Below are 288,358 nucleotides of genomic sequence, written 5' to 3'. Positions count from 1 at the left end.
GCACGCTCAATGGCCACGTCAGGCCCTTTTGGAAAAACAAAGTCAGGCCAAATAGGGTATACACCAAATGGCTTCCTCATATACTCCAATATATCCTATTGCTTGCCATTTTTATTTGTCAGTTCTCTCTATCTTTTTAAAAATGTAGGCAGGGGCCGGCCCTGTGGCAGAGTGGTTAAGTTCTTGCACTCCACTGCAGCAGCCCAGGGTTCCGCTGGTTCCGATCCTGGGCGCAGACATGGCACCGCTCATCAGGCCACGTTGAGGCGGCATTCCACGTGTCACAACTAGAAGGACCCACAACTAAAATATACAACTATGTACTGGGGGAATTTGGGGAGAAAAAGCAGAAAGAAAAAAATAGATTGGCAACAGTTGTTAGCTCAGGTGCCAATCTTTAAAAAATAAAAATAAAAAATATTTAAAATGTGGGCAAAGAACCTGGGCTCTGTAGTCAGTGCCTGGGTTCAAATCCATTTATTAGTTGTGTAACTCGTCTTGTAGGATCATTAGGAGGTTTGAATGAGAGTATGTTTTTGTGATAAAATATACATAATATAAAATGTACTGCTTTAACCATTTTTAAGTGTACAATTGAGTGTAGTTAAGTACATTCACAATATTGTGCAATCATCACCACTATCCATTTCCAAGACATTTTTATCATTCCAAACAGAAACTCTACTCTTTAAACAATAACTCCCCATTCTCCCTCCCCCAACCCCTGGCAGTCTCTACTCTACTTTCCATCTCTATGAATGTGACCACTCTAGGTACCTCATATAAGTGGAATCGTTCAATATTTGTCCTTTTGTGTCTGGCTTATTTCAGTTAGCATAATGTTTTCAGGGTTCATCCATCTTGTAGCATATGTCAGAATTTCCTTTCTAAAGCTGAATAAAATTCCATTGTATGTATATTCCACATTTGATTTATTCATTCATCTGTTGAGAGACTATTTTAAAAGCATTTAGAAAAGTGTTTGGCATATAATACGAGCTTGCTAAATGACACCTAGTAATTATTATTATTGTTATAGGAAAAATACTAGAAGGAAATACACCACAATTTGACCTGTATTTATATTAGGGTGGAGGGATTCTGTTTTCTTTTTTCTATATGCTTTGCATTTCTTGGTAATGTGTTTTAATAAATTGAGAATTATTTTAAACACACATACACACATTTTAGCTACTCTCCTTTCTCTCTTCATCTTTTTTACCTATTTTAAAAAGGAGTATACGTGCTGCCTCAACCACCTTTTTTTAGCTGCCTTTTTTTATTTATAGAAAATTGCCCAGGTGCTCCAAGTGCTGCATTACACTCTGTGCCCAGTAGGTGGCGACATCAACATTTGATCCTGCCTACCTCGTGCCTCCTCACAACCAGAGCCCCAGTTAACACACACTGATTGTTACAGTCCTAGGAATGTAGGCAGCAGCTATCTACTACAGTATTCTATATTGCCACCATCAAAGACACCAGTGCCAGATTACATCTGTGTCTGTGAAGTTCCACCTTTCCTGGTTCTAATCAGTGGCCAATCCGACCCTCAACCCTGTCAACAAGGGAGTTGCCAGGGTCAACCTGTGACTGGGAAGGAGGAACAGAAGGTGATGCGGGGTCGGTGAGCCAAGGAGTCGAAAGAAAGATTTCTTGGACTCTCAGGGTCTGGCAGTGGTGCTCTTTTATTTAGAGAATGGTGTGGAGTAGCATGGGGACAGGACCCATGGACAGTCAGAGCTCCTGCTGCTGCCCTGAGTTGAGGTTAGGGCTAAATTTATAAGGCATGGGTACATGACTTATTTTTACTGGAAAAAGAAAAGATGATGTAAAAAGTCATTAAATGATTTCAGTGCAGATGGGGTCTGGTTATTGTGCGGTCATATAACTTTAGATACGAATCTGGCCACATAGATCGGCATGTAGGTGAGGATGCCCTGGGCTTCTCTCCCTGGGGCAGCCCTAATTCATACCATAAAAAAAAGTCCACTGGGTCATATAGTTTGGCATGTAGGCCAGGTCACCTTGGGCTTCTCTAGCTGGGGCAGCCTTAATCCACATCAAAGGTACTGGCAAGGAAAGAGAGGAGCTGGTCTTCCCCCCTTTCCTCAGGTTGGCGTAGAGGAATGCCATGACCCTTCTGGGACCCTCCATAGGCTCCAAGATGAAGAAATTAAAGAGATAACATGTGGCCCAGTAGGGGGCCTCCAGGAGGCTGCTCCAGCACTGGGGCCAATGTGAGTTCTGATGGGTCTGGGGCCCGGCCGGAACACTTGTTAAGGACTTTTAACATCACACCGACCTAAGATTGACCAGGGAAATCATGGGACCTGCCACAGATTTCATCCAGAGACATGGGAGAAGGAGTGTTGTTTAACAGGTGGAGGGAGGACGAGAATAAAGTTGTTTTCTTTTTTGTGTTTTTTTGAGGAAGATTAGCCCTGAGCTAACTACTGCCAGTCCTCCTCTTTTTGCTGAGGAAGCCTGGCCCTGAGCTAACATCCATGCCTATCTTCCTCTACTTTATATGTGGGACGCCTACCCCAGCATGACGTGCCAAGTTGTGCCATGTCCGCACCCAGGATCGCAACCAGCGAACCCCCAGCCGCGGAGAAGCAGAAAGTGCACACTTAAACCACTGTGCCACCAGGCCAGCCCCTAAAGTTGTTTTCTGATTGTACTTGCTTTTGGCGCATAGACCTGTTACACTATTATTTGTATACTTAGGAAAGTCAACAAACATAACAACAAAATGAACAAATGAAAAAGTCAGTGTTGCAGAATATAAGAGAAATCCACATAAATCAATTGCATTTCTTCACCAAGTTAAAATGTATAATGACTAAAAATTCCACTAATAACAGCCAAAAAAGTGTTAATAACTCAAGACAGGAGATTTTGTCAAGAAAGTAATTTTTTAATCCTGGTAGAGATAGAAAAATCAAAGCAAGGCATATCAGTATGAATGGAAAGTTTGTGTCCTGTTTAAGATTAAGTGCAGTAAGAGGATAATAGTCACTGGGTCTCTGTTTCTCAAAATGTGTTTCTCAGACCAGCTACTCTGCTAAGAACTTGATATGGAATATCTTTCACTCTTCATAGCTGGGTATCAGCACCCACGTTTGCCACTGAGAAATGGAGATTAGAGGGGTTAAGTGTTCAGTTCCTGAGGTCCCAGAATTGCTCAGTGTCAGCTCCAGAGTTAAAATATAGCTCTGCTTTACTCCAAAGGTATGTCTTTCCCACCAAACAAGGCTACCTCCCAATTAGTATGCTGGTAAAAATAATTTCATGTATGTGCTGCCATAGTGAGCACAAAAAAAAATAATGTTGTAAAGGTACAGAGCTATACAATAAAAACCTGATTATTAAGTACAGCATGACCTATTTCCCTGCTCCTGAATACCAGGAGGTCCCAGAAGTTTCCACATGTCCTATGTGTCTCTTTCTTATGCATTCTGTTAGCACAACCTTAGACCACAGTATTTTGAGAGCAAGTAGATGGACTGATTTGCCTGCATTTGAGCAGTAAATGCAGAATTAGTACCTTGTGGCCAATTGGATCTCATTGAAAAGGGGAAAACTGAGTTGCATCGCAGGATGTGCCGGAGCTAGAGGAGGAGACAACTGTAACTCAGACAGGGTTTCTGTGTGAGTGTGAGTGCTGGCTCCACTCAGACCAGCCCCTTCCACACACAGCTCTAGCCTCCGCTCTGCTAATTCTCCTACTGGGCCTTCTCTGCCCCTGGCAAAGCACAGGGATAATATGAATGTCACTTTGGTGGCTACATTGGGTGACAGTAAGAATGTAATTCCCTGGGGAAAATGCTCAAGACTAATGTGGCCAATGGGTGACAAAACTGAATTACCTCACCTGTGGATTTATCTCACGCATTAGGCAGTAATCAGCATGATACAGACCAGTGACATGTTGTGGCTCATGTGGTAATTTCCAGAAAAAAGTACATTCCTACCAAATATATATATATATAGTTTATTTTTTAAAAGAATTTATCCATATAATATTTGTTTTAAAAATTATCTTAAGTAGAACCATGTGAGTTTAGCAACTAGTACATGACATTCTGTATTTCAACTTTTTAAAATCCTGTGTTTTCCATTTCGCAAAATTTATCAAGATTTCCCACTCTTGCCTTTGTTCAGAACAGATATTCCCCAAAGCTCCTGGTTTCACGGGCACTAACTATAAATGACTTTTCGCTGATTGAGCTGTTCCTCACGGCATGAAGACAGAAATGACTTCCAGGAAGAGGCACACTTCCTCAGGTTCTTTGTTCTTTTATCCTTTTTCTTCTCTCACAGGTGTATTTGCTTGGCACCTCAAGAATTAGAAATTCACAACCAGGTAGAAAAAGTAAGACCCACCACCAGATTAACAATTAATTCAGACCTGCCCACTGAGTGAACCGCAGGATTTCTAGCAGTGCACAGAATACTCAATGGGACTTCACCTCTCACTTTAGCTAATAGCTGGAAGACAGTCCAGCTACAGAATTAAGATAGGAAAGGAAGTTTTCCTTGCAAGAACTGTCAAGCAAGATCAATGAATCCTTAAAATTATGCATTTAAACTGATTAATATTTAAAGAGAAAAATGTCTATGATTCTTTCACAATTCTGAGATTTTCAGTTTTCACTCTTTATTCTTCTCCTTTTGGATCTGTGAAAAACCACACATGTATCCAGAGAAGACTGGGAGATGGGTCAAAGGCTTGTGGCCTACTTCAGGAGTGTTGAACATCAGCTCTCAGTGAGCTATGTCATCAGCAATTGGAGCCTAAGCTTGAATTACAGGGACGTCTTCTAAATCAGGACTTCCCTAGGGCACATGAGAAATCAAGGGGAAGGGGAGTCCACTTTTCAGGGCCTCTTTCTGAGCATATCAGAAATGTTTAAAACAGGGGCAGGCTCTGATCCCGTTAGATTTAAGGCCCGAGTGCCATCTCCGATCTCAAGGGGACCCTTAAAAACAGGCCATTAGTGGAGAGTACTTGTAAGCTCCAGGGAAAAAGGCACTCAGAGTAAAAAGGATTATAATATTAACAGGCACACTTTGCACATTCCAAGATGCTGGGGTGAGGGGGAAGCATTGCTAAGTGCATGAGTGGGCATATATTACGGCATATCAAGGTTGTCCTTGTCGTCAGATTTCCGTGGGTGAAGCCTGAATTAGACACACATTTATTAGTCATTGGAAATGTTTGGAGTCTCCTGACAGAAAATAAAGCGCTCCTGTGCTTATGGATGTTGGTAACAGTGATGGGCAAATCTATGGAATCCTGCAGGTTGGCGGCTAGGGAGGGTCCTTCAACACTGAGTCAGGTATGGTCAGGCTGTGATCACTTGAGATCCGGTCTCATGCAAGATAAGTGCTCACCGTTGTATCCGGAACACTCATCACCTTCAGGAGCTCCTCCTATCACTGCAATTTTCTATGTGCGGTCTCTGGAGCTGGACTGCGTGTGTCCAAATTAAGGTTTCACTATTATAGCTTTTCTATCTCCAATAATGGAACAATCTAGCTTCTTCACATTTGCTTTGATAATGTATTGTTTGAACTTGTTTTGGCCGGATTCAGCAAATGACGCTTGCTAGCTGTCCTCTAGCAAACACACTTGAAGGCAACATTCACCCTAACACCTTTTCCAAAGACTGGGTCAAAGACACAAAGCTCTGTGACCTTGGCGAGTCTTTGAGCCTCAGTTTTCTTCTAAGAACCGTATTAATACTATCTACTTCCTGTGGTGGTTGTGAGAGCACGATGGGACGGTAATTTTTTTTAAGCTAGAAAAAAAGACTGTCCTCTGGAAGTTCCTGGAAGTCTTCTGTCTCTAGAAGTAGAGGAACCATCAACTCACCTTTGGGGGAGTCCTCCTGTGTTTTGGGAAAACCATCAGAATGAACAACTTTAATTGAAAAAAGGTAAGTCTCCAGTATAAATGTAGCATATAAATATTGCCTATACTAATGCATTTAATTTCCCTGACATTTAGAACATAAGTTCTATTTGTTTTATTTAACAAATATTTATATAGCAGTTACTATGTACCAGGCATTGGTCAGATGCTTTGCAAATATTAACCTAGTCAATCTTTATAACAACTCATATGACAGATGTGAAATAAAATTACTCTCTCAAGGTCACAAGCTAATGAGAGAGTAGAGCCAGGATTCCTATTCAGGTGGTCTAGCTCAGAGCCTGTGCACTGAACCACTGCGTCAGGCCCCTGACTCTCCGAGTGTAGTGTCTGTCTTCTTTCCCACCATACCCTGACACCCAGGAAAATGCTTGGACCATAGCAGGCACTCAAATATACTGAAAGAATGGCTATGAGCCTGGCTGCCTGGGACCAACCTAAAACACTTTATACATAACTAAGTTAATCCTCTCGACCACCCTATAATATACATATATAATATACAGGTACTATTATTAGAGTAAGCATATAGTTTATCACTGAAATCACTATTAGTAATTATAACGTAACAACAAACATAAGCCAGGTCTGTCCCAGGCAAACCAAGACATATGGTGACCTGAATTATTATTATTGTTATTATACAGGTGATAAAGGTGAAGCACAGGGAGGTTAATTAACTCGCTCAAGATCACATATCAGTAAGTGATGGTGACAGGATTGGAAGCCCAGTAGTCAGACTTCGGAGGCTTCAGCTGTGACTCTTAGCTACAGGGAAGTGAAACTCAGAGAGGTGGAGTGTTGTCACACAACCAGTTAGGCCCCAATCCCGTGCCATTTCTTTTTATGCATTCCTTCTTCTAAGGCATTTGTACCGAAGAGATCATTCATGAATCTCCTTTGTCCTCTAAACCACCTTTGAAGAAAGAAGTTCTCTCCAGGAAACAAACACTTTCGTACATGGCAACATGCTTTGCTGAAACCTTTCAGAAAACACTTAGCCGATATTTATTAAATTTTAATTTGCAAATATTTGGATTTCCAGGTATCTTTCTGTTATTGATTTCTGGTTTCATTTCCTTATGGTTGGACAACATACTTTATATGACTACAATTCTTTTAAATGTTAAGGTTTGTTTTGTGATATGGAAAATGGTTTATCTCGGTGAATGTTTCACGTGCACTTGAAAAGAGTGTGTATTCTGCTAGGGTTGGGGCAGAGTTCTATAAATGATAATTAGATCCAGTTGGTTGAGAGCATCGTCAAGTCTTCTATTTCTTTGATCAGTTTCTGTCTACTTATTCTAACAATTACTGAGAGGAGTGTTGAAGTCAGTTATAATTGTAGATTTGTCTCTTTCTGTTTGCAATTCCATCAATTTTTGCTTCATGCAGTTTGAAGCTCTCTTGTTAGGTGCATACACAATTACAACTGTTACATTGTCTAGGTGAATTAACCTTCTGTCATTACATAATATCACTCTTATCCTTAGTAATATCTCTTGTTCTGAAGTCTGCTTTGTCTGATATCAGTATAAGTACTCAAGCTTTCTTTTCATTAGTGTTTTTTCATGGTGTGTATCTTTATCCATCTTTTACTTGTAACCTGTGTATGTATTCATATTTAAAATGAAGTTCTCATAAATAGCATAGAATTGGGTTTTATTTTTTATTCAATCTGATAATGTCTGTCTTTTAATTGGTATATTCGGACCATTTACGTTTAATGTAATTCTTGATACGGTTGGATTTAAGTCTACCATTTTATTATTTTGTTATGTATTTCTTCATTCTGTTTTTTATTTCTCTGTGCCCCTTTTCTGCCTTCTTTTGGATTATAGGGAAAATTTTTTGTATTTCATCTTAACTTATCTTTTGGTTTTTTGGTTATATCTCTTTGCTTTTTTTCCTTTAGTAATTCACTCTAGAGATTACATATACATTTCTAAACTTTCACAGTTTATTTAGAGTTAATATTGTACCAGTCCAAGTAAAATAGAGAAGTCTTGCAACCATATATACACTTCCTTTAGCCCCCATTCCCCACTGACTTTATGTTGTCATCTATATTACATGCATGTAAGTTGAAAACCCCACCAGACAATGCTATATTTTTTGCTTTCAATAGTCACATATATTTTAAAGAACACAAAAGGAAAAACTAATCTTTTATATTTACATATGATATGTGTTATGTTTATATTAACAAACAGTTATCATTTCTTTTGCTTTTTCTTCATTCCTGAAGATCCAGCTTTCCGTCTGGTCTCCTTGCCCTTCAGCCTGAAGGACTTCCTTTAGCATTTCTTTTAGAGTAGGTCTGCTAGAGACAAATTCCTTTGGTTTTCCTCCTCCAAAAATGTCTTTTATCTCACCTTAATCCTTGCAGGTTACTTTTTCAGGATATAAAATTCTAGGATGACAATTCTTTTCTTTCATCACTTTAAACATGTTGTTCCCTTGTCTTCTAGACTCTGTGGTTCTTGATGAGAATGCCATGATGATTCTCCCATATGTAATGTGTCATTTTTCTCTCGCTGCTTTTAAGATTTGTTTTTGGTTCTGCATTTCAGAAACTTGATCATGAAGTGTCTAGGCATGGTTTTCTTTTAATTTATCCTATTTGAGGATGGCTGAGCTTCTTGAATCTCTAAAAATTTATTTCTTTTACCAAATCTGGGAAGTTGTCAGCCATTTTTTTCTTCAAAAATTTTTTCTGCCCTAAATTTTTCACCTCTTCTTCTGGGATTCCAACAACATGTATGTTCAACCTTTTGGTGGTGCCCGGCAGCTTCCTGAGTTTCTGAGTTTGCTTCTTGTTGGGTTTTATTTCTAGTATTTTTCCTCTCTGCTCTTTAGATTAGATAATTTCTATTGATCTGTCTTCAAGTTCACTGATTCTTTCCTCCATCATGCCATTAACCATATCCAGTGAATTTTTTATTTCGGATATTCTGTTTTGCAGTTCTAAAGAAAATTGGTTCTGTTGTATAGCTTCCATTTCTCTTCTGGGGACTTCTATCTTTCCATTCACTTCAAGTGTGTTTACCTTTACCTCATGTTCATGCTCATGGAGCATAGTTATAATAGTGTATTAAAGTGATCTGAGGTCATCCTGCTGGTGGCATCTCTTCCCTGCAGAATTGGTCACATGCACCTCATTTTGGATCTCTCAAGTAGTTTTATACTCTAGATATTGTGAATGTTGTGTTGGGTAGACTCTGGGTCCTGTTATAATTCTCTGGAAAATATTGACTTTTTTCCGCTTATTTGTTTTAGCAGATAATCTACCAAGTTAGGGTCAGGCTATTAGTTCTGTAGGCAATGGTTCCAATGTCAGTTCAGTCCTCAAAACCTTTGTTGTGCTTCTTTGGGTCTGTCTGATTCATATACAACTTCAGGGGACCCAGAGGTTTGTGCAAGTTCATGCACAGAGCTGGGGAGTCCCTATTTTCAATTCTTTCCTCTCCAGTTCCCTCCCCACGGCCTAGCCCACAGAGATCCCTATTTCCACTTCCTTTGCCAGAAAGATGAGTTTCTAGAGGAGTTTTAGCCATCCATGCTGCTGTTTTGCCATGCAGCTTCACAACTGGGACCTGCCCTCTGGGCAAAGCTGTGAAAGAAAAGAGAAAAAAAATGGGGAAACTCATTCCTTTGCAGGTTGCCCCTTCAAGTTTTGACACCCTTTCACAATTTGCTACTTCAGAGTTTCAGGTGGTTGCTTTTGATTTTTAGGCCAGAGTCTTCAGTTATAATCAACAGGAGAGAAAGGCTATAGTGGGCTTATGTCCTGGGCCCTGCCAGAAGTAGAACCCTCTATAAAATTTTAAAATATATTTATACTTTGACCTATTAATCCCATTTTGGGACTCTATTCCTGAGAGAAAAAATAGCCTGTATATAAGGATATATATATATATATAAATAGTTATTGCAGCATTGTTTGTGTGGCAAAATAAAATTGGAAACAAGCTAAATGACCATTAACAAGAATGGTCGAATATATCTCCAATACGGAATATTTTGTGGCTATTGAAAGGAATGAGTTTGGATCTATATCCATGAGGCTGATGATTGGCTAGTTGTCCCTCAATATCAATTCTCCTCTTCTTACGTAATAATGGATTCTGTAAAGCTAGGCTCATGGCTGCTCAGTTAAAGACTACATTTCCCAGCCTTCCTTGTAGCTAGATGTTGTCATGTGACTAAGTTCCAGCCAATGGGATGTAAGTAGAAAGAATGTATGGAAATTTTCTTCTTGCCTTTAAGAGGAAGGTGCACATCCTTCTGTTCATCTCTCTACTCCAACTGACTGAAATGCGGCATGATAGAAGAAGCTGCAGCAACTGTCTTGGACCATGAGATGGAAGCTTTTGGTTGAGAATGACAGAGCAACAAGATGAAGAAGACTGAGGTCCCCAACACAGTCAAACTACTTTACCAGTCTTAGATCACCTACCCACATTTTTACACGAGAGATATTGTGTTAGTCAGGGTTCTCCAGAGAAGTGGGAAAACAGGAAAACCAGTGGTGTAATTCAGTCCAAGAGGAAGGCTGAAGAATCAGGGGGCTGATAGTGTAAGTCCCTCTCTGAGTCCAGAAGCCTGAGAAGCAGGAGTGCGGATTTTCAAGAGCAGGAGAAGATGGATGTCTGACCTCCAAGGATCACTGCATTTCCAAATATGACATACAGTTTATGAAAGACCTTTGTCAAATGAAAATGCTAAATAATGTTATTTTTTTAAATAATATTTTATTTTTATCACAAATGAAACAGGACAATGAAAGTAGAAGGAAGAAAAAACATCACTTAAATTTCTAGCAAACACAACTCCATTAACATTTAATTGACCATCCTTATTTTTCAATATATAGTATTTCTTTTTAATAATTTTAATCATACTCCATGCATAATTTTATATCCTATTTTTCACTTGTTTTATAATAAGCACTTTCTATGGCATTATATATAATTGTAAAAATTCATATTAACTATATAATATTCTCTAGAATAGTCAAATTCTACTTTTTACTTAGGCTACATTAATTTTTCCTTCACGAATATGGATGATGATGCATAGAACATCTTAGTGAATAAGCTTTTCCATTTTTAAAATTAGTTCTTTGGCGTAGAGTGCCTATCCAACAGTGATAAAACCAAGTTAATAAAAAATATCATACTAGGAACAGTTAAACTGGCTAAACACTTGAGATGGGCAGGAAAATTTTATAAGTTTTCTATGTTCTGATTGTTTCAAAGATATCTTTTGTCCTAGTTTTTATTTCAAGAAAGAAAACCGTAAATCACAAATGATGATTTATGGAAGTGATTTAGGCACGAAAGATGGCAGTACACAAATCAACAGATGACAGTCGAGGAAAAGCCTCAGCTCTAAATCAAATGATTGGCAAACTAAATGTGCATTTAAATATTACATATTAAAATAAAATATTGAAGATATGCATGCATCTATTTTAATGAAATTTTTACACTTTAACTGAAATTTTTCACTAGCTGACCAACTATAGCCTGATTATATAATGTTAATTATATTAATGTAATTATTTGTATAATCATAACAAATAGAAAAACATGTTTATATGTAAAAATACAATCAATTATATTAATATAAAATATGATATGACATATATAATATATATTATTGTATGATGTGTCAAATAAGAAGTTTCTTCAGTGTTAGCTATTTTTCTCAAGGGAAGTATTGCCAGCATCTGCGCATACCTTCCTAGAACACAGACCATGAGTTTGTTACACAAAAGAGTACTTAAAATGTTGGAATTTTACCATGAAAATGTCTCTGTAAAAATATTGTACTGGTTATTTTGTTTGTTTGTTTGTTGCTGAGGAAGATTAGCCCTGAGCTAAGATCTGTCCCAGTCTTCCTCAACTTTATATGTGGGTTGCCACTACAGTGTGGCTGACGGAGTGGTTAAGGTCCGCTCCTGGGATCTGAACCCACGAACCCAGGTCACCAAAGTGGAGCACATCGAACTAAACCACTATGCCACGGGCCAGCCCCTGGTTGTTTTTAAAACTATATCTACTAAAGAAAAAAATCTCCCCCATGATTGTCTCCAAGAGTTATGACTGAATGTTTCTTCTGGCTCACATTTTCTGCCTCAAGGAAAGCAGTAAAAGTGGTTAGAACACCTTCCCTTTTTGGAACAGTCATCTGATCACCCTGGCAGAGATGCAGTGGCCTGGAGTGGGGCAGGCCCCACCCCTGCATCCTCTAGCCCCATATACCCAAGTCTCGTGCTCTGCACTGTTTAGATAAGAAAGACGCCCTCCTTTAGGCAGAGGGAGGAGCAGTACTGATGATGTCAGGGTAATGCTTGGCCCTGCATTTTGTTGGGAAGAAAGGGATAGTAACATCCCTTGTCCATCCCCTGTCTCAGAGTGTCCTGACACTTCAGTCTCTTTTCATTGGTAATAATGACAACAATGAAACGTCTGTCCTGGAGAGTGGAAGCATCTCCAGTTTGACAGATCATAAGACAGAGGCTCAGGGTCATACGGCAGTTTCCGCTCTCTACTTCATTTTATCTGCCACTGCTGTGCTCACCTCTGAGGAAAGATTTTGATGAAAAACAACAAGAACAACAAAAATGTTATTCACAATCGGCTCTTGACAAATGAGATTTTCTTTCCTTAGTAATTTTTGACTTGAGAAAAGTTTTGGCTGACGCTTTCACTTTGTAAAATCCTTCTCCCTTAGATAGCCATGGATTTCTCTCCTGGGTCTGAAAATCCAGTAAGTGTAAAAGACACTACTTTATAGCCTCTTGCAAAATGTCTTATTTTCACCCAAGCATCATGTTTTACACAAAATATGGTGAAAGATTTAGCAGAGGGAGTGCAAAGCTGCCTTAAAAATGGCACCTCGTGAAACTGCTCCCTGCAATCAAATTGTTCTTTCCCTGCTGAAGTCCCTGTGGGCTTGGCACCACGGACGGCCTTCTTCAAATGGCTCCATTGGTGTCTGGTTTTCTCCTGCTTCTCTGGTCACGCCAGGGTTTTCTCCACTGGTTCCTCTTCCTCATCCCAACCCCTAGCCTTGGGATGTCTTGCCTCTTAGTCTGTTATTCCCAAACTCTTTCCATCAAACTGATGCTTCAGCCACAGTCAATCTCATGAAGTATTGAATAAAGGAATGAGTAACCTCCAAAGCTCTTAACTGATCGTTTGCTCTCACCGATCCCAAATTCAAGTCCCTCCGCTGCCTCAAACTCAGCTCGTCTGACTTACTTTTCTCTTTAGGTCCTACTTCTCCCTACCTGTCCACTTGGTTTTTTTCCCCAGATTCCTGGAGTCCACGAATGACAACAACATTCTTTGTTTTCTACTTATTTGGGCTTTTCCAAAGCCCCCCAACTCATCAGGGACCCAGGGTGAGGGCCAGGCCCTCTGACTCTGGCTCTGGAGGGACTCATTGCTTCTGATAGTCCTTGAAGCATCCAAACTCAGAACTTTAAAACCAGTGTGGGTTCATCTCCATTCTTCCTCCCTCATAACCATCCTGTCACCAAGTCGTGTTGATTTCATTCTTAAAATGTCCCTTGTATCATTTCTTTCTTCTCCATTTTCCTGGCCACTGCCTCAGTCCGGGCACTAATCCCACCCCCTGGGGCCTGGTCTCCAGTGACAGTCTTTATCTGGTCACTCAACCTTGGAATGTCCACGCTTTAATCCATCCTGCTCACTATTACCCTTCCTTAACCACTTCCTTCCTCTTCAACAGAGTTTTAGGCCCAGGAGAGTCTTTATAGATTAGGTAGTTCCACCCACTTATTTTAGAAATGAGAAGATAAACGTTCAGGGAGGTAGAGTGACTTATTCAAGAGAGTCACACAGCCAATCACTCATTCCCTACGAAAGAGCCTTCAATGGCTCCCTAGTCTCTGCTTCATGGATGTATAGTTCTGTATTGCATTCCTTTTCCCTCTTCTGCCTCATTTTTACCTGAGGGTGATTTTCTTGCCTCATGCTGCAATGGGACAGATATAAAATTCAACGAAACTGCCCACCTAGATAATAGACAAAAATTCTCTTCCCAGAGAGAAAGTTGCAGGGCCATATTTTTGCTTCCAGGGTACTAGATAAGAAAGGCCTGGGGGCCAGCCCTGTGGCCCAGTGGTTAAGTTCAGTGCTCTCTGCTTCAGTGGCCCAGGTTCAGTTACCAGGCTCAGACCTACACCACTTGTTGGCAGCTATGCTGTAGTGGTGACCCACATACAAAATAGAGGAATATTGGCACAAGTGTTAGCTCAGGGAGAATCTTCCTCAGCAAAAAGAAAATGAAAGGGGAAGAAAAAAAAAAATAACTCAGGAAGACCAGTTGAAGGATGAGAAATATTCAATGTAGAAGGTAGGAGGTGAAAGGAGACGCTGCTATTACAGAGTAGAAGAGACTTCAAGAACAAATTACATGGAGTTGCTCCTCTCTCCCTCCCCATATCATATACCTCCATGCGCCATCTCACCTCTTCCTGGCTCACCTCTTTACTTCAGCCATTGCTACAGCAACCCATGCAGATGTAAACTTATATCTCTTGCTTTCTGCTTCTCTGACACCACTTGTGGGAACCACTCAGCCATTCCATTACCTGTGCAGACCTGGAAGCACAGGGAGTTACCTTCAGGAAGCAACTCTTCTCTAAAGAGAGTGGGAGGTGGTGCGTACATACAGTCCTCTTCCGTGTCCAGGGCAGACAAGTCTGAGACACATTCTACATAGCTCCTTGGAGAGTCCCTAGCAGGGTCCCCTAGCCTCAGTTCCCAAAGTGGTGGTCCTCATGACTGATGGTCCTCCACCTGTTCTTAGATTGTCTTTCCTTCCTTACCTGCTTCACTCTTCCCAGTTGCTCCTCTCCCCTTTGGGACCACTTACCAAAATAAACCATCTTCTTGCAAGCTCTGGCCTTCGCCCTGGGCTCCTGATCTCTAGGCCCTTGGAATGTCCCACCTAATAAGAGTGTCTGTGTTTCCCTGGGGGTCTTGGACCACACCAGTTGGTCTAACGATGTGATTTATGGTGAGGGCTTTAGGCCGTGCAGTATCTGTTCTACCTCTGGAGGGGCTGGAGACTAAAGGTCAGCTGCCCAGGCAGTCAGCTAAGTCCATGTGATCACGCCCCAGTAAAAACTCTGGACACCGAGGCTCAGGTGAGCTTGGTTGGCAGCACTCTGTGCATATTGTCACACATGGTTGCCGGGAAAGTTAGCGCTGTCCACAACTCCACTGAGAGAAAACAACTTTCCAGGACTCTGTCCCCTGCGTCTCTTCCCTTCGCTGATTTTAATCTCTGTCCTTTCTCTATGAGAAACCATAACCATGACTACACAGTGTTCAGTGAGTTCTGTGAGTCCTTCTGGTGAATTATTGAACCTGAGGGCAGTCCTGGGGACCCCCAAACTTGCAGTTGGTGTCAGGAGTAAAAGTGGTCTTGTGGACTGTTCCCTAATTTTAAATTATATTTTTATATTAGATTTAATTGTACATTTCTTTCTGTGTTTGTTCCATCTGGGTCTCACCAGGCTTATTAGGAATTAAGGGACCAGTTGTGTCCATGATTGAGTCAAAGCACTGGAGATAGATCAGGAAAGTCACCTTCCTCGAGCCAGAACTGGTGGAGCTGGGAATCTCCCTCAGGGGAAGGCGAATTAGGGAGAAGCTGGGCAAAATGGGGGCTCTGAAGTTTTGAAAGCTTACCTTCACATAAAAATTGTTCCTCATTAGTCAAACTTGGAGAACCCAACCTGTGAGATAACAGGTTTCCTTATTGAACTCATTTGGGCCAAGGACCTCTGCATCCATCATAGCACCAAGTACAATGTAAAGCATAGAGTAAGTGCACACTAATTCTTGATTTCTAAATGGACTCTTTGCTATATAAGGGGAAAGAAGAGGACTTTTGAAGAACTTAAGCTGAAAAGATGTTATGAAGTGTTCTTACAAGCTCGCTTTCTTGTTACTAATTTTAATTTTTCTCTTTTTCCTGTTTCAATTGGAAAAGAACATTTTGAAGGGAAAAGCACCTGTAATCTTACTCCATTATCATAAACACTTTTCTGTATTATTACACAGACTTCGTATCATTACCTGGAATCCCTCCTAAATATTCTATGGAGTATAGTTCATGAGCAAGGGTCACAATCAAAGTACGCCTTAGGAAAATAACTCAAGCACTGTGCAGAAGACAGTTTAGAGAGTTTGCTTCTTGCCTAGGACCCAGTGGAGCCTGCAGAAAATCCTAGAGTCACCACATGGAGGAAAGCACCATCATCCTGGAATACCCACCCATGCTGGGCTGATAGACGAGTCAGAAAGAAACTTGTATTTGAGCTGTTACATCTTGGTTCTATTTATTGCAGAAGTTGAACCTACCCTAGATGATGCAAAAAGTGATAACCTGGAAGAAAGACACTGCCATAAGAAAGACCAAAAATATATGGCATTCAGGGGCTGGCCTGGTGCTGTAGTGGTTAAGTTCACATGCTATGCTTCAATGGCCCAGGGTCCATGGCTTCAGAACCCGACCGCGGACCTACACACCACTCATCAAACCACGCTGTGGCAGTGCCCCATAGGCAAAGTAGAGGAAGGTTGGCACAGATGTTAGCTCAGGGCCAATCTTCCTCACACACACACACACACACACAAATATATATATACACACAGCATTGGCTTAGCAGTTGAGCAGCTGAGGAGAATATAGCATGCTGTAAATCTGAACTCTCTGAAGGCTGTACTCTCATCAGCCAGGCTGCATTGCCAAGATAGGGCTTCCTGACTCATGCTGTGAATGGTTACAGGTGTGCTGACAAACGTACCCTCTGCTCTCCAAGGAAGGTTAGGGTTCAAGATGGCCAAGCCCCCACGCTGGTTGCCTCTAGCCAAGAGCAGCCTGTGTTTACCTCCAGTGGGCCATTTAAATATTAAATGAACAAAAAGGAAGCTTTCTTTTCATTGCTTTTGAATAAAAAAGGAAGCAACCTCTCTAAGCTCTTTTATAAAACTCTTCAGATTGTTTTCTGTCTTGAGTTATACAAATGATTAAAATCCACAGCCAATTTCAAAGTATTCCTTCCCCCTTTTTTCAACTTCCTAAAGCAAAGGCTGTCAAAGTCAAAATGTATCACAAGTCCCCTGCATTAAGTTGATTACTCCAATTGTTTTCTTCCCTGCTTAACTATAGTCACAGGTAGCATGGTAATTACAAGGAATTTTATTACTGAATTCCCTTTTCAAAAATTTACTTAAATCAAGGATTTGTGGTTTCCAACAGTGACAGCAGGAAGTGGGGTAACCCAGGCTCTGTACCCAAGTGCAGCATGTTATTAATGCACTTTGTTCCAAAGTGTGGAAATGGGCTAGCTGGTGGAGAACCCCGATGGCAAATTAATGCCCAGGTGTGTTAAATTCTGAATTTGGGACACAGCTAGGACATGGCTAACACATCACCGATTCCTGGGTCAAATGTATTTTCTCAGGGAACTCTCATATTATACCCTGCTTGCAAAAAAGCATACGCCTTAAAAAGTGATTAAAATGGTAAGGTTTATGTGTATTTTCCCACAATAAGAAAAGTGTTATGAGAGAAGAAGCTGTTACCGAGCCCCAAAGGACGGGTGACCAGTAAGTGGGCCCTTTTGCCTAGAGCCACCCGCACCAATAGAAGGAGAAGCGTTCCAAACAGCAGAGCAGAAATGTTATTCATTGACCAATGAATAGAGGAGGCACAGCTCCAGCTCTAAAACACCTTCTCTGAGAAGGGAAGGTGAGCAGGTTGCTTACGGGATGTGAAGGCGAAGAAGGCTCCACATCAATGCTCGGGCGGGGGCATTTGGGGCATGCGCAGATCTTCCCTTCCTGCACACAGCGCCTTTTGCACACCTTTCCTTTGGCACATGGCACCCCATCGCCATCTTGGAGCTTTCTGGTTTGGACTGGTTCTGCTGTTTGGCCACCTGGCAATGTTCTGCCTTGGTTCCTATAAGCAAGCACAACTTGAAAACAAAGCAATAGACATGGAAAATGTTTTAGGGACTTCCCCAGCTGACAAAGCTTTACTTCTGACCTTCTGTTCCCAGACACATAGACTATCAAAGAAAGAACTTTAGAGATCACCTAAAATTTTGATTATTGAGCACTTACTATTTATTCATTTATACTCCAACTTATTTTGGAAAGGATCTAAGGCAACTTAAAAGCTGTATAGAATATAGTAAGGCAATATAAAATAGAAGTAGTAGGTACAAACTTTAAAAAGATAGAAAAATAATTTTCAAAAAGCTTATTTTCAAAATAATTTCAAAAATGATAATTTTCAGAAGATAATTTTCAAAATAAGGCAGAATCATAACATAAATACAAACATAAAACTGAAAATGTGTTAAATATTTTATTAATGAGGAAACCAGTAAGGGTCTTCTACAACCAAATTAAGGGAGAAGTTGAAAAACAGACACATTTATAGATCAGAAACATTGAAATGAATATACAAATAGAGACAAAACTGGCCCTTTTCGCTGTGGGAGAAGAGAGTCAATTAAACCTCTCCTAGACAGGGCAGCGTGTGCATGTCTACAGACAAGAGTTGTTTCGCATTGTTATCAGTAATCTACAATTTACAGTTACAAAATGCCTTCCATATAATCGGCGTCGGAAAACCCCCAGAGGGATGTTCTCTGGAGTCTAGACAATGCACAGTTTCCAACGAAGCATAAATTTTTCCCCACACATTAAACAAAACCAAGAATTAAGTTAATACAAAAATACATACCAGGCTGGAATAGGATGGGAAGAATTGTGTTTTCACAAAAAACTTGAAAATCAAGCTACTGCAAACCAAGAGAGTTACTGGCACTGTGATTCCTGTTTTATTTGCCTCAGAATCCAACTGGGAAGTTGATTTGTAAATCCAACTCCTGAATTTTATTTATCTTCTAATCCCTGTAATTTTCCCATATGTGTGATGACCTTTTGTGATATTATCATGGTAAATACTTCAGTGTAGAAACATTTTTTCAGCTGTGTGCGTTTCTCCCTTTATCGTTTTCAATGTTTTCATCTATTTGCACAGTTTATTCTTTTCATAATTTAAAATAAAGATTGAGACTATGACATGCTTGTGACACCAATGGGATTGCATGAGTTGTCACATTTGGGGAACTGTAGAGTCTTGAGGACCTTCTGTAGCATGAAGCCATTGGCAGAAAAGATGAAATTTAAAGCTGTCTTTAAAATTGTGGTGCTCCTTTAAGGGTCTTGGAAGAAGGTATAATTTAAGAGCAAACCAAAATTCATTCAAGTGAACACCCACTACTGACCTTTGCCTATAGGTCGAAGCCACAAGGTGAGACCCTCTGTTGGCCAGAGTCCATCCCGACACTTTTCTCAGTTTATACAGCGAAAGAATGGTAACAGCCCAAGCCTCTCCTCAGAAAATTCGGGTCAGGGGAGAACCCAACCCCCCAAATTACCCAAGGCGCATTTAAGCTCAGAAGATGAATAGATTATCCTTGTTACTCAAATTAAATTATGACTCTGGGCCCTCATCCCACCCACCAGGAAAATGGCCTTTTCCCTTCTTTGGAGATCTCCCTCCTCAGATGACTCCAAGAATCTTTATGGATGTTTATGCAATACAAAAGGTCAGTCCCGATGCCATGACCTGAAGGGAGGAAAAAAATGGAAAATCGGCTCAGTAAGGAATTCAATTCTTTTCAGCTAGTGCTATCCACTGCCACTAGGTGTCGCTATTGAAACCAGACATCCACCTCACCCTGGTCCAATTCAGTCCTTCACCTGTTGTTTTAGATTTTTTTTTTTTTTTTTTTTAGGAAGATTAGCCCTGAGCTAACTACTGCCAGTCCTCCTCTTTTTTCTGAGGAAGCCCGGCCCCGAGCTAGCATCCGTGCCCATCTTCCTCCACTTTTTATATGTGGGATGCCTATCACAGCATGGCGTGCCAAGCAGTGCCGTGTCGGCACCTGGGATCCGAACCCGCAAACCCCGGGCTGCCCAGAAGCGGAACAGGCGAACTTAACTGCTGCGCCACCGGGCCAGCCCCATAGTTTTTTTCGTTGTTTTTTTTTTTAAGGAACAAGTTGAAGAAAGTACACAAAAATTAAACGTAAAATCCTGTTGCAGTGGGGCCGGCCCGGTGGCACAGCAGTTAATTTTGCACGTTCCCCTTCTTGGCGGTCCGGGGTTCGCCGGTTCAGATCCCGGGTGCAGACGTGGCCCCGCTTGGCAAAAGCCATGCTGTGGTAGGCGTCCCACATATAAAGTAGAGGAAGATGGGCATGGATGTTAGCTCAGGGCCAGTCTTCCTCAGAAAAAAGAGGAGGATTGGCAGTAGTTAGCTCAGGGCTAATCTTCCTCAAACAAACAAACAAAATCCTGTTGCAAAATGTCATGATATAACACGGTAATAATTTACAAGAGAAACTTGGACATGCGGGTACGTATATTGCCTACTGTTGCCACCTACCTGCTCGAAATCTGGGACCCTTACCGCCTTCTATTCCAGGTGTTAGTGAGGCAGATGGGGCAGCATGGGGAGCCTGCCTCCTGGAATGCAAGAACTTTGAGAAACTGGATTATTTGTTTGGGGATTCATTTGAACTCTAGCATCATCACTTTTTTCTGTTCTACTGAATAACTCCCATTAGAAAACACAATGCTGCAGTAGCTCCCATTTTTGAAAAAGTCCTCCCTTGACCTCACATCGCCTCCAGTTTCTGCCTGATTTCTCTGCTTTCATTCATAGAAAAGTTCCAGAGTCCGCTGTACTCACTCTGCTTCCTCTCCTCCCATTTATTCCCGCTACGGCTCCTGAAAGACACTCTTTTCCTCATGTTGCCAAATCCAGTGTTCAATTGGTTCACAGTCCTTGTGCCTCTTGACTGTAGTTGCCATGGTTGACCACACTCTACTTCCTGCTGAAACCTCCTTGTCTCCTGCTTGCCCTCTCCTGATTTACCTCTGACCTCCTTGGCCTCTCCTTCTTAGTCTTGGCCGAATCCTCCTCAACTTCATGGTCTCTCCCTGGGGAGTGCTCCAGGGCTGGCCTTGGACACCTTCTGTATCATGCCCACACCCTGGGTGATCTCATCCAGCCCCGAGGCTTTGGATACCAACTATACACTGTGACCCCCAAATTAATGTCTCATCCCTGACCTCTCCCCTCAACTCTAGCCGCCGTGTTCTGCTGCCTGTTTGACCTCTCCACTTGGTTATCTCACAGGTGTCTCAAGCTTAACATACCAATAACCTAACCCTCACTTTCCCCCTCAAAACCTGTTCCTCCTCAAATTTTACCCATTTCACTAAATAACATCTCTATTTACCCAGTTGCTCAGGCCAAATACTGTAGAATCATCATAGACTCTTTTCTCCCAGATTCCCTCACCAAATCCAATCTAACAGCGACTCCTATTGGCTCCAGCTTCAAAATGCACCTTGAACAGATCGTTTCTCATCATCTCTACTATCGCACCTACACTCTACATGTCACCACCATCTCACCACTGGTACTGGGCCCCCTGCTCCGACATTGCCCACCACTTGCAATCCATTCTTCACATGGCAAACGGAGGGAACTTTTAAGAAAGTAAACCAGATCAGTCGCTCCCTTCCTCAAGACACTCCAATGGCTTCCATTTCACTGAAAATACAGCCAAATGTCTTAACCCATCCACTTCACTCCAGTCACAGTGGTTTCCTAACAGTTCCATGAACCACCATGGGGTCCTTCACTGGCCGCTCCCTCTGCTCAGAATCCTCTTCCCCTCCAGGGCCTGGCTCCTGTATGGCCTCATCAGGGAGGCCCCCCCAATCATGCTGTCTAAGGTGACATCCCTCTTTCCCCTTCTCTGCTTTATTTCTCTTTATGGCACCCGTCACCGCCTGACATTAGGTTGTATGTTAACATATTTGTTTGTTGTCTTCTGCTACAAATGTAAGCGTCATGAGGACAGGGCTTTGGTGAGTGCCAGATCTCCAGCACCTAAACCAATGGCTGAGATATAAAGCGCAGTCAACAGCTGCTTCCTGCAGGAATGAATGGAAAGGCTGGGCCTCTCTTTCAGAGACATCTGGCTGTGACTGGAGACAGGTGGCTGGGACTGGAATTTAGGGCTCTCAGGATACACTGATCTGCTTTTGATGTCCTGGGTGTTGACCGGAGCGTCACTTGGTAGTGACCTATATTGTGCCTTGGCCTCTAAAGCCGGCCAGGCATTTCATGCATTTCCCTGTGCTCTCTGAGCACCGCATGCACATGCTTCCAACTTTTCAATCCTCTCACAGACTGACACTTCCAACAGCCAGCCAACACCAGTCATTACGACAGCATCTCGTAAAAACATTTTCAAAAAGCCAATTAAATTTATTGCATCTAAATATTTAGTTCTTGTTAATAGTTAATTGAAAATATTCAAAATGATTTTCTTATAAATTCACAACAATTGTTGTATGATTTCCAAACCCACTAGTAATATCCCTAAACAATCACCCCAAACATTTTCAAAGCTTCCTGCCAGGGGCAAAAATGATCCTTATAAATGGGCCATCCAGCCATCTGATGCCCTCTTTCCACCCACTGTTAGATCCCCTGCGGTGACCTGGCCGGATCTCCACTGATATCTGGTGATCCCATAGTCTGATGCGATCTCTGGCCATCCACGTGAAACGCTTTGATGACCTAGAACCACTGACCAACCCACCATCGTGCCTCTGGGTCCTGGGTCACTGCGAAAAGGAAATCTCTGTCCCCTGGCTCACTATGATTGCTCCACACCAACACTATAGCCCTTTAATGACACAGCTCTTTGAGTGTAAACGCTACATAAAGAGGGTCATTTTCCCCCAAGACATCCCCTCAGGGTGGGCGTGGCTGGGTCCACAGAAAGTTAGTGGTTGCCACCCCAGAATGTCCTGAGGAATCACCCTCCTCCCTGACCTGTGCACATTGGGGTCAACAGTAGGGGGATCTCTCTTTCTTCTTCAGCCTCAAGACTCATCCCATATCCTCTCTAAGCTTGTGACATCCCTTGGGGGAGGGAGATTTGCCCATTATTACATAACCATCAATTATCTTCAGGCAATATCAAATAAGCCAAAAGCAAAGTGACAAGAATGCAAACTACTTCTCCTTGTTTAAAGAGAGAGTTGGCCACTAACTTGCAGATATTTTAACTGTAAAGTAAGGTGGTCATAACTCATAGCCAGAAGGCAAGCCACAAAAGTTAAGCACTGTACCTGGCTCGTGCTTTTGGAAAACAAGTAAATCAAAATGTAGGTGGTTTTTAACCTTTTAGATTGTATACTAATGATCACAGTTGTTAAAAGGAGAGGGGACAAAATAATCTCTTGGGTAAAGTCTCCTCCCAGGGGTAGGCTGGTGTGAGGCGGGGCGGGGATGGGGGATCTCCCCAGGAGAAGCATGACTTTGCTTATTGACTAAAAGGTCAAGGAAGAAACCAGTGTCATAAGATGACTTTGTGAGGGGGTTGATGCAGTGAAATGTTAGTGTTGCATCCTTGTTCCTGCCTAAGGAGCCTTTTGTATGCTCTTTCTATCCACCTGCTCTGAATCCTTCACTCTGCTCCTTTCAGCTTAGCAAAGCAACAGTTTTAAAAGACAGAACGACAATTTAAAGGGAGGACTGATGTTAACAGATTTTATGGTGTCTTATTTATGGTGAAAGCCCTTAAAATCGCCTAAGGCTATTTTCCTTTAGAACACTACCGGGATGAATGATTGGTATTCAATTATTTACAAAGTACTTTGTCATCACTTTTATTTGTTTTTCTCCACAGCACCCTAATATTGATAGCCTCAGATGGGATAATGTACAGGAAAGATTTTAAAGTAGAGAAAGTCAAATGAAATTATTGTATCATTATGACTATTATTGCACTTCTAATCTTCTGTCACTGTCATAGCTATTAATCTTTCCAGAGGAATGGTTGGAAAGCAAAGGAATAGCTGAGACTTGCTCTCTTTCAGAGAAAAAGCTAAGAAATGGAAAACATAGGCATCTTCCTAAAGCTACTCTCTGACAAGGAGGTATGTGACAGACTGAAGAATCTCAGAGAATCCTCGCTTTCATTGAGTACGTGTGTGTTTGTGCATATGCACGTGTGTGCACTTCATTAAGTCATGGCTTTGAGAAGAAAGGAAGAAGTCTGGAAGGTTTTTCCATTGCTGGAATGTCTGCTATTTGCTGAGTTACCACTCACGGCCAGTTCGTCAGTAACTTCATCATTAATTTCTTTGTCAGTTGCTAACCCGCTCATTCCCCACACAGCCTGGGTCCTTCACAGAAATCCTCTCTCTCTGGTGCCACCTGTTCCACTGACCCATTCAGCCACTGACTGACATAATTAGCGACTGACAACTTGTGCACTCTGTGGAGACGCTCTCGCCATGCCCCTGGTCACCCAAACCTTAGGTTCTGTGACTTCCTGCCACACCACACAGTGCAGCCTCTGCCTCCCAGCACAGTGAGTGGCATTTAAATCATCACAGTGCTCTGGGCTGCGCTGTTTAATATTTCACACCCTCTGCTCAGCGTGACTCATCCTATAAGAACAGACAGCAGGAGCTTTGTCACACCTCTCCCTTCTCTCTGAGCACATGGAAAGCTACCCAATGGACCCTCAAATGTCACTCTTCAAGGCCTGTACAGGTTCCTCCTTGTTTGCAGTGCCTTATGGAGTCACAGAGCTGGAAGAGGAGAAACTCCTGCCAGCTGGGAAAACGAAAGCAACCCTGGACCCCAACACATCTGAGGGGCAGCGCCTTCAGCAGCTGGGGGCGGTGTAGAAAGGGAGGGTGGGAGGCTTCGTCCCTCCCGTGTTCCGGTGAGAGAGACCTTCTTCTCCAGGGACGGTGCCAGGGACAGAAAGGAGGGATGGCACTGGGGAGGTGGCACAGCAGGGGCACCTCTCTGCTTCAGCCTGGCTGGGATGGCTTGCTGGGCATCTTTGTGCTCATCAGTGCCAGTGCTGTCTGGATCCTTTGTGCTGGGGATAAGACAAGGGGTTGAGAGCACAGGGTCCGGAGGGCTGAATCTGCCTCACGTGTGCCAGGGGAGGGCCAAGAAGCTCTCAAGGCTCCTCCGTGTCAGGGACGCTGCTGCTAGTCCTTATGGCACCTTTTTGTGAATTAGCAAAGGCGCCCCTTCCTCAAGGCTCTCGACTGCCAGCTGTCGGAATGTTGTTGTAATGGACATGCACATGTACAGCGCTGAGTGCATCCAGTGACGAGTGCTCTTGAGACTTGTGCCATGTGGTCAGAGGACCTAGAGGAGGGACAAGAGTGAGGCTTGGCTTCAGTGACTTCAGTGGAGACCAGGCCTGGATGAGCCTCACAGGCCTGCAGAACTGGTACGTGGGTGGTGGCAGTAGAGTGTAAACCCAGTCCCGGGGCCCAGAGCAGATGACACAGGTGGAGACCCGGAGAAGGTTAGGTGGGCATGGGTCTGACAGTGGACTAGCTCAGGACATGGCCCTAGTGTCACAGGCTTCTCTGAGGCTGCCAGCCCATCCGCAGCGGAGAGGAAGGCGCCATGTGGAGAGCACAAGTGGGGTCCACTGCTGGGGAGCAGTGAAAGAAACATGGTCTGCCCCAGGGATAGAGTGTGAGTTGCCCCCTGTCTCCGCTGGAACCAGAGGCTCTATTGGGGGAGTGGGGGTGAGGGTTAGGGGTCCCGCAATTCTGCAGGCTGGGGCTTAAGCCACCGCAGTGCTGTTTGATTGCTATTACTGTGGTCAGTTGTGCTCTCAGGACCTTGACCTGGGAAGTCACTTGTTAGGCCACAAATGCCCTTCAATACTCCTCATCATCCCTCAGGTAGAATAGCTTGGCTGTTTCTCTCCCCTCCTCTAGAGCACTGCTGATCTCCCATCTGGACCTCTTTCCTCTGGCCCAGGCTGCCTTACTGCTGTCGACAGAGTAGAGAACAGACTGGCAAGAGAATGAGGTTCAAGAGACCACTGTTCTCCAGATCCTTCCAAAGGAGGAAGGGACGGGAACAGAAATTGTTGAGCCTTACCATGCTTTAGGACTTCTGTGCTGAACTTGGTGCTTCATCTACCATCGGCTTTCATTATTCAACAGTCGCCATGAGCCAGATCTTTTATATACCTTTACTTTTAATCCTCACAACAACCTTGTAAAGTAGGTGTAGTCCCCAAAGTTGTCTACATCCTAATCCCCAGAACCTATGAACATGTTACCTTACGTGGTGAAAGGGACTTTGCAGATGTGATTGAGTTAAGGATGTTGAGATGGGGAGATTTCCTGGATTGTGTCAGCATAATGGTCCCAATGTCAACATAGGACCCTTATTAATGAAAGTGGGAGGTGGGAGAGTCAGTCAGAGGAGATGTGACAACAGCAGCAGAGTCAGAGTGAACGTGATGCAAGAAAGACTCAACCTGCCATTGCTGCTGTGAGGATGGAAGAGCCCACCAGCCAAGGAGTGTGTGCAGCCCCTGAAAGCTGAAAAAGCGGAGGAAAGGCAGGGGCAATGCAGTTCTGCCGCCATCTTGATTTTAGCCCAGTGAGCCCCCTTTTGGATTTCTGACCTCCAGGACTGTAAAGTAAATGTGTTTGTTTTAAGCCACCACGTTTGTGGTAATTTGTTAGGCCCTCAATAAGAAAGCTAATGCAGTAGGTATCCTTGCCTCCATTTTATAGGCAAGAAAACGGAAACTTGTAAAAACCTGAGCCAGATCGAAATCTAATTCTCCGTGACTTCAAAGGCCACACTTTTCCCTACACTCCATTGCCTCCCCTCTTAAATGTTTATAACTAATGTCCTCACTGAAATCATCAAATATTTAATTGCTGGAACAACTACTTTAGAAAGAATCGCTAATGGCATGCTTCTGAATATATCTGCTTGCCACAAGTAATCTGTTGAGAGAAAAGAAAGCATCCGTTGAAACTTGCCTGGAGAGTTCATGAAAAGCAAACCAGAATTTCCAGATTTCCCTGCAGAAGCACTGAATTCTAAGGCGACAAACAAAATCATCGCTCTTTAGCTTGTTTATTCATCTAGTTGAATTTGTAAATTATCCCCGTGTACACTGAATAGTACGTCGGTCATGAAAAGATTAACGACATCATTAATCATCAGGGAAACATAAACTAAAACCATAGTGAGATAGCATTACACATCTGCTAAAATGGTTCAAATTTAAAGACTGAGAATACCGTTGTTGGTAAGGATGTGGAGAAACTGGAATTCTCATAAATTGCTGGTAGGATGTGAAAAAGTACAGCCACTTTGAAAAACTGTTTGGCAGTTTCTTATAAAATTAAATATACATCTACCCTATTACCCATCAATTCCACTTCTAGACATGTCTTTTAAGGCGTATACTTTTGTCAAAACTCATTAAACTGTTCACTTAAAACTTCTGTATGTAATTTATAGCTTAGGTTTTGAAAAAGAACCAGGAATTGAAATAAGAAAAAAAAAAACCCAACACTTACCCACTGGGGTTCTTCTAATGATTAGTGAGCATAGAATTAGAACTTTTTTTTTAAGATTTTAATTTTTTTCCTTTTTCTCCCAAAGGTCCCCGGTACATAGTGTGTATTTTCTAGTTGTGAGTCCTTCTAGTTGTGGCATGTGGAATGCAGTCTCAGCATGGTTTATGAGGAGCGGTGCCATGTCCGCGCCCAGGATTCGAACTGGCGAAACCCTGGGCCGCTGAAGCAGAGCACGCGAACTTAACCACTCAGCCACGGAGCCAGCCATGAATTAGAACTTCTAAAAGAGAGGCAAGTGGAGTGGTGGAAAGAGCACCAGGCAGGGACCAGAAGCTTCCTTCTGGTCTCACCCCTCCCTGACTTATGTATGTGTCCTCATGGGAATCATTGCACCTCTCTGGGTCTCAGGATCCGCATCTGTGAAATAAATGAGCTGCATTAGATGACCTCACAGTTTCCTTCTAAGTCTACAATTCTATTATTTACTATTTTAAGTGGTAAATCAAATTACTTTAGAAGTTTCTAGTTGATAGAGCACTGCTTTTTCAACAGACACTGATTCAGTCTGTGATTCGGTTGACGCTGGGTTGTTGGTTAGCAGCATAATTCTCAGAGATTACATTTTCCTACCGGAAACTTGGATCCACTTCATCAGACGGTGTCCAGGAATATATCTTTGAGAAAAGCCAGTGTGAAAAACATACATTCAGATTACGGGCATTTTCCGTGTTTAGATGCAGCCTATATGTATATATTAATAGAGATATGGGGATTACTAAGAACGTGCTCTTTAGAAAGCTTTGAGCAAAAGGGGAAGGTGACACAGTAAAAATGCCACGGGACTGCTAGGCTCTGGGAACTTGGACAAGCCATTCTCATGTTCAGATGAATTACCAATATCTGCACTGGCTGCTCCCTAGCGTTGTTTAAAGATGAAATGAGACCATGTCAAATAGGTAAAGCACGTTGTAACTTACAAAATGCTGTACAAATACAAAGTGGTTTGTTCTTATTGAGAATGAGGAGAGGGGAGGAGCAAGTGTCCTGGAGGGGACCATGCTACCAGCAAGAGCTGAGGTCAGGTCAGTATCAAGCACTGCTCTCATGTGATGCAGGAGAGCTAATGGAAACGGCTGACTCCTTAAAGACACAGAGGTAAACGTATTTTAGAAGGATTCCCTCGGTTGCCCTGAACTCATGGCGATTTCTGCTGCTTCCTGCCGTCTCTCAACTCATCCCCTAGACTGTGTCTCAGAAAGCCCAGCCTCACCTCATCTGCAAGATGATTGACCTTTGGTTTGTCAGGTGAGATTGGGAAGACTCACGAGAGCCAAATGTCCACAGCTGGAGGCGGGGAGGAACCACAAAGAGTGCTTGGGGAAAGTGCCTGCGTAAGACTGCTGAGGGACTGCCCAGGGTGGAGCGGGGGTGGAGGTGGAGGAATTGGGTGGGAGCGAGGATTGGCAGAGAGATGACTCGAAGGAAGCTTTATAGCAGAGCGGGGAGGTCGGAGGGAGGGGTGGAGAGGAGGCAGGATGGGGAATGACTTGTCCACAGAGCACAAACTCTCCCAACCAACTGTTGATGTTTGATGGTGCTATTTCCCCATCGCTATAGTCCCAGGACCTAAAACAGGGTTAGCCAGGCAGGACGTGCTTAATAAATATGGGTTGAATGAATGGAATGGATGCATAGTAAAAGAGGGTCCAAAGGCAGCATTGGCAGTGCCCCTCCACCCCCATTGTGCCCGGAGGAGGAGAGGCCTGGCCCATCTCTCCGGTCTTGGAGGCAGCAATAGAGAAGGATTCAGCAGGCTAACACAGCCAGATATCTAAACCATTCAAATCATGCAGCCTTAGTACCCGTTTTCTGATTACCCAATGCCAGGAGGCATTCTTGATTCTTCCCTTTCCTCCACATCCAGTCAAGGAACCCTGTCAGCAGCATCCCCAAAATGTCCTTTGAATCTTTCTGTCTTCATGGTGGCTCTTATTCCAGCCCCATCGCCTCTCATCTGGACCTCTGCAGTGGCCTCCTGACCGGTCTCCCTGCTTCCGCTCTGCCCTCCCATCTGTTGTCCACCCAGCGGCCACAGATTTGTAAAGTCACGCCCCTGCCTGAAATCAGCCACTCGTCTCCAATTGCACAAAGAACATGTCCTAGCTCCTAAGGATGGCCCTTGAAGCCCGATGAGAACTGACCTCCATTTTCCTTTTCTACTGTCACCCGCCACTCTGCCCCTCACTCACTTTCCTATAGCCACACTGGCCTCCCCTCTGTTCTTCACACTTGACAAACTCTGTCTGCCTCTGGACCTGTGCACCTGCTGTTTCCCCAGCCCTGCTCATGTGACTGGCTTTTTTTGTCATTCAGAGAGCCTTTCCTAACTAACGTGCCTTCTCCTTTTCATCCAATACAAGCTATCTCCCATCTTGTTTTATTTTCTTTATAGGACTTATCCCTATCTGGAGATAGTTTTAATTGTTGTTTACTTGTTTCTTGGCTCCTCTTCCTTAGGAGCATGAATTTGTAAATATTGTTGACTTTTGTAACCTCTGTTTCCAAAGATTGTCTAGTACCTAATAAGCACTAAATCAAATTTTTGAATGAATGCCTGCTCACCAAGTGACCTTCTGATTCTAATTTGGTTTTCCAAATAGACTATAAAGAAGGTACCAGCCAAAGGACAGGGATGTCTATGCCACCTAATAGTTCTATTTCTCATATAAATAGATACATGAAGGCTTGAGTTTATATACTTCAGCTTCTGTGAGTCTGTCCCTAAAAGATAGATTCTCTCTTGGGGCACTAACAAATCAGGTATCTGAGCCCGCAGACCAGTGAGAGGCATTAACCGAGGAAAGGCAGCCTTCCTGGGTGAGCCCTGACCTTCTGACCATGACCTTCAGGGTCTTACCAAGCGTGTCCTCTGGGCTTCTTTTTGGAACTTCTCTAGGAACAAGTAGAGAACTCTTGATGGAAAAATCTCCAAAAAGGAATAGAAGGCTGTATAAGTATTCGACAGCTCTTTCATCTCGAGCTTTTGTATTTGTGGAATCTTTCAATGCTGTCCTACATGCTGTCACTACACTGTGCCCTCCTTTTTCCTGTTCTCCATCAGCATAACCAAGTCGAGCTTACACTTCTGAAGAACAAGAAAGAGCATAAGCTAATAGCTATTGAGCGCTTTATTACGTATCAGACACTAAAGAGTTTACAAATATTATCTCACTTAAAGCAACATTTCTAAAAACTAAGAGAAATAAATAAAATATAAACTGTGCATAAGAGTCGGATCCTAGAGATAACACAAAGGGACGGATTGTCAAATCAGACTCACAGGAGTTGGAGCTCTTTCCCAGTCATAAGAGTTACTAATAGTTTCAACAATACAGGTAACTGTGAGGTACCAGTGAATCCTGGAGACCTGGTCCATGGAAGCTGCTCTCTGGGTCCTTTCTTGCCACATCAGGCTTTGCTCTGGCCCAGATTTAACAGATGAGGTCTCTAACCGATGTATGTTGTCATCACTGAAGCAAAAATAACAACTTGGGTCACAAACTGTCTCAAGTTTATACTCTTAGAGTTACATAGTTCACATGTCGTTTTCCAGGGAGCTGTGCCCAATAAATCCGAAGATTCTGGATGTGTTTATCCTAAGCCATCCTGCATCGACTGGGAACATCTTGCGAAAAGTTTCTCACAGATAAGGACTCTCACTAGTAAATATCTAGGTGTCCTCTCCAGGAGGCCTGTCCTTAGCATGTCTACAAAGAAATGTGATCGGATCAACTCTCTCTTTCTCTCTCTCTTTCTCTTTCTTTCCAGTGGCTTCTCAGGGAAAGAGAGAATAGCCAGCTGCTAGCCGTTTCCTTCCTCCAAGGAATAGGTTTCTGATCCTCAGAATCCCACTGAAAGCAGTGCAGTGATTACTCCCTGTGCTCCCACAGCCTCTCTCCTCAAACTGTCTCTGCCTCTGTCCAGGGAGAGCCAGCACAGACCGGCAGCTTCTCCTTACCAGCCTCTCGTCTCCTTGGCTCCCGGACCTGCTTCTCTGCTGCAGCGTTCAGAGATCTCACCACTGACTGTATTTCCACCACAAAGTTCACATTTGGTTATTCTTCCACATAATTCTCATTTAAAAAAAAAAAAAAGAATTTATCTTTCACACAGCTCTTAATATTATGTTTGTTTCTTTTGTTCCACTGACTGACATCTACCCCCACCAACCAGTGGGATTAGGGTGATATCGACAGCACACTGAGTGCAATTCCCATCCCAATGTCGTTGAAAGCCCGCCACTTAGCTGCTAGGCACTGAGGGTGGAAAAGACAGAGTCCCTGCTCTCAGAGGACTCACAGCACATCGGGAGGTCCTCCAGCGTCATGGAGTTGACTTGCCTTTAATATCTAACTACAAATGGCTTGTGCCCTCCAACAGGCACTCATCGTGCCTAATGGTACTCTAGAACCAATCTGAAGCAAACATTTTGTTCTTCTTAATGCACCAATAAATAAGCAATAGAATGTGGTCGGTGCTGTAATATAAGAGCGTGTGGGAAGTGAAGGAGGAAGTAAATGGTACATCCTGACTGGGGATGTGAAAGAAGGCGCAAGGAGGAAGTGATGGTGAGGCGGGGTCAGATGAATGACTAGGAATTTGTCAAGTAGAGGAAGGGCATTCCAAGCAGCGGGCTTAATATATGCACAAGATAGAGGTATATGAAAAAGCAAAGAATATTTAGGGACTAAAGCATTCAGTAAAAGAGGAGAGTGAAAAGGGGCAGGACGGTGCAGTAGACAAAAGGCAGCTTACTGTCCTCAGTGTTCTCTAAACAGAAAAGGTCCTCAACCACCCAGGAGTATCCCAGCCAGGGCCAGGACCAGGGGACACAAATGAGTACTCGTCTTGGGTGCAAAATTTAAGGCAGTGACAAAACAGTCCTCAAGATAAATAATATTTTAAATAAAGATAGGATCACCTTACTTTTGCTTCTGGCTCCAGTATGGCTTGGCAAGGCACTCTTTATTTAATATTTTGGCCTTTGTTCAGGATCGATTTTTTTGCATTAATTTTGATTTTTAAAAAATATTGCCATTAAAATATTTATGTTGACGACTCAGTTTTTTTTGGCACTCCCTTAAAACTTTTGCATCTGAGACAAGTGTTTTATTCACCTCACCCTGGTTCCGGCCCTGATTCCAGCCACACTTTATCTGTTAGCACGGATGTGAGACACAAGGTGCCACCCTGCACAGAGGCACAAATGAGAATGGGTGAATTCACAGCACTTTGTGGCTGATGAGATCTGGAGAATAAGGGACAGAAAGGAGTCAAGAATTTCGTCTCGGAAAACAGTAAGGAGATTTCTCAAAAAACCAAAAATAGAACAACCATATGACCCAGCTATCCCACTACTGGGTATTTATCCAAAAGAATTAAAAACAGATTCTGAAAGAGACATTTGGACGCTCATGTTCATAGCAGCATCATTCACAATAGGCAAGAGGTAGAAGCAACCGAAATGTTTGTGAATGAATAAATGGATAAAGAAAATGTATACATACATGGAATATTATTCCAAAAAATGAAATATTATTCCTTAAAAAGGAAGACAATCCTGTCACATGATACAACATGGATGAACCTTGAGGACATTATAACAAGTGAAATAAGTCAGTAACAAAAAGGTAAATACTACATGATTCCACTTATATGAAGAATCTAAAGTATTCAAATTCATAGAAACAGAAAGTGAAATTGTGGTTACCAGGGGCTGGGGGTGGGGGGAATGGACAATTGTTGTTTAATGGGTACGGAGTTTTGGTTTTGCAAGATAAAGAGGTTTGGAGATCTGTTTCAGGACAATGTGAAAACACGCAACACTGCTGAACTGAACCCTGTGTATGTACACGGACATGCATTTCTGGTCTCTGTGTGCTGAGAGGCTCCTAGGAGCAATGACACCTCAGAAGCAAAAAAGGGTCAGGAGTCAGTTACTGTCCAGGTCAATAGACCTACGTATCTCAATAATTTTTTAGGTCATCACTGTATCTCTTTAATAATTGATGTAAGAAATAGTGACCCTGAATCATATGGAAAAGATTAAAACTTAATCTACAGTCACCATTTTCTGGTTAAGAAGGCGGTAAAAGACTCTCTTCAAAGCTTAGCACCCAGATCTTAGTTTCTCCATAACCAACCATTTTCCAGTATAAGGAGCAAGGGCTTCTTGGAGAAGTGCTTGATTCCAGAACTTGGGCAGGAAAAATTCAAAACGAGCTTGGAACAGTTTATGATGCCAAAAAATAAGGAAGTACTTGAAAAAGGAGGGCTTTTGTATCCTTGTCAAAAGGATACAAAAGCCAACTAGAAGGGGCTACCAGAGGGCAAAGACGGGACAATTTGAGCAACAAGGTAAATAACAGAATTGGTTATAATCCATAAAATAAAATAAGAATCCATGAGTCCTTGCTGATATTAATCAATTAATTAACTTTTAAAAGGAAGTGAAGAGAAATTGTTTCTTACAGAAGAATTGTAATTTAAAAATGTAGAGGAAATGAGGGCAATAGAAAATCACTATTCCAGAAACGATCTACCAATGGATGCTAAAATCAATGGGTGAAAGCTCGAGGAAAAACAGTTTATAAGCATAGTCTCAAAGAATCTCACCCAAGGTACCAGGTACATTTAGAGTAGAAAAATCCAGCGGACATCCCCTCAGTCAAGCAATCAGAGGTTACCATCACCAGCCATGAGACATCTGGACATCATGTGTGCCTGGAACTGTGCACTGAGAAAGGTACAATGTCACTTAACGTGGTATTCTTCCCCAAAATATATAACCTCAATCTAACCACCTTAGAATCAAACAAACCCAAAATGAGAGACATTCTACAAAATCACTGGCCAGGGGCTGGCCCCATGGCCGAGTGGTTAAGTTCGGGCGCTGCGCTGCAGGCGGCCCAGTGTTTCGTTGGTTCGAATCCTGGGCGTGGACATGGCACTGCTTATCAAACCACGCTGAGGCAGCGTCCCACATGCCACAACTAGAAGGACCCACAACGAAGAATATACAGCTATGTACTGGGGAACTTTGCGGAGAAAAAGGAAAAAATAAAAAAAATCTTTAAAAAAAAAATCTCTGGCCAGCACTCTTCAAAAGTGTCAAGGTCATGGAAGACAAGGAAAGACTAAGGATCCGTCACAGGTTGGAGGAGACGAAGGAGACATGACAACTCAATGCAATGTGGGATCCTAGATTGGATCCTGGGACAGAAAAAGGACATCAGGGAAGAAATGAGTGGAATTCAAATACTGTCTATAATTTCATTAATAGTCTTTAAAAAAAAATTTTAAATGCAGTAACATTGGTTTATAACATTATATAAATTTCAGATGTACATCATTATACTTTGATTCTTGTGTAGATTGCATCATGTTCATCACTCAAAGACTAATCACAGTCCGTCACCATAAACATGTGCCTAATCACCCCTTTCCTCCTCTCCCCTGCACCTCCCCTCTGGTAACCACCAATCCAATCTCTGTCTCTATGTGTTTGTTTGTTGTTGTTGTTATCTTTGATTTATGAGTGAGATCATACAGTATTTTACTTTCTCCCTCTGATTTATTTCACTTAGCATAATACCCTCAAGGTCCATCCATGTTGTCACAAATGGCAAGATTTCATCCTTTTTTTTATGGCTGAGTAGGATTCCATTTTGTATACATACCACATCTTCTTTATCCATTGGTCCCTCGATGGGCACCTAGTTTGCTTCTCAGTCTTGGCTATTGCGAATAATGCTGCGATGAACATAGGGGTGCATGTATCTTTATGCATTTGTGTTTTCATGTTCTTTGAATAAATACTCAGCAGTGGAATAGCTGGATCGTACGGTAGTTCTATTATTAATTTTTTGAGGAATCTCCATACCGTTTTCCATAGTGGCTGCACCAGTTTGCACTCCCACCAGCAGTGTATGAGAGTTCCCTCATCCCCACATCCTCTCCCACACTTGTTTCCTGTCTTGTTAATTATACTTATTCTGACGAGAGTGAGGTGATAGCTCATTGTAGTTTTGATTTGCATTTCCCTAATAATTAGTGATGCTGAACATCTTTCCATGTGCCCATTGGCCATCTGTGTATTTTCTTTAGAAAAATGTCTGTTCAGATCTTTTGCCCATTTTTTAGTTGGGTTGTTAGATGTTTTTGTTGTTGAGATTAGTTAATAGTTTTATACCAATGTTAATTTCCTGATTTTTATAATAGTATTATGGTTATGTAAGATGTTAACACTTAAAGAAACAGGTTAAATGCTATATATGAAACTTTACTGTTTTTGCAACTTTTCTGTATGTTTGAGATTATTTCAAAACAAAAAGTTAAAAAATTCTTGATGTAAGTTTCTGGGGAAAAAAACTCTGCAATATATTTCATTTTTTATGAATTAACTCCAATTGTTCTTTTGATAGTTTGCTAAAATACACGTTTCTCAACATATAGTTATAACTGATGTTTACATACTGGTATTCTCTTCTTTCCCTTTTAAATAAATTTCACTCATTCATTGAATAATTTGACCAAATAGTAATCTTTTATCACTATGAGTGGCCCCATTCTAGGCACTGAGAACAGGAAGATGAATAGCACTTGCTCTCTGCTCTTGAGAAATTTACAGAATAGTGGGGATGATAAAAATGAAAAGAAGAGAAATACTATGATAAGCTTCGTAACAGGTAGGTAAGCAAAGGGCTGTGAGGTACAGAGAAGCTACTGTCTTTCTCTTTTTTAGAAGAATTCAGAGTCTAACATGTTGACATAATCTGCATAATTATGTGTAAAGAACACACAACCGTCTAGAATGTAATACACTGAGGTTGGCAGAGCTCTTCTCTAGGGGGAACAGAAGTACTGGGTATCTGGGGCTCTTTTGACTGTTGAGGGAAGAGAACATTTCCACAAGCTGTCCTTGGGGTCAGCAGGCAGAGCAGGTAGAGCAGGCAGAAAGACTCTGCTCTGAAAACAGAGCAGGCTCCCACCTCCTGGCTCTGCATTTGCAGACTGTGCCTTTGCACACAGTTGAGAGCCCATCAGTCGCAATTTAAATGAATTGCCCTAAAAGGAGACTTATGGGATGGCCAGAGCTCAGCTTAATAAAGGAAGAGTCAATACGATTCTCATCAAAGAGCTCAACTAATTTGTCTCATTCCTGAGTTACAGCCTCTCCTGAGCCTCCTCTTGGAGGTACCAACTATCTCACTAATTTTCATAATTGCAGGTAATTCAGTAATTGGCACAATTTATTTCCCAGGCAAGAAGTCCCTGTCAATTCTGTCCCCAGGAGCCTGTAAGGATCGGAGGCCCTACTGAAGATCGCTGCTCTGGGTCTCCCATCTCACACATCCGCCGGCAATTCTCCTCGCTCCTATATCTTCAACTGCCTCCTCCTTTCTGGCTCCTTCCCTAGTGGAAACATGCTCAGCCTCTCCCCCCTACTTCCAGGAAGCCATCGGAGTGTGACAAGGCAGCCGGCTAGGAGCAGGAAGGAAGTGTTTGCTCTGCCCAAATAAATAAATAAAGGCAGCAAATAAATGAATAAATAAAAACAATTCTTCCTTGACCATTTAGCCATCTAAGACCCTCTCCTAGGTATCTCCTTCTCATCTCATAGTCTTAGGTGCCGCAAAGCCGCTGGGTCAAACACGGAACCCATTGTTAGTCTCCACACCAGCAAACAAAAACCACCTCCCCAACCCAATTTCCCTCCATTTCATAACCTTGATTGGTGGCTTCTCCATCACCCAAGTCACCCAAGCCAGAACCTGTATGCGATCATAGGCATTTACCTATCTCTTCTCACTTCTAAGTGGTCCTTAATTTCTATCAATTTTGCACCCTTTAATATCTTTCAAATCTGTTCTTTTTGCTCCATCCACCCCCATCCCCACTGCCACTGCCTGAACTCAGGCCTTCTCAGTCTCGCCTGGACACTTGAAATCACCATCCCTCTGCACTCCCTGCCTTCTCTCTCACCCCACCTTCCATCCGTGCACACGGCTGTCCAGGTGCGGATCCGCCCCCACACCCTGGACTCAAGCATTGCCGAATTTCCCTTCGCAAGGCCTGCACGGCTTCTCTTGACCGGCCTTTGCCGACCTCGACTTTCCATTTCCTACCTCCGTAACAAGTGGTGTTTGTCAAAGGCTTCCCTCATGCTACAAGGTGGAGTACTAGGTGTTTTATGTGAACTATTTCATTTACTATTCCCAAAGATCCTTTGGAGAAGGAATTCTTTTTTATCCTCCTCTTTACAGTTAATAAGAGCAAGGCAAAGAGAGGTTAAGAATTTTGCTCAACTTTGCACAGATTGTAAGTGGCAGAGCTGGGACTAGACTCCAGGTGTGCTGGCATCAATCAGAGTCTGCTCTTGGCCACAAGCCCTGCTGCCACTTCTCTCCCCAGCCTCCATCCCGGACATGTACACACCCGCAAACCTGAGTGACCAGGGTTCACACAACCACAAAATGCTGTTTCATGACTTTGTGTGTATTGTTTCCTCTCTTGGAATACATTTCTTCCCCTTACTTGCCTGAACTCCTATTTAACCTTCAAAACCCTACTTTATAATCACTTCCTTTATGAAGTTCTGCTGTCTTCCTTCTCCATAGACCATTGTCCATTTTGTTATTACTTGGTTTCTTATATGTATCATGCAATGCTGAAATTGTTTACTTTTCTGTCTCATCACTTGAGTAGGACATGTCAACAGTCTTATTTATTATTATTCCTCAGCAACTGGCAAAGAGTCTGGTCCACAAGAGGTGCTATTTTTTTTTGTTTGTTTTTTAACTGAAAGGACCAGTCTCCATGCAGGTTTTAGTATCTTTGTTTCTTTGGCCTTCTTCCGGGAATTAATGTGGAAGTAATACATATTTGACAATTTAAAAATCAATTAGACGCAATAGCCAAAAGGTGGAAACAACCCACATGTCCATCGACAAATGAATGGATAAACAAAATGTGACGTATACAGTACATACAGTAGAATATTATTTAGCATCAGAAAAGGAATAAAATTCTGATACATACAACGTGGATCAACTTTGAAAATATTATACCAAGTTAAATAAGCAAAAACAAAAGGACAAATATTGTATGATTCCGCTTATGTAAGCTACCTAAAATAGGCAAATTCAGAGACAGAAAGCAGGATCGTGGTTACCAGGGGCTGGCGGGGAGGGAAATGGGGAGTTAGTGTTTAACGGGTACAGAGTTCACGTTTTGGATGATGGGAAAGTTCTAGAGATGGATGATGGTGATGGTTGCACCACACTGTGAATGTACTTAATGCCACTGAACTGTACACTTAAAAATGGTGAAAACAGGAAGCTTTCTGTTATGTATATTTTACAGCAATAAAAATAACAACCCACCAAACAAACAAAAACTATCCGGTCATCAAAAACAAAGAAAACTGCCACAGCCCGGAGGAGTCTGAGGAGACAGGAGGACTAAATGTATTGTGGTGTCCTGGATGAGATCTTGGAACAGAAGAAGGACATTAGTAAAAACTAAAGAAATATGAATAAAGTATGGACTTTAATTAATAATGTACTAATACTGGTTCATTCATTGTAACAAATGTATTATACTCATGTAAGTATAATTAACTAATATTAATAGTAGGGAAAACTGAGTGTAGAGTATATGGGACCTCTGTACTATCTTTACAATTTGTAAATCTCAAACTTGTTCTAAAATTCTCTATTAAAAAAATCTGTTAGATTGCCCCTTAATTAAGGGTATGCAGGTGTAATTAATCAAGAGTATGTATTTTGAAACTCAATTGCATACATTGTGATTAAGACGAAATTTTAAATCAGATCTATTCTGAAACCTTTAGACACTGGTGGCAAATAGTTCATGTAAAGGACATAATAAATTACGTGGGAAATGTGGCACACTGATTTCAAGTGGTGTTGGCGCTAAAAGTTTTACCTCTTTTTAATTAAAACACCACCACCAACGTCAGAAAGCCTGAAACGTAATACATTCAAGGGCTTCTTCATTCCATAAATAAATCAGCTTTGGTCCTCTCTTATTTCAAAGAACACTTGAATAATTAGAAACAAGAAGGCACCAGTTATGCAAACCAGGAGTTGCAATAATCTCAAACATTTCTGAGATGGACGTATGCCAACATCCATTTCCTCCTGTCTTTCTACCTCCTGGCTCAGCCTGGTAACTGTGTTCTAAGAAAACAAGGGTGGGTAATGGGATTTGGTGGAAGTGAATATTATGTAGGGGGAAAATCAACAAAGGGAAGTGTCATTCTCTTCTGCAATCACAACTCAGTGATCACAAATGAGCTTCCTGTGGGATGTATCTGCCACCCAGAGGTCCTGGAACACCGCCTCCGATCACAGGTCTGCTCTGGCCGTCACTTCCAGAACCGGTCAGGAACCAGAGCCAGAGATGACCCAAGCATGGCTATGAAGGGCTTCCCAGGGAGAGTCTTCCAAGAAACGGCCGGCTGGTCTTTCCGAGGTTTAATCCAGACTGCGGGACTGCCTGGGAACTGAGCGAGCTCCCAGTGGAAGGGAAGCGCACCAGGAGCACTCCCCAGAGCCATGTCCCTGCGCCTTCTCTGTTCGCTGTAAACACGGCGGCGGCGGCAGCGCAGCAAAAATGTAGCCTCCGATCAGAGGCCAGAGTGCTGCCACAGACCCGTGGGGTTTAAGCTCATCAGTCAACTTGAATCACCCCTTTTGTTTCCAGTCTGGTTGGTTGTGGGAATACATTTCTACCTGTTTTCTTATTGTTATCACCCAGTGCTTATTTTCATTTCACAGCAGTCTCTGAGGAAAAAGAGAGAGACAGAAAGGGAGGGAAGGAGAGGGAGGGAAGGGAGCAGAGGAAGAGAGAGAAATATTTAACAGATATTCACAGGACACCTATTATTTGACAGGCTACCCAAATACGATGAGGACGCGGCTCCTACCTTTAAGGAGTTTGCAGTCTAGCGGGGGATTCAGACACCCAATAGTTGTGGAAATTATAACAAGATCCCGGGGATGGTAGAGAACGGGATGATTCCATCCACCAGGCAGAGCTGGAAAATGCTTCCCAGAAAAGGTGACTTTTATGCTGGGTCATGAAAGAGGTCTGGAACCAGACCTGTAGGAAGAAAGTACACTTCCAGCATGCGTGCATGCTTGGATGTATGAAGGACCTTGGTTGGCCCCGGGAATGGGGAGCAGTTCTCTGTGACTGGAGCGCAGTGTATGTGGCCTTTATGGTAGGGAGGATGGGTTTGGGCTTATGAGTGCAAAATTTTGGAGGCCACGCCAAGAAACTGGATCATCTCTCTCACATGTTGTGTTTTTCCATCGTCTCCACGCCTGCCGCCATCATCACAATCCAGCTCTTGCCTGGGTGACTGCAGAAGCCTGCCAACAGCTCTCTGCCATCCACTCTTGCTGCCTCCAATCTATTCTGCACACTGCAGCCTGAGGGATCACATCATGACCATTCTGAAATCTCTTTGTTTGACTTCTAGAACAGCCGAAACCAACCTATAGTAAAAGACAAAGCAGAGCAGTGGTTGCAGGGGTGGGGGATTCACTGCAAAGGAGCGTGAGGGAATTTTTGGGTGATGGAAGTGTGCTGTGTCTTGATGGTGGCGATGGCTACTCATTGAACAGTACATTTAACACGGGGCATTTTATCGTTTTTAAATTATAGCTCAGTAAACTCTGTTTCTAAACAAACAACCCTTATTTGCCTTGAGAGGAAGACCAGTACCCTTGATGTGGCTCACCAGACCTTGCACGACCTGCTGCCTTTTCTTGCCTCATTGGGGACCCTCCTGGCCACTCTGCTGCGGCCCCGCAAGGTGTCTTTTGGGTACAGGACTCGACGTGCCCTCTCCTCACTGGGAACCGAGCCCACGCAGTTCTTTCTGACCAGAGTGCTCATCCACTCCCTACTTCCTGCTTTGCCTAGCTGCCTCTGCTCATCCTTCGGGTTGCAGCTTAAATCTTAGCTCCTTCAGGGGGCCTTTCCTGGCCCCTCAGGCTCCTGGTTGCCTCCTGCCCGGACTTCTCCTGTGCAGCATTGAACATATCTGTAGGTATTTGTTCAATGTCTGTCGTCCCCTCCAGACAGCATGCTTCAGGAGGATGAGGGCCATTGCTGGCTTATTCACCCTTACCTCCCTACCTCCTAGCCCAGTGCCTGGCATGGAAGGGATTAACAAATACTTGTTGAATGACTAAACCCATCTTAGGATTTTAACAGGTTTAAGAGAGATGATCGTATATATGTTTTTTACCAGAGGTTCTCAGCTATGATGTTTGAACATGTCTAGCGCATTTCTGTTTCTCACAATGGCTGAGAGGTGTTCTTGCTACTTAGTGGTCCAAGGCCAAGCCTGCCAGACGTCCTCAACACTCAGGAAAGCTCCCTTGAGAAATATTGTTTAGAAAGATCACTCTACCCATGCCGGGAAACATTTGTGAAGTGTGACTGAAGAGGAAGCAGAGGTTGACATTAGAGTGACTCACAGGGAGACTATTGCAATCGTCCAAGTTCGGGGCTGTCCAGGTGGCTGGGGAGGAAGCCTGCACTAATTTAGAAGGAGACAGATTGAGAGGTAATTAGGAAATAGAACAAATAAACTCGTCAATCAATGTGACGAGAGAGTCATCCTTCGAGGAAAGGAAAGGGATGTAAACACGAAGGCAGGCAGAAAGATAAATAGAAGTTGTGCGACCTAGGGCAAGTTACTTAACCTCTCTGTGTCTAATTTCCTCATCTGTAAAATGGAGATGAAAATAATACCCACATCACATGGCTGTTGTGAGGATTACATGAACTGAGTTAATTTGTGTAAAGCATTTGGAGCACTGCTTTTCTTTTTTTGAGGAAGATTAACTCTGAGCTAACATCTGCCACCAATCTTCCTCTTTTTTTGCTGAGGAAGATTGGCCCTGAGCTAACATCCATGCCCATCTTCCTCTACTTCACATGTGGGGCGCCCGCCACAGCATGGCTTGATAAGCAGTGCGTAGGTCCACACCTGGGATCTGAACCAGCAAACCCCAGGCTGCCAAAGCAGAGTGTGTGCTTAACTGCTGCACCACCGGGCCATCCCTGGAGCACTGCTTGACATAGGATAAGCACTAGATAAGTATTTGACATTATAGCTATAGATATATGAATAAATGGATACATAGAAATATTGACAGATGAGTGGTGGGAGGAGTGGAGGGATGGATGGATGAACAGATGGAAGGATGGATGGACAGATGGATAGATGGACAGATGGATGAATGGGTGAACAGATGGATGGATGGATGGATGGTGAAGAGACAGATAAAAGAATATTGGATGTGGAGGATAAAGTAGAGAGCATAATGCCTGGAATGTTTTTCTAAGGCACTCACAGACTTGAGCAAATCTACCTACACTCTCTCCCTTCTTCCCTTATGTCCCGTGATCAGGGTACCAAGTGGTCTTTGATTTATGGAACAGAGCCACGATGACTGGCCCACACAGGACCACTGGAAGCATGCAGTAGGCAAAGATCTGACGTGACAGGAATGTGCCACATTCCTGCAGTCCCCTGTAGATGGGCTGTGAGGCACGTGGAGCATCAAAGTCAAAAAGCTCTTGTGACTGTGGCTCAGGGTACTCACAGAGATACCCACAGGGGCTCCCAAATGGCCTCACCCTTCCTAACTCTCTCATCTTGCCTGCTCTCTAGACACTTTGTCACTCACCCACTTTCTCCCTTCTGTTGTTTGTACCATTCACCATCACGGGATACATTTGGGAGTCCATTTTTATTATCTGGAAGGACAGCGGCCTGGGCATCAGAAGACCAAGCTAGTTGTTGGTCTTGAGCTAGTGATTTTATCTCTCTGGCTTCAGTTTTTGATGTGTAAAATGAACAAACTACACTAGATCATTCTTGAAGTTTCTTACAACTCTAACACACGTGCACCCGCAGCCTGACTAGCCTCTTCTCTCATTGTTCTTGTCTCTCAACCCAATTCTCCAACTCTACTCTCTCAACTTCTATATCTTTGCCCATTCCTTGTTGTGGAACGCCCTCCTCTCCCTGTCCTTCTGCTAGCCTCCTCTACACAGTCCTCAAGCTTCAGTGCTACCTTCCCTGTGAGTCATTCCTTGACGCCCTCAAGTTTAGGAACTCACTCCCCTCTGCCCCCAGTGTACTCTTATGTACTGAATTACAGCATTGTCCTCAGGGACTTGTTTACATGCCCGTCTCTCCAGAAGACTGTAATGCCTTTAATGCTGGAATGACATCTGTATCAGTCAGGGGGCAGTTTCAGAGAACAGAATGCACTCTAACCAGTTTAAGCAGGAAAGAGTTTATTACAGTTATTACATGGCCTACAGAGTCATCGGGAGACGAAAAGAAAGACTCACGATTAAGCTTTGAGGAGCCACTCACCAAGCCACACTGCAGAACGGGGCCACTGAGAGAGCTGCCACCTCTTTTGGTATCAAGAAGTCTTCAGCTTCACCACAGGACCAGCACTGGAACAATCAGGAACTAAATTCTCTCCATATATATCTCATAGTCAAATTCTCAAAAAGAGCAAGAGTCTGTGGAGCCATCACCATCCCTGTTTGGACGATGTTTCTGGCACCAGGCCACCTCCTAAACGTCTGACCAAATTAGAGGTTGATTGCCCTGGAGCTAAGTGTGGTCCAAAGAGCGGCAGCCAAAGGAAGTTAAGTTCATCTGGGACAAACATGATGAAGGGGGTGGCTGGGGATGAGGGTGTGACAATACGGTTTCTCTTTCCCCATACAGAGCATAGCAATTCTCCCGCTACCAATAGCATTCTTTGGCGGTGATCAATGGCAAGTCAATCGCCTGGCTGGATATCAATTAAATTTAAATCTGCTCTTTTGCAAACCACATATCAGATAAGGGGTTAATATCCAAAATATACAAAGAACTCATACAGCTCAACAACAAAAAAACCAACAATCCAATTAGAAAATGGACAAAAGATCTGAACAGAGATTTCTCCAAAGTAGGTATACAGATGGCCAACAGGCATATGAAAAGATGCTCAACATCATTAGCTATCAGGGAAATGCAAATCAAAACTACAATGAGGTATCACCTCACTCCAGTCAGAATGGCTATAATTAACAAGACAGGAAACAACAAATGTTGGAGAGGGTGTGGAGAGAAGGGAACCCTCATACACTGCTGGTGGGAGTGCAAACTGGTGCAGCCACTACGGAAAGCAGTATGGAGTATCCTCAGAAAATTAGGGATAGATCTACCGTATGATCCAGCTATTCCACCGCTGGGTATTTATCCAAAGAACTTGAAAGCACAAAGGCATAAAGATACTTGCACCCCTATGTTCATTGTGGCATTATACACAATAGCCAAGACTTAGAAGCAACCTAGGTGCCCATCAAGGGACGAATGAATAAAGAAGATGTGGTATTTATACACGATGGAATACTACTCAGCCATAAAAAACGATGAAATCCGGCCATTTGTGACAACATGGTTGGACCTTGAGGGTATTATGCTGAGTGAAATAAGTCAGAGGGAGAAAGTCAAATACCATATGATCTCACTCATAAGTAGAAGATAAAAACGACAAAAAAAAAACCACATAGCATTGGAGATTGGATTGGTGATTAACATTGGGGAAGGGGGGAGGGCAGAAGGGGTGATTAGGATCACATGTGAGGGGATGCACTATAATTAGCGTTCAGGTGGTGAACATGATGTAACGTATACAGAATTCGAAATATGATGTACATCCGAAAAAAATTAAAATTAAAAAAAAATAGAGGGAAGGAGACAATAAATGAAAAAATAAATAAATAAATCTGCTCTTAACCCTGACATTCTCTTCAGCTCATGCCTCCCACAGAACACAAACTGCATTGACAAAATGTGGCAAGATCACAGAATCTTGGGAATAGGAAGAAGTGCAGGGGTCATAAAATCCAGTGGTTACCAAATACGGCTTTGTAGCAAAAGGAGAAAAATAGGACAATGTAATTAGCTTTATTCTATCTAAATGTATTTCCTTTAAAGACTTGGCCTTATTTTAAGATTTTCTTTGTCCTCCTGTTTCTTTAGTGATATATGGTATTTGTAGTTCATAGCTTTTTTTAGTTTAGGCTTTTCTTAGCAAAACAACAATTAGGCTATCCTTTGTGAGTTCTCCTTTTGATTTGCCTGTTGATTTTTAATCTAGTCTGATTGTGTCCCCAAAGGTCTATACCACAGCTTCACTGTGACACCCTGGTTCCTGTTTCTTCCACTGTTTCATCCTTTACTCCCCATCATCTCACAGGATATGGACTCCAGGGTCTCAAGACACTGAACAAGTGCCGGGACGTGTGGCAAGACTTCAACAGAAAGGGTATACTTTCTATGATTCTTTGTCACTGCTCCCATCCCATGTCATGTCACAGCAATTATTTTGACACTCTGCTCTTGTAAATAGTGCCCAGCTCATTTGTGAGAAAATAAGCTGTAATGTGTAGTTTGTCTTGGCATGTTTTCTCCACTTCAACTAGGGTTATTTCCCTCTTCCTCTTATCGTGTACCAATATGCGGTCTGTATTTATTTATCTTAACTCTACTTTTGTCCCACCTATATTTCTGTTACACTTTCCAGGACTTCTTTTCCTGGAATGCTTCTGCTTATCTCATTTCTCTCAAATCCAAACTTTTTATAATTAGGTGCCAGCATCTATGACTTCATCTACCCATTTGCAAGCATTTACTTGTTGAAATACATACTATTTCACTCTACGTAGCTCTCCTGGGCCTGCGAGCCCTCAGACCCACTTCTCGCCCTCCCTCGGTTTTGCTCTCTATGGCGAGGGTGGGCGGCCCCTGCAGGCTGAGCTTCTCAGGCTCCTGTGTCAGCCCGTCTCCAGCTGGGTTCGCCCAATGGGAGGCGTGAATGGGAGACTGGAGCCAGAAGCAAGGAAGAGGCTCACTCTGGCTCCAGCGGCGTGTCCCTCCGCAGTGGTCCCATTGCTGCCTGACAGGTCCGTTAGGTCCCGTCTGTCAGGTGACCCTAGACCCTGGTCTGATAACACCACCTCTCACCTAGGTCCCCTCAGCCTAGGAAGCTGGAGAGGCCTCTAGATGGTGCTCAGCTCTGGGGTGCCCCTGCTGTAAATACTCAGGGGGGTTTCTCTTTTCTAGGTTAGACTCCAGCTGATATAAGGATAAATCTCAGAGGTACAATTTCTGGGTCAAAATCCAGGATTTTTAAACTGAGGTTTGAAGACATTTCTTACTGCTGTCTTTCTCTCCTGTAAGCCCTTCCCTCCGCCTGTAGGTTTCTGTATGCAGTCTGGGCCCTTCTCCCTCTGCCATTACATCTGTTTGCACATCTCTGGGCACTGGAATATCCCTCCGGTCACATTATATTTTTAAATGACAAACAAATGAAGAGGTAAAGGGGGAAAGCCACCACTTCCTGGTGGTAATTGATGTCTATGCTTTCAGAACAAGCCCAGGCAATTGGAAAGAATAAGCAATTATCTGGGTAGTTTAGGCAAACACTGACTCACCTTGTCTGTCATGAGTAAGTGGTAAAAGGGAGGGAAAATTGGAATTAATTATTAACGCCCTCAAAACTGCTGGAAGTACGTAGAGTTACTGAGCTCATCACTTCATTTTCCATCAGGAGTCTAGTGAAGAAATGACATCTGCTCAGCCATTTCAACTGCCAGGTGTTAATTTTAGTAGGAATTGATCAAGGAACACAGTGGCCTTTGTCGTTTGTGGAACTGAACCACCTGGTGACTTTGACCCCACGCTGCTTGCTGCTCGTTAAGAAGGCTCCAGGCGCTGCCTCCGCAGGCAGTAGAGATGGCTTGCTGTAAATTCAAGTTCCTGCATCTTTGCATCAGACACAACTCTCGTTAGAAACAAAGCTCTCATTCAAACTTGGGCAAATGTCTGACCTCATGTTGTGATTTACCAAATAAAAGCTGTCGACTGTCTTTCACAGGCTTCTGCTTTATCTTTAGCTTCTCTGCCTTTGTGACCCTTAAAGACTCTGCTTATCCAGCAATATAACACAGTCATGAAAACAATTTTTATAGCAAGCCGTTCTTTGAATGTAAACATAGGGAGGCAGTCATAGTGAGCAGAGCCCTGATGCAGGAGTTAAGAGATCAGAGTTTGAGTTCTGACCTTGTCACTACCCAGCTGAATAACCAAAATCAGTCATGTAATCACGGTGAGTTTCTTGTCTATTAAAATTAAGTGCTGTGAAAGTGAAAAAGTTAAGATGAAAAGTGATATACAGGTGCAAGCTAATATGATTGCAGGCATACCTCGGAGATATTGAGGGTTGGGTTCCAGACCACCACAGTAAATCGAATAGCACAATGAAGCAACTCACACAAAACTTTTGGTTTCCCAATGCATATAAAACTTATGTGTACAGTATACACTGTAGTCTATTAAGTGTGAAATAGCATTATGTCTTAAAAAAACAATGTATATACCTTAATTTAAAAATATTTTAATAGGGCCGGCCCCATGGCCGAGTGGTTAAGTTACCACGATCCGCTTCGGCGCCCCAGGGTTTCGCTGGTTCAGATCCTGGGCGTGGACATGGCACCACTCATCAGGCCACGTTGAGGCGGCGTCCCATGTGCCACAACCAGAATGACCCACAGCTAAAATGTACAACTATGTACTGGGGGGATTTGGGGAGAAAAAGCAGAAAAAAATATTTTATTCCTAAAAACTACTGCCCATTATCTGAGCCTTCAGCAAGTCATCTTTTTGTTGGTGGAGGGTCCATGTTGATGGCTGCTGGCTGCTCAGGGTGGTGGTTGCTGCAGGCTGGGGTGGCTGTGGCAATTTCTTAAAATAAGACAACAATGAAGTTTTCTGCATCAATCGACTCTTCCTTTCACAAACAATTTCTCTGTAGCATGCAATACTGTTTGATAGCCTTTTACCCACAGTAGAACTTTCAAAATTGGAGTCAATCCTCGCAAACCCTGCTGCTGCTTTATCAACTAGGTTTATGTAACATTCTAAATCCTTTGTTATCATTTTAACAATCTGCACAACATCTTCACCAGGAGTAGATTCCATCTCAGGAAACCACTTTCTTTGCTCATGCATAAGAAGCAACTCCTCATCTGTTAAAGTTTTCTTTTTTTTAAGGTATGCTTTTTGGTGAGGAAGATTGGCCCTGAGCTAACATCTGTTGCCAATCTTCTTCTTTCTTTTTTCTCCCCAAAGTCCCAGTCCATAGTTGTATCTCCTAGTTGTAGGTCCTTCTAGTTCTCCTATGTGGGATGCCACCACAGCATGACTTGATGAGTGGTGTGTGGGTCTGCAGCTGGGGTCTCAACCAGTGAACCCTGAGCAGTTGAAGTGGAGTGTGCAAACTCAACCACTACACCAGCAGGCCGGCCCCTCATCTGTTAAAGTTTTTTCATGAGATTGCAGCCATTCAGTCACGTCTTCAGGCTCCACTTCTAATTCTAGTTCTCTTGCTATTTCCACCACATCTGCAGTTACTTCCTCCACTGAAGTCTTGAACCCCTCAAAGTCACTCATGAGGATTGGAATCAACTTCTTGTTAATGTTGATATTTTGACCTCTTCCCATGAATCACACGTGTTCTTAATGGCATCTAGAATGGTGAATCCTTTCCAGAAGGTTTTCAATTTACTTTGCCCAGATCCATCAAAGGAATCACTATCTATGACAGCTGTAGTGTTATGAAATGTATTTCTTAAATAACAGGACTTGAAAGTCGAAATGACTCCTTGATCCATGGGCTGCAGAATGGATGCTGTGTTAGTGGGCATGAGAACAATATTAATCTAATTATACATCTCCCTCAGAGCTCTTGGAGGACCAGGTGCGTTGTCAACATTAGCAACAGTTGGAAAGGAATCTTTTTTTTTCTGAGCGGTAAGTCTCAACAGCAAGCTTAAAATAGTCAATAAACCACATTGTAAACAGATGTGCTGTCATCCAGGCTTTGTTGTTCCGTTTACAGAGCACAGGCAGAGTAGATTTAGCATAATTCTTAAGGGTTCTAGGATTTTTGGAACGGGAAATGAGTACTGGCTTCAATTTAATGTCGCCAGCTGCCTTAGCTCCTAACAAGAGAGTCAGCCTGTCCTTTGAGCTTTGAAGGCAGGCATTGACTTCTCCTCTCTAGCTATGAAAGTCCTAGACGGCATCTTCTTCCAACATAAGGCTGTTTCATCTACATTGAAAGTCTGTGGTTTAGTGTAGCCACCTTCATTAATGATCTTAGCTAGATCTTCTGGAGAACTTGCCGCAGCTTCTGCATCAGCCCTTGCTGCCTCACCTGCACTTTTATGTTATGGAGATGGCTTCTTTCCTTGAACCTCATGAGCCGACCTCTGCCAGCTTCAGACTTTCCTTCTGCAGCCTCCTCCCCTCTCTCAGTCTTCACAGGATTGAAGAGAGTTAGGGCCTTGCTGTGGATTAGGCTTTGGTTTAAGGGAATGTCTATCCAGACCACGAAAAGTTTCTCCATATCAGCAATGAGGCTGTTTCACTTTCTTATCATTCCTGTGTTCACTGGAGTAGCACTTTTAATTTCCTTCAAGTTTCTTTGCATTCATGAGTCGGCTAACTGTTTGGCACAAGAGGCCCAGCTTTTGGCCTGTCTCCACTTTCAATGCACCTTCCTCACTCAGCTTAATCATTTCTAGCTTTTGACTTAAGTGAGATACGTGTGACTCCTCCTTTCACTTGAACACGTAGAGGCCGCTGTAGGGTTATTGGTTGGCCTAATTTCAACATGGTTGTGTGTCACGGAATAGGGAGGCCTGTGGAGAGGGAGAGAGACTGGGCAATGGCCAGTCGGTGGAGCACTCAGAATGCACACAACATTTATCAGTTGAGTTTGCCATCCCATATAGGCTTGGTTCACAGTGCCCCCAAAACAATGACAATAGTAACATCAAAGATCAGTGGTTATAGATCACCACAGTAAATGTAATAATAATGAAAAGTTTTGAAATATTGCAAGAATTGCCAAAATGTGACTCAGAGATACAAAGTGAGCAAATGCTGTTGGAAAGATGGCGCCGATAGACTTGCTCCAGGCAGGGTGGCCACAAAGCTTCAATTAGTAAGAAAGGCAGTAACTACAAAGTGCAATAAAGCAAAGCTCAATAATGCAAGGTAGGCCTGCATTTCTTTTCCAATTTTATTTTTCCAATATTGGTTGTGGATTGCTACTGACTCTCAGTATTTGCATCCTTTCTTTAGCCCATTGGAAAAAACAATAGATTAAACAATGTGCGTGTTAGGGTAAGTAGTTAGGAGCCACTAGAACATTGGTACATGTGTTCAGGGTGGGGGGCAGGATCTGAAAGTCATAACCAGAATGACCATCTATTTGATAGGGTGGTTTCAAATGACACATTCCTGAAAGGGCCTAGGGAGGCTTGGTTGAGAGCACGTCCCATTTCCTCTGCCCTCATCTTATCCTTCCTGACAGCATTTGGACATTCCCCGTCAGTCCCCGCCAGCTTCCTCCTGTGCCATTGTGGGGACAGGTTCCCCTCAGCAAGCCAGAACCTTTCTCAGGCCAACTGGGGACAGTGAGCGAGACAAAAGTGGACAACCTTAGGGAGCAGACCCAGAAAACAGCATTAACCCAGGAACAAGGTAGATGTCATTTGAGATTCAATGTGAGGTACCACGGGAACAAAAGCATTTTTACTGTTGCTGAAGCTTTGTTTTTCCAGGCCAGAAAACTGATTAGGAGAGAACTACTGGAAGTCATTTAGCAGCTTTCAGTTCTGTTCTTATAGATGCTGGATCAGAGTATGCCACCTTGGCTTCTGCATCCCGTCAGCCCATGGGAAGAGCCAGCAGACATCCCTCTTCCCTGCATGACAAAGAGACAAGCACACAGATGTCCTTCAGACTTTTTGTCACCCTTGATGCAGTAGGGTTTTTGAGTGTTTCTAGAATTGTGTCATGTACTATGAGACCATGAACATGGCATGGAAGTCAGAAACAGATCAGGGCAGGGCCGGCCCAGCCCTGTGGCCGGGTGGTTAAGTTCGCACGCTCCGCTTCAGCGGCCCAGGGCTTTGCCGGTTTGGCTCCTGGGCGCGGACATGGCCCTGCTCATCGGGCCGTGCTGAGGCGGCGTCCCACATGCCACAACTAGGAGGACCCACAACTAAAAATATGCAACTATGTACTGGGGGGCTGTGGAGAGAAGAAGAAGAAGAAAAAAAAGATTGGCAACAGATGTTAGCACAGGTGCCAATCTTTAAAAAAAAAGAAGAAACAGATTGGAGTTTAATGAGCTGACTAATTAAATAAATATTTGTTGAGTGCCTTCTATGAGTCAAGCGCAGCTCTAGTCAGTGCACTGAAAATACAGCAATGAAGAAGAGAGAGTTGATCCCAGCCTCGAGAAGTTTATATTCTGGTGGGGAGAAACAGTAAACAAATAAATACATAACATAAATTCAGGTAGTAATAAGTATTATTAAAAACATAAAGCAGAGAAAGAGGTTAGAGAGTGATTATTTTAGACGAGGTTGTCAAGGTAGGTATCTCTAAGTGACATTCGAATTGAGATTTGAACGAGATGAGGGAGTGGCCTTTAAGCCTGTTCCAGGCAGGGAAACAGACCCCATCAGGATGGGCGTGAGCTTGGTGTGTGTGCGGAACAGAAACGTGTCAGTGCAAGGGAACAGAGAATGTGAGGGGGAGAGTGTGAGGAGATGGATTTGAACTCTAACTCCTACCACTAAATAGCCACAGAAATTTTCTCTAGAAATTTATTAAATTTATTTAATCTCTAGGAACCATAGATTCCTTATAATTATTACGGGTTTTGGTCACAAGTAACAGTTCCCAACTTCAAGATAGGCTGAACTAAAAAAGAGAATTTATAATCAGTACAAGAATTTCAGGGACCAGCCCGGAGGTGCAGTTGTTAAGTTTGCACGTTCCACTTCGGCGGCCAGGGGTTCACCGGTTCGGATCCCGGGTGTAGACATGGCACCACTTGGCACGCCATGCTGTGGTAGGCATCCCACATATAAAGTAGAGGAAGATGGGCATGGATGCTAGGTCAGGGCCAGTCTTCTTCAGCAAAAAGAGGAGGATTGGCAGCAGATATTAGCTCAGGGCTAATCTTCCTCAAAAACAAAAGAATTTCTCCCACAAAGCAAGGGCAGAAGAGAATCTGGGCCCCAGGAAAGAAGTAGAAGTAGGCCCTGGGAATAACAAAACACCACCCCCACCCACGAAACAAGGCTTTTCCTCTGCTGCTCACCTTTCTTTCTCTTGTCATGCCAGATTTCTTCTCTCTCTACAGTCCAGATATCTGCTCCCTCTCCACATGGACCTCCCACAGCCTTGAGTTTACTCATTTAGCCCAAATGCCAGTTGTCCCCATGTCCAGCCCCTGCTCCTGTGTCATATCCACCCCACCGCAAACACATCATCCAGCTCGCCCTGGGGTCTTCCAGTCCCCATCCCACCTCACCCCCCCCCCCAGCCTTCTCCGTCTCTCAGCCCTTTTGTAAGCAGAGGCATTAACTTTCTCCCAGCTTCTATGGCAGAATGTGAATTTTCAGCACCACCCACCTACCATGGCAGTCAGCAAACAAAGATTGTCCAGACACCAGGACCCACTCTCTGAGAGGGTGAATTGTCTTACAAGTTCCAGTTCCAGCCATTGCTGCCTCTAAATCTGGATACCAACTTTCTGCCAAAGAAGATATGATTGGCCTGCCTCATGTCATGTGCTGACACCTCTGGTCCAATCAGTGCTGGCAGGAGAAGAAGTTACCTTTGTGGTTGGGGAGTTTGACAGGACAATCCCTAGAGAGCGCAGCCTTCCTGCCGAGATGTACAGATGCACCAAAAGGGCCCTTTCCAGTCCTCACGTATAAAATGGAGACAATAAGACATTTCTCTCAGGGTTATGCTAGCTAAACAAAATAATGTGGGAGAGGGACATTCCACAGTATCTTGTCACTTTCCTCCTCTTTTCAAGAAACCAACCAACTAGGAAACCGCAGAAGACCTCTCCTTTGGTTTTCCAAAATGATCCCAGCTTCACTACGCTCCCCAGTTCTAGACTCTGCATATAAATTGTTCCTCTGAAAATTACAGTCACTGTAGGTATATTTAATAAGTACAAAAAACTGTTAAGCAAAACTATTTAGATTTTGTTGCATCTCTCATGCCTTCTCCTCTCCGGCTGCTGTCGAGTTTGGTGTTATCTGATGAGATTGTCTCTGTTCACCTCTGCCGCTTCTCCAGCGTCCTAAACTACGAATTGGAGGTAATGCGCTGGGAAGAACAGAGAAGCAAGGATGAGAATTGGCCCTGAAAAGGGAGAGACTAGAGTGAGCCATAGGGAGAGAGGCTTTGGGGCAGGTTTTTGACAAGGGTAGGGGATGCAGAGGACTTGGGAAGGAGCATTTGGAGAGCTGTCACCATAGGCATTGAGTTCTCTCTAATGACATTTGAGAGGTGCCAGTGAGACTGGAAGTCCTTCTAATTACTCTTGACTGCTGGAATTGTCTGCAACTCCCTGTTGAGACAGAGCCAGGTGGGGGCCTGAGTTTTGTCTCCGTATAGATAAAAGAAACCTTTTCTCGAAGAAATTACCATATTTAGAGGAGGCAAGGCTTAAATATTTAAATTAAGGAGACGTGAAATGATTGAAATGTAAGATAAGACAGTATACAGTAATGTGTGGAATTGAGTACCATCAAAAATTTAAGCTATCTCTAGGGTGATAGAGGCAATCAGGATTCACAAAATCTCCAAGCAACGGCTGTTTTCTGGGTGTGAAGGATATTTACAAAAATTACGGAGAATCCTTTGACATTTAGACAAATAATCCATTCTCTGTGAAAAGCAGGTTTCCTCAAGGGAGTTTCTAAATAATGCTTTGCTACTGTGCAAACAAGAGTTTTTATTGATGTAGCTTTCAGTATAAGAATGCCTTCCAGATCACCGATGCACCCTTTCACGAACTGTCTTTGATGAAAAATTAAACAGAGACTAAAAGACTTCCTGCTTCACAGCTGATGAGCAGACAGGAACACATCCAGGAAACTTGAATCAGTTTGAAAATTTGCATCTAAACTCGTTTAAAATAAAATAATACGCACTCTTCAAAATTTTGATTATAAAAGTACTGTGTACTATGGAATACTATGTTAAAAAAATAGGTAGGGCTAGACACATTGGCATGCAAATATATCTATTATTTGGTGTTTTGTGTTTTGTTGGAAAAGCATTTTACACAGCAATATGTTAGAGGGATCCTGTGAGACAAAGAAACACCTGGGGAGGCCAAGTAGGTGTCAAAAATATGAAGGGCCAAGCATATGACAACAGGAGCCAAGTTGTTTATGTTCTACAAAAGGACTGCTACTTGTGGAGCTGTGCAAGCTTTTAAATCACTGAGTGGGGCAAACGAAACACTGTACTGGGACTATGCCGCTCCCTTAAGACTGTTTGTAAGTTATAATTGAAAACAAAAACCCTCTGTATATGCATATTTCCTTACGTATGTATGCATGGTTGTAAACGCAAAATAAAATATCTGGAAAGTTGCATATATAACCTATTATTGGAGCTTATCTTTGAGAAACCAAACTCAGGGATGGGGGACTGGTGGGAGAATATGTTAAATGGGGGTTTTTACGTTTTACTCTGTATTTGTCTATTGTTTGACTTTGACAATGGGGATGTATTATGAGTATTAACGAGTAATTATGCTTTATAAAAATAAAAGAGTAATTCACAAAGAGTGTGGACAATTTGGAAAAGTGAAAAGAACAGATAAAAATCACCCGTAATTTCATAAACTCAGATGTAACTATTGATCACTGTCTTAGTCTGCTCGGACTACAAAAACAAAATAGCATAGACTGGGTGGCTTAAACAACAAACATTTATTTCCTACAATTCTGGTGGCCAGGATGTCCAATATCAGGGCGCCAGCATGGTCTGATTCTGGTGAGGTCTCCCTGCTTTGTTTGTCAGTGGCTGCCTTCTTACCATATTCTCACATGGTAGAGAGAGAGTGAGCTCTGATATCTCTTCCTCTTCTTCTTTTTTTGTTTTTATTTATTTTTTTTTTTTGAGGAAGATTAGCCCTGAGCTAATATCTGCTGCCAATCCTCCTCTTTTTGCTGAGGAAGGCTGGCCCTGAGCTAACATCCGTGCCCATCCTCCTCTACTTTATATGTGGGACGCCTACCACAGCATGGCTTGCCAAGCAGTGCCATGTCCACACCCGGGATCCGAACTGGCGAACCCCGGGCCGCCAAAGCAGAACGTGCGCACTTAACCACTGCACCACTGGGCCAGCCCTCTCTTCTTCTTCTTATAAGGGCACTAATCTCAACATGAGAGCCTTATGACCTCAGCTGAACCTAATTACCTCTTAAAGGTCCCATCTCCAAATACCACCATATTGGGGTTTAGGGATTTGACATACGAATTCTGGTGTGGGGGGAGATGGGGGAGAGGACACAAACATTCAGCCCATAACAATCATATTTTGGTATATTTCCTTTCAGTCTTCCTTTTCTTTTTCTTTTTTTTTGTTTTTTGGTGAGGAAGATTGGCCCTGAGCTAACATTTGTGCCAATCTTCCTCCATTTTGTATGTGGGATGCCACCACAGCATGGCTTGATGAGCAATGTGTAGGTCCATGCCCAGCATCTGAACCTGCAAACCCCGGGCTGCTGAAGCAGAGTGCACAAACTTAACCACTAGGCAACCAGGCCAGCCCCAAGTCTTTCCCTTCTTAAAAAATGTATTTAAAATGGCTGGGATTGTATTGTAAGAACACAATGTTATATTTAGTTTTATATCCTGTTATAATTTTTTTCCTTGTCATTTTTTTGATTGGATTGTTACCTTAAGGTATATTCACACAGGTGGAATTAAGGGGTCAAAGAGCACAGACTTTTAAATATTTCTATGCATATTGCTAATTTGCTTTCCAGGAAGGCTGAATCAATGTACAACTCTGAAAGCATGAAAGTATCTGTTTTACTGTACCCTTTCCAACATTGAGAATGATCAATTTAGAAACCATAAAAAAATGCCATCTGTTTATTATTTTTTAACTTTTTATTGAAGCATAAAGGTACACAGAGAAAAAAAAGTGTCTGCTCATCACAAAGCAAACACACCTGAGTAATGAGCATCCATAACATGAAAGAGAACACATTTGCCATCCTCAGAAGTCCCCTCATCCTCCTTCTAGTCATTACTGCTGCAAGAACAACCACCATTCCGACTTCTAACAGCAATAGACTAGTCCTGTTTAGTTTTTTCATTTTGGTGTAGTATTCCATTTTAAACACACAGTATATCACAATGTACTTATCCCTTCTGCTGTTAATAGACTTTTGGGTAGTTTTCGGTTTTGGATGATGGGCAGGTCTGTACATTTCTTTTGGTGACTGTGTGTATGCATTTTTTTTTTTTTTTTTTGAGGAAGATTAGCCCTGAGCTAACATGTGCTGCCAATCCTCCTCTTTTTGCTGAGGAAGACCGGCCCTGAGCTAACATCTGTGCCCATCTTCCTCTACTTTATATGTGGGACGCCTACCATAGCATGGCTTGCCAAGCGGTGCCACGTCTGCACCCAGGATCCAAACCGATGAACCCCGGGCCGCCAAAGTGGAACGTGCAAACTTAACCGCTGCAGCACCGGGCCGGCCCCTGTGTGTATGCATTTTTGATAGGCCTTCATCTAGAGGTGGGCTTGCTGGGCCATAGCGTATGCCTATATTCAGCTCCAGTGCATACTGTCAGACAGTAATTTCCAAAATGGTTTTATCAGTTTAGACTCTCACCAGGAGTATACAAGAATTCCAGTTTCTCCAAATTTTGGTTAACACTTCATGGTGGCAGTCTTTTTCATTTTAGCTGGTTGGCTAGGCTGTGTAGTGATATATCATTGTGACTTTAATTTGCATTTCTTGGTGATTAATGAGGTTGAACAACTTCTCATATGTTTATTGGCCATTCAAAGATATCCTCTTTTGTAAATAGTCTGTTGAAGTTTTTGCCCATTTTTTAATTCACTTGTCTGTCTCTTATTGAATTGTGTAAGCAATTTTTATATTCTAGATTTGAGTCCTTTGTCAAGTATCAAATCTCTTCCTTTACTCTTTGGGTTGCCTTTTATTCTTCAGTGATTTGTTTTGCTTTGGTTTGGTTTTGCATTTTTTTTGTGACGAAGATTAGCCCTCAGCTAACATCTATTGCCAGTCCTCCTCTTTTTCCCAGAAGAAGATTGTCGCTGAGCTAACATCTGTGCCAATCTTCCTCTATTTTATGTGGGATGGCACCACAGTGTGGCTTGATGAGCGGTGGTAGGTCCATGCCCAGGATTTGAACCTATGAACCCTGGGCCACCGAAGCAGAGCACATGATCTCAACCACTACACCACCAGGCTGGCCCCTTCAGTGGTGTTTTTGATGAACAAAAGACACATGTTTTAAGAGACTCCAGTTTATCTACTTTTTCCCTTTATGGTTAATGCTTGTTGTGTTCTTTTAAAGAAAATTTGTCTCCTCCAAGGTCCTGAACATATTCTCCTCTTGCTAAATTTGCATTCTCTGATGCTCAGTGAGACTGAATTTTCTTCTTTTTTTAAAAAGTTTCTTTTTGTCTTTTGTAATTTCATTGTCAGCCTGTATCTTTTATGCATTATTTCATAAATCATATTAGTGTTTCTAAAATTGATTTCTATAAAATATTAATATATTCGGAAAAACATCTGCATTTTTGGTCCTAGGTATTTTTCACAACTTTGTTAACCTTGTAATTAGTTTTAATAGATTTTCAGATTGTCGAGTCATACTTCCCCTTGTGATTTTTTTTCCGTTTAGTACTTTAAGTTTAAAAAGTCTTTTCTTATCTGTTAAGAAAAATATATCTTCTTTTTATTTTTGTGGTGTTTTATTGTTATTTTGTTTTCGTTCACTGAGCTCTTTGATTCATGTAGGATTTATTTGGGTGATATTGTAAGAATCTAAATTGATTTATTTCCCCCTAATATCTAAGTCAGTTTCCCTCTTATTAGTTGAATGATTCTTCTCCTTCTAATTGATTTGTAATGCTTCCTTTATAATAAGTTTGGTTAGTTTATATACTTTAATTTGCTTTTTAGCTCTTCTGATCCACTGATTTGTATGTCAGTTCTAGTGCTATGATACACAGTTTAAATGTTTTTTTGTGTGCTCATTTTTGTTTTTGGCTAGGAATGCTTTCACATCATTTTTCATCTTATTCAACCATTATTTTGGCGATACTAGTCTGTTTTCTCTTTTGGATAAACTTCAGAATCTTTTTTGTTGAGTACCAAAAAAGTCCTTTGAGAGTCTAGATTAGAGAGAGTCTAGAATATTTTAAATTTATAAATTAACTTATGAAGAACTGTTTCTTTTTTCCTCCAATATTTAGTCTTTGATACCAGAAAATATTTTTATTGCTATATCTCTTTATTATTTATTCAAAGCTTACTCTCCCTGAAGATGTATACACAACAGACTCCTATATATAGGAAGACTCCACAGTAATGAAAATTTGGATATTGATTGGTGATTGACTTCTGACCATCCCCTGGTCAAATGCCAGCACACTGATCGTTCATGCTGAGGAGATGACTCTGGATGGGGAGCTGGCCACGTCAGAAAGACCAAGCATGCGATTAGAGGGTTGGGCTTTGTGCCCTGACAGCCTTGATTTCAAGCCCATCTTTGCTTCTTACTGGGCAAGCTTGGACTTCTTCACAGATCCTCAACTTCCTTATCATGAAAATGGGAGTAATGGCAGAAATGGCAGGGTCGTGGCAGAAAACCAAGGACACATTTCACATGGATAATTGAGAAGAGTTTAGTAGAATTTAATAAAGAGACGATTCACAAAGCTGTGGACAAGGTGTAAGAAAGCCACAGGGACAGTGCAGCACATCAAGGCTAGAAACGGTGAGGGCCATTTGCACACCTAGAGCTGAAGACAAGAGGGACCGGGACAGCTGCCAGAACTCAGAAGGAGCACGTGGCATCCAGAGGCTGACCCGACAGAAGTGGCACCCTTAGTAGAGCCTGATGTGATCATGCAAGTCACAGGAAGCTGGGGGAACAAGTAACCTGAGCTCATGCACCTCCTCCCTCCCACCTTTCTGGTTGATGAACCCAGCCTGAATCCAGAGGGAGAGAGAGCCTGTTGATGAAGTCCAGAGGTTCTAGGACTTGGGCCTGCATCAGAAGCACCTGCAGGTGTTGTTGAAACGCAGACTTCTGACTCAGTGGTGGTGGAGAGGGGCTGGATTTTGCATTTCTAACACATTCCCAGGTGATGCTGATCCAGCTGGTCAGGGGACCACACTTGGAGAACCACCGATGATGTCCTGGGCACAAAGGAGGATGGAGATTGGCATGGAGTGGCTCTAAAGAGGCAAGGGAAGACACTCAGCACCCTCTCTTTAGTGTTCTTAGATGACTAAATAGCATATATGTTTAAAGTGCTTGTCATGCTGGAGGTGATCAGCAAATGTCCCGTTTCTGTGACTTTGGACCTCAGACTGCTCTGACTCCTCTTGACCTTTTTTGGCTTCTACCAACTGCCTTGCTCAGATCTCCAAGACCTGCATTAGAGGGCTCCCCAGGATCCTGACTCGGAAGCTGCTCTCACCTTCTGGTTTCTGCAGCTTCTCCCAACTCAGAGCACTCCCGTGCCAGCGGCAGGCTTGCCCAGATCTGACCCTGGGACATGTTCTTCTCTGCAAGAGTGTCACTTCGAGCCTGATGTGCTGACTTCGTGGTATTTGAGCCTCATGCTGACTCTCTCTTTGGTTCTCAAGCTTTTTTTTTTTTTTTTTTTTAATTTATGACCCACTACTTGCAAGACTTTAGAACTTTCCCTTTTGAAAAAAATAGTTCTCAATATGGACTTTTTTTCTTTTTTATCTCCAAATGGCTGAACAAATACCTACTATATGACTTCTTGTGGTGGGGGGGATTATTGCATTCCAGTGAAAAATATCCATTATCTATAGCATACCCTTTCAAGTTATATTCTCGCCCTGTTCATTGTCTTTGAGCTGTTTTGCAACTCTTTGTAAGTTGCAGGTACCTGATAGATATGTAAATTCTATCTGGTCAGGCAGTGATTTTAATTGACTTCCTCCCCTGTGTGAAGAAACTAGTTTTGTCTCTATTTGCAATTATTGAATGAGATAATAAATGTTTCTTATGTGTAAATCGAGTTTTCCATTACTTGCAGCCAAAAGCCTCCTGGCTGACATCTCCCTCATCAATGGAGGTCAGTAATATTCCCTGCCTGCCCCTCAGGGCTGCCGCATGAAAGCACTTTGAAAGCTGTTTGAAGACACATGTTCTAAAGGATGTTGTGCAGTATGTAGGAGGTATGATACACAGGCCCTTAGGTGGCTGGAGCTTAACTATCCACTTCCCTGAGTCCAAAGATTAGAAAACAAACTAATTCATGCACACTCCCTCAGGCTTTGACACAGGGGCAGTTTTTGCTTTTGGTACTAAACTACCAAACCAGGTCTCACTCATGTATTTGCAGTAAACTGGAAAGTGGCTGTTGGAATTCAAGGAAAAAGGGTCAAGTAGAAAGGTTTTTAGTGAATGAAATCTTTAAAACAAAGTGATCAATACTACAAGGTTTAATGCACTGCAGTTGCATTTCATTACCAGTATGTCTTCTGTGTTTGATTATTTGTCTCTGTCCTGTAAGCAGTTGAATTTCTAGCTCATTGTAGAACTGACTGCTGGTTTCTAGCAAAATATCTAAGGCCCCTCTGTCATCTCTATGGCTGTTGCTTAGATAGTGTGGGCAAGTGCTTAGCACATAATCAAGTGACTGCTTACTAAATTCCCTTTGATGATTACAGTTACTATAGAACCCCTCTCCACCAACCCCTCCCTCCAAAAAAGTTGCAGGGACTTGGAAATTAGAATCTAAATTTTTTTTCTGTGTGTCTAAGCATGTTCTGAAAATTGGGTTTGAATTAGGCTTTATTCACACTTGGTCTTCAAGCTACAAAACCTTTCACCCCAAGTGTCCTCAGTCTTCTAGCAGCATCTATTATATGGACAGAGAGAAGGAGATACTGATACTGAACCTCTTAATCTCCAGTTCCTGTGCCTGATGCACAGTAAGTCAATCACTAAGACACCAGTGCTTGGAAATAGAGAAAGGTTTATTGGAATTGGCCAAAATTAGAAGGTGGGAGGATAGGTTCTCTCAACTCTGCCTTAACGAAAGAAGAAAGTGGGGGGTCTTAGAGCTAAAGGGCTTGGGAAGAGGAGTTTCAGAGAAACAAAGGGGAAGTCTGTGTTTCTTTCACTCCAGGTAAGCCCTTGGGCAATCAGACTTCTGGGCATCGATGACAGCTAGTGGCTGGTTATCTGGTGGTTGTAACTTCCTTAAAGACATTCTTTTTCTCCTGCAAAACAAGCTCATAAATTCTTGTGACCCTTGAGTCATCCCACTGGCTAAACAAGAAAATGGCAAATTAACAAGATTAACTTCTTTTCATCTGGTTCTGTGCTGGGAACAAGGTCAAAGGGTAATCATGTTCTTACTGAGTATTTACAGTAACCCTCAGGTACCAGCCTCAATATCATCATAAAAAGACAATCTTCTTCAAGGTTTGAAATCTGATGACCAAAGTCATAGTCATAAAAGTCAGTAGAGGCCAGGTTTAGCTTAGCTAATCTTTGCTATGGTTTATAATTTAATATTAAATCATTTAAAAAAGCCATTGCAGAGTCGTCATATTGTCTATTCCTGAGCACAAACAAGCTCTAACCAAACAATGAACACGTCTATGGATCTGTTGTGTTTTGGGGGCCTTTTCTAGATCTATTTTAAAAGGGTAAATATGTAGTTTGTTCTGATTTTCAGATAATATAAGTACGTTTGCTATTGATACAAGGTTCTCATTTCTTCTTCCTCTTCCACTGTTGTGTATTTTAAAACCAGCAGCAGTTCTCAACCCTGACTGTACATTAGAATCAGTAATATAATCAAAATGTAATCAGTATAAAAATTATTAGCAACATATTTTACATTTGTTTTTTCCCACTGTCTTTGAAATCCAGCATGTATTTTATACTTAAAGCACACCTCAATTCAGACCAGCCACATTTTAAGTGCCCAACAGCTCCATGTGTCTCTTGTGACCATATCAGACAGCACAGAACTAGACCTAAGAGTTCAAAAGATTTTAAGCAAATGAAGACATAGGTGGGGAGTGAAAGCATGCTGAGAGTCTCGTCTTGTTCTCAGCATTGGGTAGGCAGCAAGATACAAATCCTGACAAAAATGTTAATTAGCCAACACAAATGCAATGTATACGTTTTAAAACACTGGAGGAAAGTAAAACCAATCAAACAAAAGGCAGAAAGTGAAAAGAAAATAAACAAGAAATCGTGGTTAATTGTTAAAAAAATTGTAGTCCATCCAAACTTTGGAATACTGCGCTATAATTAAAAAGAGTAAAGCAGGCAGTCTCTGGCCCCTCACCATCTTTGTTCGCTAGGATTCAGGCCCTTGTGTAGTCTCTTCTTCTTGAATGTGGCTGGACTGACTGACTCTCTCCTAATGAACAGAACACAACAGAAGTGATGACATGTCACTTCCAAGATTAGGTTATAAAACGGCTCTGGTTTCTATCTTGGGCACAGTCTCTGTCGCTCTCTTAGACCACTCACCCGGGGGAAAGCTAGTTGCCACGTCCTGAGGCAACTTTACAGAGAGGCCCATGTAGCAAAGGACTGAGGCCTGCCAACAACCACACAAGTGAGCTTAGAAGAAGATTCCCACCTCATTCCAAGTCAAGTATTCAGATGAGACCACAGCCTCAGCCAACACCTAGGCTGCAACCTCCTGAGAGACTTTGACCCACAGTCACCTAGGAAAGTTGCATCTGAAACTCATCCACAGGAACTGTGAGATAATAAATGTTTGTTGCTTTAAGCACCTAAGTTTTGGGATAATTTGTTATGCAGCAATAGATAACTAACACAGTAGCTGTATATTAACATTAAGTATTAAAAAATTGCTGTTTAGTATACGTAGTATGATCCCATATATATAAAAAACACTAAAATCAACATGTGTGAGGCAGATGGAATAAGCTTTATTGATAGATAATTATTCCTGCCTTCCTTTCTCCCTTATTCTCTCTCCACACACTAATGTGAATCTTTGCCTTCCCTCAGCCCTCTTTTAGATGCTGAATCAGAAGACTATAAAGAGATCTGCCTGAAAGCTGGGAGGATTTAGAGAAAGACCAAGCTAGTCTACGTAATAAAGAGCTGAGGCTAGGAAAAAGAGAGGGGAGAAAAATATGCACAAACTGGGGCTTGAGAAAGTTTTGTGATTTAGCATATCAGAGATGCCAGAGGAGATTGAAAAATGTAGTATGTGGTGTGAAGTGGGGTGCCTTTAAGAGTTTTCAAGAGATGGGTACAAGGATTGGAAATGTTTCTTAATTAATATTTGTGGATGGACCATATCTCTTTGAATCTAACTTTATTCAGAGACCAGATTATGTGGAAAATAGAATTTAGTAGGCTTATATATGTATATAGGTCAACATTGGTACATAGAACCTTATAAGGAAGCAGCGAAGGTCTTTCATTTTTTTATTCTTTGTTCTTCTGTATTTGAAATTTCAATAGCAAGCCTGTATTGATGAAAATCTGAAGGAGGAGCTATTTCACTAAAACATCTGTGAAATGTTGCCAGTGCAAGACAGATGTGACTAAATTCTCACCGATAGCTATGACACAGATAGGAGAAGAGTGCAGGTGGTCCCGGTGGTGACATAAGACAGAGCAAGAGAGAAGAAAATGGTGGCGCCAGGGGTAACTGAGAGGGCTTTGCTACGAATACATGCAAAATACCCCAGAATTCATTAGGAGGAACTTTGAGGAGTGCTGAAGGCTCAGCAATTGTAGATTGTGGGAGAGTAAGAGAAATTCTGTTTCCTGACTGACTTGTGACCCAGTTTTAACTCTGGTATTGTGAAGCTTGTGGAAATAAGGATGGAACTTTCGTAAAATTACCAACAACCCTAATCATCCCCTAAACAATACACAAAAGACTATCAGTAAGTCAGGTCAGCTCTGGGATGCAGAGAAATAGGAACACAAATACTGCTGGTGAGAGTATACTCTGGCAACAACAAAACAGCTTTGTAGACAGTAGGTTGGCTTTTAAAATATCGGAAGGAAAGTAATTCTCCATCTATACGCCCACTCTCACATTCCCCAAACATTTTAATCACCCTTTGCCTATGAAAGATGTGCAAACCCCCAGGGTCATTTAGTTTGCTCTGGTGTAATAAATATTTGATGAGCATCTTCCTTGTGTCTAGGATTGTGCCAGAAGCCACGGGATTCAAACATCCTACAAGGTACATCCCTACCCATCAGTTCTTAAAATCTGGTCAAGGAGAGAAATCACATCCAGCAAAGAGCGAGTGACAGCGTTGGGTATACAGCCATGCGCCGCACAATGTTTCAGTCAACAGTGGACTGCAAATATGACCCCGGTCCCGTAAGATTAGTACTATATAGCCTAGGTGTGTGGTAGGCTTTATAGGTTTGTGTAAGTACACTCTGTGATGTTTGCACAATGACTAAATGCCTGACAATGAATTTCTCAGAACGTGTTCCCATCGTTAAGTGACGCATCACTGTACTGAGACTGTCTGCTGACTGTCACAGTACAAAACTGAGGGGCCGGCCCTGTGGCCGAGTGGTTAAGTTCGCGTGCTGTGCTTTGGCGGCCCAGGGTTTCGCCGGTTCAAGTCCTGGGCGTGGACACGGCACCGCTCGTTGGGCCGTGCTGGCGGGGCGTCCCACGTGCCACAGCTGGAGGGACCCACAACTGAAAATGCACAGTTATGTACCAGGGGACTTTGGGGAGGGAAAGGAAAAATAAAATCTTTAAAAAAAAAAAGAAGTGCTGGGGCTGGCCCCGTGGCCGAGTGGTTAAGTCCGCGCGCTCCGCTGCAGGCGACCCAGTGTTTCGTTGGTTCGAATCCTGGGCGCGGACATGGCACTGCTCATCAGACCACGCTGAGGCGGCGTCCCACATGCCACAACTAGAAGGACCCACAACGAGAAATATACAACTATGTACCGGGGGGCTTTGGGGAGAAAAAGGAAAAAATAAAATCTTTAAAAAAAAAAAAAGAAGTACAAAACTGAATAGTACAGGAACATAGATGACAATCAGGCACTGCTAATAACAACAACCAGACCACATCATATAACATCAACCCAATGAGGTTATTTGGGCATTTATAAACATTCTATTATGAAGGTTACTAAGGGGAAAGGGTTAAGGGACTCACCCAAAATCAAATAGTCGTCCTTCCTTCTTTCCATCCTTCCTTCCTTCTTTCTTTCCTTCCTTTCTTCCTTCCTCCCACCCTCCCTCTCTCCCTCTCTTCCTTCCTTCCTGCCTCTGTCCATCTATTCATTTAACCAATGTTTCTTGAAGGCTTACTATGTGCCAAGCGCTGTACTAGGTCCTGGGGATAAAAAGTTAAGCAAAAACCCTGGCCCTCAAATAGATTGGAGTATGTAGGGAAGATAGATCAAATAATTATACAAATATAAAATTATAATTTTGTAAAGTTACAAAGGAAAACAATATAGTGCTATGAGACTACATAATTTGACCATGAGGTTCAAGTCTAGTTTGACTCCAAATTCCCTCCTCCTGTTACTAACCACCTTTTTTTGCCTCCTGCAAAGTAGCCAAAATCTCACCCTAAAGATAATATTGCTAATTCTGCTTCTGGAATTTCCTTTTCTTCTTTGAAGCCATCATGGTAGGTCATTGTACATACAGCACAGTTGTCATTGCTGGGGTGTAGCATCATGATGTCGGGCTCCAGATTCAGAAAGCCCCAGTTTCAAATGCTAACTTTGTCACTTTCTATTTTTGTGACATTGGGCAAGCCAGTAGACCTCTCTAACTCTCAGTTTCTTCAACTGTAAAATGGGAATAATAGTACATGTCCAGCACGTGGGACATAAAGCATATGCAATAACTGGCTGTTTCTATTATTACTTACAACTGAGAATGTTATTTCCTGTAAATCTGGACTTCTAAACCCAGGGAAGTTGGGTAATTTGTCCAGAGTTAGAGCCATACCTGATGTCCAAATTAGAATTTTATACCTTATGTTCATGAAATTTTTCTCAAGATAAGAAATAAGTGTTCTGGGTCTGAAGACAGAAAAGCAATGAAATATACAGTCACAAAAGAAAAAGACAGGACCTTCAGTGTTTGTGTTTACGGAGCTATTTTCTGTCATAGAAACTCATTTGACTAAGAAGCTTCCAGCTAAAGCACTTTAGGCGTCTGTTTTGGCAGCAGTAAAGGGCGTGGCGTTGGGATTCTTAAACACCCTGTGATTCGGGAAAGCTAGAGTCAGGGTTTTTGTTCCTGGAAAAATGACGTTAGGTTGTTTGTCCATTTGCGTCCAGTAAGACTATTATCCCCTGATTGCAGTGCATCACAGCCCTCTGGAGATACTTGGGCATCAGTTCGATTACATTCTTGGCTCCTGGCTACCACTCTTTTTTGATACCTCGGCTTTATCCAGATGAGCAAATTGTTGCCAATGGATGTACATTATTCTGATCAGTTCTTAGGAAGGGGGCTATGGGCATACAAGTGATCTGCACAACTGAATGGTCGAGGGATCCCTGCGCCCCTCAAGCTGTTAGCTTGGAGGCACCTTGACGTAAGGGATAGTGTTTGGACTAGGTCCGGATCCTGCTCGGCCCCTACTAGCTTGCAACTTGAGCTGGTCATCAACCTCTCTGAACTTCAACTTCTATATCTTGGTTTCCTGTGCCTGGCACATAGTAAGCACTTCTGAAGTGTCTTAGGTATGACTACTGTGCCATAGGTTTTGTTCTCCCCGTTTTTCATATAGGAAGGTAGAGTGAGGTTCAGAGGGGTTAAGTTCAAGGTCATATCTTTAGTCGATGCTGCAACTAGTATTTGAAACAGTTTTTCAATCTCAGCACTATTGATGTCTTGGACCAGATAATTCTTTGTCATGGGGGCTGTCCTGTGCATCGTAGGATGTTTAGCAGCATCCCTGGGCTCTACTAAGTAGATGCCAGTAGCACTCTCCTACCCCAGTTGTGACAACCAAAAATGTCTCCAGACATTGCCCAGTGTCCTCAGGGGACAAAAATGGTGCCTTGCCCCAGGTGGAGAAGCACTCATTGAAACCCAGGTCTTCCTGCCTCTAAACCCCATTCCATGACACCATGTTGTCACTCACAAATACCACAGGATTCCTCATTTTAAAAAGGAATTTAAACAAGCTTTTTTTTTTTTTTTAATAACAGTCACATATTATTTCCAGAAGTTTATTTCAGCCTAATTGTGAAGTCAGTACATCTTATCATAAGGTCCCCCCTCTCTTTTGCTCTCTTGGCCTTTTAATCTGTTAGCAGTTCCCACTTTGACTTCTGCTCACTCCTCCATCAGGAGCCCACCGATTTCATGGTCCCCCCTTCCTCCATCATAATCTTCTTTCTGCCTTCAGAGGGCTTAAAGTTTTAGCCATTAAAAGTTTGGTTGTTGTTGTTGGGTTTTCTTTTGTTTTTATACTGATTTTTTTTTTGTTTTTTTGAGTAAGATTAGCCCGGAGCTAACATCTGCTGCCAATTCTCCTCTTTTTTTTGCTGAGGAAGACTGGCCCTGTGCTAACGTCCAAGTCCATCTTCCTCTACTTTATATGTGGGATGCCTGCCACAGCATGGCTTGTGAGTGGTGCAAATGTCTGCACCTGGGATCTGAACTGGCGAACCCCTGGCCGCCAAAAGCAAAATGTGCACACTTAACCGCAGCGCCACTGGGCTGGCCCCAAGTCTTTCGTTTTTAAAACAGAATTCAACATTTTCAGTTAGGAGCATGGGTGCCCCACCAGCAGTTCTCGATGCTGTCCTCCATTCATATCACCTGGGGATTTTTTATAGATGATTCCCCCAATCCACTAGTGGGGGTTCTGATTCAGTTGGGAAGGGGAGGATGGGAGTTTTAAAAACTACCCAGTTGACTCTAACAGGCTAAAGCGTTGAGAAACTCTTCTGGGCTGTAGAGTTCATTGGTGTCTGTCATTCAGAGTTACCAGGAGAATCTGTTTAAACAAACAAAAAAGACATCTCAGGAGCAGCAATTAATTAATTCAGTAATTCTGAGGTTGGACCTGAAATTCTTCATTTTAACAAGTGACTAAGATGACTCTGATGCAGCAGTCCGCATTTGGAGAAACACCGTCAGGAGTTAGTTTGAGTCATAGTGGGTTCTGCCACATGCCAGCCGTGTAAACTGGAGTAAGAGGTGAAACTTCTGAACCCCAGCTTCCTAATCTGAAAAATGAGGATACGACAGAATCCACCTTGCAGAGTTTCTGTGAGATTAAATGAGACATTGCGCAGCTGTAAAGCCTCAGGAAGTGTTCATGGTCATCAGTGTTAATGGGTTTAGAATCTTAAGCAATCTTGATTATTATTTTTACTAAGGGTTTTTTTTTTAAGTTACACCTAACAGTATAAAGTATTCCTAGATTATTTTATAGGGGCGGGAGGGGTCCTTCCGAAATATAGATATAATAACCTTTGTAGTGTTCTCGGGACGCCTGCCAGCCCACTTTGTGCGACGTGTGTGTCCATCTGCCGCACCGACTGGAGTGGAAGCTGCCCCGCAGCACTTTCTCACCCCTACAGCACCTAACCCCCTTGTCCGCCCTTTCGGAGCTCTGTACACCTTTGTTGAGTTGAATGACTGGTCCTGTTAGTTTGCTAGAGATTCTGTAACAAAGGACCACAAACTGAGTGGCTTAAACCATAGAAATTTATTGTCTCCCAGTTCTGCAGGCTAGAAATCTGACATCGGGGTGTCAGCAGGGTTGGTTCCTGCCACGAGCTGTGAGGAAGAATCTGTTCCACGCCTGTCTCCTAGCTTCTGGTGGTTTGCTGACAATCTCTGCCCTTCCTCAGCTTGTAGAAGCATTGCCCCAACCTCTGCCTTGATTTTTACACAGTGTTCTCCCTGTGTGCACATCTGTGCCCAGATTTCCCCTTTTTATAAGGACGTCGGTCATATTGGGTTAGGGTCCATCCTAAAGACCTCATTTTAACTTGGTGAAGACCCTATCTCCAAATAAGGACACACACTGAGGTACTAAGGGTTAGGACTTTAACATAGGAATTCAGTGGGACGTGATTCAACCCATAGCAATGGTCCACTCAGTTGAGAATTGAATGCACCCTGCAAAACCATGATATTATTGATTTTTCACTGCAGAGTGAAGTACATTTTATTCTTGCCACCCCCAACCTACAGCTTGAACAACACAAATCCATCATCACACTTGTGAAAATAACCCCGCCGCCACTCTGAAAGAAAGGCTCCCTGTGAATGCCAATGACCATCCTCTCCCCAAACCAGGGGCAACACCTTCTATGCCGACTTGGCCACAGTCCCCACCACAACACTGTGGGATGTCTCTACGTGTGTGCTGACAATATGGAGTCTTCGTTTCTCCAGTACAAACATTGTTTGAAAATGTGATTTCTCCCTCTATTAACAAAGGCAATGATGGACTTATTTTCTTGCTTATTATTAAAATAAGTGCACATAAAAACACATGACTACTTGGGTTTACATTTCATGATGACTAGTGATGCTGATGGGGGCAAAGAGACCTGACAAGACGGGTGTGAAAATAATACACGCCATTGAAGAGGAAGACTTTTTTTAAAAAAGTAGTGAATACAAGGATTATTTCTCATTGGATTGTCCAAAGCCTCGCTGACATGTCTTGGCATCCTTTGAGCAGCCCCGGAAAGGTCTCCACTCTAGCTCCCTCAGTCTAACTACACACATTTCCAGGCAAAACACCACTTCACTTCCCCGGAAGAAGCCATGTGGGTCTTGCCGTGATACACAGCCAAGACAGTAAAGAGATCTTTGAAAATGCACCTGCTCAGCCTGCTCTTGAGAAGCAAAGAATGAAGTAGGCAAGCCTGCTTCAAGGCTTGTGGCAGGCAAGCCATACTTCAAGCATAGAGAAGACGTGCAGAAAAGAGTTAATGACAGGCCTAAGACTAGTATACTTAGAAAGGCCTGTTTGCCAGGTTGACCTTTGGCTGGCATCTGGGAACTTAAATGTCAGAGAACTCCCACAATTCCTTAACTGCTAAGAGTGGCTCACTGTGCCTAAAGTGTTTGTGCAAACAATGTGGTTTATGTTGAGCACCTGCTTTCTTCTGGGAATCGTGTTTTAGTATATACTAGGCAGAAGGTGCCTATGGGACCAGCCCCTAGTAAAAACCATGGGCACTTAGCCTCCCTGGTTGGCAGCACCTCACATGTGTTGTCACATGTTGTCACAACCCTCCTTGCTGCAGAAATTAAGCGTGTTCTGTCCTTGTGACTCCACTGGGAGAGGATTCTTGGGAGCTTATGCCTGGTTTCCTCCAGACTTCACTCCATGTGGCTTTTCTCTTTCCTGGTTTTGCTTTGCACATGTTGCTGGAATAAATCACAGCCATGAGTCTGACTGTGTGCTGAGTCCTGTGCATCCTCCTAGAGAATCCTCCAGTGTGGGCATCCTCGATGCAGAAGAGCAGCTGTTAGCAGAAATAAAACTCTTTAAGCTAAAGGCTTACAAAAACTTGATGCTTGATGTCATTGAAACTTTTAAATTATTCAGGTGATAGCACTCCATTTGGGATTACTATAGAATATAATTTACTATATAAAAAATAATTTTCTGGATTAGGAGCAGGAAAAGGCAATCAAACAAGTGGGAGACCCTTTTTACCTTTCATAGCAGACTCTCAGAAAACCAGGAGAGAGCTAGAAGCAGGGACCCACCAGCTGGCACTAATTAGGAAAAGTTTTTTTCTCCTAAACGGTTAAGTGGCACCCAATCTCAGGTCATAACTTACTTGGAAAATTCAAATTTCTTTCGAAGTCTTAGACCAAGGCCTTCTTTCCTGGAGGGATAAGTATTGCAGAATGTATACAGATGTTGTTGTCTGAAGCTTGAAGGCGGTTCCTGGAGAAAACTTTAGAAGGATGTCATTTTAGAAAACAACAAAAAAGCACTTTAAGAAAGGGAAACAAAAATGAACAATAAGTACGCAGGAAGCAGGATGACTGTCCTCGGGGAACTATTTGCTGATTCTTTGATTTCTAATATGTGGGTCTCAGAGATTCCTTAGAAGAGAGTCTCTCATCCAGTCCAGGTGTTTCAGAAGTTGGAACTCTGTGCCAAGCCCTGCAATTTCTCAGTGCACTTCTTTTCCTATTGGATCATTCTTAGGGCGCTCAGGACAGATCCAGGAGACAAACGATCTGGGGTCAGATATGCTAAAGAGAGACCCACGCTTCTCCCATTTGCCTTTGCCTATGGCAGAGTCCACACTGCACAGAACCTGGCAGCTCCAGGTACCGAGGGCAATTATGTACTGTCCAGCTTCAGGATTGACAACTCCTGAATGTTTCTGGCTTTCGTGTAACTCATTTGCTTTCATTAAAAAGTAGGCAGCAAGCTGACTGTAGCCACGTGAGCGGGGAGGGCAGATCCAGCTGCAATGAACAGAAGCACATTGCCAAGGGCCTTTGGTATACACAGCAAGGCTCGAGGAAGCAGGGCCCAAAGGAGGTGGAGGAACCACTCTTGGCCTTCAAGCCATGTACACTTTGAAATGTGTATACAAGGCATTTATCCAGAAGTGTGAACTGTGTGTTGGACTGGTTATCTAATAATCCTAACTTTCTGGAACCAAGAGCAAAACTTAAAAATGAAACACAAAAGTTCTCTGTACAGTCAAAAAGGATGTCACCAAGTCCGTATGCTTTTCTCAAAGCACAGCAGCTTTGGTCTCTGCCTAGAGTATATTTATTCCTACTTTATACAAAAGAAATCTCTCTTCAAAACTTGATAATGACTTAAAGAGATGGAAAGAGATTCCTTGCTCATGGATTGGAAGAATAAACATAGTTCAAATGTCCATACTGCCCGAAGCAATCTACAGATTCAGTGCAATCCCAGTCAGAATCCCAATGACATTCTTCACGGAAATAAAGAACCTAAGATTCATATAGGGCAACCAAAGACCCCGAATTGCTAAGGCAATCCTGAGAAAAAAGAACAAAGCTGGAGGTATCACAATCCCTGACTTCAAAATGTACTGCAAAGCCACAGTGACCAAAACGGTATGGTACTGGTACAAAAACAGGCACACAGATCAATGGAACAGAACTGAAAGCCCATAAATAAAACCACACATCTACAGATAGCTAATCTTCAACAAAGGTGCCAACAACACACAATGGAGAAAAGATAGTCTCTTCAATAAATGGTGTTGGGAAAACTGGACAGCCACATGCAAAAGAATGAAGGTAGACCACTATCTCACACCATACACAAAAATAAACTCAAAATGGATCAAAGACTTGAAGATACGTCCTGAAACCATAAAACTCCTGGAAGATAATATTGGTAGTACACTCTTTGACATCGAACTAAAAAGGATCTTTTCAAATACCATGTCGTCTCAGACAAGGGAAACAAAAGAAAAAATAAAGTGGGAATTCATCAGACTAAAGAGCTTCTGCAACACAAAAGAAACTAGGAACAAAACAAAGAGACAACCCACCAATTGGGAGAAAATATTTGCAAATCACATATCTGACAAGAGGTCAATCTCCATAATATATAAGGAACTCACACAGCTGAACAATAAGAAAGCAAACAACCTGATCAAAAAGTGGGCAGAGGAGATGAACAGACATTTTTCCAAAGAAGATATACAGATGGCCAGTAAACACATGAAAAGATGTTCAACATCACTAATTATCAGGGAAATGCAAATCAAAACTACACTGAGATACCACCTTACACCTCTTAAATGGCTATAATCACTAAGACTAAAAATAACAAATGTTGGAGAGGGTGTGGAGAGGAGGGAACCCTCATACACTGCTGGTGGGAATGCAAACTGGTGCAACCACTGGCCCCTAAAAATAGAACTACCACATGACCCAGCCATCCCACTACTGGGTGTCTACCCAAACAACTTGAAATCAACAATCCAAAGTAACATATGCACCCCTATGTTCATTGCAGCACTATTGACAATAGCTAAGACATGGAAGCAACACAAGTGCCCATTGACCGATGATTGGATAAAGAAGATGTGGCATATATATATAATGGAATACTTCTCAGCCAGAAAAAAGACAAAATCACCCCATTTGCCACAACATGGAAAGACCTGGAGGGAATTATGCTAAGCGAAATAAGCCAGTCTGAGAAAGACAAACACCAGGTGATTTTACTCGTATTTGGAATATAAACAAGTACTTGGATAAAGAAAACAATTCGGTGGTTACCAGGGGAAGGTGGTGGGGGGACAGGGGATGAAGGGGAGCACTTATGTGGTGATGGACAAGAAATAATATACAACTGAAATCTCACATTGATGTTAACTATTATGAACTCAATTGAAAAAAAAAGAAATCTCTCTTCAGCTTCCACTAAAACTGCTCTCAATGGATATCAATGCCTTCCTTGGGAGAATAACATTCTTTCTTTTATGAATTGATTCTCTAGGCAGCATTTTTTTCTTTTCTTTTCTTTTCTTTGGTGAGGAAGATTGGCTGTGAGCTAATATCTGTTGCTACTCTTCCTGGGTTTTTTTGCTTGAGGAAGATTAACCCTGAGCTAATCTGTGGCAATCTTCCTCTATTTTGTATGTGGGATGCTGCCACAGCATGGCTTGAGCAGTGGTGTGTAGGTCCGCACCCAGGATCCCAACCTGCATATCCTGGGTCCTGAAGCAGAGTATGCCAACTTAACCACTAGGTGACTGGGCTGGACCCTCTAGGCAGCATTTTTTAAATGTTGACTCCTCTTTCCCTTTCCCCTGACTTTTCAGAAATTAAATAATATTGAGGTGAAATTCACATAACATAAGATTAACCATTTAAAGCAAGCAATTCAGTGGCATTTAGAATATTCACAGCTGTGCAACTACCACCTCTATCTAGTTCCAAAACATTTCCATCATGCCAAAGCAAAAACCTTTACTTATAAAGCAGTTTCTCCTCATTCTCCCTCCCCCTAGCCCCTGACAACCACAAATCTGCATTCTGTTTCTATGGATTTATCTATATTGGATATTTCATATAAATGAAATCATACAATATGTGGTCTTTTGTGAATGGCTTCTTTCACTTAGCATAAGCTTTATTCAAGGTTCATCCATGTTGTGGTACGTTGATAAATAAATGAAAAGCAATAGGATATATTGGAGCATATGAGAAAGCCATTTGGTGTAAAACTAATTCGGCCTGACATAGTTTTTCCAAAAGGGCATGATGTGGCCTGCTGAGCATGCATTGTACATCTGCTTTAAATATTTACTATGTCCCAAAGGCAAGAATGATGCCTTTAAAGATAGGATGTAATGTCCCCCAATACCGGCATTTCTTTAAGGATAAGCATCTCTTCCTAAAGAAGGGACTAATTACGGACCTGCTGTGCTCACCTTGTGACACTGACCTGCTGACCACTGATCTGCTGTGCCAGCTAAGCATCTCGTGACAGTTGTAAATGGGACATTCCTATCATATGAGATGTAAGCTCTTTGTTCCAATATGGTATATAACCACTCTGTATACCTCACTTCTTTGGGGCCCTTCTTCCTTAGGGAAGGAAGGCCTCTAGCTAGTCCTCAGATCTGGCTCATAATAAACTCACCCCAATTTTGATTTATAGTTTGATTATTGATTATTTGCATCAACAATGTTATCAGTACTTCATTCCATCTTATAGTTAAATGATATTCTATTGCATAGATATTCCAAATTTTGTTTATCCATTCATCAGTTGAAGGACATTTGGGTTGTTTCTATTCGTTGACTATTATGAATAATGCTGCTATGAACATTTGTGTGTTCTCTGACCTTTGCCACTTCAGTTTCTCATCTCTATGATGGAGATGATAATGGTACCTACCTCACAGGACTGTTAGGATTAAATGAGGATAAAACATTTATAGTAGTGCCTGGAACATGGCCAAAGTTCAATACATCCTTGCTATTTTATTATTTTTTTAATGCATAAGAACTCAAAAAGCATCAGGAGTCAGTGTGAGTCAGGGCAAATAACTTTATACACCTCAATAATTCTTGAGGTCATCATTGTATCACTTCAATAATTAATGTAAGAAATAGTGACCTTGAATCATAAGTGAAAGGTTAACAGTGAAACCATGATCTGTATTTTCTGGGTAAATAGGCAGGGATGAGTATGATACCAGATTGATGGATTTTCATCAAACCCCAGCATTATGTGCAGTAATAAATATGGCCTTACAGGACCTGCAACAGAATATCTTTTTAAAAATAATGAGCTATGAGTTTGCAGAGAAGAAGTCAGATAATAAGGGCCTTTGAGTGCTATTCCTCAAGCAGCAGAATTGTAACTGTAAAATTGTAACCTGTAAAAATGTAAAATTGTAAATGAAGACGAGCACACTGGCACTTCTGAGCCCAGTAGATTGGAGTGGAAGCAGGAAGACCAGAATGGATTCTGTATAGGGGTTGAGTATTATCCTTAAGAAGTGGCTGGGCTTACGAAGAAGAAGCAACATATCTGAAAGTCACTTGGATGAAAAATTGATAAGAAATGGGAAGAGATTGGTAAGAGAAGGGAAGCTTCAGAACAAATGCTGTGAACTCTGGTGGAGGGAAGGACGGTGGTGCCATGAATGGAGATTGGAGAGTTGGAAAGGGAGCTGCTCCGAGTTAGGGCCTGAGGGACTGCTTTGACATATCGATGTCACATGTGTTATGTCACCCACTTCTATGTTCATACAGCTTTTATTTTTTATTTAGGAATGAAAAGAGCTATAGCAACACTCTTGGTTGCATTCTCAACATCTATGTCTCATCTTTTCCTTGCTGTATCAGTAGGAGTGGGTGAAGATGTGCTACGGTAACAAAGAATTCCAAAATCTCTGGGATGTAACAACAAAAGTTCATTTCTCATTTGTGTTAAGGACGCATTTTGGCTCGGCTGGATCAGTATCCTGCATCTTCATCCTTCTCACGTGGAGACCCAGGCAGACGGCGCAGCCTCTGCCTGGAACACTGCTGCTGACTACGGCAGAGCAGGTGTTAGCATAGCAAAGCAAGGGCTGCCTCTTAAAGCTTCTACTGACAGTCTATTGGCCAAAGTAGGTCATACAGCCATGACTGACTTCAATGGGCAGTCGGGATGGGGGTGTGGAAGGAAGGAAGGGGAGTACAATTCTCCCCGACGAGGGAGAGCAGATACCGGTGAAACGTAAAAGAGTCTACTACATTTGCTATTGGAACTCCAGTTTTTTGTTCTGTTTTCAGGTGTGAACCTGTGGTCTAACACAGTCATGGCAGAAGTTTTGCCTTTACCAGTGACCGATTTAAGTGTGAATGGGCATGCGCCCCAATTCTGGCCAATGAACCGTGAAGATCACCTGGCTGGGGGGCTTGTAGGAGAGGCTTCCTTACTTAGAGAATGCGACTCAGGAAGGGATATTCCTTTTTGCCACTGGACACGGTATAGGTGACTGTTACACCTGCATCACATTCAGCCTGAGGAGGAAACCCTCATGATGAATTCAACAGAGCGGATCTGGGTCTGTTGCCGACCTGTTTGAGCTGCTGAATGAACCAATGCCAAAGTCACTGTATTCGCAGACTTCTTGTTAGTGAGGTCATAGACCTGCTTCTTCTTTAAGTGATTTTCTCTTACTTTCAGTCAGTATCCCGGCAGACAAAAGGAACATAATTCTACTAACTTATCAAGTAAGTTTAGATTGTAGTTGTTAGGAAAATGTATTTATGTATTTGTTCAATAAACAACTGACAAAATGTCTTTTATGAGCAGAACACTGTGTTATGTGAAAGGAAGACATTCCAGAAGAATAAGAAAAAGCGTTTGTAATCCAGAAGGGAATATAAAATGGGCACCCAACTAAATAATATAAGGCTTCTTAAGTCACTTGAAATACCACAACACAAGGCCAGTGTGATGTGGGTCGTTTTACCAAAGTTATTCTGAGTTCATGTTATTTGGGATACAAGCTATTCCAAAGTCCCCAGCATGGTTATCTTCATGTCTCATTCACCAGGGTTGGGACATGCCCATTCACATGTAAGGCAGTCACTGGTAAAGGCAAATACCCACCATGACAGATGGAGCCTCTAGGAGCAATGGGGACAGGCCCTTTAAAGTTGAGGTCTTGGGGCTGGCCCGGTGGCCGGTGGTTAAGTTCGCGCACTTCGCTTTGGCGGCCCCAGAGTTTCGCTGGTTCAGATTCTGGGCGTGGACCTAGCGCCAAGCATCAAGTCATGCTGAGGTGGCGTCCCACATAGCAGAGCCAGAGGAACCCACAACTAGAATATATGACTATGTACTGGGTGGCTACGGGGAGAAGAAAGAAAAAAAAAACTGAGGTCTTCTGGGTCTGCTCCTCACCCTGAGAGGAGTGTAAGCATCCGGGATGCCCTGGTCTCAGGCTCCTTACAGTAACAGCTGCTTGTAGTTCAAACACACCCCAGCCTTAGCTCTTAAACACAAATGGTCAATCCAGTGAAGACTGTTCAGCCTCCCAGAGCTCAGGCTCCTTCAGCATGTAGACCTGTTATGATTTTCTGTTTACTCTTTGTTGGGAAGAGGTTGCCCAGGTACCATTCTACTTGATGAATAAGTGGTTCAGCTTACAGGATAAACAAGTAGGCTTTTTCTGACTCTTATTTGTTCAGTATATAATTATTACATATTTCCCTTAGAAATGTGACTCTTTAATGTGGGAGAAGAAGGGGTGAAAGTGATGGGTTCCAACATTGCTACAGCAATATCGGCTGGCATGAGGCTTGAGGAAGGGAATTTTCAGAGTCAGAGATATGCCACATCCTTTAACCCACTAACCCCACTCTGAGAATTTCTCTAAGAAGGAACTAGTGGGAAGATATCTGCGTCATTGCAACATGATCAAAATAGAGATTAAATTAGATATCTTTGGGTGAGGGAGGCTTATTAACAAGCAAGTTATTCAAAAATAAATTTTTATAAATTTTATAAATTATCTTCCTTTTCTTGGGGACCTAGAGATAGGTCTCTCAGCTGATAACATTATTACTTTCAATCTCTATAATAACTATTAGGCAAGTATTATGAACTTCATTTTAAAAATAAAGAAGCAAAAATTTAAAAAGTTTAAATTATGTGCCCAAGATGAAAGAACTACTACGTGGAAAAGGTAGTATTTAAACCTAGTTTTTTGTATTCATTCAAAATTCAGCTATTTCTGTTATGGTACAAAGTTTAATTGACATCATACATATTTTTCTGGGTTTTTCATAGTCTTCACACTAATCATTTTAATGAATTCATAATATTCTATTGAGAATTATGAAGCATCAATTAGGAAAACATATAATATCAAGTCAAAGATACAATTTAAGTTTGTATTTACCCCAAAACTACAATTTCATGAAAAAATACTAGAAGGAAACATTGAGTAATAACAATATAAGCTGAGGTTATTGCTGCTGTCATTTGTAGGTAGGATTATACGCAGTTTTATTCCCTTTCTTTAATTTCTATTACTTTTGTTATAAGGTTGTTTTTGCAAGAGATAGTGATGTAAGGCAAACACTGGAGCCTCATCTTTTCTTTCTTTCTTTTTTTTTAAAGATTGGCACCTGAGCTGACAACTGTTGCCAATATATATATGTATTTTTTCTGCTTTATCCCCCCAGCACATAGTTGTATATCTTAGCTGCAGGTCCTTCTAGTTGTGGCATATGGGATGCCGCCTCAACGTGGCCTGACAAGCAGTGCCATGTCTGCGCCCAGGATCCAAACTGGGAAAACCTTGGGCCACCGAAGTGGAGCGCGAGAACTTAACCACTCTGCCACAGGGCCGGCCCCATGGAATCTCATTCTTTCAGAATTAGACTTTCTTCGTCTTTTGTCATCCATTTCACAGTCCCAGCAAGTCCCACTCACTTTGAGGAAAAACATGGACTCTAGGTATTGATATGCCTTATTCCAAGTACATACTCTTCATAGACAACTTTATTTTTTGAATTCAGTTCATTATATTAACAGTCTATAAGAGCAGTGCAAGACTGTTACCGTCTCTTCCCTGAAGCGCTGATTTCATCGGAGTGTGATATTCCGAGTTGCTGTGGATGGATTGGGAATTATGTGCAACTACTAAGATCAGTGAAGGGGGCACTTTCTTTGATGGGAGCCACCTGATACAAGTCCTAACAACAGTGTGGAGAAATGAAGAGGTTGGGGCTGGCCCGGTGGCGCAGCGGTTTAGCGCGTACGTTCTGCTTTGGAGGCCTGGGGTTCCCTGGTTCGGATCCCAGGTGCGGACGTAGCACCGCTTGGCACGCCATGCTGTGGCAGGTGCCCAACATATAAAGTAGAGGAAGATAGGCAGGGATGTTAGCTCAGGGCCAGTCTTCCTCAGCAAAAAGAGGAGGATGGCAGCAGTTAGCTCAGGGCTAATCTTCCTGAAAAAAAAAAAAGAAATGAAGAGGTTAACACAAAGGTGAAAAACCCCTTCAAGAAAAGGTAAGAATATACACCCATTGAGGATTCCTGGTTTTTATTTCTATAAATAGGGAAAGGTCTATGGGAATTGGGCTATGGCAGGGTGGGAGCAGCCAAACTAAGCTTTCCTCTGAAGTTTCTTTTGATACTGTTTGATAGAGTTGATGCAGGCATTCTAAGGAATAGGGAAATATCCTAAAGGTGAAAAAGTGTAAAATAAGAATGAATTAACCTATGATCTTGGCAAAATGGTAACTTTAAAGGAGATGGCGGGGCCGGCGGAGTGGTGCAGAGGTTAAGTGCACATGTTCTGCTTTGGCGGCCCGGGGTTTGCCGGTTCGGATCCTGGGTGCGGACATGGCACCGCTTGGCACGCCATGCTGTGGTAGGCGTCCCACATATAAAGTAGAGAAAGATGGGCATGATGTTAGCTCAGGGCCAGTCTTCCTCAGCAAAAAGAGGAGGATTAGCAGCAGTTAGCTCAGGGCTAATTTCCTCACACACACACACACACAAAAAAAGAGGAAACTGTGTCTTTCTGATGTCAGTTGCTGTAAGATCATCTGTATGACTGAGCAACTGAGCAGTCTCTGCCTACTGGGCCTGGGATGGGTGCCCATACCTCCACCCCTCACCCTGCTGCAATCATTATAGTTCATTTCTTTGGGATTCCCTTTATTCGTTCAAGAAATATTTGAAGGCCTACTAGCTTCTAGGTATTGAGACAAGCTTTGGGAGATTAGAAACATACATTGTCCTAACCTTGTGGAACCTACAATCCAGCTAGGAGACAGAAATTAATTTAAAAAAATCACAAAAATAAATATAATTATAATTGTGATAGGTGCTACCAACACACACACACACACACCCCCAACTCAGTTCTAACAAAAGCATAAAACAGAATGAGTTGACCTATTCATTAAAGTCAAGGAGGACCTTCCTGAGGAAGTGATGACAGAATGAGATATGAAGGATGAGCCGGCATTAACTAAACAAAGAGAAGAGAACATCGCCTTCCAGGCAGAAGCACATTCCAGACAGAGTGCCCCGTGTCAGGAAGGAGCAAAGTCCTGGAAACGGGTCAGTGTGGGAGAAAGGGGTGAGAGGGAGGGGTGACACGGCACAAGATGAAGCCGGAGGACACCAGATCACGTGGGACCTTGAAAACCATGTAAGGAGTTTTGTCTCTATCCTAAGAGCAATGGGAAGTTATGGAAGGGTTTTATGATCAGATTTGGATTTTAAAAAATCACTCTGGCTGCAGAGTGGAGAATGGTTTGCAGGAGAGCAAGAGGGGTCACCTGGCAAGGGGTCGGAAGTCAGCTTCAGTTTTCCAAGCAAAGGATGACGGCGGCTCGGACTACAGTGGTGTTGCTGGCGGAGACTGAGACAGGAATTGAGGGAGACGGGGGAAGGACTAGGCCTTCTGGGTTACTCTATTAAAACTGAAACACATCACAGAGGATCTAACATATAAAACCTTTTCCTGCCAACATACTTGGAGATTTGAAGGAAAAGGTATGGTGGATGCTGTATCTTGGTTCACTTGACTTCTAACCCAACCTTCTTCTAACGTGCCTTACTGCAGAGGCTGGAAAGATGAAAATCGCATTTCCCAGCCTTCCTTGCAGCTAGATTTGCAGATGTCATTTGGAATGTTCCAATCAGATGCATTCATGCAAGGTATGAATTCGGAAATGAGCTAAGAAAGGAGAAGCAGGATTCGAGGCATACATTTTGTAGTGTGCCTTATAGCGGGAGGGGTGTGGTTCCAGCAGTTCTGCCAAGTCTTTCTGGTTTGATAGGCAGCCTCCTAATGATGGCAGGAGTGGCAGTAATTTTGGCAGCTCAGTAGTGCCTGGCACATAAATGCTTAATATGTATGGGCTGTTATTATAGTATTTAGCGTTTACTGCAAATAATACTATAGGATGTCCATGTGCTATGGAGATAGTATCTAAGAGATAAGGGAATGCTCAGTCTGACTTCCGATGTCATTCAGTCCTGAAGGAAATATTGTTTCCTGGTTTAATGTATATGACATTGGTGTTCCTTCATCTCTGTTACATTCCTTTTTACAACTAGCTTATGTTCCCACAGCATAGCGTGCTAAAAACTGGGTCTGTCAAATGCTTGGGAGAAAGTTAGCCTGCTGTCACTAAAGGTGAGCAATGTTCCTCTAGAACATCCCAGAAATTTCAAACATCTGATGAAAAATGACTATTAGAGTTAGAATGAACTGTGACCTTTAGTTGCATCGATAGTCTCCGCTTAAACTAAACAGGGGCTGTGTCTAAACCGGGAAGCCTAACAATGTTGCAATTTCCTCTACGAGGATAACTTGCTTGTAATAAGAATTTTTGATCAAAAAGTTAACGTCAAGGAAGACATGCAGGAAGTGACTCTCTGCTCCTAATTCTCAAAATAATTTCTCCCTTCTCTGAACACATTTTTGGTACCTGTCAGTACATTTTCTATTTTTTAGCTTGTATTGTGGGTATTTATGTCCACATCCGATCTGCCCAATATATGCAACTGTAAAAACGTTGAGGGCAGGGACACCCTCTGATTCATCTTCGGATCTTTTCAAAGCGCCTGCTTAGAAAGGTCCCGTATACAAAGGAGGTAGTCAATCTGTATTTAACAAAAGAATTAGTGAGTTCTTGTGCAGTCCTCAGTCGTGAGGTCACTAACACTTTGGAGAGAATGCTTACAAGGTGTTCCTATGCAATGAAATACTTTCATTCATTTTCCAGAAAAAAATGAAGGAGGAAACAAATGAGGAGTGTCCAGGATGGGGAGGGTTGCATCACTGCTTCAGACAAGTGTTTTCTCCACCTCCCACAGGTGGTGCAAGTGGCAAAAAGAGGACTGCTTAGGAGGTATGAGATCTAGCCTGCGATCACTCATAGGATGTATGATTATAGTCAAGATAATCATAGCTGGGACTCTGTGGGCCATGGTTCCACGCCCTCCCTCATAAAAGGGATTGATGAGGTGTTGAACCATATTTCCTTCTCATCACATTTGTTTTGTAGTCACCATTCCAGATGATTGAAGCTCTAATATTATGGTGACTTAAGATCTTAATCTGAAAACGACTTAAAGGTCAGAGAGGCCCAGCATAGCAATTCAGCATCATCTTACTGCTGAACTATCAGTAGTAGCTTCCTGACTGTGTTGAGGGGAATTCTGAGGCCCTATTTGAGCTCAGTGGGAAAGAAAGCCTTGACTTAATAGTGATGTCTAGCATCAGGCAGGGAGGGGAGTAGCAGCTAATAAGCCAATATATGTCCTCCCCTGGTCTAGCCCAATGCCTTCACTTCACAGAAAGAAAATGAGAAGAGAAGCTCTTGTCTTGAGATTACCATGTGCCAGGCACCATGCATATTGCTTTTACATGCACGAATTTATTTGATCCTCAATCTTAAGAAGTTAGCATTATGATGATTCCCATTTTGCAGATAAGGTTTAAGGAAGCAAAATTTGCCTGAGGTTCATATTCTAGAAATCCTTATCTTTAAGCACTTCCCTATACTGCCTCCCAATCTGTGGGTACTTACTATGTGCTAGGCTAATAGCCAGGAGCGTTTTTGCCCTCAAAGGGACATTTGGCAACGTCTGGAGATTTTTTGGTTGTGGGAAGGAGGCAGCCTCTGTTCCTTGACCTAGTGAGTGGAGGCCTGGATGTTGGTAACTGCACAGGGAGTCCCCGAGAACCAAGTATCTAGCCCAAAATGTCAATAGTGCTGAAACTAAGAATTCTGAGCCAGGCTATGTGAAAATCGTTTTCAGACCAACACTGAGACTCTTCCTGTAGCCCAGTAGGTGCAACTACTGTCTCCATTTTAGACAAGGACAGGTGCTCTGAGAATCAGGAAGTGGTCACCACAAGACAGGAACCCAGGTAGTCTGATTCTAGAGGCCTTTGGGGTCCCCCCTCCACCAAACTCCATTGTCATCAGCTGCCTTTACCATCAAAACATGTAATCTCTTTTAACACCTGTTTACGTATCACAAATTTCAGAAGCTAAGAACATTCAGCCAACTGGGAAAAATTGCCACCCTGGATGGATGTGTCTCCAAAGATAAAAAGTATCTGTTCAGCAGCTCAAAGGTCTTGAGAAACCCTTACTATAGAACCATTGAGCTTTCTCCAGCAGACATTCAGATCCTTGCTTTAAAATAAAACTCTGAGGAGAAAGCTAATTTTAGGACATTAAGTTTTTTCAAGAATAATTAACTCTGCATGGGATTCAACATCAAGTTCTTTCCTTTTGTTTTTAGGAGCCGATGAGCCCGGAAGGTTAGTTAGGAGAAGAGGAAATGAAACTATGACAAGACACAGTACCATTCCTCTTTTACTTGGTGGCCAGGCACAATATGAATATGAGTAACTCTCTCATCCTGTCCAATTAACTCCCTCAAGTACAAAAAGAAGAAAATATATACACACTTGGTTATTTGGAAGAAACTGAAGAAAAAGCCAACACCGGGATACTAGTTTCAACAATAAAGCGCTATGCAAATAACTTCCTTTGGGATTTAAGGTTTGTCCGGCGCGGAAAAAAACAATGCTAATGAAGCAGGGCGAGGGCGGAAGGCGAGAGAGGAAAAGAAAAAGAGAGGAATAAAAGAGCTTGAAAGAGGAGAGGGAGGAAAGAGCCGGGCTTACTTCCTCAGACAGGAATTACTGAGAAATGGAGGAAGCTCTGGGAAAACAGTCTGGGCTGCTCAGGCAGGCGGGGCTGGGCGAGGGTGCCTCCCCGAATTCGGAATGAGAGGTGCGGGCGCCTCCCAGACCCGTCCATCCCCCCCGGCGTTCGTCGGTGCGGGGCGATGCTCTAAGAACGTCCGAGCCTTTCGATTTTAAACCTTCTCCAATCAGGTTCTCCGGGTGCCGACGCGGGCAGCATGACGGTGGCTTCTTTCTGCAGCTCGTCGGGATCCTCCCGCCCTCGCTCGCCGCCTGCCAGATCCAAACCAGACAGTCCCAGACATTCCGCGACGGATGGTTCCAGAAAGCGGGGAACTGACCGCGATGAATGAATTGTGAATAGCGCGGCTCCGGCAAGAGCCTCAGAAACCTTAATTGGGGGTCAGTTGAGAGCCCGGAAACGCGTCGAGCGCCGCAGGTGGCGGGCGGCACTGGAATTTAACATTCTGGAGCCCCTACTCTGTGCCAGGCACTGAACCTAGGGGGCCGCGCTTATTGTCCAGCTCGGTGAGGTAGTTAGATGGGTTTTCAGAGAGGAGAAATACATTGCATTTGCCGTTCCCTTTGCCTGGAACGCTCTTGCCGAGACTGGGGTGTGGCAGCTCCTTTCTCCAGTGCAGTAACCGGCCGAAAAGCCACCTCCGCCGAGAGGCCCTCAGGGCGCTTTGCAGCTCTTTATCACCCCCATCACCACTTTTGAAAGTTTAGCAATTACCCCAGTGCTCATAGTTTATCAGCATTTTCTCGTATGTTTATATTTATGTTGTTTATGGTCTGTCTCCCAGCTTAAAATGTCATCTCCATGAGATCAGGAACCTGGTGTGCCGTTATCACAGCTGCACGTCCACAACTGCTCCGGGAGCACTAGGTAGGCGCTCAGTAAATGTTAATTTTCTTCCACAGCCAACTACGGCACCTGACTCATCTGCGGTCTCCAAACTGACCCCAGGTGATCAGTTGCTCGCATTCATGCTAGGATCAAAGGCGGCCCGAGGAGCGAGCAGGCAGTCAAGTCGGTTGGACCTTCCCGTCTATCAAGGAGCTCCCGCATTTTCATTGTTACTACGAGGCTTTCTCTCCCTTCCCCCTTGCTCACGAACTGCATAGAACACAACCACCACACTCCCCTCAGGTCTTCTCCTGGGAACCCCTCAAGAATCTGCATCACTGCCTCTGGATGTCAGGGTCACAGTCCCGGGTCGGGGTCCCACGAGGATTCCGTGCTTCGTCATCCTGCGTCTGCAATCCTCCCTTCACCACCTATTTTCTCTGTTCTCCATCCCTCTGCCTCCGTCTCACTTCCTCAAGAGGTCGAGTTCTCTTTGCCTGTTCGACCACATGGCTCCCCTGGAACCTTTTCCTTAAACCAGCCCCTCCCGCTCCGCCCTCATTCTCTCTGCTTTCCTGGCTCGGAAACGCCATTCGACCAACAATTATGGAGCGCCCACGGCGCGCAGGCAGGGCGCTGGGCCGCCAGGAGCCGCTCCCCGGGCCCGGCCGCAGCTCTCAGCTCTCTCCACCCTCCCCACCTGCCGGGAACCGGGAGACCGAACTCCCCTGACTGCGTCATGGAATCCTCCCGCTTCTTCTAAGTACGTCGCCCCACCCCGTTCCCCGGGAACGACTCCTGATTGGTGGGGGTGGGGGTCACTCTGCCGCCCCTCCCACCCTCCTCGTATGGTCTCCGCCCCTGGGCGGTGCAGGCTCCTCCTCCTCGCTCCCGCCCCTCCCTCCCCTCCTCCGGCTGTTCGCCGGGCTGCGCGCGCGAAGTTCTGGGCAAAGTCCTGGGAACTGGCCACGCGGTCGCAGCGCGGGCGAGCAGAACCGGGGAGGGGACCGGAGCGTGTGGCGGCCAGTGCGCGGCGCGGGCCCCGGCCCCGCCGTCCGTCCGCGAGTGGCCGTCCCCGCCCCCGTCTCCTGCGGCTGGTGCGGGAACTGTCAGCTGCGCGTTGCAGGGGGACCGGAGAAGCCGGATTCGCCTCCTCCTAGGTCTGTGGACGAACCCCAGAGCCCGGCACCGGGGAAGTAGGCGGCATCGCCGGCGGCAGAGCGCGCAGGTAAGCGCCGGGACGCCCGCCGGAGTGGTGCTGGGGTGTGGCGGGGGCCCAGCGGCGGCGCGCGTTCAGAAGGGCTGCGGTTTCGGGGGGCGCCACCAGTCTCCGCAGGACCGGAGTCTGCCTCCTGTCGCCCGGGGAAGAACCGGCTGGTGGGGCAGCCCCGAGCCGGGGAGATCGCCCTCGGTGCGGGCGCCAGGCTCCCGGGAGGTAGGGCCCGAGTGCTACCCACGCTAAAGCTCCGTCTTCAGAGGGACGGTTTGGCCGGGATTGACGGCGAGAAGGCGCCGAAGGATGCGGCGCCGAGGGGCTGCCCGGGGCAGCGGGGCCGGAGGCACAGGAAACCTGTTCACTTGGGCCGAGGGCGAGGGTTTACCACATCCGTGAGCTGGGGCGCGCCGGGAGGGACCCGGACGACGCTGGCCTCGCAGGCGCCCGGCTCCCCCGCCTCCCCTCCCTCGGTCGGCTCCGCTTCCCAGTGCGCCGGCTGGCGACTGAGGATGCTCGCCCCTTCGAGCTTCCCAGCGTCCTGGGAAGCGTTTGCAGCCTATAGTCACTGATGGGCATTGTTGTAGATCGTGCAGATACTTCTTGAAAGCCGGCACGCGCCGCCTTCCTTTGGTAATAGAACTTGCCAGCCGCCTTCTGCACACTTGTGCTGCCTTTGCTTCGTCTCACGGACTATCAGTCTCCTTAGTCGGGACTTTGAGCTGAGGGGCTGTGAAATTGTCGCTTTCGATGTGTCTGGGAACTGCGCTGAGGTGCATCTGAGGTTCCCTAGATGTTGCACTGATCCTCAGAGTTTGACTGCTCGGATGGGCGCATTTAGAAATATTTTAAGCTGCAGCTGCGAAAGAAATCCTTCCACAGACAGGTGAACGTGTAGGTCTGACTTCTGATCGTCCACACTCTACCCCAAGCATCATACAAGGTGAGGGCCCCCTTCTGGCCAAAGGAGACCAGGCAGGCAGGCCTGGACTGAAATGCACCCAAGCTAAAATGACCGTCCCTTCCACCAACTTGTTGGTCCATCACCCTGTTTGGTGTTCCTCATAGCACTCATCTCCGTGGAATTATCTCCTTGGTCTGTTTGCTATCTGCCTTCCTCCACTAGAACGGAAGTTCCAGAAAAGCAGAGACCTTATCTGTCTTGTTAATCACTCCATCTCCAATGTCAGCAACAGTGCCTAACACACAGTAGGTGTGCGAGAAATATTTATGGGATGAATAATTTATGGGATGAAAACTTCTCTGTAAAAAACGAGGAATGGTGGTTTCATAGCTGGTTTTGATTTTCATGTTTATTTATCCTTTTTTTCTATTGGGAAAATTAACAAATACCAATAACTACTATTGATTGAGCACCTACAAAGAACTGGATTGTACTAGGAACTTTGTATAGATTACCTTATTAAACATTACAGTAGTCTTATTAGCTAGGTGTTTCTGAACAGATGGGAAATTGAGACTTCAGCAGGTTAGTCAGTTTTCCCAAGATTGTCCTGGCAGAGCTAGAATTCCAGCTCATTTTCTCTCTATTGTGCTGGGCAGCTTCCAAGAAACTAAAATGTGGTTACCACCATTACAGCCAACAGACGCTTAGCTTTATTTGTAACAAAAGCTATTACTTAGCTGAGAGAAGATTTGTTGTATCATTGTGGAGAGAGAGTTTCGATAATAGCTAATAGTTATGTTGTAGGCCAGGTACTATCAGGCTGCCATAGACTGTGTTATCTCATTTAAACTTCCCTATCTTGAGGCAGTGTTCTGAGGTTGTCTCCACTGTGCAGATGAAAAAAAATGCAGCCTGGCTTCAGGAGCTTGCCCAGGGTCAGTAGTGAATTGCTCAGCTGGATTTCGTTAATAGTCTCTCTCTTACTAAATCTTTAGCTCCTTCTACTACACCGAAATCTCTCCTGCTCCCACTATTTAATTAGATGTGGACTCATAGTCTAATAATACAGTATATTAAAACCATCTGAGACTGGGCTCTAAACTTTCCACTGCCAATGTCAAGTGTCTAGTTGTATTATTTTCTGAATTGATGAGACTCTTACTGGCATTGATTTTTGTGGTTGAGGTTACAGTTTGTGGGCCTGGTAGACAGGAGACTTCTAATATAGGAGGAAAGGAAATTCTCCTTTCACCTAAATTTAAATTTGCTTTCACCTAAATTTAAAGAGAAATCCGATGGGCTTTACCCATTGTGGTAAATAGACTCTGAACACAGTAATGCTTTATGCCTCTTAAGGAAAGTACTGGAAAGTCAGCTAGTTTCTCTGTTCCCATATGTAGAATGGAGAGTTAGAAGCCACTACTCATTCCAGAAGCTTCTGCAACAACCTTTTAGTAAAGTCACTACATTCCAACTCTTTGTGCTGTTGCAGTGAAGTCGAGAGCAAGAAGTAGTTCTGTAAGAGTGTCGTGGTTACCACCTAAAGGGCTAGTGCAAGATAGGGTGTAGGAAGGAATTAGAGATCCCCTTTTGTTTTCTACTTCCATTCCAGTTTTAGGGGGTAGTGTAATGTTTTTCCTTGCAAGAGGATCTGGATAATCCACAGCTTTATTTATAATGGGCCTCTTGGCAGTACTATGTTTCTTAATTGTTAATTCCACTTCAGGAGTACTCCAGGGAGGGTTAGAGAACCGTCCAAGCTAGAATGACCACAGAAGAGATGGGAGTGTCGGACACTAAGGAAGATGGAAGCTTTTAAGTTGATGGACTTTCCATGCATAATTGAGAATTGTTTATAGTTCCCTGTGAATCCCCTTCCTGTCTACATCTTATTTATCAGCTTTTTAGCCCTCTCCTCTGGAAACTTCCTTCTCCTTTCTAGTCACCCCTTTTGAGACCGTGTTTATGCTCACCCCAACTCTTGTCTCCTCCTCGGTGTCCTTCACATTGATCCCTTCACGTTGATCCCAACCACGCTGATGGTTGTCCCTGCACCATCTTAGTTTAGGGTCTTAGGAACTTCTGCACTCTGTCCTAACGTTGCTTACAGGAGGATTTTCCTCCCTCAGTCTCTCCTTCATATCACAGTCAGGTAAATTCTGAGTCCTGTCATTATATTGCTAAAAATTCTTGAGTGGCTTATATAGTTAATAATAATAATAATATTAATAACAGCTGCTGAACTTCTTGTGCCAGGCACTGTCATAAGGGCTATCCACGAATCACTGTGTTTAATCCTCAGAGCAACACCAAAGCAGGCACTGGTATTATACCCCCAATTTCCAGATGAGGCCAGGAAAAATTAAGTTCACAACTACTTTACAGCTCATACAAGGTGGAGCTGAGACTGACACTCTGGGTCCTTTCTCTCCTCCTTTGTATGGAGACTCCTTAGCCTGAAGTGAGGATCCAGCAGCCTGGGCTCAGTGGCCGCCTTCACCCCACCGCTCCCCAACCCTGTGCATTGGCAGCCTGAACTTGATTCAGCGACAGAGTGTTTTGCCTTTGCCTGTACACTCCTGTTGCCTAGAAAGCTCTTATTGTCTCTCCCTGTGAAACCCCAAGTCTTTCAAGGCTGAACTCATAAGCCACTTCTGTCAGAAGACTCTCTCTGAACCCAATCCACAGCATTTTCTTAGAAAAGTGGGAGTCCCCAGTTCAATTTCTGACCATTGAGTATGGTGGTTTCTTTCTTTCCTTCAGTACTTTGTACCTTTCATATCCCCCACCCCCCATTTCCCCACCCTGCTGCCTCCTGATCTGGTTATTTATTCAGATGTATTGCATTGCCTCTCTTATCGGGTTGTAAATGCCTTGAAGGCAGGCCTAGTATGCATTCCTCATGTTTCTGTTCCTCACATCCCTAAGCATGGTATCCTATCCACAGGAGGTGCTCAATTAAAAAGAGAACATGAAACAGTTATATTTGGTTATGTTCTTTTAGAATATTCTGTGAAAAAAATAATTGGAATGTGGCATTTGGTTTCCTATTTTTGACCCACAATACTGTGATGCCTTCATTAATTTATGATGAAGCAGTAGAAATCCTAGTTATTTAAATTCACAGAAAGTGCCTATTCTGGTTGTTTTCACTTTGGAGATGTTGCAAGGAGATCTCAAACCCATACACAAAACAAACATTGTCTGTAAAATAAGTATCTTGCATTTTATATGCACTATTTTTTTCATATATATGGAAATGTTATTAAAGCTGTTACGGAATTTAAATTTTTGTCAATATTTTATTGATCAGTGAATATTTCTAATTTTTAACCTGGTTTGCTAGATCCCCTATGAACCAGCTCCCGCTCATGGCTCCTCACTCATTACTTGGCTCTGTGTCTTCCAGTCACGTTGAACTAAATTCAGCACTCCGCCAGTGTCCCAGGGCCACGCATGCTGTGCTCTGGCCTCATAATCTTTTCCTCCTCACCCGTAGTCACCTGGCTAATTCCCACTCATCCATCACGCTTCAGCATGGACGTCACTTGGAAGCCTTTCTCTGCCCCCTCCAAGTTGAAGTTGGAGAACACTCTGTGCCTGTTCATTTTATAGGGAGCAGTTATCATACTGTTTTGTGACTGTTGGTCACTTGACTGAATCTTCCCTGAAACCACGGACTCTCATTTGACTTTATCCCTCAGGGATCTTTTAAAACTTTCCCCTACCTCGGCCCTACTCCCAGAGTTTCTGGGTCAGGTGGCTTGGGTTAAGGAGGGTTGGTCACTGGAATTTTTTTTTTAAAGGAGTTTTCTTATTCTGTGTTGTAGCTGTATAGCATTCCATTGTGTGAATGTAACATACTTTATCCAGTTTCTTCTTTTTTTTAATTGAGATATAATTTACATTTCATACAATTCACCCATTTAAAGTATACAGTTCAGTGGTTTTTAGTATATTCATAGTTGTGCAATCATCACCATAATTAATTTTAGAACATTTTATCACCCCTAAAAGAAATCCTCACCCATTAGCAGTCTCCCCCCTCACCCCGCAACCACTAATCTACTTTACATCTGTATAGATTTGCCTATTGTGGACAGTTCATGTAAATGGAATCATACAATATGTGGTCTTTTGTGTCTGACTTCTTTCACTTAGCGTTATGTGTTCAGGGTTGATCCCAGATGTCACATGAATCAGTGCTTGGTTCCTTCTTGTTGCCTAATGCCCCATTGTGTGGATGTATCACATTGTATTTATCCGTTTGTCAGTTGATGGAACTGGTGTTGGTTTTTAAAGCTTCCCCCAGTGATTCTACTGTGCAGTCAGAAACTAAACCAGAAGTTCCTTTCAGTCTTGTTCATTGTTGTCTTTTGGGGCTAGCACAGTGCCTGGCACGAGATAGATGTGTAATAAACGTTGGAATGAATAAAGCACTTTACTAAAAGTATACCTCTTGTTGTGTGGGTGTCATCAAAAGATGTTGTCATTAGGGGCTGGCCCAGTGGCGCAGCGGTTAGGTTTGCACGTTCTGCTTCAGCAGCCTGGGGTGCGCTGGTTCGGATCCCGGGTGCGGACATGGCACTGCTTGGCAAGCCACTGTGTGGTAGGCGTCCCACATATAAAGGAGGGGAAGATGGGCACGGATGTTAGCTCAGGGCCAGTCTTCCTCAGCAAAAAAGAGGAGGACTGGCAGTAGTTAGCTCAGGGCTAATCTTCCTCAAAAAAAAAAAAAAAAGATGTCATTAAAAAGAGATCCTCATAGCTGATTGTTTAGGTCCCAACTTGAACAAATCAACTGTTAAAAAATTATGAGATAATCAAGGACATTTGGACATAAATGAAATGCTATGATTTTTAGCATCTGCTTCAAAATAATGCAGGGGTAGGGAGGGAGAATAGAGGAAACAAGGCTGTTGGTGAGTCAATGTTTACTGAAGCCGGGCGATGAGGTCGTGGGGTTTTTAATGCTAGTCTCTGTGTTGGCTGTCCACATGTGGCTGTTGAGCACTTAAAAATGTGGCTAATATTTATTGAGATGTATGTAAGTATGACATATACGCTGTGTTGCAAAGAGTTAGTGCAAAAAAGAATATAAAATTGTCTCTAATTTTTTAGTATCATTTGTATGTTGAAATGATAATATTTTGGATATATTATGATAATATATAATTAAAACTAATTTTACCTGTTTCCTTTTACTCTTTTAATTGTCTACTTAAATTAAAATTGCATATGTGGCAATTGGACAATTTTTTGGACAGTGCTGCTGTATACTTTTGTGTATGTTTGAAGTTTTTCGTAACAAGTTAAAAAAATCGAAGATGTGAATTTTTTTAAAAGTCTGGAGTAAAATATTTTTCATAAAGGATTCCTCTTATATGAAAAGATTGGGAAATATTGATTTATTCAAAGATGATTCTTTATGGAAGCTTAGAGCAGGCAGGCTGAAGCTTTCCACTGTCATTCCCGGGCTTCATCTATGTGAAAATTTAAAAATTCTTCTCTAATAAATGAAATAGCAGCATGAGGGACTAGAAGAATTGCTCCTTTAGTTATTTATCTGACTCTTCTGTTTTGAAGTTGATGAAATATTTCCTTCATCTTGGAAAAATATAGAAAAGTCAGTGGTAATTTCATTGTTGTAAGTCACATTGTTTATACCCTGAAATTGAATTTTCCCTGGACTTTTCTTTATAATCACTCTGCCTAAATCTGTTTGTTTGAGAGCCAGAATATGATTGTTTCTAGACTTCCCAAGATCCCTGGAATATGAGTGCAATATCATTCTTTAATAATAATAATAATAAATGTGTGGATTTAAAGCTGAGAAGCAAATTGCTTTCATATAAAATTTCTTTAGATGGACATTATGTCACTGTCTAGATGTCTGTGTTTGCTCCCAGGACAATAGATGAGATAATAAACCCAGTTCTCTGAGGGCGTGTGGGCCAGATGAATGACCCTAGAGGATATTCTTTCTCATCTGTGATTTCTGAGATCGGGAGACAGTGGACCTGAATTGAAAAATAGCTTGAATATAACGCAGAACAGAATCAAATTGCCATGAGCAGCCCGACAAGAAATCATCAGAGGATCTGTGACTGTCAGTATAAAATCAAGTTTATTATTTTGTTTATTCTCTACAGCTAAAATATTAAATTTTTTAAATGTTTTGTGAGTCAAACACTTTTCTCAGTATAACATATCTCCACCTATGTGTTAAAATGTAGTACTAGTAAAGATTCCCATACTTGTGTTCTGTCTTAGTAGCAAATGTTATAGTCTAAGAAATTTGAAGTTACTCTTTAAGTCTTATAAAACACATTTGCCTCAAATCATTTGTGGTGGGCAGTGATCTGAAACGTGTAGAAGCAAAAGCTAAATAGTATATTCTTTAAATCTCACAGACATTATTAAACTTGAAGAAAATGCCCTCTGGAATGAAAGCCTGCTGTGTGATTTTTGCTAATACATTTAATAAGTATTTATTGAGCACACACTATGTGCCAGGCACCAGACTGGGTACAGGTTACGTGGTGATGAATTAGACACATGTGGAGCCTCCTTCACGGAGCTTACAGTTTACCAGGGATGGTAATTACGTTAATTACGGTGGGGATATGTGGCTCAAAGGGAGTGAGTCTGGATTTTAATTGGGACCCTGGAGAGAAGACTTCCAACTTCCTGTGGATCATGATTCAGGCTGCTGATGGTCTGAAGAAGGAAGAGGAAAGAGAACGTGGCTGGGAAATCCTGAGAGGAGGATGACGCCATTGAAGTCCTGCCCTTTCTGTGTCTTTCTGCGGCTTGTAGGAGGCCAGGCGCAGTGGGAGGTGGGGTTTAACTCCTCTTTCAAGGTTTGGAATTGTTCTCTGTGATGCTACACACAGGTTTGTTTGTTTGTTACTGGGAATTGAATCCACAGTTGAGTTTTTACCACCTTTGTAACTGAAACTGAATGAGACCTAACACAGCCATGAAAGTAGCTAAAAATAGCTTGCTGGCTCCAATTCTCGGGTAGCTCAGTTGTCTAGCATCTGAGATGAAGTGAGTTAGGGATGTTTGAAGTCCTCAAAGAATATAGGGAAGACCCACTTGGGTTTTTCTCACAAGTTCAAGGCTGCTTCAAGCAAATTTCTGGTGTATAGAGAATTAATTGAGGTGTCCTTTGGAGCTTGTTGGAGTCATTACGGAATGGGGAACCATGCTGCCTTTAAAGGTGGTGATGATAATTACAAAGAACAATGGCAGCCAGTAATTTACTCTGTGCCAGCTTAGTGCTTTACTTACACGACCTCGTTAGATCTTGCAGTAAGTTATGAGATGACTGTCATCATTTCAGTTTATCAATGACCAAACAGACTTGGGAGCAATTACTTGCTCTTTGGTTGCCCCGTATCTCTTTACTCTTCCTGATTTCCATTTGAGGAATCACTTCTTGCCTTTCTATATAGTTTGCTGGGACCAGAACAAGGGGCCCCATTCTCCTTGGCCATGGGTGGCCTAGAGAGCCAGGCCAGTCACATGCCTCTTGCAGGACTCTGGGTGCAATGTCAAGGGTCATGGAGATTCTGCTGCGAAGGTATATCCTGAAGAGACCATGCCTGTCCATACCACATTGTTGTAATCTGGCTTCTGGTCCCAAAAAAGCTGTGCCAGTGCTTGACTCTCTAGTCTCCTCTTAGTTCCTTAAACTGATATTTTTCCAGTACATTTTCTTTGGTGTCATATGCCAAATTGGTTTCTGTTGCTTCCACTTAAAGAACCCCTGACTGTCACAAGCCTGGAGAGGCTTAAGTAGTTCTACCCGTGATCACAGAGGGATCATGTGGCAGAGCTGGGGTGCAGTCTGCCTCTACTGTCAGGCCCTTGACCAGAGGGCCCCTCAGGGTGGTGGAGAGCACTGGACGGGAGTCAGAGAATCAGAGGATGGATCCATTCCCAGTGGTGCCTTTACATCTGTGATCTTGGGTGCCAGTCGCTGCCTTTTCAGGCTGCACTGGATGGACAAGGTGAAATCTACACATATCTAAATGACTCCTAGCCCAAGAATATTTCCTCCTGCATGAGATTTTTGGACATACTGTGTCTCAGTTTCTGAAGGCTTCAATTTAAGGTTTGAGGATGGTCTGAGGCAGTGGTTTTCAATGTGTGTTTCTAGGAGTTGCTGTATCAGCATCACCTGGGAACTTGTTTGAAATGCCAGTTCTTGGGCCCCACTCTAGACCTCCTGAATCAGGAACTCTGAGAGGGGGGCCCAGCCATCTGTGTTTTTACAAGCCTTTCAGGTGATTCTGATGCACACTAAAATTTGAGAACGACTGGGCTAAGGCATTTTCATTTTATTAAAAACACTTTATTATATATAAGTCACTGCTTAGAAGTAGGAAGCATGTAAAAGTTAATTGTCCATAGCCCCTGCTCTCAAGGAACGTTCACTCCAGTTGGGGAGACATACAAAAACACAATTGTAAGGGACAAGGAGGGGTGTGATAACTCACTATAAACAAGGTATTGGAGTGCTACAGGAGCACAGAAATAGGGATAAGAGATGCTTTTGTAGAGAAGCAGGCATTTGAGCCACAAGGACACAAGGATTGAGACAAAAAAGAATGGAGGGCCAGGTAGGAAGGACATTGCAGGCAGAGAACTGAAGATGAGCGAAGGCACAGCATTTTAAGGAAGGAGGGACCCTCCAGTTTGATGAGAAGCTGACTGTTTTAATGGGAAAAGTGACAGGATATGGAGATGGAGAGATAGGTTGGGGCCCTACTGAGATGCATTCTGAATCCCACGTAAGGGTTTGAACTTTATTCCATAGACAGTAACAAGGAGGTGATAGAATGGGAGTTTTCTTAGAGAAGGTGTTCTGGTGGTGGTAGAAAACGTCAGAGATTGGGAGTATAGGAATGAGGTGATGAGACCTAAACTGGGTGGTCACAGTAGGAGAAGAAAGGGAGGACAGCACAGAAATACTGGAAAGTTTGAATGACAGCCCCTAGTAGCTAGGGGTTGGGGGATAGGGTTGAGGAAGAAGGCAAAGACGATTCTATGGGAGGTAATAAATGGTGTTGGTACAGTCAGGTTAAAAGATAAAGTTGGAGCCTTATGTCACACCTTCCACCAAAATAAATTACACATGGATCAAAACTTTAACATTAAAACAACTGGAAAATGAAAGAATGCCATTTAAACAATAATGGGGATGGAAAATCCTTTCTAGATATGACACAAAATCCAGAAGCTATAAAATAAAAGATTGATTCATTTGAGTACATGTAATTTTTACAGGGACAAATTTTTTTAACTATGTCAAAAGGCAATCAATAAATTTAGAAAAATAATTGCAGTTCATGTCAGAACAATGTAATTTCATCAATATATAAAGAACTCCAACAAATCCATAAGAGAAAGAGGCCAGTTACTCTAAAGGCAAAGAATATGAACGTAGAGTTTACAAAATGGCATGCAAATGACTCTTAAATATATGAAAACTTTAACCTCACTCATAAAAAGAGAAATGCAAGTTAAAATTTTAGTGAGATGCTATCTTTCACCTATTAGATTGGCAAATATAACAAAAAGTGATAACATCATTGGTAAAGGTTTGAGGAAACAGGTATTCATACATGGTGGATGGAAGTATACATTTGTCTAAGCTCTGTGTGGAGCCGTTGGCAGTATCTATCAAAACTAGCAATAACAGTTCTATGAATTTTATCCTACAGACATGCAATGTGGACAATGATATATGTGCAAAGTTATTTATTGCAGCATTGTTTGAATAAATAAAAGATTGCAAATAACCTAATTGTGCATCAGTAGGAACTGGGTAATAAATAATGGAGCAGTTAAAAATGAGACTGCTCTACATCTCCTGATTTGGAAGAATCTCTGAGATTTATTGTTAAGTTAAAAAACAGCAAGGTGTAGAATACATAAGGTTTGTGGCAAACATACTATATATACTGACATATGTATGGTGTGCTTCCATTTGAGTAAAAGGATATCCATATATAGTATATATTTTATATGTATATATTCATAAATAAGTACGTATTTTTGCACATCTGCAAACACACACGTCTAATGGTGGGCTGAAGCCAGCTCACACCAGCTTGTGAGAATCACTTGTGTGCATTTCTTCTCATCTCCTTAGTCAATGACTTTGGAGTTGGTAGTTTGAAATTGGCCATAGTGCGGGAATTTACACCATGGAAATGAGCAAAGGCAACAAATCAGGGCTTTTGTTTGTTTTTGTTTTTTTCAGAGAGCTGGTTGATAAACATTTACGAGAACTCACTGTGTATCATAAATATAAAGTATCTCTTAAATGATACACAAGAAGCTGGTAACATCAGATTCCCCAAGGAAGGGAGAATGGGTGGCAAAAGGATAGATATGAGATTTAAATTATACCTTTTGAATTTTATTCCAAGTGAATGTATTACTTATTCTGAAATGAATATATACAGCAAACAAAATATGACTCCAGAGTTTCAGACCTGTGTGTCTATTTGTGTTATTTAAGGTGCCATTGACTATGCCAGGGGAAAATGGAAACATGAATAGATCTTAGGGAAAAAGAATGCTTTGGGTTTTGAACATGCTGAGTTTGAAATGTCTGGGTGATATCAGTGTGGAGATGTCCATCAGGCTACTCAGAAGAGAGAGCAAAGCTGGTGATCACTTTTGGGAGGCGTCGTTTAGTTGAAAGTATGGTAGTTGAGGAGGTTTCCAAGGGAGGCCGAATCTGAACAACCTTTTGGGCAGGTCCCAGGAGAGAAAGGGAGATGTATATGGTACCTTGGGGAACGCCAGCCAAGAGGTAGGGAGGGGAAGGGTAACTAGTCACAAAAGAAGGAGGACCATATAGTAATAATAATAACTTTCTTTTATGGAGTGTCAACAAAAAGCGAGGCACTATTCTCAGTGCCAGTGAATAGGAGAGGGTCATTCCGAAGGAAAAACCAGGAGAGAGCTCCTGGGAGGGATGTTAACAGAGTAGGACCTTGAAAGGTGGTAAGATTTTAAAGGTCAAGACGTTTCAAGCAGAGGCAATGATGACCAAAGGTGGCAAGAGGATTATCTGATGTAGCTGGAGGGTAGAGAGCCATGGGAGCCTGAGAGCGGTGCACGGCTGCTGCGTTCTCTGGCAGCTGGAGAGCCACAAAATGGTTTTGAACTAGGAAATATGCTTTAATCAGTCGACTGGTAGTCAAGTACAAAAATTAGATGTTGTGTTCCTGGAGCACTTCCTGTGTGTTCATTGGTGGGGAAGAGAGATGGTAGGAGACAGAAAAATTACCATAAAACTTGGAGATCGATCATGCAGATGGCCTGTGCGTGCAGGTTTTCAGAGTGTCTGCAAACAGAACCTGGGATGGCTAGTGCCAGTTCGCTCTTAGTTGGTTTTTTGACTCAAGCTGAATTTCTTATGTGGTGGCGTATTATCTTTTTTTTTTTAATCTGTCAGTACATTATGGGACGGAGGCTGTATTTTCCAGAAGACTGTGAATGAGGAGTAAGGAAAGAGGCAGTGAATGAAGAAATGATTATTTGTTGACATACATTTTTATGTGTATGATTTATTTGTGAGTTGTGCTGAGAGGCGATATTCCTGTCTCACAAGGCACACGCCTGTCCTGCCTCTCCTTAGAGAGATGCTGTGTGTGTACACGCGGTTCTTTTACTTTGTAAATATACATGTACACCAACGGTGTAAAATTTCACCCTAGTCAGGTTTTCAACTCAGTCTTTCCCCAGCCCGGTGTTGTCTTGAGTTTGTTGTATGTGTGTCATTAGGAATAGTACCAATAATGAGGTGTCAGAAAGCAGAAGGATAATAACTGAGGCCTAAACATGGTTTGGAGAAAGGACTGCATGGACTTCATCGTGCCAGCCTGCTGACACATCCACTCCTGACAGGAAAGTCCTGTTTTTCTAGTCTTTGATCCCACAAGTCAAAATAGCCGTCCAGTTTGGTTATGACTTTCAGTTCTGCATCATTTGTTCCTTGATTAAGGGCCTGGATGCCTCTTCTCTTCTCTGGTATGCAAGGTTTATTTTCATAGGTGCTTGTAGATAGATAGAGACGATGTTTATGTAAGATATGTGCCTTTTCTGACCTATAGATTAAGACTCCTTTGTCTGACAAATGCCAGGCATTAGAGGGACAGAATGTTGGAATTTGGGTCTCTGTAAAATGTATGATGCATGGTCCCGAGAGGTGCCCCAGTTTTCCATCACTGCTAAGAACTTCACAGATTACTTTGGCAAAATAAGCATGTCCGAGGATGCAAGGTACTTGGGTCTCGCTCTAGCTGGTTAACTTGTGCTGAGGGTCAGCACATCACAGACTTCCCTACATGCCTGTGGATACAACAGTTTCTCCTTCCCTGTCTCAGAGGAGTTGTTTGAGAATTAGCCAAGTGTTGATAGATGTGAATGGGGTTCTGGGGAAATGAGAGCCCGTGATTGCTAACTGGGTGGGGAGACTGCTGAAGGAGTGTGGCCCATATGAATGAGACTCACTGGTTATCACAGTCATCCATCAGTTTCTCTGGGGCAGTGCCTCTAAACTTCAGCAGTACCAGAATGACCTGCAGGGCTTGTTAAAACACAGATTGCTGGGCCCTGCCCTCAGAGTTTCTGATTTAGTGATCTGTGGTGGGACTCGAGATTCTGTGTTTCTAACAAGTTCTCCGGTGCTGCTGGTTCTGCTGGCCCTGCTGGCCCAGGGACCCCTTTGAAAATCCAAGCAGTGGTTCAGTAGGCAAAAGACTGAGTCTTGACCAGCCCCAAGTCCACTCTGATTTGGGGAAGAACCAGAGAATTCTGGTTATCACTAGGTTATCATAACCCCCATATTTTATATAGCATTTCCACGTTTGTAAGTCACTTTAATATTCTCTGCTTCCCACAACAAAACAACCCTGTGAGGTAGGCGGGACAAGTATTGACTTCGTTGTACTACAGTTGGGGAAAACCAGACTGAGGACCTCAGGTAGGCGAGTGACTGACCCGAGGGGCAATTGAGACCTGAGACTTAGTTCTAGATCTTCTGACTGTAGCTTTAGTGTTCCTTCTATGTTGCCTTTAAAGCTAGTGAATGCTCTGATGATGCTTAAGGTTTGTTTTAGTCACCTCCCAACACAAAAACAGGTTTTTGTTTTAGAACAGTTTGAGAATTACAGAAAAGTTGTGAAAATAGTACAGAGAGTTCCCTTATGCCCCACACTCAGTTTCCCCTATTAACATCTTACATTAGCATGGTATGTTTGTCACAATTAATGGACCAATACTGATATATTATTGTTAACTAAAGGCTATTCTTTACTCAGATTCCCTTAGTTTTTGCCAGGTGTCCCTTTTCTGTTCCAGGATCCCATCCACAGTTCCACATTATGTCTAGTCATCGTGTCTCATCAGGCTCCCCTTGCTGTCACGGTTTCTCAGGCTTTCTCTGATTTTGATGACCTTGACTGGTTGAGGGCTTTGTAGAATGTCCCTCAATTGGGATTTACTGGATGTTTTTCTCATGGTTGGACTAGGGTTATGTTTTTGGGAGGAAGACCGCAGAGGTAAAGTGCTGTTCTTATCACATTGGATCAAGGGAACATACTGTCAACATGATTTATCACTGTTCATGTTGACCTTGACCACCTGGCTGAGGTGGTGTTTGTCAGTTTCTCCATTCATTTATCTATTCAATCAGTCAATCATATTTACATCAGTATGGGTTCATGGACATTTATTTGATGCTTTGGGTTATAATCCAATAGTACCTTATTTCCTTTGTTGCTCACTTTGTTCCAGCTTTGACAGGTAGGAGCTCTTTCAGTTAGCTCTTGTGTCTCTTTGACACAAGCCCATCATAGTGGATTTTTTGAGCACACCCTTACCTTCTGGCACTACAAGATGCTCTAGGCTCATCTTGTCTATTTCTTGTCCCAGCCCTAGAATCATTTTGTTTTTAATGTTGATCTCAATCCATTAAGTTGATTTCACCATCCACTACCTGAGTCACCAACCATAGTGAAAAACAGTGATCCATTTCCACCTATCATGTGTTAAAGATAAGGAAATTGGCACCTTGAAAGGTGAAATGGCTTATCCAAGGTCATGCATAGTTCACAGCAAAGCCAGGGCCAGGACCCGGTCCTCTGGACTTCTAGTCCTTTGCCTTTTCTAACAATTTATGCTGGCAAATTCTGCCATACAGAAGCTAGTTTAACATACTCCCGCCTCACCCACATCCTTATGTGGAAGCAGTCAGATGTGAACTCAGCTGGACGTGCTCCTGTCTCCCCAGGGCAGATATCAGCAAAAGGGGCAAGGAGTCCTGGGCAGATTCCCTGTGGAGACTGCCGTGGCAGGTCTGTGCTTTCAATCAGAATGGGGTTCCATACGGTAAGCTGGTTCCAAACTCTCAGAATGTGACTGCTGACGTCAGCACTTTGCAGCTGAGGTTAGACCACATGTCTGGCCTCTGTTTTGTGGGAAAGGAGGGGCAGAAGGAAGGCTTGTAGAATCCACACACTCTTTATTTGGGTTCACCTCCTTTCCCTGGGGGAGGCAGAAAGAAGTCAATTCAAGTAGCAAAACCCTCAAATTTCACTTCGTCCTATAACTCCTCAGACCCACAGAGATGGAGCTGAACAGACAGGATTTTGCTGTTCTAAAGGCCCAACCAACCTAGTATTAGGTCTAGTGTGAATAATCATTTACACCAAGAAGCTTATTTTCCTTTGTGGGAAGAGATAATTCACTCATCAAAAGGTTCCTAAGATTCAGGGAATAATAAAGGACAAGCTGATTTCGTATCCATTTCTTAGAATGTTTCATTTCAAAAGGTATTTTTTGATTTTTTAATAATTGAGAGTGGATGCTCTGGCTGAAGAGTTATTCCTGTAAAGGGGTTTAAAGGAATAAGGTAGTAGTGATGTATTAGGACATTTTGTTTGCAGGTAACAGAAACCCATCCAGCTTAAGAACAGTTTAAAAGAAAATTTATTGACTTAAGTTGCTAAAAAGTCCAAGAATAGGGTGAGCTTCAGGCATGGCTGGATCTAGGAGCTCAGCTCGTGTCTTCAGGGCCCTGGTTCTGGCTTCATTCTCAGGCATGCTTTTTCTACATGAGTACCTCTTAGCAGCTGTAGACTTACTTCCTACATGCTAAGCACTTCTATTAGTTCTGCAGATGGCTGTTGCTTCTGATTGTCCCTGCCTTCGGTCATGCCCCTAATCCTGAACCAGTTACTGACAGAGTTATGAGGGCTATTACTGGCTAGACGCAGGTCAGGTGTTCCCTATGGAACCAGGGGAAGGGATGGTTCCTCCAAGTAATACTGAGGTGCTGGTACCAGAAGGGGGAGTTGGTTAGATAGATGAAAATAGTGGCTGTCCATTACAGTGTTGTGAGCACTCAGGGTGAGTGCTTGATGAATGAGTAAATGCTCAACTCTGATGCTATCTAGACATTTGCTTATTTAGTCCCTTCTTAAGCTACTCATTTATTTTGTGGACTCCTGAGTTCTAGAGAGACCTCCTAGTCATTTCTTGATTAATGTACTCACCTCACTGCCACCTCTTGTTAGGCCCTCAGCAAGTACTCTTCTTGTTGTTCTTCATTGCTAATTTCAAGGCTAATTTCAACTTGTCTTGGTTACATGATGATGATCCTCTCTTTGAACCTGTTTAACTGGGTCAGTGTTAGATAATTCATGATTGGTTTTGGCTGAATGGTCAGCATAGATGCCTTCCATAAATCTGCTTTGCTGTTGGAGGAAGGAAGGTAACTTCTAATCTTGCGTTTTCCCTTGATACCATTCCTAGCTCAGATCCTTACTAGTTAATTCTAAGCCTTCTTTCTGTAAGGGGAAAACATTTTTTCTTTTTATCATTACATGAGCCAAAAATTATTAGTTCCAGATTTAAAAAAAATTCACTTGAAAGTTCAAGTCTCTTGCTTGTTTTCCTTGTTGCTCCTGCCTTTTTAAATTTCACTGCTTCTTAGCCCCTTTGCCTGAAGGTGGACAAGATAAGATCAAGGGGTGTAATTAAAACCTTGGCAGCATCTCATCTTTTTTTTTTGGTTTCTTTCTGGAGGGGCTACCTACTTGGCAATGTTTCTGTGAAAAACCAGTTTTGTACATTGGCCAATGTGAACTGTGGTGGATTATCTGTGAATTTCAGTTAATTATTTATTCGGAATCTCCCTTTACAACAGGAAGTTGAAAGCTGACTGCAAAGTCACCTCTCTCTGGTCGTTGCCTAGACTTCAGATCTTTTCCTTTTGCCATTTCCTTGAGTCCTATTGAGATCAACTTAAAAATGGATTAATGCCAAGTTCAGAAGAGGGTAAGTGTTAGGTTCTGTTCATCAGTCTTGGAGTTCCTGTTATATCTGTACTTCACAACCAAAGAGAAAAGATTTTTGGAAATCTGTCTCTTTTAGCACAGATAATTGAGTTTACTATATATTGATTTTATTTTGTCCATTTTCTCTGTTTATATGAAGCACTGCTTGACTAGTTCAGCACCATCAATTTTTTTTTTTTTTTTAATCTCTGAAGTATTTGTATCTGGGCTATGGTTAAGAGTCACAAAAACCATTTTGATTAGGTTTCTCATTCATTTAAACACTACACAAGCAGGGCGTGCCTTTGTATTATGAGAATATTTTTAGAAGACAAATGAGGTAGAATTTTGTGTCCCTTGCTTTCCCTCTGTTCAGACACCTGCATTTGCCATTAATTACTCCTCCCATGCACTCTCTCTCTTTGTCTGTTGTGTAGTGTTTTAAAATAATATTGAGAGGGAAGCTGGGTGCTGAGGCACATATGTGCATGGGAATAAATAGTTGTTTTTTTCTTGGTAGCTCAACAGAGGGTTCATTTAAGAGTAATTGCTATTTTGGTACCACTTTTTTGTTTTGTTTTGTTTCATCTTTTTCTGCAGTCTTTGCCTGGTCCCTAGAGCTGATCTCCTCTGGTCACCTCATTTTCTTCTTAATCAAACAGTTCTGAATACCTCTTGTGGCTCCTGTATTGCAGTTAGAAACTCACAGTCTGTATTTCTAACTCAGTCTTTCATCCCATGTTAATCTCGTGAATGTGTTGGATGTCATAGGGGATGCTAAGATGGAGAATTTGGTCTTAAACTTGAAGAAGCTCAAATATATACAAGGCAGAGTGAAATGATGGTATTATGAAGCTCTAAAAATGTGCCCTGGGCACCTGGAGGAAAGATGGATTAAGCCCTATGAGAGGAATACAGGAACATTTCACAAATATTGAAATGCTTTTGAACTTAACTGTCAAAAAATTTTGTGAGTAGGGCTGGCCCCGTGGCCTAGTGGTTAAGTTTGGCATTCTCCTCTTTCGGGCCCGGGTTCAGATCCCAGGCGTGGTCCTATACCACTCCTTGGTGGCCATGCTATGGTGGTGACCCACATACAAAATAGGGGAAGATTGGCACAAATGTTAGCTCAGGGAGAATCTTTCTCAGCAAAAAAATAAATAAAATAAATAAAATTTGTGAATGGAGCTGGAAGGAAGGGGCACTTCCCAAAATGTGGCCCATTTTGGGGAACAGCAATAGCTCACAGTGGCTGGATCATAGGATGTGCAGAGGGAGATAGAGGAAGAAAGTTAAAGGGAGTGAAATAAATTTTCTCAAAATTCAAAGAGAGACTATCAATCAAAAAAAGACCCAAAAACTCATTAGGAAAAGCAAATTAAAACACATGGAGATGCTCATGGAAATATTTTTTCACAGTCCTATTGACTGATATTTAATAACAGGGTTTCACAAGAGAATATATTGACAAGTGTTTGGAGAAATAGGCTCCATTTATGGCTAGAAGGAGAAGAAATTGCTATAAACCTTTATGGAGGCAATCTGGCAATCTATTTCAAAATTGAAAATGTGTATACTTTTTGACCCAGCAATTCCTTTTTAGAAATGTACCTTATAAATATGCTTATACATGAGCAAAAGGCTATAACAGTAAGAGATTGGAAATAACCTAAATGTGGGAGACAGTTAAATAAACCATGGTTCCTCCAATCAGTGGCTTCCCATGCAGCCAATGACAAGAATGGGGGAGCTCTCTCTATACGGATATTTCGATATGAGACACCCTCCAAGAGATGTTGTTAAATTGGGAAAAAGAAGGTGTCAAACAGTGAGTGGTACATTTAGCATTTATGTAAAAGTTAGGGGGAAATGCACATGTATCTGAAAAAATAAATATGAAGTTGATTACGTTAGTTACTTCCTGAGAAGAGAATTAGGTGGTTGGTGGAAAGGAATGGGAGATTTTTACTGTACACCCTTTTGTAGCCTTTGAATTTTGAACCATGTGAATGTGTTACCTATTCAAAATAAGTAACATTGTCGTCACCTTCCCCCCGCCCCCCGCCCCGAATAGAAAATGGAATCATAGAGGACTTTCAATTGTACTCTGACCATTGTATTTTTGTATAGTTTGTTACGGCTTATAAAATTTTTTCAAGTGCATTCCCTCTTTTATTCTTAAGATTAACCAACTGAGGGAGCAGTTTTTAGTTCTGTTTTACAAATGAGAAAGCTGAAACAGGTATTTAAGCAATTTGTACAAAATCTTTCAGTGGCTGATATTAGATTTGGGAACATCAAGTGTATTGTTTAAGAAGTAACTTCATTTACTAGAATTTTGTTAAAAGGATGAAAGGCAAAATTCTTGAGTATTTTTAGGCAGAATGAATAAGTACTGAATAGTAGTAGTTGAAGCTTAGTGATCTGAGAAGTGTTTATTAGCAGTTTTTCTCTGGATAGTTCTCTGCATACACTACTGCCACGTGATCCAGCCTCAGTTGTTCAGTCTAGATGAGAGCTTGGTTTCAAACTATCACTGGTGAAAAGGTGGAAATTCATTAAGAAAGAGATGGTTGAAGACTTGATAAGTTTTTGCTTAATGCAGCTTGTGGATTTGTGTGTTTGGGGAGTCTAGAAGTGTCATTATTTTTTATTAATGGGAAGGATTTGTTTCTCACACACCTTAGTTGATGGTGGAAAATTTTTTCTTTTTGTGTCTGTTCTGCCATAATCTTGGCAAAGACCTTGTGAGTGGATTATGTTGCTTTGATAGGATTGGGCTCCTTCCTTTCAGAGTATTCAATTCCTCTTTTATCAGAAGCGAAGGGCCTATTCAACTATAGAGACTGGAACTTTCTAGAATGGTTGGAATAACAGTTCTACCCACTTGGTCTTACTTGACTTTCACAGCACCAGGCAAGGCAGATAGGACATGCCTTATTCCAGTTATACTGACAAGCAGTTAGAACATTCTGTTGAGTGTTTAATTTTGGGAGAGTGGGGAGGGGGGCAAGGCATTGATAAGGAAGGAAAACAAAATGTGAAAGGGCGTGAAAGGATATGCTGACGATCTCACCTCTTCAGTTAGCGGAGCCAGTCATGAACCCAGGAACTTGAAATTCAGTAGAACAAGGAGAACCTATTTTAAAAAGGAATTTTAACACACCAGAACAAAGGAACTCCATGAGAAGAAAGCAACAGTTGAGGGGTAAAAGAATTAAGGGGAAAAAAAGCAATAATAGAGGAACAAAGCAAGATCTCTTCATTGAAAAATAAAATTTGATTATTAAAATGAAATTATACAAGTAGCTGAAAAACTGATGAGAAAACCACAAAATATAGAAAAAGGCTAGATTTACAAGGAAGAATACGAAGAATCCAAAAGTTTTAAGTCTAACAATGAGACCAACTTTATAACCGGAAAACCTCCCGTGCGAAACATGCATCGTGTGCACAAGACAAAGATAAAGGAAGATGCTCATTTGATAGTTAAGAGAAGATGTGAAAAAGGCAACAGATATTCCGGGGCTTTCTCTTTCATTTCCTCATAGCAACAAAGACATGGAATGGGCAGGTGGGAGATAAAGCCAGAGTTGGGAATACTAATGAAAGATTTCTTTCTTTAATTAGCTATATTCTAATCTGAGTGGTCTGATGCTTTAGTTGGTAGAGTAATCTATCCATTGGCATCTTGTGCAGATATAGAAATATCTCGGAAGGACAGAAAAGGGCGCTGGTTAATTGGGAGCCCAGCTGGTGCCCTGGAGGCTGGGTCAGGAATCGCTCTGGGACAGGCTTTGCGCTGTTTCAGTCACACAGCATTTATTAAAGCCTTTACACGACTGAGTGGGTACCTGGATGATGGAAGTCAGCACTGAGTTCACATTAAGGTGTTGGCTCTGGGTCACTGTGATCCTGGGAGGGGTCAATCAGTATTCTCCGTGGAGATTGATTTCAAGGCCTGGTTGAAATGGACATCTTTATTAGTGTTCTGGATTATGAAGTGGAAATCACGCTGTTAGAGTTTGCAGGTGGTGCAGCCAGTTGGTGAGTTGGAAGTAGCTGGGAGTTAGCCTGATCTCATAGCTACAAGTGCAGGGTTTTCTCAGCAGGGCCAAGAGTGAAAAAGATCTGTGAGGTCACAGTGACTAAGCTGCATAGGAGTGGGTGTGCTGAAGGAGCTTAATGATTGTAGTGTTGAAAAGCATTCATTCTGAAGATATTTATCAAATGCCTATGAATGTGCCAGGCGCCTGTGTGTCCCGGGGATACAATAGTGTACAAGATCATGCCCTTGTGGAGCTTACATTATCAACAGATATTTGTGCCGGGTGATATTAAGTGCCATGGAGAGCGTTAAAGCAGGGCTAAGGGGTTAGAGAATAAATAAAAGGGACTGGGTATTGCTATTTGATTTTACATAGAATGGCCAAAGGCCTCTCTGATAAGGTAACATTTGAGCAGAGACCTGAGGAGAGAGAGGAAGCACAGACTACACAGATGTCTGGGGGAACCAGTGGTCCAGGTGGAGGAAACGGGAAGTTCAAAGGCTCTGGGACAGGAGGGTGCTTAAGTGTTTGAAGAATAACAAGGAGCCCAGGGTAGGTTTGTGGAGTGAAGCGGAGAGAAGTAGCAGAGGAGATAAAAGAGGTATGGGGTGGGCTGAGATAATGTAGGGCATCTATGAAAAGAAATATAGAGTGTTTGTATATAAGCAGGGATCACAGGAGCCCGATTTAGGAGGTAGAATGCATATGAGAGACTGGATGTGAGAAGATAGTGGCAGAGTAATTGGATGGTACTTGAGTAATGACGTGACCAGGAGCAGCTTTGTGAGAGGAAGTGTGTACAGATAGAGAAAAGAGGCATCCACTGGCATGTTCAGAATGAGAGTCTACTCCATGGAAAGAGAGTACTTGTCTAGAAGCATCTTTAAACCAAGGGATGGGTGGGATGCCCCCAGGAGAGGATATACCATGGGAACATGACTGGGACAGAACATTGAGGTGTGTCCTGAAGGAAGAGAGGTTGGTGATGGAGATGACCCTCCCTCCCAGAGTGGTAGGAAGAGGACAGGAGCAAAGAGTGCCCCTGTGTTCCCCAGAGGTCACCAGAGCTGTCTTGAAGGCCAGAGCCGTGAAGGGACTTAGGGTGTCGAAGGCTTGACCTAGGCAGAGTTGGGACTTGAACATAGTGCTTTTGACTCCGAGGCAGTCCTTCCATTAAACTGAGAAACATGTGAGTGCCAAAAGAGGAAAATGCTTCTGAGAAAAGCAGGATATAGAATTATATATAGGCTATGAACCCAACAAGACAAATAAATTAGATAGGTGACTAGAAAAAATTTGGGGATAAAATACAACAAAAGTTTATAATAGTTATCACTAGATGATAGAATTACAGGTGATTATCAATGTGTGTTTTTAAATACTTTTCTATATTTTAAATTTCTAGATACCATGAACAGGTGTTACTTTTCTTAATCGGGGAAAAGAATGGACTTAACCTGTGCCTGGTGGGTTTTGTTTAGATAAGAATTTCCTTTGTTGCAGATTTAGGTACTAAGGAAGATTGTGGTACCCACACTCTCTGCCTGCCCTCCTGTTACAGCGAGTCGCTTGTCCCTGCCCCTGTCTGAGACCATCCACGTGTGCATGGGATCCCAACCTCTCTTGCTTATTCAAGGGCTTTGCCTGTGGATTTATCTCCTTCTCTTGCATTATCAATTGCTCCATCTCCTGGATTATTCCCATCAACCTCCAAATGTACCAAATATATTCTGAATCCAATCCCTTCTCATCAAGTCCTTCCTGATCTGAGCTACCATCATCTCACCTTTGGTCTACACTAGCATCCTAACTGGCCTCTTTGTTTCTCCTCTCCACTCCCACAGCCGGTCCTCCACCTGGCAGCCAGGCAAAGTCACTGGAATGCAAGCCCTGTGAGGGCAAGAACTCCATGTCTTGTCCACCATTGTATTCCCAACATACTGTAAGTGTTTAGTATATTTTTGCAGCTGGAATGAATGAATCCCTGAATGACATGGTGGCACCCAGTTGCATTATGGGAAAGGTTTAAGTGTTTTTTGCGTTATTAGTAGGGAACTAGTAAATTAAAGTGTTACTGGATGACTCTGCTGAAACAATGTATTAATTCAAGAATAATTTATGGGGAGCCTTTTATGTGCCAGACACTGTTCAAGTACTGGGGGTCTGTATAGCGGTGACAAAATAAAAACCCTATTTTCATGAAACTTCTAGTGACCAAGGGACATCATGGGTCTTTGAAGTCATGATTATGGAGGGTGTGATTACATTTTCCTTATCTGCCCAATTGCTTTATCCTTTCACTCCATCCCAATCCAGCCCATTGGATGGGATAAGTATCCCATCTCTTTAGTACTATCGGCAAGAACCCTTGGCCAGAGGAACTGCTTATTAGACCCCCGTATGATATTTCTTACGCTCTTTTAAAAATATCCTTTCAAAAATGTCTTCCACCCTTATAATTTCTAGGTAACATAGTTTGGTCACCATATTCGTGCTAAAAATTTCCAAGTTGAAATTAAAGAGAGGGTGTCAATGCAGAATGATTTTTTGTTTGTTTAGGGTCCAAGTTTTAATTCTTTTACGGTGTTCTTTAGACAGAACTGGGGTTCATTTGCAGGAGGTGGGGTAAGAAGGGTTGCAGGCCTTATCTTCTTGCATTTGTTTTTTTTTTCTGGTCTGTGTGAGAGAATTGGCCAGACGGCATTGAGTAATATGGTTGGAATGATGAGAGGGCTGCTGTCTAGTTTCTTTGGAGCAGAAAGGCCCACGTTAAATGAGTCTCTAGTGAATGTGTTTATATGAATTCAAGGAGGGTAAATGATTGTTGACATGAGAGTAGCTGTAACGACATTCATAATTATATGGAACTTGTAAAGCTATTTTGGTTTGATGCCTTACCTTGTGACTGGAAGATTTTGACATCCTTATGGAGAAAGGATTAAAAAGTAACAATCTCTCTCAGTGCAGAGAATAAATAATAACTTCATGTCTAAAGATATCTTAATTTGCTCAAAAAAAAAAAAACCTAACCCAAACTGTTTGACCAGAAAGACTTTTCAGAACTTAGTAAAGCAGCTGGAAGACTCCTGGGGTTCAGGACGGTGTTTCAGCTTGAGTGACTCAGTGTCTATTTGGACATCATAGCTCCTCTGTTTGCCTCCATGAAAGCTGTAGCTGTTGGGGAAGGTAGAAGAGTGGAGTGCCATGCAAGAGGAAGAGTGATCTGTTTGGGCCTGTTATCTCCAGTGTTACCCAGACCCTTTCTCTGCGTATGTTCTAAGGTCTGTCCCAGTGACTGAGGAAGTATTTCAGATTGTCTATCACTGTTGTTATGTTGATTAGCACGCAGATGATTTTCTTTGTGATCTCATTTGTCTAACATTTTGTTGCAAGAGTTAATCCTGGGATACATACTACATCCTTCTCGTTCATGCCATGGAACAGCTAATGAAATGCCAGAGGACATCGACCATTTATAAAATGGAGCTTCAGTTGTGCCTTGGTCTGAAGTGACTTGGAGTTTTATTTTCATTCATTCATTCATTCAGCATTTATTGAGCATCTGCGTGCCAGGTCCTGAAATAGGGAGTGGATATAAATCTGTGGTTTCTGTTTAGAATGAGCTTCCCTCCTTGGCTATGAACTACTTAATAAGTGATACAATCTGACTGCTTTTTAATGTGCCTAATCCTTTTTCTGTTAATCTATTTGGTTTTCATCCTGAGAATACTAACAAATGCTCAATTAATAAACTCGTATTTAAGATGAAGATTGAAATTCTGGTTATAATTCAGCAACCATGCAATACTTTAATAAAAGGCATTTAACCCCAAGTTCTGAGCAACCTTTCCTCCAGGAATAGGAAATTAGAACTTGCTGGGATTCTTCCTGAAAGAAACCCCAGGGAAGAGTTGCTCGGTTTGGAAAGATATGGGCTAACTGCTTGGCAGAGCTCACAAATGGTTGGATATGGCGAATTGTGCTATAGATGGGTGGCCGGAACCATGAGAGTGATGGAACGAAACCTTTCAAGTGAAAGTTTAATCTGTTTATCTTTTGAGGTAGTATTACGTTTGAGAAAGCCCAGAGTTATTTTAGGGGAGGTGGAGGAGGGGAAAGGGAATTGAATGTGGGGGATGTTTTAAGTTTGAGAACCCTGATGGTACCCTTGTTTATGGATTCAGCTAATGGTTTGCAGATTGTTACAACCAAGGAATCCTGGAAATTACCTGACATAATCTCCTTAGAGTTGATGTAATACATAGAGTTAAGAATGTTGTAGAATTTTGTATATCAGTATACATAGGCCTGGCATGAATTACATTAAATTCAAGAAAAAAGTTTAGTACCTGGTCTCTTGAGGTGGCTCATATGAGGCTTCCCTTATCGGTGGAGCAATACCTAAAATTTTAATCCAGTTTCGTGTATTGTTTAAGGATGTTAAAAATAATTTTTTGGACATGGAGGATTCGACCATCCCTTCTGCGGTTTCAGTCTGCTCCAGTGCATTGTATTGAGTGTGAAGGCAGACACAAGGTGCACCTAGGTAACAGGACATGGAGCAAATGTTGAGCCTATAGGCCTCAGTTTCCCTGTCCCCGAAACAAAGTTTATATTACTTATGTTTGGTTAGTTTTTAAATTCTTTTCCTTAATTCTGTTTAGATTGTTGATCCTAACCCAAATCAAATATTAGTTTTGTCGAATAGAATTTTGTGCGTCATTCTGGTGCCTGGGTAGTTCAAGTGCCTCTCGACGACTGCGTTCTAAAACTTTATCCACGTCTGAGCTCCTTTTTCAAAGCATGCAAGAGTGGCCGGGAGGAGGCCCCTCCACGTTCATTCCTGTTCTTCCTTTTAGTTATTCGGTGATATAATTCCACTAAATCGTATCCCCAAGAGGTGTTCCCGTCAACAATACAGAAGCTTTCTACAGTTTCATTCATGGTTGAATAAAATATTCCCTTTTATGTTTAAAAAAAATGAAAACATTCCAGGTCTTGCTGAAAGTGTTTCTTCATCCAAGCTGAAAGATGTACCGGGGGTGTTATGTCTCATTTTGGAGAGCTTTTGCGGCAGATTTATGTCTGGAGTGTTTTGTCTCTGTTTATTTGTATCTGTTTAGTCTGAAATTAATAAAGAGCTTTTCTTGCAAGCCATGAGGATAATTAATACAGGTTTCTCCCCTGTGGCGGTTTTTGTCAGCCACTGCATGGAAGAAGAAAGTAAAAGAATATTTTTACTTCAAGCTCAATTCTTACATCTTTACTGGTAAGCTAGGGAACTTCGAGGAAAAGAAAAAGACAGAACATCCTTTATGTGTGTGTGTGTGTGTGTGTGTGTACATACAATAATAAAGTTTATGTCATAAACACTAACAGTCTTCTGGCTTTTGTAAATCAAATTCTTTTCCCAGCTCTAAAAGTGTTTTTTGTTCTTTGTATCCACATTCATAGTCATGGACTCTATGTATATATTTAATATTGCTGAGTGACCTTTTTGGTTTGCACTTACTTTTCATTTTTCCCTTTTTTTAACCAAAGGGGATAGGAAATTAAATATAAATCCTCTATGCACAATTGAAAGAGTAATTATGATTTACTTTTTACTTGAGCTTTTATTTAAAGACATTTTTATTTTTAAAACACTTGAAAAAACATCATCTAAGGATCCACTTATGTTGGGCCATTAAAAATTTTATTTTTTTTTATTTTTTAAAGATTGGCACCTGAGCTAACAACTGTTGCCAATCTTTTCTTTTTTTCTTCTTCTTCTCCCCAGAGCCCCTAGTACATAGTTGTATGTTCTGGTTGTAGGTCCTTTGAGTTCTCTACGTGGGACGCCACATCAGCATGGCCTGCTGAGCAGTGCTAGGTCGGTGCCCAGGATCCCAACTGGCAAAACCCCAGGCTGCCGAAGCAGAGCCTGCGAACTTAACCACTGAGCCATGGGGCCAGCCCTTAAAAAAGATTTTTGTATAAGACTATAAGATTAATTTCTTTGACAGTCTATTTCCACAATCCCAGATTTCTTCGTTTCTCTCCTCTCCACTTTCTATTACCTGATGCCACAATCATCAATAATTGGTGTTAGGAAGTCTTTCTTTCTTTCTTTCTTTTTTTTTTTGAAAACTTTTAAGATTTAGTTTCTTAGTAACTTTCAAATATACAGTACAGCATTATTAACTATAGTCACCATGCTGTACATTACATCCCATGATTTATTTATTTTGTAACTGGAAGGTTGAACCTTTTGATCCCCTTCACCCATTTTGCCCACTGCCCCATCCCCTACCTCTGGCAACCACCAGCCTGTTCTCTGTATCTATGAACTTGGTGTTTCTTTCTTTTTTTTGTTTTTTAGATTCCCCGTATAGCTAAGATCACATGGTATTTGTCTTTCTCTGTTTATTTCTCTTAGCATAATGCCCTCAGGTCCATCCATGTTGTTGTAAATGGCAAGATTTCTTTCCTTTTTGTGGCTGAATAATATTTCATTTTTTTTATATATATATATATATATACACACACCACATTTTCTTTGTGCATTCATCCATTGATGGACACTTAGGTTGTTTCTGTATTCGTAAATAATGCGGCGGTGAACACGGAAGGCCATATATTTTTTCGAGTCAGTTTTTTTGTTTTCTTTGTATAAATACCCAACAGTGGAATTGCTGGATTATATGGTAGTTCTAGTTTTAGTTTTTTGTGGACCCTCCATACTGTTTTCCGTGGTGGCTGCACCAGTTTACATTTCCATCAACAGTAAGTTCCCTTTTCTCCATCCTTGCCAACACCTGTTATCTCTTGTGTGATGACAGCCATTCTGACAGGTGTGAGGTGATACCTCCTGGTGGTTTTGATTTGCGTTTCCCCGGTGCCTTTTCATGTACCTGTTGGCCATCTGTGTGTCTTCTTTGGAAAAATGTCTATTCAGATCATCTGCTTGTTTTTAATAGGATTGTTTGTTCTTTTGCTGTTGAGTTGTATGAGTTCTTTATATATTTTGGATATTAACCCCTTATGAGATATATGATTTGCAAATATTAGGAGAGTCTTTCTTTTTATAGGGGTGGATAGTGGTGGTGGTGGCCGTTTAAATATTAAATGAGGATGTATTAATTGTGGGGCTTTGATACAATTTCATATAAATGCAACTTTGATCCATTAAGATTTAAGGCTTAGCTTTACGTAAAGAGGAAGGTAAATTTTTTCTTCAGCTCAGGTTTGGTCTCTTGTGATGTTGTAGCTTGACTTTTAGCTGTTGGGCATTGACATTAAGCAGTCCTTTATGGTGGTCTGATTTCCAAATTACATACCCACCCACTTTTTTTTTTGTGAGGAATATTGGCCCTGAGCTAACATCTGTGCCAGTCTTTCTCTATTTTTGTATGTGGGATGCCACCACAGCATGGCTTGACAAGTGGTGTGTAGGTCCACGCCTAGGATCCAAACCCTCGAACCCTGGTCTGCCAAAGCAGAGCGCTCAGACTTAACCACCGTGCCACCAGGCCAGCCCCTACATACTCACTTTAATTCTGAGCAAACTTCTTCTGAAAGGCCCTCTTTCTTTCTCTCTACTCTTATCTTTGGCCAAGAAGTTTCACACGTTTTGTGTGTTGAATTAAATTGTTTCTACTTTCATCTTTGAGAGCTTTGTTGAGTTTGTTTTTTTGGTCTATCTTGATTTCAAAACTAGTTAATAAGGGCTGAAATGAACATCAGTACAGGCATTTTGATTCTTGAGAAATCCCCTTTCACCAGGATGTGTTTGTGTGTGTATCTTTGTGTGTATGTGTCGAGGGGGTGAATAATTGTTCCTAGAACCTTGACTGTATCACTAAATATTTTCTCTGGTAAAGGAATGCAGTGTGGTAAAGTTATGTGTTTCCATAGGAACTTCTGTGCTGGAGCTTAGTGCTTTTACAGAATTGATACTTTCAATGGCCGGGCTTGGGAACCTAATCATTTATAATAGCATTTCTGTGGGAAAAACAAATTGCAAATTCCAAGCCGTTGATTTACAAACATACTTTTGAAGCATACAGCACTGGAAAATTGGAGCCAGTTTAAATCGTCGAGTAAGGCCAGACTCTCCAGTTGGGCCTGTATCTTGTGTTAAGGACTTGTCGAGTGAGTTCATCAATGTGATTATCATTTTGAAGCAGAACACCCATCAACTCTGGCATCTCTCGGTGGTTCTTTCTTCCTCTTTGTCCCACTTGAAAGACTTGGTCCTATATTTACCGTGAAGTTTAATGACATAGTTTTGTAACATCAGAGCTTATTGGTGTGATGGATCACTAAGCTTCAGGAGAAAGAGACAGTTTGCACCTCTGGGTTGAAGAGGTCACCCTCATTATGATATATGAAAGAAGGAGATCCTCTGGAGGTTTAGAATGTAAGAGCTGGAAGAGATTTTAGTTTCATTTTCTCGTTTTACAGATGAAGAAACTGAGACTTAGAAATAACCTAAATAACCACTGCCTTAGTTTGATTTCCCCTGAAAGCGTAGCCTGAAGCAAAGAGTTGGGTCCAGGTAGTTTATTTGGGAGGCCATCCTAGGAAGCAGGAGTGAGGGAGCAGAGAGAGAGGCAGGGAGGGAAGAAAAGCCAGTAAGAGTGTGTTATGAAGGTTGATCCTGTAGGCAACTTGGGCTTGGTTCTGCTTCCAGATTCCTCCTTTGGAAAGATAGGAGGAGGCTAGAGCATTTATACAGCTGCCCTGTAGCCCCCTGGTTGAGGTTGTAACCTGAGCCATTAATGCTCCACACTTCTGGGCTGCCCTTGCCTTCAGGCTGAGTTGGTGCCTACCTTCAGAGAAGGCCCTGGACAACAAGGGGAATACATCTGTTACCTATGGTGGGAGCCGTAAGCTTGAGTCTGCCCTACTTGGAACTCCCCACCATGGCTACAGCTGAAATCAGAGCTGGGTTGGGGGAATATGGCAAGAGACACCAAGAATATCTGCTATGAAGACCAAAAGTGGATTGATTACATAAAGTACAACCAACGATATCATTGAATCAAAGACTGTTAATTGTAGGATCCACCATTAATTTATGTATTACCGAGAAAGAAAATGTACCACTAAGGAAGAAAAATATGCTGTCGGGTAAACTACGATGGCCGTTAAATGTGAGACACACCCAATGTTAGAAAAAAGCATTTCCTACAGTTGATGAAACACAGTATATAATGAATGCTGTGAAGCTATACTGTAGGTCTGTATGTCTTATCATGAAAAGATATCCAGAATGTGTTGTTAAGTGAAAACTGCAGAATATATTACATATAACAATATGTAAAATATGATTCCATTAATGTGAATAAATAGATCAATAAATTCTAAGTGGATTCACACCAAACTACTAACGCTAATTCTTCCCAGTGTGGTGAGATTACTAATGATATTTTCATGATGAGAATGTAGATGGTATTATGAAACTGACAAAGAAGAAATGAAGAAGTAGCAGCCCAAAGAAATCATGAGTTGTGGAGTCTTTTGGGAAGTCATTGTCAGATCATGAAAGTTAGGTCCTAAAACCTGAATACTTTTCAGTGAACTGTTGTTTCTGTTGAGCAGCATTGCCACTAGGTACAACTGGTTTCCTTTGCTGAGTCATATGGAACCATACACTTTGTATACACATCCCAGAAAAGCTTTTTCCCGGAGAGTCACCCCATATGCTCTACCAATTAAGATGCTTCTGACCCCTTCCCCGCCCTTGATGACAGGCTCAGTGAGACTAGCTGGCTTCAGTATTGGCCTAGGCAGACAAATACCCAGAGAAAAATTTAGAAATAGGGATCCCAAGACTTTTAGTAGATGACTTGGTGATTATCTACTCAAAGAAAGGTGGAGACTTCCTTTTCCGTAAAGTGGATGATGGAATTTTAGGGTTGGAAGAAGGGATCTTAAATATCATCCAGTCTCATCCATCATCTGATTCTATAGTCTACACAACTTTGCTAAGAGACATCATTTAGCCTCTGAAATGTTCTTTCTTGGTGGGGAATTCAGCACCATTTCATGAAACCTATTCCAGCTGTGAGCTCTCAAACTGTTAGAAGGGTCTTTTTTTAACGATAAGGTAAATCTGCTTGTTTTAACTTCTACCCATAAGCCTTAGGTCTACCTCTGAAGTAGAATAAATCTGAGGTCATCTGTGCAGCAATACTTCAGAAATTTGAAAACAGCTGCCTTGTCTTCTCTGAAGACTTTCTTTTGTAGGCTAACATTCGCAGCCTTGAAACCACTTGCGAGTTTTCTTTCTCTCTGCATCTTCGATAGCTATGGGAGACTGTGGTTCTCTGTGATCTGTCTTTGTCAGCTCCAGCTCAAGGGATTTCTCTACAGGTCTGTGAGTTTGCTGTATGGTATTTGATAGGTTTTCTTATCTCCAGTGAAAGATTTAGAATGAGTGAACATTAAATATTTAAAAAACCTTATTATTCTTGAAGTTTAATCTGTGATAGTCTCTCGCATCTTTGACACACCATGATTGGATCGAGCTCTTTGGGCCCGTTGTAGTGTCTGCCTGTCCACTGTCCATTGCCAACACCCATCACAGAATCTGGTGCATGATAGGTGTGCAGTGAATATACACATGTAATTTGTGTTCTGGTCATAGTTTAATTTATACCTTATTCTTTGTGTTCAAATTCTGTTTAAAAATATTTTTTGTTTCACGTGAGGAAATATTCTGCTATCTACTCAGAAATAGTGACTCCTAGATCTGTTTGGGAATATTTGACCTCCTCCCTCCTCATGTAAGTAAGTTGTTGGTATGGTTAGGGATAAAACATTACTCTGAAAATGTGACTTTGGGATTCATTCCTGGTTAGTGACTGTGGAAAGGTATTTCCTGTGAAATGAGAGTATGTAACTTTCAGGGGTAGCCGCTGGGGGAGTGGAAGCAGCAGTGGGGAAGAGTGTTCTGGAAGTTTCTGGTGAAACCAAGTTACAAATATCCTGTGGGTTGATTCCTTCTGTAGAGTATTGAGTTATACCCGGAAGGGTTTTATTCTGAGTTTCCTAGGTGTCTTTTATTTCAGTACATTTTTGGAAGGAGAATAGTGAATGGCATATTTCACACATTTATAGGAATTCAGTTTTGCTTTCATTTTATAAGTCCTATATCACAGAATTATGGAAGTCTTACTTAGAAGGGACCTTAGAATCTTTGAGTCCAACCTCCATTTGATGTTTTAATCCTCCGTAAACACCTTGACTTGACCATCATGGGGATGGGGAATTCCTGTATTTGTTTTTAGACAGCTCTAAGCCTCCCCAGAGCTCAGCAGTCCAGCCTCCTGTGATACAAATTGCTTCTTTGTTTTAGCATTTTAAAGGGATGAATGAGGTAAGAAGCACAAGCCAAACAGCAAACCTTTATTGGGTGCCTGCTGGGTGCTGTGGGAAAGAGAAAGAATTAAGACAGTTCTTATCCTCCCAAAGCTTTGACTCCATAAATGGAGTCAGTCTCTCTCTCTCTCTCTCACTGCCTCCCCCTGCTCCTGCTTCCACAACTCACCAATCCAAAGTATATGATGAAGAGTGAAGTGAGCAGAGTAGAGGAAGAAGAAACCACAGCCGCCTGGAGTGGGTAAGGTGGACCTGGAGCCTGCCCTTAAGAAATGGGCAGGACTCCTGTGCTTTTGTGGCCTTTGTTGCTTACAAGTCCAGAAGTTCAAAAGGTGTTCCTGTAACCCTTTTGTTAAGCTAATCAATTCGTTAATTAAGCTTAGCTTATTTAACAAAAGAAGACATTTGGACTAAACGAAATAACAGATAATATTTCCCTCATAATGACTCGTATCTACAATGCAGTCTTCTACCTAACCACATTTTTTAAATACTTGAAACTTACCCCTTTAAGAGCTGTGGCAGTGTGTAAAAATGGCCAGAAATTCTCCTCACATTGATTGGTGGGGTCTGTGTACCCTCCTCTTGAGTCTGAGTCGGCTAGTGACTGCTTCAACCAACTGAACATGGCAGACATGACAATAAATGACTTCTAACACTAGGTTGTAAGAGGTCCTGTAACTTCTGCTGCTTCTCGTGGCATACTAATAATGGCAAAGCCAGCTGCCATATAGAAATAGGACTACTCTGAGATTTCCATGCTGGGGAAGCCATATGTGGTCACTCCAGTCAACAACCCCAGCTGAGCTCCCAGCCAACAGCCAGTGTCAACTTCCAGCCTTGTGAGGGAGCCCTCTTCGACACCCACCCACTTGGGCCTTCAGATGATTCCAGTACCACCTGGCATCTGATTGCAAACACATGAGAGACCCGGAACCAGAACCGCCCAGCAGAGCCTTTCTTAAATTTTTGACCCCCCTAAATTATGAGCCAAATGGTTGTTCAAAGCTGCTAAGTTTTGGGGTAATTTGTTACACAACAATAGTAATTGGAACAAGTACTAAGAAATAAAATACTTTAAATCAACTGTGTCTTCCATCTCTCTAAAATATATTACTTACATTTTTGAACAGAGTGTAGACATAATTTGAACCTCTTATAAGCATTGAACATCTATCTATGTCTTACATTGTGATTAAGGAAGTTAGGTCCTGAGCTACACAGTGAGTTACAAAGAAACTCGAAACTGCTCAGCTTTTCAGTCTTATGCGTGTTTATAATTTTTTTTCCCCTCACTGTCAGTAATCATTTCACCATATCTGAGTGTGCCACTTTCCACATTAAACCACATTTGGAATCATTCTGTTCAAATTCAGGTACTACATTTCATTAGAGGTATTTAAAAAAATATTTAGCAGGTGCTTGCTTTGTGTTGGGCATTGTTCTAGGTGCTAGATGAGATACTAAGCTTCACAAGAACAGTGACTTTGTCACCATGTAGTGCCAGTTCATAGAATAATACCTGGTGCTCACCAAGCCTTTGTTGAATGAGTAGATACGGGACTCTCTGTTAGATGGTCAGAGCACATACCACAATGGATCCTGTTCTTCGGGAGTGACTAGGATGGAGAAGGGGCAGGAAACTGTGTTGTAGTAGAAAGAGTAAATTAAATGGAGATGTTCAGCCAGGAAAAAAGAAAAGTTACTTGAAGGGGGAGTAAGATTGGCATGTGGAAGAGAAATGGTGCTGGATTTGAAATAAAGTGGATTTTCTTTTGTCTCTTTATTGTCAAATAATGCCTTGGGTAGAGTTTATCAAATAATTTGGCAGTGGCTGTTTTGGCTTAAGAATGTTTCTTGCTCAAATACAAGAAAAAAATGAATCATGGGATTCATCGGGGGAAAAAAATCAGACATTGACTCATTGTGCCAGAATTATTGCTTCGTGTTTTATGGATTCTAAAATATTTCTGACAAGGATGTAGATGTATGTTGTTCATTAATTTAAAATGTCACTATTAAAGAGAGTAAGATGGGCCTCATGGAGGAGTTCTGTACCTTGCCAGATGAGAAGAATACAAATAAAATTACCGTTTTGTGGTACAAACCTTTGGATAAAATAGAGCATTCGGAAGAGCGTGTGGCATTCCTTCCCTTTTGGGAGAGAGAGATGGTCAGGTTTATTGAGATTTTTAATATTTAAAAGTTGCTGTGACATTTTTTTTCCTTGCCTTTATTCACTTTTTTTTTTTTTACTGAGTTCATAATAGTTTACGTCAATGCCATGGCATTTTTAACATCTATTAGCGTCACCACTGTAGGCTCCGTAATCGAGTCAGGTAAATTTAAGAAAATAGAAACTCTTACTCAAAGTTTCATAGTAAGTTTGGGAGGAGTTACAGCCACTTTTGTAATCAGAACGTAGTGTTTTAGAATACAAAAAAATCCAGTCATCCCTCAAAGTCAAGATCATTTTGTAATCTTTGTTTTCTCCCCAATAAAGTTATTTTCTTAAATTATTCTTGATTTCAGATTGACAAATTCTTTATTTCTACCTTGGTTTTCTCTGCGTATTAAAGGAAATTATTGACTACTTATATTTGTACTACTTATATTTCTTTTCATGATGGGAAGACCGAGTGAGTAAAGGATTCTTAATTGAACCATTATTGTCTCTCCTAGTTTGTGTTTAACCTGAAACACGATGTAAACTTCATAAACTGACTTGCCTGGAGGACAGTGATAAGTGTCAAGGAAGATTCAGAAGGGACCAACCAAAGTCACATCTGTTTTTACTATTTATTTTGGGTAGTGACATTTTCAATAATCCATCCCAATTTAGTTGTGTCATAGTGAAGAGATAGTCAGCATCAAGGAACATGAAAGCTCTTCTTAGGGTCGCATTTCTATTTTATTAAATTCTACTTGTCTGATTTCTTTCAAAATTGAAGCTGTTTCTTAGCATGGCTCTAATATTAGATGGGTTTCCTTGGAGATATGCATAGATTGAGAGTTGTGGTGTTAACCCTGATCTTATCTGGTTTAATGGAGTTCTTAGAAAAGTATGTTCTTATTTAGGTCATTAAAATACTCCACAAAAGCAAATATAGAAGCTATAGAGATAAGATTTGAGATGATAGATTTCTGGTTGTGAATTTGATGCTTTTTTGCAGGGATGATTTTTGGAGGTGGGAGGGGGGATGGGGGGCAAGTAATGGCATTTTTTAGTTATCACTACAAATTGGTCTTCCAAAGGGATCAGACTCTGTGGGTCAGTGTACCTGGTGAATCCCAACCCCAGTCTCAGCAATTTAAGTAATTCATATGACTGTTGAAAGAGCGCATATAACTGACATTTCCTCTTTATTGATAAGAGAAACTTGTGAAACTTTGAAGCCTGGAGAGAAGTATAGAGGGAGTCTGGGAGGGTATTTGTGACATTTTGCTCAGAGAAGAATTGAACCTTGTTTTTTGTTTTTAATATTGTGCTGTGTTTCCTCCCCAACTATACGAAATACGGTGTGCTTGTTATGCTGAAACCTAATCTGTGGAAATGCAAACTGACATCATACGGAAATAGTGGGACAATTCTGACATAAACACTTGATAACTATTTTTACAACTTTCAAGCTGTTTTCTTTAGTCATTCATTTCAACAAATGTGTACTCAGACTGTTTTATTTACGTCTCTGGGTATGCATATGGCCTGTTTTTTTCTGGTTCATTTTTGCTCACTTCCTGTCGTGTTTTTTAAACTTTACGATAATGAATTTACTGATTACTAAACACTAGTTCCCAGATGGCCAAGAAACTGGGCCCTAGGAACGTCATGGAATCTTTGGTGGAGAGGGGTCAGTTTAGAAGCTGGAAACATTTTTTGTTATTTTTATTTTGGAATGAAATGACTGAGTGAATGAACATGATTGACATGTTTCCTGCCTTTCCTTTAAGCCTGTAAGATAGAAGCAGATACGTAAAGATGCCTCTGTGGCCTGAGCATTCTTGGGTCACTCACTGTGTCATGATTGGCTGTAGTCTGACCAGGGCACTGTGGAGCCAGAGGGCAGATTCTTCAGCATGAGTAATGCTGTTGAGCACTGAGCATGGTGCTGCACAGGTGCCACCATGGAAGTGGCATAGTGGTTAAATCATAAAAACCTGGCTGTCACAGAATTGTAATAAGGAATTAATGATGTATAGCACTTCAAATCATCGGTCAATTGAGGAAATTTGAACAGTTATTGGGGAAGACTTTCTGAGGTTACATTCTACCCAGAAGTTTCTTCCAGCCCTGAGCCAGTGTTCTCTTTGGAGCCATAGAGAGGATGGGCTTTCCAGGCAGGCTTTGCCGTAGCATCTTATCTTTGCAGATGGAGCAATAGCAATGGTCACCTCCTTAAGCTCCAGCATTGCACAGTTACTTGCAATTGTCTCTTACCACGGTTGTGAAATCTGAATAGCATCAGGTTTTTGTTACTGTTCTTGTTGTTTTTTTGTAGCTCATTTGATGGCAAGGTCTGACCTGAACTGACATGAAGCTATTTATGGTCTTTATTCCAGTTAATAGGAATGTTCACCCATTTTGCTGCAAAAATATTAATGTGTTTGACTATGAGATGCTGCTCCAGGTCCTGCTGGAGCTGTTAATTATGGTATACATACCGGATTACTTTTCTAAAATTAAAAAACAAAGCAAAACACCAATTCTAAGTATTTCTGGCCTCAAAGGTTTCAGAAAAGGGTGTGAAGACTGGCACCTAACACGAAGAAACATAGCCATCGTCATGGAAACACAGAAGCTTTTTGTAGTTTGCATTTGTCCTAATTTCACATTTCAGGGGTCTGAATTCTCTCTTGGTAAGTAGATGAGACCTGATGCCAGGAGGTTCCTGTTCTGATGACCATCAGTGTGGCATATATGGATTACCAGGGGACGGAGAAGAGGCCTGTGAAGGATCTAAATCCAGGAAACAAAAGAAACAAAGGGTGTGAATAAGGCTGGACCGACATGGCTTTAGTCACCCCAGACTTCGAGTGGACTTACTGCTGAGTCAGCAGGGGTGGCTGTTAGCTGTGTTTAAACTATGTATTCATTATATTAGCTGTATATAAGATTGTCTATACTTAGATTGTCTATTTAGTAAATTTGGTATCGTTCAGTCCATATTGTATGAGTTCTGTTCTTTTCAAGTAATCCATTATTTGCTTTATAGAGTTCCTAGGTAAGTGAACTTCTTGAGACATTTAAGGGAAGGTTGCTTGAGTCGGGTGGACTCGACATCCATTTCTAGTGATGCCCAAAGTACGTGGAGCAGATAAGCAGCGGGCCTAATGGAACAAAGCTTATTCCTTCCTGTTGGGTTATGTGTTACATAGAGAAATGTGAGCAAGACACAGCCTTGAGTCCTTGGAGAGACAGGTGTGGATACAGACAACTGTGAAGCTGGTGCAGCTTGCTTTGCATTTAGGATAAGTGGAGTAAAGTGTGAGAGAGAAAGCTGGAAAGGAAGGTTAGGTCAGAACTTGCAAGGGCCTCGAATGCCTCCGCTACATGGTTGGACTTAATTTTGTACATCATTTGTTCACAAATTTTGCACATAGAATTCCGTGTAATAATGTTACACTTCAAATAACTAAATGCATTATCTTATGTTAGATTAGATATCTCTACCACTAGATCTTATTATGGATAAGTAGGAGTTGGTGCCAAAAGTTAGGAAGATGTGCAGGAGAGAAACTTAAAATGGAGGAAAAGTAGCTATTATGTCTTTTTTTTTTTAATTTCTACAATTCAAGAACAGATAGCATCATTTGATTTTCATGGTGGGAATACCTCGACCCATCTCATGGGATGTAGGAGCTGTGAGAGCTAGTGCTCTGGGCGATGATGAGTCACTGCAGGTCTTTGCAGAGAGAGGGGTGATGTTATCAGAGAGATGCTTCAGCAGGATTAATTTGCTAACATGTATGGGATGGTTCGAGTGGGGAGAGCCTAGTGGTTGGCAAGCGAGGTAGGGGCTGTTGCAATTGTATCTAGGCAAGAAGCAAGAATAGCTATCTGAACCTGGCAGGTCTCAGTGGGAAGGGAAGAAAAGAAATATTTGAAGCAGAAACTTTAAGAAATGTGTTAAATGGAATGGGTTTGTCTCCACTTTTCTTATTTTATTCCTCAAGGGCACTTCTAAGTTGATAAGAAGGAAGACCTAAGTAGGAGTTGTCTGATAATAGACTGGGTTTTCTGGGATTTTCCCAAGGTTCAAGACTACATTTTGTGTATGTATGTAAAAGGTTCTCTGCCTGAAACTTTTCCCTAGGCTAATAGAATTCTCCTTTTTAAGGAATCTTGGGATTCAACAAATGTTCAGAAAAATGAGGAAATGTTAAGAAGAGTGATTGGGAGATTTCAGCTCTTAGTTCGTAGCTGTCTTCTGTTTTCCTTTGAGCTCCTGGCCTGTGCTGTGCCCATGTTGGCGACTCATCTGACATCTTCATTAACTGTTCTCCATCTCCTTGTTTCAGTGAGCTTCCCTTCCACACCACCTCAGCAACCCACTCAGTGGCCACACCTGGTTCTCTCACTTCCGAGATGCTTATCTCTGAAGTGCCCTTCCCTCTGTCAGAGCCCCTGTCTTTCCCCTCTGCTTTCTCTCATTAAACCTGTTCTTCAGACTCTCTGTGAATTTATTCCCTTGATCCCCACCCTATGTTCTGTCTGTCTGGCTGTTACATCCCCCACTCATGTCACTTCTTCTCTGACATGCCTGGATGGTACAGTCAGCCATTTTGGTGATCTGTCACTGCCACTGGTCATTTTCTCACTCCTTTGATCTTCTGTAGTAGTCATCTTTTTCTCCAACTCAGAATCAACACAACAGTCTACTTCTTTTGTCTTGGTATTCAGTCTATAACCGATTACTGGCTCCATTGCAAATGCATGATGTTAAGGTTAACAGAACCCTTGATGTTACTTGGAAATGGTTTTGCTGATCCAAAGTTTACAGCCTTTCTCATTTTCCGTAGCAGCTGTTCCACACCTTTATTACTCTCTTCAAGGATATGACTTTCCTCCACAATCACATTCTCAGCATTTGAGTTTGTCCTCATATTATCTAGAAAAACAGAGGTCAATAGGAAGAAGTTCGCCCAACTTCTTATTAAGTTATTGATATCCCCCCTCAGTGATTGATTATGCCCTTCCATTCTAATCCTATTTTCCAAGGCCACCTGATGCTATCCTGGCCTATCTGTAACTTTGATACTGTTGACTGTTGCGTCAGTTGGGATGATTTTGGCTGAAATAACAGAAACACAAACAGAAGAGGCTACATAAAAGAAGTCTGAAAGTAGGGTAGTTCCATGGTTGCTTAATTCAGGGCTTGATAGTGTCATCAAAGACCAGTTTCTTTAGTCTTTCCTCCCTGTCATTCACAGCATGTTAATTTTATTTTCTCTCCAAACTTGCCCTGGGGTCCCATTGGCCAGGATTATAGCACACGCCTTTGCCTAAGCCAGTCAATGCCTGATAGGTTTAGAATTGTCAAGGCTTGTAGCCTGGGGCTGGGGAGAGCCCCGGTTCCCCTTAAGCATATAACTTTCTGGTAGCTGAACAAAACTGGAATTCTGTTAGCAATGAAGAAACGTGGGGAGAATGGCTACTGGGGAGATGATCACGAGTAGCTTCCACAGGTACCTCCTCAGTGCTGAAAGACTTTGCTCCCTTGAACATGAACACTGATTTTCTTTCTTCTCTGAATGTTCTCTAAGTCTTGGTTTCCTTCATTTTTTCCTCTTAAATCTTGGCTTTCCTGGTGTGGTCACCTTACCATCTCTTCTTGATCAATGGTGTTTCCTAGGGCGATTTTAGTCATTCGTATGATTTCATCTGAGGATTCTTACATACGCGTCTCCGCACTGACCACTGTGTCTTGAGCCCCTTGTCTGTCTTCTTACCTGTTCTTGAGTTCTGTGTCTTGATTAGTCACACCATTTACTACGGCAGAGAATGCTGCCTCCCATTATACACTTTTTCCTTAGTAAAAGAATCCCTTTTTTTTTCTTCCTGGGCACATTATGTAAAAAGACAAACAAACAACATCACACCATACAGAACTATAATTTCAAGATGCATCATAGACTTAAATGTAAAGGGTAAAACTAGTGAGCTTCTACATGAGTATTTAGGATGCTATTTGTTGAACTTAAAACAGGGCATAGGGGCCGGCCCCGTGGCCAAGTGGTTAAGTTTGCGTGCTCTGTTTCGGCAGCCCGTGGTTTCACCAGTTTGGATCCTGGGCGCAGACATGGCACCGCTCATCAGGCCATGCTGAGGCAACGTCCCACACGCCACAACTAGAAGGACCCACAACTAAAATATACAACTATGTACTGGGGGTATTGGAGGAGAAAAAGCGGGGAAAAAAAATATTGGCAACAGTTGTTAGCTCAGGTGCCAATCTTTAAAAGAAAAACAGGGCATAAAAAGAATTAATCATCAAGAAAAATTTGATAAATTGGACTACATTAAAATTAAGAAGTTCTGTTCATCAAAGAACATAATTAAGAGAGTGAAAAAATTAACCAGAGTAGGAGAAGATATTTGCAATGTATAAATCTGACAAAGGACTTGTATCCAGAATATATAAACAACTCCTTAAAATCAGTTTTTTAAAAACCAGATAACCCAAAAGAAAAATGAGCAAAGTCTTGAACTTTCCAGAAGATGATATTCTAATGAATAATAAACGTGTAGACATTTAACAAGGTGTTCAGCCTTATTAGTTATCAAAGAAACATACATTAAAACTGCCAACCACAATAAGACTAACAATGCTAAGTTTACTGAGGATGTAGAGCAACTGGAACTCTCATAACCCACTTTGGAAAATCCTTTGGTATTATCCACTGAAGCTGAACCTACACATACCTTAAAGGCACTCCTGGAGGTATGTCCAACCTAACCTGGTTGCACATCTCTGCATTGCATATTGATCTTAAAGATGGAAGCCAAGATAGAAGGATGCTGAATTCTTTATGACCATAGAGCTGCCATATTAGGAATACTTTGGAATGCCTGCCTCTGGATTTTTACATGGCAAGTAAACCTTTGTTTATTTAGGCCACCATTTGTGTGTGTGTGTGTGTGTGTGTGTGTGTGTAGGGGGTGGTGTCTTTATTAATTGCAGCTGAATGTAATTTCTAACAGATATTTCTTCTCTTGTTGCCCAAGCAGCACACTCTATAGTTTTCCTTCTTCCCCCTTACTACCCACATTTTAATTCATGAACTATGCTTTGGAACTATCTCTAGATCCTGGAAGCATAATATAAAACCAGGTTAAGAGTACCCATTCTACACCACGGATTTGTTCAAATTAGATAGTTTGACTATACTAAGCAAGGGCACGGATGTGTAAAATGGAAACTCATATTTTATTGATGGGAATATCATTTGGAACAACCGCTTTAGAGAACAGTTTGGAAAAAAGTAGTTAGGTTTAAGATATTCAAACCTTACAACTCCATAAACCAGCAGTTCTATTTCCAGATATGTGAAAGTCCCCTACACGTGTACTGGGAGGTGTGTGTGCTCTGTTGACTGCTCTGTTGTTTGTTAGAGCGAAAAATTGGAAGCAACCTCAATGTTCATGAACAAGATGTGGGTAAATAATTGTGGTGTATTCAATCAAGTAAATTATATAGAGCCGTTAAAATGAAAGGACGAGAACTATGTGTATCTAAATCTCAAGAATAATGTTGAACAAAAAATTCAGATTGTGGATTATATATAGCATGATGACGTTTATATAGTTTTAAAAAATACAAATAAAAACTTATTAATTAGTGACCTTCTCTACTATGACTGCTGCTGCTGCCCCTCCTCAGGGTCTCATTATTTTTCACCTGGTGTACTGTTAAGAGCTCAATAATTTATCTTCCTTTTCCATTCTCTCAATTCTAACTTGCTTCAAACACTGCCACCAACTTAATCCTCTGCTTAAAAACTCTTGGGTTTCCTACTGCATGTAGGGTAATGCAGTCCTGACTTTTAGCATGGTGTTCAAGATTGTTTTTAGAATCGTCTCCCTTCACGTCTTTTCTGTCCTGTACATACCTGTTTTCCAGCAGGTCTTCAAACAAAGTTCCTGTGGCTGCAGGCAGTCTCTCGGACTGGAATGACTCTCTTCTCTTTTCTTACTCTTTTTCACTTCGCAGAAGCCCAGATATAAGCTTTCACAGGCCAGATCAAGGGTCACCCTTGTCCAGAATCCTTCCACCTTCCCACTCCTAGACAGAATTGGTTATCTACTCCTCCATCTACTCCTAGGACTTTATTTTCCCTGGTGGTATAAGATCTTGGCTCATTATATTGCAATTTTGACTTTGTTAAGAGGAGGATCTTTGTCTTAGGCATCTTGAGGTCCCTGGAATCCTTTTGCATAATTTTAGCACATCGTCTGTGGTCATTGAAAGTTGTATTGAAAGAATGTAGTTGGTATTTTTTTTCGTAAATTGTGAGAGGAGAAGTTAGCCCTATATACAGTCTGTATTCACTGTCTCAATTTCCCTTGAAAAATTCACACATTGAGCTTCAGGGGGATGGCCTTTCCAAGTTCATCTTTTACTGGAACTGGTAGCTGCCACTGTGTTTTAGGAGAGAGGTAGGAAGGATTGTATTGGAGATATTAAAGTTAACTTTGCAACCAGGAGAAACCTAAGAATGAATTAGGTAGTGACTAAAAAAACATTCCCTGGGGCCAGCCCTGTGGCCTAGTGGTTAAGGTCAACAAACTCTGCTTTGGTGGCCTAGGTTCACGGGTTCGGATCCTGGGTGCAGACCTGCACCACTCATCAGTCATGCTATGGCAGCAACCCACATACAAAACAGAGGAAGATCAGGGCTAACCTTCCTCAACCAAAAAAAAAAAGATTCCCTTCCTGAGAATACATGTACCTTTTTTTGTCTTTTCCCCTGCTTTATTAAAGTAATTCTTAACTTACTGCAAAATAAATATCAGAAAGGGGCCGGCCTGGTGGTACAGCAGTTAAGTTTGCTTCAGCGGCCCAGGGTTTGCCAGTTTTGATCCCAGTTGGGGACTTACACACTGCTCATCAAGCCATGCTGTGGCAGGTGTCCCACATATAAAGTAGAGGAAGATAGGCACGGATGTTACCTCAGGGCAAGTCTTCCTCGGCAAAAAAGAGGAGGATTGGTGGCAGATGTTAGCTCAGGGCTAATCTTCCTAAAAAAATAAATAACAATAAAAATAAATAAATAAATATCAGAAAGCATGAGATAAGGGCTGGCCCCGTGGCTGAGTGGTTAATTTCGTGCACTCCGCTTCAGCCGCCCCAGGTTTTGCTGGTTTGGATCCTGGGCGTGGACATGGTACTGCTTGTCAGGCTAGGCTGAGGCAGTGGCCCACATACCACAACTAGGAGGACCCACAACTAAAATATCCAACTATGTACTGGGAGGACTTGGGGAGAAAAAGCAGAAAAAAAAAATTAAAAAGAAAAGCATGAGATAGAATTTTTAGAAGAAAATTAAATTTTAGTGTTTTTGGATTTCTTTTTCTGGGCACATAGAGACTCATAATTGTACAAAAATGAGATCATCCTATAAATACTGTTTTGTAACTTTTTTTTTTTTTAAAGATTTTATTTTTTTCCTTTTTCTCCCCAAAGCCCCCTGGTACATAGTTGTATTTTCTTCGTTGTGGGTCCTTCTAGTTGTGGCATGCGGGACGCTGCCTCAGCGTGGCTTGATGAGAAGTGCCATGTCCGCGCCCAGGATTCGAACCAACGAAACACTGGGCCGCCTGCAGCGGAGCGCGCGAACTCAACCACTCGGCCACGGGGCCAGCCCCCTGTTTTGTAACTTTTTAAAAAACCTAATCTGTCTTGAACATGTGTCCATGTCAGCCAATAGAACTTCATCATCATTCTTTTAAATTTAGGCTTAATTTATGTTGTGAATTGTATAAATCTTAAGTATACTGCATAACCACCACCCAGATATTTCTAGTACTGCAAAAAGCTCTCTTTGAGATCCTTGGTGGTGATAGAACAGTTCTGAATCTTGGTTCTGGTGGTGGTTACTTGAATATGTATACATGTGACAAAATTTTATAGAACTATGCACAATACACATACATGCAGACATGTGTACAAAATGAGTGCATGTAAAAACTGGTGAAATTCGAGGAAACTCTGTAGTCTAGTTAGTTGTATTGTGTCAATGTTAATTTTCTGTTTTTGACTATAGTTATACATAAGGTGTTACCATTGGTGGAGCTGGGTGAAGGGTGCATTGACTGCTCTGCACTGTTTTGGCAACTTCTTGTGGTTCTGTAGTTTTTTATTTTTTTAAGTTAAAAAGAAAAATCTCCCTCATGCCTGTTTTATTATTTTAATGGATGTCCTATAGATTATTATATAGACATACAGTAACTTATTTAACCAATTCTCTATTCTTTTTCCAGAATTTTTACTAGTACAAACAACTTTGTGATGAGCAACCTTGTGTGTATTTTTCAAAAGAGGTCTTATCTTAGAAAAGAAAAAGCTGCTACAAGGTTCTTGTAAGTCATTTTTTCAATGACTACAAACAGTTTTCAAGATCATGCATTACATAAAATGAGAGAAACCTGTGCAGTAGGGCTAACTAAGTCTTCCAGGAAGAAGGCATTTCAGCAAAATTGCAGTTTCTGGCTTTTCCATCTGCCTATTGCCAGAAAGCCCAGGGGTGTTGAACTCTGTACCATGGAATAGAAGATATAAATGAAAGTGCAGCCTAATTCAAACACAGGTCATTATGTTGCTTCTCAAGGACGAAATGTTTCTAGAAAAGATTCACTCAAAGGTAAGCTGCATGGCAAACTCAGTTGTACAGTCTTTATTTAAAGGATAAAGCCATCTGAGTAGTTACGCTAAGTTTTCCTTGTGTTGTTCATCCTGATCTCTAGTCTGGTTTTGAGAAGACCAGCCTCCTCACAGGCTTCTTGAAACCAGAATGTACTTTATGCAACTCCTCAGTGGTTTGGGGGAGAAAAGATAGGTATGTTTTTGGTAAAGCACATGTTAAATGAGACTTGTTTTCCATTTTGACTCAGCAGGTACCTTATACCCTATTAGTTGATGACGGTATTTTTTGTTGTTGCTGTTTTTGACAATAGTTTTCCTTTCACTGATATTCTATTACTGACAATTTTGTCTTTGACCCAAGGAACTCGGTTATTTGTGATTAAAGCTTCTAACTCAGGCACTTGAATGGAATATAATGAAAAGATTATTGCTTCTCAGACATCCAGCAAAGAAGACTTACACTTGTCAATAAGATCCGTGTTGAGCATGCTGTGTTTATTTGTGTAGTGTTTGAATACAAATTTGTTGAGGTCATTGATAGTGGTGTTTTCCAAAGGAGACCTGCCTTGAAGTGATGAGATTTAACTCTTCACACCTAAAATCTGCTCTCATGTGACCTTATTTTTCATCACTTCCAAACTCTTACTTTTGACCTCATCTGAGAAAACTGACTTGCTCTCAGATTCCCATTTTAGAACAATTGCGCATATGGTCTGCCTTCTTTCATCAGCTTCATCACATTCTGTCTCTTCCTTCTTTTAAGCTTTGCTTCTCCCATTTTATCCATAGAGCTATTTATAGACTTAACCAATGTACTGCTGGCAAATCTTAGTATTTATTGTTTTACGCTTTCCGTTTATGCCATACGTAACTCTTGTATGTATCCTCGGGTAGGTATGTTTGACTCTATCTTTTGCCGAAATTCCAAACTTTGATAGAAAAAGCAGATAGTTATTAACTTTGTGAATTACTCACCTGTTTATTTTCTCTTCTTAATAACAAATTATGTAAACATTGACAGGATAAAAACTGGGAGCATATGCACATACTTTCCACTACTGGAATTTAAGATAAATGAATTATGGAAAAGCGCATTGTCTCTCTTTTGCATAACATGCTTAAAATTTTGCTCAACTATTAGTTTTCTTTGGGAACAGAAGTATAATTGGAAATACCATTCATGACCTAAGTGTTCTGTATTGTGGGGTTAATCTAGTTTGGATTTTTAGACTGGCCTGTGATTGTCAATATCTTTGTAGTTTTCTGGGTGTTGTTGTTCTCCTTTACGCATTCTGCTTCTTTTAAACTATTCATAAACTTAAGATATTGTTATGCACGTGAAATTATTCAGTAAATTTTGGGAATAAATCAGAGTCCATTGAGAGAGAAAACATTCCTAAAGGGCTTGTATTTGCATGCTTTCTTTTTACCTTCCTGGTTGTGTTGCTTTTGAACTCTAGGATAGTGTTAATAAATTGTCAAGCTGAATTGTCTCATATTTGACTCCCTTTTTGGGAGTTTGCAGGTGGTACTAATGATCTTTCACTCCTTGAACACGTGCAATGAATGCCCTCTTTATTCTCCATTTTAACCTTGAGCCGTGAAACCCCCTCTCAGCTGGGCCCCAGTTCTGCAGGCGTCTGCCTGCCTGGCCTGTTATTACTCCATGAATCATTGCTGGCCTTATTAAACTATTTTGGGCAGCAGCCTTTCCCTTCTCCTCCCGTGAACCATGAAGACTGGATGGAGGAGCTGCAGCGGCATGGCCCAGTGTGGAATTTGAACGTGAAGGAAAGAAGCTTCGCTGGTTTGTCATATAACGTTCTACCCTATAGAACAGTAGGGTGTCTGCCTGCTGAGGCCACAGTGTGAAATTTTTCTTTTGTTTTAAAAGTGATCCCAGAAAAGTCATTATTGAAAGTCTAGCATTTAAAATGCTTGAATATAAGGCAGTTGGATCTCTCCCCACTTTTTCCTCCATTTTCTCTGGCATATCCATAATCCTGGTTTGTGTGTTGGTCTTTCCTTGCTCTTGCATTCTAACCTACATCAGATCCATAGGCCCGCAGCATGAGCCTTGACCGGGAAAGGCGGCACAGTACAGTGGATAAGAAGGTGGCTTCCAGGCAGACAAGCCTGCATTCAGATCTCGATGATGGTGAGCAAATGACATCGCCTCTTTAAGGTTAAAATAGGGAAAGTGGACTCAACCTCACAGGATGGTATAAGGATTAAGAGAAGCATCTAAGAACTAGTTAATGGGAAAGCTGACCACTGGTTAGAACTAGTCCGTACGGGAAGTCCTCTGGCCTTTGTTAAGGAGATAGTATAATTCATGTAGTCTAAGTGTTTCATTTTAAAGATGAGTCACTGAAACCCAAAGCGGTTGTGCCTGCCTGATAACACATAGCTGTACATGGAAGAGTGAGGAGGAGAACCCAGATTTCCAACTCCTAGTCCAGTGGTCCTCCACTGTATCACATCACCTCCCCGTATGTGGCTGGCTCCAGGCCACATTTGAACTATTCTCAGCCTTGTTGATGGAGGTATTTATTGTTCATCAGAAAATGCTTTTTCCAGGGGCTGGCCCCGTGGCCGAGTGGTTAAGTTCGCGCGCTCCGCTGCAGGAGGCCCAGTGTTTCGTTGGTTCGAATCCTGGGCGCGGACATGGCACTGCTCATCAGACCACGCTGAGGCAGCGTCCCACATGCCACAACTAGAAGGACCCACAATGAAATATACAACTATGTACCGGGGGGCTTTGGGGAGAAAAAGGAGAAAAATAAAATCTTAAAAAAAAATAAGAAAATGCTTTTTCCATATGCTGTTTCATACTTGTCGTTTCCTTATCCCCTTAAAAAAAAAAGACTGACCGTGTATTGGTTGCCTATTGCTGCTATAACAAACCGTGTTGTCTTAAGCCACAAATTTCATGGCTTAAAACAATGCAAATTTGTTCCCTTACAGTTCTTGAGATCACAGAGTCTAAAATCAAGATGGCAGCTGGGCTACGTTCCTTCTGGAGGTGCTTGTGGAGAATCTACTTCTTTGTTTTCTCCGACGTTTAGAGGCTACCTGCATTCCTTGGCTCATGCTCCCACCTCACGCCTCCTTTTCCATCATCACCTGTCTTCACATTGCATTCTCCTAACTCTGATCTCCTGCCTCTCTCTTATAAGGACTCTATGATTTCATTGGCCCCACATGGGTAGTCCATGGAGCATCTCCTCATCTCTAGGGCTTTAATTTAATCATATCTGCAAAGTCCCTTTTGCCATATAAGGTAACATTCACTGGTTCCAGGGATGAGGATGTGGCTATATTATGGGGCCATTATTCTACCTATACAGACAGACACCTGCCTTACAACCCAGAATTCCCAAATTATCCTTTTTCACCTCTAGTTCTGAATGTTTCCAAATTAAATCACGTTTATTAGTTGGCTCATAAACATTTTTGCCAGCAAATTACTCTCCTCCCTCCATGCCGCATAATGGATTCTTGCTTTTGGAATAGTCCTGTTCTAGAAATGGAAGGCACTGACACCTCCTACTCAGACGACTGCTGGTACTTCTCCCAGTTTACCCCGATGTTGAAGAGGCAGTGGTTGGGGAATGGATGTCTGCAACCATTCCTGCAGCTACTTTCTACCTCTGAAAATGTACTTCCTGTGAGACTGTTAAGTAATTTTGGGGATTAAGAAAAATTGTCTTCAGCTTCTACCTCGTGTGTATTTGGGGTTTGGCTTAGGAGAGGGTTGCCTTTCTCTTTTTGGATATAGGTCGTGTTTGAATTATGGTCAGCAGAAATCTAATTGGTGAATCCATTTAATCAGGGGTCCTTCATCTAAACCTCGGCTCCCTAAACCCTGAAAGGCTCCATGTAAGGCCTCCAGGGAGCTCGAACTCTTGTGGCTGTTTAAAGCCATGTGATCATTTTTCTGGAAAGATAGGACTATAACTTTCTTTAGATTAAGATGTTGGTGACTGAGGAAAGGTTAATGACTAACTGAATTGATGGCAGGTGGATTATTTTCCATTCCCCCAATATGGAGAAGGCCCTTGGAAGTATACTGCATATATTTTTTAATACGTGATGTGATCTTTTTTTAGCTGCAACTCAACTGCCCCCATTCATAGTGAGGGCGACCTCCCACTGAAGCCCATGGCTCTTGCTGTCAGCAGTAAAAGGTTTATTCTGTTTCTGCTGGCATATTCTGAGATATCTTTAGAACAAGATACGGAAAACCTTTGTTAAATGTAATCTGAATCTTGGATAGGCAATATATAATATATTGGAATATAATATATATAAGGAATCAAGGATAAAAAGCGTTGGGTTTTTTTTTTCCCATAGCCCCTTGAACACCAGCTGTTTTATTTGCAGATTTTTTTCTTTCAGTACGTATTTCTTTGGAACTGAAAACTAATTTCTCTTAGTATTTTGCCTCACATTTCACCCTCACCTTTGATCACTGTTTACCCTTTCTTCTGACTCCTTTGGTTTCCTCATAAATAATGCATGAGAGTTTCCTGACTTATCATTCACTTTGCCCTCACCTGTACTTTACCCTTCCCTTGCCTTATGGGAACCCAAAGGGTGAAGATCGTTTCCATACATTGCTAGATATATGAGGCTTAACAATAGTAAAGAAGTGTGTTGTATGCATAAGGCAAAATAGCAAATGAAATCAGATTTGCTAACTGAGTCACTCCATGCCATTTAAAGGTTAGGGAGCAAAAACATAAATGACCAAAGGTGATTATTTATGCTTTTTGAATCAGAAGGATTTTTAAAAACAGGTGCAATTTTTGAATTAAGCTCACATGGCTATGGAAGGGAATTCATTAAAGTTCGCTGATTTGGCAAACCAGTTTTGAAGCACCAGGCAAAGAGGGAGGCTTACATTAGGTGGAATCTCCTTTCTCGATGGATTCTTGTTCCCTTTCTTTTAATGTGTGGTGTTTTGGAGAGAATTATTCCTTTGGTATTAAATAAAATATATATGAATTCTCTTTGAAAACAGTGGGACGTTATGTGGAAATAATGCTTAACTATCCTGGAAGGAATACGTTGCTTTTTTTTTTTTAAAGGTTGGCACCTGAGCTAACATCTGTTGCCAATCTTTTTTTTCTTCTTCTCCCCAAAGGCCCCCAGCACATAGTTGCATATTCTAGTTGTAGGTCCTTCTGGTTGTGCTGTGTGGGACACCACGTCAGCATGGCCTGATGAGTGCTGCCATGTCCACACCCGGGATCTGAACCGGGGAAACCCTGGGGTGCTGAAGCGGAGCATGCGCACTTAACCACTCAGCCACGGGGCCGGCCCCAGGAATATGTTGCTTTTGACAAAACTCATTTATGTTCGTTTTTATTTGGAACAAGAATTTAAGTCTCATTTGGCCTGACTTAACCATTTCATTTTATTTTATTTGAGGAAGATTAGCCCTGAGCTAACTACTGCCAATCCTCCTCTTTTTGCTGAGGAACACTGGCCCTGAGCGAACATCCGTGCCCATCTTCCTCTACTTTATATGTGGGATGCCTACCACAGCATGGTGTGCCAAGCGGTGCCATGTCTGCACCTGGGATCCGGACCGGTGAACCCCGGGCCACCGAGAAGCAGAACGTGTGAACTTAACCTCTGCGCCACCGGGCTGGCGCCTAACTTAACCATTTTATAGATAGGAAAAAAATGAGGTCAGGATTGGTGGTCTTTACAGCATTATGCAATTATTTTAGGGACAAAGTTGGTGACAAAATTCAAGACTCCAGCCTCTGACCCCGTGATCTTTCATTTATACCATATTGTCTGTGTTCTATAGAAAGAGGAAAAGGTTGAATGTTGAAAGAAACAGATTTCATTCTTTGTAAATTAAACCACAGTGATGTCTACCTACACACTCACCAGCATGGTTAAAATTTAAAAGACTGACAATGCCAAGTGTTGACTAGGATATGAAACAACTAGAGCTGTCAGGCGTGGCTAGTGGGAGGATAAAAAGGCACAGTCATTTGGAGAGCAGTTTGGCAGTTTCCAACATTAAACACACTCACCCTATGGCCTAACAGCTCTGCTCCCGTACATTTACCCAAGAGAAAGGCGTATATATGAGTCTTCATGGCAGCTTTATTATAACAACTAAAAGCTGGAAACAGCTCATGTGTTCATCAACTGGTAAACAGATAAATTGTGGTATATTTATACAATGGAATACTACTCAGCAGTGAAAAGGAAGAAACTGCTGATATAAGCAACAGTGTGGCTCCAACTCAAAAACATTGTGTTGAGCGAAAGAAGCAGACATAAAAGAGCATATGCTGCCTGATTCCATTTATACAAAGTCCTGGAACAGACAAAACTAAGTGATAGTGATAGAAATTAGAGAGGTGAGTGTGGGAGTTGACTCCAAAAGGACGTGAGGGAATTGTTCTCGCTGTTGTCTGAGGTGGTGGTTACATAGGCATATACATTTGTCCAAACTCATCAAAGTGTACACTTAAAAGGGATGCATTTTATTGTATATAAATTACACCTTTTCAATAAAGTGATTTAAAAATAATAAGAGAGAAGAAAAGAGAAGTTAAGGTGTTAAATAGCAAAGCACAGTTGATATAAAGCATAAAATATTTTTACCATGCTATTGAACTTTCTTTCATCCCATTTTCTCTCTCAAAATTGTGGTCCTTCTGTTACTGTCCCCTTACCGCTTGTCTGAGAACACAGATATAACTGCTGTCAAGTGTACCATTGTGGAAAAAAATGATCAGTCTGCCCATGCACATTTCCATGAGCAAGTTTCTTCTGTGCTGGAGAAGACTTTGCCAATTGAAGCACTAATCTGGGGAATCATTTTGAGCTTCAGTTATTAATTCTCCTTTAGTTACCAAAATTTTACCAGCATGACTATCTATGCAAATAAAATAATACACAGAGAAAAGCCAAGTGCTTTTCTGTTCTCTAAGAGGAAGTTTAGAGGATTTGTAGACTGAGTAGGTTGAATTTATAGCCATAGTCTCTGCTGAATAATCTAAAAATAAAAACGTTGGCATCACAGTTGGTGCTTGAGTCATATTTTAAATCCTGTAAGCCTGTAGCTTAGCAAAATGCTATTCAGAAAACTCTCAACTGCATATACAATGTATCTTTGTCTTGCCAACTCCCCTTCTAGCTTCTTTCAAAAATTTTTTTTCAGCAATGTCTAAGACTAGAATTGAAGTCATATGAGTCCCCTAGGAATGAGTTCTAGACAAAAGAGGAAAGCAGCATTGCTTCTAAATGAGACAAGAATTCCCAAGAACTTTCTCTCTGCTGTGCTTGAGGATTAAGTAACTCTTAGAACCCAAGACACCTTATAAAGAATCTAATTGAATAAAAATTAGTGATTATATTCATTCAAGTTTTCTTTTGCTCAACTAAAACAAAATAATGCCACCAGTATTCCTTGTTACGGTTTTGGCTGTGCTGGTTCCACATGGGTGCATTTATTATTTCATTCACCAAAAATTTATTGAGTACTTATCATATGATAGGTATTTTGCAAGGCAGCAGGATATAAAGATGAAAAAGAACAGTGTCCTCCAGGAGCTTGTAATTCAGTAAGGAAACAACATGCAAACAAATATTTTTATTGTAATAAATACAATTGCTAGAGTAAGGTATGAGCAAGGGCAACCTGGTGTGTGCCAGCGTGGGAATGTGAAGTCCATCTGGTCTAATGTGGAGTTTAAGTCCAGTATTTCCTTATTGATTATCTGGATGATCTATCCATTGATGAAAATGGGATATTAAAGTCCCCTACTATTATTGTGTTGCTGTGTATTTCTCCCTTTAGGTCTGTTAATATTTGCTTTATATATTTAGGTGCTTCTATGTTGGGTGCATAAATATTTATAAAATGTTATATCCTCTTGTTGGATTGACCTCTTTATCATTATATAATGTCCTTCTCTTGTGTCTTAGTGCAGTCTTTGTCTTAAAGTCTATTTTGTCTGATATAAGTGTAGCTACCCCAGCTTTCTTTTGGTTTCCATTTGCATGGAATATCTTTTTCCATCCCTTCACTTTCAGTCTGTGTCCTTTCATCCGAAGTGAGTTTCTTGTAGGCAGCATATAGATGGGTGGTTTTTTTTATCCATTCAGACACTCTGTGTGTTTTGGTTGGAGAATTTAGTCCATTTACATTTAAAGTAGTTATTGATAAGTATGTACTTATTGCTGTTTTGTTAATTGTTTTCTGGCTGTTTTGTAATTCTTCTGTCCATTTCTTCTCTTCTTTCTTCCTTTGTGATTTGATGCTTTTCTCTAGTGGTCTGCTTAGGGTCTTATCTCTTTATCTTTTGTGTATCTGGGAATGTTAGGGAGGAGTGGACAGAAAGCCTCCTTTGAGCTAACAACCCGGACGATGGCGACTCTGCCATTCTCATAATGGGGGTGGGGGTGGCTGCTCCAAATGCTCAGAGACAGTTTGTGGGGAAGTGCAAGTGGATTGGTGTTGCTGGAAGGTGAAGTGTGAGGTAGATAGTTATAGGAACTTAGGATTGTGTTTAGTACAGAAGACTTGAGACTTCCTCTTATAAGTCAATAGTCCTCAATCCTGTGCATTTTAATCATCTGGAAAGCGTTTTAAAAAACCATTCATACCTAAATTCTAGGACTGTTGAATTGGAGTCTTTAGGAAGAGGACCTGAGTATGTATTTTTCTTTAAAATGTCCATGTATGACTTTGATTTGCAGCCAGATTACCTATTATTTGTAGGTAATGAGTATCCACTGAAGAAGTTTAAACAGAGGCATGACATAACCTGACATGTTCAAACAGAAAACTGGAGAGCTTTTTATGAACTGTTATAGCTGCAAATAGGTCACTATCATTTTCCTCAATTCAGAATACCTAGGGGGTAATTGTTGTAGACATAAAGAAATAATAGGTTCTAGTTACCACTGCAGACCAAGCCCTCTTTTAGGAGCCCACCTAGTAATTGTGTCTGCTTCTTCACCACACCAGCGTGAAACTGAAGGCTGATAAGGTTTCACTCTCTATAGCTATTTAAGGATCTTTTCTTTTTTTTTCCTGGTGAGGAAGATTGACCCTGAGCTAACATCTGTTGCCAATCTTCCTCTTTTTTTTTTTTTTTTTTTTTTTTTTTTCCCCAAAGCCCCAGTACATAGTTGTATATTGTAGTTGTCCTTCTGGTTCTTCTATGTGGGAGGCCACCTCAGCATGGCTGGACAAGTGGTGTGTAGGTCTGTGCCTGGGATCTGAACATGCAAACCTCAGGCTGCCAAAGTGGAGTGCATGAACCTAACCACTATGCCACTGGACCGGCCCCTAAGGATCATTTTAATGCAATGAAATGAGCTTTTTATCTTTCTAACTCCAGGTGCACCATCCTGTCTTAAAAGTGATCCTTGGAAACCAAAACAGCTATTCTACTCAGCCTTTTCCATGTCACAAATATGAATGAAATAATGGCTGTGGCGTTAGACATGTCAAACCAGCCAGCTCTCTGAACTCTAACCACATTAAAGTGTAAGGGAGGGAGCCTGATTTAAACACAGCTTTAGCAGAACCCACCTCTGGTCCTGCTTTTCTCCTCTCCATGTAACCCAGTGATGCTGTTCTCTACAAACAGTGATAGAGAAAGGCAATGAAATGTTCCCAACTGAATGGGAGCCACTGAATGTATTTTTAACCCTGAGAAGCTCGAGAATGCTCTTGTGGGGAAAGATTTCTTCCGTAGGAATTTAACTTGGAAGGAGAACCATCTTTGTAGCACTCATTTGAGACATTTTAGTAGTACTTCAAACTGGCGTGCCTACTGGCCACTTGGAAGGAAGAAAGATTTTGTTGTTAGGTGAGAGGCCCAGCAAGGAAAGATGTGGAAACTGTCTTGGGTCTTTGAGTATTTGGGCTGGAATTGGGATATTTTTTCTATTCTCAAAAGGGCATCTGACCACATATTACTAAAGATGGGCATCCTTCCTACTGTTCCAAGGCCTAGACAACAAATCACAATGCCAGTTAAGTGTACCAACCTTATCACCCTCCACCTACACGTGCTTCTGGGGTTTATGTTGAAAGGAGTAACTGAGGGGACTTTGTTATTATATCTATAGGTCAGTGAAGAGCCTATGAGGGTAATTTCTGTTTCAGCTGTTGGCTCCTGTGCTCATATGTGTGGTATTTAAAACACTGAACTCTGTGGTCATGCCACTTAGTAATCTTTAGAATGATAATTGTATGTAGAGGTCCACTCTGTTCTGAGGTTATAAAGACCTGAGGACGTATATAAAAACGGTAAGTTGCTATGCCTCCTCCCTTGTCCCCTTTGCATATACATATGCAGGCCCATAAAAAAGAAATGAAAAAGAGGACACTAATAACAGCTATATGTAGCTGATTTGTATTACTACTAAAGAAGGGAAAACAACCAACCAACCTGAGCCAGGACAAATCTGAATCCTGGGCAGAACTTTGAGATGCGCAGCTGTAGACCCAAATATCCTGGGAGAAAGGGGATCTTCTTGGACAAGGAACAACCTTCTGATGAGCATCAGGTTGGTGAGCCACTCACTTAGGCCTCGGAGCAGCTGATTAAGCTGGAGGTCAGTGACATCATCACAACATTTAAAGATGGAATTGGCTGCTTCAGAAAGTAATAAGTTGCCCATCAGAGTATCTGCACCAGTTAAACCCCGTCTGATATGAGGTGGGCAGGCACTGAGGAAATGTTTAGTAAATAAATGTCAGCATAACGATATTGGCAAGAAGCTTAATGAGGTGACCTTGGTTCTTTGAGTTGGTGATTCTGTGTAAGAATCCATACTGGGTACCACTAGTAATAGGAAAATGACGACTTGAGGAAAACAAGTACAGAAGTATGAGGGGATAGACTCTCACTCCTTTTTTTCCCCCTCCTTTTATTTTAAATGATTAAATATATCATCTTGAATATATTCTCATTATAAAAATTTTGAAAATAAAGAAAATTAATAAGAAACAGAGGGGAAGACCCCCTTTGATGTGCCATCCAAATGTAGCCCTGTCATCTCTTTGGGTGTTATCTGTGATCTTTATTTTCATTATACATTTTTACGCAGTTCTATGCGCTTTTTTATTTATTAGCATTTTTCTTTTAACATGAACAATTTCCATGTTATATTCTTCATAAAATATTTGTAGAGGCAATATTATTCATGGTATGTGATAATATATCTAGTCTTAATGTGCTGAACTTTTCCTGTGCTGTTGGGCATTAAGGTTGTATCTACTTTTTCCCTATTACAAATATTCAATAAAAGGGTAAGAATATTTTATAACATTTTGGTGATAGTTGCTAAATAGGTTTTCCAAATATTTTTACTTATTTATATTATTAGCAATATGTGTCAAAATTTGCCAGTCTTTCCTTTCATTGGGTATGGATGTTTAAAATTACTTGCTAAATTTCATACGTGGAAAGTAGTATCTGAAAGTGGATCAGGTAAAAGAGGATTTCATTGGACCCATGCAGGGCTGGCTCACAGAGCCCCAGGGCAGGAAGCAGGAAGCCCGGCTGGAACGTGGCAGGGCCTCAAACATGGCAGAAATCCATCAAGTCCTCCCTTCTCCCCACCAGGTTGCCCACCCTCCTTGGCCTCTCCATCTGATTTGTCTCTCTTTGTGTGGCTGTTGCTTTGCCTCTGGCTCTGTCTCATTGCATGTGTGTGTTGTCTGTCTGTCTTTCTGTGTGTCTCACTCTGTGTTTCTCTGTGTCTCTGGTCTGCCTGTCCTTCTTTGTCTGTCTTTCAGTCCCTCTCTCTGTCTGCTTCCCTGCCATCCTATTCACTCTTCTCTGATTTCCCTGCATAGGGTTAAAAATAGGTCCCCCAGCAGTCCCGCTTGCCTTCTAAGTTCAGTGCTTATCAGAGTCTGCCTTGGTTTCTGTGTCTACCTTCCAGATTCTGCACAAAGGGAATTTGATTTGCTCAGCTTGGTCAGTGCAGTGGCTACCCTTGGTTTTGGTCACCCCAGTGGTCAAGGAAGGGCAGGGCCCAGGACAGGCTGGTTCTCAGTGAGGAGGGCGCTGAGGAGAGGAGCCCCTCTTATGGGTGCCTATAGTAAGACTGTGTGTGGTCCTGACCACCAAGTCGTGATGAGCTCCACTCTGCGAAGATAGTTGAGTAAGTGTGCCTTGCGTTTTTGGGGGGCCTATTCAACCAAGAAGTGAGATTAGTGAACACCCTCTCTTGATAGGTCATCTGTCAGAATTGATGGAAACTGTCTTCTCGGATTAGATTTGCTGTCCCTAGAGTGAAGAAGAATTTGCTCGATTGGTCCCATCTCTGATACTGTGTGTGTAGGGAGGGGGGCCATACTGTGGAGTAGCTCTGATGGTCATACTTACGGGTTTTCTTTTTCTTTTTTTCTTCTCCTAAAACCGTAACTCAACCCTGCCCTTTTTTTTGCCCCTTTCCTGTATTGACCCTAAGGTAATAAGCTAACTTTGTGTTCAGAATTAACCCTGTGGTTTTCCATAAGGAGGTTGATCTATCACTTTCACCAAGAAGCTTCTAGGTCAGTGGGAATGTGGCAGGTTGTTGAGGGGGGTCCTGGGTGGGCAGAGATCCTTGACCTGGAAACCTAAAGCAGGACTGGGGGATTAGGCACAAATAGCAGGGTTGACAGCAAGGCTGTGAGTCAGAACCAGGTGGTCAGGCCAGAATGAGGTCAGACTGAGGACCGGGGGCTGAGCTGGCATCTCAGTGTAAGCCAGAGGAGAGCCGGCAGATGGGACAAGGAGACGGTGGGTGGGAGCCGGGCTAGGGAGAGTGGGCTGAGTTATTACACACTTTCCAACTCGCATTTGGGGTTTATTGTAATGACGAATCACGTACTGCATTCTATTTATTTAATTGTTTAATGAGCAATACATGTTTGTGAGACCATATTCTAAAGACACCAAGGTATGCACTGAAAACTTAATTTCCCTCCCATGCTTGTCACTCCACCACACAATTCCCTGGTTGAGAATAGTTCCCTGGTTGAGGAAATCGAGGCCCAAAGAGGCAGATTGCTCAAGGTCACACTGTGGCAAGGGCAAGCCTACATTTCTACCACCCAGATTAGTGCTGTCCCTGGTCCACCTCACTGCTCCCCATTGGGACTCTTCATAACACAGTCCAGACATTGTGGATAGTTGTTATTATTTTTTTAACCATGTATTTTCTATTTCTCACCTAAATGATATCTTTTCTGAGGCCAGGACAATTCCCTTAGTCCCTATCAGTATACTTAAGTTATTCTAGGGTATTTTGGAAATAGATTACATCCACAATACTAATGATGTTAAAGGTACAGAGATTCCACAAATGTGTTTGAGTTACCTGCTAAGTATAGCCCCTGTGCTGGGTGTAGGACATAACGGTAATGAAACATGGACTCTGCATTGACCATAAGAGACAATGAGAAGTTGCTGAAAGCCATGACTTTCATGTATCTTTCCTACAAAATATATTTTTTAAAAATCCAGCAATTTGACTTTCTGTATGAATGTTGTACTTGAACAAAAAGTTTTTAAAAAAATCTTGTAATGTGCACTCTGGTTTGCTTTCATTTCCAGATAAGCAGACATTTACTGAAGTTAGAACTTTGGGAGAATAGCAAAAAGCCACAGACCCTCCCAGCCTTAGAGATCCCTTGTGAAGGCTTTATATGTCTTAATGGGAGTGGGGTGGATTCCCACCGTGGACCGTGGCCTGTATTTGCTCACCAGTGTAGGACACCTGGGGAATGATGGGACCAGAGAGTGGGCACCCTATTTCCCGATGCTGCAGCTGGGGTGCTGCCACTACTGAGCTACGTTCTGGAGTTGGGCTTGTGAGGCATTTTTCCTCATAAGAAGTGCCATCAGCTCTGCTTGCGGGGCATTGCATTGATCTCTCTGGTTTCACTTGGGTACGTGACCACAAGCTAACAAATTTCTATGAAAAATGTGTTTCGAGTTTCAAACAGCTGATTTATAATTACCTTTGGGAACATAACCTCGCAAAAGCTGGAATTATCTGTGTTTGCTCTATTCATCTTGCTCTCTTAACTACAGACAGTGGATTTCAGGCTTTTCATCAGCTTGGGTTGTTCTTCTGACTAGTGATGGATTGGCTTGTGTGAATATGTGTGTACATATATGTATCTATTTTAACCTACATGTCGGTATTTCTGAGAATTAGGGTTGTAGCAACTTTCGTGTTTTTTTAATGTGGGTCTGAGTCATTGCTAAATGTAAAGCAAGCATACAGATCATAGATCAAGCAACTGTTTCAAAGCTTGAAGGTCATTTTAACGTCACATCCAGATTTGGCTTAGTCATTTTGTAAGGGTTTTAATTAGATCCCTGATTGCTGGTAAATAGGCCCTCCGTGATGTAAGCTGGGACTGCCTACCAGGATAGAACAAAGCCTTCGCGATCTTGGAGGACCGCATGTTTCATTTCTGCATATGACTGTCAGCAGCTTCTCAAATGACGAGTCTCCATGATCTATTTGTGAGTTCTAGGATGACTAGCGTGGCAGCCAGGGTCGACAAGTCTTATCACAATTTGTATTGGTGTTTCCATGTGTTGAAGTTGACTTTGACATTTGACTTTTGTATGTCGTTATTTCCTTTCTGTGAGTTCACTAGAACAGATAGATTTGGAAGGCTTTATATGGACTGATCTGAAATTACAGGCTCCCGTGTCAGTATTTTTTGCTCATTTGTTTTCAGTTGAGTACACTATTTTAAGCAGTCATGCTCGAGTTCTCAAGACTTTCCTACTGCAGTTTCTTCATCTCTTTCAGAGCACAGAATAGTTCTTTTTTGAATCTTGGGACTAGACACTAATGTCATATATCTGACTCAACAAAGGAGGATTTACCTTAATGCCAGTGGTTTTTGTGGGAGAAGATGAATAACTGTATATCTGATTCTATTTGATTCAAAGATTATTTTTAGGAAAGCAGGATTTTTTATTGATCTATAATTCACGTACCACAGAATTTACCCTTTTAGAGTATATGTCAGTGATTTTTTTTAGTACATTCAAAAAATTGTACAGCCATCACCACTATCTAATTCCAGTACATTTCCATCATCCCAAAAAGAAATCCCATACTTCCCCATTTCTCCTTACCTCTAGGCCCTGACAAACAGTAATCTACTTTCTGTCTCTATGGATTTGCTCATTCCAGACATTTCATATAAATGGAATCATACAATATGTGGCTTTATCTCTCTTCCTTCACTTGGCATAATGTTTTCAAGGTTCATCCACATTGTAGCATGACTCAATATTTTACCCCTTTTTATAGCTGGATAAGATTCCACTGTATGGTCTCTTAGTCATTTTGTGCTGCTGTAACAAATTACCATAGACTGGATGGCTTAGACAACAAGCAGTTATTTCTTATAGTTCTGGAGACTGGGAACTCTAAGAGCAAGGTGCTGGCAGATCCATTTTCTGGTGAGAGCCCACTTCCTTGTTTGTAGATAGCCATCTTCTTGCATCCTCACATGGCTGAGAGCAGAGAGAGGAAGCAAGCTTTCTTTTATAAGGGCACTAATCCCGTTCATGAGGGCTCCACCCTCATGACCTAATTACCTCCCAGTGGCCCCACCTCCAAATACCATCACATTGGGACTTAGGCTTCAATATACAAATTTGGGGATGGACAAACATTCAGTCCCTAGCATATGGATATTCTTTTTGTTTGTCTATTCATCATTTGATAGACATTTGGGCGTTTCACTCTTTGACTATTGTGAATTATGCTGCAGTGAACATTCTTGTGTGCAAGTTTTTGGGTAGACATATGTTTTCAAGTCTCTTGGGTATATACCTAGGAGTGGAATTGCTGCCTCATAGGTTAACTATGTTTAACATTTTGAGGAACTGCCAGACTGTTTTCCAAAGTTTTACATTCCCACCAAAGTGAATCAGGGTTTCAATTTCTCCACATGCTTGCTAGCACTTGTTATTGGCTGCCTGTTTTTTGTTTCTTTGTTATTATAGCCATCCTAGGGGATGTGAAGTGGTATCTTTTTGTAGTTTTAATCTTTATTTCTTTCATGGCTAATGATGAGCATTTTTTCATGTTCTTATTGACCATTTGTTTGTCTTTTTTGGAGAAATGTCTTCAGGTTCTTTGCTTGTTTAAAAAATTGGGTTATTTGTTTTTTCATTGTTGAGTTGTAAGAGTTCTTTTTATATTCTGGATCTGAGACCCATATCAGATATATGATCTACAAATACTTTCTTCCATTCTTGGGTTATCTTTTCATTTTCTTGATGTTGTCCTTTGAAGCATAAAAGTGTTTAATTTTAATGAAGTCCAATTTATAATTTTTTTCTTCTATTGCTTTTGTTTTAGGTGTTGTATATAAGAAACCACGACCTAATCCAAGGGCAGAAAAATTTGCCCCTCTGTTTTCTTTTAACAGTAAAGTTTTAGCTCTTACATTTAGGTCTTTGGTCCATTTCGAGTGAATATTTGTATGTGGCATGAAGTAGGGGTCCAACTTCATCCTTTTGCATGTGAATCTACACTTGTCTCAGTCCCATTTGTTGGAAAGATTCTTCTTTCCCTATTAAATTGTCTTGGCACCTTTGTCAAAATGAATTGACCATAAAAATGAGAGTTTAATTTCTGCATTCTCAGTTTTCTTCCGTTTATCAATATGTCTTTCTTTATGCCCGCACAGACTGTCGTGATTCCGGTGGCTTTGTGTAGTAAGTTTTGAAATTAGGAAAGGGGAGTCCTACAAATTTGTGAAGGTTATTTTTTGATGTGATGTTGATATCTCCTCTTCTACTCCACATACTTTGAGATATCTTTTCTCGGCCATCATAAAGTCATGTTAGAAATGTTATTTTGAAGCGGCTATGAATTCAGTTTCAGGTCTAACCTCGCTATTCTTGTGAAAAAGGTATCAATTTGAATCAGTCATGTTACAAAAGTTTGACCACTAGCTCTGTCTCAGTTTCTTAACTGTAAAACAAAGCTTAAAACCCAAGTCAAAGGATAATTCTAAGAATTAAATAATGTGACATATGTAGAAGCATCTAGCATGGTGCCTAGGAAATGATAGATACAAAATAAATATCTGTTGCTTTTCCCATACCCTTCTCATGGATTCAAGAACTTTCCTTGTACCTTGTATGATGGTTCTGAATTCTTCCTTAAAGTGAGCCTTCTTCCACTTAGAAACTGTTTTCCCTAAAGTCATCATATGGATTGGTATTACTGGATTTTCTAGTCTCTTCTGTGGTATTGTGTGTAGTGTAATGTTTCAACTTCGTTCACTGCTTTATCTCAAGTGTCAAGAATTGTGCCTGACCAATAGTAAGTGCTCAGTAAACATTTGTGAATTGAATCCCAAGTAAACTCTTGTTTGACCCCATTTTCTTGTTTGCTTGGGTAAATATAGTGCACATTGCTTGGAGACACATTTTTAAGTAAGGCTGCACAACAGTTATGTGAGTATTTAATTTCTGAGACATTTTCCACAAGGTTTTTTGGAACAGTTTGTTCAGTTAACTTGAGAGTGCCTCTCCCTGGAGTGGTACTTACTTCTTTCCTCCAAATGGTCTTCTACTTGTCCTTCAGATGTTTCCTCTTCAGGGTAATTTCAGACTGAAATAGAAAGGATTGAGTCTGACTAGTCAACTTTAGAAAGCAGAGGGGAAGAGAGGTGGGAAAGTTGGGTTTAGGGGAAGATATGTGATAAAGAGAGACCAGGGAGGGACTTTTAGGTCAAATAGGGGAGCAGGTTCCCAGTCTCTGAACATTGCTTATGGTTTTTATGTGATAGTTGTGGTTTCTCATGACTCTCTCAACCTCTCCAGTCTAGACATGAAACTATAAGCTAAGAGCATGCAAGTGTTATTACTGGCTGTTGTGAGCCTGATTCGTAACCTAGAAATGGTGCCTGTGCATGGTAAGCTGTTTTATCTGCGTGACCGATAAACCACCCGTTAAAGGTGAGAGTTCAAATCATTTCATGGACTCATAGGATAATTGAGCTTTAAAGCTAGAAAGGACTGTCAAGCTGAAGTAATCAAAAGAATAGATTCCATGGTCACATAGGTTGGAATGGATTCAACAAAGTTAGCACATTTGGCTTTGGTTGATGTTTGTTTAACTGCAGCACCTCTCAGAGCCTTTAACCTGCCAGTATATATATATTACACTCTATCTTCAAGAGGGAATGGAGGAGCAGCATTCCCCAAAGTGGCTGGTCTTGGGGACCTATTTTTTGGGAGCCCTGTGGGACTGGTATTTAGCAGAGCATATTTTGAATGATTATGATCCAGGGTAACACTTCATTTTTTTAGACATGAGCTCTGATTTCTTACTCCTTCTGAGTTGCTGTTTCTAGGAAGGGTCATTGCTGATACATTACATAGAAGCTGACTGTGTCTGTTGTCTTGCTAAGAGAACTGTCCAAAAAGTGAGAGCTTAAATTCAGAATTACAATCAAACTCCTGAAACACTGTGTATATGTTTATATAACTTACAAAATACCTTATCTTCCAGGATCTCAATATTTGTTTATTTTTTTATTTTTAATCTTTTATATAGCTTGGTTTATGTGGTGTCGAATAATCCCCTATCTAATGAATCTGTAAAATTTGATATCTGCATCTTTTGCTCTGACACACACTCCTTAAGATGGAGGGCAGGAAGAGGCAGGAGAAGGAGGACCCTTACAAACCAAGACCCCTGACTTCTGCTATGGAATAAACAAAACACAGAGAGCTGCCTCATTCTGAGTTGTCACATAAGCTTGTTGTGACTCGAGTGCGTTCCTGGAGTTCAGTGGTAGAGCACACTGCATCCAGTTACAAATGTGGATACAGCCTACTCTATGTTCCTGACAGTACTTCCATTTTCCCTCCTTTTACCTAAACGTGCCCACCCTTCCTTCTTGTGTCCAAGTCTAATGGGGTTAGTTTATTTAACTTTCTTTAAACAGGGGCTGGGGGAGGGAGAAAGAAAGAGAAAGAGATAGAGATTGGAAGAGGATTTAGTGGTATAGCTCCCTTCACTTCCAGTAAATCCAGTTTCTCTGTGTTGGTATGTCACCATTGTGGTGTAACCACAGCACAGATGGGATTCCCAGCATCAGTAGTTTCCATTTACCCTTCAAATTAAAAGACCCAAGTACTACTGTCCCACAGCCTTGGGAGTTTCTGTGTTACCGTGCTTGATGACTGTGGGGAGGCGTGACGTAGGTAGAGTTTCTCATCCTAGAGCATAGTGTTTCTCCAGCAACTGAGACTCAATCAGAGAAGGAAGGGTCAGAGAATGAGGGGGCCTGCTGGGGATGTTTGAGTTAGAATCTCAGATTGGTGAGTGAGTGAGAAATAAGAGAACCATGACCATGTGACTACTTTAGGAAAACGAACCATACAAGTCAGAAAAGTAATTACTGTCTTAGTTTTATTTCAGTGATATGTCTTTTTTGTTTTAAATCAAGCAAAACAAAAAAAAATTCAAAGGAGAAATTATAATATTACCCAAAAATCTCAACCAGAACATAACCAGTGTTATCATTTATTTCAGGCTTGCCTCTATACATATAGTGAGAGAGATGACTAGAGGAATGGATGGATAAATGAGGGGTGGAAATTACTGTGTAAGGCAGGGCTCAAAGTAAACATAAATTTAAAGGTAAAATATTCTATTTGATCTTACTTGAATTTAACAAAAGGAAAAGAAATTGCCAATCTTCTGAAAAGTTATTCTTTATCTGAAGAGGGTTAGTTCTCTTGGTTCAGCAGATAGATGAAAACCTCTGAGAGTTTGGGAGTCAGAATGGTTTGAGCATGATAAAACATGATAGACTATCTAACACTTTGGCCCAGCATCCCTCCCCTGCATTCAGATGTTTTTTGCTTGTTTTGTTTTTATTTTGTTAGGATTTATACTTTTACGACTTGGTAGCTATAATTCGCTGGTTATTTCCCCTGCCCCCCCTTATTTAATCCTAATCAATGCACTGTTAACCGTCCTGGTCTTTTTACCCTGTCTTTGCCATTCTTGATAATTTAACCTTTGATGGGCTTCATTGTCATTAAATTGCTTAGAAAGGGCTTTTGAATGCTGCGTTCTTGAGTTGTTTTAGGTTTGGAAATTGTTACTGTGCATTTTTATTGAAAGACTGCTTTCTCTTGCCAAGTTGTCTTCTAAAGAGGTTGTACTCATTTACGTTCTACTAGCAATTTATGAGAATGTGTGTCTCGAATGGGAAACTTTTAGGAATATCTATTTGCCTGAAATGGTAGAATTATATTGGGCAGTGGCTGAAATAAGTTTGAGTTAGTAAATGAGATATCAGATTATGGAAATACTTGAATGTTGGGAAATTGGCTGTTTTTTTGGTGAATTCTTCATTTCCTTGCCAAGTTAATAGCTTTCCAGCAGGCCAAGTGATGGCTACTGGGCAGCTTTGTGGAGCTGTTTTTAGGACTTTGTAAATTTTGTGGGACCCATCTTGAAAGCCTTCTCCGCCTCCCTCCCCAGTCTGGCTGGCTGAGGGTGGATTTTTGTTGCCATCTGAAGATAGTAGAAAGTGGTAAATATTTTCGTCTACCAAAAAAATTGACATCTGATAATTGAATTAACGTTTTTTCGGTTCCAAAATATGATCTTTTGCCTCATGTCGCAGAATATTGTGTTAAAACTGAGCAACCATTAGAAACCATACCTAAATGACACATGAACTTCACACATCTTTTGGAACATTCTGAATGGTTTTCAATTGAAGCTGTATGAATTGGAGGGTCTGATCCTTTTAGGGAAGACCATCTCTGTATTGACAGTTTGAAGTACCTGTAAATTTAAGTTGGGCTTATTGCTAAAAATCCCTGCTGACCTCATGTAGAAAACTAATATCCTGTTTCACCCTTTAATTTGTTCTCTCCAAACAATGGAGGGATGGGAAAGAAAATTTCCCAGATGACTTAATCCATTCAAGTTTTGGCCAAGTGACTCAGCTCTATGCCAGCCATTGGCTTTTTCAAAGGCGGCAGGGAGCACACCTGGAAGATTTCAGGAGGCAGAAATGTCCCTAGGTGTTCTCATGTTGTGCTAAAGGAAAGGAGGGAGAAAATGAGTGATTTACAATGGTGTCAGCTAAAGCTGTGCTATCCAGTGTGGTAGCTCCCAGCCACATGGGGCCATGTAAATTTAAACTATTTAAGATTAAATACAATTTAAAACTCAGTTTCTCAGTTGCACTGGCCACATTCAAGTGCTCAGTAGCTGCATGTGGCTAGAGACTGCGGTATCAGAGAGCGCCTTAATGTTATATTGAATGGCTCTGGTTTTATACTGATCTTTTATTTCATGATCATCCAGGGCTCATTAGAGCCCTAAGGAATCAGTCTCCTGTCTTTTCTTCCTGCCTTCCTCTGCTTTCAGTCATTCTTCTGCCCCAATTCAAATGATGAAGCACTGCTCTCCATATTGCCTTGCTGGCATCCTCTGGTTTCTGGACACTGATAGCCCCCAGCGAATCCTGCATGTGGTTGAGACCAGATCTTTGCACTGCAGGGTCAACTAGACAACTGTCTGGCCAAGGCCAAGAGTCAGTTAATGTTCTTACTAAAGGACTGAATGGTGCTTGGGATTTTCACTCTGGAATTTAATAATAAAATTGCTCTTTAGAAATATTTAAATGCATCCATTGAGGACTTTTACTTCAACTCCCTCTTCCCCTTCTGGGTTTATGTTCTTGAGGGAGAGCAGTCCTGGGTTCTGTCCTAGTTGTAGCCCCGCTGACTGACCCTGTGAACTTAGTAAGACAATTTCTCTGTGGTGCAGTTGCTAATTAAGAACTCACTCTCAGCTACTTCAAGTTACTACGACGATAAATGCTAAATGCTAAGTGAGAAATTTTGAGGTCTTTGTTAAAAGGTATAATTAAAGGTTTCATAAGGGGTTTGTTTGTCTTCTTATCTTTCTGCACAGTTTTAGATTTCAATGTCCCACTTGTGGCCTGTCTGTCACCGTCAGACACATACCCTCCTTGATGACCTAGTTGGTCCATACTCTCTACTCTGAGCTTCATGTAAGTGACTTTCTAAGGGAAGTCTGGGTTTGTTGACCAGGGAGCCTTCTTCAAGACTGACCTACACAACAGCAGTGGGATGCTCTGGTAGAAGGAAGCTGCTGGCCCGAGGGTCAGGACAAGGGGGCATTACTGCTGACAGAGTCTTTTGACCTCATATTCTCATGCTTCCTCTGACTGTCCTGGAGGTCTACCAAGGGCCCTGCCTAGTGTTTCAGTTATCTAATACTGTGTAACAAACAATCCCAAAACTCGGTGGGTTATGACAATGACGTTTATTTGGCCCTCCAATCTGCAATTTGGGCAGGAGTCCGTGGGGAGAGCTGGACTCTGCCCCACTCAGTGTCAGCTGGGATGGGAGAAAGCTGAGAGTGGAAACATTTGGAGGCTGGCTCTCAGCTGGGGGTCTCCGTTCTTTTCCAAATGGGCCCCTCCACGTATTCTCTCCGTGTTGCCTAGTTTGGGCTTCCTTACATCATGCCGGCTAAGTTGGAGGGTGAGCATCCTGGGAGAGAGAGATCATTACGTGGAAGCTGTGTTGCCGTTTCTAACATGGCCTTGGAAGTCACACAGCATCACTTTGGCCAGAATCACAAGCCCAACTGGGTTCAAGGGAAGGGAACATAGACCCCACCAGTCGATGGAGAAATGTCAATATTGTTTTGTCAGAAGAGCTTTGGGATGGAATGTATATTGGTCTCGTCATCTTTGAAAAATACATTTTTCACACCCGGTGATGATGAATCAGAATTTGCATCAACTTTGTCTAACCCATAAATAAGCCTGGAGGTCTGACCTGGGTCTGGAAACTGGGGTACTTCTCATTTTCAGGAGATATGATTGTCATTGCTCTGTGCTGAGGCGTCTCTGCCTTTGGGTGTGAGGATGAGGGAGTTAACATTTGCATAGCATTGGAACTGATTTGATGAAAGATGCTATCTTAGTACAGAATGGTGTCTTGAAACACCCTCAACGTGCTAACCTCCCTGATTCAACTGATGTCTGCAGTGAATGCACAATGTAGGGAAGTTCACAGTGAAAATCAGGGTCCTAGTTGCTGAACATTATTTTTTTAAATTAATTTGATGGAATCCAGCCAGAGTTTTGATACATTATGTACACCTAACATTTTGACTTAAGTTTTCTAGTTTGTAATTTCTATGACTTATTACTCTTTTGTAACATTCTAATTAGTTGCAAACTCCTAAATAATTAGGATCCATCTTTCTAAAAATTTTAAAAATTTGATAAATGGTAGATACTTTAGAATACTTATTTTTCCTATTTCTCAGATAAAATAAGTTTCAGTAAAAGTCTTCTAGCACCTAGTATAAGGGGGAGCGGACACAGGTCATCAGTTTGATTAAAAAAATTAACCTGCCACATGCCAGGTTCTAGGCTAGTTGGAGGAAATTAAAAAACAAAACCGAAAAAGAGTAAGACACAGTCTTCAAATTGTTTCTGATTTGTACACTCCCCTGGAGAGAGAAAGCAACCATTGCATTGTTAGCATTACTAACAGGTGCTTTTAAATTTTTCTTGCTTTTTTAGCTCTACTAATAACTACCCCAGTTTTTTTAAATGTGTTTTCTCTGCCTTTTCCTTCTATTCCTCCATCTAATTTTTTTGAGCTTGTGCTAGTTTGAAAGTGTCTTATGCCCGGTTCCCTGCAGCAGTCTTTCACCTAGGAGTGAGCAAAACTTCCGGTGTTCTTTTTCTCCCTGCCTAAGTTAGTGATTCATTGCTTGCTTTCAGGCCTCTTACAAGGCATTGTTGATTATTGCCTCTGCAATTCTGGAAGGATACCCCCAAAATATATCTTGGGAAAGTAGTTTTATAGAATTTGTCTTAATTCTCAGTCCTTGGGTTATTCTCAGTCCTAGGATTATTTTTAGTTAGGTGGACAAACAAACTTGAAGTGTGTACATCTGATACATTAACCACTAGGTATTTAGTTTCTTGTTACATGAGAGTGTTCAGTTAGTGCTCACGGAGCATTATTCATTCTTAGCTTAAAGGTTCAATTCTGAAAAGACGATTAGTAGATTCTTATAGGAGATAGAGGTGTTTTTTGAATTCACATTCATATTTCATAGTGACTCAATTGATAGTCTTTTTAGATCGGTAATGAAATGCAGTCTGTGGTTGCCAATTGTTAAAACTCTGCCCTGCTTCCGCCAGCAGTTGTCAGTTAAGGGAGGGTAACGACGCCCACTGATAGAACTCAAACCACAAGATGTTATTTTAAGTTCTTGGGTGGCGCTTTCTCTTCTTACCCTTTAAACTGCTAAGTCATATCCTGCTTTTCATTTTAATTTGGTGTAAATTAGATGCAGTAGACGTAGGTCTGGCATTAGATACCAAAATGAAATTAAATACCAAAATAAAAGAAGGCGGTTCTGTGGAGTAATTCTTTCTATCATTTTTGGATGCAAGATTTTGGGCAGGGGTTCTCCACCCTCACTGTGCATCAGCATCGCCTGGGGAGCTTTTCAAATGCCCTTGCCCAGAATGTGCAGCTGGATGAATTGGTATGACATGGGGCCAGACTTTGGTCTCTTGTAGAAGGTCCCCAGGGTGATCCTGTCATGCAGCCAGGCTTGAGAAATACTGCGTGAAGTGCCCTCCCCGCCCTCCACATTTCTCTCTACTAGACAAGTCCTATCTACATCTTTAAGGCTCCCTTAGGCCCCCGCTTTCAAGCTTTTGCTCACAACCCCAACCCCACTGAGGTCTCCCCTGACTGTTCACAACACCTACTAGATGTCCCACCTGAAACTGTGTTCGGGCTTGTTTCATTTATGCGCATCTTATCTCCTTGGTCAGAGTGGTTTCCTCCTTGAATGAAGCTTCTGTCACTTAGTTTCCATCGCTTAGGGGTTAGCACAGCTATGGATGCTTAGTAGGTACTTTATAGATATACATTGAGTTGAGTTTTCGTCACTGTGACTGTTCTCCCTTAGCCTCTTGTCTTCTGCTATAGCTTCATTTGTTAGCCCACATTTACCCATACCTGTTCCATCCTCTTAAGACGTAGAAGGGCAAGTAAGAGTAGCTAAATGGCAGAAGGAGGAGGAGACTTCAGCCCATTTCTGATTTTACTATTCAAAAGTGGAGGGATTGTCAGATGACCTGTGGACTCCCCTCTCTCCAATCAGAACATTCAGTCATCCTGTTCTAGAGTGGCTCTTGGGACCACATATGTGACAAATGCAACATGAAGGGGACTGTCCTCCTGGAGAAGGTAAATATGATCTGAGGAATGCATCTCAACCTGCTGAAGAATATGAGATTGTTTCAAGAGAAGATAATATACCCCTAGAACTTCAAAATAGTAGCTTTCTGTGCTTTGTCAAAAAGTCAGGATTCTCACTGCCAGTGTTTCAAGGGTTCCTGTTCCTGGCCCAGGAAGCCGACTGGGAAGGAGGGGTTGGCAACCTCCTGTACAGAGGGGTACAGAGGTGACCCAAGATTCCTAATTTTAAGGCATGCTACCTTCTTAGAGCCTATGTCATTTATGCTAAACCTCTGTAACTGAGAAACCCCAAAATTAAGTGATTTAACAAGACTGAAGTTTATTTCTGTCTCATATAACTGTCCAGATATGGTTATTCCTTTCCTGGCACAATGACAGTACCATCTTCAACCCATGGCTTTCATTTCTTTTTTTTTTTTTTTTTTAAAGATTTTATTTTTTCCTTTTTCTCCCCAAAGCCCCCTGGTACATAGTTGTGTATTCTTCGTTGTGGGTTCCTCTAGTTGTGGCATGTGGGACGCTGCCTCAGCGTGGTCTGACGAGCAGTGCCATGTCCGCGCCCAGGATTCGAACCGACGAAACACTGGGCCGCCTGCAGCGGAGCGCGCGAACTTAACCACTCGTCCACGGGGCCAGCCCCCCATGGCTTTCATTTCTGTATTTAGTTGTCCCCATCTCTCAGCCTTCAAGAATGGGGAAAGGACAGAGAACATATGCACATCTCTTTTTAGCACAGTTTCTGTTCACATCTCATTGGTGGAACTTAGTCACAAGGCCCCCACCAAGCTGCAAAGAAGACTGGAAATGTAGCTTCTAATTTGATGACCTCAAATGAAACTTGACAGTTCTGTTATTAAAGAAAGGGAGAATGGATATTGATGAACGAGTCAAGGCCTGCATGATAACCTGCTAAAATATCAGATCTACCATCACTCTCTTTCATTGGTTTGAATAGAAATACACCAGCCTGTCAGAAGAAACCTCATATGTGTCCCTGGTCCTTTGAAGTCATGGTAGGAAACTGAAGTTTTCAAGGGGAATGGGTGATGTTTCTACCTTTCAGGGGAAGGTAGACCAAGAGTTGGAAAAGGATACAGACAGTGTACAAGTAACTGTAGCACAGGTCGTGCTACAGTTATTGACAAACCCTTGACCCTTGACACTTGGGGTTTGGTTTGTAGGATAGGCTGTTGCATCGTTGAGGAGAAGTGTGTTTGGCAAGAGATTTGCTAACCTCATCAAGAGAGTTCAACTGAAATTTGATGGGAAGGAAAAAAACATTAAAACTTGATTGGATTGGGCCTGGCCCTGTGGAGTAGTGGTTAAGTTTGGTGTACTCCACTTTGGTGGCCTGAGTTTGCAGATTTGGGTCCCGGGCATGGACCTACACCACTCATCAGCTTTGCTGTGGTGGTGACCCACATATAAAGTGGAGGAAGATTGGCACAGATGTTAGCTCAGGGCTAATCTTCCTCAAACGAAAAAGAGAAGGATTGGCAACAGATGTTAGCTCAGGGCTAATCTTCCCCAGCAAAAGAAAACAAAAAACAAAAAACTTTATTGGTCGGAGAACGATAGGCATTGCCAAGATAAGACCAGTAACAGAGGAAGAGAACTTCAATAATTCATTAAAAAACACCTGGGAAGCAGGGTTATATATAGAGAGAGATATAAGCCTGTTGCAAGTGCATCGTGCAGCCTGTGAGGACCAAGCACAGTAAACTTGAAACATTAAAACTTGGACATAGATAGGATCACCTGGTTCTTCTCACCAACAAGCTTAGAGTGGTTCTCCTGACTAAAATATGATTCTAGAAGGAAATATTTTGCTTTAAAGTAGCAGGCCTATGGAAATCCGGACCCTAAAGATGAATTGCTAGGTAATGGGGAAAAAACCATAGAGAGGTTGCTGTAGTAGGATCACTTTCATGGATTGCCAGACAGAGGTTAAGGATGATGCTTTCTCCCCAGAGGCTAGAACTCTAGAATGGATGCCAAATGTGCTGATAAAACCCAAGGAAGTTTCATTCTGCTCACTTCTGATAAACTCTTGACTTATTTTGCTGACCATTTAATTTTTAAGAATACTGAGAAAATAATACAAGGAGTGATACCTCTGGATTTCTCTCTGACTAACAAAGAAGCATTGGCCAGTGATATAAACTGACAGGAACCAGGAGACGAAATCTCTAAAGAAGCATGCTTCGGGTGTAGCCGTGTACTCTAGAAACGTTTCAAACAGTTAAGAGAAATGAAAGAATTGATCTCGCTTAGGACCAAAGGCAAATGGTAAGAAGACCTCAAAAGGAAGGGAGAGCTAAAGTGTTCTGAAACACACATGTAATCCCAAATGATTCCAATGAAGAGGAATGGAGGAAGGCTCCTGTGGAAATAGAACAGTGTGTTTACGCAGAGAGATTTTTTCCTGTTAGCTCAGACTAATGAAGGATATTCAATGTGGCTCAATGATTATTGCTACTAATCTTTGTAAGTTACTTTCCCACAGAATGTAAAGATGAGTAAAATGCAGTCCCTGAGTGAGATATAGACCTAACATCTAGTGGTCAGCTTACAAAGAGTGAGTCAAAATGCAGGAAACATATGACATAACCTACAGAGAGCACAAAAGTAAAGCAGGGATTCAAGAGAAACAAAACTGGGGGGGAGTCAGTTTCAGAAAAGGTTTCATAGAGTAGGTGATGCTTGAAATGCTCTTTGGAGGGTGGGGGGAATTCCCACTGTTGGAGGATAGAAAGTGATGGTTAGAAGTGTGCTCAGAAGGACTAGAAAGGACCGAGGCAGAGTGGTATAATTGCAGGAGAGTGTAGAATACAGGGTATGTCTATGTGAGTTTTTGGAGACGAGGTTTGAGTAATTACAGCTAAAATATAATTGAGTGGTGTCTGCCAGGGGCTGTGTTAAGTGCTTTACATGCAATTTTTTCAGTCAAACTTCACAGAAACTTAGTTGTTATTTATCCCTCTTTTCAGATGACGAAAGAACTCAGAAGTTTAGTAACACAGTAAATGGTAGATAGAGCCAGAGTCCAAAGCCAGTTAGATTTAACTGTGTTGTGAGAAGCTTAGGATTTTTAACTGAATTCCATGACCAGTGGGAATTTGGAGCAGAGACCCTTTTTTGAGAAGATGAGCTGGGTAAGGGAATGTAAGGTGGATTGAAGTGATGGGAGAGAAAAAGCAGAGACCCCCCACAATGGGGAAAGTAGATTGGTGGTTGTGGGCATGGAAGAATGGAAAGCAAGTTGGGAGGATGAGGTGAGTGTCAGGGCAGAGTTCTAGCTCCAAATCTGCAGGATTGGAGGAGCTGGGAGAGACTCTGCGTAGACTAGGAGAGGGTAGATGTCTTAATCAGGGTCAGGGGAGTCAGCACAGGTATCAGCATGAGGGAGTCACGAGTTTGCTCCTGAAGGAACCAGTAGGATTCACCTTGCAGTGATGAATCAGGGACCATCCACCAGGCTGCCCACTGGAGGGAGAGTAGGGATAGCAGAGGGGGGTTACAGCCACCTTATTAAAGTGGGTGTGGGGAACGCGATCAGGAGCTAAAGTCTGTAGAAAGAAGCGGATGAAGGACAAAATTTTGATAAATGCTTACATAACTGGGAGGAAAAGAGAGGAGCCGGTAAGCAACACTTTAAAGTTACGAGGAACTAGTTAAGCGTGTTATGCGAACATGCAGAATAATGTCTGCAGAACTAATGTCAGGAATGAGCTGAGGCTTGCAAAAAGGGGTTCAAGGCTACCAGACAGCTTTGCAAATGTATGTCCAGAGCTAGATGAACAAATAAAAGACAAGCTTCTGGGTGGGCAAACTTTCTCTTCACAAGACATCAGGAGTCAAAAGAAGTGTTCCTTTTCTACTTGTTTTCCGTCTCTTTTCTAAAGAAGTACTAAGTGAAAAGAATTGAATAAACACGGAGAGGAGGAATTTGAAACCCAAGACAGGTGAAGGGATAGGAAACGTGTACCTCTGTGTTGAATGGGTTCTGGACGCCAGTTCAGCCCAAAAACACACCAGGGGACTGAATTACTTCAGTCTTCACAGAACCTCTGAGAGTAAGTTGTGTCGGTTGAAAGAGATTGAGACTGGTATCAGACGTCTAAGATTGGGTAGATGCTGTCAAGATTATTAGAAAGAGAAAGAAAATTTCTGAAAACTTTAGACCAATGATTCTCGACCCCGGCTGCACGTTGGAATCTGCTGGGGAACTTTTACAAAATATGGCTGCCTCGGTCCCACCCCCAGAGTTCGTGATTAAAGTGGTGTAAGGACATTATACCACGCCTTAGGACATCTGAACAGGCATTCAGGGATTAGATTCACAACTCCATCCTGATGAGCTCTGTCCATCCACTGCAGAATTTTTGAATGTATTATTACTAAGCAGGCGAACAGTTCATGTTTAGAAAAAGAGCCAGTTTGGGTTCACTTAATGCAAGATGTGCTGAATTACCCTAGTTTCCCTTTGTGGTTAGGCTACTGGGTCATAAAAATACCACAGACACAATAGATCTTATTTCTACTAGTTGACGCCTGAGGGTTGAGGGGGGTTATCCGCAGCTCTGGAACTTGTCTCAGGTAGGGCTGGGGTGGCATGGTAGGTGAGATCTACGACATTGGGAACCACCGGGATGAAGAATGTTTGGTGAGAAGATGGTAGTTGGTGAGGAGGACGCAGCCTGAGGAAGTCGAGCCAGCAGCAAAACGCACTATCCCGAGGGAGGTCTGTGGTTACCAGTATGGGAGTAAGTCCAAGAGTGGAGCCCATGTGGCCAGGGGTAGTGGTTCAGCATTGGAGCAAAGCCCTGGGCATCAAGGCAGCCAGCCGGTATTGCCAGACAAGAGTATTCAGGTGTAGCAAGCTCCTTTCTCATTTTTTAAGGAGGATGTCAGACTTCTGAAAAGTCTATTTGAAGTATTCATTCGAGTATCTATCTTGTGATAGCCTTGTGAACAAGGTGGGAAATTACGGTCTGAGTCAAAAGCTTCTCTTCTGGTGAAGGATAGAATTTGTCTAGGTGTGTGACATGGAATTTTCATAATAATCACTTTGAAATTGCCATTACCTCCTTCCCCACATCTGCCTGCAAGTGCCCGTTCCTAGAAACCCTACCAGCTTGGAACTGTCCATCTGTAAACTTCTGAAGAGCTAGTAGTAAGCAGCCTTGGCCACTGAGTCTCTCTCAGTCTTCCTTTTCCTTTCTTCACTAACAAGTATCTTTGATATGTTCCTTTCTGATTGTGTGAGCCAGTGGCTATCATTTGTGTGTCTGTCCCTCCTTCCCTTCTCACCTGTTCTGAAGATGTTGGAGGCAGTTGGCACTGTCAGGCTGAGGCAGGGCTCACCCAACAAGATGCAATGGAAGGCATCCAAGAGGAGGAAGCCGAGCAGAAGACTACCTACCGTCAGAACGTCCTGCCAATAGCCCAGTAGCTTTAAAAAAAAAAGATAATTTATTAAACATTGTCTTATTTCATAAAGTATTTAAAGTGATTTCCGAGAGTCCACCATGACACAAGGAAACAGTGGGTAGCTGAGAGAATTGGAGCACGGTGACGGTAAGGGTAAGCCCAGCACACGGAAATGCTCATCTTCTGCTGGGGGTTACCACCGGCGCACCATTAATCTGACTCCCTCTATCCTGGAATGCCAGACAGAAGGGGATACATTCTCCTAGACAGTTCTCAGTGCCTAAAAGCCAAGAACAAGCCAGTCGTTTAGGAGTGGCCCTCTGATACTGAGACCTGAAATTTTTCTCATAAAGGTCATTTAAGGAGACCTCTGTCTTAGAGCCAGCCCGGTGGTGTAGTGGTTAAGTTCGTGTGCTCTGCTTCAGCCACTTGAGGCTCAAAGGTCAGGTGCCGGGTGTGGACCTACCACTGCTTGTCAAACCATGCTGTGGTGGCATCCCACATAAAATAAAGGAAGATTGGCAGAGACGTTAGCTCAGTGACAACTCTTCCTCACAAAAAGAAAAGAAGCCTTTGTCTTGTGTAAATTGGTGTGGCCATTTTGAAGAGCAATTTGGAATATCTAGTAAAACTAAAACTACTCTACCTTGATACACAGCAGTTCCACTGATTTGAGAAAATCACCACATGAAAAGGTGCTCAACATCACTCATCATCAGGGAAATACAAATCAAAACCACAATGAGATATCACCTTACACCTGTTAGAATGGCTATTATCAAAAAGACTAGAAATAACAAGTATCGGCAAGGATGTGGAGAAAAGGGAAGCCTTGTGCACTGTTGGTGGGATTGTAAATTGATGCAGCTGCTATGAAAAACAGTATGGAGTTTCCTCAGAAAAATTAAAGATAGAACTACTGTGTGATCCAGCAATTCCACTTTTGGGTATTTATCCTAAGAAAATGAAAACACTACCTCGAAAAGATACATGTGCCCCAAAGTTCATTGCAGTATTATTAACAATAGCCAAGACACAGAAGCAACCCAAGTGTCTATTGGATGATTGGATAAAGAAAATGTTGTGCACACACACGCACGCGCACACACACACACACACACACACACACGATGGAATATTATGCAGCCATAAAAAAGAAGGAAATCTCACCATTTTTTACAATGTGGATGGACCTGGATGCATTATGTTAAGTGAAATAAGTCAGAGAAGGATACATACCACAATTATGTCACTTATACATGGAATCTAAAACAAAAAGCTCAAGTTCATAGATATAGAGAACAGATTGGTGGTTGCCAGAGGCAGGAGGTCGGGGGTGGGTAAAGACTGGGCAAAATGGGTAAAGGAGGTCAAAAAGTACAAACGTCCAGTTATAAAATAAGTAAGTCATGGGGATGTTGGGTGCAGTATGGTGACTATAGTTAATAATACTGCATTGCATATTTGAATTTGGCTAAGAGAGTAGATCTTAAAAGTTCTCATCACCAGAAAAACAATTCTGTAACTGTGTATGATGACAGATTTTTTTTTTTTTTTTTGAGGAAGATTAGCCCTGAGCTAACTTCTGCTGCCAAGCCTCCTCTTTTTGCTGAGGAAGACTGGCCCTGAGCTAACATCCGTGCCCATCTTCCTCTACTTTATATGTGGGACACCTACCACAGCATGACCTGATGAGCAGTGCCATGTCTGCACCCGGGATCCAAACCGGCGAACCCGGGGCCACCGAAGTGGAACATGTACACTTAACCGCTGCACCACCGGGCTGGCCCTGACAGATGTTAACTAGACTTATTGTGATGATCATTTTGTAACATATACAAATTCGAATCATTATGTTGTACACCTGAAACTAATATAATGTTATATGTCAATTATATCTCAAAAAAAAAAGAAAGAAAATCACTTCACAGCCTCACAAGGAGCATATCCTGCAGCACCATTTTTAATAGCAAAGAATTGGGAACAACCTGAAGGAAGAATAAGTTAAACACTGCATAGTCATACCATGGAACTGTGCTGTAGGAGTGGACTAGAGTGTGTGTGTTTGTGTGCAAGAATTTTGAGTGAAAATAAGGCAGCTGCCGAAAGAAATGTGTGGTATGATATTATTTACTATGCGAAATTTTATAAAAGCCAGAAAAATGGTGGATGTATGTATTTGTATAAATAAGGGTAGTGACCCATTAATTTGGGGTGATAGGAATGTGGATATTTGTATATATTCTTTTTATTTTTCTAATTAAAGGGAAGAGTAACCTTGGTGATGTTGTGCACTGAGGGTGACCACTCCATCCTACACTAGCTAACTCTTTGAGAGATGACTGCCCTGTCACCTTTTTTTTTTTTTGAGTTCATAATAGTGAATGCGTCACATCATTGTGAAATGTCAGTTGTACATTATTTCTTGTCCATCACCACGTAAGTGCTCCCCTTCACCCTCTGTGCCCACCTCCCACCCCCCTTCCCCTAGTAACCACTGAACTGTTTTCTTTGTCCACATGTTTGTTCATATTCCACATATGAGTGAGATCATATAGTGTTTGTCCTTCTCAGTCTGGCTTATTTTGCTTAGCATAATACCCTCCAGGTCCATCCGTGTTGTGAATGGGATGATTTTGTCCTTTTTATGGCTGAGTAGTATTCCATTGTATATGTATACCACATCTTCTTTATCCAATTATTGGTCAATGGGCACTTGGATTGCTTTCATCTTGGCTATTGTGAATAGTGCTGCAATGTACATAGGGGTACATATGTTATTTTGGATTGTTGATTTCAAGTTCTTTGGATAAATACCCAGTGGTGGGATAGCTGGGTCATATGATATTTCTCTTTTTAGTTTTTTGAGGAAGCTCCATACTGTTTTGCATGGTGACTGCACCAGTTTGCATTCCCACCTGTCACCTTTGGTTTGTTTTTAGATGCATTAGCTCGTCTAATCACCTCTGCAGGCCTCTTGGGGGAGATCCTTTAATTATTTCCATTTGTCGAATGAAACACTGAGGATTAGAGAAGCTGAAAACTTGCCTCAAGCCACTTAGTAATTCTGGCTTTGAATCCAGGCGATTTGAATCCAGAACTTGTAGTTTTAATTATTACACTACTCTACAAAATTTCCTAATATCATACAGTAGGTTGATTAGTTAGTTATCTTTATATCTGTACCCTCTCACATTGTAGGCCAAGGGCATAAGCCCAGAGGACTGGTCAAGAAAAGCAGTTCTTTAGAGATGAGAATAGTGCAGCTCCACCAACTCAATCATCTGATGATCCAGCTTAAGCTAGGTGCACATGTTATCTTTTTAGGTCATTTACTGGTGGCTCTCAACCCTGGTTCTGCATCAGAATCACCCACATAATTCTGATGAGCAGTCGGAGCTGAGATCCACTGCTCTCTAAAGTCTGGACAGTACAACGTTCAGCGTTACAATGTTTGGCAAGAGCCTGGAGGGTAAATATTTTGTGTTGAGGATCAAGGACAGATCTGTAGGTGTTGACTCTTATGACAAGACCACAGTTAATGTCTTATGAAATCAAGCCTTCTAATCAGAATAAGGCAATGCATGGACCTCCACCACCCTCCAGGCCCATGTGGACTTTAGCAGGAAGGATCTGTCTGGCCAGCTCTGTCTTTTTGATATCTGGAGGGCTGTTTGAGAAAATTCACCATGATGATTAAGCATGGGAGTGGGGATGGAAAGCACATCTGTCTGGTATTTGCCATCCCTGGCTGAAAGGAGTAGCTAAGCAGCAGGACAGAATCTTCCTTGGAAAAGAGCTCAGGGTCAGCTCTAGTCCCCTGACAAATGTGTACAGATGCCTCAAGATTCCATGCCATGGAGGAAATGTTAACCTTGGCCATGGTTCTTGGGCATCAAAAAACCCTGGAGCTCCACCCTCAGTTCCTGATGCTTAGGTCTGTAGTGGGGTCTGTAAATTTGCCTTTCTGACAACTTCCCAGGTGATGTTGATGCAGCTAGTCTGAGCACCACTTTCTAAAAACCACAGGCCTGGGGTAATAAAAGAGGGTTTTGGCTTCCTACTGTCTCTGCAACATCACAAATACACAAAGAGAAGGATTGGTTCAGGGTAAGATAAGAAGGGTTGAAAACTACTGGCAACATCAGGGGTTCTCAAACTGTAATGTGCACAAAAATCACCTGGGAAGGTGTTAAATGTGCAGATTATCAGACCCATCCCTAGATATTCTATTCAGTTCATCTAAAGTGGAACTTCCAAAATCTACATTTTAAACAGGGATCCAGGAGACTTTGAAGAAGGTGGATCTGGACGCTTTGAGAAGTTGTACATGACTGTGCAGTTGGGATTTACAGTGGGTTGGCAAATGTGGACCCAGAAACGCTAATTAGTGAACAAATTAACATGAGGCTATGGAGAGACTTCAGTGCCCTTGGCACTCTTCCCCTTAATAAATCTCTCAGTATGATTTACTTGGGTGAGGACAGAATTCACATGCTTATGCAGTCTATGGATGCTGTGACAAAGAAAAAGTGGGGCAAGTACATTGAATGACAGTCGGTCCCCAGAAATATCTTGACAGACTAGAATCATGGGTCAAAATTAATATGAGGCAATTTAATATAATAAAGAATATTCGAGTCCTGAATTTCGGTTAAAGGAAGTGAAGGAGTTCTGTTCAGATAAAAGGAAGCCCAGCCTCTCCACAGTTCCTACCACACCAGCGTCCTAGAGAACTGTGAGGACAGTGAGTGCTAGAAAAAGATGTGGGTGCCCCCAAAGCTAAGACGGACGTAGGCAGTGTTAACAGTTGCAGTGTGTATAAGGAAAGGGAGGCGATTGCTCCATTTTCTCCTGCTCTAGCCAGACCACACCTGGAGCTTGTCTTTAGATCTGGGCACCATTTTTGGGAAAGCATGGACAAAGTGAAGTGTAACCAGAGTTGGATGTCCGTGATCATAAGGATCACATAAGAAATGGCTGATGAAAATGTGACTGTTTGGTCTGGAGAAGAAAAGATTTGCTGAGGGGGAGGTGGGAGTGGTGGTAGTTCCACCGTAGGTTATGGTGAAAAAAATGGTTAATCTTGTTCTCTATTGTGACTGTAGAGCAGGACTGGGGCCACTGTGTCCGGGTGAGACAGATTGCAGCTCTAAATGAAAAACCGTCTAGAATAGATTTTTTTCTTTTTTAAGAAAAAACTGCAATGGGGCTCCCTGGTTCTCTCATGAGAAGTGATCAAGCAGTGATGGTCCAGCATTGTTACAGGAGGAATTCTCGCTCTGGGGAAGTGAGAAGTTGGGTTAGAATTCAGCCGTAGGTTCCGTGATTCTGTGCAACCACTGACTAATATTTTTATACTTTTCGTTCTGCTTACTCAAGGGTGGCAAATAAATGGTTTGAGCACAAATTTTCAGCCTGGTGCCGCTGTCAGGCTTTTTGTCTCAAAGAAGCCGCCACGCTTCAAATCTGTGTCTGTGTGCATTTCTGTTGCTGGATTGGACTCTGAGCAATAACTGACTCTCCTCTGAAGAAGTGGATTGTGAAGGCCATATAGCACTTTTGCATGGCTTGTGAGGGGGTAGAAATGGATACTCTGTTTAAATGTAAGAGAGTAAACGTTTGACTCTTTAGGCCTCTTGACCCCTGTCTTCCCAGAAGACAGAGGGAGTGGAGTAGAGATTTCTTTGAGTCTGAGCCTCAGTATTCATCCCCCAGGAACAGTGAGGTATCAGCGTCCCGGATCAGGCCAGCGGTCCAGATAGTGAAGGTGGATCCGCCAGCACTTCACACAGAGGTCCCGGATCGGCTGTCTGAGGCACTGTGATTAGAACGTGCTTCCAGAACCCTCTGATCTTCTGTGGAGCTTAGAGCCAAATAACCAAAGCCCTCCTTTTGATCATGTAACATTTTGGAAATCAAGGTGTTTCAGAGGGACATCATTTCTAAAAAGATGCATATCCAGGACTTGAATAATTTTCTTTTATGAAGCAGGCTAGATGACCAGAAATGAATATTCCATTAGAAAATTTTTTGGTGTTAATTCAGGACATAATTTATCTATTACATTTTACTGAGAAATTTTATATTAACTGGCACTGTGCAACATCTGGTCTTCAGGTGAGTTGTTTCCAAGGATGGAAGCAAAACTTGTTTCTCAAGCAAAACATGACGAAGTGTGTGTGTACAGACCCCCCCCCCACGCCTAACAGAATAATAAATAGCTAGCTGAGTTACATGCCACTGTTTCAAACCCACTAGTTAATATTAAGTTGCTTTTTTGGACAGCCAATGGTGATAAATAATGTAGCTTTTATCTTTCTGCATTTATGTCTTGTTCCAAAGTAAGTATGCTGCTTTGATGGTTTAAAAATCTGTTCATACTTGTGTTAGGGATTTTGGGAAATGTTAATATGCTGAAAGACAAGAAATTCTGTAGTCCTTAACTTGTTTTCTACAAGAGGAGTATAGGATCTTATCTTTGCTGCATGTGCCATTTTCAGGAAGCCAGGAGAGGAGAAAGTGGAACTAACATCTGGTGAGTGTCTGTTCTATTCAAGCCAGACACTTTCCTCATTTTCTCCTCACAATTTCCCATTTCCTACAAAAAACCCCTGAAGATCAGAGAAGTTAATAGATTTGTCAAGGTGCAGGTTTGTAATAAGGGAGCACCAATTCAAACCTAGGTCTGGCTCCTTCGGAGGCACATACGTGGTGTGTATATCTCCTTTGCGTCTTCTCCCAAACTGTCTATTCTTTAAGTGAACATTTCTAAAATAAGTCTTAAAATCAGCCTTTGTTGCCAAAACGCTTGGCAGTGCCTTTGTCATTTATTCTTCCCCATTCTTGGTAGAAATCAGAGTTCTGTTTTCCCGATAGAAGCCCCAGGATGGCGTATGTTTGCATGTCTTGTGCCCGTTGGACGTTTAGCCAGAACACCGTTTTCACCCATGCCTGACCCGTCAGCTTCTCAAGGTGGGTGGCAGTGGTGAGAGAGGACCCAGCTCCTCTCAGAGGCACAAGCAGGGCATTTTTTTTCTTTTTTTTCTTTTTTGAGGAAGATTAGCCCTGAGCTAACATCTGCTGCCAATCCTCCTCTTTTTGCTGGGAAAGACTGGCCTTGAGCTAAAACCTGTGCCCATCTTCCTCTACTTTATATGTGAGACACCTACCACAGAGTGGCTTGCCAAGCGGTGCCACGTCCACACCGGGATCCGAACTGGCGAACCCAGGTGCCGAAGTGGAAGGTTATCAGGCCGGCCTGATAGTGCAAGCTTAACTGCTGCACTATCAGGCCGGCCCCAAGCAGGGCATTTTTGAATTGAGCAAAATGCATGGGCCTTTTCACACCTGTTGGATTTGGCTACCAGGCGGTTTGTTGAAATGAAAGCAGGTCCCAGAGTGAATTCCGTCACACATCAAACCCTTGTATTAGATAGAAGGCACATAGCCTGTTCCTGTAAGCTCAGGAAGTCCCACCTCTCTGTCCTGGGGCACATTGACAAGTACACACGGGAGAGGTGGACTCAGGGCAGATATGACAGCATTCAGCAGGAGGATCGGCTCCCCTACCCAGTGAATCAATGGCCAGGGGATGATGGAACCTTCTGGAGAGACTGCAAATGGTCTATTTCTTTTTTTGTTTTTTTTTTGCCTCCCGAAAGCCCCAGTGCATGGTTGTATATCCTAGATGTAAGTCCTTCTAGTTCTTCTAATGAGCCACTGCCAGAGCTTGGCTACTGATAGGTGAGTGGCGTGGTTCTGTGACCGGGAAGTGGACCCGGGCTGCTGAAGTGGTGAGAGTGCCAAACTTTAACCACCAGGCCATCAGTGCTGGCTCCCAAATGGTCTATTTCTTGACCTGGGTGGTGGTGATGTCAGAATTTGCAAATGTAAAACTTCATAGAGCGGTCAGTGCTTTTTGGATTTGTTCACTTTACTATATGTAAGTTATGCCAGGGAAACTATTATATTTTGTTCAAACCAATAAATCCCTTGAATCAGAGGTTTTCTGTGGGAAAGTCCCTGGGAAGGGCGAAAGCACGCAAGGGTCTTTCATATGTACCCACCTCATCACCTCATTCATCCCTGAATCAGTGGCCCTGACCCCTGGCCAATATCCACCTCCTTTAAGGGCTTTCTCTTTGCCGTTTTGCTAGGTCAGCACTGAGAAGTCAGCTAGTTGGAGGAGAAGACACCAGGCTTCCTTGTGACTCCCCTTCATCGAGGTCCTCTGTCTTAGTATTCCCAATATGGTCTTCCTTCTAGTGACACCCAGGCCAGCCCACAGCGTCCCCTAGGTTGGGCATGATAGCTGCCTCATTCCGCATGGCCACCTTACCCTGGGGGTGCCTTGTCTTGGGCCACTGCTGCCTCCATTCTTTATTCTGCCCTGTTTTAAGCATATCCTTTCCCCAGAATTTGACTTCTTTTGCCCTTTAAGCCACCTTTGGTAATTTTAACTGAATTTCTGATGAGGCTAGGCGGGAAGGTTCTGGGGGATGAAACAGATATATTTCCCTAGGCAGTAACCCCAGGCTCACCCCGGGAATGGATGTGGGAAGGGCTGTGGATTCCCGCCCTTTGTTTTCCCTGAAGGAGAAAAAGAGGCAGCCGGTGGTACTTGCAGAGGCCTTAACTCTGCTTACATGAGTATGGGATTTGGCCTGCTCACAGCCCTAGACTAAGTAGCTGATACCTGGGAAGTGAGTTTGGCAGGGTTAAGAGATGAAGATGACCCTTTCTATTGGTTACCTCTGGGGCAGGGTTTATGGTGTTTCTGATTTGGCACAGTTTCAGAATTCCTGTGACTCTTATTTTATTTCTTCTGTACTTTTTTTCTCTCACTTCTTCACCCATCACACACCACCTCTTATCCCATACTCACTGTCAGAACTTCAGCCTTAAAAAACAATACTCGCGGACCGGCCCCGTGGCCAAATGGTTAAGTTCGCGTGCTCCACTTTGGCGGCCCAGGGTTTGGCTGGTTCAGATCCTGGGCGCAGACATAGCACCACTCATCAGGCCATGCTGGGGCGGTGTCCTACATGCCACAGCTGGAGGGACCCACAACTAAAAATATACAACTATGTACCGGGGGAGCTTTGGGGAGAAAAAGGAAAAATAAAGTCTTTAAAAAAAAAAAAAAAAGCAAACAATACTCACACACACAAACAGAAACCCTTTGTTAGTATTCCTTATCCACTGTGGAGTCGGTTGTCATGGCAGTGGCTGCCCCCACATACATCTCATCATTTGGGGTTCCTATCAGTTTTTTTTTCTCTTTCTTAAACAGTAACAGCCAACATTGCTATTAAACAAACTATTAATATATCTTTACTGCCTCTCTTGGTAGTTTTTAACTAGATTGCATTTGCTTCTAACTTCAGGTACAATTAGTCATGCCCCCATGAGTAAAGCTAACTTTATGCAGAGGCTGGTGTTGGTTTGCTTTTATTCTTATTTATTTTTGGATCCAATGCATAATGCACACAGAGATTTGGAGAGTTTCTATGAAAGCAACATGGGAATTCAGTTCTATGGCTACAGGTACCTTAATTTTATTTTCTGAGGGTTTTATATTTCTCCTCATTGTCTTGGTTTATGATTTTCATGGTCTTGTTTATGATTTTAGCATACTTATTTTTTAAGTGCAAGGGAAAAGCGTAAGAGATTTGAGTACTTAATAATTAAACAAAAGTTGATATAATATCTAACCAGCTGGTTCCTGAATAATTACATAATGTCCTTTCTTTAAAATTAGACTATATGAACACTAATAACTGAATGGATGAGATATAAATTTTTTTTTTTATTGTTTTTAACATGCTTAGGAAAGTTGTAGAATTGATTTGAACTTAGCGTGTTAAATAAAAGTCTGGCCTTCTGAAGCCTAAACCAAACGTGTTAGTCACCCCTAACTCAGGGCTGTTCACCACTAAGGAGCGGCGGGTGGCAGCCCAGCTAACTACCTGTTAGGGGTGTCCCTGTCTCTGCCCTGGTTGATGCCCTTCCCCAGTACAGATACTTGGCCATCTTGGAGGTTAGTACTGTGCTGCGGAAAGGAGTGGGGCGTTACCTCTTCAAAGCTGGCTTAGGATGTGCTCCTTCCTGAGTCTTTCTAGTCCAGCTCCTCAATTCTCTTAGGTCCTAGAGATAGGGCAGTAGCTGTTGTCACCAGGCCTGGCCATGAGGCATGTGAATTTCCAGCACCAAGGTGAAAGGCCTGGAATCTAGCCCACATTCGGTCTCTTGTCGGCGGCATGGTTGGGCAAGTTATCTAACTTCTCAGTGACTCAGTTTTTTTCCTCCATAAAATAGAGATAGTACTGTCTCATCAGACTGTTGATTAAATGAGATGATGCGTGTGGACACTCCTACTGTAGTGCTTGGCAGTAAGTAGTATGGACTCAACAGATGATCATTGTTTTAATTACTGATATACGAATAGATAATATGGAAAACTCTGCTTTCTCTCATAGTTTTTGTCACACTATGTTATAGTTTTTTGTCTTCAAAAACCTTTGGTAGAATGAATCTTCTACCCCATCTCCAAAAAACAGAAAGAGGTTTTTTAATTGTAGTAAAACACACGTAACATAAAATTCACTTTTTAACCATTTTCAGGTACAGTCATGCACCACATAATGACGTTTTGGTCAATGACGGTGGTCCCATAAGATCAGTACCATATAGCCTTGAGGTGTAGTAGGCTATACCATCTAGGTTTGTGTGATGTTCGCACAAAGTCTCCTAACAACATATTTCTCACAACTTCTCCCCATCATTAAGTGACCCATGACTGTATACAATTCAGTGACGTTTAGTACATTCATGATGTTGTACAACTATCACCATTGTCTAGTGCCACAACATTTTAATCACCCTAAGGAAATTCCATAGCCACACCCCATTCTCCAGTTCCTCCAGCCTCTGGCAACCACTAATAGGCCTTCTGTCTCTATGGATTTGCCCACTCTGGATATTCCATATAAGTCAGAACATACAATATGTGGTCTTTTGCTTCTGGCTTCTTTCACATAGCGTGTTTTCAAGGTTTGTCCGTGTTGTAGCATGTATTAGTACTTCATTCCTTTTAATTCCTGAATAATATTCCACTGCGTGGATATGCTGTCTTAGTCTGTTTGGGCTGCTGTAACAAAATACCAGACTGGACAGCTTATAAGCAACAGAAGTTTATTCCTACGGTTCTGGAGGCTGGTAGTCCAAAATGAGGGTCACAGTGTGGTCAACGGGCCCTCTTCCAGTTGCAGGCTTATCATTGTATCCTCATGTGGTGGAAGGAGCTAGCGAGCTCTGTGTGGGCTCTTTGATAAGGGCATTAATTCCATTTGTGAGAGCCCTGCCCTCTGGACCTCAGCACCTCCCAAAGGTCCCGCCTCCTGATACCATCACATTGGACATTAGAATTTCAACTCATGAATTTTGGGGGGACACAAACAGTCCGACCATAGCTTATGCCATATGTAGTTTATCCACTCATCTACTGAGGGACATCGGCGTGGTTTCTCCCTTTGGGTATTGTGAATAGCATTGCTATGAACATTCTTGTACAAGTTTTTGTTTGAATACCTGTTTTTAATTCTTTGGGATATATACCTAGGAGTGGAATTGCTGGATCACATGATAATTCTATGTTTAATTTTTTGAAAAACTGCCAGACTATTTTCAACTATGGCTGCACCATTTTACATTCCTACTAGGAATGCCCAAGGGTTCCAATTTCTTCCCACACTTGCTATTTTTTAATTTATTTTTCAATTATAACTATCATAGTGGGTATGAAGTGGTATCTCATGGCTTATGTTGGTTTTTTATAGTACTGATTTTGTGTGTGTCTGGACTCAGATTTTCTTACTAGTGCTCTTAAGCCTGTCATATTGCAAAGCTACGTGGAAAACCACCAATACACGATTTCCAGTAAGAGATAGATGTAAAGCATCTTTTCCTTCACGGCCCCTGATGTAACTAAGCATGTGGCTTGCGGTCTGGAGGGTAGATAAACCACTTAGAGACAATCAGTGGCTAATTTAGATGATGTCTGATGCCTCTGACATTCTCCTCTAATCCTTTTCTTTTGGTTTTAGGGATTTCCTCTGGGTCACCCAAAATGCTTTTAAAACGTATTGGATAAGAGCTGAGCCACCTTCTGCACTCTCTGCTCCACTGTCTTCTGATGGCATTTTGACTACATCAAGGCCAAGTGACCTGCTGCTCATGATGAGTGATGAGAAGAACCTTGGGGTGTCCCAAAAATTGGTCTCACCTTCCAGGAGCACAAGTAGCTGCTCCTCCAAGCAGGGAAGTCGACAGGTAAAGTTTCACTAATGCAAATTTTAAGATGCAAATTTAAATCAAGAAGCTTGCAGATTAAAACATGTACATTTACTTGGGAACTCCTACTTCTTAGTTTAAGAGCACTTGCTCTCACTCATATCTTATCTGAGAAGAGTAAATCTTGGATAAGTTTAATAATGCAGCTTGAGTGCCTACCAGATGAGAGGAACTGTATTTGGCTCTTTGCATTATTTTATTCAATCCTTGCAACTGTCTCCAACACAGATATTAATATTTCTATTTTCTCCATGAGGAAGCTGAGTCAGGCCAACTAAGTTATTTGCCCAAGGACACACAGCTAGTAAGAACAAGAACCAAAACTCCGTCTGTTTGACTCCAGAGCCCACACTTTCCTTTATACCCTACCAACCAAAACAAAAAAATAAACAATCACTTTTCCAGTAATTATAATGTCCTCCCTTTACCAAACTTTATGACAGCTTTGAACTACAGACTGCCCTGTTAGTTACTTTGATTCTCACTTGCTTTCTTTCTCCAATGGACGGGAAGCAAATCAACAGAGAAGGGCTCAAGAGGAATTAAGTGGGAAGAAGAAAGAAGTGAAACAAAAAACTGAATAATTAACTCCTAAATAACTGTCAGCTTATTATATGTTGTTTCTTACTTTCCTTTCTAATAAATCTCTGTTGGAAGAATTTGCTGGTTTTAGATCGATGGCAGTAAATGCACATTAATTATTGTAATTCTTCCACCTTCAGTTAAGGAGAGAGAGGGTGGGTTGTCAAAAAGCTGTGGGTTTACAACCTAAGTAGTCTCTGAGCCTTTTCAGTATCTGCTGGCTGTGCTGGCCTTGCCTTCCCGCATGGGAAGTGCTGGCCTAAGATATGGCCCAGAGTCCTTGGTTCCAGATTTGGAAGCAACAATCAAGCAACCTCCCACCTCAAGCATGTCCACACATTTATGACACATTATCATGTGTCTCTCCACTTGAACGTTGCTATGTCCTCCTTGGATAAATGGCCTGCCCTGGTGGTCTAGTGGTTAAGATTCAGCAAACCACACCACCTGTCTGTCGGTTGCCTACTGTGGCAGCTGTGTGTGGCTGCAATTCTGAAAGCAATGTCACTGTTGGTATTTGAAATACCAACAGGGTCCCCCATGGTGGAGAGGTTTCAGCAAAGCTTCCAGACTAAGATAGACTAGGAAGAAGGATGTGGCCACCCACTTCCAATAAATTGGGTATGAACACCATCTGAATAGCAGCGGAGCATTGTCTGATATAGCATCGGAAGGTGGGAGGATGGTGCCAAAAGACCGGGCAGGGTTCCACTCTGCTGTACACAGGGTCACTAGGAGTCAGAATCAACTTGATGGCACTAACATCAAGCTTGGATAAAGGGAAAGAGCATGATTCATTTAAACAGCCAGTGCTTATAACATCATAGGAATTGGAAGAGAGCAATGAAATTCTCGGATTGAATATACAGAAACTTTTTTTGATGGGTTGTTTGAAATTGATTGATTTGGTTTTCACAGAGATTTTTTTGAGGTTAAAAGAGTAAAGAGTAAGAGGAACGTGCTTCGTGCCTCAGTTTTCTTCTGACTTAGAATGGTTGGTCATTCAGCCATTCATTAGTCAAATGGTCATCTTTTATATTTAGAATCTCCCACTTTAATGTGCAGATGATGTTGCTTTATAAACATATACACTTATTTTTCCTCTGTGACAGGGAAGAGGGAGAATTTTTATAAGTTTATTCCAACTTGAGTCTGAATCTAGTTAGAAAGCCCATGTTTAATTTTCAGGGACAATTTCTTTATTCTATGCACTTTCCCATCCTTCTGTCAAAGAAAGGTGTTCTGTTGCGGGATTGGCTTATCTTTTCTATTCTGTGTTGTCCACTTTGGCAATCTGTGTCCATTCTGCCATCACAAATTATCCCAAGATTGCCTTTCAGTCTCTAAAGGTGCCACAGGGGTGCAAGAATCTTGGGAGCTTTTACTTCCTGGCTCTTAGGGAACGCAGTCATATCCAGCAGTCTCTCTGATGCCTAATATAGTGATGACATTGTACTTTCAGTCACTTCCCTGGAAAGCACAAGTTCAATATTTAAAACTTCAAGATTTATATGAGAAATTTAATTTGAGGAACACTAAAATATAGCTGATGAAGATAATCTGTGCAATCACCTACCTGTTTTTTAAGCTCCAGTTTAAGGTCGTTTTCAGGTTGCTCTGTTCTTTTCATTTCTTCTGGAGAGGATAAGTCTGCTGTTATTTTATTGGCCATCTTTCTTAGTGCTAGTTTTTCTCATGTGCTTTGGAATTACAGGTTAGAGTGTCATCTTGACTTTGCTTCCCACGTGTTCTTTCTCTGCACTCACCCTGTCCTGTCTAGGGATTTACTATTTACTGCTTTCTACCTCCAAGAACCCTAGTCCGGAGCCAAGTTTATATTTGCAGCTAGGGGCTTTTGTTCCACAGTGCTGATAGATATCAAGATCCACCCCCAGGCCAGCACACAGCACGGCCCAGGTCCTGGTGGGGAGGCTCTGTCTGCCCCCTGCCGCCTCCCTAGGGGAACAGATTTTTAAAGCCCCCCTTCATTGTGTTGTGGGGGCTTCCCCCTCCACATTCTCTGATTTCCAGCAGTGAGCCTGGCTCAAGTCCCAGCCTTTTCCTTTTTAGCCCCTTTAGTTCACAGAGATAGACTCCTGGACACCTCTGTCTACCGTATGCTTTGCATTTCTATTTTATGTCTGATCCATCCAAATATTTACTCTTGTTTTGTATCACACAGACACGAAAAACCCTACATGTTTATACCTTTATATGTTTTTGCTTTTTGGAGCTGAGGTGGTGATAGGGAAGGGGCACAGGAACTTAGAATCCAATCTTGGCTGAAAGACTTGGTCTTCTTCAGTCATTTTCACTTAAATTCTCATTCAACATTGCCAGGTGACATTGAGCGTCTCTGTACTCCAGTCACACTGGCTTCCTTTCAGTGCCTGGTGCTGACTCTGACTTTGTCTTTGTTTTTTGAACCGAACTTGAACTTGTCCTTCCTATCCCAGAGCCTGTTCACACGCAATCTCAAGGAGCTGTGCGTTTATGCGTAGATACCGCTTATCTCTATAACTGTATTAAAAGAGGTTGCTTCCCTGAAGGACAAAATGGTTGAAACCTGCGTGTTGATTGTGATCTATGTTTTCACTTTTACATCTGATCTAAGACAGAGTTTACCTTTAGGCCCATGAAAACCGAAGGAGAAGGGTTCTGTCATCTTTTAACTTAAATCCCAGGGCTTTTGAAATTTTAAATATGGTCTGCCTCATCTCATCAGTATGGAAACCACCTGTAAATATAGTCTTATCAGGATCATTTTGGGAGGAAGGTATGCATAGCGAATAGAACTTGAACTCTCCCGCCTTGGTTCCACCATTAATTGGCTCTGTGATTTTAAACTATATCTATAAGCCTCAGTTTTCTCATCAGTAAAATTGGAATAATAATAGTTCTTTTCTCATAGGATTATTGTGAATGATTAAAACTAAAGCATTTAATCCAGGATCAGATTCATAGTAGGTGCTGAGTTAATATTAACATTTGTTTTTATTATTATGGTTAACATTAATTTGAACTTGATTCTTGTTTGTGGAAAACCTAAATGTGCTCATAGTGGATAGTTGTACTTTTTGTCCCAGAAACTTTTACAGGAATCCTACATGTGCCTACCCATACCTCTTTAGTGTTGTACAAAAGCCCTCAAATGTACCCAGTATATATATGTGAATATATGCTTACAAAATGCAAAATGCCGTACTTTATGTGTGTTAACAAAATGCTTTTAGGGAGGAACATATCTTCAACATCTGGCATAACCTCTACCTAAAACAAGTGGGAAAAGTTGGCAAATTCTGACCTGATTCTGTTCTGCTGGGCCTTGTCCATTGTGAGTGTAAATGTTTTTCACCTTTTTCTCCCACCCCACCCCTCAGGCCAGCACCTGGCTATTGGTAGTAACTGCGAGGAGTATTGTGTTGAGAAGAATTCTACAGTTGAGTCTGGGTTCAGTGGGAAAGAGTGCCATGTTTTTAGCTATGGCTTGTGGGCACAGGCAGGGTAAGTGGCAGCAGTGCCACATTTGTCACCCCTTAGTGATATTAAAGGGTTGGATCAAGAGATCTCTACTACCGTCTTTGTATTCTGCCATTGGAGAAACTTGAGGCAAGTGAAGTTTGCCTCAGTTATCGATCCATAAAACAGAGACAAAACTCTCCTCCTGCTTCCTTTGCAGGGATGCCATAAGAGAAAATTGAGTGATTTTACTGGCTAAAAGACATTGAAACTCTTTCGAGAAAGGGCCTCTGTAAATTTAAGAAACTGTGACAATGACAGATGAGCTCCCTTTACTCTGGCTGGTTCTGGAGCCAGAACTGGGATGGTCTTGTTTCAAGGACCCTGACACTCTGCAAAAGAAACGGATCTCTTTAAAGCAGAGCATCCTTCAGATATAGTGTCTTTCCCAGATGGGATCTGTTCTCCGTGCAGGAAATTCCCAGCTGGAGGAAGCCAGCTTATACAAAGACTAGCTTGTTGGTCCCCTTGGACTATCTTAATCAGACCCTATTGTTGTAGTGTTCTACGTTGATCTCTGCCTTAGTGGTCTTCCGTTTCCCAGGCTTTGACTCAGCTGTCCCTTTAGCTAGACTGATCCCTATGAAACTGTTCTACTTTCTGAATTTTGTGATATTCTTCAAAAGAATCTTCATTTATTGCTTTAACACTTTAAAAGTAATTTTTATAAAAATAATATATGCTCACCATAGATCATTTCTCAAGGTGCATGCAATTTCTGTGAATTGCACTACTTTAATTAATTTACTTTTAAATGACTGCTGATGGGTCAAGTAAAATGAAGCCTGAGAATGACCGTTGGTTGTGGAGGTCGTTGGTGACATGGTCGAGTGGTTGCCTTTGAGTGGTGGGTGTGAAAATCTGGTTAGAGTTGATTTATGAGAAAATAGGAACAGAGAAAGAGGGCAGCCCCATTCCCCCAGGTCCCCAGATGGGATTTGAGCGAGGCCTTCACAAATGTTCTGTGTGGGAACCTGAGCTTGGGTAATGCCCTGGTTAGTGCTGCGCTCCTCTCTCCCCACGTTGATAACTCTCTTTTGATAAATTCATTGGTTGAAAGAGTGTATAGTTCTTTGAGTCCTGGGTCCTGTTTATATGTCTTTTTAGCTCTCACAGAATCTAACTTTGCATGCGGCAGATGCAAATTATTGGACTGAATCTACTGAACGCCAGCGGCAAATATCCTTCTATCAGGGCAGGTTAGAATGTATGGCCTCGTACACGTGGGAAATGGGAGCAGAAAGCCCACAAATTCCTTGGCTCCCTCACTCCAGTGACATATTAGGAAGATTTAAAAAAATGAACCAAGGCCTCTCCATTGTGTTTCTTCTGGCAACTGATGAAATCCCTAAATGCTTTATACACCTTTGGTCTCTGAACAAACTACCCTGTTGGAAACTATGGGACAGAAGTAAAGACTGTCTTTGTTGAAACTGACCAGTAGTCATACTGACTCTGCTTTCTGCTAGCCAGGTGACCTGGCCATGTTATTTATTTATTTTTTTTGAGGAAGATTAGCCCTGAGCTAACTACTGCCAATCCTCCTCTTTTTTGCTGAGGAAGACTGGCCCTGAGCTAACATCCATGCCCATCTTCCTCTACTTTATATGTGGGACACCTACCACAGTGTGGTGTGCTGAGTGGTGCCATGTCCGCACCTTGGATCTCAACCGGCGAACCCCGGGCCGCCAAGAAGCAGAACGTGCGAACTTAACTGCTGCGCCACCAGGCTGGCCCTGCCCACGTTACTTAAAACTTCTTATTTTTCAGTTTTTTTAGCTGTGAAATTTGGATAAGTATGCTTACTCTTGAGAACTGAATGAAATAATAAATATGAAGTACCTGGGCTGGCACATGGCAGGTGTTCGGTAAGTGGATTAAATGAATGAATGAATGAGCGTGCAGTTGCTTGATAGAAAGACGACTATTCACAAAGCTCTGTAGATATATTAAGTCGGTTAAGGAATATCTAAGTGGGAGAGAGAATTGCTATTTTAAAACTTGTAAAATATGAGTAATTGCAGTTTCCTCTTGTCTTTTTCCCACGGTCCCTGCCTTACATTTCCTTCCTAGAACTTTCAAAATAACACATTTCAGGAGCCCGATTGAGCTAGATAAAGATGAATGAATAGGTTTTGTCTTATGGAAAGAGTGCTATATGCCCTTGGCTTTATTCCTTCAACCAATATCTCCTGAGAACCCATTATTAAAAGACCCCGGGCAGGGAGACGTGAAGCTGCAAAGGACAGCACAGCTGAACAGACCACTACAAATAACAAACCAACTCTGGGAAGACTGGGTTGTAAGGAGAGCGCAGCCTCTGTCCTTTTTTTTATGTGTTCCTAGCATTTGCTGTGTAAGTCAGAAATCAGTGAGTGAATCCTGCTAAAATAATTGACAGGTGCCTGGCTCATGATTACAGGGGGTTTGAAATGAAGTGATCTGTTGCTAGGTAAGTCTCCATACAATTATGCAGTTTTCTCTTGTCCTCCTCTTGTCCCTGGGCTAATCCAAGCTCTCCCAGGGTCACCTGATGAGTTTATGCAGCTGTTAGATTATGCTGCACTCCAGGCGCCCAGGCTGTCTGGGCTTGGTGCCAGAACCCATAAGACGCAGGAGTTGAATGGGGGAGAATTTGCCAGGAAGAGAAAAGTGAATTAAAGCCGTAGTGCTCAGGTGTTTATAATTTCAGCTGTCTGGGTATTGAAAATGCTTAGTCCTATTTCTTTCTTTTTATCCATCATGTCTTTAGAGACACTGAGATTTACCAGCTGCTTTTTGTAAGCATGGGCTGAATAAACACCATGAGAAAGATTCTTGGTAGAGGAGGGACTTGGGAATGTCATGATTTGTCACATTGTTCTGTGACCATCACAGAAGATGAAAGGCAACGAGTATGAACTTGCTCTGGAGCCAGACGGCCTGAGTTTAAATCTTGGGTTGTTTTTAAGCTGTTTGACCTTGGGCAAGTTGCTTAACCCCTCTGCACCTTAGTTTCTTGTAAGGTTGTGTAAATTGTTTAGTTAGAAGAAAACCTCATGTGATGAGTGCTGTGTAAGTGTTTGACACATAAACCATTCACCTTCTGTAAGCAGGAGTCCTAGGAGCCTCAAGCAGTACCTCATGGTCACTGCTTCCCTTCTTTCTCTCTCAGTTGCGAGGCGGGTGGCACAGTGCAGTCAGACGGTGTGGCTTCTGTCTAGGCTACCAGAAAGTCAGCAGGGGATACTAGACGTTAACAAGTGTCTGATAGCATCTCTACAGCTCATTATATCCTTTCACACCATCCTTTGGGGTCTCAGAACAACCCAGTGAGGTCCGTATTGTTTTCTCCACTTTAGAAAGAAAATACGGCCCAGAGATATTAACTGCCTTGTTCAGTCACACGGCTAATAAGTGGTAGGGGACCAGGCAACCATCTATGTGGACAACACTGGATTTCTTTAGATGCTAGAAGGCTTCTTTAGAGGTTCATTCAAGTTCCATGTGCCTTATGTACAAATGATTGTTTGTACAAACAATCCTCCAGGAGCACACCACTATGAAAGCAGGGACAAGAATGACATGGATCAGCAAAGTGGCCTGAAGGATCCCTGAGGTCTGTTTGTCAGGAGCTGTTTTTTTCTGGTGTGGGCCCAAAAGAAAAAAATAATTAACTATATATTTCTCTCTTAGTTTTCCAGATTCTCATTTTCTGGCCTTTTACTTCTCCTTCTTACTACCTACCCTTTGGTCCCACCTATGGTTGTTACATTATACCCTGAAAGGAGGAAGGGCAAAGGTTGAGGACTCTGCTCTCAATATAGTTCTACTCTGAGTAAATCCTGTAAAGAAAAAAACAAACAATTTGATACAGGAGGAGGTTAAAACTTCAGCTAAAATGACATACTTGAGTTGTCAGGGTTTCTTTGTTACTCCCCACATCCACAAACGGTAGACTGTCGGCTACATTCCACACTCTGAAGAGCAGGAGAGACTGAACTCTTAGAACACTTTTGGAAGTTGCTGAGCTGTCCATACTGGTCTGCAATTCCAGAATAACAAGCACAGCAAATATGTTACGGCGGGTTTTAGAAATACTGCTTTGATAGAAACTGCATGAGATGCCTTAAGGAAATAGATGTCTCTGTTCAAGGGTGGCACTGGCTGTGGTGCGGGATGTAGGAAGGCAGAACCCTGACCCAAATGCTTTTGTAGAGAGCACAACTCACTAGCTGTACATCCTCTTGAATTTTCTCTAGAAGCTGTAGATGCAAATGTGAACTGAACTGACTCAACAGCTCTTTCCTTTTTTAAAACAGTTTTCTTTTCTTTTTTTATTTTTTTGGTGGGGAAGATTGGCCCTGAGCCAACGTCCATTGCTAATTTTCCTCTTTTTGCTTGAGGAAGCTTGTCCCTAGCTAACATCTGTGCCAGTCTTCCTCTATTTTGTATGTGGGATGCTGCCACAGCATGGCTTGATGAGCGGTGTGTAGGTCTGCCCCCAGGATCCAAACCTGTGAACCACGGGCCACCAAAGCAGAGTGCACAAACTTAACCACTATACCACCGGTTGGCCAACGGCTCTTTCCTAGGGAGCAGAAAGTCCAATTCCTACTTCAGTGATATAATGATATTAAAAGACTAAAGGCTCAGAAGTGACAGTGTAAGAAGGAGGACAGAGGCAAAACAGAAGATTTCCCTAGAATAATCTGACTTCTCTCCAAGGTCCTCTACACCCTGGTCCTGCTGTCGAGTCCAGCTGTGTCTCCCCCTGCACCTGTACATGAGCCCACATCACAACTAAAATCACCTCCTCTCTCTTCCCACTCCGGAGGAGCCACGTTCCTGACCATCTCTGGCCTCGTGGTCCCTCTTGCCCTTTGTAGTGGGCTGAATGGGACGCTTCCCCCAGAGACATGTCCACATCCTATAACCCCTGGACCCTGTAAATGTCACTTTATTTGGTAAAAGAGTCTTTGCAGATGTAATTAATTTAAGGGTCTTGAGATGAGGAGATCATCCTGGATTATCCAGGTTAGTCCTAAATTCAGTGACCAGTGTCCTTATAAGAAACACCCAGAGGAGAAGACAGATATGGAGGAGAAAGTGATATGAAGATGGAGGCAGAGACTGGAGTGACGTGGCTACAAGCCAATTAATGGCAATAGCCACCAGAAACTGGAAGAAGCAGGGAACACCATTATGGACTGAATGTTTGTGTCCCCCCAAAATTCGTATTTTGAAGACTTTACCCTCAGTGTGATGGGATTTAGAAATGGGAGCTTCGGGGGTGATTAAGTTTAGATGAGGTCATGAGGGTAGTGCCCTCGTGATGGGCTTAGTGCCCTTATAAGAAGAGGAAAGACACCAGGGCTTGCTCTTTCTCATGCATGGAGGAAAAGCCACGTGAGCAGGCCACGAGAAGGCAGCTGTCCCCAGGCCAGGAAGCTGGTTCTCACCAGGAACCGAATCTGTCAGCACCTTGATCTTGGTTCCCAGCCTCTACCCAGTCTGTGGTGTTTCGTTACAGCAGCCCAAGTTAAGACAAACACATTCTCCCCAGACCCTCCAGAGCGAGCTTGATCCTGCTGACACCTTCGTTTGGGATTTCTGGCCTCCGGAACTGGCAGACAATACATTTCTGTTGTTTGAACCCTCCAAGTTTGTGGTAATTTGTCAGGGTAGCCTGAGAAACCCTGCGTCTCACTCTGTGTCAGTTTTTCTTCGAGTCCCTGCTCAAGTCCTTCGCCTGAGGTGGATGGAGCCCGTGGCTGCTGTGCCTGCCTGAGAGCGGGAGTCTGCAGCAGCTGGGTCTGAATCTCCCATTCGGCATTTACAAGTTTTCAACCCTGTGGTATCTCTTTATTTTTCGTGGATGTTCACTTCTTGAATGGCAGTACTTGGTCTTATATCTTTGCATCTCCAGTACCTGATGCTAAGCCTTAGATCTTTCCGTAGAGACTACCCTATTAATTAGAAGCTCAGTTATGAACTAGAATATAACCTGCTTAACACAAAAGTCATTCCTTGTTTTGTTCGTAAGGCTCTCCAGGGTCTTCACCTGTCACTAGGTTCTCATTAAGAGAACCAGTTATTCTTTTGCATTAGTGAAAAAAAAATTGCTGGTGATTTGGATCAAGGATAAGGAAATTTATTGTGCTAAATTTCTGCCACCTACTATGATTTTTAAGTCACATATGCATCAGTTAGCCAGAATGTCTCTCATTTGATTGCAAATTTCAGTTAGCTCTGAAAAAGTAGTTTCGAGTGCGCTGTGAGAGAGAACACTGTTAGCAGCTAGTGCCATCCAGCAACAGAGTGGGTTTTCTTGAGGAGCTGTGATTGCCCTGTAATTGGAGTGCAAAAGTGTTCTATCTGAAACAGTCTGTGATTCTCTCCAGTGCGCAGACACCAAAGGGCAGAGCTCTGTGATATGCCAAAGGAAATAAAGATAAAATGTTAAAACAGTGCTGGAAGGTATACAATGAAAAGCAAAAGTCTCCCCACCCAGTGCCTCTGACCCAGTCCCATTCGCCTAAGCGTCTGTTTTGGAGATTTTCCCTGTCATCACAGGGCATGTGCCCATCTGTGGTGAGATAGCTCAGGGTCACCTACGCACGGCTGTCTGCCGCTGTGACTCTTAGAAAGGGGCAGTGGAAGGGGCACTGAGTTGGAGTCAAAAGACTGGGTCCCGATCCTCAGAAATCCTTCACTCATTTTTGTGATCTTACACAAATCATCTATTTCCTCATCTCTAAAATGAAAGATTTCTCATCTCTAAAATGAAAGAGCTGAGCAGATGACTTCCACATTCTCTTTCCAACGCTGAGCTTTAAAGGAAACACCCCATGACTCTATGGGGGAAAACAAGTCATTACAGTATACCCGGAAAAAAAACCCCAAAGATATTCTTGAGTTGCTTGTGTGGACAGAGTTATCTGGTCATCATTAGCTAACACACGTGCGTATTAAGTGTGGGAACATGCTGTCAGAGATAAACTTATTCTGCTTGGGGAGAAAGTGGTGCTGGGGGTCAGGGGCTGGATTGGCAGGAGAGAAGGTGGCCCTGGTGAAGATGGTCTGAGATACTTGTAGGTGATCTTGTGCACTGTGTGTGGCCTCCAGTCCACAAATGAGGTCACCCACTTAATAGTTTGTGATCTTGGGCAAACTCCATTGGAGCTTCATTTTCCTTATCTGTAAAATGAGGAGAATAATACCTTCATTATAGAATCATAGCGAGGCACACAGAAGGTATTCGATAAATAGTAGTTGTCGCCTGTGTTACTAGAATCACTATCACAAGAACAACTATGAAAATCCCCCTACCACCCGGGTGGGCTCCATGGCATTTATGGGTTGTGTGTCTCCATCTTTAACAGTAGCTATAGCTCGTAAGAGGCCCTTGTTGACAGAGCAGAGCATTGTAGAGAGTAAAGTGCATGGGAGATGCTGTCTGTAGCCTTAAAGGGCTTGTGTACAATTAAGGAGCTATTTAACAAACAGTGATAACCTACAGATCTGTTTGAGGAATCTAAAAAAGTACCAATGTAAATTACAGTCATAAATGCCGTGTGAGTCACCAACAGGGTAGAAATAATTATATGTGCATTAAAGTTTTTTTATTAGTATTTTAATTGTAAATTCACCTGTGGTCAACACAGTTGGAAAGCGTTGTTCTCTTACTTGGAAATTCAGGGTGGGAAGGACCTCAAGTGGAGTCACTCACTGACAGAGCTGGCAGCTCGCATGTTTTTTTCTTGCCATTGTCAGTATCAAATGCTGCCAGGGACTCTCCTTTTCTTCCCTTGCCTCCCGTGCTTTCTCACGGATTCACCCCAAAGACCCAGTGTAGAGTCTTCCATTATCTAAGTAGTTAAGGCACCAGTTTTTTTGGTCTGCGACTAGCCAGCTAATTGAGACTTAAAACATTTTGGGGCCTGAGTCATCTGGATATTTGCCTCCCTGCCCCTGCCCTGGGTTGGCGAGCTCCATCTCTGTGTGAAGGGGGAGGAAGGACAGTGGCCGTGGGCAGGTCGTGCTTGCTCCTATCCACATGGCCTTCAGAATCCTGGGGAGGGGGGAGTCTTCATTGCTTAGTTCTCCTTTTTTCTTTAATCTTCTCACTTAGATCCTAAGGTCAAGGATTATACCTGAGGTTACTAGACTGAAGCTAATGCTACTGTTTCTTGGGTTTTTTTTTTGGAGACTTTCAGCCAATATTTTATTTTATAATTATGGTGAGAACACTTAACATGAGATCTACATCTTAAATTTTTAAGTGCACAATGCGGTATTGTTAACTATAGGCGTGATGTTGCACAGCAGATCTCTAGAACTTAGTCACCTTGCATAACTGACACTTTATACCCATTTACTGTGAGATGAGTTTGTAAGATTTGGAAGGGATCTCACAGCGCATTTATTCTGACCTCCCTCCTAGACTAGGAATCTCCTCTGTGGTACCTCTGCCAGCTTCTGACAGAGCTCTCCAGTGACTAGGGAACGCCCTTTCTCATAGAGCAGTCCATGTCATTTTATCATTTTCCATAGCGCTAATTATCAGATAATCAGACTAGAATCCGCGTCCCTGTAACTCTGACCCATTAGTCCAGGTTTTGTCCTCAGAGCCTATCCAGTCGAATCCCAGTTCTTCAGGACAGCCTGGTCTCCCAGACGGTGGCTGTTCTAGGTGGGCTTGTGGCCCAGCGGCAGCAGCCACCTCACCTGCGCAGGTGCAGCTCAGGCTTCACCCCAGACCTGCTGAACTGAAATGTGCATTTGGACAAGATCTTAGTGGTTGGCACGCACAGGACAGTTTGAGAAGAGCAGCATTAGATCACATATACCTCCCACCCCAAATTGTTCTTCTTTCAATTGCTATTGCTGTCAGGCCTGCTAGTGTTCAAAAAATCTTAGTGGAGGAAGAAACAGTTGACAAGAAGCAACAACTCCAACTCTCAGTAAGTGCAGAATTGGTCTGACATCAGTTAAAGCTGTCATTATATTAAACTGGAATTCTATTGACGAGTATTTCAATGTGTCCATAGTACTGTCATAAAAGATAATATCAATGATCCTGAGGCTTTAGAAGATCATAAATGCTTTAATTGTTAAAGAAACATTAAATGATGCTCCACGTGATTTAATTTGGTATTGCTTTGTGATTTTTAAAAACCTGATAAAGAGACTGAATGAATAATCAGAACAAGCCACTCTCCAAGTCATGCCGGCTGGAGCCAGCCATAAAACTCTCTTCCACACCACTCTTCAGATGCGGGAAGAATGGAAGCTTAAATCATTTTCTGTTTCTGACATCACGGCAAGGGCAATGATTGAGAATCCAGCATTTAAAAGGTGCCCAGGAGACGTACACTGTGGAAACAGCTGTGCTGGAGGGAAGTGCTTTCAATTTGTGTACTCAGCAATATGGAAATGAACTTTGCCAGCTCATGAGCATGAATAAATGCTTAGCTGCCTTCCCAACGACAAAGCAACTTTCTATATTTGGCACTTTTTAGACATTTGGTAAAACAGACTGAATTTAACAGCGGTTGACAATGCCAGACTGTCTTCGGTTAAAGTCAAGCAAAAACCTTAAGAAGCCTCTTCCCTGAGACCTTGTCATATTTCTCTCTCCACCTGGTATTCATGGTGAGCTTTAAGCCTGACCCCTAGGGCAGGACATCAGCCCAGCTGTGTCGTGCTAAGTCAGCAGGGCCTTGATTTCTGCAGGGGCCCAAGTCCACCCTTTACTGTGTATCTGAGGACCTTCAGCTCAAGGTACGTGTCCTACTCCTGGGTCACCAGGTGTGGAGCACAGGTGGAACCACTCCCTGACACCTGGTCCCTTTAGCCAGGAGAAACTGGAGTCTTCTGCTTTTTTCTGTCCTAAGTACCAGTTGACCCCAATCTAGTGCACATTTTTGAAATCCTTCACCCCAAGGGCTCTGTGGGGCCGTTTCCTACCTGCCTTGCTCCTCAGACTCAAGTTATTCACTAAATATTCATTTAGGGCCCCTATGTTTCAGGTAGTGAGATTATAATAAATGAGACCCAGTCCCTGTCCTCATGGAACCCGCATTCTAGCTAGGGAGACAGACAATGCCAGGGAGGATTGTGTAAGTGCCAAGATGGGAGAGAATTCCTGCCCCCAGGAAGAGGTTTGGGGCTAAATGAGAATTCATGGCTGAGAAGTAGATGGGGCAGACATTCCAGATATAAAAGAGTATATGAGCAAAGACTTGACAGCGTGAAAATGCACAGGCTTGCATAAATTTTCAGAATTCTTAGTGTTTTTCTTTTGTATTCCTTCTTAAATTCTTTTTTAGTCAATTGAAATAATCTGAATAGTCAACAATGGAGGATTAATTGTAACAACTGTTTTCACCTCTTTAAAATTGCAGACAGCTCAGAAGAGCAATAATTGACCAAAAAAAAAAGTTTTTGAAACAAAAGAAAGAGAGAGAAAACAAAATTTCTGGAAAAAGAGGATGAAAATACTTATTGCCAAGGCACCTTTTTGATGCTTCAGGATCTCCAGTATTTAAATTCCTAGAATTCAAAGATATTAACTTGCAACTAAATCATTATTTCAACCAAGTTGTCATGTTTACCAGCTTGCGTCCAGTCTCATGTTTTTCAGCCGATTCGTAGGTCGATCTTCCTATATTCCCATCCACTTCCTCCCCTCCCCCACTTCCATCCTGATGTCTGTAGCTTTTAGTTAGAATTCAGACTGACTGGAGTCTGGTGCTGAATCAACAGGAGCTGTGTGATAATGTCAAAGAGAACAAAAACGGAACTTATAGTCAAGTCTAACTTTCGCTGTGGTTGTCAAGGTTTAAGCACCAAGAGAGGGAAATATTCCCTTCTAAGAGAGAGCTTTTGAAAAAAGAAATAAAATTTGATACCATTAAATTATAGCATTAAATCTATAAAGTCCAGGCACTGTATAAAAATTTAATTTTAATCTTTTCTCCGCAAAAAACCTAGCCAGACTCACCATCCTGGATGGATTTACTAATAGGCTGAAGTGCTTCTTAACATGATTACTTTTAAAGAAAGCCATTTAGCATGAACTCTTTTGTTGGAACAGGACAGCTGGGAAGTGGTGGAAGGACTGAGGGGAGAGATGAATTACACCCAGGAGCCACCAGTTCAGAAAGGATTTTTGCTGAAAAAGAGGAAATGGCCCTTGAAAGGCTGGCACAAGGTAGGACGCGGGCCTTGGCCTCACCTTCATTTGTACCCACACGGCCCCACTCAGTACCCAGTTCTTAGGCACTTGTACTTAACTGGAAGTTGAAAACTGGGACCAAGGAAAGGACGGACATTTAGATGAAATGTCTTAATGAATCACGCTTTCTTCCCCACAGAGATTCTTCTATCTGGACAAAGGAATCTTGAAATATGCCAAGAGCCAAACAGATGTAAGTCGTTTTATTAATCCAACGTGCTATTGGAGAATTCTGAAGGGCTAATTGTTGTCAGCTCATGGATGGGATTGTGCACATTTGGGGATTGCATTTCTCTGAACTGGAAACCACAGAAGGGTAATACTTCCTTCACAGGGAACAGAGGTGCCTGGTCCCACCGGCCCAGCTCTGGGGTTCTCTGTAGGCTCAGTTCACCTGCCAAGAGGAGGTGTGGGGGCCCCTCTCAACACCCTACTGGGTATCCAGGGGTCTGTTCTGGTCTTAGGGTTGTGCTGAGAGGTTCGCCAGGTGGGAGAAGACATTTTACAGCAAGATAACAGGAACAAAATATAGGGTGTCATTCGCACTGTTATAGTGGCTGAGGGTTTAGTGGAGAAAGCCCTTCATGAAGATGAGGTGAGGTGCACTGCAGTTAATAGGTGAATTCACTGCCTTGGGAGTCAGTCCATGGGGCTTCCTTTCTTGTCTTCTCACTTTCTGCTTCCTTACTTTCTTGCTGCCTCATTTACTGGCTGTGTAAACCACTTGTTACCCAACTCCTCTGTACGTCAATCTCCTCGGCTGTAAAATGGAGAGAGTGCTTCCTACCTCACAGCTTAAATAAGAGAATGCATGTACAGCACTTAACTCAGGACTGATTCACACCAACTGCTTGGGAAGTCATAGTTATGTTTACAACTAGTAGATGTGGAAGATGAGGGTAGAGGCAAGGAGTGTCAAGCATGTTACTACTGTTCTTAACACCGTGGTTCTTAAGAGGCCCTCTTCGTGCCTCTGCAGATAGAGAGAGAGAAGCTGCATGGCTGCATTGATGTTGGGCTCTCGGTGATGTCTGTAAAGAAGTCATCAAAATGCATCGACCTGGATACTGAGGAGCACATCTACCATCTGAAGGTGAGACTGCTTCCCAGGTGCCATCTCCTGTTGCACAGAGTTATCATCAGTTATTGTGCTATTGGTGATGCCTTTTGAGTATTTCAAAACAGTCAGCCAACACGTGGAAGATCTTCATTACAAAAGTATTTGTAATGGATGCTCTTGGTCTTTGGATGGGAGAGTTCTTCATTGTGCAGGCTGTCTCTTCCACTGCTGAAGGTTTAGCATCCTTGTCCCCTCATTCCTTGACTAGGCCCCTCCACCCCATGATTGTGACAACAGTCATTAACAAAAAAATCTTCATGTTTCTGAATACAAACCTTACCCTGCCCCCAGGCAGTACTATGTTTAGTGAAGAACTATTTACCATAGTTTAAAATATGTTTCCTGAAATGCAACATAACATTTCGTCTCTGGAGCCCCATCTTATAACTTGGGCTAATTTTATAGGGATTACATTAAAATTCTCATATTACAGTGAAGGTCAGGAATTTTTCTTCTAAAGTATGCACCTCCAAATAGTATCTCTCAAAGTGCTTATCTACCCTCTTCTGCCCTCTCCTGCAGGTGGTATAGATAATTAAAAGCATGAAGTAAGAGCTTTCGAGATCCAGATCTGGTTCACATCTTGACCTGGCTACTTCCTAAGCTGTTGGCCTTGGGCAAATTATTTAATCTCTCAAAGTCTTAGTTTTCTCACCTCCCAAAATGAAAATGATTATAGTACTCATCTTATAGGGCTGCAGGTAGAAAACTTGGTGTAATGCCCGGCCCACAGTAAGCTCAATAAGGTTAGTTATTGTGTGTAATTATCAGGTGGTACCGAATGTTAGAAATTAATTGAGAAAAATGTTAAGACTGTTTTCTTATTTGGGCAAATTACTTGGACTATTGGGAAAGTGGGCTGAGGGCTGAAAAAACAATAGCTTGAGATTGTGAGCTCCATGTCTTAAGATGTCCCTGTCTTCCCCATGGCATGTATGTGGTGCTTGGGCAAATACATACTTAACACATACATGTGGTTGATGGACTGCACAAGACAGTCAAATCCACATTGTTTCCTAGCCTCAGTCCCTGTTGCGGTGGGTGCAGTTAATTTGGTAAAGCGTTTCTCACGCTTGGCACTGTTGACGTGGTGGGCTGGAGGATTCTTTGCTGTGGGGGCTGTTCTGTGCCCTGTGGGATGCTGAGTGGCACCCCTGGCCTCTGCCTACTCGAAGTCAGTAACAAGCCCCCTCCAGTTATGACAACCAAAAACTGTCTCCAGACATTGCCAGATGACCCCTGGGGGGTAAAATCACCCGTGGTTGAGAAGGACTAGTGTGAGGTAAAGGAGGGAGAGACTATAATCTTAGGAAAAAAGCGTCTCCCTCCCCACCCCTGTTTCGATGGTCAGTCTCCTCTAGAATAGTTTAGGGTATTTCTCCATGGACTGCCAGTGACTCTTAGTTCTGTGTTTTGACGTGGTCAGGAAATGATAAGTTCTAGTTCTTCCACTAGTCTAGGTAACAGAATAGAAGGAATTACTAATTACTGATTTTTAAAGACTAGAGAACCTTAAAATACGTTGAATACTAGCGTTGTGATAAACATAGTTTCCTATTTCTCTGTGTTGATTCACTTTAAGTTCCGTTTGTATTTCTTATTCATTCTTTCGAACATCTTCTGTGACTGCTAGTGTGGGGATGTGTAGTCATCTGAGGGTCCTAGTTAATAGCTTTAGAGTCAGGCGTTTTTAAATGTGGGCCATCAAGTCCCATTCTCTTATTTTTATAAAGATTTTATTTTTTTCCTTTTTCTCCCCAAAGCCCCCCAGTACATAGTTGTATATTCTTCGTTGTGGGTCCTTCTAGTTGTGGCATGTGGGACGCTGCCTCAGCGTGGCTTGATGAGCAGTGCCATGTCCGCGCCCAGGATTCGAACCAATGAAACACTGGGCCTCCTGCAACGGAGCGCGCGAACTTAACCACTCGGCCACGGGGCCAGCCCCCCATTCTCTTATTTTATAGATGAGGGATCTGGGCAGCAGAGAGTTAAGCGGCTGTCCACTCATGGTCCTGTAACTACTTGAGGGGCTGGAACAGAGCCCTGCTCAGTTATTTAATAAAGTACTCTTATTTTTCTACCTTGTTTAACCAATAAAAAATGAGTCAAGATGAATGCTTTGGGCACTGCTTTTTTAAGGGCGTCTGAGAGTAGATCAGTGCAAAGGATGACACAAGATTCCTGTAAAATTCTTTTAACCGTATCTGGGAAATGAAATATATTTCAAGAAGATAATTTAGGGGAGACAAATAGATGTGAGTCTGTTTGCATTGCTTCTTCCTGTAAGTTGCGCGTTCTGTAGCACCTGGAGGCGTTTTAAGTCTTGTGTGTACTTCCAATCAGCACGACAAACGTAAGAGCCAACCTCACATTTCCGAAGTGAAGGATGCTGCTGAACTTTATTTCCACACCCGTGCTCTCAGCAGTGGCATTAGTGAAGATCTTAACAGGATTGACCTGTATTTTTCTTCTTGAAAGTTAACCTACCATGCATCCTTTTGGGTTATTTTAAATTGCTGCTTCATGAATCTCTGTGTTCTTATATATACATATTTATCATTCTTCATTTTGAAAATATGAATACACTCTCATACATACATTGACTATTAAGAAATATCTATGGTGCATAGGTGCTTGTTATATTCTTTTTAGTACTTTTATGAACATTTGAAATATTTTATAGTAAGTGTTACTAGTTACAAACACTATTCTTCATGGAAATTAGACATTGATATATACTCATTTATGGAGAGAATGGCTAAATGTTTGTGTGTGTGTTTGAAAATTCTGGAAATCACTGGTAATACTTTATCCGTTTTTTTCCATTTCTGAGAGCAAGAGAAATGTTCTTTTAAATGACCTTCACATTCATTAATATATATTCCTCAGCAATGTATTCTTTGTTAGAGAAGACTAACAAGGTTAGATATTTTAGGAAGAATTTACTAATTCATTCCAGTTCAGAGAAGATTGATCTGAAAAGTCTGAATAATAAGAGTTCAAAAAAAAAGCATGGTGCTAATATTGTCAATAGAGATAGGAGAAGCTGGGACAAGACAACTTGGAAAGGCTTTAAGAGACAGACAGATACAAGTTTGAGTTTATTTGTTGTTTACTATAACCGATACTGTTTTGCTTTCTTAATAATAGCATAGCAATTGGACTCTTTCATAGAAGCCTAAATATATAGTTTATGAAGAGTTTTACTCTCCATTCCTCCTCCAACTTGTTCCCTTGGACCACATAAATGTAAACTAAGTCAGGACACTGATATTTCTACATGCGCCAACATGAAAGGGGGGTGTCAGGAGTGACCTCAATTTGATAAATAATTCTTCTTTTCAGTGAGTGATGCTGTTGTTTCTTTCTTTCAATTTAACGCAATTTAGGTAAAGTCAGAAGAAGTCTTTGATGAGTGGGTATCCAAACTCCGCCACCACAGAATATTTCGTCAGAATGAAATCGCCATGTTTCCACACGAAGTTAATCACTTTTTCCCAGGATCCGCTGGCACAGACTCTCCGTCTGGGGCCTTGGACTCCATATCAAGTAGGAAGGTAATAATTTGCCAGTAATGAATTTAAACGGAGGGAGTGGCTTTGCATGGGGGCTGTGTCTGAGGAAGGAAAGGTTTGTGGGGAGGGAACAGGGTCAGCTTGAGCTGGTATTCAATGAGTCTGTTTGCCCAGCCGGTCAGAACCAGGGCCAGAGGAGCATCTGTTATCGCTGGGACAGAAACTGAAGAATAGCACAGAAGGAGGAATTTTCTAGCCCTGAATGCTCCCTGTTTCTCTTGACTAGTCTAACTTTGGTTTCCCTATCTGGTTGTAAAATACAGTAGGTGCACGTGAAGCCATACAGGATTGCAAAATTTGCCAACATTTATATCATTATTTTGGTATGATTATCATTTGACAGAAGGAGAAATTAAGGACTGCTGTCCAAGGCCTCATAGCATGGTGTGGCCAAGCCAGGGTGACCCCCAGAGCTTAGGGTCTCCAGTGGAGTGCTTTGCTAGAAGCTTCTTCCCATTACAAGCAGAGGGCTCCCATTAGCGACTAGCCCACTTTGTTATCCTTTACCCCAGCCTGTTCCCGCTGGGCTCTGTTTTCATTTCTAATGTGCTTTTGTCATCTGTGGAACAGCGTAGCAGTATCTCAAAGCAGAGTTCATTTCAAACTGGAAGCAATTTATCCTTTTCTTGTGGTGAGACACGAGTTCCACTATGGTTGCAGTCTTCAGAGGACATGGAAAAATGCTCCAAAGGTAGAGTGACTTTAAGCCTCTGCTTCTTTCTCTCTTGGCTCTTAGATTGTCCGGGCTTGGTGAATTTGTATCCTTCCCTGTCACTGGTCTACATTCCCTCTCATATTTTTCTTATGAAGTTGGCACTCGTGATTGACAAAGGAGTCTTTCCTTCAGAGCTTTATGTCCTCACCTGGGTGTACATGCAGACAGGTTTCCTTTTCTGTTCTTTAAGGACTGATGCCTGGGGGCCGGCCCAGTGGCACAGCAGTTAAGTGCGCGTGTTCCACTTCGGCAGCCCGGGGTTCACCGGTTCGGATCTCGGGTGTAGACATGGCACCGCTTGGCAAGCCATGCTGTGGTAGGCGTCCCACATATAAAGTAGAGGAAGATGGGCACGGATGTTAGCTCAGGGCCAGACTTCCTCAGCAAAAAGAGGAGGATTGGCCGCAGATGTTAGCTCAGGGCTAATCTTCCTCAAAAAAAAAAAAAAGGACTGATGCCTGATTTCCACATGGGCCTACCAAATCACAGTCCCTGGGGTGGGGTCTGCACAGCCCTCCATTTTTTAAGTGCCAAAAATGATTCTGATGCACATCCAGGATTAAAAATCACTGTTCTGGAGGTGAGAGGGTGAACCAAATGGAGATCCCCACAAAACAGGTGTCCTCTACCCTGGCTGAATCACCAAGAGAGCTTTTCAAATGCAAGGATACCCATGCCCAGGCCCCCTCCAGAACAATCTTTTTAGATTGGTCTGGAGTGGGGTCCTGGCATCACTGATTTTCTAAAGTTCCCCCAAGTGATTCTGTTAAGGAGCCAGCACTGAGAACTCTTGCCATAAGGAAGCTCAGTGTTCTCAACCTTGATTAGCTGAGAGTCACCCAGGGAACTAAAAAACAAAAAAATCACCGGTGGGTTTTGGGGTGTTCTGATTTAATTGTGTGGGTCTGGACTTGGACATAGTAATTTAAAAATCTTCCCCAGTTCATTTGAAAGTGTAGCCATGATTGAGAACCACTGTTAGAGAAAGCTGCCAGATGGTAGCCTTGAAAATTGCATTTTCTCCTGTTGCAAATATTATCACATCTGGAGCCATATAGGTTTGGTTCTCCCGGTAAGTATCACTCGTGAGCTTCACTGAGTGACGTTTTGGGGCAGTAATCCTTGAAGTGTTGCCTCTGGACCAGCAGCATTGGCCTAGCCTGTGAACTTACTAGAAATGCAAATGCTCAAGCCCAACCTAGGTAGCCTGAATCAGAAACTGGGGGTGGATCCCAGCGATCTGTGGTTGAAGAAGTTCTCCAGATGATTCTGATGATACCAAAGTTTGAGAGCCACTGTCTTAAGGCATTCGGGCTGTGAGTCCTCAGCAGAAAGAGCCATCGTCATCCAGTGAACAGCAAATTGAGGACTCTCTTTTGAGTTAGTGACCCAGGAAATGGTCTGAGAATGCTCTTAGGTCCTCTCAGGTCAGTCTGTGGAGGATCATCATGATCCTCATGCAGATCTGTGATCGACAAAGTTATCGTTTGAGATCAAGGCGACCTTCATTTTAGTTTCATTCATTTGACTTGTATGGGTTCCTTATAAGTGGATAGGGACACCCTATTATTGCAGTGTTAGAAATGATGATGGTGGGGCCGGCCTGGTGGTGCAGCAGTTAAGTTCGCACGTTCCGCTTCTCGGTGGCCCGGGGTTTGCCAGTTCGGATCCCAAGTGCGGACGTGGCACCACTTGGCACGCCATGCTGTGGTAGGCGTCCCACATATAAAGTAGAGGAAAGTGGGCATGGGAATTAGCTCAGGGCCAGGCTTCCTCAGCAAAAAAGAGGAGGATTGGCAGCAGTTAGCTCAGGGCTAATCTTCTTCTAAATAAATAAATAAAAGAAATTATGATGGCAGTGACGATAATAGCTGATTTATTTAGTGCTTACAATGTGCCAGTACTCTAAAAGCACGCTGCATACATTAACTCATTTATCTCACAACTATCCTGTGAGCTTGTTGTATAATTATCCCCATTTTCCAGATGAGGAAACTGAGGCAGAGAACTTATGTAATTTGCCCAAGATTCAAACTGAGACAGCCTGCTTCTCCACATCCATGCCCCTAACTGCAACAGTCTACTGCCTCTCCTGTAAAAAACAGAAGTAAAATTTCCTATCCTTACAGATGTAAATCAAAAATAAATTAGAAAAGTAGCTGGCACTAGCATAATGAAACCTGAATGCCAAGATAAGTGCTTTTGAATCCCCATTTTGCCTTTCTCCCCCAGACCTGGCACACTGTCATGCCTACCTGGTGGAAATGAACCAGCTCCTCCAGAGTATGGACGTCCTGCATCGGACATACTCGGCACCAGCTATCAACGCCATCCAGGTTAGCCAGATCCCTCTTCTGTTTGCATTCCGGCATTTTTCTGCTTTGCTTTCTCCTCCCCAGCCTTTCACTAACAGTGGGATGTTGTCTGGTCGGTGGCTTCAGCCAAATTCGAGGGGATGGAGGTGGTCACTTGGCCGTGCATTTTTCCCTATTGGTTTGGTGGACCTTACTGTCTGTGCTCTCTTTCCTGTTTTGAAACAAAGGGTGGAGCTTTTGAAAGTCCCAAAAAGGAGAAAAGATCACACAGGAGGTGGCGGTCCAGAGCTATTGGCAAAGATGCTAAAGGAACGCTGCAGGTAACCATGGCCTCTCCCAATAGGCCGGTTTCTTCATTGGCCCTGCTCTCCATGCCACATGCTGGGGCATAGACAAACAGGAGAATAGACAAGTGAATATTCTATAGTTAGTCTCTCACATACTCTCTGCAGAGAGATGAATTCAGTCACTTAGATTTTCTGGATGTTAGAGTCGGCATGTAATGGATATTCGGTAAGAGAAGAACAGCATGAGGTTGGAGGGATGGCAGCCATTTCTAGGACTTTGGTTCCCCCTCTTTAATGCACAGTCTGCCTGCCCTCTTCCTGCTTGGGTGTGCACTCTGACCCACCTCTTCTGCTGCTGCTCAGTGGATTCATCATCTTTCTGAGCCATCTGGAGTCTTTGGGAGCAGGACATTGTGCAGGCTCTCTTCCCTCTTGTCTCCAACCTCCAAATCCCCCATCACAAGTTCTAGCCGCTGACTTTCCCCATGCACAGCTAAGCCAGAGGTCAAGATTTGTAGCTTGGCCATTGCATGTGAAATTGCTACTTGTTAGGGTCAGAATAAATCAGAAACTTACAGATAAATCATCTGCTATACTCTTGTGTACTCTTTGGTTCAAAGCACTGTATGGGTTGAACTTAAATACTTTGAAAGTAAAGGGTGATTTGTGTACAAACATGTGAAAAGTTAGTTCTTTTTATAGAACCATCATGTGCAAATAAAGAAAACATTTTAAACCTATCCACTATTAGCCTCGATACTGGATGATGATTGCCAGGAGGAAGGGATTGAGTATACTGGGGAAGAGCCTGGTAGCTTTAGCTGTCATTTTCAACCTATAGCTTTAATGCTGTCATCATTTCCAAAAGAATATGTGACTCTCACCCATTTTTATTTTGCAAGAAGCCAGTACAGTGGGCCAGCCCCGTGACGCAGCAGTTAAATTAACACCTTCCACTTCGGCGGCCTGGGGTTCACCAGTTCAGGTCCCGGGTGTGGACCTACACACCACTTGTCAAGCCACACTGTGGCAGGCGTCTCACATATAAAGTGGAGGAAGATGGGCATGGTTGTTAGCTCAGGGCTAGTCTTCCTCCGCAAAAAGAGGAGGATTGGCAGCAGATGTTAGCTCAGGGCTAATCTTCCTCCCCCCTAAAAAGAAAAAGCCAGTGCAAGTTGCTGTAGAGCGTGCTTTCAGTAGAAAGACTTACCTATAAAATGTTCTTCTCTTACTCATTTCCAATCTTAGAAACAAGTAAATATTCCAAGTGTTTTGCATCTGAAAAGAAATATCTCCCTTTGGTATCATTTCAGGTTCCTAAACCTTTCTCTGGCCCAGTAAGACTGCATTCCTCCAATCCTAATTTGTCAACGCTAGATTTTGGAGAAGAGAAAAATTATTCCGATGGCTCTGAAACCTCATCAGAATTTTCTAAAATGCAAGAAGACCTCTGTCATATTGCCCATAAAGGTAAATGAGTTTTCTTTCTTCCTAATGTGTTTGATGAAAATGTCAAATGCATGTCTGAATGTGGGATGTCTTTGGAGAAGCTATCTTAGTTGGTTCGTTTTCTGCTCTATTAGGATTTTGGGCAATCTAATTTTTGTTTTATTTTATTTCCCTGTCGGGAGGAAGTATATTAGCAAGAAGTTTCTTTTTAACCCCTTAGGGGAGATAGTGAACATTAGATATCATTTAAAAGCTGAGCAATTCATATGCTGCTCATGGGAGGGTAAACTGGTACTTTTCTGGAGGGCACCATGGTATTATGGTTCAACTTTTTTTTAATCTTCCTATCTTGTGATTCTACTTTGAAGAATTCACTTGTAAAAATTAAAGTTTGTCCAAATAAAGATATCCATCATAGCATTATTTATCATATCAAAAATGAGAAATAGCTTCATTAGCCATCAGGGTAATGCAAATTAAGGCCATGATAAGATATTATTGTACCCCTATTAGAATAGCTAAAAAAAACCCAAAAAAACCAATACCAGATGCTGGTGAAGATATGTAGAAACTGGATCTCTAATGCATTGCTGGTGGCAATGCAAGATGGTATAGCTGCTCTCAAAATAGTTTGGCATTTTGTATGAAAGTAAATGTACACTTCCTGTACAACCCCACATTCACATTCCTGGGCATTTATCTCAGAGAAATGAAAACTTAAGTCCACACAAAAACCTGTACACTAATGTGCAGAGCAAGTTTATTTGCTTTAGCCAAAGACTGGGACAACCCTAGTGTCCTTCAACAAATGAGTGGTTAAGCAAATTGTGGGACACCCATACAATGGAATACTACTCAGCAATAAAGAGGAGCGAACTATGGATACACGCAACAAGTTGAAGGGATCTCAGGGGCATTATGCTGACTGAAAATAGCCCATCTCAAAAGGTTACATAGTGTTTGATTCCACCCATGTAACACTTGAGAAGGAGTAAAATTATAGAGTTGGAAAAAAGATTAATGGTGGCCAGGGATTAGGGACAGAGACGAGGTATAGGGGAGGAGTATGGGTGTGATTATAAAGGGTAGCAAGAGGGATCTTGGTGGTGATGGAAAGTTCTGTATCATGATCGTGGTGGTGGTTCCATGAATCTGCACGTGTGAGAAAATTGCATTGACCTGTGTTTACACACACATACACAGACGAGAGCATGTAAAACTGGTGAAATCTGAAGAAGAGCCATAGATTATGCCAGTATCAGTTTCCTGGTTTTAATATTGTACTGTAGTTATGTAAGATGTTACAACTGTGGGAAACTGGATATAGGTACCCATGACTTCTTTGTACTATTTTTGCAACTTCCTGTGAATCTGCAATGATTTCAAAATGAAGTTTTTAAAAAATCAGAAATAACCTAAATGCCCAACAGTGGGGAATTGAATTGTTTTGATGCAGTCTAGTCATATAATAGAATCCTCAACAGCCACAATAATAAAAATAGCTACCTTTTACTGAGCACATAGCTGTCATGTCGGATATTTGCTAAGCACTTTACATGCACTGTTTCATTTAATTCTAGCAGCAACCTATGGACTAGGTATTATTGTAATCTTCATCCCACAGACAAGAAACCTGAGGCTTAGAGAAGCTGAAGAGCTTCCTGAGGGTCACATGGTAGACAGTGGCCGACCTGACACTTGAATCCTAACCTGCCTGCCCCAGAGTCTGTTCCTCCCCTGGTGTCTTGCTGCCCATACAGATGGCGTGGCCATGGTTGTTTTTATAGATGTAGAAAGATGTTCACAGTATATCATTGAGTAAAAATATAGGTCAAAAAACAATATATAGGGATGATCCCATTTTTCTGGAAAAAATAAACTATAAATCCAGCATATATAGGCATACTAAAAAGTCTGGAAGGATACATGCCAGCGTTTTAGTGATGGAGGCTGGAGTTACAAGTACTTATTATCTTATTTCTGCTTATATTGTTTTTAATTTCATATATTTAACATTTTCTTAAGGGAGAAAGTGAATTAAAAATTTTTAAATGGGAGGGCAGGGCCTGAATCGGGAGGAGAGAAGATAGTCCCTCTGTTGCCTTCCTCTCCTAGCCCCGTATTCTCCTTCCTTCACGTTATTGATTCCTTCCGCTCTTTTCCCTTACCCTGCAAGCCTAAGTCATGGTGGTTATGAGAAAAGCATTTCATGCTCTTTATAAATTCCCACCTCAGACTTTGTCTTCGTTCCCATTGGCATTTTGCAGTGTTTTGCATTGCTGTTGTACAATCCATCTGTAAAATGGAGAGACTTCCCTGCCCACCCCTCCAAGCTCTGCACGCCCCCTCGTGTGCTCTCAAGCATTGAAGGGTCAGTTGTCATTCAGGCATTGCGTTTGAGGCTTTCTGGGAGGAACCTCCTGTAACATACTATTACTCTTTAATAATATGAACTATCTTTAAAAACAAGAAGACAGTACCTCCCTGCAGAAGGGAAATATGCCGGATTTTGCCTGCATTGAAGACGCTGCTTCCCGCACCATCATGAGGTCACCATCGTGAGTCGATCCGCTGGCCCAGTCCCCTGCAGGGGCCCAGCCTTGTGGAAAGTCTGTTATGGGCCTCAACCAGCTGTTCCGTTTTTCGGGCTTTGTGAAAACCAGCTGGCTGCAGAGCTGCCACGTACCTAGACTAGGTCAAGGTTGTGCTTCAGGAAACGTTTGTGCTTATTCAGCAAGAGCCTGTGCCCCCTGGGCTCGCAGACGGTGCATTCCAGAGGGAGCCTGGGAAGCTGGGGTTCATTGCTGGGGTTTTGAAGTGCACTGGCCAGACGGACAGATGGCCGGGAGTCCCTGTACACAGGCCGTACCTCAGAGGCCTCATGGAATAAAGATAGTTCCCAGGTTTGCCTTGAGTCCTGCGACCTAGCCTGTTTTCTCACTTCCATGCTTTCAAACTCAGAGCATCTTGACCTGTTTCCTGTTAAACCTGGTTTTGTTCCTGCCGGTTCTATTGTACTTTCTTGACTGCATCACAAATCTGTTGACTGATTCTGGAGCAGCTGAACGAAAGCAAGGATTCCACTGATGTTGAAACTTAGTCTGTGTTACCTACGTTTCCTTCACCTTGTTACGTGCATCTGAATTCTCCCTATTTTGTAGGAGTTAGATCAGTTGGTAGGCAACCAATATATACCCAGCATAGTGGAAAAAGTCCTTGTTACAGACTGTAAATCTGATTTTTATGGCATATCATTGAACTAATTCTCATCAGTTGTGTGTCTGGCTTTGTGTGTATGTTGACACACATATGAGCAAAGAGACAACAAAACGTACTAAAACTTCAATGTCATTAAGTAATTTACGTTGCATATGTTAGCTTTTACATTTCCCAAAAATTTATTTCATAGGTCACTTTACCCATAAAATGCGTTAAAAAACAAAAGGAATTTCATGACTAAAAATGTTTGGAAAACTGCTGACTGTGGTCCTCTTTGCATTTACAAAAGAAACAGTACATATTAAAGGCCCTGATAAGTCCCTCAGTAAAGGAATCTGTTAGCTTTGTTTAACTCAATGATTTTCAATGTTATTTGGGAAACTCCCCCCCATCTGTTAACACCCTAGAACTAAAGTTCTGAGAGACATGCTTCAGGAAACACTGTAAATAATAAGGCTTTTTGGAGCGAATCCTGTGTCCTGGCTGAGTCAGAAGACAGGCGTTCTAGGCCATGTCTGTTACTGACTTTGACCTGGCTGGTTAACCTCTCTGGGCCTCAGTTGCCTCATTGTGTCCTAAAGTAGTTGTCCTGACGCTTTTGGCTCTCAAATTCTGTAATTATCTTCTATGAGTAATTATTCTACACTGAATAGAAATAATTCCTACTGTTGCTTATTGTTACAAGGAGATTTTATGCGGGAGTGTTCTCTAAGTAATAAAAACAGAAATGACCAAATCTGGTGAGCAGATTTAGGATGAGAAAGCAATGAATAGTAAAGGACTGGGGTGGGGGCCACAGGTGGAAATGGATATTCACATTCTGCCTTGAAAGGGAAAAAATGAAGTTTTACTGGTACTTTTCCTGCAACCTGTGGAAAGTGTCTTCAGTGGGAGAAATCTGCATTTGCAAATGGAAAGACTAAAAGTAGAACAAATGTAAACTCCAGTAAATTATTTGTTATTCCTTTGTTTCTGCATTCTTTTCCTGTGTTGAGTTTTAATTGAATCGTCATTTTCTGAACTGTTTTGAGCTTATGGAAGCATTGAATAAAAAGCCAAGTATGTCACAGTGACATCACTATCATAGATTGAAAGCTACAAGATATACATGACTTGGGCCAGCCCGGTGGCACAGTGGTTAAGTTTGCACGTTCCACTTCAGCGGCCCAAAGTTCTCTGGTTGGGATCCTGGGTGCGGACCTACACACCGCTTGTCAAGCCATGCTGTGGCAGGCGTCCCACATACAAAATAGAGGAAGATGGGCACACATGTGAACTCAGGGCCAGTCTTCTTCAGCAAAAAGAGAAAGATTGGTGGCAGATGTTAGCTCAGGGCTAACCTTCCTCAAAAAAATATAGATATGGGGCCGGCCCTGTGGCCGAGTGGTTAAGTTCGTGTGCTGTGCTTCAGCAGCCCAGGGTTTCACCAGTTCGAATCCTGGGCACGGATGTGGCACTGCTCATCTAGCCATGCTGAGGTGACATCCCACATGCTACAGCTAGAAAGACCCACAACTAAAAATACGCAACTATGTACCGGGGGGCTTTGGGGAGAAAAAGGAAAAAATATATATATATGTATACACACACATGACTTAAAGAAAAGCCAGATCATTTATAAAACATAGTTTAGAATTCAGCATAAAAATCTTCTGAGTAATTGTATTTATGTAAATTATCAGGAAATAAGGAGAACCATTTAATTAAATTACATAATGTCCCTAAATCAAAGAATCATTTGGATACATTATGAATTAGCAAGTATTTTAAAACCATGGACATCCTGTGAGGTTTGCAAATTGGAGGAAGCAGATTACAGAAGATCAAACCAACCCAGATATTTTAGGACTGTTAACATTTTAAAGAAAATTCACCAAAATGTGGTTTTCATTAAAAAGATGGAAAGAAAAGTAGAGTCCAACTGTGGGTTGAATGCTGGACAATAGCATGTTTTCTCACTGTTTTCTTGAAACACTCTTGAGTGGGCGTTATCCACGTATACAGATGTGGAAATGAGGATTTGTCCAAAATCTAAACGGCAGCATAGTGGTAGAGGTAGGACTTGGGTTCACGTTTGCCTTATTGCAGGTTGTCTTTCCCTCGTACCACGCTGCCTCCGTAGAGGTGGTGTCCATCGTATTCACAACTGTCTGCCCAAAGATCTTGTTCTTTTCTGTGCCGAGCAACTGCTGGGAAGGAGCATATTCAACAGTAGAGCTCAGGTGGATTAAGAGTCCAGGTGTCCTTCAGTACCACCTTTCACCATCCATACATGCTCTCTATACTCTCACCGTCTAAGTCAATGAAAGAACAGCCTAGAAGCCTGTAGAAACGGGAAAGGGTAGTGGTCACCAAGAGTCTGTTGCATGATGCTTATGGCCTTTGGTTCTGTCAGAAGCTCAATCTGTGTCCCACTCTGTTCATACAACGAGGGGTCTGGGAAATGGCTGAAAGCAGTCTGAGAGGGCCCGGCCCCATGGCTGAGTGGTTAAGTTTGCACGCTCCTGCTTTGATGGCCCCAAATTTCGCTGGTTGGAATCCTGGGCGCGGACGTGGCACCACTCATCAAGCCATGCTGAGGCGGTGTGCCACATGCCACAACTAGAAGGACCCACAACTAAAAATATACAACTATGTACTTGGGGGCTTTGGGAGAAAAAGGAAAAATAAAATCTTTTAAAAAATAAATAAAAAAAAAATAAAAGCAGTCTGGGAAAGAGATGAGTAAACAGATGCTATAATTGTCTTCCAATATTTGACCACCCCAGAAAAGAGGAGGTAGTCCTGTCTGACAATGAGGAGATACTGGGGCAAATGTCAGCTTAGGAATAGGAAGGACTTTCTTACCCCCAGAAGCGTCTGAAGACAGTGGACTGCGTTAGGAGACAGCGGATGCTCTGAGGAGCATGGGCCCAAAGACCGTTTGGCGAGGAGGTTCAAGATGGAGAGGAGTTGTCGTTCTGTGTGGCGGCTGGCCTTAGTGATCTTTGAGGTTCTTTGTAGCTCTGAGCATCTAAGACTTTTATGTGGTTTTGTTTGTTATCAGATATCCACAGATGTGATACGCTCATTTTGCTTTTACTATTTTTTTTTAAACTTTTTATTCTTTTCTAGAATCATGTAAGAAATTAGTAAGAAAACACTCCTGTTACAGAGAATATTCCTGATCTTTGGGATCCTGGGTCTTTTTTGCTTAATATAAATATGGTGCCCCCTGGGCAGCCTCTGACCATTGCTCTGTGTGTGCTGGATCGTTAGGCCACTGTGAATGACTATTTCAGTGTCCTCTGAGTGGGTCTAAACAGTCATTTAAGAAATTTAGTGCATGGGGATCTGGTCCCCTCAGCCCTTTGTCAGGTGATTTAGAAAACGCTTTACACTTTAAATGAAGTAAATTGACTATAGGAGTTTCTTTCTGCTGATTTTATGCCCACCACTGTCATCTCAGCTATACATTTGGAAACAAATGATACATATTCTGCCAACTTTTAAAATTTTAATGGGAATCTTTTAGTTTGACTGAATACCCTGCTTTCCTGCAGGCCATCTGAAGCCAGAGGAATTGATCTGATAAAGTGGCAGCCAGCTGAGTGCCACGTTTATTTAATTTAGAGCAATAAATGTGACGGTGACGAGGTGTTCCCCTAGGGACCCACTCAGATGGGTGCACATGTCCTGTGGAGTTAGAAGGCAAGGGGATGCGGGGCCATCTCAGAGGACATCAAATGCAGGAGTTAATTCTGCTCACTGTAGAAGGAGGCTGCCCTTCTGCCTGGCAGATTCCAGTCAGTCCCTCATTCACAGAACCTCTGCCCTGTGCGCTCTTGTTACAAGTGTTGTCCTGGCAAGAGAACAAAGCATCCTCCTAAAGCTGCCTCCCGTATTTCAAGAGACTGCAGTCAGCTCTGCTTTCATCCTCATGTGTCTCTTTCATCCTGTCACTATTATTATTGCAGTAACGTTTATTATTTCCTGTGTGCTAGGTGTTAGGTTAAGTGCTTCACCTGCATTATCTTATGTAATCCCATAATAGACTTAGAAAGAGAATGTTATTATGATCCTCGTGGATAAAGGAGGAGACTGGGGCTCAGGGGCATCATTTACTTGACCAAAGAGAATAAGTGATGGAGCTGGGAAGAATCCAGGGCTGATGGTGGAGCCCACTCTGTTGGTCACTCTGTTGTGCTGCCCATTATTTTGTTCAATTGAATTATTTAAATCAAAGAGCTAAGCATGTGCCAAAGAACACTGTTAGAAAATTTGAGTACCTGTTGACCTTTGACCCCATCTTCTGTCAACAGAAGCACCATAATTTGTGTGTATGTGTATCTGTTTAAACAAATTGCTTATTTGTACCATGACTTTGTGAAGATGCTCTCAATCCTTTGCTAAACACCACAACCTGAGACAAGTTCAGCAACAACCTATGGAGTGGTTCGATTGTCCCTGTGGCTGTGAAATGAGGGAAGTAAGTCAATAATGCGTATTAAGTTTCAATGATACTAAAGAGGCCACTCTTGAATAACAAAACGTCTAAAAATGCAACCCCGTGGAATTCAATAATATGCCAGGCCATTCGAGAAGAAGTATGTCTCAGTCTCTTCCTTCTTCCTACCCTTCTCAAACAAAATGCAGTAAAGGAGATCAGAAAGATAATATTCAAATATGATATCAATAATTTCAATGACAGTTTCCCCATCCCTAGGAGATAACTCGTACATTATGTGATCAGAACTTGGTGAGTTTTTTGCCATTTGTGTTAACAGTTTTTAAAACTTCAGTTCAGGCACCTGAGTGCCTAGCAGTGCTGAGCTCTCACTCCGAAGCCTCGCTAACGTGAACGGAGTGGCTGAATGCCACGTTTAGAGGTGGGACTTCTGGGTCAAGCAGCTGAAAGGACTAACAAGGAAGAGAGTAGGTAACATCTTATTTTGAAATAATTTCAAACTTACAGACAAGTTGCAAGAATAATACAAAGAACTCTCATATATCCTTGATGGAAATTCACCATTTATTTTACCTCTTTCTTTCTACACACACATGCATTTGTGCACACGTGCCTGTTTCTGAACCATGTGAGAGTAGGAATCATACATCATTGTCTTTTTTTTGATGAGGAAGATTGTCGCTGAGCTAACATCTGTGCCAATCTTCCTCTATTTTATGTGGGATGCCACCACAGTGTGGCTTGATGAGCAATGCTAGGTCTGCGCCCAGGATCCAAACCTGTGAATCCCAGGCCACTGAAGGGGAGCACGCAAACTTAACCGCTATGCTGCCGAGCCAGCCCCACATCGTGTCTTTTTTTGCACCTTTATACTGTAGTGTATGTTTCCTTAGAGATATTCTGTTACTTAACCATAGTTTAGTTATGAAATTCAGGAAATTTAACATTGAAATAGTACTTTTATCTATTCTACCTTCCATATTCAAATGTTATCAATTATCCCAATAATATCCTTTAATAGCACCTTTCCACTTCAGTGCAGAATCTAGTCCATGATCATATATTGCATTTAATTGTCATGCCTCTTTAGTCTCCTTTTATTGGGAACAGTTCCTCAGTCTGTCTTTCTCTTTGATAAAATTGGCACTGTTAAAGAATAAAGGCCAATTTTTAAAAGTAAGATGTTCTTCATTTTAGGATTGTCTGATGCTTCCTTATGATCAGACACAGCTTGTCTATCCCTGGCCAGCACACAGCAAAAACGACTGTGTCTTGTTCATGGTATATTACATCCCGAGGCACACGCAGTCCTCTGACTCTCACTAGTGATTAATGGGGTCATCTGGTCAATGGGCTGTCTAGGTTCTCTGCTGCATTGTTACCATTTTCCCCTTGACAACCGATAAGCTTTGTCTTCAAACATTTCCAGTCTTTAGGGACAGAGACAAAACTAAGTGTTGATAACGGAGAATCCAGAAGTGTAGTGCTTTCAAGTGTCAAAATATCTTGATGATAAGTCATAAAATCATAGTATTTTATAATGAATGGGGGCCTTGAGAATTGACGAATTTGTGTGATTTAAAAAATTTTAATAGACTTTATTTTTTAGAGCACTTTTAGATTCACAGCAGAATTGAGCAGAAAGTAGAGTTTCCCCTCATACACACACACACACACACACACACAACTTCCCCTACTATCAACACCCCTCCAGAGTTGTCCATTTCTTAGAATCAATTAATCTACATTGAAACATCATTATGACTGAGAGTCTGGAGTTTACATTAGGGTTCACTCTTGGTGTTATTCATTCTAAATGTGTTCTTTAAAAGTCAATTTTAGGGGCTGGCCCCATGGCTGAGTGGTTAAGTTGGCATGCAAGCCCAGGGTTTCGCCAGTTTGGATCCTGGGTGCGGACATGGAACCACTCATCAAGCCATGCTAAGGTGGCGTCCCACATGCCACAACTAGAAGGACTCATAACTAGAAATATACAGCTATGTACTGGGGGGTCTTTGGGGGAAAAAGGAAAAATAAAATCTTAAAAAAAAAAAAAACGTCAATTTTAGGGGCCAGCCTGGTGATGCAGCAGTTAAGTTCACACATTCTCCTTCGGCAGCCTGGGCTTCAGCTGGTCGTATCCCGGGTGCAGACCTATGCACCACTTGTCAAGCCATGCTGTGGCAGGCATCCCACATAGAAAGTAGGGGAAGATGGGCACGGATGTTAGCTCAGGACCAGCCTTCCTCAGCAAACAGAGGAGGATTGGTGGCAGATGTCAGCTCAGGGCTAATCTTCCTCAAAAAAAAAAGTCAATGTTAGAGTGTACATTTGCTATGCTCAAAGTATTCAGGGCTGTTACTTTTCTAAGTTCTTTTGTAAGAAACACATTTCTCTGTATCTTGTTTTAATTATGCCCCTTCCTTTATTCCTTTTTATAATGATTATATCTTTATAGTTTACTTCACTTTAAGGTCAGCATTTACCATCATGTCAGCAGAGAGAGAGAAGCTGAAGCAGCTGATGGAGCAGGATGCCTCCTGCACCCCGTCTGCTCAGGTCATTGGTCTGAAGCACGCCCTGTCATCCGTAAGTTCCACATCTGTGTCACGGGAATGCCTGACAATGTGTCCAGGCCCACACATTTTTTATATTTTCCATCTCCATAGTTGTGTTGAAAATTCATGATTTCCATGGCCGTGTTGAAAATTCATGAGAAAACCAAACAAAGTATCCAAATTATATTCTAACCTTTCATGAGGTCTGCTCGTTCCAAACACCAAAACTGAGCCCACCCCAAGTCTTACTAGCTAATATTTTATTGAGCATTAAGTACTTTAACTTTGGTTCCCTCCTCTTTATCTTGATTTTTCCGTTTCTGTAAAGCTTTTGTTTTGTGTGTGTCTTACAGACATTTGTCTGTTTATGCTTATAAAATCTGATGGTTTGGAGATTTCTGTACCTAAGGCTTCACAAGCTTAGATTGACTTTCCAAATGACAGGGAGCAGAGTGAAATTTTGAACTCACACATTACTGAGCCTATCTACCACTCTTTCAAAGATATGAAAGTTATTTTATTTGATTTAATACTACAAAACATTTAGCTTTTTTCCCCCTATGGACACAAAGAGATGAGTCATACAGAATACCAGGCAATCATTATGCCTTCACAGCATCAAAGGAATCACTGTCAAGCCTCAGATCTTTTTCAGTAAGCTGTTCTGTCATTTGTTCGCTCTCCTTTCTTCATCGATTCCCTTTGGGCTGCATTGAAGTCCATTATCCTAGAAGTCTGTTTTGAATACCTGACGTTGTCTGGTTGCTCACTCTGGATCTGTCAAAAAGCTGGAGAACTTTTAAAATAGCCTGCTTATGTGCTACTACTCTTTGCTTGTTTTGGAATTCCTCCCATAAAAAGAGTGTGTGAGCACATGTGAAATTGCCACCTGAAGCAATGCTGAACTTTCTGTTTAGGGTCAGGTAGGGGAGGTGGATTTTAGGATCTTGTTTTCAGAAGCTAATTCAGGCTTTGAGAGAACTAGAAAATATCCATTCATGTTTTCAATTCATCATGTTACGGAGAAAAGTAAAGTAATTCTTTTTTTTTTTTTAAAGATTGACACCTGAGCTAACAACTGTTGCCAATCTTTTTTTTTTTTTTCTGCTTTATCTCCCCAAATTCCCCCCAGTACATAGTTGGATATCCTACCTGCAGGTCCTTCTAGTTGTGGCATGTGGGACGCCGCCTCAGTGTGGCCTGATGAGCGGTGCCACGTCCACGCCCAGGATCCGAACCTGGGCCGCCGCAGCGGAGCGTGCGAACTTAACCACTTGGCCACAGGGCTGGCCCCAAAGTAATTCTCTTAGTGTAATGCTAATGATAAATATATTACCAGTAGTACATGTTGTTGTTGTTGTAGAATACTTGAGGAATATTCACTCAGTTGAAAATTCCAAGTATGTTATCTTTGAAAGAAAGAAAGAATAACCCAGGGACTGGCCCCGTGGCCGAGGGGTTAAGTTCACGAGCTCCGCTGCCACGGCCCAGGGTTTTGCTGGTTCAGATCTTGGGCGTTGACATGGCACCACTCATCAGGCCACACTGAGGCGGCATCCCACATGCCACAACCAGGAGGACCTGCAAGTAAGATAGAGAGCTATGTACTGGGGGGATTTGGGGAGATAAAGAAGGAAAAAAAAACATTGGCAACAGTTGTTAGGCCAGGTGCCAATCTTTAAAAAAAAAAAACAAAGAAAGAAAGAATAACTTGCATAGAGTCTTAATGTTGTCTGCCTTGAGATGCTCCAAGTTCTTTAAGGTCAGACACGGGAACATCCCCTTTTGGATTGTAGTAGACAGCCAGCCATACAGTGGGTGCTTCTTTGGTTTGAGAGAAGCAAGGTGGTTCCTTTTTTGTTTTTAAAGTTTATTTTTTAGTGGTAAAGCATTTCTTACTGTTCCCAGTAGGTTGGCTTTTAGTGCATTTAGAAGATACCTCTGATGGGCTCCCCAAAGTCGCTTTCACTGTGGTTTTCCTCTCCGCTGCCCTCCTCCCATGCAGGTCTGGTCCCATCTTGTTCGTCTGCTTGTCTGGTGGAGGCCATGGAGACCCATTTGGCCGTGGTGTCCTAGGCCAAAGTTGTTACCTTTGCTAAGGAATTCACTCTCTCCCACGTTCAGGGTTTTGAAAATTTAAGATAAAACAGAATGATCCTTTCTTTTCTTTTTGGCTTGGATTCTTGATTAGATTCAAGACTTGTTTTTTAAAAATAAAATTTTTAGAGTCATCTCAGGGCTATCAGAATGGATATGTTTATGCTGTATCTGTCATCTTGGTATTTCTCCTTCTTCTGCCTGTGGCTTACCAAGGAAAGAGAAGCTACTAACATGACCCATTTTTCAGGCCATACTAGGATTCTAGCCTCTGCTATAGGTTCCAGCCGCTTATATATACTAAGATATCAGTGACATATTGGCCAGAATAAAGTGAGTGCCCCGTGGAGATTGTTACATATAGGTGGGTGAATTAAGAAACATTTGCTCTGTTTCCTAAATAATCTTCAAGAATTTCCAAATAACCCATTCCATCCATAGTTACTGAAAAATAAAGCCAAAATCCGTGTTTGAGATCCAGGCAGTGGATTAGCCAGTGCCACATCCTTCTGCGCTCTCAGCAGGTAGACCTGTGGGCCCTGATGGCTGGGAAAGGCTCAGAGCTTTTTGGAAGAGAGTCAGGAAGACAAACAGATAGGATGGATCTGTGTGCAAGCACCTGGGGAGCTGACTGTGGCAGCATCTGGGTAATAATCAGACAAACTTTCCAAGACAGATCATCTGGAGAAGAGTTGATGCACAGGATCCCAGCATGAAGGAAGCATCTCCCTTTACCTTCGAGCTAGTTCCTTCCTAGTTGGGAGGCTGGGATAGGGAATCAGACCTGCCCGGGGAGAAATAAAAAGAGGTCCGGGGTGGGCTCACGTGTGCCCACATCTCACACCTACCCCCCATTTTCAGGGCCCTGGTCCTTAGCCTTTATCCAGGTAAGTGAAAGTGAGTTTTTTTTTTTAAAAATCAAATATCTTAGTCATGAAGAATGAATGAAACAGTTATCCACCTATATTGGAAAATAATAAAATTAATCCTCCACAACATCCTGCTTCCCAGCATACTTCCTAGGATCCAGTTCCACTGGTGTGGAAATTATATTATATTAAAATATGTCCAGTGGTAAGGGGTGGGAGCAGCATCTTCTTTAAAGATGAGGAAGCTTCGGATCATGAGGAAGGAGGTAGCAAAAGAGACTACCAGCAGCCAGGAAGGAGGAGGGGCTGTGAAACCCCCAGTCATAGTAAGAGCTGAAGGTGTTTGTGATGCCCTCTCCCCCGAAAGGAAAGCCCTACTGATTCCTCCTGCCATCTCTGGAAATGAGATTAGAGAAGGGCCGTGCCTTCCAGAATTTAATACCTTTTATCTCCCAGGCATCTCAGAGCCAGTATCCTCTTAGATAGCATTCAAGGGAAAAGTGCAGGAAGCGCCCCCTCCGGGCTCCGTCACACTGGGCCCACTGCTGTGCTTGTCTGAAACATCTATTTATTAACGGAGCCCCACTATTTTTAACATGTTCCAGGCCCTAGCCCAAAACACAGATCTTAAAGAACGCTTATGCAGAATCCATGCTGAGTCTCTGCTCCTCGACCCCCCTGCTGCTGCCAAGTCGGGTGACACCCTGGCAGAGGTGGGTAAGACTTCTTGTCTGGTAAGGTCTTGCCACCGCCACCCCCTCCCATGTTGCCCTCCGCCCAGTCGCTCGGTCTCCATGCTTCTCCCTCTCGGGGGTGCTCACATCGTACCTGCCTCCCACCGCTGCTGCCGGGCCTGGGAGCTGCTGGTTCCAAGGCTTTCTTGGGAATATGCTGTTAACTGCTTTTTGTCTTCAAAACTCTTCTTCCCTTGGTGTTTCTTTACCCCGTATCCCTCCTCAGTATCGCCCTTTTCGCCAGGTATTGCTGGAGTGGGAACTGGAGAGAGACGAGCACTTTCTCCTTTTGCTTCTGAAGAAACCTGAATTTCTCTGAGCCCCAGTCCCGATTCTCTGCCCGCGTCCTCTGCTCCCTCCGTGAGAACCACTCTCCTCTTTCCTGTGGCTGTTCCCTTCTCCCTTTCCTGGGGTTTTTTTTTCCTTTTAAAAAACACAGCTGTACACTCTGAGGGGAAAAAAAAATAATGTATTACAGTTGAAGTGTGTCAGTCAGTTCATAGTATGTTAAAAATGTCTTTTCTCAACACTGGGGATGTTTATCCAAAATATTCTTCGAATGTGTTTAATATGAGAAATTTCAGAAAACTATAACTGGATTACTTGAAAAGTAAGTAGAAAAGGGTAATAAGGGTTAAAACTGTTTTTAGCTGTCTCTTATATTTGTGTGCCTGCCTTGGATGTGCTAAATTTTTTATTAACAAGTTTATTAGACTGAGTGCATTTAAAAAAAAATAGGGAAGGTAATATACAACAGGTGTGTGTGTGCGTGTAAATTTTTAAAAGGCGTTGCTAATGTTTAATCTTAGTCCATCTTTTTCCTTTTCCTGTCCTCAAAGAAAATAAAACTCTCACATAATACCTCCCCCCCCCCCCCGCCCCGGGGAGGGGAGTTGTGTCGGGTCACGTGAAGACCAGGGGCTGAATCAGTCAGTGCACAGCCCGAGAGGCCCCGGCATCCACAGCCGTGTGCATTACGGGCTGTGCCTCGTGCTGATGGACCCTCTCTCCTGATGGGGGAGTTACCCGCTCTGCAGAGGCCGCAGGCTTCTTATTTCTTCTACACACGTGTCACTTGACTGAAATTCCTCTACACACGCACTACCCCCAAGAGATCTTTTCAGTCATTTTAGCCCAAACCTAACCTGAGTCTCCTGCAGGATTGAGCGTCCAAACATTACCTGTGGTGGCCTTCATTTTAGGCCTGGGCAAAGACATATGCTCACCGGATGAGCTCTCTTTTGAATCTGCATATTGGCTAAAGCAGGGCCCTGTCACCATGACCGACCATCACTGAGGGATGTTTGCTGCCAAACGCCAAGGCATTTCACGGGGTTTCATGTCTGTTTCCAAGCAGTGCTTACCTTTTAAAGAGCATTATCACATAATTACGTTGATGCCTTAGCAAGTTGTTAAATAGGTAAATGGCAAGTTGACCCTTCATTTATGGTTTTATGAATTTATGCTCAGTGTATATACTTGGGGCTGTTTGTGTTTTTGAAAGGAAAGCAAAACCAGTCTTTAAAACGCATGTTTTTGAATTGCTCTTACAGGTAGTGTAGCTGAAGGCTTACCTGCTGTAAATGGTCCCTGAGGGGGAGCAGTTGCATCTCTCACCCTCACACCTGCCAGAACAGCTTTCTGGAGTCTTGACTTGAGGCTACAGTTGTGCGGTTGACCTGGTTCCTCTTCAGGGACTTTCTGTTTTCTGTGTTTCCGCCTGCTTCTCACTGAGTGACTCAGGCTGACTTTCCTGCGCAGGGAAGAGCCGTTGTTGCCGTCAGGAAACAAGAGTGAGTGGGAATGGCCGCCCCAGAGCCTCAAACCTGGACTTCAGTTTATTTTTTTTAGGTAGCTCACGGGCGCCTCAAACATCAGGAATGTCGGTCCCCACAGTGGGCAGCCCGGCGGCTCTGTCTTCGGGCCTCTCTTCCTTGCTTTCCTTCTGGTACATTTGAGCTGCGCACATTGGCCATCTTTGGAGCCGGACCTGGCTGCTTGGGTTCTACAGTCCCCGCTCTTCTAGCAGAAGTGGCTCCCACATCCTCTCAGGTCCTCCTCCTTTACATTTCTGAATGCGGACATTTAATTATCAGCTTGTTAGTTCTTTTTTTCTATTATTTATATTCCAAGTGAAAGGCTAGGTGACTTTGGGATAACATCCTACTAAATCTAAAGTTCGTTGAAGAGACTAAATAGGCGAGAACTTTAAAGAGAAGTCTAAAAGAAGAAGGGAACTTAATTCTTTTAATTGCCTGTTTGCTAATCCATATGCATTTGAATGCATTATCTCACAAAATCCTGACCACAGCTCTATGAGATAAGTGATGCTAGTTTATTTTAGAGACAAGGAAACTAAAGCCCAGAGGGGTTAAGTAACTTCCTCCAGGGCACACAGCTAGTAAGAGAGAGAGAGAGCTGGGATTTAAGTCCAAATCTAAAGAGTCCAAAGCACTTGTTTTCTCAATAGCATCACCCAGCTGTATAGTGAGGAAAGACATCCCAAGCCAGAAAATAAAACACAGAGTGAAGCTCATGGTGAAAATACGGTGGTGATGGTGTAAGAATGGGACAGAATACCTATCTCAGGCATAAACACCATTACTGTATATAAGAAAGAAACATGTGATAGAAGAGGCTCAAAAAGCAATGGGAACGAGATGGATTTTTCAGTGAGTTAGGTTGGCATAACTCAAAAGCAGTTTGGAACACAGTTTAAATTTTACCATTACACACTAAGATGAATTGCCAGGGAATTAGAGTTAAATATAAAAATTCAAACTGGAAAATATTGATTTAAATATTTATCAAATGGCTGGAGTAGGGAACACTTCCTAAATTTGGAAGCAATAGGAAAAATTACAAAACAAATATTGACTAAATTTGACTTTGTTTTTCAGGGGGAAAAAAGATGTTTGTGAAAAAATAGAGAGGCAAATAATAGACTAGGAAAAATGTTTTCAGTGAAAATGTCAGATTCAGATAATACTAAATAGGTGGTAATATCTTAATAATTAATAGCAAGCGACTTAAGACCTCAAAAAATAAATGGAAAAAAAAAACAATTCACCAAAAAAACCCCAAAAACAGTTTTTTTTAACTTTTTATTTTGCAATCTTATAAGTTCACAGGAAAGTGCAGAGAAATGCTGAGGGAGGTCCCATGCACCCTGACCTAGCCTCGCCAATGTTAACATCTCTACAGCTAGTTTTTTAAAAAGGAAAAAATGTTCATCCTAATTCTTAACAAAGAAATATGAATTCAAACAATGAGATTAGCACAAAATTTTTCTAAATGATAGTATTTGGTGCCCTTAAGAAACAGAGGTTCTCTTACTTGTAGATGTAGTTAGGTGATATATATTTTGCCTTAAACGTTTCCAACACTCTGCTTCTGAGAACTGATTCTAAGAACTAATGTGCAACAAGCAAAGACGTGTTTGCAAACATGCTCGCCATCTTTACAAATTTGGAAGCACCCTTAGTTTCCAATAAATGAAATGGTTACCCTATGACACACATGTATAATAAAATAGCAACTGAAGTTCATTGTCTCAAAAAACTTAACAGCCTGGGAAAAAGTTCACAGTATAGTGTTAAACAAATGTAGCAGACCATACAAAGACTATGTATAGTGTGATCTCAGTTTTTCAAACTTAAAAATATATATATACACAAATGCTTTAATAGAAGCAATACACCAACAGGTTAATAAGGGCCACATCTGGGGGATGTGACTTTGTGATGCGTGTTTTATTTTATTTACATTTTTCTGTAATTTCTGTTTTGAACATATATTACTTTTATCCTCAGAACAAATGTTAATTTTGAAAAAACGATTATGGTACCATATTATTTGGGGGAAGTTTATAAATATATAGCTATGTATACACACATATATTATGATTATAATTATTTCAAACACAGCAAAGCTGTATGTATAAATAGGATGGGAGAGAAATTCATCAAAATGCTTATAGTAGTTGTTTTAGTGTGATGGAATTATGAGTGTTCCCTTCCTTCCCTTTTCTCTGTTTATCTTTTTTCAATGTGAAAAATAGAGAAACAACCACTCAGCCCTTACCCACTTGTGGGGAAACTATTGACTTGATGATAGGGGAGGCCCTGCCTTGTGTAAGACACTGTGCTGGGGGCTTGGGGCCGCTATGGTGCTGTTGGGTTTTCAGTAGGTATTAATAGGAAGTTGCTGGAGGAGTGTTCACTGGAAAGGTCTAGCTGTTATTTTCAGTGTTGATCAGCCAAGAAATCCTTCTGACCCATCAGTCTAGGAGGAGGGAGATAGAGAGAGGGCAGGAGTGACTGGTAATAAATTAATGAGTGGGACAGGTCAGTAAGTCATTAGAGTCTCAAGTGGCAGTGGCACACCAAAGACACAGGACAATTCCATTGTTTCAGGGAGCAATAAAGGAGCTCAGTTATTCACTAGGTGTCTCCTCTTTGGAGGAGCGAGACCCTTCCTTGGAAGGTGGCAGCTGTGATACTTACTGATGGAGCCCAAAGCGATCTCTTGGTTAGGGTGGAGAAGAAGCCTGCTTTTCAGAAGGCTCTATGGATGTGAAAATAGGTAGTATCTTTAAACGAATACCTTGGCTAGCTGTCTTATTTAGGAAGAATCCAAGAGAAAGGGGTACACATTTAAATGTGTTCCTGAAGTAAACATTTCATAAAGGGACCACTTGCCCTTTACTAATTATGAAAATCTGCTGTGGCCCTCCCATTGTAGCATCCCCATCTTGGGTGTAATTTGTTTACGAGACTGAGGGGTGCGTCCTGCACTCTTTCTGGGAAAGACATAATCTACTTTGACTTTTCTTCCCCAGGTTATTCCAGGACTCATTTATCAGATACAAAGTGATATAGAAACAGCTCATATCTCAGCCTTTCAGTGAGAAATGTGAGCTGTCGGCAAGTTCAGGGAAGTACTCTTCTCTGATTTGGAGGAATCGAATCATCTTGTCCTGAATCTGTTCTCATTTCTTGACATCTAGTCAGGCGTCACCTCCTCTCTGAAGCCTTCCCCAAACCAAAGCCCCCTAATAGAATCCATCTCACCTTCTTCTCCACTTCGAGAGCACTTTTTCCGTTCCACAGTCTTGGTCTGGTGTGTGTTGGGTGTATGGCCTGCACCATTCATTCAGGCTAGACACCTTGTCTTCTTCCTCATATCCCTCCATGGCCAGCACAAAGCAGTTGCTCAATTGCTGAGTTGAATTGAATTTTCACTTGCAAATTAAATAGAAAACATATTCCTAAAGTATTTAGGTCTTTCCCCGAGGGAAAGTCTAGACCCAATAAAGTGGGAATGGAGGGCCATGCAAGATGAGAAAATCATGGTATTCTGTTCTATTGTTTGTGGAGAGGTTTATAAAGGGGGTTGGGGATTTCCTTCCCTCGCAGAGTCATTGTGGTTGGAAAGAGACGGACAAAGATAATTTATCTCATTCATCCATGAATAATGAATGACCTGCCACCAGGGGCACTCCTGGACCAAAACACACAGTTTATTTGTCAAGGGATGGCTCAAAAGCAGCATGCTGGCCTCTGCAAGAGCATGGAGGCAGAAGAAAGCTATGTTGCTCTGAACCAGCCATGCAAGGACATGCGTTCGGTACAATTTAGAGGAAATTTTAGGATGAAAAGAAACATCCTGCAGTGGTAGAGAATAAGAGGATATGATTCAGAGAGAGTCAGAATTTTTCCCCTCTTAAATGGCACAAAGACTGCTCTGGACAATTGTTTTGCTTTAAGATTTGGTACATGTGCCTGAGCAGTGATGATGCCTCTAAGTGAGGCGCCCATTCTGGGGGGACCTCCGTTTTTCATTTTGTTTTGTGTGAGGCTTGCTTCTCCTCAGCTTTGGAGCTGACCTCTGCTTTGAGCTGCTTATCTGCCTGGGCCTGTGACCTCGTGTATCATACCATGAAATCAGTTGTTTATGTTGTTTCTCTTGCGACTGTTTCCAAATATATGCATTTTTGCTTTTGTGTTTCAAATAGGAAAACTCCAGAGATGACAACCGAGCTCTGGTCCATCAGCTTTCCAATGAAAGCAGACTCTCCATCACTGACTCCCTTTCGGAATTTTTTGACGCACAGGAAGTTCTCTTATCTCCAAGCTCTTCAGAAAATGAGGTTTGAGCACTGTTCTCTGTTAAATGCCTCAAAATCTCTTTTGTTGCTTCATTGATTAACCCGTTCAGTAAATACTTATTTAGAAACACCAAACTTGATGGCCCCTTTCTACAATTGCATTCTGAGGGTCCTCTTATAACTCATACCCTAAAAGGCTCAAAAGGATACAAGAACTTAGAAAAAAAAGATTGTGAAAGTAGCAGATGCTGGGCACATCCTGGTTTCTGTTACTTGATTTGTTACACCTCTCTTTAATTACAGGTTAAAAATTGGACTTCTAGCTATTTGATAATGTGATATTTCCACTCCTGGGCCAGAAATTAGCATCTTATTTATTTTTTAACCATTGAATTTGACCTATATTAGTATATAATATGTAATAATTATAATTATTTACTTATATAATGATGTTATTTAAATTGATGCATAAAAGTCATACTTTCCTGAATAGGCAAATACCGTAGTTGGCATTGCTGTAAGTGTGTATTGATAATTTTACCCCTTCTGTATAGAAGTACTAATCTTGTTTATTAATTTCCATAGAAGATTCTTTTCTTCACAAATAGTTCAAAGACAAGTCATAACTCATTCTACCCAAACACTAACAAATTCTAAAAATGCAGCCTGAATCAATAAGAATTCTTATAGTAATTAAAATCTTGAGTTTACTTGCCTTTTCCTTGTGAGAACAAATCAGGAAAGTATAAGAATTTTAATAATAGGTGTTTGCTTTGAACACCTCCTAGGCAGACTAATGTATGGGCCTCTTTGAAAACAGCATCTAAAATTATTTCTATAGGTTTGTAATGTGGGATTCAACATGATTGATCATTTGGAGTAAAGGTTTTATGAAAATCTGGCTTGATAATTCTCACTGTAATGTATATTATTTCTCCTTTCCCACAGATTTCTGAAGATGATTCGTACGTCAGTGACATAAGTGACAACCTTTCCTTAGACAATCTCAGTAATGATTTAGATAATGAGAGACAGACTTTGGGTAAGATTTAAATTACTTGATCTCTGAGAGTTTGGACCCTCACAGAAGACTAATAAGCATATATAGAGTACCTGCTGCAGACAGCGATCTGCAGCAAGGATTACATCAGAAAATTAAGATGGGGTCCCCACCCTCGAGGAGAACATGAGTGCTCCTTGATGAGATAGCACTCATGTGAAAAATATATTCATTCAAATAAATTTGCTCATGCAAACTTCTATTTTATAAAGTAAAAATATGCCAATATCATGTAAATATCAAAAAAAAAAAAAAAATTAATGCAACAGATACCCCTTATATGATAAAATATTCTGTCTGCAAACATATTAGAATATAGCTTTTTGCCTCCAGGTATCTAGTGTTTTTAATAATTTAGGAATTCTATAGGACTTATGTAATAGATGGTCTAGTCTAAGTGGTAATTTAACTTCAGACTCTTCAAGATAACACATTTGAAAGTAATAAACTGCTGCCCCCTAGAAGAGAGGCCTCAAGGCATCCTAAGATGTCCCTTTGTTACTGATGGGTCCCAAGAGTGAAAATAGTGCCCAGGAAATGTAAGGTTGAACCGTGGGTACCTGGAGTGTCTGGTCCCCAAACAGGCATGATTTAGGAGCTCAGTGAGCAGACTGAAGCCTGTTTAGGAAGATGCCCCTAAGAAGAATCTGCCCATTAGACAGTTCTCTGCCTGCGTCCTGTAGTGTCACATACTCCCAGTCTTGGTACTCAGTGTGCCCCACAGTCTCTAGGTTTATCTGTGTCGCTCACTGGATGCCCAGAGCACCACCTATTTTCATATCTTACACAAAGGAGAGGGACCATATCAGGTCCTTTTTGATATTTCAGTGCTTCCCGACTCAGTAAGTATGTGTGAGTATAATGATGATGAGTTGGTATCTGAATGCCAAAGAACCTGCTTTTTGGGGGACCACAAAAAGAGAAAGATAATTGTACCATCCCCTGGAAGCACATCCTTTGAGCATCACAATTGCTAGAAGTCAGATGCTTATTATGCTCTATCTTGCTTGAAATGTTTCTGGAGAGAGGAATCCTTTGGTGGAAAAGTCTGAGAACAGTTGGTTCAAAGGAGAAGACCAATAATACAGGAGCTACTTGTTTTTCGAGAAACAGGAATTGAAAGAGGAATGAAGAACATCACTTATTCCCTTGGCAAACAGCACACACACTAAAATGGGACTCCCACTGTGGATGAGGAAGACCAACAAATGCTAAGTCTTCCTTCTCTTTGAGGCCTTAGGGAGGGGGCTAAGGGGAGCACAGGGATGGAGGGTTCAGAGGTCAAAGTTGAGAACAGAGGACTTGCCCCAGAACCTAAGACTACAGCTATACTGAGTTGACACCAGCCTGGAAAGCATATATAAGAAGTTAAGCCTGGTTCTCTGTATCTTATTCCACAGCCATTTTGCTAGAGTGCTGACCAGTATTGCCTTAGCACGAATAGACACTGGGCCAAACCCAGCTCTTCTTCTGCGGTATTTGGCAGCAAAAATAGGTGTCCTCCAGGGGCTGGCCCTGTGGCCGAGTGGTTAAGTTCGCGCGCTCCGCTGCAAGAGGCCCAGTGTTTCGTTGGTTCGAATCCTGGGCGCGGACATGGCACTGCTCATCAAACCACGCTGAGGCAGCGTCCCACATGCCACAACTAGAAGAACCCACAATGAAGAATATACAACTATGTACTGGGGGGCTTTGGGGAGAAAAAGGAAAAAAATAAAATCTTTTAAAAAAAAAAAAATAGGTGTCCTCCAGTTTAATTGTCTCTGAGGAAGATTAGATTTCTAAACATTGGTACTCTACTGAAAAGTCTGGATGTGGAAGAAACCTTGGCCTCTTATGAGACAGGTTTGCCTACAAAAGGGAAAAGGATTAGATCAAGGTCTTGATAAATTATTACACTAGGATTTCTCTGACATAGTAAATGCTAGGTATTTAGGAAGGTAAATGCTCCCTATTAATTTCTTCCCCCCAAAATCAGTAGGCACATATTAGGATCTGTCACCGTGCTGGGTGCTGAGGGGAGATAAGTAGTTAGGAATATAGATTCAGGGACCAGGTTTCCTTAGTTAACCCCAGCTCTGCCACTCCCTGGTTATGTGTCCTAGGGCAAGTTACTTAACTGCTCTGTGTCTCAATTTCTTCATCTGTAAAATGGGGAGAATAATACTGTTTACCTCAAGAGATTGTTACGAAGAATAAGTGAGATAATATATGTAAAACGCTGAGAAGACTTGCTGCCACGGAGTAAATTTATTAGCCATTAGTAGTAGTAGTCATATAGTATTCTTTCAAAATTTAGGTTAGTGTAATCAAAGAAAATGTTTTGAGATTACACAGAAAACTGTTTTTAAAAACTATTATCATTTGCAGCTATTTACTTGTGTAAATCAGATTTTTGCCCATGTTGAGCAATTAAAACAAATTCAGCACTTCATTGGTTGCTCAGATTGACATGAAACTGCAAAATATGACCTGTTTCCTACTTTTCTGTTCATCAGAGAAGGCTCTTTATTTATTCAGAGTGATTGGCTTTATAATGAATAAATGCTAAATATTTATTTTTACTAAATAAATATAAACAGATAAAATACTGCTTTCTCATATGTTGGTCTCAAAATCTTGGTTTTGCACTGTTGTATGTTCTCAATGCAAAAGATTTCATTTGAAAATAGGCTCAGTTTGGATAGGAAAGAATTTCAGAGCATGAAGCAATGGAAGTTGTCACAAAGGAAAAGATTGATAGATGTAAACACCTAAAATGTACATGTTTCATTCATCAAAAAAACGCATGGACCAAATTTAAAGGTAAATGTCAAATGGGGATTAAATTGTAAAACAAATATAAAAACAAAAGATTATGGTCTTAATATATAAATAGGAAAGCAGACAATTCAGAAAAAAGGAAATATTCATGAAGCATTCCAAACTATACTAGGAATTTTTTAAATGGAGGTTAAAACATGTAGATAGCATCATTCGTTTAACAATTTGCCAAAAGTTAAAAATGAATGATGACAAGCCTGGAAAGTTCTCAGGAGATGGACCCTTACATATGCGGCTGATAAATGTGAAATCGATACAGCCTTTTTGAGGAGCCAACTGATCATATGAATCAAAAGTCTAAAAATATTCAGTCTGTGACATATTAATTCCACTTCTGTATATCCTAAAAAAAATCAGATATATAATTAAATATCTAAGAATATGAATATTCTCTGCTTTTCTTTTTGGATCGTAGCAAAACATTGAAACAAATCTAAAAGTCCAACAGTAGATGAAAGATTCAGTAAATTATGGCATATCCATAGCATGGGATTTTTGAGTCGTTAAAAATGATGTTTTAGAAGAATTTTGAATAGCACAGAAAAATACTAATGTTAGCTGAGTAAGCAGAACATAAAACTAGATATACATTATGAGCTATATGGATGGAGAAAACGCTGAATGGAAATAATCCAAAGTGTAAATGGCTATTGCTATTTCTGGGTAGTGGGATAAAGAATGACTTTTATTTCATTTATAGTTTTCCTATAATAGACACAATTGTTTTTATCAGAATTTGCAGTGATTTTTAAAAAGAGTTTGAAAGTATAAACGGTAACCTGCTATGCGCGTAGAAACCCAGTTTAAGTTTATGGTAAGTGTATATAAACTACAAGGAACTGGCTTTTGAGTGGGAGCTTAAAGACTTCCCTGTGAGTAAAGTCTGTGAGTTTTAATGCATATAATTTTTGGTACTTAGGTTAACTGTGCAGAATTCTTTTTATTTTCTGACTTTCCGTCATATTCTGGATAACAGATTACTGGGAAAATTGAGTACTTGCTAGGTGAGGTTTTATTTTTGGATTTTTTTTTTAAATAATAAAATAAAATGAAAAAAGCCCTAGAGGGACAACCAAGCTTATTTCCCTTTTAGGGCCTGTTCTCGAAAGCGGCGGGGAAGCAAAGTCCAAAAGAAGAACTTGTTTGCCAGCACCAGGTCACAACAGCAGCAACATCAGCTTGTGGAACATCCTGAGAAATAACATAGGGAAGGACCTGTCTAAGGTGGCCATGCCGGTGGAACTCAACGAGCCGTTGAACACGCTGCAGAGGCTGTGCGAGGAGCTGGAGTACAGCGAGCTGCTGGACCAGGCCGCGCGGGTGCCCAGCGCCCTGGAGAGGATGGTGAGGCAGCCACCTACCAACCACGTTATCCGGCTGAGCTGAGACGGCAGAGCTAGACCGCTTGTTTTCGTTTGGGTTGTTCTTTAGATGGGTTCATTTCTCAGTGACATCTGGCTCCCCTCTGCCTGGCTGTTTTCAGTCACCACGTCAGGGTTTGCCATTTGGGGGGGGTGCTTCTCTGTGACAGCTGGTGCCTGGGGGTAGTTCTGCGCTGCGGTTTTGCTCTTCTTCTTTCTCTAGAACCTTCCATGTGATTGTTATGATATGCATGCCTGGAAAACACGTTGAGGGCTGTCTGGGTGTTTATTTTTATTATCCTGGGTACACAGAATTTAATCTCTCGAGCTGTTTTTCTCCTCCAGGGTAAATTTCCCTTGAGAATGTCTTTGTTTATTTTTGGAATCGTCCCTTCAGCTCCTAGATTTTCGGAAAGTAACATTCACAGAAGAGGTTTTCACATGAGGAAGATTCTTCTTGTTTCTTTTTCCCTTTCCTTCTTTTATAGAGTAAGTTAAAAAAAAAAAAAAAAGCTCATCCTAGAAAAATTCACCTTCTGTTCTCTACTCAGTGTCACTTCCAATCACAGGTTTTTGAAGGGGCTTCCGGGTGTTTCGCGTCCTTCCCCCGTCCTGTGGGGATGGGGACAGAGGAACCCCAGTCATAAGATGTGGCCAGATCAACCTTTCTATGACTGTGGCTGACTTTGTTCTTCAAAACTGAATGTCTCTTCCTCTTTTTGGTTCCTCGTGTGTTACCTGCTTGACAGGAGGGTCATCTCGTGGGAGGCTGAGACCTCAGTGTCTTGCCCCAAATGCAGCGTGTCTGTCCTGGGCACTTGCTGATTAGCTAAATTGGTATGGGTGCATCCCTCTGCTGCCCAGACCTGGCCGTAAGCCTCCCTCTCCCTGATGGAGGATACCATTGTTGTCTAAATTCTAAGCATTCTGCAGTTTAACCCTCATTAAAACTTCATTACTTTAGTGATCGGAAGATTAAGGGGAAATCTAACTACTGGCTGAAAGAGACATCCCATAGTCATTCCTCAGAGTCTCCAGGGATCTGCCATCAAAGAGACTCTTGATACTAATGATAATAAGAGTAGGAGAGAAAAACAAGCTGGGTGTTTTGGGTTCGTTTTGTTTTTTTCCCTTCTTTGTTACCGTTCCCCAGAGAACTTCTGCTGAAAAGGGAGGCAAATCGCTTCTAAGGCAAGTGTTGAAAGTTAGCATTTGTGGACAGTCTTTTCTTTAAAGAAAAGGATTGGTTTTGAAGATGAAAATATTCTGAAAGGTATTTCATTCTTCTGGCAATTTAGGGACCCTTGGGAGGTCAGCTGATTGACTGATAGAGTTGACCTTGAGAGGAGGTTTGAGGAAGGGCCTCTCGTTCCAGCACAGACATTAGGAAGGGAAAGTATGGGAAGGCGCTGATCAGGAACGGTCTCCCCTGGGATGTGTTTACTGCTCTGTGGGTCAGCTTCTCTCTCCTGTTGCTCGCTCAAAAGGAGAATGCTTCATTGTGCCTGCTCTCTCCCTCCTTTCTCAAACCAGCGTTATGAATGATACCAGGTTCTTTGATCAATTTCATTGTATTTTAAATACTGAAGGTAATTCTGGGTCAATTCAGCATTCCATACAGACAGTGTGACCTTCATGTTTAATAGGTTACAAACATTTAAGGAAGCAGAGAAAGGAACAGATACCCAGGTTTCAAGAACAAAGACTGAGTTGTACACGCTGAATTGGTTGTTATAAGCTCTCCAGCTGCTCTGGAGTGTTCCATAGTGTGAGATATTAAGGTGGGTCCTATTTGCAAAAGGGTAAGAAAAGTTATATAACTAGTGAACATTTACAAAAGGCACTTGGCTTTTTTCCCAATATAAGAAATCTTCATGAAGTCGAGATTGTTACTCCATATTAGAAAGGAAAGTTGCTGTCTCTACTTAGGTTTAATTTTTTGCTGCCCGCCCCCCCTGAAAAGACAGAAAGAATCATCTGTCTCTTTGGTGCCTTGAAAGGGGAGCCGATAAAAATGCCAAGCTCCTCCCAGCGAGGCCTGTGAAAGGATCTTGTCGTTTCATGTTCTCTGAGAGTTTGCCTTTTTGATTTTTCGTTTTTCCTCCCAGAAAAGCAGCATTTTTTTAAAAGGCACTCTGCTGTCTCCTATGGCTTGTTGCCCAGGCTCAGGAAATGCCTTTCACAGGTTTTCTTTTGTCAAAATGAGTTTTTAGGTTTCTACAGTATAAAATTAGGCATGGTTAAACTTGGCATGCTTATTCCTGAATTCTGAGGGCAGTTGGGTTTTTTTATGCCCTTCTTGCGCTTCCTCCCCAAAAGCCTTAGTGTGACATCAGGATTCTGGGATATTGGCAGGTCGAGAGGGCCTGGACTCAGCCCAATAGCGCAGAATCAGTGGACTTCACTTGGTAAATAGCATGTCACGAAAGCCGCTCCCAGCTTTTAGGTATCAGAACAAATGGACAGTTTGAAAATGTTTAGTTCCTTGGTCTCTGGGCCCAAATGAACATTATTTAAACCTGCAACTTTAAACCAGAGAGAAATCTTTGATTCTCCAAAATAAACCATAAAGAGAGAAACAGCTTTATTTCACTCCTGTCTTCCTTTGTAAAAATAAATTTCTCAATGGCAGAGAAATCACACGGTTCTTTCCTCCCTCTCCTAGGTGTACGTGGCCGCCTTTGCCGTGTCGGCGTACGCATCCAGCTACTTCCGAGCGGGGAGCAAGCCCTTCAACCCTGTTCTTGGAGAAACCTATGAGTGTATTCGCGAGGACAAGGGCTTCCAGTATTTTTCAGAGCAGGTGATATGCATGCTTTTGTTTGTTACATACACCCTTTGTCTACTTCCACTGGAGGAGTTGCTCGTGCCTCCTATTACATGTGCTTTTGAAATATTTATTTTCCACCTTTCACTGGCTTCGGAGCAACTATGATAATTACAGAGCTTTTATACCAAAGAGAGGGATCGATTTCCCTTCCACTGAAACCTAGCCACCACCGTGAGCATAAAGGCACCAGCAGTCTGAGCCCACGCTGGACCATAGGCATCGGCCATGTCCTTTCTGTTTAAAGTCATAGTGAGAAGAATTTCACAGTGTGAAACATTCCCCAGCCTTTGATCTGGAGGCTTCAAATGTGCATCCTTACTCCTTGACATCGTCATTCGAGAGCATGAATGCCCCCATCAGAATAGGTAGCACCATAAATGTATTATTCTTGATTTTGGTTTAAGAGCAATCATTCATCCATGTATTTATTCAATCCATCAGTATTTCTCAAGCATATACCATGTGCCTGGCATTGTTCCAGGTGCTGGGAGGCTGCACTGGGGTGGAGGCTGGGGGCAGACCAGAATGCCTGTCCTCATCTGATGGATGGACGTACTTGATACTCACGCAGCCTGAGTTCCCTGAGGTTCCGTGAGACTGTTCCCACCTAAGAATTAGCGGGGAATGATATTCAGGAACAAAGAGCAGTGTCTCTGGAGCCAGACAGCCTCGGTTCAGATCTCGGCTCTAGCTCTCGCTGGGTTTGTAACCCAGGACAAGTTACTTAACCTCTCTGTGCTTCAAGTTCCTCTTTGAAGTGGAGAAGGTGATGATAGCACAGCCCCCAGATGGCTTTGTGACCGTTACATGAGTTCCTCTCCACAAAGCACTAGAGCAGCATCTGATACGTAAAGTGTTATGTGAGTGTTCACTGTCATTATTGGTATGCGACAGCATCATTAGCAAGAGTGGAATGTTGGGGACATCCAAAATATCTCTCACTAAGGAATCGTTTAGCTAAAATACAGTGCATTGATACTGAAAATAAAAAACAATCCTCTCCCGCCTGGTTAAGGCAGCAGCTGAACGTGTCCACCCCCTGTCTATCCCTGAATGTCAGCCTAGGAACATTAAACATGATTGCTTCGATACATTTCTTTCCTCCCAATTCTTAGAAAACTGAAGAGAAAGGAGTGGGTTGCTAAAATATTAGTTTTCTTTTTTTTTTTTAAAGATTGGCACCTGAGCTAACTGTTGCCAATTTCCTTCTTTTTTTCTTCTTCTTCTTCTCCCCAAAGCCCCCCAGGACATAGTTGTATATTCTAGTTGTGAGTGCCTCTGGTTGTGCCATGTGGGACACCGCCTCAGCGTGGCCTGACAAGTGGTGCCATGTCTGTGCCTGGGATCCAAACTAGCGAAACCCTGGGCCTCCAAGGTGGAGCGCATGAACTTAACCACTCGGCCACAGGGCCGGCCCCAAAGTATTATTTTTCTTCCTGTCATCTTGCTGCCCTTTTTATCAATGGGTTTGCAATAGGGGGGTAGGAAGAGAAGGGTGGTGCGGCTAAGAGACTTGTGAGGATGGTACTTGTCCTATAAATGGCAAGCAGTGTTTTCTGAGACTCCAAGGAGAGGGAATCTACGGTAATCCCAGAGCACATTTTCAGCAGCTTTCCCGTTAGAAGCTGAAACGAGAAATGAAACACCGATATTGGGGTGGTAGGGGGTTAAATCAGTAGTTAAAGGGATAAGATGATCTGACTCCAATTCAACCGGGTTATTTAACTACTAAACCTAGAAAGGAATGAGAATAAATGAAAATATAATTTGGTTACCATGGTATTATATGCACTCATGTGAAAAAATAAAGGCCAAAAATAGCCCCGAACTACAGCGGACACTCAGGACAGGATGAATAGGCATAAGAAAAGAGTAGCAACGTGAGCTTGTGTGAAGCCAAGCTTCAATCCCGTGAGCCCCTGACGGGGCAGGGCCGAGTCAGGATCTGCTTGTGTGTCTGCCCTGGTGGGCTGGAGGGAGAAGGCAGAGCTCCTGGGCGCCGGTGCACAAAGCCGGAAAGAGCATTACATAACTTAGGCTTCAGTTCCATGACACGGATCCCAGAGAAATAAGCAAGAAACAGATCCCGTCATTGTTCGTAGCACGGGCTTCGCTGGGCGGAATGCAGACCTGCTGTCAAATCCTAACCCACTGCGTCCTCTACGTGTGGCCTTGTATAAGCTACTTAACCTGTCTGAGCCTTGGTTGTTTCCTAATCTGTGAAATAGGAATGATGACGCTTAGCTCATAGGCTGCAGGAAGGCTTAAGTGAAATAAGACACTGATAGATACAGTACTTGCCCTGAGGATGGTAACCACTCAGAACACGGTTACTGCTCTTACATATAGAGGCAACTTTTAAAATGCTGTTTAATAGAGAGTGTTAAGAACAGTAAGAGGAGTGTTGAAATAAGATACACCACATCTACTCTACTAATTCAAGTGGTTTGAAGGGGGCATAATGTTACTGGTGAGCCTCTGACGGAAGCCAGCCATCAGACAGCCAGGAGTCATCACAGCTGGCTTTACCATGGGAATACCATCAGTGCCACCTCGTCTATCTGGAATTTAGCCTTATGGCCTCAGATAGTTGGTTCTTTTAATACACCCAAGAATGGATGAGTCTATCAGGGATAGATTCACACTAGCTAAGCTTACAAGAGACTGACGTATAAACTTGAATGCTACTATATGCATCTACTATGAAAAATAGACTTGCCACGGCGATCAGAAAGCTTTGGTCAGTATGACTAGGCCTGCTTTCCCCATAGATAGATTACTTGGAAAGCCAAACTGTGATCATCAGGTGAGTGTACAATGAGATGGAGAGGGGGCTGTTCGATTTGAGGTGCTAGGCTGCCCACTGCCCCAGGAGTGGAAAGGGTTTTGGCCAGGGCCTTCCTCCTCCTGAATCACAGGAGACAACAGTTCAGCCTCTCCCACTCCCTCCCCCACCCTTGTTGTTGATGCTGACCAGCTGAGCCGTTGTGCATGAAGGCCTTCTAATGGCACATGTCTAAAGGGAGCGCAGGAGCGTTTAGTCCATTTCATCCTAGTACCTGCCAGTGTGGCTTTTTCTGCCTCTGGCCCAGGAGACAGTCTACCTTTATGGAGACAGCACAACTCTGCCCTCGTCCATCACGTGTGGGTAACATGCTTCAGCTCCCAGGTTTGCGGCTTCTTTGCTTTCTCATACCTCTCTACAGTGAGCAGAGGTTACTGAATGACGAGTCTAACAAACTGGGCAGGACCCCACATTAACCTTTTGGGTGGAATTTTATTGTAATGGGAACGTTGATGGAAATCAAATCTCCAAGTGAAGGATCTGGAAAGAAACAAGGGTAATGGCCTTTCTGCTGAGTTTTCCAGACAGGAGAGTCGAGTGATTTGAAAAGGGATGTCTGTTCCTTTTTTCCAAGGCCCTGGGTTTGGTGTGTCCAGGTTTGGGTGGGTGTGTGGAGGTTTCAGGTGGTCAGCGGCCAGGGCAGCTGAAGGAATGGCGCTTCACAGAGCTCAGCTACATTGCAGCTTGCCCCTCTGTATTGTTTCTCATCTGAGAGACTCGAAACACAGTATCAGAAGGACTCCTGCAGGCAGAAACCACAGGGAGCATTTGCTGTTCATATTTTCCATATAACAATAAAGTATTAGGTTTGCAGAGTGCTTTATGCTTTTCTAATTTGTACGGGATCTTATTTGATCTTTAAAATACCCCCTGTGTGGCAGGCGAGGCGAAGGAAACTGAGGCCTAAAACATTAGTTAGGGCCCCTCACCTGACACCCTGTTTCCATTCCGGGGTCCTCTCTCCCTCACCGTTTTTGGGGTCACTCGTATAGGTTTAGTTACTGTGCTCAGAGCAGCGTGGGCTGCCGATGTGAAGATAGCCTTTTGTATACTGTTCAGTTTACGGGATTTTGCCTGTCATTGTCACTTAAACCTTTTATCCTCTGAACTCACTTGAGACTTTGTTCCAAGCTCCCGTTGTGGGCTGGGGAGTGGCCTTTGTGAATGAGGAGCATTCAGGAGTGGATCGTAAACATTCCTGTGAGATGTGCTCACCTCTGGCTGTTCCACGCTCTCAGGGGAGGAGTTTCTATTCTGCCAAGAAATATGATTCAGCCTTGGCTTTCTAAATGAGTCCCGAGACGGGGGAGTTCAGAAAGAAAGGGCTTCCTTTCTCTCTCAGGGCCTGAGTATCCTGCTGGCAGGTTGTTCCTCGCTTGGCTCTCCTGCTGCCTGGCACAGAGCTGACACGCTGGTCGGGAGCTTCATCAGGGACTGGGGGCGTCAGAAACTCATTTCAGTGAGCTCTGCTCTTTTTGTACCTTTAGGAACGGCTTGGTGTCTAAAGGACCTGCAGTTAAGCTCTTATCTAAAAGTAGCTTTTCTTAATTAACTGGAACTTCCATGGTCAAATCGCTGTTCAGACCATTTTAACCATTTACCCCCCCCCAGCCACATGCTCCTGAGAGTTTGTGACAGAACAGCTGAACGGAGTTATTGCAGGTTACCAAAATGTAAGAGATTCAGATGAAGTCTTTTTCCCTTTGGTCCGTGGGCCCAGCCCTTCCTCCTTTTCTGCTACTTATCTGGAGAATTCTGAACACACATTCTTGCACAGGCTTATAAATACCATACCTATCACTTCCCTGATTGCAGACTAGTCACCACTCTGAATAGTTCTTTTATCTATAAGTAGGCAGAGTTATTTACTGCTGCATAAAGTGGCCTCTTATTGAGAGACGTTATCAGAGGGGAAATTCAAGCTGCTCAAATAAAACTAGCAACAAATCAATATAAGGCGAATGACCAGAGCTGCTCCATTTCTAGGTCAACACTTATTGTGGTTTTGTTTCTGTTTCTCTGCAAGAAGCCATGTTTATCAAATAAGTGATTAACTCTGAACATAGGAGAAGAAAAAATAATTGGCAGCTGCATTCTCCCCAATATCAGGGTAGTATCCTTGCGTCATCCTGAATAGCTCTTGCTCTCATAGTCCATGTCCTATCCGTCAGCAAATCCTGGGATCTTTCTTCAGAAGCCTTTCTTCCAAAGCTAGCCATTTTCACTATCTCCCTGACTGGCGCTGCCACCAAGCCCATGCCTCCATAATCAATGACTGGGGTCACAGACTCATTCACTGGTCTCTAGTTTCCACAGCCAGTTCCTCACCCAGCAGTCAGAGCGATTGCTTTAAGCAGGAGCAACATCTGCTCTAAACTCGCCCGCAACTCCTCAAGTCACTTGGAATAAAATGCCAAGTCCTGACCATGACCCACAAAGCCCTCCAAGATGCCGCCACCGGACATGCTGCCTCCTCCGGCTCTCACTCATTCAGCTTCAGCCCCTCTGGCCTTTTTGCTGCTCCTGAAACACACCAAGAATTTGCCAGCCCTGGGCAGTGTCTGCATCCTCCGCCTGGGATGCACTTCTCCTAGATATTTGCGTGGTGGACTTCCTCATTTCTGCTCCCGCCACCCTGTCTGGGGCAGCCCTGCCACTCACTGTCCCCATCCTCAGGGTTGCTGTAGTCTCCTTAACAAGTTACTGCTGACAGATTATGTAACTTATTTGTTTATTGTCTGTTGTACCTACTTCCACGCTTTTATAAAATGTGAAGTCCCTGAGGATGACGACTTTGGTTTCTTTTTTTCTCATTTATCCTCATTGACAAGGACAGTGCCCATCACATTAGAGTTTAGTAATCAGTAGATGTTTGATGAATGCCATGGGAAGAATGGCCACTTGGTCCCTCCCTGGGTGATTTTTCACCTGGAACTTGTCCACTTTTCCACAAGCTACTCTACGCAGTTGGACGCGAGTCAGGAACTAGGAGGATCATTGCTCTTATTTGGCTAGGGTGGAGGGGAAGTGATGGAGATGGGTGCTGAGAAAATAGTCTAAATCGGATTTATCCAGTAGGCTGCCAGTGTCTACTCAGGGGCTGGGTCAGTTCAGACTCAGACGCACAATCAAATGGCTTTCTGTGCCTGCATTAAGAAGTAACGAGGATAGAAACCAAATCCCACACTAACAAAGGCAGGTTAGATTGCGCTCATTATTCTCTACTCCAGTAGATTTTAGAGAGATCGTGCTCAACAGAGATTAAATTATTAACTGTGAATTACCCCTTTCCATGGCATTCAGATTAATCGAAGCCTTAGTATAGTCTTTTCCAATTGACTGGCATTCGCTGCTACCTTTGATGCTGGGGTGTGAAGATGACATTGAGAACAGAGGTTAGAATCATAGCATTTTGAAGCCAGAAGGATCCTCAGGCTCATTTTACAGAGAAATAAGTGAGACTCAGAGCGGTTGGGAAGGTCAGACTCAAAAGATTCTGAGTATGAGATGGGACCTTAATGGTGCCAAGGCTCTGGGGAGGGACCAGAGCCCAGCTCTGAGCAGCTGTCGAGGGGCAGCTGGCACCTGCAGAAAAGGGCTTGGGATTTGACATGAGAGAACCTCGTGTTAGAGCGCTGCCCTTGGCGCTAATTAACCGTGTAGCCCTGGACAGCTTCTTTAATTTGTTTCCTAATTTATAAAATAAGGGGAATGAAGACACACGGTTACCATGAGAACTAAGTGGAAATACTACTCATGAAAAATGGCTACAATTTAGCCCCTGCCTGCTCCACACCAGCACATGATCCTGGCACTAGACACGTGTCGTCTGTTTTTAGTTTGCGAAGTCAGTGGTATTAGCCCCATTTTATAGATGAGGTAGCCAAGGCCCGGAGGGCTTAACGTCTTGCTCCAGGTCATGCAGCCAGTGGATGATATTGCAGTTAGGACCTAGCTCTGTGGGGCTCCCAGAGCTCTCCCTCGTTCTCTGACACTGGCGCAGCACATGGCAGATGCTCCAGAAATGCTTCATGGATAAACACCTGTTGTGAGGAAATGTTTCAGAGAAAAATAAGGCATGAATTTACTTCCCCTGGAAAGCTTTGTAAACTTCTTAAAGGCAATGTGCACCAAATAAGTCACTCTCAAAGGCCTTCTTAAGCCAGAAAGAAATAAGCAAAATCACTGGTATTTGAATGTTGAGATTTATTCATCAGAAACCATCCTTTGAGCCCATCTAAAGGCACTGTGCTGAGCACTGATTCAGTAAAATGACACAGTTTTAGAAGGTGAAAGTTGCATTTTTATGGGATGTCTGTATACTTTATGATATGATAGGACCTCTTTTTGTTTTGGAGGAAGATTAGCCCTGAGCTAACATCTGCTGTGAATCCTCCTCTTTTTGCTGAGGAAGACTGGCCCGGAGCTAACATCTGTGCCCATCTTCCTCCACTTTTTTTTATACGTGGGACGCCTACCACAGCATGGCTTGCCAAGCAGTGCCATGTCTGCACCCGGGATCCGAACCGGGGAACCCGGGCCGCCAAAGCGGAATGTGCGCACTTAACTGCCGTGCCACCTGGCCGGCCCCATTAGGGCCTCTTTTGTAATTCATGTAGACAATGTATTGATCCCAGTTTTCTGGGATTTAAAATGTCTACAAAAGAGGTTGTAGTCTTTATATACTGTATTTTGCTTTGATGTTTACATTGGGCCACACCTATAAAATGCCAAATTCTTGATCAAGGCTGTGATCCCTACATTTTTTACTATATTGCTGCTGTAGGAATGAATACAATCTACTTTATAATAATCAACTTTAAAATATGCATAAAATATGTTATGGGGAAGGGAGTACATGCCATAGCTCCTCTCCCACTCCACTGTGAGGAGGGTTGGGGAGGAGTGGAGAGGTGGGGGATGGTATTGGCTTGCCCCGGTTTAGTTTTATATGATCCCAAAGTTTAACAGTTAATGCCACTGTTTTCATTGAGAGGCGGTAGGGGGAAAAGGGGAGACGGGGATGCATCATTTTGTGATAGAAAATATCTTCAAGAGGTTGGATTGAAAAAGAAGACAAGGAAAGCAGAGAGTTGCATTTTAAGAGTGAGGTTTCTAAGTCAGTGCTTAAGGTGGAAATTGCCCTTAAAAATCATGTAGGTGGGGCTGGCCCCGTGGCCGAGTGGTTAAGTTCGCACGCTCCGCTGCAGGCGGCCCAGTGTCTTGTTGGTTCGAATCCTCGGCACAGACATGGCACTGCTCATCAAACCACACTGAGGCAGCGTCCCACATGCCACAACTAGAAGGACCCACAACGAAGAATATACAACTATGTACTGGGGGGCTTTGGGGAGAAAAAGGAAAAAAATAAAAAATAAAATCTTTAAAAAAAAATCCTGTAGGCACAGGGAGGGGCCTCTTATTCTTAAGAGGCCTATGGGAACTAAGACCATCCAAGGGACAGGAAATTTGCATCTCCCACCTCATGTTGCATCTGGGATTTGTGTGCATTGACACCTGAAAAATACCCACACTATTTAGATATTTGTCTCTACTTTTCTCTGGGCCAAGGTGGAAGAGCTGACATCCTGTCAGTTAAATGTGTTTGTGGCCTGACTCTGGGTTATCCTGTCTCTGCAGTTTTCACCTAGGGGAGTGGCACAGAGTTGGGGTTTTCAAACCATGTTCCTCAGTGCAGCTGAGGGCCCAGACCAAGGCGAGTGTTCGTGGATTTGTCATCCCGTCTCCCCAGCAGACCTGTTCACCTCAAGCAGGGCTCAGTCTTCTGACTTCTTGATAATATACGTTTGACAGGTTTGCCCTGTGGTTTAGTGGTTGGGTTCACATACTCTGCCTTGGTGGCCCTGGGGTTCGCAGGTTTGGATCCTGGATGCGGACCTACTCACCGCTCATCAAGCCATGCTGTGGTGGCGTCCCACATACAAAATAGAGGAAGATTGGCACAGACGATAGCTCAGGGACAGTCTTCCTCACACACACACACACAAAAAGATATGTTTGAAAACAGGCTGTAGCTGCTTAAAGCAATTTTTTTTTTGAACTTTGAAAACCATTGACGTAAACCAAAAATGCTGGGTTTTACCTCTGTTTCCTCCCTATCAGTGTGTTTGTGAAACGTTACCTAATCTTTCTGGTTTTATAATATTTTATGATATGAAGGCTTTGGGATAAATGCTCTAAATGTAAGACACTTTGCTAAGAACCACCTAAGTAGGAGAAGTTTCTGGAAACACCACTGACAGCATTACTCTGGTTTCACTAGTACTGAATTATAGTAACAGTACATATATTGCTCATGTGCTCCGAGTATTACTGAGATCATGAGGAACTCTCAGTGAGGAGCCCTTTTCCCTTTGGCATCTTCATTAGTGAATAAACAGAAGTAATGACCCCAGTGACAAAAGGCAGAGAAATGTGCTACCGTCTCTGTGACAGGGGATTCTTTTTTCTAGAATGTAATTACATATTTACTCAAGATATTTTTATCTTGATGAAAAATTGAATAGAAAATTTTGGGAGGGGCCAGCCTGTGGCGCAGTGGTTAAGTTCAGACATTCTGCTTCGGCAGCCTGAGTTTTGCTGGTTCAGATCCCAGGTGTGGACATGGCACCGCTTGGCAAGCCATGCTGTGGTAGGCGTCCCACGTATAAAGTGAAGGAGGGTGGGCATGGATGTTAGCTCAAGGCCAATCTTCCTCAACAAAAAGGGGAGGATTGGTAGTAGTTAGCTCAGGGCTAATCTTGCCCCTCAAAAAAAATGTTAAAAATTTTTTTTTTCGTAGCAGTTAACTAACATTCTTCAATAATTGTTTAGAAGAATTGTTATTCTCTTTTATAGAAACATTTTCCTTTAAAAAAATTATCTTAGATTGATCTTGTAGATGATTTGACAAGTAGCTGGACTTTGTGGTAGAGCTTTCAAAAGAGTTAAATCTGCTGAGCCAAAGAGCATTTTTGTGTTGCTTAGAAGTAGCATTTAGGGGCCAGCCCCATGGCTGAGTGATTAAGTTCGTGCGCTCCACTGTGGCGGCCCAGGGTTTTGCCAGTTCGAATCCTGGGCGCAGACATGGCACTGCTCATCAAGTCCTGCTGAGGCGGCATCCCACATGCCACAACTAGAAGGACTCACAACTAAACATATACAACTATGTACCAGGGAGCTTTGGGGAGAAAAAATAAAATCTTTAAAAAAAAAAAAAACAGTAGCATTTAAAAATATTTACTGTTTGCCATCTTGATTCAAACATTTGCAGGTACTTTCGGAACGGCTAATAGAGAGTTTGACCTTGGTAGCCAGTGTCAGATTATATGGTTTGTGAGCAGGCAGCCCTTGCATGTCCCTGTTTTATTTTCACGTCTTTCAGAACGAGACGGTATCCTCATCACTTGCCACTTGGCCTGATTTCCCCGAGGCTTCTAGAGGCTTCCATTCACCCTCTGTCTTCTCACCCCTGACAAACTTGAGCAAGTCAGAGCTGACTGTATCAGGAGCACCCTCTTGAGGACAGACGTGGAGGAATCTAAAGAAGTTTTCATCGTTAGACACTGCGTTATGTCACATCTCAATGCAAGGGAAAGAAATGGATTTCATGAGACAGAAAAGTTAATTAATTTTTTGTTCTTTGGCCTTTGTTTCCGTCAGGTCAGCCACCATCCACCTATCTCTGCATGTCACGCTGAGTCTAGGAATTTTGTTTTCTGGCAAGGTAATGTGCTGCTGTATTTGACCTTCATCATTTTTGGTAATGTTGCAGATTTATTTTGTTCAGAAACTGCTGTACATGCTTGTTAAGATCCAAAGCGGGCCATGGACTTGGGCCTCGGGTGGGAGGATCTGCACCACTTGGTGTTCTCGCCTCTCCTCTCTGAACAATAACTGAAGCCGTCTGCTTCATAATTAAGGATTCAAGAGGATAATTTAGTTGTTCCCTTTTTTAAAAAATCCTTAATCCTTGTCTGGGCCACCACTATTTACTCCTGTAACTTTTCTGTATCTCATGCCACAGCCAAGTGAAATACCTCACATATTTCTAGAAACAGTAAATGTTTACTGTTATTTGTCAGAGTCTAGACAGCAGAGGGGGTTTTTGCTTTTGAAAAATTTAGATTTGATTTCTGAAATCACATTTTACATTGTTGACTTTTTGTCATTGTTTTTGGGTTGTTGTTCCTATATTCAGTTTACATTTTTGATTCGGAAGAGGATGGGTTGTTCTGAAGAATAAATAAGGCTGCAAATATTTTCTAAATGGATTAATTAATTTTGTTAACCTATTTATTTATTCAAAAGTCAGAATGTACTACTATAGAAGGAAAATTTGAGCATCCTGGGTTTTCAAGCAGTGAGCACATGTCAGTTTTTAGAGTATTTTTCTCTGTTAACAGTGATATCACCTGATTTGCTGCATTGCCTTAAAAAAGTACAACTATAAAATTTAAATGATATGAAAATAGTTTGTAAAAAATCTCCCTCCCCCACCCCAGTCCACAGCCACCCAGTTCCTCTCTCTAGAGGCTGTCAAAATTATCTGTTTAGGTTACAAGTACCAGAGTTTCCTTTCTGAATCTTTGCTACTAAAGTTTAGAATTGAAGCTTGATTAACAACTTCTCTAACTTTCACTGAACTCTCTAGGAATAATTCTCATAACATCTCTATGCTCTTAGTTGCTAAGGGTCATTGACCCTGTAAGCACTTTATTAACATTTTTAAGTCGTGTGTTATATAATGAGAAGAGTCTTCTCAAGGTAGTTCTTATGTGCTCCTTACTTTACTCACAGTTTTCTCCTCAGCTCCCTTCACTTCTTCTCATCAGCCTTTCCCAGGGCAGTCCCACCTATTCCCATAGGCCCATGACTCCCATATCTTGCTTTTTTATCCAATTTGACATTTCTCTACCTTTTAATTAGGTTGTTTAGACTACTTCCATTTATTGTGATTGTTGACGTAGGTGGGTTTAAGTGTGGCCTGTTGGTATTTGTTTTCTGTTTGTTGCATCTGTTCTTTGTTCCCATTTTCCTCCTTTTCTGCTTCTTTTCGACTCAGTACTTTCTTTGACTTCATTCTGTCTCCTTTGTTGGCTTATTAGCTGTACCTCTTCGTTTCGTTTTTTAATTGTTACTTTAGCATTCATATTATATATCTGAAATGTATCATAGTTTTTCTTCAAGTAATATTATGGCACTTCATGTATAGTATAGAAACTTACAAAACTATACTTCTGTTTCCCCTCTCCCAATCTTTGCGCTATTGTAGATGTACATTTTCCTTATGTATGTTATAAACCCTGCAATACATTGTTATTGTTTTCTCTTTAAACAGCTGATTATCTTTCTTTTGGTAACAACTTTATTGAGATATAATTTATATACCATGCAATTCATTGAATTAAAAGGTACAATTCAGTGGTTTTTGGTATATTCACAGAGTTGTACAATCATCACCACAGTCAATTTTAGAACATTTCATCACTGCAAAAAGAAACCCCTTTAGCCAGTACCCTCCCCCACTGCAACTTCCAATTTTTGTCAACCTCTTCCATCCTTAAGCAATGACTAACTTAGTTTTGTCAATTCTAGATATTTCATATAAATGAAATAATGCAGTGTATGGCCAGGGGCTCTTGGTCCCATCCCGACTTCTCTCCTGGACCATGGCCATGGCCCCGTACTGGCCTCCCTGCTTTCCCCTTTCCTCCCATATGGTCTGTGTGTTGTCCATACAGCAACCAGAGGGATCATCCGTCTCTGCCCTTCTTTTTCTATTCCCTGTTGGCACTACTCTTCATGCAAGTTAGAAAAATCTGAAGTCATCCACAAATTCTCCCTATCTTTCACAGTCTGCATCTAATTTGTCATCTGATTCTATTTCTACTTTTTGAATGGTTCTGGGATCATTCCCTTCCGCTCCCTGCCCACTGCTACCCTCTGGGTTCACTTTATCCTCATTTATTCCTTGAGCAACTGCAGTAGCCTTGTAACTTGTCACCTTGCTTCTCATCTCTCCTGCTCCTGGTCCATTCTCCATGTTACTCCCAATTGTCTTTGCAAAGTCTGTATCTAATCATATCAGTTCTCTGTCTAAACAAACACCTTATTTTCCCCGAGTGCACACACTAGACTTCTTAGCCCGGCTTGTAGAGCCCACTGGTTTTTGTACTCAATCTGTCTTTCTACTCTTCTCTCTAGACAATCGGAGACCAATAGGACAGAACCACACCATGTTCTCTTGCACCTCTCTGCTTGAACAGGCTACGTCTTCTGCTTTCAATTGCTTTTTCTATGACTCTTGCTTATTCTTCAAAGCCCAGTTTAATCGGCCCCTTCTGATGCCTTCTCCAAGCACGTTGGTCATTCCTTCTTCTCTGCTTCCATTTCACTTTACAACACAATCAGTAAGAGCCTGTGCCTCTCTGTGTGGGGCTTAGTTGTTTTCACTTTTGTCTGCCTTTCACACTGTGAGCTCTTCCAAGGGAGGGACTTTATCTTATAATTTTGGTTTCCCTGATTCTGTTCCAGTTATTCAATTGGTACTTACAGTAAATGAAAAGTTATCCTATCCAATAATGTGTTTTATTATGAAAAGATTGTTCTATATGGAGATTAATCCTTTATCCAGCCTAAGAACTCTTTGATCTACCTAGCTCTCCTGTCAAATGTGTAATAATTGGTATTTCCTTTCAGACGTGAGATGGAAAAACAAATTCTGGGGCAAATCCATGGAAATTGTTCCCATTGGCACAACCCATGTGACTCTGCCAGCGTAAGTTCTTCTTCTGTGGTTAGGACCTTTATAGAATTTAGAGCCGAGATAGAGCTTTAAGAACAGGATGCCTGCTGCCCTCTAGGGTGGGTGTTGAGTGTATGTTTTTTCTTTTAATCTGTTTGACAGCAGGTTCAAATGTTCCTCATTTTGACAATCTCAGATCTTCTTTCCCTCAAGTGGAAGTGCTTCCTGGACACCAAAGTTCCTCTTGAACGTGGCCTCTGGAGCTGGGCTACTGGGACTCACGTGCTCGCTCTGCCACTTACTAATTACAAGTCCTTGGGCAGCTTCCTTAACCTTTCTGGTCACCAGTTGCCCCATCTACAAAATGGGAGTAATCAGCCACCTACTGCATGGGACTGTTGTGGAGATTAAGCACATAATGTAGGGAAAGCACTGAAAAGAGTCCATGCATATAGTATGTGCCATGTAAGTGGTTGGTTTTAATACCATTTTCCTCATAATTGTTATTTAATTCTGTAAGTAGTCCCTGAATAGTTTGTCATCATAAAAGATTTAGATGTATGTATCTTAAGGTTTATATATGATATGAAAGTATGTGTATACATACATGTGTACAGATCTACCTGTATGTGCACATATGTGTGTGTGTGTATACATATACGTGTGTGGAGGGAGAGAGAGAGCAGATTGTGAAGAATCCCATGCCTTCTTCCCCACTGCTGCTTCCCTTTCCTAGTTTGGTGTCTTTAGACAAGTCACCTCTGGCTCTCAGATTTCTCCTGTGTCAAAGGAGGGAGTGGGTTGTGCCAGGAGGTCACCAGCTTCCATGAAGCCCCTGGCAGCTTCCAGAGTCACGAGCCTGCCTGCTGTCGCCCTCTGTGGTATGTGCGCGCCTCCCTGGGGAGTGAAGGCTGGTAGAATGCCCAGCACCGCTTAGGCACACAGTTGCTGTTGGTTCTGTAAATGAAGGAATGCGGAATTCATTACGTGACTTATTCTTTCAAGTAGCCGTGCTTGTTTGCATTTGCTGCTGGCTCTTCTGACAACTATGTGACTTTTTCCTCCTTTTTAGTTTTGGAGATCATTTTGAATGGAACAAAGTGACCTCTTGCATCCATAATATCTTAAGTGGGCAGAGGTGGATTGAGCACTATGGAGAGATTGTCATCAAGAACCTGAGTGACGATTCCTGCCACTGCAAAGTGAATTTTATAAAGGTAACCTGGGAGGGTGCCCTGTGAGCTCCTCCTCTGGAAAGGCAGAACTGGGGCCGTAGGGTGTCTAAGGGAATTTTTCACCTTCATCTTTGTGCCAGCAGACAAGCAATGGCAGGGACTCCCTGGTCCCAGTCCCACCTCTCTCACCTGAACCAGGGCCATGGCCTCTCTTGGCCTCTCTCCTTGCGTTCTTACTCCCCTAAGGTCTGTCCTCAATGCAGCAGCCAGAGGGACCTTTTTTTTTTTGGTTACGAAGTTTGGCCCTGAGCTAACATCTGTGCCAATCTTCCCCTATTTTGTACGTGGGACACCACCACAGCATGGTTTGATGAGCGGTGTGTAGGTCTGCACCAGGAATCCAAACCCACAAACCCCGGGCCATTGAAGCAGAGCATGTGATCTTAACTGCTATGCCACTGGGGTAGCCCCTGGAGGACCCTTTAAAACATAAGTCATCATGCTACAACATGGATGACCCTTGAAGACATTATGCTAAGTGAAATAGGCCAGATATAAAAGGACAAACACTGTGTGATTCCATTTTTATGGGACACCCGGAACAGTCAAACTCACAGAGACCAAAAGGAGAATGGGGGTTGCCAGGGGCTGGGGGAGGAAGGAAGGGGAGTTACTGTTTAATGGATACAGAGTTTCAGTTTGAGAAGATGAAAAAGTTCTGGAAATATATAAGGTGATGGTTGCACAACATTATGAATGTATTTAATGCCACTGAATTGTACACTTAGAAATGGTTAAAATGGTAAACTTTATGTTGCATATGTTTTACCACAATTTAAAAAAAGAAAGTCATGCCATAGTTGACCAAAATCCTCTGACAACTTCTGTCTTTCTCAGAGTAGAAGGCTGCATCCTTGCAATGGCCCCCAAGGCCCCGCACAGCCTGCACTCCCCACCCCCACCCCCTCAAGTTCACACACGTGTGCGTGTGCAAACGCACACTCATCCCTCTCCAACCTCAACTGCTGCCACCCCACCCCCCTGTCCCCTTCCTTCCTCACGGTCCTGTGACCACACTGTCCTTCTTTCTCTCTCTTCTCCTCCTGCGTGGGCCCCTCTCCCCAGCTCCTTCCCTTACCAGCCCCGTCTTGTTAGTCACTCTCTAGCATATCCCATTTTCTTCAAAGTTTTTATCTCTATCTGTAGTTAGCTTGTTCCTGTTGGTTCACTTGTTTATTTTCTGTTCCTCATACTCTCCTCACCATTCCTGATTCCAGAAAAGCAAACCCCTGGTCTAACGTGCTGGCTGCTGTAGCCTGAGGCCTGGGAATGGTGTGTGACACACAGCAGAGCTCTCGAACATTCACGGGATGGAGACAGATTGGCCTGAGGCAGAAAGCATGGAATAGTCTGCTTCCCTTTCCATCCGCCTTGATTTGAGCTCCTCTCCCACCTTCTCTTCCTCCTTAGATTCCCTCTTGCCCTTAAAGATCTCACATACTTAAAGTGGCTGTAAAGCATTACCCGTCCTCCTCAAGGAATATTTGTGTTTAATTAAGATCAAAACCGTAAGCTGAGAGATGAGGTTCTAATTGTGGAATTCCGCGTGGTACTTCTCTGCACCACCTCTGGCTGGTGGGGGACATCATGGAGAGCTGAACTGAGGTCTTTATTATGCCCTATAAATCAAACTGGGCTGTAGACAGACAAAAAGCTAGTAGTGATTTGGGGTAAAATAAAAATGACCCTGCCTTGAAAACTTCATCTAAGCTCTCTGCGAAAAGATGCAGAAGGCAGCCTGGAGCAGGGATGTTTGTATTCCTGATCCAGGTGAGAGCCGCCTGGTTCTCAGCATTTTCCCCGAGGAAATGTACGTGACTCGGATCTTTCCCATCCACCCAGTACTCATCCACCTAGGGCCAGAGAAGAGATCTTTGTACCATGAGAGATGAAAAGAATTAGAATGGTGGATGTGCCTGTGGTGTTGAAAGAGAATCTGCAGAGAACATTACCTGGGGATCGCGGCTGCCTCCCTCTGTGGCGTCCCATTGTATTGCCAGTATTGGATTTGTTGGCAAATATCTCTAAGAGAAAGTCTGATCCCTGCTTCAGAATGAACTTAAGAGCCTGGGCAGTATTTGTTTCCCCTTTCCTCCATTTTTATGTGACTAGGGGACTGAATTTTACGTTTCTGACTCAGCCCGGCGTTGCTGCTGTGCTCTGCCCTTCCTCCCAGTTTCCCCACGGACGCAGAATGGGGAAACCAAACCACCTGAATTGGCCTGAAAATGCCAGTCAACTTTATTGGTTTCCAAATATGGATTCTGTTTTGGCTGAAAATAGTACTAGGATTTTTGATTTATGAAGTAAAGCCTTCTCTTCTCTCACAGAGATTTTTAGGGCAGCCAGGTAATTGGCAGGTTGGAAAAAAAATCGACTCTAGGGAGTTAGAGCTCCCTCTGCTGGCTACCTTCTGGTACTGTGTAAAACCCACAAACAGCTGAGCTGAGCTGAGCTGAGCTGAGCTGGTCTCAGACAAGGACCAAACCACAGTGTGAATGGATGTGGCTTACTCAAGGGGCCAGTGGGTTGGATGAACAGATCTAGTTTGGGGGGAAAAATAATAAAGTAAACTGAAAATGTATTGGTTTACAAAGCAGCATTCTTGGTTAATTTCCAAAGTACTGTGTATGTGGTTCCTTTAGTGAAAAAATTATATAAGTTACATTTCTTTTAAATTGCAATAGTCAGAGAGCACAGTGACGGCCAGGGAACAGCTCTTCCGGAGGAGGGGGCGTGAGGGCCAGCCACACTCCTTGGCTGATGTGTGAGAATTGAGCCTTTCCTTCCTAGAGGAGAAAATGTATCCTACCCAAATGTTGGTGGTTGTGTTACAAACTGTAAGTAAAGGGTTAGCTGTTTATTTTTATTATGATTTTTTCTTTTTTAAAGCCAGAACCCAGAATTGGCAGACGATAGGTAGTGTAGAATCCTTCTTATGGTTCTTTCTCTTTCCTTTTTTTCCTCTTAATATCTGTAAGAAGTTGGCCCAAAGTACTAAACAGACAACTCTCATTTGAATCCTAGGCAAAATACTGGAGCACCAACGCCCACGAGATTGAAGGTACGGTGTTTGACAAGAATGGGAAGGCAGTGCATCGGCTGTTTGGGAAATGGCATGAAAGCATTTACTGCGGGGGCGCCTCCTCATCTACCTGTGTCTGGAGAGCAAGTTAGTATCCGGGTTAATCAGCCACCAGCCAAGGAGGGCAGAGGGAGGGATGTGGCCAGAGGAACTGCAGATGGGCGGGCATCAGTGCCCAGGTGATGTCTGCAGCTTCTCCCTGCTTTGAACTATGTTTGAGCTGTTGGCCCTTCTTGCATTCACCTACTCATATCTCAAACTCATCCTCATGCGTATCAGCCACACCTCGGTTGGGCTGCTAGGTCCAGGATTTTTAATCCTAGAACGAAGCCATTGTTAATCCATGGTCACTGTCTGCGGAAATCTTCCAGTCAACACATATCATTCCTGGGCACTAGGAAGGAATACCTTTAATATTAAAATGTCATTCTAGAGTAAGAATAAAGAGAAAACTGTTACTGGACAAGCAGACTGCCCTGGGCGTTCTACAAGAGTTAGGGGTCCGCCAGAATTGCCCAACACTGTAAGCTGGTCTGATGTTTCCTGCAATTCCAGAAGGATACTGAGCCCTTGAAGCAGCTGTGGGGAGAAAGCCTAGGGAAGCCAAACCTTCATAAGGTGTCTCCCAAAACATCTTAAGACTTTAGTCCATCTTCTAATCTGATAAGCTTCTTTCCAAGTCATGGTCATATTCTAAAACCATTGTTCTGAGATACCACCAGTAGGATGCTTTGGGCTGATAAAAACAAAACAAAGATAAGAAACTAGTAGTGGCTTAAACCATTAGGATATGTGCTATTACTTAACAAGTGAGGTGGTAGGTGGTCCCAGGGTTGTTACATCGGCAACTTACCTGTGTCAAGAGCACAGATCATTGAGACACATTCTGCCACTCCCAATATGGCGGTGATGTTTCCCCTCATGGATGTAAAATGATTATCCTGATATCATATTGAATCATCAAGTGGGGAAAAGGGGAGGACAAAAGGGCTTTCTTCTCCTGTGCCTCTGTTTGTCAAGAATGAAGGATTTTCTAGGATCTCCCAGCAAATGTGTCTTTATATCTTATCAGCGTGGTGTGGGTCCAAACCCATCCCTGAACCAATCCTGGGTAGGCAGGAGAGGTTCAGGTGAGCTTACATTCATCCCCTAGAGAGGGCACAGTGCCATCTGAACAGGTGAGCTTCCCTTTAGCAAGTAAGAAAGGGAGATGACTGTAGAGTAGGCAGCCAACAATGCTCTTTGACTGGGTAGCAGCCACATCTTCCACCAGTGCAGAGGTTGCCATGAAGCTAGAATGAATTGGCACCAGTGGCCGCCTTCCTAGCTTCAGGGGTTCAGAGGCACACAGGCAGTTTTGTGGGTGAGACAGTTGCTCTGCTTTGCTTAAAGTACCTATCGAAGATGAGAACTACTGTCCTCTCTGGATGGTAAAGTAGGACCTTGATGAAAGAACACTGTGTAAGCTTATTCTTGTTGGTGTCATGTGCTGACTTTATGTCTCTGCCATGGCCGTGAGCATCCCTGACCCATCTTCAAGAAAAACCACTGTCTTCCCTCTGATGATTGGGAGACTGGCGTGGATTTGTGAAGGCCCAGTAGGAAGCTCTGCTATTATTTCCATACTTAGAATACAGAGAGTTAGATGAAAAGGACTGCTGAAGCTTCAGAAAATGGGTCTGCAGAGGAGAGTTCATGGAGAGCGGTTGTGTTTGTGTGTGAACAGTGAGAGCTGAGGCTGTGAGTGGATCTTACTGGTCTGCAGTTGATTCCCCAATATGTACATTTGAGTATCTTTAGCTTGAGTTTTAGCTGGAATTCAGATTAGGGCAATAACTTGCGTTAGTCTACTTGAGCTGCTCTAAAGAAATACCACAGACGAGGTGTTTTAAACAGAAATTTATTTCTTTACAGTTTTAGAGGCTGGGAAATCAAAGATCAAGGTTCTGGCAAATTCAGGTTCTGGGGAGGGATCTCTTCCTGGCTTGTAGGCAGCTGCCAAATCAGGGCCCTGCTCTTCTGACCTCGTTTAACCTTCATTCCTCCCTTAGAGACCCACTTCCAAGTACAGCTGCAATGAAGGTAGGGCTTCAACAGACGAATTTTGGGAGAACAGACATTTAGTCCATAAGATTCCACCCATGACCCCCCAAAACCATGCCCTTCTTACATGCAAAATATATTTACTCCATCCCAACAGCCCCCAAAGTCTTAATGCATTCCAGCATCAACTCTAAAGTCCAAAGTCTCACCTAAATATCATCTGAGTCAAGTATGGATGAGACTTGACGTATGAGTCATCCTCTCCAGCTGTGAGCCTGTGAAACCAAAATGTGCTTCTAAAATGAAATTGCGACGAGCATAGGATGGACATTCTCGTTCCCAAAGCGGGAAATAGGAAAGAGGAAAGGGGTGATGGGTCCAAGCAAGTCCAGACCCAGCAAGGCAAATGCCATTAGATTTGAAGGCTGGAGCGAATCTTTTTCTAGCTCGATGCCCTGCCCTCTGGAGCCACTGGGGCGGTGACCCGGCCCCCAAGGCTCTGGGTGGTGGCTGCCTGGCATGTTGAAACTGCTCAGTGGCCCCCACCCTTTGATAGGCAGAGCCAGCCTTGCCCTGGGCCTAAAGAGTCAGGGCCTGTGGTGCGAGTGGCAGCCTAATGATCTGAGTCATCTTCATTTGCTCTCCTTGAAGGATAATGCTTGTTTGCAGCTGGATGGCCCAATGGTCCCTTCCTGTACTAGACCAATTGTGCCGCAGCCTTTCTACATTCTGTCCTGTTTTCTCTGTCTCCTTTGGTTCCAGCAGGCAGGGTTTCTGCTGGTATAATCCCATCCCTGCGCCTGGCTTCTGCTGAGATGGTTTTAAATTTAAATAGGTAAGATTTTGGAGGGGCAGGAGTTAGTGGAAAGAAGGGCAGGAATGGAAGAAAAGAATAACGCATATTGACCACTTGCCGTGGGCTCAACACTGTTCTAGGTACTGGAGGGAGCATCTCGAGAATTCAACGTCTCTTAAAGGAAAAATGGATTCTCTAGAGCGAGAGTCTCGTTAGTCAGGAAAAAGGGGCCTAGAGTTCTTTTTAACATGTTTATTTCAGTAACAGATTATGTTTATAGCCTCAACAGTAGAGAATCCTCATGGAATTTTATAAATTTGCTGTGTGAACGTACAAAGGAGGCCTTATCCTTGGAGGTAGAAAAAAACTTAGAGAGAAGAAAATTTGTAGAGAAGTATTCAGCAGCTATTTGTTAGCCAGAATATTTTAATAGAAATGGAAGAATGTAGAGCTGAGAGAGAAGAGCTGTGGCTGGTCTGAGATGAAAGAGGAGAAGGAATTAAAATGTAATATGAATGAAAATGCAAGTTCGACATGAACGTTTTCTTTTTCTTTCAGATCCCATGCCAAAAGGCCATGAGCAATATTATGGCTTCACACAGTTTGCATTAGAATTAAATGAAATGGATCCATTGTTGAAGTCTTTATTACCACCTACGGACACTCGATTTAGGCCAGACCAAAGGTAAGGATTTTTTAAACCTTTATCTCCAGAGTTTAAAACTCTTTATATAAAGCCTCTTTAACAACACCCAGGCCGCCAGAGGAGCCTAAGAGAGAGAGATAATGTCATCAGGAGTAGGGGTGTAGGAGGCTTTAAGCAATCACGTTGTGGAAGGGACAGAGCCCGGGTTAGCTCTGTGTGTGGCATGACCTGTATTCATCAGGTGAGCCCTGTTTCTGATGAAAAACAAAAAAAGTGTTTCTTAACACTTAACCAAAAAAGTGTTTATAAGAGTTTTGCTGCATACAATAATATAGAACTGGTGTATTTCAAATAGTAAAAAGCATCTAGCCCCCCACCCCTCAAATTTAAATTATTTTGCTGCACTGAGATCTGACTTCTGATCCTAGATGTGCTGCTAACAACGTGCTGTGTGACATATGATATGTCTTTCTCAGCCTCAGTTTCCTGCTTTGTAAAATTGAAAGAATAATCTCTCCCCTAAGGCCTTGCTAATTAAGACTCAAACCCTAGAAGGCAAAAAAAAAAAAAACCCAAAAAAGATAAAATTTGACTTCATTTTTTAAAAAAACAGCACTTTTCTTCATGGCAAAGTAAATAAAATAAAGACCCAGAGTCAAAAGATAGACGACAAACTAAGAAATCTACGTTTGCAACTCATTTCATGAATTGGTTCTAGAAATCAGGGTCAACCCATTAAAAGAATGGACCTAGGAAAATGCACAGTTCACAAAATAGCCAATGCAGATATCCCTTAAACGTATGAAACGCACTCAGTCTCACTCAAAGAAATGCGAATTTTAAAAACCATGTTGGCATACTATTTCTTTTTCCTTTTCTTTCTTTTCTTTTTTTTTTTCTGAGGAAGATTCGCTCTGAGCAAACGTCTGTTGCCAGTCTTCCTCTACTCTATGTGAGATGCCTCAAGCCTGGCTTGAGCAGTGCTAGGTCTGTGCCCAGGATCGGAACTCGCAAACCCCAGGCTGCTGAAGCAGAGTGCCCAAACTTAACCACTATGCCACTGGGCCGGCCCCAACATATTATTTCTTAACCCATCAGATGGCAAAGATGTAAATGTTTGATGCACTCTGAGCCTATGGGGAAAAGGCTCTCTAATAACAATGCTGCTGGGAATGTAAATTGATATAATCCTCATAAAGGGCAGCTTGGTAACATACACATTACAAACTCACCCTTTAACCAGGCAATTCCACTTCTAGAAATTTCTCCTTATAGATACACTAACCCATCTGCAGAATGATGGATATACATGGTCATTCATTGCAGCATTAACTGTTAACATTAAAAAATTGGGAACATCCCCAATGTCTGTCAATAGGGAATTGTTTAAATAAGTTCAGGTTTAGCCACACAATTGAATGTTATACAGCTATTAAAAAATGAAGATGTCTGTGTACTACCAAGAAAGATCTCCAAGATATGTTAAGTAAAAAGTGAAACAGAACAAGAAACTGAAGTATAGACAGTGTGTGTATCATGCTACCCTTTATGTTTAAAGAGGGAGGGAGGGGTGAGAATATATATATTAATGTTGCTTATGTACGTATAAAGACCCCAGAAGGAGGCACAGGAACCTAGTAACAGTGGGTCACCTGTGGTGGGGGGTGAAGATGGGTGGGATGGGAGGACACAGGTAGAATTAGAGACAGGGGTGAGAGGGAGACTTTGCCCCAAATTCCTTTTTATGTCTGTATCTGTATCTTTTTTTGTACCACGTTTATATCACCAATTCAAAAAACAGCATCTTCGCTAACTGCCTCAAAAACTTGCTTTTAGAGTTGGGGGGAGAGGGGTCTTGTGTATAGGAAAGCATTTTGACTCTCCAGTCCAGAACACATGCACTTTTAGGAGTAACGATTGTTATAGTTTCCTGGAATTCATGTTCCTTTGTTTTTTTCTTCACTGCCTCAGGTTTCTAGAGGAAGGGAACTTAGAAGAAGCTGAAAGACAAAAGCAGAGGATTGAGCAGCTCCAGAGAGAAAGGCGGCGAGTCTTAGAAGAGAACAACGTGGAACACCAGCCGCGGTTTTTCAGGTGTGTGCGGGGGTCGCGTGGGGCGTTGGTGGACAGGCGCTGATGACATCTGATGCTCTGGTGTGAAGATGGTCAGCAGGGTGTCCCCTCCCCACATGAGAGCATGCTCGACATTTGCCTGCTTCCAAGTGGTGAAACCTCCCCTGTGTGTGCGGGCCTGGCTTTCTATGGACACTTCCTCCAGGCTGCCCCTTCCTCCGTCCTCTGCAAGAGGAGTGTCTTCTTTTTGCCTCCCTGTTCTTTCCCAGCTGCCTCTCAGCACCTCACCCAGTGACTGGGCAGAGGAGGAGCTCAGTAAGTGCTTGTGGAAGAAGCAACGAGACCACCCCAACTTGGCTCCCTAACTCAGGCCAGCTTCTTAGATCCATGTCTAAGCTTGGGCGGCATGCAGCTATATTTTACACAACTGCTAAGACAATTAATGATCACCCAACTGGTCATCAAAATGGAAATTCCAAGTAGTCTAATTCTTGAACTGCAGAAGTTCCAATATACTTTGGCTTGGATTTGGAACATTTACTATTAATTTTAAAGTAACTTGCCAGGAAGGTCTTGTTAAAAATAAACTTAAAGATTTTGGGACTGGCTCCGTGGCTTAGTGGTTAAGTTTGGCACACTCTACTTTGACGGACCAGGTTCATGGTTCAGATCCCAGGTGCAGACCTACACCGCTCGTCAGCCATGCTGTGGCGGTGACCCACATATAAAGTAGAGGAAGATTGGCACAGATGTTAGCTCAGGGCTAATCTTCCTCAAGCAGAAAAAGTAAGATTGGCAATAAATGTTAGCTCAGGGCAAATCTTCCTCAGCAAAAGAAAAAATAGACTTAAAGATTTAGATGGGGCATTGAGGATCATCAGCCCTTCACTCCCTCTTTTATGTTAACTGAGAAGAAACAAAGGCCTGGGAACACAGGTGATCTGTGAAAGGATGAGTGGAATGTCCTGGACTGGAGCCTGGCTCTCTTGACTACCAGGCCAGGGCTCTATACAGTTTTAGGGGTTTTTCTGTTTGTTCAGTTTTTAACCATAACATTAAAGCAGGCACATGTAGAAAAGCAGCAGGCTCCTGCCCTGCCCCTTCCCCAAGTCTTGCTTTCAGGAAAACCAGGATTTTGTTGTTGTTTGGGGGCATTTTTTGGTTATTGTTGTTTTTTTAATGGGCCACAGAAATACTTTTAGGAGGATTAGCTACTAATCTATCAGCAGCAGCAATAAAGTATATATTCTAAAACAGCAAAATAGTGACAAGTAATGTTTTATGCCCAAATTATAGTGTGCTTTCCCCTAGAGTTTAAGCAGATTGTGCCAGATCCCTTCTGATCATTTCCACAAACCTAAGATGTAAGCAGTTAAGGGGCTGGCCCCATGGCTGAGTGGGTAAGTTTGCACGCTCCGCTTCGGCGGCCCAAGGTTTCATCAGTTCGAATCCTGGGTGCGGACATGGCACCGCTCATCAAGCCATGCTGAGGCAGCGTCCCACATGCCACAACTAGAGGGACTCGCAACTAAAAATACACAACTATGTAGCGGGGGGCTTTGGGAGAAAAAGGAAAAATAAAATCTTAAAAAAAAGATATAAGTAGTTAAAGATCAACTAGCCAGAGTGTCATCCCAAAATATTTATAAGTTCATTTAAATATTTTAAAAATAAGACACAGGGGCTGGCCCTGTGGCCGAGTGGTTAAGTTCGCGCACTCCGCTGTAGGTGGCCCAGTGTTTCATTGGTTCGAATCCTGGGTGCTGACATGGCACTGCTCATCAAACCACGCTGAGGCAGCGTCCCACATACCACAACTAGAAGGACCCACAACAAAGAATATACAACTATGTACTGGGGGGCTTTGGGGAGAAAAAGGAAAAAAATAAAATCTTTAAAAAAAAATAAAATAAAAATAAGACACCTTGTTTTTCTGAAAAAGGCAAAGGATAGATAAATGGATAGATTAACAGACGGATCAATTAATAGATACGCACATATACCCTTAAGTAGATCAATTCATTTTTTCCTTTATAAATAATCTAATACATTTTTAAACAAGGAAATCTGCATTTATAAAGATGTTCGGGGGCTGGCCCCATGGCTGAGTGGTTAAGTTCGCGTGCTCTGCTTCAGTGGCCCAGGGTTTCACTGGTTTGGATCCTGGACATGGACATGGCACACTTGTCAGGCCATGCTGAGGCGGTGTCCCACATGGCACAACCAGAGGCGCTCACAACTAGAATACACAACTGTGTACTGGGGGGTTTAGGGGAGGAGAAGAAGGAGAAGGAAAAAAAGGAAAGAAGATTGGCAACAGATGTTAGCTCAGGTGCCAATCTGAAAAAAACAAAGATATTCATTACAGTATTTTTTAGGATCATTAAAAACTGTAATAACCAAACTGTCTCAGGAACTAGGTAAGGAGATCCATCAACCTGATCTGATGTGAAAGCATCAAAAATGAATTCACAAAGTCTGTGGAGCTCTATGGGAAACAAGTTACCATTTAAATGTAAAATATAAAATGTTATCTGGGCTGTCATTGCAACCCTTTAAGAATTATGTCCAGAACGGAAAAGGATTGACACAGCTGCTGCGGGTGGTCATGGCTCTTTTTCCTTTTGCTTGTCTATAAAATTATTAGAGCGTTATTGGATGTGGCAAATAAAAAGGTGGAGAAAAGGCAAGAGTTCTCCAGCAGTAGCAATCCTGTCAAAGACAGGACGGAGAGGAATGTGCAGGCCTGGATGTTTCCATTAACAGCCGCTGAAGATCAACGACAACATCACCAACTACAGCTCCGGCAGGATCGAGCCCCTGTTTCATAGTAAAGTGTTCGATGTGCAGATCGGCTCATTTTAGAAACGTCCCTTTGTTAGAATAGGGACACAAGCGTGATAAAAATCCGTGTTCCTGAGAGTGTGGAAAAACAGGCACCCTCCACTTTAGCTTCCAAAGCATATGACAGTATCAGTCAAGACTACAAATGCACGTACTCGGACCCAGCAGTACTACTTACATGAATTTTTAATGTAACTAGACTCACACACATGCAAAATAACATTATATGTTTGTTATATTATTATAAGCATATGTTTATAATAGAGATTGAAAATAACCTCCTAAGTGCCTACCAGTAGGGTACCTGTTACATTGTGGTCCATCCCTACAATGGAATATTATCCAGCTGTTTAAAAAGAAAATGAGGGGCTGGCCCCAAGGCCAAGTCGTTAAGTTCGTGCGCTCTGCTTCATCAGCCGAGGGTTTTGCCAGCTCGGATCTTGGGCACGGACATGGCACTGCTCATCAGGCCACGCTGAGGCAGGGTCCCACATGCCACAACTAGAAGGACCCACAACTAACGTATACAACTGTGTGCTGGGGGGCTTTGGGGAGAAGAATTAAAACAAAAAAGAGAGAGAGAGGGCTGGCCCTGTCGCTGAGCCATTAAGTTCAAACTCTACTTTGGCAGCGCATGATTTTGTCGGTTCGGATCCTGGGTGTAGACATGGCACCACTCCTCTAGCCAAGCTGAGGTGGCATCCCACATGGCACAACTGGAAGGACCCACAACTAAGAATGTACAACTATGTACCAGGGGGCTTTGGGGAGAAAAAGGAAAAAAAAATAAATAAATAAAATGAGGAGTCAGCCCTGATGGCCTAGTGGTTAAAGTTTGGCACGTTCTGCTTCAGCGGCTGGGTTCAGTTCCCAGGTACGGAACCACACTACTCATCTGTCAGTAGCCATGCTGTGGCAGTGGCTCACATAGAAGAAGTAGAAGGACTTACAGCTAGAATATACAACCATGTACTGGGGCTTTGGGGAGGAAAAAAAGAGGAAGATTGGCAACAGATGCTAGAGCAAATCTTTCCCAGCAAAAAAAAGAAAAAGAAAATAAGGAATCTCTTATTACCAGTTGCCAAACTTTTTTTTTTTTTAAAGATTTTATTTTTCCTTTTTTCTCCCCAAAGCCCCCCGGTACATAGTTGTGTATTTTTAGTTGTGGGTCCTTCTAGTTGTGGCATATGGGACATGGCCTCGGCATGGTTAGATGAGCGGTGTTGTGTCCGTGCCCATGATTTGAACCGGCGAAACCCTGGGCTGCTAGAGTGGAGCACGCAAACTTAACCGCCACGGCCCCCAAACTTTTCCTATAAAGGGCAAATGGTAAATATTGTTAGCTTTGCCATAAGGTCTCAGTAGTGATTACTCAACACCACTGTGCAACATGAAAGCAGCCCCAGACAACACTTAAACGAATGGGCACATGTGTATTCCAGTCAAACGCTATCACAAAGATAGGCAGAAGGCTGGATTTGTCTCTGGGCTGTAGTTTGCTGACCTTGTGACAATGGAAAGTGATCTCCAATATATATTGTTATGTCAAAAACTCATGAGGTAGGACACCACACAGTGCTACCACTGTATAAAAAATGGGAGCGGGATGGAGTGTGTGCGCGTGCACACACTCTCACACATGCGTGAAATTTCTCTGAAAGAATGAAGCTGACAAGATCATTGCCTCGGAGGAGAAGAACTGAGAGGCTGGGAGATGGAAGCAGGAAGAAAACTTTTGGCTATCTCCCCTTTTGTGCCTTTTGAATTTTGATCTGTGTGATGCATTATCTATTCTAAGAATAGTGAACCAAGGCTGCACTCTCCAGACTGTGATGGCTTCCAGTTCCTTTTATAACTTATCACTTGTTATGAACAACAGTGTCGTTGATTTGTAGCTTTTACATGTCATACTCCAGGTGGTGGCTGTCATCCCAGCAGTGTTTGATATACGGTAAACTCTTCCTCACCCCAGCTCCTCTTAGAAGCACCATTTTTCACAGCTTCTGAGTCCGAGAAGTCAAAGTCAAGAGTAATACAATGGCATCCAGGCTTCCAGTTCCCTCCCAGTTCCAGTACTGGACTGTCAGGGATGTTGCATGCATATGAGAATGATGGCTGGGCATGAGGAGAGGAAAGAGGGAAAGGGAGAGAGAGAATATGACAATATTTTCAAGAGCCTTCAAGAAATTCTTTCATCTTTCACAGGAAATCCGATGATGACTCTTGGGTGAGCAATGGCACCTATTTGGAACTTAGGAAAGATCTTGGTTTTTCCAAACTGGACCATCCTGTCTTGTGGTGAAAAAGGAAAGAACGATCCGTCCTTATACTTCTTCGTATTTGCTCTCTGAAGCCACAAACCTGTGTCTGTATATTTAAAGGATATTATCTGGAATGATCGCTTGTGCTTAGCTTAGCATTGTATTTAAGTATATATTTTCTTCAGTAGGTTTCTTTACAATTTCAAATGTTATCATGATTGTTTATATGAATGTAGAACACCTTGATATTTCTTTTTATATATAAACTATTTAATAAAAATGAAAGATTGAATGTTATTGTATGGGTTAAAAAAGAAGCTTTAACACTAATTTTCCAAAGGTTAGGAAAATTCAAATTAACTTTATGCCTTATAAAAATATGTTGTAGGAAAAAAACCATCTCTCCCAGGTGCATTAAGAAATCAGGATACCCAGGGTTACTCACCCGTGCGTGAGCTACCCAAGTTTAATTTGGTAGCTCCGATATCTTTTTCCCTCAGACAGCCCTTGCACTGCTCGTACGGAAGAGTTCTGCTGGTGCTGGAGTCTGAAGAGTATCTGCATTTACATTGTGGTGATTGGGAGGATGGTATAAGATTGATGGGATGTATATTTTTCTATAAGATGGATATGGCACCTTCTTGAAGAGTAAGCATTTTAGCTTATCCTTCTCTATAGTTTTATTGCCTTATGTGCAAAATTGTACCCTGTTGCTCAGAGAAATTGTTGTTAATCCGAGAAATCCCTGTTAAGTAAATGTTATGACATCCTAAGACGCAGTAGGAAATTTGTCTGTAGAGAACTGAATCCTTGACAAGTTAAACTATTTTCTGTTTCCTACCCAACCCTGGCTTCCCCCCACCCCGCCCCGTTGGACCACATCTCTGTTGAGTATGGAATGTCCCAGTTTAGTGTAAAACATACAGCGCATTCCACACAGCAGTTTGACTTTCTAAAAGTTTCGCAAAATAACTGATTGTTTTCAATAACTCAACATGTTTTCTTAAATAACATCTTGGTATTTTCTACCTCTTAATAAGCACTGTATTTTAGATCTTGTATGAAAAGTTTGACCATCTGCCTTATAGACAAATGTAGAGAATTGATGTTCTTCCCTGCTGTTGTGTTCTGATAAAGCTTTGGTGTCTTACCCCTTTCCTGCCCTTTCTTCTTACTCATCTCACTCTTTCCTGAGTTCGCAGCAGGCTTGAATAATACAGATTATGACTACCGAATGGGGAAACTTTGTCTTTTTAAATGTGTTGTTTCAAGGTACAATAATAGAATTTGTGCAGTAGGTGTATTGTGTTATCAAAGCAAGTCCAACTTCTGCCCAGGTTACATTAAAACCAAAGCCTAACTTTTTAAACCTTTTACGCTCATGTCCATAACAATTCTATGGAATATCACGTATCATGGTGGGGTAAAAAGATTTCGCCAGAAAACAATTTTAGATATTTAAATACCTTCAGAGCATGTAGAATGCTCTGAATGGAAAGTAGAATAAATAACGGAAACAAAGAATGCATGATTTTTCCATATCACATCAAAAGACCCGTTGGAAAGTATTGCATCAAAATGGAGAGTTACTTTAAGTGGATCAGTAGGCTTTTGGAATCTGCAAGTGACTAGCATTTTAAAATAGTAAATGGTTCATTAAATATTACATTCATTCATTCCATTTTATCAAGACGTCGAGATGAACACAGTGTGACTATCGTTTCCATTTCTGAGCACCTAACTGACACAATCAAACTCTTTGGTCTGTGCTTTGTTCTGTTCTTTTCAAGCCTGGATCCAAATTCTGCTCACAGACAAGAAGCAGGCTAGAAATTTAAGGATACTTACAAGAAAAACAAATCTAGTTTTCACCTTGTGAAAGTGAATGTAGAATTTTAGTAATATGGACTATTAAATAGGCCTGCTCCAAGGCTGACTCAAAAAAGAAAAAAAAAAAAACAAACGTGCCCCCTGCCTGGCGGGAGCTTTGTCATGCAGGATTTGGGAATTCTTTGTCTCAATGCGGTTGTTTCAGTTGATCCTGTGCTTTATTTTGGAATCACAAGGCTAAGTGGACCAAGTATCACCTTTGTCATCCTCTTATTTGCAGTGGGGGTGGGGTGAATTAGAATATGATACAGAACTGTATGCAAATTTTAAAATCTAAAAACTGTTCAGTCCCAGCACATGTAAAGGGCTTTTCTGAAATTTAAACAGCTTGGTGTCGCATCCTGATATTATCATCTTAAAACTATCTTGAGGGGCAAATGGCTTTTTTTCCTCCTTCAGTCCCTCTTTTCAAAAACACCTTCCCACCTAATTTATAGCTCAAGGGCATTTTATAATTTTCAGATGAAGAAAACAAACATGGCATTGTTTGGGAAGAAGTGAGGTGGAATTCAGTTTTCCGAACTTTGAATCTCCTGACTAAATAATGCCAGTCACTGCACCATTTGAGACGCATGTTCTCACCTCCGTTTTATTCCTGATTATTCCATCGCCAATTTATGCTGAATTGCGTAGATATTCTTGGAAGTGGGGTTTTGTGCTGTCAGCCGCACTGCCCTTCAGGTGGTCCCGTTGCCGCTGTGGACCATCCCAAGCTGCAGGAGGTCCTTTGGGAAGGGAGCCAGCAGTCTCCAGTGTAGCGAGCAGCGGATCACTTCCCTCCCAGGCCCCACAGCAGAGGCTGGTATTTCCCTGAGGCGAAGTAGTAATCAGAGTCTGCATGCCATTCACCTCCGGAAGCGAGGCTGGTCTGGTACTAATGAAACAGACCCAGTTCCCTTTAGGACAGCAGTCCAGGTACCTATCAGGTCCCCAGGAAGCCTGAACAGCCCCTACAGTCTTCTTGTGCTTTCTGTGGGACTCTCTGCAAGAGAAAAATATGCAAACCCGTTTTTTTGTTGTTTACTTCATTTGGGCTGCTGCTTTTCTCATATTCTGCTTTTAATTGCTTCCACGAAGTCATTTGCTTGGCCTTCGAGTACTGTCTGCATTTTCCAGATTCCTGATGAGTGGTCTTAGTCTGCTGTTGACCATGTCAACCGCAAAAGAAAAATGATGGCATTTTTATTTGGCTGCTGACCCTTGTTGGAGGCCTATTGCATAGAGTACAAGTTATATGATGCCTTCCAGCTATTGGAGAGTATCCTCAGACCCTTTAGTTATGAGTAGGAGCAATAAGAAATAGTTCTTATGATCTTAGGAATAATAGTTGCAATATATTGGCATAATTTATTTTAATGTCTTTAATTTTGATATTAACATCAGCATAAATCTATTTTTGCTACCAAATGATGGCTATTTTCTTGTGCTCAGTTTTCCTCTGCATTGTATTAATCTGTTACTCACTGTTAGTCTTTATTTTTCTGTGTTGGAAATATGTGTCACATAAGGATCTGCAAATCATGGCCGTCTAAATGCACATCCCTTTTGGAGACTTTGGTTTTGGGGAATGCAATGATCAGAAGTTGCTAATTTATTTTATTGGTGATGCTTGTCTCTTCCTCTGTTACCTTCAGAGGATACTATTTTTTTTAATGGATATTTGTAAATCTTCCATCTAACTGTTTATAAGATTATTTTCTGTTTAAATTCCGCCCTTCCACCTTTCACCCTATGCCTCCCCAAAAAGCTCCAACTAATTTGTTTATTTCCCTCATATAGCTAGTTGACTGTGAATAAATAACATGGAAAAAGGCCACCCGTGTCTTTGTTTTTCCAGCTTACTGGGTGTATGTGGCCAGTGAAGGGGACAAAGCAACACTCTCGCCTAGGCTCTTTTGAGGAAGAAACATACCAGCTTACCTAAAGTGATGGGGCTTGGAAATAAGAATATCCTGGGACATAAAGAAACTTGGGGGCCATCCCCGTGGCCTAGTGGTTAAGTTCAGCACGCTCCATTTTGGCGACCCGGGTTCAGTTCCCAGGCACAGACCTAAACCACTCGTTGGTGGCCATGCTGTCGCAGTGACCCACATACAAAAGAGAGGAGGACTGGCACAGATGTTAGCTCAGGGCCAATCTTCCTCAAGCAAAAATGAGGAAGATTGGCAACAGATGTTAGCACAGGGTGAATCTTCCTCAGCAAAAAAAAGAAGAAGAAAGAAAGGCTTGGGGAAGGAAAAAGAGAATAACTCAGGCAGACCAGGTGAGGGATGAGAAATATTCAATGTAGAAGGTAGGAGGTGAAAGGAGGTGCTACTATTATACTATTACAGACTAGAAGAGACTCTCAGAACAAATTCCATGGAGTTGCTACTGTCTTCCTCCCCATATCATATACCTCCATGCGCCATCTCACATCTTCTTGGCTCGCCTCTTTACTCCAGCCATTGCTACAGCAACCCATGCAGATGTAACCTTATATCTCTTGCTTTCTGCTTCTCTGACACCACTTGTGGGAACCACTCAGCCATTCCACTACCTGTGCAGACCTGGAAGCACGAGGGAGTTACCTTCAGGAGGCAACTCTTCTCTAAAGAGAGTGGGAGGTGGTGCGTACATACATTCCTCTTCTCTGTCCAGGGCAGACAATTCTGAGACACATTCTACATAGCTCCTTGGAGAGTCCCTAGCAGGGTCCCCTAGCCTCAGTTCCCAAAGTGGTGGTCCTCGTGACTGATGGTCATCAACATGTCCTTTTTTTTTGGTTTATTTATTTTTTTTTTGAGGAAGATTAGCCCTGAGCTAACATCTGCTGCCAATCCTCCTCTTTTTGCTGAAGAAGACTGGCCCTGAGCTAACATCCGTGCCCATCTTCCTCCACTTTATATGTGGGACGCCCACCACAGCATGGCTTGCCAAGTGGTGCCATGTGTGCACTGGGATCCAAACCGGCGAACCCCGGGCCACTGAAGCAGAATGTGCAAACTTAACCGCTGCGCCACCAGGCTGGCCCCTTCATCAACATGTTCTTAGATTGTCTTTCCTTCCTTACCTGCTTCACTCTTCCCAGTCTCTCCTCTTTTTTTCGAACTTACCAAATACACCAAAAACACATCAAAATAAACCATCTTCTTGCAAGCCTTTGTCTGAGGCTCTGCTTTTGACAGGAACTCAGACTAAAATACCCTCAGCTCAGGCCACTCATTACCTATGGAAATTTGCTATTCAACAGTCTGAACACTTGTAAGTCCAACAGACAGAAGGATGGCAGCCTAAGGACTAAGGTGGACTGAACAGAAGCAGTGGAAGAATTTCCCTATGAGTGAGAATATAGGAGACACACAGTCACCATTACTTGGAAATAAGAATATCCTGGGACATAAGGAAACTTAGGGGCCAGCCCTGGTGGCCTAGTGGTTAAGCTTGGCACACTCCACTTTAGTGGCCCAGGTTTGGTTCCAGGGTGTGGACCTACAACACTCATCTGTCAGTGGCCATGCTGTGCTGGCAGCTCACATACGAAAAAAAAAAAAAAAACAGGAAGATTGGCAGAGGATGTTAGCTCAGGCTAAATTTTCCTCAGCAAAAGAAAAAAAAGAAAGAAACTTGGAAACCAAAAAGTTGCCATAGTTTTGGTCCCAACATTTCCAACGGGTCCGACAAATGTAGGTCCCTCAGCTCTTAGGACAGGGGACCCGAGGCAGCTTGAGCCCCAGACAGCCCCCAGGAGCCCCTTCTCTTTACCCCGGCATGCTATGGAAATAGCATTATTTTCTGTGTGTCCTGACATGAAAAAGGAAAATGCTGACTACTCACAGCAGTTTAGCGGCCCTTCCGAATGACTGACTCCTCTCCTCATACCTGTGTTGTGTCCTTTGCAAGTCCAGGGACACTCTGAGCCTTCACTAAAGTTCCATTTGTTTCAGCTGATATGTTTGTGGTGTTGCACAAGGCTCTCGATCGCAGAGGTACACACGCAAAGTCCCATCTCTGCATCTCTGGAAACACTAGAGAGACAACCAAAAGCAATTCATGAACCCTGATTAGATCCTGACTTAAAAAAAAATAAGCTATAAAAGACATTTTGAGGACAATTAGTGAAATTTGCATATAAACAATGAAATTATTGCTGATTTTCATGTATTATGATATTGCCTGTTGATCTGAATCAAGTCTGTCATCAAAGGAGGATCATTTTCCAGCATTATTCAAAATAATCTGTTATGAACACTAAAGGCAATCGTAAAAGGCAACCTCAGAATCTTACGATGGTGGTCGATGTTGGAATAGGTACTAAGGCATCCTAAGGGGTCGACTTGGGGGAAGCAATGATTTGGAGGTGGAAGGTCCAGGCCATGAGTTTACAAATCTAGTCATATTATTTTGTAGTCATACCAACGGAGTACCTGCATTAACATCATTAATGCCCATCAGTGGCCAGCAAATCAGGACATCGCTGTCCTAGTTGACACCAGTCAGGGGCTTCTTATTCTGGACTAATTAGCTAGGGTCCCTGCAGGAAATAGAATCTAACTGCGATCATTCACAGACATCCATGAAGGGGCTGCTGGCAGGGCTGTTAGCAGGGGTAAGGCACATCAGCGACAGCCGGCGGTTGTCACTGCCCATGCAGTGCCGAAGCAGGGGAGGGCCGTCAGGAGCTGCAGTGGATGGACGTGTGGCCTCTGCCAGAATACCCAGACCATGGTAAGGAGGAACTGTCCCACCCTCCGTCTGCTCTGGTGTCCTTCTCGCTACTGTCTGAACCCAAGTGAGCAGGGGAGCCCCGCCTCCCTGCCCCCCACCCCCACCCTTATCCACCCGGTAGCGCTCAGCCCCTGGGGCAGGGAGGGCTGGCAAACAAAAACCAGCACCCGGACCTAGTTTGAGCCAGAGCCTTCAGAGGAATTTTCAGTAAGTAAATAAGCTTAAGAACCCATTTGTTTTGGAGACGATCGACTTTGTTAAATTATTTTGACTCCCAGTCGCTTTACCAAGGATAAATTATGAGTAACTGTGCTTTTAAAAGTTCTTTGCTTCTCCACGATATTATTGTTGTTGTAACATTTTTGTTGTAACATTTTCAATGAGCTAAGTGCAGCCTCTCTTTATTAAATGCCATAGTTTAAACAGATAACAGACTGGGGAAGGTGTGCCAACTTAAGCAGTGATTCTCAAATTTGGCCAATGTCCTGGGGGTAATTTACACACACACACACACACACACACACACACACACACACACGAAGTTCCCGCAGGGGATTCAGACCCAGACAGCCCGGCAGGGTCTGTTGAGCAGCGTTTGCTCACCACTGAGCTGGGACACCACCTTTTAATTTTATAGTTCTTCTGTTAAAAATGGCATGTTGGTAACGACTGTGTGTTTCTTTTCATGAAATTTTGTATATTGCTTTTGTACTGTCTTTAAAATGTAAAGGTAGGGGCCTTGTCACCTCCTTCCCCTGTGACACCTCTTGGGCACCTTAAAAAGGGTTTGCGGACCGGGAGCAGCCAGCAGCTGCTGTGATGGATTCTTTGAAAAGCATTTACTGAACCAGGAATGGTCCCAGTCCTCCACCTTGCGGAGCTTCTGGTCTGGTGGGAAGCCGGTGGGTCAGTCAACAATCACAGTGTGGAAAGGCTGCGTAATAGAGGACCCCCAAGTGATGAGGGGAGAGGTTATAGGGGCTCGACCAGACTGTAGACATGGTCTGAGAGGAGGGACCTCATAGATATGAAGAGAACCAGAGGCCTTGGTAACCGGGGAAGGCTGTGGGGAGGGGTGGAGGTGCCACTTATGACTCACAGTTCCTCTCTATGCCAGGTAAGCCACAACACTGCTTCCCAACTAGCGTCGCAACGAAATTTTTGATATGTCACAGTATCTGGTGTTTTCTTAGCCTGGAACCATGAGACAGAGTGGGACGCGGAGGCAGGCAGCGCTCAGGTGCCCAAGGGGACCAGAGGAGGTCAAAGAAATCACGCTGAGGCCCCCACTCTTCCTCTGCTGCAAGATCTTAATAGCCACCACCTCCAGTGTTTCCTGGCCCCACCCGTGCATCCAGCAGCATTGGTGAGGGAAAGGGAGGCCAAGCCTGAGAAATCTGAGAGGTTGATCACCTCTCCCGAAGGAACTGAGCACTGCCAGAGCACACGGTCCAAATAATGTGATTAGACTGAGTGTTTTTATTTTAATTTTTTATCGTGGTAAAATATACATAAAAATCTACCATTCTGGCCATTTTTAAGTATACAGTGCAGTGGCATCAAGTACATTCACATTGCTGTGCGACCATCACCACTATCTATCTCCAGAGCTTTCTCATTGTCCCATACTGAAGTCTGTACACATTTAGACTAAACTTTAAACAAAATTTGACCTTAAGTTAATTTTTTCTTGCTAAGCTAACCAATAAGGGGAGGAAGACCAGATCAGTCATTGGCAGGATGAAAGAATTATATCTTACTCATGAGTTACAGTTTTGCAACAGTACTGAAACCCCACAACAGCGCCATTTAGGCAATCCCATTTAACAGAAGAGCTCACCGAAGACCCGAAGTTAAGCAACTGAACAAACTCACATGACTCATTAACAGCAGTACGGGGATATGGGCATGGGGATATGGGCGCATGTCTGACTTGTTTCCAAATCCACTCCTTCTGCTACGGAATGAGATGCAGATAGTGTGATCCCTACACCCTTGTCCCTCTCACGTTGAAAGGCTTGTTCTGCAATTTGCATTCCAAAGGTTTCCTCAGGTCTTTGAAACTGACACAGGCAGGTCAATGGAGGGGAAGGAACCCTGGGGTGGGACTTGGGAAAACTAGTTCTCATTACTAGTGAGAGCTTGGATAGGTTGCTTACCTTCTGCAAACCTCACTTAGCCCCAACAGTAAATGGACAGATTATCGTTAAAGTTCTCTCTATGCTGCCACTTTGTGATCTCAAGAATAAGTTGGGGGCCAGCCCCATGGCATAGCGGTTAAGCTCTCACGTTCTGCTTTGGCGGCCCAGGATTTGCCAGTTCGGATCCCGAGTGTGGACCTACGCACCGCTTGTCAAGATATACTGTGACAGGCATCCCATATAAAGTAGAAGAAGATGAGCACGGATGTTAGCTCAGGGCCAGCCTTCCTCAGCAAAAAGAAGAGGATTGGTGGCAGACGTTAGCTCAGGGCTAATCTTCCTCAAAAAAAACAAAAAACAAAAAAGAATAGGTGGAAATGTCCTTTGGTCAATTAACAAATATTCATGAGCACCAAAGCTGTGCCTGACACAGTCCCTGCCCTCATGGAGCCTACCTACAGATTGCAGAATCTGCCCTAAATTGTTCTTTCCTATTTTATCCTGAAAATGGGAATTATTTGGCCATATGGAAGAATTACAGTGCATATTTAGAAAATGCTGTCAGCTTTTGAGTCATTGTGCTTTTGTGGAATCAAAATTATCCAAGAGTGAATAGTTGCTGCAAAGCCTATTGATAGGGTCCTTTGCCTGTACACAGTCATCCAGCCAACAATACAGGGAACACACGAGAGAGAAGAAAATAGTTTCTGTTTTCCTGGAGCTTAGAGTCTAGTGGACAGGTAGGGGGAAGGGGGGAGACAATGAGCACATCAAGAGATAAATGCATGGTGTGACAGACGTGAAAGTGCTGTGGAGAAAAATACTGAAGGGAGGCGGGGAGGGAAGACCAGAGGATGTTGCTATTTTAGTTAATAGAGTGGTAAGGGAGGGTTTCACTGATCCAGGACTTGCAGGGACTCAAAGGAAATGAGAAGGAAGAGCGTTCTGGGCTGAGGGAATAGAACATACAAGCCCAAGGCGAGGGTATGTCTGGTGCGGTTGAGGAAGGAGGCCAGTGTAGACGGAGCCACGTGAGTAGGGGAGAGGATGGTCAATCCAAATTAGGGCAGGGAGGTACTTGGGGTCAGAGGACTTTGGTTTTTACCCTGAGTAGGATTAAAAGTGAGTTAAGACATAGGTGGAAATTAGTATATTGAGAAGGAGATCTGATCGGTGGTTACCAGGGAAAAGGGGGGGTGGGGGGAGGGCACGGAGGGGGTAGTGGTGTACCCACAACATGACTAACAAAAATGTACAACTGAAATTTCACAAGCCTGTAATCCATCATAACATTAATAAAAAAAAAAAAAAAAAAAAAAAGTGAGTTAAGAGTTCTGAGCAGAGGAATGATGTGGTTGGATGTATGATTTTGAAGATCATCTGGCTGCCTCCTGGAGACTGTAGGTACCGCAGGCAAAAACAGGAAGCCCAATCTGGAAGTTATCAGACTCATCCAGAGGCAGATGGTGGTGGTGGTTTGGACTGGAGTGGAAATAGCAGATAGAGGTTTCCAGAAAGACACTGGAAATACGTTGAATGTAGAACCAGTAAGATGGGCTGACAAGTTGGACTTGGGATGTGGGAGGAGAGAAGTCAAGGATGACTCCAGGGCCTGTGTCCTGAGCTACTAGAAGGATGAAGTTGCCATGAACTGAGATAAGGAAGACTATGAACAGCAGATTTGGGTACTCTGGTGAAAAAATTAAATGGTGATTTTTTTCAAGAGATACCCTGAAATAGGCAGCTGGATATACAAGCACAGTAATGGGTAATGCAGCAGGCTTGGGTTGTTCAAACCCTGCATGTTTGAAAGAGGAAAAGACTGGCCCTTGACCAACTCCTGGGAGATTCCCGCTAAGCCCTTGAAATATCTCTCCTGAGAGAGTGTTTGTGTTTACCTGGATGGGCCTTTGGCCAGGCCGATAGTTCATGCTAAAAATGTGATTTACAGTGGAGGCTTTGGGCCCTGGCTGTATCGGTTTGACCCCTGTAGGGGCTCGAGAGTGAGTAACTATGGTCAGCCATGTGGGTGCTCCATGCCTATGTGACTGACCCTGGACACCAAGCCTTCCCTGGCTGACGATACTCTGAACATGTTCTCATGTGTAGTTGCTGGGATTTCTCATGAGAGGCCCAGGAAAGATTTAGACTCCTCCGTCTCCCTCATCCTCATGTTCACGGGGACTGAGTCCTGCCCAGCCTTCCTGTGCCCACCCTCTTCCTTAGCACCACAGCCCTGCCTGGGGTCAGGCCTTCATCAGTTCCTGCCCGGTTGATGGAGTTCCTGTTCACACTCCCAGCTCCTTCCCGTCCAGCCTCTAAGCTTCAACCACAGTGATTTTTCTAAGCTCTGGTCATATCATTAATCTCTTTATAATCCTTCTCTGCTCAGAACACCTCAGCGTGGTGTGTATGTAACACAGCGGTCACAAGCCCAGCCTTTGGAGTCAGAGAGACTTGGGTTTGAACCCTGGCCTTGCTGTTTCCTTAGTTCTAAACTGGAGTTGACCCCCAAGGGTGGCTGTGAGAATCACTGGCTGCTGCCATTTACTGAACGCTCACTGTGCTCATCACTACCCCAAGGCTCCCTTAGCATCCTCATTTTATGTAAGAGGAAATGAGACCCAGGCTAGGGAACTTGCTCACAGCCGCAATCTTGTACTCCAAAAAGCCAGGATTCAATGCTCTGAGCCTCTAAGCTGGCAGTTCTCAGAAAGCGGTTTGGGCGCCCCTGGGGACTGTCAAGACACATTCAAGGGGTGTGCAATGTCTAGAATATTTTCATAATAGTATTAAGATACTATTTGCCTTTTTCACTTTCATTCTCTCATGAGTGTACAGTGGAATTTTCCAGAAACTACATGACATGAGAGAGAGCAACGCGTCAATGCAAAAGCAGACTTGGGAATCTAGCTTTCTTCTTTTAAGCCAGACATTAATGATATTTGCAAAAATGTAAAGCAATGCTATTCTTCCCTCTAATTTTTTTGTTTTGGAGACTGTAATTGTACTTCATTAAAAGCACATTTTTATGTTAACATATAATGGGTTTATTATTGATATTTTAATTGAGTGCATGTTTCTAAATTTCTCAGTCTGAATTTCTAATACACTAAATATCAATGGATATAACCTACATAAATAAAAGATCTCTGGGTTCTCTATAATTTTTAAGAGCGTGAAGTGTTTTTTAAGAACATATAGTTTTTATGAGCAATTTGGTCTTGAGACCAAATAGTGTGAGAAACACAGCACTAAGCTGTGTATAATATATGTAAATTGCTTGTCATGGTGCCTGATGGAGAATGAGGGCTCAGTAAATGGTAGTTTTTACTATTTTATAAGGTGCTGTAAATGAATAATAAGTTGGCTGGCTGTGACTTCTCTAAGCCCTACTTCTCTCACTTCCCGCTGTGCACTCTTCTCTCCCGGTGTACTGCCCTGCCTGTGGTTTCAGGTCCCCATGCCTTTGCACACTCTATTCCTGTTTGAGAAATCTCTCTCCTGCCACTTCTCCCTAACTCATGCCCTCTCCCCCAAAGCCTCAGCTCAAGCATCTCCACCTGCTAGAGACTTTCTTGAGTTAAACACTATCGCTCTGATTCCCTGTCCAGTGATCTTCCCTTTGAACCTACTGACTTGGGCAGGACGTCATGGAGATTTTGTTGATTTCCGTGGAAAGGGACTAGAGAGGAAGATTTCGCTACTGCCCGTTCAGTACGCTTGAGAAAGAGGCCTTCATCCTCGTACATATCAATTTCCCCATCACTAGAACAATATATGCAAGAAAGATCATAGGCTAGGTCAGTGCTTCCCAAAATATGGCCTAGACCCTTGCATCCAGGTCATTGAAGTGTGTGTTATCTGCAGATTCCTGCCCCAATCCATCACCTACTGAGTCAGACTCCTGTGGATAGGGCCTGAGAATATGATTTTTTAAAACAAAGTCTTCTTGTTGGTTTGGTGATTCGTATACACACCAAAGCCTGAGAACCACTCTTCTAGGTTCCAGAAGAGTCTCGATGCCATCCACTGGGGAGACAAAGATGACTCAGACGCTCCTCTGCTCTCTGCGGAGCTCATGTTCTCTGGAAGGAGAGAGGAGATAACCTACGATGAGTGTTTACTGCATCTGGAAACTTAACAAAGGGAGGAGAGGATTCTGTCGGAAAGGGGGTCCAGGAAGATTTCGTGGAAGATGTGATGTGACGTTTGAGTTGGTTTGAATAGGCATTTTTAGGCAGAGAAGGACAACAAGGGTATTCCAGGCAAGGAGAAGAGAACGTATAATGGAAAAAAAGCATGAAAATGAGTGGCACAGATATGTGTGTTATGTGTTACATGCCATCAAGTCGGCTCTGACTCCTGGTGACACCATGGATGAGTAATGTCCACAATGTCCTTTCCTCAACCAGCTCCTGTAGACTCGTGCCTGTGGCTCCTTTATGGACTCACTCCATCTCACCTTTGATCTCCCTCTTTTCCTGCTGCCTTCTACTTTTCCCAGCCTTACTATCTTTTCCAAAGAACCCTGCCTTCTCATGATGAGCCCAAAGTAGGATCAGCCTCAGTTTTACCATTTTTGCCTCCAGCAGTAGTTCAGCCTTAATTTGCTCTAGGACCCGCTTGTCTGTCTTTCTGGCGGTCCGGGGTATCCAGAGAACTCTCCTCCATCATCGTATTTCAAATGAATCAACTTTTTCCTGTCAGCCTTCTGCGCTGTCCAGCTTTCACTTTCATACATAATAATTGGGAACATGAGGGTGTGGATAATCTTGGCCTTGGTCTCTCATGACACTGCCTTACACTTGATCTTTCCTAATTCTTTCATTGCTGCCCTTCCGAGTCTCAGTCTCCTCTTGATTTTTTGGCTTCAGTCTCCATTTCAATTGATGACTAAACCAAGGTAAACAAAATCTTTAACAATTTCAGTGCCTTCATTGTCTCCGTTAAAGTGGTGTGCTTCTTCTGCAGGCCTGCTTCGGCACTTTCTTCTTTCACTTTCGTCAGAAGTCGTTTTGGGTCATTGCTGCTTTCTGCCAGTAAGATGGTGTCGTCTGCACATCTTAGACTGTTGATATTTCTTCCACTAATTTTCACGCCTCCTTCATTTGAGTCCAGCCCAGTTTTTTGTATATGTTCTGCATACAGATTAAACAGATAGGGAGATAAAACGCACCCTTGTCTGACACCTGGCACAGACATAGAGGGGCACAAAAGCATCTGCATCCTTTGCTTTGATGTTATGTTCAACCAAGAAGCTTTCTGGATATTAATGTGTCTATTTAGTGCTGTGTACTGGACGATAAACCTGAGTTTTCCAACCATTGGAGAGAGATTTGTGCATCCTGCATTACAAATCAATAAACTGATATCCCGACTTATAAATTAACCTTTGGTCAGGCTGTATGAATATCCCAGAGCATGTCAGGTGGCAAAATTAAGTTTCTAACCTGTAACCCTCACGCCCTCAGTGTGATTTCACAAGGCATGAACTGCCCCATGAGACCTACCAGAAGAACCAGCTGACCTCTCAGACCTCCTGTAGTGGACACTGTAGATTGCTTCCCAAAGTCACCCCTTCGTTTCCTTCTTACTTACTGATAGAACTTTGATTCTGTTTGGATATGGGCCGCACTGTGTTTGAAGGGAGGCCAGGTCGCCTTCCCAGGGCCAGCATCTTAATCAGGCTGAGCCTATATTGCACTTCCTCCTCCTGCCAGTGGCTGACTTAAGCATGGCAAGGGATGCAGTTCCGGCCATTGAGATGGCAGAAATCTGCTGGCAGCTTCGGAAATGTTTTCCACAGCTTCACAAAGGGACCAACAAGAGGGCCACCTCCCTTCCAGCCTGGACTGTTGTTTGTTTAGCTTGCTTCTGCAGTCATCCTCAAACCAGGCAGAGGCAAGCCGGAGGACAATACCAGGGGGCCGAGGATGGCAGTGAGAAATGGCAGACAGAGCCTAGGCTGCTGCCGATGTTGCTGAGTCTCCGAATCAGCCACCCTGGAACTGCTCTACCGCTGCGTGTCTTGATATGTGAGATGACAGGAGTCCTTATTCCTGAGGCCATTTTTAGTTGGGTTTTTCTGGTTTGTTCCAGCTGAATTCACACTAATGGCACCCCAGCCACACAGACCCAAACATAACATACCATGTGTCACTTCCCCAACCTGGAAACTGAAATTAAGGAGTCGCAGGGAATGCAGGAGCAGCCTTACTCCTGGGCCTCCAGAAGCTGGAATGTATTTATGGAACTAGAAGATTATTCAGAATACACCTACTTCCCTCAATGAGATTATCTTTTCCTCCTCAGGCACAGGTTACTCCCCCATCTTGGCACTTCTCTGCCTGTACATCTGCCACTTAGCAATTACCAACAACTTTCTTGCCTGAGGATCTTTTCTCTCTTTCATGGCTTCTGTTTGCTCATAGTTTCTGCTGCCTAATTTCTCTCTGGATATCTTTCAGTTTTCTGCAACTGACTAACTTAGTGTATCTACATTCAATTTTTCTAGAAAAGGGTCACATCCTTGGAGTAAAGCTGTCATGCCAGGCCATCTCATCAGCTGCTGACAATACTATAAATTGACTGTACCTGGGTCATAGGTCACATGGTACCAGAATGACAATTTATGCAGAAAGAACCACACAGAAGGGGATTGTGGAGTATGGCAGGCATTGTGAAGTATTTAGTATTACAGCAGCTGGCCAGATGTCCCTCCTATATTTATTCTTCTCTTAATCCAAAATAATGGAAGTTTTGGCTGGGCACATGGTTCCCCAGCTAATGACATTTCCTGGACTTCTGCTAGGTGTGGCCATGTGACTATATTCTGACTGCAAAGTTGTGAGCAGCTTCTGGGTTGTGCCTTTAAAATGAAAGGAACATGCCCCACTTCCCTGCTGGTTGCATGTGGACATAATGTTGGAAGCTGGAGCAGCTCTCCTATACCCCAAGATGGAAACTGCATGTTGGCAAACCGACAAGGTCGATGGACCCTGGGACCCAACACCCACGGTCACCAATTCATCTTGGCTTGCCCAGAACTTTCCTGGTCTTGGTCTTAGCATTAAAAATCCCACAAACCGGGGCTGGCCCCGTGGCCGAGTGGTTAAGTTCGCGCGCTCCGCTGCAGGCGGCCCAGTGTTTCATTAGTTCGAATCCTGGACACGGACATGGCACTGCTCATCAGACCATGCTGAGGCAGCGTCCCACATACCACAACTAGAAGAACCCACAACGAAGAATACACAACTATGTACCGGGGGGCTTTGGGGAGAAAAAGGAAAAAATAAAATCTTTAAAAAAAAAAAAAAAATCCCACAAACCAGGAATCTCCTCAGTCCTGGACAAACTAGAGAGTTGGTCACCCTGCTCCATTGAGCCGCCACGCCAGCTCTGGACCACCCACTTGAATGCTTGTTAGAAAGAAAGCAAAAAATAAAACACTTCTATACCGATCAAGCCACTGTATTTGGGAGTTTCTTAGTTTACGTCACCCTATCCTGTCTCCTAATTGAAACACATACATTTGGTCTAAAGATCCTCGTTGACCACTATTTCGTTGACTCTCAGCCTGAGGTCTGATGCTCCACAACGGGGCTGCTAGACCCCATTTTCTGGTCTATGCGTGTCTGGGTTCCAACCTCCCATTCCTGAGCCTCTTGGGGAGGCTGAGGCCTGATCATCTCCCAGCTCTAACATGGTCCCTCTCCTTCCTTTTCTGAATGGGAAGTGACTTTTTGAAACCTATTGACTAGTTCACGCTAACTCCCCTATATAAACACACACACACATGCACAAAAATATACGTATACACACACACATACACAAATGCACACACATACATTCTTTCTCCTCTCTTGCCCTTTCTTTCATCTCCCTCCCCTTTTTTGATACTCAAACTTTTTTTTGATACCCAGACTTTTAATAATTGAGTTTTATTTTATTTTGTTATTATTATTATTTTTTTGGGGAGGAAGATTAGCCCTGAGCTAACATCTGCCGCCAGTCCTTCTCTTTTTGCTGAGGAAGACTGGCCCTTAGCTAACATCCGTGCCCATCGTCCTCTACTTTATATGTGGGATGCCTACCACAGCATGGCTTACCAAGCGGTGCCATGTCTGCACCCGGGATCCGAACTGGTGAACCCTGGGCCGCTGAAGCAGAACATGCGCACTTAACCCCTGCGCCACCCAGCCAGCCCCAAAACTGTAAACTTTTAATGGTTCGATTCCTCGACCACATTCCCTCCACTTCTTCCTGCTCCCTGAAGAGACCCTAAAAGCCCTGCTCAGGCTGTGGATATGGTTTTTGGCGTAGATCATATGCAGGAGCAGATTTTGATCTATCCACAGGCACTTGAGAGGACAGCCTATGTGGACAATTTCAGGGTGTCCAAATGTGGTTGATTGATTAAAATATTTTTTCCATTTTCCATTTAGCCTGAAGAGTTCTACTTATGTAGGGAACCCAGTATGTTATTTCCCATAAAAGCTTCTTTGGAAATTATATTCTTCGTGGTGGACATTTTTGTTTATTCTTTTTAATCGTAAAAGTAATTAATTACTTTTATTTATTTATTTACTTATTTTGAGGAAGATTAGCCCTGAGCTAACATCTACTGCCAATCCTCCTCTTTTTCCTGAGGAAGACTGGCCCTGAGCTAACATCCGTGCCCATCTTCCTCTACCTTCTATTTGGGACACCTACCACAGCATGGCTTGCCGAGCGGTGCCATGTCTGCACCCGTGATCCTAACCGGCGAACCCCAGGCCACCGAAGCAGAACGTGCAAACTTAACCGCTGCGCCACCGGGCCGGCCCCTTGATCATTACTTTTAGAAATAGAAAAAAGTTTAAATAATTATAAGCTAAAAGGAAAGAATAGACTGGAAATTTCCTGAGTTCATACCACACCAAGAAAATACTGTTAATATTTAGGCATATAATTTTTCACTTTTCAGTATTATTTGTACTATACACACTTTTATATCATACATATAAGTGAATTTCTGGTCTTTAAGAAGTAAAAGGACACAATTTGCATCAGATTGGTTTGGGAAGTAAATCATCTTTGAGGAGGAAGATGACGTAGTGATGTAAGAAGGGTAAATGAGGCCAACGCTAGGCTGACAGAGAGTGTGCCCTTTGGTGCTCGTTCACCAGCATCCTTTGTGTAATAGTAGTTGCTATCTGCTCCAGGAAGTTTTAATTAAGGAGATCCATTAATGCTTTAATTTTAACTGAATTTTTAAATGACCTAAAAACTAACCCTGGTGAAGTGGTGAAGACCCAGTTATAAAATGAAACCTAGGGGCAGGACTGGTGGCACAGAGGTTAAGTGCGCATGTTCTGCTTTGGCAGCCGTGGGTTTGCCAGCCCACATACTGGGCGTGGACATGGCACCCCTTGGCAAGCCATGCTGTGGCAGGCGTCCCACGTATAAAGTAGAGGAAGATGGGCACGATGTTAGCTCAGGGCCAGTCTTCCTCGGCAAAAAGAGAAGGATTGGCAGCAGATCTTAGCTCAGGGCTAATCTTCCTCCCCCACCTAAAAAAAAAAAAGAAACCTAGAATTTGCTTCTAAATAAACGTGGAGGTGTGGGAGTGGAGAGAGGATACAGATGAAATCAGACTGCCCGTGAGCTGATGATGATTGAAGATGGGTGATGGATACAGGGCAGTTTCTTATATTACTCTATCTTCGTTGCTATAGGTTTGACATTTTTCATAATAAAAAGTTAAAACAAGCAGCAATTAAACCTAGGAACTGACTCATGATGCTAGATAGAATCTGACTCATTTCTATCTTCCTTCCATTTTCGCAATTTTGAGACTTCACTTTTCTCAGAAGTACCACCAGCACGACCACTGTGTTAGTCACATGAAATTAACCACCTGACCGCTGTGGACAGCATCCAAGAGCTCTTCCCACCGCCATGCATTCGAGGAAGCAGTTTGGGGCAGGTTGGTGGGGAGGGGTGGGCAGCAAGCTCAGGAGTCCCCAACAACCCTTTGCAAGCTTGAAGTATCATGGAATTCTAGCTGCTTCACAAATTTGTGTTGATTTTCATTCTAAACAATGTGATTTTTAGTCAAATTATTTAATCTCTATGAGCCTCAGTTTCCAAGTCAGTGATTTAAATGGAGTTATCTCCATTTCACCCTGACTTCACAGCACAGAAATAATTAAAATAGCATATATAAAAAAATTTTCTGGGACTGGCTGAGGGGCTCAGTTCATGCGCTCTGCTTCGGTGGCCCAGGGTTTCTCTGGTTCGGATCCTGGGGGCGGACATGGTGCCGCTCATTAAGCCATGATGGGGTGGCATCCCACATAGCACAACCAGAGGGACCTACGAGTAGAATATACAACTATGTACTGGGGGGCTTTGGGAAGAAGAAGAAGAAAAATAGAAGACTGGGAACATATGTTAGTGCAGGTGCCAATCTTTAAAAAAAACAAACTATCTAGCAGTATGTCTGACACACAGCAGACAGCCAATATTCACTCCCTTCCCTTCTCCTGAGTTAATAAGAAATCTGAAAGAAGATCTTTGCCTTCCTTACAATAAAGTTAGGAAGATAATATGTCCATATAATATTTTGTAACAAGATGAGAAAAAACTTACCATAAAACCTGGTATTGGAATTCCTCTTAGGAAAGGAACTAACTTCGTTGGGAAAATTAATTTGATAAAACATTGTGGGTGAAATATGATACTCCAAGAGTACGGCTTGGCGGAAGACAAACCACAGAGATGGCAAAATCCCAGGGCCACCTATTACATAATCTTTACTTACTTGTTTTGTCTTCTTGTAAACTCTTTCTATTTTCCCAAGCACTGAGTAACATCTTCTACACACATATGTCTGGTGTGGGTGGTATTTGTGTAAATGAAAGACGGGCTGGATTCCGTCACTGGATCACCTCCAAAGACAGGAGGGACGAAGTGAACATAAGTGAGGATGCAGACCAGGATCTTAAGGCCAGAAGTGAGCATGAGACTGATGTCCTAGGAAATGCATGAAATCTTTGGGAAGGTCCTTGTTCTGGTTTGAGGGCTCAAGGTGAAATATGAATTATTAACAAAAAAAAAGTTAAGGAAGTGACCATGATACTGTTTGTGGTAAATGAGTGGTGCCACCAGGAAATGACTTAGAGAGAGGAGGCTCCTTTGGAGCAGGCATGATGGAGTTACGGAGAACGTGGAGGATGAGCAGGGCCTGGAAGTCTCTCATAACTCAGACTGGTACAAGACAAGGGTCTCTCAGAAAGACAGACTATTCCCCTCCTAAAGCGAGCAGGACAGGGGCCAGCCTGGTGGTGCAGCGGTTAAGTGGGCATGTTCCACTTCTGTGGCCCAGGGTTCGCCAGTTTGGATCCCAGGTGCAGACCTATGCACCACTTGTCAAGCCATGCTGTGGTCCCACATATAAAGTAGAGGAAGATGGGTACAGATGTTAGTTCAGGGCCAGTCTTCCTCTGCAAAAAAGAGGAGGATTGGGGGCCGATATTAGCTCGGGGCTAATCTTCTTCAAAAGAAAAAAATAAAAAATAAATAAGTAAAAACAAGGTTATGTTTAAAAAAGAAAATGCAGGACAATTTGTTTATAACTTAGACCCCACATACTTTTCAAAGCGATTTGTGCATCTAAGAGACATACATCTAAGTAAACACAGGGAAATTAAAAGATAAAAAGAAATCAGAAAGCATGAAGAGAAAGCAAGGAGATGTTTGTCCTGAGAACAAAGGAAGCTGTGGCTCTGGCATTTGAACCCTCTGGTAACGCCAGCGAGTGGGAGTCACAGAGCTCTCCATAGCTGACAGAGGGAGTTATACTGACTCAGAAGGAGAATACCAGATTCTAGGAAGAGTTCCTTCCAGGGGATGTTTTCATGTCTCTATCTGTAAGCTCCCTGCCTCTGCCAAACCCAGGGGCCCATGCCATCTCTGTTTCAGAGGACACAGAAAGGATCTTCTAAAGGTGGATAAGAGAGGGAGCTATACAGACAAATTACAACATGACTAAGACTTAATTAGTCTTAAAAATTCTTTAGATCTGTTTAATATATCTGAAGCTGAGAGTCTTCATAAAACATACGAAAATAAGAACCGATTACAAATCAGCCAGCAAGAACAATATGAGTTGCCATCAAATATGAACACAATTAAAATGAATTAGTCATAAACTATATTAAAATGAAGGCCATGGATATGTGGATTTATGATTTGCCCTAAACTGTGAAAGAATAATAATAGCACTTTATCTTAAGCTATCAAACTTAATTTCTTTTCAATGTGCTTCAGGTACTGGCTATATAACTTGAGATGTCTAAATCATAAAACGGAATTATAGCCCAAATGATTTAAACCATGATGTAAGACTAAACTCTGAGTTCATTTATACCCACAAACTTGTAAACACCCAAACAGAATTGAGTTTGTGAAGAAAATAAGGTGAAAAAAATTTTATTGTCACTGATGAGTTCCCAGGATACTAAAGACAGACTCTTCCGGGATGGAGGTGGGAAAAAGAAAAGCTTAGTCTGTAGCTGAGTGATGGCTTGTACACCGCCTAGCTGTCTGCAGCTCCCAGAACAGGAAGGGAGTTCAGGGACCAAGGGCATGGTGTCCCACAACAATGTAATCCTGTACCCTAACCAGCACCTACTGTGTCTGCCTCACCTCATTCCTGTAGTTCCTTGAATGTTTTTGGGTGTTTCATTGATTGAAATAACCCAAGTCCCTGGCTGTTAGATTCTTCGTCTTTTTTTTTTTGCTGAGGAAGACTCACCCTGAGCTAACATCTGTGTCAACCTTCCTCTGTTTTATATGTGGGTTGCTGCCACAGCATGGCTGACGAGTGGTGTAGGTCTGCGCCCAGGATCCAAACCCGCCAACCTGGGCTGCTGAAGCCAAGTGCACAAACTTAACCACTACACCACGGGGCCAGCCCCTCTTCATCTTTTCAGATCAAGTCTCATCTCACGTGTCCTTTTTTATAGGTAAAAGAGGCATTAGCATATAGGAGGAGAGGAGAACATTTAGAGAGGAAAAACACCTCTCGAAATTCTAGTGACCTAGATTTCTGAAAAACTACTGAATGATATGGAAATCCAGCCCTAAAATCCCAACAGTCTTTGCAAAAACATTAAACCAAGTTAGTCATGGAAACTACTAGCGTCCGGAGAGAAATACACTCAGAAAACATTAACCACTATCATTTATTAGGCACCAAATAGATGCTAGGCACTGTGCTTAATCTAGAATTATCTCTGATCGACAACCACTTGATCATTCATTCACTCACTGATGCATTCCACAAATCTTTGTGGCGTTCCTAGTCTGTGCTAGACATTGTGAGAGGTGCTGGGGATGCAGCAGTGAGCAAAGACAGGCATGGCTCCTCTCTTACGGAGCTTGCATTCTAGCAGGAAAAACAGACATTAAATAGTTACACAACCAATTGGTCAATTACAGCTAAGAAAATTATTAGAAAGAAGGATATGAGACTAAATAAGAGAGATCCTATTAAATCTGTGAGCCAGGGAATGCTGCCAAGAGAAAGTGAAGTTTAAGCTGAGTCCCAAAGATAAGCAGCGGGAAGCCACACAAGGAGCTGGGGACAGATGGTCCCTGCAGATCAAGGTCCTGTAGGAAGGGGCTGAGCTGTAGAGGTGGCTGGAGGCCCAGGAAGTCAGGTAACTGCTTAAGGTCACACAGTGAGTAAGTAGCAGAACCTGGGGGCCACTCTAGTTACACCTCTCCTACTGCACCAAGGGGCCTGTTGGACTCCAAACAAATGAAAGCATTATTAACGTGTCCACCATGAATTCAAGGGTCACAGTAATCTGACTAAAAGATCCCCTTTCCAGGGAGGCTTTCTTTGGCCACTGTACAGACAATTCTCACCCTTCCGCTCCCCACCCCCATATAACTCCTTAGCCCCTTCTCTCTGTTTTTTTCCCTTAGCATTTGCCACTATCTAACATGCCTTATATTTTCTTCTTTCAAGATTTTTTTCTTTCTCTTTGGTTTTCTACAGTTTCAATATGATATGCCTAAATGTGGTTTTCTGGCGTTTATCTTGCTTGGTGTTCTCTGGAGCTTTCTGGATCTGTGGTTTGGTGTCTGACATTAATTTGGTGAAATTCTTAGTCACTGTTGCTTCACATATATCTTCTGGTCCTTTCTTTATTCTCCCTCTGGTATTCTCATTACATATATGTGATACTTTTTGTCATTGTCCTACAGTTCTCGGATATTCAGTTCCTTTTATTTCAGTCTTTTTGCTTTTCAGAATTGGAAGTTCCTGTTGACGTATCCTCAAGCTCAGAGAGTCTTTCCTCAGCTGCGTCCAGTCTACTAATTAGCCCATCAAAGTCATTCTTCGTTTCTGTTACAATGTTTTTGATCTCTAGTATTTCTTTTTAATCCTATCTTAGAATTTTCATCTCTTTGCTTACATTACTCTCAGGTTCTTTCTGGAGTGTTTTTTTAACACCAACCAATTCACCAATTCTCCAACACCAAATAGGTGTCCAACAATTCAATTCAATTCTGACACCAACTCCCAGAGTTAGCACAGACTGCACAGGTTAAGGACCGAGTCCCACAAGACTGCCCCCACCTCAGACACCAGTTACAAGTATCAGGTCCCCAGGTTACCCACACTTTTATTCGACTTGGCTGTAGATTTGGGGATTCTCACAACTCCCTCCTCAGGTTTGATAATTCACTAGAACAACTCACAGAGCTCAGAAAAGCACTTTAGTTGCTGTTACCAGTTTATCATAAAGGATTCAACTCAGGAACAGTCAATGGGAAGAGATGCATAGGGCAAGGTGTGGCGTGAGGGGCACAAGCTTCCATACCCTCTCTGGGTGCACCATCCCTCCAGCACCTCAATGTGTTCACCACCCTGGAAGCTTTCCAGACCCTGTTGTTTATGGGTCTTTCTAAAGGTTCCATTACATAGGCATGATTGATTAACCATTGGCTTTTTGTGATTGAACATGATCTCCAATCCCTCCCACCTCCCCAGAGTTCATGAGTGAGGCTGAATGTTCCAACTCTGCAATCACATGGTTTGGTTTTCCTGGTGACCAGCCCCCATTCTGAAGCTATCTAGGAGCCCCTCAGCCAAGAGTCATTTCATTAACACACTGAAGATAGTCATCACTCAGGAGTTTCCAAGAGTTTTCGGAGCTCTGTGCCAGGAACCAGGGACAAAGATCAAATAGTTTTTACTGTATTACAGTTATCCATCTGTTCTTGCATATTGTCTACTTTTTCCATTAGAACTCTTAGCATATTAATCATAGTTTTTAATTCTTGGTCTGATAATACCAATATTCCTGCCATTTTTGAGTCTGGTTCTAGTGCTTGCTCTGTCTCTTCAGAGTGCTTTTTTCTTTTTTGGCCTGTCAGTATACCTGTAATTTTTTCTTGCAAGCTGGACATTGTGTACGTAGTGGGTAAAGATACTACAGTCAGTAGGCGTTTAGTGATGTGGTCATAATATGTGGGGAGAGAGGAAGTGTTCTGTAGTCCTCTGATTAGATCTCAGACTTCAGGGAGGCTGTGAACCTGTGCTGTGAATTCACAAGAACTCCTCAGCTCCCCTCCCGGTTAGGTGGGGCAGGAGGGCTAGAGGGGCTGAAGTTGGGTATTTCCCCTTCCACAGGTCAGTTAGGCTCTGATAAAGCCTCAATAGGTTAGGCTTTGGTAAAATAGTTTCTCTTGAAGACAGCTAAGGTGTTACGAAGAACTTGGATGCACTAGTATATTTTTAGGTGGTTACTTTTCCTCTCTCCCTGCTGGAAGCATGGGGGGATTTTTCTCCTGTATTCACTGGGAGAACCTGGTAGATGTCCTGGAGGGAAAACTCACAAAAGTGTGGAAAGTTTTAAGCTCTTAGACTGGTCCACTCTGAGCCCCCAGTAATTTGTCAATTACAGCCCAGGTTTTCCTACCCCAGCACCAGGTCCTGCAGAGGTTTTGATACTGAACCTCTTAACCTCAAGTTCATGCGCCGAGTGTGCCATAAGCCAATCACTGAGACATCAGCACCTGTAGATGGAGAAAGGTTTATTCAAATTGGCCAAAATGAGAAGGCAGGAGGATAGGTTCTCTCAAATCCTCAGTGGTGACACCATTCAAATGAGACGTCATTGTCAAGGGAAGCCCTCCCCAGTCTGCTCTCTGCCGATCTTTCCAGTCGCAGCTCCCTACTCCTTCCCCAAACCTTATACGATGCTGCCCTTGGCTTGGCCTATGCTGCTCACTCTCCCTACCCATCTTAAATTACTATGTCCCAGGCTATTGCCAGGAAGGTGTTTTTCAGCCCTCCCACTCAGAATCCCCTCCCCTGTGCACCTGGGTTTCTGGTCCACAGCTCTCTGCATTTGAGCTTCTGACCCCAAATTTTAAAGTTTGAAGTAATCTCAGAGACTAAGTCCAACCTTCAGTTTTCAGATGAAACACATGGGGCCCAGAGAGATAGAGGGACCGTGCTGGCCATAAGACCAGCTGGGGGCAGCCTTGGGACATGAGTGTCCTGGTCTCCTCCTCTTTCCACTACCCAGTTTAATCTCTCTTTTGCTAATGATGACACTTGATAATTTATTGATGGGCGAGAACCGACTCATTGGAGAGTCTATATGATCTGCAGCAACAGCCAGATGGTCCTTAATAAAACATTAATAAAGCAAAAGCAGATGGCATTTATAAAGTATTATACCAACATGCCTGAGAGCCATCAAAAGCATTTTTTCCGGACTCCCTAATAATGGAGAATTATCAGACAAGACATAAAAGAGGAAACTGTCCTCTAAATCATGATCTGAGAAAATGTTCTAGGTATTTGTAAATATTATGGATAATAAAAGATTCCAGATTTATTTTTATCCCAGATTTCTTAGCCCTTTCATGACTGTGTTTTGTGGTCATTTTAGGAGAAATGACAATGCTTCAATGGAAACAAAAGGAAGGGGCTGGCCCAGTGGCGCAGTGGTTAAGTTCGCACGTTCTGCTGTGGCAGCTCAGGGTTTCGCTGGTTCAGATCCTGGGCGCAGACATGGCACCACTCACAGGGCCATATTGAGGCGGCATCCGACATGCCACAGCTAGAAGGATCCACAACTAAAATGTACAACTATGTACTTGGGGGATTTGGGGAGAAAAAGCAGGAAAAAAAAAAGAAGAAGATTGGCAACAGATGTTAGCTCAGGTGTCAATCTTAAAAAAACGAAAGTTCCTACAACTTCCTCCTCCCTTGAGAATCCAGCCAAAGCCAGGCTACTCAATTTTCCCACTTTCCCAGAAAAAGAGATTTCTAGGAGGCATAAAATACCATAGTTTAATATCAGGGCAATAGAAATCATTAGGCTGGACTGCAGGGGTTGTTTTAGGAGTCACTATTCCAGAGAATTTTTAAGAACAGAAGAAATGACAACCTGTTTTGAGTGAGTGAATATTAATTTACTTGAAGGTGAAAAGTGGGACTTTCGAAATTATATCTAAATGTTTGACTTCCTTCCCAAATTCACCAGTCAGGCAGTAGTCAAAAGTTAAGGCTTAGACTCAGACCCGAGTTTAAATCCTAGTATCAATGTGCCAGACTTGTAGGCTGCCTTTCTAGGATTCAGGTTTTTTCATCTGTAAAATGGGATAACAATAGAGTTTACAAAAACTCAGTGAAATAATGTATATAAAGAACCATGCTGGACACAAAGTAAGTGTTCAAAAAAATGTAGGAATTATAGCTCTCTAACCTAGTGCCCACTGTTCTAACTAAGCTAAAAGTAGCAAAGTTGTGAAATTGCTTTTTGTTATTTTTGTTATTTAATTTTTGTGGATTCCTTTTTATAACCCTTCCATGTATCTTTCAACTTTCTGATGAAACTCTGCTATCCAGAAAGGATCTGTATCAACATTTATGCCTTAATGTGACAGTTTGTAGCAGTGTGACTTCCCTTGGAGATATTTACATTTCAGGCAATTTCTAATTCTAGAATGTGAGGCTAATCATTGCCAGAGGGACTTTTTTGGTGAGGAGGGAGAGATAAGAAATGAAACCTCAGGTACTTTCCAGCTTGTTCAACTTATCTGGCTCTTGCAGAGGTCCTGATCAAAGATTAGTCTTTCCAGGACATTTTTATGGACAACTTCCCCTCCAGAGTCAGAATTATTGGCTTCTTTATAAGGCTTTTTCAGCAGGTCACTCCTCTAGTATTGTGAACTTCTTAAGGGCAGGAAATGGCTTTATTCAGGTACATAGTGCACACTCATTGATGTTGTAAAATGAAATGGAATTCCAGGGAACCTGAAACTCAGAGAGATAGCTGCCATTTTCAAGTATCTACTGGGTGCCAGGTTAATCACAGTAACCACGTGAGTGAGGGGTTACCATCTCCACTTTACAGATGAGGAAACTGAGGCTTGGAGGAGTGGAAACAGCAAGTAGGAGGCAGAGATTGGACTCAAACTTAGTGCTTGTGCCAACTCCCAAATCAGGAAACAGCCAAGTCTCAATCAGCTGCCCACACTGACACTGGGAATTGCTTATTTAATTGGTTTTTGGTGTGTGTATTAGTCAGGTTCTTCAGAGAAACAGAACCAGTAGAATATGTCTATACAGATATGCCTCTATAGATATATAAAATTTTCTGAGAAAAATTTTCTGTATATCTATATAGATATATCCTATTGACTCTGGTTTTATATGTAGATATCTAGATTCTCTCTCTGTATGAGATTTATTATAGGAATTGGCTCACATTATTATGGAGGCTGAGGGTCCCACTATCTGCCGTCTACAAGCCAGAGACCCAGGAAAGCCAGTGGTGTAATTCAGTCCGAGTCTGAAGGTTGGAGAACCAGGAGCACCAATGTCTGAGAGAAAGAGGAGATGGTTGTCCGAACTCAGGCGGAGAGAGCAAATTCACCCTTCCTCCACCTTTTGGTTTTATTCAGGCCTTCAAGGGATTGAATGATGCCGCCCTGCATTGGTAAGGACCTCTTCTTTACTCAGCCTACAGATTTAAGTGCTAATCAATTTCTGGAAACACCCTCACAGACACACCCAGAAGTAATTTTTATCAGCTATCTGGGCCTCCCTTAGCCCAGTCAAGACACATAAAATTAACCATCACAGTGTTGGCGTTTTTATTGTTGTTAATAAGAGAATGCTAGCAGAGGAAGATGGATTCACTTTCAGAAAGCAAGCTTGCTTAAATTGTGAAGTCCCTGTGTATCCATTTCCTATTGGCTGTTTACACTCCTCAGAGAAACCCACCCTTGCAGAGAGATGACAGGTACAGTTCTTCTGGGGGAAAAACAAGAAATTTGAAGATTTCAAAGTATACTATTAGAAAAAGCCAAATCCGCCTCTACCAACAGGTTGAAACAAAGTAAAACCTGTCCTGGTGTCAAAGGTGCCCACGGGTGGCAGGGGCTCAGCCTCTGGAGCTGTTTTCTCTTCCGGCATTCAGACTAACACATTTATTGCACTGGTGCTTCTAGCAATCAGTCAAGATTGAGTCAGATGCCAAGATAATTTTTCCTGGCCAAATAGCTTTTTCCATTGCAATTAGCCTTTTTAAGGACCTTACCAAACAACAAATGTGTATACAATTCACATTCTCCCCCTCCAATTAAAACTCAGCTAAGAAGTTTTTTGTTTTTTGTTTTTTAAAGATTTTATTTTTTCCTTTTTCTGCCCAAAGCCCTCCGGTACATAGTTGTATATTTTAGTTGTGGGTCCTTCTAGTTGTGGATGTGGGATGCCGCCTCAGCGTGGCTCGATGAGCGGTGCCATGTCCATGCCCAGGATTCGAACCGACGAAACACTGGGCTGCCTACAGCAGAGTGTGCGAACTTAACCACTCGGCCACGGGGCCGGCCCCTAAGAAGTTTTATAGTAATATTTGTTAAAGGTGAAAACACCACACTCATCCACTCTATCACTGGTTTCTCCATGGTTTCCTAGGTATCCTTTAAATCAGGGGTAGGATCAAGAAAGGTTTAATTTTTTCATAGTATGTGTTATATAACCCAAAAATAAATTATTTGAAAACAGGTTAGCTGTCTGGGTTGACCCAGTTGGGATTCTTTATAAAAGCTCTGAGCTTGGCTAATACCTGCTTTGTCCTCTATAAGCATTTTGAAGATGAGCCTGCTACTCTCTTGGAAACCCATTTCCTCTTTTTTCCTGGGCACAAAGACTACATTTTCCAGCTTCCCTTGTGATTAGGGAGACCATGTGACTGATTTCTGGCCAAACGAAGGTACAGAAAAGTGCCAGGCCCATGAAAAATCTCCCATGAGAGAGCCTCCAGGTTCTCTCCTTCTCTGTCTGCTGGAGACGTCCATGCTCAGGCAACCGTGGCAGCCTTTGGTTGAAAATGGCAGACCTTCTACCAGCTGGGTTCTGAAGGAACAGAGACTACCCTCCTCCATCCCCAGCTCTCACACCCTGGAACTACCTTCCTTTGTTTACTGAGAAAAAATGAGCTGCTCTTATGTTAGAGCCATTATCATTGGGAGGTTTATTTGTCTTAGCAGGTAGCTTGCCCTACCTGACTTTATTGGACCACATACCTTTCCTTTTCCACCATATTAGATGCTCCAGCCAAGCCTTCCCATGGCACCTGATCATTGAACTTCTCACTCTTGATCCTTATTGTTTATCCGTCTGCCTTCCCAGATATACTCCCAAGACCCATGAGGGCATGGACTGCACTTCCCTCACTCACCATTATATCCCCAGTATCTAATATAGTGCTTGGTACCTAGTAAGTCTTTAATAAGTATTTGTTAAATTAACAAAATGTTGGACACATGGACTTTGCCTTTCTCTGTGCTGGGTATAGCGAACTTGGATGCTGGGCAGTCTTGAAGAATAATGATAATGGGGTGAGAAAAGCTCGGACAGCTCAGAATTGTATTTCTCTTGAATGTTTCTATAAACCTGACAACTGGTAGATGACTACTGGTCTTCACTGCAAACCTCCTTAATGCTGACAATGATATATGACTTTATATCAACGATGGACAAAAAATACAGGAGTTTTTATTAACTTTGTTTATTTAATGCCATTCTTTCATAAAAACAAGTGTGACAGATTGAAGATGTCTGGAAATTCTTTGCTATCTTTCCCATTGAGCGTATTTCCCTGCTCTTTGAATCTGGGTTTGCTTCAACAATAGAATGGGGTAGAAGTTCCTTCTGGGCTTCAGGGGCTAAGTCATAAGACTCATAGCTTCTGCTTGTTTTCTTGGAACATCCACTTTTGGAACCCTGAGCTTCCATATAAGAAGTCTGACTTCCCTGAGACCACCATGACAAGAGGCCACATGTAGGTGGTCTGGTTGGCAACCCCAGCTGAGCACTGCCTTCCAGCCGTTCCTGCCAAGGCCTTAGACACGTGGGTGAAGCCATGCTGGACCCTCCAGATTAGGCCATTCACTAGCTAAATTCCACTGAGTGACCCCAGTCAATGCCACAGGGAACTGAAGAATCATTCAGCTGAGTCCTGCCTGAAGTCCTGATCTGCAAAGTCGTCATTTATAATAAAAATGGTTGTTGTTTTAAGCCACTACATTTTAAGGTAGTTTGTTGTGCAGTAAATGATAATTGGAACAACAAATGACTTCATTTCCTCATTTGTCCAATAATATTTGCATTGTGACTTTTAATTTTGACAGTTTGGGGCAATCATTTGCGGACCAACCAGCAAATTTCAGTTCTTCTCCTGTCTGTGTCTGTTCCTTGCAATTGAACAAGAGATGGGTGGGATGATGAAAGAAACAGGCTGTTAATTCTGGGCCATATTTAACCCTCCATAAAGCTTTTCAGTTTAAAATGTTAGTTGGTAGTTGGTAATATGCATTGGCAATACGGACTCCAATTAAAAAACCCTTTTGGGATTCAGTGAGGCAAATTAAGTTGGTTTAAAGATATATATCAATGGATGCCAAATTTTATTTTAATTTATGTTAGTAGCTATGTTCCTCTGGGAAGCAGTCAATATGGTAAAAGACAAAATTATACAGAGGTGAAAAAATTTTAGGTTCAATTTCAAAGTGGCATTAACTGAAAAGTGATTAATGAAGGAAAAGAAACTAACTTTTATTGAGAGCCTACTATGTGCTGATTGCTTTTTATACATCTCTCCTTTAATCTCGTGACAACACTGTAAGTAATTTTTAAATGGGAATAAAAATTCGCCTAAGGTCACTCAGCTGGTAAGTTATAGGCTGGATTTGAACTGCATCTGACTCCAAAGCCTGAATTGTTCCTTCTCCTGTGTAGAGGCTAGTCATCTAAGAGTTGGGTGCCTTCACAAGTGGCTCACGAAAAACTAGGCAGTAGTTATGGCAGCCATGCAGAGCTGATTCGTTAAAATGTTCATTTA

The 288,358-nt window shown here is 42.4% G+C and overlaps 1 protein-coding gene across 9 annotated transcripts; it reads left to right on the top strand.

The window, feature by feature from the left end:
- The first annotated feature begins 84,921 nt into the window (after positions 1–84,921).
- Positions 84,922–260,896, top strand: OSBPL3 (oxysterol binding protein like 3). 9 transcript variants are annotated; one of them, XM_070510480.1, is made up of 25 exons: positions 84,922–85,381; positions 85,786–85,868; positions 85,977–87,057; positions 175,485–175,710; positions 190,913–191,029; positions 191,193–191,246; positions 192,033–192,146; positions 195,563–195,730; positions 196,319–196,439; positions 198,696–198,799; positions 199,006–199,098; positions 200,379–200,535; positions 210,639–210,769; positions 214,310–214,417; positions 220,455–220,589; positions 221,496–221,589; positions 225,521–225,771; positions 228,454–228,591; positions 239,126–239,189; positions 242,165–242,243; positions 243,283–243,427; positions 246,473–246,617; positions 249,928–250,054; positions 251,987–252,109; positions 257,138–260,896. In XM_070510480.1, exons 4-25 carry the CDS (start codon positions 175,615–175,617, stop codon positions 257,232–257,234), a joined length of 2,661 nt encoding a protein of 886 aa, XP_070366581.1. In that variant the 5' UTR covers positions 84,922–85,381; positions 85,786–85,868; positions 85,977–87,057; positions 175,485–175,614; the 3' UTR covers positions 257,235–260,896. The 9 variants fall into 9 exon arrangements, with proteins under 9 accessions (XP_070366581.1, XP_070366603.1, XP_070366613.1 ...); XM_070510502.1 differs by lacking the exon at positions 199,006–199,098; XM_070510512.1 differs by lacking the exon at positions 214,310–214,417.
- The last annotated feature ends 27,462 nt before the right edge of the window (positions 260,897–288,358 follow it).

This window comes from Equus asinus, chromosome 1 (genome assembly GCF_041296235.1).
Source record: "Equus asinus isolate D_3611 breed Donkey chromosome 1, EquAss-T2T_v2, whole genome shotgun sequence".
In the NCBI taxonomy this organism is placed as follows: Eukaryota; Metazoa; Chordata; class Mammalia; order Perissodactyla; family Equidae; genus Equus; species Equus asinus.
The sequence above is the reverse complement of the archived record's forward strand: the minus strand, read 5'-3'. Positions and strand labels throughout refer to the sequence as shown.

Bases quoted from the DNA above. Each gene is read 5' to 3' on its own strand.
- OSBPL3 (XM_070510480.1), top strand. From the start codon at position 175,615: ATGATGAGTGATGAGAAGAACCTTGGGGTGTCCCAAAAATTGGTCTCA. The intron at 191,030-191,192 runs GTAGGACGCGGG...TCTTCCCCACAG, and splicing joins CCTTGAAAGGCTGGCACAAG to AGATTCTTCTATCTGGACAA. The intron at 239,190-242,164 runs GTAATGTGCTGC...ATTTCCTTTCAG, and splicing joins GAATTTTGTTTTCTGGCAAG to ACGTGAGATGGAAAAACAAA.